Genomic DNA, 278,140 nt, shown 5'->3' with positions numbered 1-278,140 from the left:
TAAGACACCTGACAAAGTTAATGCACTCAGGAGACCTCAGCTAGTGAGAAAAAGAATTTAAATAGTTAACATCCTGTGGGGATCTTTTAAACATTGATGTTCAACCTGTGCACCAAAGGCTTGCACACATTTCTGAGACTGAAAAATTCTACTTGCAAAGCAAAGTAGTAACATTTGGGGTTTTCTTGACATTCAGGGGTGTCTTAGCTCATTTTTGTTCATTCTTTACTATTTTCCACTGGTGAAATGAAGACAAGATTTGTGCACCATAAATTGAAAATGCTAAATATAATTTTACAGAAGCACGAATATTTACTAGGTAATTCTACTGTATGCCCTAACTTTAAAACACAGTTGAATGTAGCTGAAAAAGAATAAAATATCTGTACTTAATATATACATTCCTGAGTCTTCATGCGTGTTTTATAATGCACATATTCTTCCCCCTTCCCTTAACAAGACTGTCAAAGCAAAAACTGAAGATAGCATCTCAGGAAAGATTCCCATGGCAGCCTAAAGCTATCTGTTTGGCTTCTGACTGGGATGACATGCCCCTTCATAGCACAGAATCTGAAACAGCCATCCTTCCTTGGGTAGCTCAAGAATGGCCAAGGGGAAACAAAGGTTTGGCTAATAAAGCATGGCAAATGAGAAGAGTCACTTTTTCCTGCTTGGGCCTGCACATTTCAAAGTCAGAGACCCTATCAGAGACAGAACCTGAAATGCTTTTTCAGTGTGAAAGGTCCTGTGTTGCCAGAGTTGTGGATACATATTAGAGACAGAGGAAGAATCAGTATGGATTTTGTGAAGCTAAATCATGCCTCAAAAGTATTGGAGTGTAGAGAATCGCTGCAAGTTTCAGCTCCATGCCGTATCATGCATATATGAGCACAATCTTTCCCAACAAAAGCATAGACATTCTCAATCTATAAAGTGAACTCAGCTAGAATACATCCATGGCTTAATCATTTATTAACTCACAGATTCAGTGTCCTAGTAAATGCAGGAAGCACAACAAGTCTAAGTTTATAGGTGTTTGCACTCTTTTAAATTAGGAAACGTTTTAAATTCAAGAAGAAATGCAAAGCAGAAGTTAAAAATCTGAATTTTGAAAGTAGAGTGACTTGAATGAGTGTAAGTGTTCAACAGGATCTTTTTTGGGTTTGTTTTTTTTTTTTCTTTCTTTAGAAGCAGGATGGCTTTTCTTCTGGAAAGTTGGGTCATTTTTAATCATCACAGAACCAGCTTAAAAGTTTGAGCAACACCGTACTTTCCTTAAACTTTGTTTTTACTGAATGTAAAAACCATGTTTTAGGCTGTGTTCTTTCTAGAAAGTAGTAAGCTTACTTTCCAAAGCTTTTCTTTATTCTTGAAAAGAAATAAGTCTATTCCTACCTGCTAAATGTGGATGCTTATTCTAATTTGCATTTTGATGAATTAGAAAATGTACGATTTCAGCCTGTCAGTGTTTTAGTATATCAGTCAGTACTGCTCTTCATTTTGAGTCCAGTGGACAATTGTGATGGAAGTCCAAAATACATTCCTCTGTTGTAAATGATACGGAGTTTATCTCAGGATTAAGACAAAATGAGAGAGGTCTTTTTCTCACATATCAGAACATCTTAGTCCAAGTCTAAGACCGGAGGAACGTAGTACAGCTAAGAAATATCAGCATACAATTAGTAGACACATTCACATAATTAGGTTCTGGATAGATATGGATTTCTATTTTAAATAAACTGGTTTATATTTTGAGACTAAATGGATCTAGAAGACCCCTTCTGTTCTCCAAAAGATTACATCATGTTATCAATATGCTTTCAGTTTTACGTGATACAATTATCTTCTACATTACACTCAGGTGTAACAGCTGCATTGTAAAACTGTGCCATGTTAAAAGCCGTATTCAACTTTTCTTAAGTTATACATTTGCAAACAGTTTTTGGTAGTCTGGAGAAACCTGCTTCTCATAGAGTAAGAAATTTTGCAGTCTGAAGGACAGATTCTTTGTGTTTGGTATGTGTATGGTAAACATCCACTGACTAGACCTGCATATGTACAAAATAAATCATGGTCGCAGAAATTCTCTTTTTTATAAAAGACATTAAAAGTGACTACTATGTTTAGAAACCATGGCTCATGCTTGGAAATATATGCAAGCAGCCCGTGAGCTTCTGGAGGTTGGTGTTTCTGCATTATATTTCTTCACATTTCCAGGGACTTGCAGTCTCTGCAGTCTATTTTAGCAACCCCCACTGCTAACTTCTCCCTCTATATATCTTTTAATGGAGCATATGGTAGGTGGCATTACTCAGCTGACAGATGTGCGTTTGTGATGCCTGCAATTTGTACTGTGCATGCAAGGACTTGTATATAAACAGAGGTTGGTAACACTTGGTAAGGTCATTATACTGGCTATTTTTGTTATATGTGTCAGCAAACTCCAGGACTAAGAGAACCCAGAGCCATATATCTGACAAAGACCACGTTTTTATACATGGCTTATTGTAGTTGGGCTATTAAGATTATTTGATTTATTAGCTTTTTATGGGCCCTCTGCTATGCTAGTATGATGGGTACCTTGGCAGTCCCTTTCATTAATATCCCATAATAGAGTATTTATGATACCACCACTGACTTGTGGGGACATATTTTACATCTGCATAGGAAGTTAGAAAGCTGGTTAGACATGAGTTTAGTGTGAGGGAGTAATAAAGAGGGCTGGTTACAGTTACAACAGTGTGACTGTTGGCTATGCTAGTAAGAATGAGGTTGCACTTTAAAACTCGAGAAAAGTGCAAGGTTATTGGTCTTCCTTTGCAATCAAACCCAGTAAATATTGTGTCAATGAAGAATGTGGAAAGTAGACAAAGGGACACTGCAAGCTGTACTAGATAATGCAGCCCCTTGAGGTACTGTTTTATGTTCTTCTGAACTTTGGATTTCAGGGGGTCTCCCTGACACAGGTTGATTAGTCCCAGCAGACTCAGTCCTCTTTCTTACAAATGAGAATGAAATCAAATTAGGCCAGTAAGTTGTGAGGTCGGAAAAATCCCCTTTCTGTGCTTTTGAATGCAAAGGCATATAACACTGAAGCCCATGTCCTTTCTCAGTGTGCCAAGATGAGCTATTTTAATCTGTTACTGGGAGAATAAAAAGGAAGTTCTTTAACAAGGATGAGGATACTACTGGGCAACATTGAGTCAGATTTTGCTCTGCCTTACATATGAAATCATTGGAGTGGGTGCAGAATATGCTATGGTACAATGGCTTTTGTCTTCATATATTCTAATAATTGCTTAATAATTGCTGCCTGAGTTGTGATTCAGTATATTAACCTCTATCCATGTTTGCTGGTTTGGTTTTTTTCCTCCCGAGTACACTAAAGTGTACCAAGAAAGCGGTAAATATAGTCTGAGATACCCCACTATATTGTTTGTCTTCTTAAAGCTGAACAAATGAATAGGTATTTGCAGACCTTGGTCCTTTCAGCACAAAGGGGTGGAAAATGCTAACAAATCAAACTGTATTTGCCAGTTATTCACCACAGATGTTAAGCAATTGGTCCTTCACTCGTTACCATGCCTCCTTTTTTTATTTTTCACTCTTGTGCAATGACTTACAGCTTCAGTGATTGAGGCAAAAAACATCCTGATTAAGATGACATTTGCCCAAGACAACAGGCAACAGGAACTGAGCCAGAAGCCCCTTCTTTTCCTCAGGGCAAATCTACAATGACCAAATGAGTTTGGCCTTGAAAGAAGGGATGAGCAGCACAGTGTGCTGATCTTTCAGCTCCTTGTCATACCAATGGATGAATCAAACTCAGGAGGTATATCTTTCTCTAGCTGATAAAGTGGGTCTAGAAAATGGGACACCTTTTAGATTGATAATATTGTGAATCTCATCAGTCTCAGGGGTTTCAGCATTTATTCTACATAGTGCAATTTGAGTCCTTTAGGAAAATTATGGTTAGATTTTTCAAGGCACTGTTCATGAAAATCATATTGCCGTTTCTACTCAAGTACACACCAAATATTCTCTATTAATTGATCTATACAATTAGACCAAAAAGGCTTTTTATTCCCTTTAATACTTTGGTACTCAAACTGTATGCTGAGTTTTAAACTTTTCTGGATTAGTGGGCTAAAATCTCACACAGTTAATTTTAAACTATCATTTGCCCTCTTTCCTTTTTCCTAACTATTCTGTGATTCTCCAATTCTGTGAACTGACTCTCCTGATACTCAGTTTTCATTTAAAAATATTTGGGCAGCTCTCTGGGTATTCTATGCCAGTGGGCAGTAACCCTCACAGTAAAAAATTTTCCAGATGTTCAGATGAAACCTCCTGTGTTTCAGTTTGTGCCTCTTGTCTGGTCATGGGACACCACTGACTAGAGCCTGGCTTCATACTCTTCGCACCCTCCCTTCAGGTAGATCCTCCCTGACCTTTCTTTTCTCCAGGCTAAACAGTGACAAGTGTTTGAAAGTATGCTTCTAAGATTTGCATGTTCTTTATGTAGCATATGGCTTTATAACTATAGTCCCTTTCTGTTGTCCATTATATATTAAGAGATTTTTCTTTCCACTGGGAATTATGATGACAATGGGCATTACATTCCCCTTACCACCAGCTTTGTTCAATCTGTTGACCCATTTCTTAGCTTAGCTGCAAAGTAAATAGAAGCATAAGCCTGTTAAAATCCAGGTTTGTCAAACAATATAATAATAGTATATTAGTCTATAATTTTTTAGCGAGTTTTTAATGTATTAATAGCTATTCAGTTATATGTTTGAGGTATAAGTAAACTTTAGGTTTTGAATGGAAAATCACTTTGAATGGCAAGGAATAAAGATAAATAATTTAAGAAATCTATTGGAATAAGATGTCAAAACTGAAGAAAAAAAGAAGCTGATACCTGTAAGAACAAAACCCATTAACACAAAAGGAATTTTGCATCATTAGGTAGACTAGAATTGAGCAATCATCATAAAAAAAGGTAACTTCTGAGGAAATAATCTAATAACAGATAAAATGTTTGTCCTGGGTTCAGCAGCAGCAGTCATTTTTCTCCTTCTTAGTAGCTGGTGCAGTGCTGTGTTTTCAGCTTTAACCTGAGAACAACGCTGATAACACACTAATGTCTGGAGTTTTTGCTCAGTAATGCTTACTCTGATCAAGGACTTTCAATCTCATGCTCTGCCAGGGGGGAGGGAAGCTGGGAGGAAGCAAAGACAGGACACCTGACCCAAATTAGCCAAAGAGGTATTCCATACCACAGCACGTCATGCCCACTATATAAACTGAGGGGCAGTTACCCGGAAGGGCTACATCACTGCTCAGGTTGGGCTGGGTAACGGTCAGCGGTTGATGAGCAGTTGTATTCTCTTCCCTTGTTATTTCCCTTATCATTATTATTATTGGTGGCAGCAGTAGTGGTTTGTGTTATACCTTAGTTACTGGACTTCCTTATCTCAACCCATGGGAGTACATTCTTTCAGTTCTCCTCCCCATTCCTCTGGGAGTAGGGGGAAGAAAAAAGAAGGGGAGTGAATGAGCAGCTGCATGGTTCTGAGTGGCTGGGCTTAAACCATGGCAGTGTTGATAACAGGATTGTAAACAAAATACAGAATATATGAGCATATGATAAATTATTAGAATTTGGCACTCCAGTGCAGGGTAGATTTTTTTCTGTCTTGCTTCTCGGATAGCGTCACATGCCAACTGAACCCACAAGACCAGTTTAGGAGTATACACTCGAAATTGGTATTGTTGGGATTAGCTTGGTTTCTAGTCTAGAGAAACAAGGGCAATATGATCTTTATGTTTGTCAGTAGACTCCACTAATGTTGAACCAACTACCAAGTCTCCATAAAATTTTGCGAGCATCAGATACATATTCTTGTTTAGTGTTTTGTTATCTCCAGCTCCAGTGATAATTCTTGCCACCAAGTTATAGAACCTTTCTCTTTCCTTCTAGCTCTTCTTCTAATCCCGGGAAAGCTCCAATTCAGTGTTCAGTGACCCAGATTAAAGAATAGGAGAGACATCACTGAGGGCAGGTGGTCACTCAGGCAGTGTCCCCAGGGAAGTGGTCATGGCACCAAGCCTGTTGGAGTTCAAGAAGCATCTGGATGATGCTTTTAGTCATATGGTTTAGTGTTAGGTAGTCCTCTGAGAAGCAGGGAATTAGACTCAGTAATACTTATGGGTGACTTCCAACTTGATATATTCCATGATTCTCTGAAACATACCCTTCAACCTAGTAGTTATATTGCTTTCTAGAGATAAATCTGGATGCCTTTGAATTGAGGAGTCTCCCCCATTCAGGCTGAAAGCTTTGTGTAAAGATTTTGTGTAATAGACAAGTGGCTGGATGTCCTTCTAATTCCTTTTTAAAGAGAAAAAGCACCTTCAACTACACTTTGTCAAGGCACGAAGCCTCTCTGGTTGGTAAGAATGTTTGAACTCATATCTGAGCATTAACTTTGGAAACATTACTATCTCTTTCTCTGGTTCCTTTGCACGTTAGGTGAAAGAGAGTTCAGTTTTCCAGGCTTCTTGGCATGAGAAACTTTTCAGCAAAGTAGGGAAGCATCCAAGACTAAAAGACTGCTAGACTACTTGCTGTTGCAGCTCTATGTTTGGATTTATGCTTTGTGCATCTGCAGTGTGTTTTTTTATGGACATGCAACCTAGCATACTAAAGTAGTTGCTTTTTTTAATAGTATCTACACATTTTTCCCAAATAACAGCATTAATCAAATTTAACCATCTACCAGGTTCTCAAATGCTTATTAATGCCAGTAACTATTATGCACTATAAACACAGATTCTGAGAAAGTTAAAGGGGCCTGAAATCCATGCGGTTGAAAATGTGTTGGCTCTGGACAAGAACCTGCAACTTTTATGTTCTTCTTCACATAAAAGACATTAACTTCTTTAGACGAATGGGTTTTGTGAGTGAGTAATTGGATTTATATAACTTGCTAGTGATGTAAAGCGATTAACACTTCAAACAACATTCCTAAACGGGTGTTTTTCAGAAGAGTCTGGTCTTCCAGCTTATTTTCAGCTTCCCATTGAAATGCTGCCATTTTTCCATTTACTGTGCCAAACTACCAGTGAGTCTCCCATGTGCTGAGTTACACAATGCTCACAGTGGTGAGGGTAATAGGACTCTGAATCAGCTTAGCACTCAGTTTTCAAAGTAAAAGTAAAAGTATCCCTGTAAGTTATTTTTGTCAGGCATCTCATCATCACATGTCCCAGGCGAGGTATTCTGGGCTCAAGAGAATAGTGGAAACAGAGAATTTCATTTAACTTACAAGGGAAACACAATGATCAGGTCCAGCAATAATTATTTCCACACCACAGTAGAATATGAACAAAGCTCTAATGGAGAGACTTGGCATTGCCCTGAATCAAAGAGAACAGCTTTTTAAATGGTTTTGTTTCTCAGCTCAGGGCTTAGTTAATAAAACACCTAATCGTTAATTACATAATTTTATATCCTTTTATATCTAAGTGTCATGCAGAAATTAACTAAAATTAAGTAATTTAGGAAATACTCCAACACTACCAACTATAACGCATGTCAAGTCTTATTTAAAGGGGTAGGGAGAAGCTGTAGCCTAAAAATATTACTAACCACTAACACAGCATAAGATATTAAGGCTGTATATTTTAAAGGCTATACACTAATACAGTACATTATAAAGGTTAATTTTAGGACAGTGCAAGTCACTGCATTTCTTCTTTATTCCTTGTAGTATACTAAATATTGAGTTTGCAATAGATGATAACATAGTATTCCAAGGCTTTCTATGTTTATGTAGAGGGCAAGAAATAAAAACTAGTTAGCTAGTATGTGGATATAGTTATGCTTATATGCATACTAGTACATGAATATAGTTATGCTCAGTACATTGAATAGAGGAAGACACTCTCCTAAGTCAGTATTTGTAAGAGCTAGGTTTATAGTAATCATTACAAGTGATTTCTACTCAGAACTCTGAGCACTTTACAAATCTGTGTACCACCATCTCCCCTATTTAACAAATGAGGGTATTGCAGTCCTTAATAAGGAAATGTTCTAAATATTATAAAAAACCCTATGGTTTGATCTCAAATGTTGCTTAACTACATAATGAAGGGTTACAGTATTTGATTATACAGCTTGGATTAAAATGACTGAAAAACATAAACATCAGGGTACATACATATTAACGTGTAACTACTGCACAGTGCTCATTTTGTTTATAAAAATTTGCATTCAAAGATCAAACAGTGATGAGGCACACGCTCTGGGAATATAAGTTTTCCGAAGGCCAATGCTGTGCACAAAGATTGCAGTGCACTAGCTTGAAATTGCAAACAGACCTTTCCCTGTGGAAAGCCATATGCTGCTTTAGAGGAAGACAGCTACTGAGCCTATTAGATTAATAATATATGGGTGGGTTTTTTAAAATATTTTCTCCAAGAAATATTGAAATCCTATTAGGCTGAGAAAGTTCCGTAATATCTCTGATCATTATTTTAATGCATATAACATCCTGTTTCAGCCTATATAATTGTGCAGTTGCTAGAGATCTTTTGTGTACAGCAATCGTGTAATAAAATCCCTTTCTTAAAACTGCTGGTTGGAGTTGAGAGATTCTACTGTCAGTTTCTGAGAAAGGTGAAAAAACCACACAGCACAGGGGAGAAAAGCAATAAATGGAACTTTCTTCCAGGCATTCTGGTCATTAATAATTGAAAACCCTTACAATGATCTGAGCCAGATTACTAGAACAGGCTTTGAAAAATTACCTGCTACGTTACTTCCCCACTGAACATCCCTTCACACTTGGTGAATGGCTGACAGTGTCTGGCACCTATGCTGTTCAGACATTGCAATGAAGTGTATGTTTCTTACAGCCCCAAGTTCAGAGAAATGTAGAAGTCCTGTCTTGTCTCTCCAAAGAAAATATTTGTATCTTGGGAAAGAAAGGTGGCTTGATTTGAAGTACCACTCAAGAGAACTTGATTGAAATAATCTAGCTTTGTATTGAAGTGATCTTTTAACAACAGCAAAAGCATGGCTACAGTGTAATTACAGCCAAGTCTGCCTGTATTTTGATGCTAAAAACTTGGCAAAGCCATTTTCACCTGAAGCTATTCTGAACGCATTTGCGATACTTTGAATACTTCCAGAGTAATTTCCTATATACTGGGAGACAGTATTCCCAAACTCTCTTCTGCACTGCAGCTTTCCCTCTTTTGTATGGAATGATTCTGAGTATCCTTTTCATTTGCCCTCTGTTTTGGGTGACGGAGACCTTTTCACCAGTTCTCACTGAGTTATGAAAGTATGTACTCTTTTCCCTTGTATTCTGCAAGGGTAGAAAATGAGTACAACTGTGATTCCCTCCTCCTCAGCCTCTTTTTTCCCCCCAGGCTTATAGGGAGACTGTCTCTCCTTTCAGATGGATACACCTTTCTCCTTTCTTCTGTCACCCAGGCCTCAATTATCTACTTCAACTATACATATTTAATATTTTAGAAGCCTCTCTCTTTTATGTTCCCTTTCTGTTCCATGAAGCAACAGAGATCTTTAGAAGATTGTCAAGATCATTGCTGAACTTTCTATCCTAGCAATAGAAAACTTTACTAAGATCATATTCATAACTTAAATGGTCTCTCTTCCCTTTTAGACTTGGGTGAGACTAGTCCTCATTTTCATTAAACAGATATAACAGTACACTTTGTATAACATATTCAACTCATTTTTTCCTCTCAAAACTTTGCATATGTGTTTTGGTGGGTGAAATTTGAATACCTCACGTTCCTTCAATCTGTCCATCTCTGACAGCTTCAGTTCTTTATTCAGTGGCTGCTCTGGTGCTGATAGAGGTGTTAGAAGAAATTGCCTATCATATGTGTGGGTTTGTCACTCATATGAATCAGTTTTATCACAGCTCCAGAGCACCCCCAGAGACAGTACTAACTGCTTCATTTTTAATTACAAAGTCACTCTCTGTGTTTCTTGATATGGACATCTGTGTAGCCATTCATACAATCACCTTGTTCAACATTTAGAATACAACTATTAAAATTTGTGCATTATTCCTCTGAATTTAACTATGAAGTTTTCAAAAGGCCCTCTGTAGTATTCATCCCAATTATCGTTCATGTTTCTAAGGTATTATGTCTTCTATCCCAGAGACAGTATATGTTTTAACATATCTTGTCACAAAACATGTTCTCTTACACAAGATGCCTGAAATAAAATAAAGGTTAAGAGATTCAAAATAGAATTCTGGCTTAGTTCAAAGCCAGGGTTTAAAAGATACGTATTTTTCATTTGGATATCAATTACATGCTAAATAGAAAAAAAATCTAGGTATTGCCTTGGGAATACAAGGCAGTCTGAAAAACCAAACTCAAGACCTGGAGTAAATGTAAAGCCTTGTCAAGGTATCTTAATGTTTTTGTGGGGTTTTTTTGTTTAGTTTTGTCTTGTTTTAAATGAGATATTTAACAAGTGGGATGGAACTATCTGACATTTTAGAGCTTTTTAACATTTGCAGTTAGCCAGTACATGGGTCTTTTGTAATGTTTCAACATCAGGAAATAATTTGATGATGTAGTCAGATTTTTCTTTGATACAGTCCTGTTTGTTAAAAAAGAGTGCACGCAAAAATCTATTTATTAGATGCCATTACAGTTAAACAATAAAAGGCTATTTCTTTGCCCAACGTTTCAAGTTTAATTCCACATAGAATTCTCTCACCTCTTAAATGTATAGTTCTTACCTCTGCTTGTCTTTTCACTGCTTCTTTTTCTCAGTTTTTGAAGGATTTTTGGATGTTCCTGAAACATGCTTCCATCAGATGTTACCCAGTAAATTCCCAGTACACATTTCCCCTTTAGTCTTCCACTTGGTCTCTGTTTTGGGGATCCTGTTGTTTCAGATAAAAGGAAATATACCTTTTATGCTTGATCTTAAACCTATTGTGAATCATAGGCTTGTCCCAGTATCCACAAAGTTTCATTAAACTTTTATCACACTTATTTTCTGCTCTCAATCTCGTTTAAAATGAAGTAATTCCAATCTGCTTGACATTTTTACCCTGAGGCAACAATCGGAATATAATCTTCATGCTTTAAATGCCCACTTTATTGTGTTTTTATATCATTTTAAAAGTATCTGTAGTGGATATGATATCTGCTATGGTATGGAATGACATAGGTCACATTGCATCTCACTTTGGTAGCTAGTTTTCACCCAACTTTGAAGTGGCTTAGTGAATAAGATGTCCTTAAGTGAGTGCTGACAGCCCCTGTGTAGAAACAATCAAGAGAGATTGGTGCTTTTGAAGGCCTTGAGACTAATGCCTAAAATCAGTCATAATGTGAAATCAGATAATTCAGGTGCAGTTCTATGTCTATGTGTGCCCTCCCCATGGCCTGGAATGGGTCAATAAATAAACCATCCTGATCAGCATGTTTAAGTATCATCATGACAGGGGTCAGTTAATTTGCTACAGAAGGGTGTGGCAGGTTTTTTATCCTAGTCAGTGTATGAAACTTATGCTCAAAATGCCAAAAGTATTTTAGTATCTTCCACCACATTCAGTCTTAAGCCCTCTAAAAATAACCCTCAATTGTTCCACCTGCAAATGGCATCAGAATGATGATTCTGATCACATCATTCAAAGGTAATGTATATGTTTATACAAAACTTTTTTCGGCTTTTATAATCTGACTTGTGTAACTCCATAATACTTGAGTAGAAAAACACCACAGAAACTGCATAAAGTTTACATAGAACAAAAATTACGTACATGCAAATCCCTACAGTGATCTTTCATTCATGGCTCCTAATATGACAAATTTTTCTGCTTAGGTTCTCTAATGGTTCTTATTGTCAAGGACAGCTATTCATATTTTGCAACATTAGGCACTTACGCTGTAAGTCAAGGCCCATGACTGAGAGGTATCAACTGTAAAGTAATTTATAGGAGCAACAGCAGTATAATAACTAGTATCAACCAGTGTTCATGAACTGTTATTCCTGGCTAGCACCATTACAACCACCTGGCTCATATACACTGTTCTCCACCTCATTCTTGCCCTTTCATTGTCCTTCACCTTTTAAACCCTAACCAACAACTCCACTAATACAGCAACAAATTTACTGGCAAGCCCTTCAACAGCTGGGCCCATCCCAGTTGCTCTGTGCCAGCCAGCCAGCTGGTAATCTGGAAATTATCTGAAAACTGGCTTTAATGCTGTTCCACAGAACAAACAGAGACTCTGCTGTATTTGCCTTACAGAGGGTTTTTTTTCCCTTTGCTATGGCATTGTTTGCTGATCATGGTTGTTGGTAGAGAAAGATTAATATGGAGGGCAGGAAAGAGAAACATAAGGAAACCAGTTAGGGAACTGCACTTGGAGAGCAGAGAAGTATTTGCTAAAAGTGAACGAAGAATTCCACAAAATACAAAATTCAGAATAAATGTTGACAGTTTAAAGATCACCCCCATTTCCATAGTTGACATAATACTGATAACATTATTCAATTTAAATTTACTACATGAGCAAATAAATGACTAGCTCAAGTCTTGGTGCTATTGAGTACTTTCAGGTTTACTATGCATACAGTCTTTTGCTATCTCCCACTGCTTGTCTTAAGAACCTCTTTTTTAGTTCTTTTTCTTTTTTTTTTTTTTTTTTTACTGTTCTGCTACATTTCTATTTGGTTATGTTTATTCTAGTACCAGGTTAGAAAAACGTGAAATTATGGGCACCCTTGTTCATCTGAGTTGTTCTTTTCCAACCCTGGAAGTATTTGTTTCTCTTCATATCTGACGGCATATAGCTCTAGTGCCATAAAAATTATGTTCTTAGACTTTTACTTAACTTAGTACTTCAATTATATTGTTCTAATACACTGAGTGATACCAACATTAATAAACTATGAGGTCGTTTGAACTTGGTCTCACCCAGCAAAGTGATTGCCCAGCCATTCAGTTAAGGACATCAGTCTGTCTTGCCCTTTAATAAATGTTTGATTTTATTCCATGTAGAGTGGAATAGCTCTAACAGTGTTGTACTCTACAGTGGTTATTTAGGAAAAATTTGAAGACAAGCTTAAAAGAACAGTGAGTGTTCAGTGATAAAGCAGGTAGGTTAATGTAATACTGGAAGAAAGCCTTTCTAAGGGATTAGGAAAGAGAAACTTATGTCTGACTCAAACTTCTAACACTAATTATTAACTGCACAGCTCCAGATCACATACATCAGCAAGTTCTTTATTTTACCACCAAGCTCTTTAAGGAAATTTTATGTTTACAAGCAGAGCAGACTGAGAAAATGAGGTAGAGTTTGAGAATGAGGAATATGTGCCCTTGATCAGAGGGGTTCTATGAGTCTAAATTAAAAAAAGATTAATCCACATAAGAAACAAGGAAACAAAATGAAATAAATTAAAAAAAAGCACCCCAAAATCCAAAAAGTCAACACAAAACAAATATCAAAACTTCTGTGGTTTAAATTCACCAAAGTCACCACTGTGAATATGCAGTTCCCAAGGACCCTGACAGTTATAGAAAACATGTCTCCCCAGCTCTCAAAGTCTTGTTATATCCTGATGGGGAACCTGAGAGTCTTTAAAATCTTGATGAACTTCACAGAGGATACGTATTTCCCACCCAGCTGATGTTTCTACAGGCACTCTGCCAAATATGTCCAAATTCAACAAGGAAAGTGTTCCAGTGTGTCCTGTACAAAATGCGATGTACGTAAGTCATGGAGGAGTGCAATTGCCACTGAAACTGTGATGGCAGCCTGTCTCCCTTTCAAGTCATCAAGACTCTTGTGGGAACTCTGGGTGTACTCCTTAGGTGTGGGCGTGGCTCTGTGTCTCAGTACTACTGGTGTGTAACTTGTTTGCTCAGGGCATACTTGCCTTTAGAAACTACTTACAAATTCTGTACAGTAATGATTTTTCTCCAGTAAATTAATGAAGTCGTTTATATCTAGCATGGTCCCAGTATGATAATCACTGAATTGACTTTCACCTTGGTAGTGTACTTGGTATTTAAACAACTGAATTTTCTAAGCTCCAGAGAAGAAAAAACCAAACCCCCACACTTTTGACGATCGGTTTGCTACTGTAACCTCTGTAAGAACATGAGATTCTATCTAAAAGGAACAAAATTCTGTTTTCAGTTAATCTGTAACCAATATATAAAACTGAGGAAACTATAGCATTTTTAACAGCAGGGATTCTATAAAATATTGCATCTGCAGCCCAAGTGCCACTGCTTTGTCCTGGGATTTCTGCCAAACCGGGAGGCTGTTCAGCTGTAATTAACATTTCTCATCCCAGTATCATTGTTGATGAGTCCCCACACAGTTCTAAGTGCAGCTGCCTGCTACAGTAGTTCATTATGAACACAGGACCTCTGCTGACTCTCTTCCCTTCTGCTCTACTCATCATGGGCAATTTTCACTTCTTTAAAAGAATCACACAGTTCCCTTCTTGCCAGACTCTGTGAGGTAGCTTCATCATCTCTTATTTGAAGATCTGCATAATGGTTTTGGCTTGATCCAAATTATTTTTGTTGCCTTTAGGATGTATTTCATCTTGTGTTTGGATCTGCTGGACTTCATTTCTTCCTGGACTGATTCCACCTTGAGCTAGACATCCTTCATCCCTCGTTAAATTATTTGTTCATTCAGTTTGGTGCTCAGATTAGCCAGATCAGATCCTGACACATTTCAGCATGGCTTTTCTGAAATTCCTTGGCATCACTTCTCTTCAGCCAGTTGGAAGCTTTGCTAAAACTAAATGGAAGGCTAAACAATTACAAGTGATGTAGTGATGTGAACAACTGTTCTTGAGGATATGTTATATAAATGGTCAGCATGAAACACAGCATTAACCAGCCAATATGAGAAAACTCCTTAGGAAAATGGTGACTTCAGTTATTATCTTCTACAACTGTTAATAGAGAAATCAAAAGAATACACTGGAAAATACTTATTTTTAAATAAAATTAGGAGTTGCTACTACATTTTGTCTATATTACCCAACTCCTTACTTCTGCTGGCATTATTATTACTTACTGTTCCATCTAATGAGGGACCAAAGATTTTGCTTCAGCAATGCCCTTGTTTCAAACAGCTTATCATCTAAGCAGAGATGAGAGAAAACAACATACAAAGAGAGTTTAAGGAGCCAAAAAGACAAGTCTGGGAAGTTTTACCAATGACCTTCCTAACATGATAGCAGTCTAAGCAAGGAGGGTTTTCTTTGGGTATTTTAGAAAGGAAGAACAACCAAATGATGAAGTCTAGCATCTTGGCTGATTGATTAACAGGGGTAGATGATCCCATGGTAGTGAAGGAGACAGAAACAGCAGGATGGGTGGAGTTAGGTCATTTGTGTTCTTTAAAGCAGAGACAAATTATTTTTGCTTCAGTGTAAACCAGTAAGCCATAAAGTCAGGAAAATTAAGGGGTGACCTTATTAGTGACCTGGAAAAATGATCTTTGCATCACTTTTCTAGATGGAATGGGAAAAGATCTGCCATGGACAAAGAAGGGTCCTTGCATTTCTGGATGGTGGTCATTCTTCTTCATTAGTAGGAAATGTTACACCCAAAAATAAATATTAAAAAACACAAAGAAGCAAACAAAGCCAAAAAGAATCTGCAACAGATTAATAGTAATCCAAGTTACAAAGTAACACTTTGGCAAACATTGTTCCAATGAGCAGTACTGAGAAATAGATAAGTGACCATTTCTTAAACATACAGAGGTGAGGGGGAAGGAACTCTCACATTAAGGAAAAGGACAAAAATTGATGAGGATGCATCCTGAACATAGATGACAGAAAACCAGTTTCTATTCTCAGATTACTTAAACAAACTTGCTCTAATTTAGCAGGAATATAATTAAGAGTACAATGCAGTCCAGTAAGGCCACATGGGTTCTAAGCAAGCCCAGAGATTTAAGTGTGGTTATGTGAATTACTGCTTTAAGCTGTAATAGATTCTACCTTGGGATCAAAAATTTTTAAGAAAAGAAGCCTTAAAATGCAATAATATGTAGTAAATATTTATTTCTGCTCAAGTAATATGTGTATCTCTAAAAAATCTCCAAACATGAAGGAAGAGAAAGGAGTATGTCAAAGACCTGGCACAAAAAACCCTAGATAATGGATTTTATTATACTAGCTATTAACTTCTTATGGTTTAGAACTGTTAGTGAACGGAGGCTTATCAGTCTTAAAGTGTCTACCTGGTCCCTTTTGATATCTAAATAATGAAACCAATTCAGAGAAGCACTGCCCAATAAAGTTATCATACAAAGCAATAAAATACAATGATTTAAAACAACTCATCATTCCTGAATTCTTGATATTTTTAGAAAACAGCGTTTTCCTCTCAGAAAATTGATTTATTTCTTACAAACTAAGCAAAAATTTGCATCCAATGTACATCCAAAAAATAACTATTAAAACAACTTTTAAAATTGAGGGTTGTCGGTGATTCCATAGTGCTGGAGGAGATGCACAGAGGAAGAAAGTCTTCTGACAATCTCAGAACAATGTTCAGTAGCCAGGTCTTATAAGGGACCCAACAAATCCTTTCCCAGGAAATGGCAACCTTCAATGACATTAATGGAAATTAAGGATTTACTAAACTCCTTAGATCTCAGTTCTGCAATATAGTCCATGTGCAGAGCCCTAATATCATCAGTGAATTATTTGGAGAACCCACAATGCCACAGGACTCCTGTAAAATTTTTCTAACACAGAAATGATTTCAAGAATGAGTGATGCCACTCAATAGTAAGAGAAAAAGAATATATTTTTTCCTGCTATCATTTTGCTTGAAATGATTCAGCCTGCTGAAAGCAATGAATATGAATCAGACATATTTATGAGGTAAGGACCCTACAGTGTCTGGAGTCATTAAGATCTTTCATTTTTCTTGTTCAAATCAAAGTACCTGTCATTCTCCCTTGAATCTCCTGCTGCTTCCCAGAGCACCCACTAGTCTCAGAGAAAAGATTCTTTTCATAAAGAGCAATAAAAATGTGTCATTTTATATCTGGGGTGACTGTTTTTGACAAGATAAAATCTTGTTTAGAGCTCTGATTTCTTTCAGGCATCTGCAATTTTTTTGTTGACAAAATGAGAAGCATTAAGTCTTACTTTTGAGAGCAAGTTTGCATGGAATGCGTATCTTAAAATTGGTTAAAGCTGGAACTGTCTCCCAGCATCTGACTGAGAGGAGGCTCTGTAATAGTCAGAGGGAGTTTCCTCTGAGGTCAGAAAGTATTTTCAAAATCAACACGTTCTTTCACAGATTCTCACATGTAAAAAATCTCACCAAAGGCTATTTACAGTTCTCTAAAACAGTTTAATATATTAAAGTTGACTATTAAAATTTTCTTTAAGGCAAGAAAGAGGAGTCTGAAAAGTAGGCTTGTTCTGGTATGCGCTTTAACCTTTGCTACGGACATAAATGAAAGTGGCATAATATGCTCTGTTGCTTCAGTTTATGAATATATGCTTTCTTTCAAGGTGAAAATGTGCAAAAGCCCTGAGATGGAGAAGAAAAGATTCACAGGCCTTCAAGAGAGACTCCTCCCTGTGAGAAGTTCAGAGGTACATTTGGCTCTAGAAAATTTGAAGAGAAATATTTCGTGCCACTACCTCTTCAAGTAAGATGAAGCAGCTCTTTCCTTTGTCATAAGGATGCTGTGGAAACCAGGTGGATAACAAAGCTGCAGATAAGTTTTTGTCCACCAGAGAGAAGCCCGATGTACCAAAAAGCCAGACTTAACAGATCTAAGTCTGCTGCTGCATTATAGGATAGTTTAGCACACAAGACTGCACAAGCAGCACAAATACAGACTGCTAGCAAAGCTGTACAGACTATTATCTACTAAACATTTGACTTCTTTGCCATTAAAGTGACCTTGCCTTAGTGGGAACATTGTTATGTCCCTTAAATATGGTGATAAAGCAGTTAAAGAAGTACAGTGCCACTGAAACAGGCACAGTTAGATCAGTATATCTTTCCCCCTTGGTATACAAGGCTATATCTCTGCTGATACTGACCAGTTTTACAGTACTATGGACATGTCTGTGTAACAGAAGTATGACCTTTTCATGAAAGAAGAATGAAATCCATATTAAACTAGCTCTCTTTTTGCCTGCTAAATGAAACAGGATCTTGGAGTAAGCAGTGTACTGCTGACTAACCACAGGGCTGAACTGTTAGTGTGCTTCTTGGCATGGTTTTGGTACAAACAGAAAAAGCTCTTCTTCAAGCAATACCTGCAAGGGGTGCAACAGTGCCAGAGCCATTCTCTGTGTCAGGATGGGACTGAACCAGGTTTAGTTCCCTCCTTCTCAGGAAGTTTTCCCAAGCTACTGCAGAGTATGGTACATCCTCAAAGCTCTCTTGGTATCTTCACATCGCAGATCAGGATACGCAACACATCCTCAATTTCATGATATTTAAATATTGTTCTAACATCCACAACATAGCCCTTACATTACTGTAGCCTCTTACATTATTTGAACTGAAAAATGCATATAAAACAAACAAATTATGTGCTGGGTCCAGATGTACACCACACGGGGCCTAGGGGAGACCTATGGCCCTGTGTTGTATAGATTGGACAGCAGCCATGCAGTGCTCCTTGTCCTCAGGACACAAAAATGTTCCCTCGCCTTGTTTTGGTTAACAGCATAGACATAGCCCTATACTCACAGACAAGTTTGGAGGCATCCATGCAATGCCCGTGGTAACAGAACACTTTCATTTCCTTTCCCTGCAACTTTCACCTCTGGAAGTATCAGACTTTGTAGAGATATGGCCAGATATGGACTCTTCATTAGGGACTGTAGTGGTAGGACAAGGGGTAATGGGTTAAAATTTAAACAGGGGAGGTTTAGATTGGATGTAAGGAGGAAATTCTTTCCTGTTAGGGTGGTGAGGCACTGGAATAGGTTGCCCAGGGAGGTTGTGAATGCTCCATCCCTGGCAGTGTTCAAGGCCAGGTTGGACGAGGCCTTGAGTGACATAATTTAGTGTGAGGTGTCCCTGCCCATGGCAGGGGGATTGGAACTTGATGATCTTAAGGTCCTTTCCAACCCTAACTATTCTATGATTCTAAGTATTCAAAGTGCCAGAGGTTGATTTAAACCCTCAGCTACCCAGGCTGTCCACAAGAGGAGGAGGCAGCCTGAATGCACCTCCTCACACCCACCAAAATCATCAGGAAATTACTCCAGAGAGGAAGCTGAAAAACTAAAAGAGCTTTCCCCATCTCTTACCAAGATGAAACAAATATTTTGGAGTCATGCTTTACATTCATGTAAGAAACAGAAAACAAATCATCATGTTTATTCTCCAGAGTTTATTTTGTATTTGTCAAATGTAACGCATTGTTAATGTGCAGTTAAATGTTTTAATAAAAAATACATAAGTGTAATGTCACATAATTCAAAAATTTTCATTGTGCAGTAAAATTCATCTTTATTTAAAATGAAAGTTGTGCTAATTGCAATGAAATCCTTAATGAAATGAAGTAATTAAAATTACTAAGCTTCATCTCTACCCAATGAAAAACAATCCATGTGCAAAATGAATTGTTATGTGAATATTTTCCTTTCAAACTGTGCATTAAAAATCAAGGGTAGGGGAAAGAATATCACTGTAATGGATGTTGTCTTTTTCATGGAAAAGCAACATGTTCCGTTAGAGGTCAGGACTTCAATTTGGTCTGATTCATGAGCAGACAGACTGGCTGAGCCCTTCCTATTCTTCTTGGCCTGTTAGAGTCAAGGAAAGTTTGGCCGTCTTATGGAAGAGAGCAAGTAATACTCCACAGATGCGAGGGGAAGATGATGAAGAACACAGGACATTATGGCCATTTAATCTGCCTTGGGAGCAGACCCCGTTTTGTTGGGAAAGGGGTCTTCACATGCTATTTTGGTGGTATGTGCCCTCAAGGATTTGTTGAATCATATAAGCAAATCATATAAGCAAAACTTAACATGTTGTCAACACAGGAGTCAAGTCCTTATTCTTTAGGAATCAGAAAGTTCCCTCATTTCTATAACATCTGTTACAGACACCCATTGCAGTGTACAGTCTCCTTATTATGCTCCATTAATCCTCTATTTGTGTGGATAAATTGAGGCACAGACAGGGTTTAGCTTTAAATAATGCAACCAATCCAAAACTCATAATAATGCAGCAGGATCCAAAACTCATGGCTACTGGTTTATATACTGAGAGAAAAAAAAATAACTGAAGTAGAAAATATTTAGTTTCTTTTCACATAATTAGCAGTCTCAAATTGATTGTTTGTAAATAACTGAGCTTTTACATGGGGAATATTAGGAATGATACAGGCAAAACATAGGCTCTTGGATTTGAGACACAGCAGACCAGCATTCAGTTCTGTTAAACATTGGTTCATAGGTGGGAGTCTTGTTCCTCCTCCTCAGATTCCCTGATCACAGGTAAGTTTTAATTATTTCAAAAATCACATTCTCGACAGTGTTCAATTATTCATGAGAAATAGATTCAAAATATGAATATATGTCCTTCCCTGAAGTGATAAGTGAGCTTCATTTATATCTGCATAGAGAAAGAGCAGATCTGCTGGGTTAGGAAAAAGGGAAATTAGTCATACTTAATCGTAGGAAGATAGGTAGATTTTCCTTTGATTTCTTGCCATGGCAATGATAACAGTTGTAGAAATACTGCAAAGCCAGAAGTTGCCTCTAGGAGAAAGGGAGAAAAAATATTCTATATAAGATTTTTAAACAGGGAATACAAGATGTTTTTCCTGTTCCACTCTCTTGTTCAATCGCTGTAAACAGTTTTCCAAGACTGAATTCAAATATTACAAGTTCAGAGACAGGTAACATACAAGATGGGATTAATGAGATTCACCTAACTTGGGGGAGATAACACACTGAATAGCTCGGTATTTTATGGTAGGGCTGATAAACAGGATCAATAGTACAGCTAGAAAAGTGTAAAACTGGTATCATCATTGTTTATCTGCCATGTAACGTTAAGTACTTGTCAATGTGTTTTATCTTCAGGAGGGCAATATTAATCCATTCCCTACACCAAAATCCAGAGAATTCACTTCACTGTAAAATACAGATACTCTCTGTTTACTCACAGGAGTGCTTTACTAAACCTTTATATCCAGAAGTGGCAGAAACTAATGCAGTTAAAATAAAGATGTAAAGAGAACAGCGGCAAGGGTAAACTCAGAGCATTTAGGATAATTAAAGTGTGAACAATAGAAAATTCAAATGAATTGAAGCAAGCAAGCATTGTAACAAGTGAAAAAATAATTAGTGGACCAAGGAAGAATCATAACGGTTTCTTGGAGATAGTAAGCAATAGGCAAAGGAGGAGGAAATAGTTTATCCTCTTAGGCATGATAGTGGGAAATTGAAGCCAATTGATTAAAAAGAATAGCATTAGACATTAAAAAAAAAAAAAAGTTTGGGTTCATTTAAAGAACGGAGCTGGAGATTTCCTTAAATCAGGGATCAAAATCAGAGTGATAATAGAAAAGAAATAGACAAAGAATCAGAAAACACAAATGATGTTGGAACTATTAACAAGTAGATCAGACAAACTTGACATGGAAGTCAGCATATCTGAATAATTCTCTCTCTGTACACTAAACTATTTAGAGGAAATAAAATAAAACTCTTTTGATAGCAGTTTCAGTAATTTGATAGGAGAAAGGTATTAGGATCTGAAAACTAAAATTGCATTCTATTGTGAGCAACACAATGAAGACCTCCGCTCAGTATGTGACCGTCAACTAAACAAACAGCATGATCTGAAGAGCAATATTTTAACATGCTCATATGAAGTAAAAAGCATGCCTAACACTGGCACATTTTATTCAGTAGATTTCACATCAGCTCTGAAAGAATAATACAGAAGAGATGAGGTTCAAAGATGTGGGTGAGAATAATGAGAAGCTGCAAAATAGTCTCATATGAAGCCCAAAGGAAATGTGAGCTATGCAGAACACACAGTATGACCAGGAAACTCAGTCCCTCAAGTGACAAAACCACATTCTTGCCATAAAGAGTGTCAAATCAATTGATAATAACAACTGTATGGCTAATAAAAATAGACAGAAAAGCAAGACTCCGAAGAGAACCTGAATTTCCATTTTTCAGGACATAAGTCATTCGCTACTTTTAGGGGTTAGAAAGAACGCATAAAGTATAGGATATATACTGAAACTAGAAAAGCTCATTAGTATGGTCTACTCTGATCTGGTCAGGTCTTGTTTTTCCCATGTTCTGGTGGATGCCCTGTCTATAACGTAACTGGCTCTTTAATGAAAACCAAAATTACTAACAAATCACAGGGCACTATGTTAACCTAACATTGATTTTTTAAAACATACTCTCTGAACCTCAGTTCTGAAAGAGACAGAATAGAGGACAGGCTTTATCTTATGAGTGAACTTCTGTGCTAAAGAAAAAAATTTCACTTAAACATCTTAAATTTGTGAATGCCTTCTGAAGGCAAACAGCTAGTGTGTCATGTAGCTATCAGAGAATTCTGTACTTTAGAAGATATATGCTCTGAAGAGTGACCATAAGGAAGCTTTGGGTATCCTTGTATCTCATGGAGGTGTGTCCCAATGGAATAGTTAGGTAAACAAATACAATACCTCTGCCCTATCATGTGTTGTTAAAGTCATGTCAAAGGCCAAATCCTTATGCAGTGAAACCTTACACTGACTAGCTGCCTCATTGACTGGTTCAATTCCATGGCCAGGTGTTTCACAGATAATCTTATCCTCAGTTTTTGTCTTCTGCAACTCTTGTGACAAAACTCCATGATTTTTCTACCCCAATCCTTCAATCCCAGCTGGATCCTTCAGCAGCAGGTAACCTTTGTGACTTGACTGAGAAAGCTGATCTTGTGGCAGCCTTTGAAGGAGGCTGTAGCAATGTAGTTTCTGATAATATGCACACTTGGTCACTTCCATCTTCTGTGGTGTCAACAGAAATCGTCACCTTTCCACTGTTGTGTTGCTTTAGCTGCAGCTTTGTGCCACTTGTCAAAATGTAACTACATTACATATTTTGCTTTGTAACACTGACTGTTTGATTTCACACTCATTATCTCTCATCCATGTATGTCAGTAATACCTTGCATTTGTATAGTTCCTGTCAGAATCTGTTCACATTTTATCCGGTATCAGAGCTTGTATCACAGCTGCAGGGGTTGTCCTTGTTGGCAAAAGCTAAATGCAGGGGAGATGAATGAAGCTATTCAGCTTCTCATGTGCTCTTTTGCTGGAAGCCTTAGAATGAGTATCAGACGTAACCTGTCTCCCAAGCCCCAACCAATGTAAACAGATGTAAAGCATACTGTGCTAATTGACACTGCATTTGACACATAGGCTATAGGGATAATTACAGATCTCTTTTGTCAGTTAAGGGAGTTTCTGGAATACCAGACTGTGCTGACTTGTCCACATATTTTCCTGCCTTTCTTGTCTGCTCCAGCTCATGCAGTTCTTTGACTACCCTTCACTATGACTTCAAAGTGAAGGGTACTATGTGTACTACTATGTGTAAGACAAACATGGAAGTTATTGTTAGTAAGTGTAACCTACTTCTCCTGATCTAGTTTCTGCAGTCTGCAAACTGCTTTTCCTACTCCTTTCTTCTCTGATGATGGTGTGACAGAAACAGTATAGTCTCTTTCACAAAATATTCTCTTTTACATTCTCCACTGCACTTGCTTAGACAAACCACAAATCGCAGTTTTGCTTCTGTTAAGCTGCAAAACAATGGCATAAAGTCAGAGAATCACAAAATGGTTGAGGCTGGAAGGGACATTCAGAGGTCACCTGGTCCAACCCCCCTGCTCAAGCAAGAGACAAAGAGGGCCAGTTGCCTGAATGATGTCCACATGGTTTTCTAATATCTCCAAGGATGGAGACTCACTGGGCAACCTGTGCCAGCTCAGTCACCCTCACAGTGAACAAGTATTTCCTTCTTCAGTTACTTTTCCTGTTCTCTTAATATGTAAATGGGGCAGAAAGGAAGGTACTAAATTGGATACCTCTGAATATAGTTTCCTACATTTTTTTTTATTATTACATTTCCTTTCTCTGTCCTTTTCCCTTTTAATGTTACACAAGTGTACTTTAAAAAAAAATCCTTTGAATAGAAGAGTGATCACAATGCTGCCAATAAATATTGAAACGTCTGTTTCTGAAATGACTTATTTAATGGTTTGACTTGATGATTTATTTAAATTTAACTAAAACAGAGATTAAAGCTTGATATTAAAAATTGACTCATTATTACAAAAGAAGAGACACATAATTTAGGTTTGTCAATTTAGATTTATAATTGGCAGACAAAGTTCAATGCAAATAGACATAGCTTAATAGACAGAATAAAGAAAGCAGGAGGGAATGTTTCAAAGTAAAATGTTAATGGGGGAATTATTTGTAGTAAGACTGAAAAGAGAGAGAAATATTCTTTTACATAAAAGAAAAAAATCAGCCATGTGGGCTGCTATGGAAAAAAAAATAAGAGAGAAACGTATAGAAGTTATTTTCCTGTTAATAATTGAGGAATTGATTTGCACAAATTGAAAAAAAAAATCATAGTTTAAACAAACCTGATATAAAATAATTTTTAAAGCGGCTGTCAGAATATTTGCTTTCTACTGTCTTCCTAGAATTGCTACTTTTGCTTAAATAAGGAAGTTAGAGTGCCAATCTACAAAAAGGCAGCATACAGCAAAGTGGCATTAATGGACATTTGCACACTTACTCACTGCTGATGTCACCAGTGGAAACCATTTCTTCCCTTCAGATTTCCGCAGGTTAATTATATTTACTGTAAAATCTGTTTGCATTATAGATTTGTGTGGCTTTGATCTGCAGCCTCTGACTCTCATTATTTTTTGTTCTGAGAGATTAATGGTCTGCAGAGTAACTGGGTTTTGGTGTGGAGGGAGGTGCTCTAATTTTTATAGTACTTATATACCATAAACAAGTTTCCTGTCAGGTCTTTTTTTGTGTGTGATAAACTACAGAGTACACCACTTATCTGCTGACAAGGCATTTTACTGGGCCTCCAGTCCCATTTGTGAATTTTCCACATCCTTTTCAAGCATCTTTGTTCTAAATACTTGAGTGTACATCCTTCTGCATGCTCACCCAAAATACTTCTTTAAAATGCATCATTACTATCTGTAATTTTATGACACAGTAGTTATCCTTTGCCTAGAATTTATACAGTGTTGGCTTGCAGTTGTTAGGACAACAAAGCCACATCTTGTGGACTTAGATCTGTAAGTGACCCTTAGGCCTACGTGTGAAAGAAATGTTAAAGTGCCCAGATATTTATAATGCAAAAGAAGCCAAATGGAGAATTTGCCTGCATAACTCTGCCAGAGTATATAAAAATGAGAACTATAAAGAAAACATGTCTCTAAAATGATGTTTTCCTCCCATCCAAGCTGCAAATAAACAGCTCCACTGGGAAGTTACGAAAAGGACAGTGACAGTAGCATAACTGAAGTTCAGCAGAATATGAAGCACTGATTAAACCAGTTACAACGAGAACAAACATTTAAACAACTTAGAATTGGTATCAGTTCCTGTAAAGTGTGTAACAAAAATATCCACATAGATAAGGAGGCATGAATCCTGCAAATCACAATGTTATAATAACAAGGAAGGACAAGGAGAGTAGACTATAAATCTGGGAGGGAGCATCAGATATTAAGTGATTTTTGCAGCTTCCAAACATTCTTTTGCTCAGAAGCCCAGTAATTGGCTTGTCCATTTATACTGCTAACAGTTCTATATCTTATGAGACAAGTGGCCACTTTTATACAGGCTTTCTAAGCTTGTTTTTTTCTCCTCCAGTCTGTGCTTTCTAAGCTTTTTTTTCTCCTCCCAATCTGTACTTTTTTGTATACATATGTATTGGTAAATCATGTGAACTATAAACACCTGGGATCCTTTTCATTGTGGTAATAGAATGCATTTTCTGCAGTACCTAAGTTGAGGACTTATTCATTGAATGAAATCATTAAAGAGATATGGAACCCCAAGGAGACACATATAAAATCTGATTTTCCCTCTAGAGATGTATTTTAGAGCATTGATTACAGGGGAGCCTACAATGACTCACCCTTAAATGTAGGATCCAGTAAAATCCAGAATTTTTTCAGCAAAAACTCATACTATGATTTAAGTGTTCACATTAACTTCTTTTCTTTGTTATATTTCTGTGCAAGAAAAGAAGATGTAGGTCAAGGTTGTTTTGGAGGTAACAGACTTAATCATGGCAACTAAACTCAGTCACTGTTGTAAACATTCAGCTACTTATCTTGATATTGCTGACTTTCCTATTTCTCTCTTGGCTTGATTAAATTCACTGTTGTGAATACACGCCTTACAAGCAAAGTTTACACTGGTTGGTAATACACATTCACCAGAAATTCTAGTGTCATTGACTCTGGATACAATTTTAATCAATACGTATTTAAGTTTTATACTTTGTGCTGCATCCATGTTCTGTTGAACATTAATTTATGGAAAAGATTTTACAGAAGACAAGCATGAAATTGGAAAGTGTAAAATGAGCTAAGGTTGCTACTTCATCACTTTAAATAATCCTGTAGATCTTCAATTATCCAATAGGAGAGAAATAATAAAGGCTGTATATAACTCTGTTATAGATTTTACACAGATAAGGCAACATTTTACCTCAAACAATAAATCATTTCAGGACTTCCTGGCCACCAAAACAAATCTTGTGTTAATCCAGTGAGTTTTATCACAAACTAAATTGTATGAATGATATATATTACTTGTTTCATTAAAATCTGATTATATTGTAATGTAGAAATCTAATTTCTGTAAGTACCTCATTATTCCTTATTTCATCTGCCAAGTGCAAGTACGATTTTATTGTGAGAGTGAATTGAGCCAAGGCATAATAACCATTTTGATATCCTGAACAAAAGTCACACTATGATGAAATTTTCACTCTTAAGAAATGCACAGATGGCTTTGTTAAAAGATCCATGATAGTAAGATCCATGATAAGTGTACATTTTTCTGTGGGTCACACTCTCCCTCCATGGTTCCATTGCAAATAAAACCAATTTAGATAAAATTATGAATCTGATCTCTCATCTCAACACCAATTTTACACTGAAGTAACACCAATGACTTTGAGATATTTTTTACCAGTTGAGCTCTAAGCAGATAAAATAAGAATACAGTGGTTCTGTGAGAAATCTAGTGTGCTTTAAATTTGCTGTGGAATTAAAAATATGGTTTTTATTACCAGTAGGTTTTTTTTCTTCAATCCAAGGCGCAAGTCCTTTTATTCAAATATCCATTCTCACTGAAACCTAGACATCGTCCCCACTGCTGGTCCTCAAGAAAATTCCACTAGTTTTAGCCTCTACACTGCTAGAACACAGTATTAATTAATAGATTCCATGACAGATTTTCAACAACCCAAAAGTTAAATAATCCTTTTGAATAGAAGAGCTACTAATACTCAGTGATTTTTTCCAGCTCCCAACATAGTGGCAAGTCTGTGTTTTATGACATAATTTGTGCTGTGTCTCCCCTAAGTCTTCTACCTTATTTGGATCATAAGGGTTGTATTTAGGAAGGTAAATGTTTCCACATATGGATGATTAGCTCAGACTGCTTCATGTAATCATTTCTCTTCAGCTCTTTCCTTTTTCTCCATCTGTCTGGAGGCTGACCATTTGAAAGAACTAGTCAGCTATAAAGAAGCAGAGTTACTCACATGCACTGTTGAAGCATATCTTTCTCTCATATGGTCATTTTATGCAGCCAGGAGATATATTTGAAGGGCGAACCCCTCTGGCTATGAAGTATTTTCAGCTGTGCATTACACTCTATCGCACCATCAGAGAAATGATTTTGCAACATTGGCTACTTGGACCAACAACCAAAAAACATCTGTTACAAGGAATGTCTTTTCATGTCAAATAATCAGTGCTTCATTTGAAAGCATTGCATAGATTTTGCAGATCTGAATGCTACAAACATGGAAATGACTTTTAATATTTTGCTTTCAAAGATAACTCATTCTTTTTGCATTGAGCTTCTTACCAAGTTGGAGGGTCTTTAAAAATGAAAGGTAATAAACCTGTTTGACTTTGTCAGATACTTAAAATATTAATCAAGAACAAACCTATGGTAAATTATGGACATTGGAAAGGGAATTAACAAGGTGAAGATCTTCAGCTGATGTGCACGCATACTGATTCATGGATATGGCTTGAGCAGGAGAGTTTCTGCCTTAATTTTTTTGGTAAATATAATGTGATAAGAAAGGATGGACACATATGATCAAAGCTTTCCTTGGAACAATCTTAAAAGCAGAGACAGAAGAGTCCTTGGTTATCATTTTATCACTATGCTCGTATGTCTTATCAAACTGGTTATGCTGAAATCTGCAGCTCCTAGTAGAAACCGGTCAATAATAGCAAAACCTTAATCCAATAAAACTGTGGGGGCCAGAAACACTCCACACACCAAGGGGCTAGTAGAGGCTCTTGTTTCTGCTCTCTGTGCTTTTACCTGGTATAAACATCATAGATGAGGTGAAGGTTGCAATTACTACCTCCGTAACATGGACCATTATTGTCCATATTATCTGTAGATTATTGTCCAAAATAATCACATTTCATTGAGGGGGGAACCTCCAACATTTCTGTTCTAGAAATAACCCAAAACAAAACCAAACCAAACCAGTACCTTTAAGGGTTAAGAGAGAATTTCAAAATTGCAGAAGCGTTTTTGACTTTTAAGGTTTTTGTGGCAAGCTACAGAAATTCTTCATTTCATTTTAATTTGCCCTATTTTATGACAGAATAAAATAACTTCAGACAATAATAAATAAATAAAAAAAAAAGAGACCGCATTAACCTAAATGTCCCTCCTTGCTCAAAGAAAATCAACTTGAAAATAATCAGCCTGATCTTTGACTGCTATAAAAATTCCCTGTAAAATCACTACTGAAGACTTAGATTTATGCACTCAGGTATGATGATTATTGTTTTTAAGAAAACTTTTGGGATTTGCATTGCTTCTCCACTCATGCTCCATCATGTCATTTGCAAGGCCTGAATGAGATATCCTAACCAATAGCACTTTATTCTGTTGAACCATTGCTCCTTCACCAGTAGATGTGAGCTCTCATAAAGTTTGCTTAAATATTTATTCTGTGACCTACACTTTGCTCTAGGTCATTAACTGTAGTGTAACAGCTGGTATGGTCTTTCCATCTTTCCCATGAGAATGTACTTGCTTGAGTTGATTTATTGCGTATTTTACATTATTGGAAGTAATTCTTTCTTATCGATGTCAAGAAACCAATTTCTTCAATTATTTTTTTATCAGTGTCATTATTTTCTTGTATAACCATCACTAACTACAATAAAACCTCCTCATATTGCTTATTATTAACTCCAAGCATGATGAACTTGATTGTCTCTCCAATGTAATGAAAATTATATTGGGTTCTATTTGACTGACATTTTTCAGCTTTATGTGAAACATTGTTTTGGATAATTTGTTTAAGATTAATTTCACCTTTTTTTGTTAGCCATCTTGTCTTCGTTTGCTGTAGGCAGGATTAATATTGTAAGTAGGTGGGCAATGAGTTATACAATGACCACTGATTTAAATTAGATTATATAAATTATATACCTCATTTTCATTCTTTCTTCGAACAAGGGTTGTTCTTCCCACAATTAGCTAGAACTATAATTCTTTGACAACTGTACACTTTGGGAATAAAAAGAATTATCTAGCTATGTCTTCAAAAACACATACAGACTCCTCTTAAAACCAATCTTAGTTTACATTAAATTTTCTGTAGATCCAATGTTTTTAGTAACAGATGGAGTTTTGCTAGCAAAAGGTTTTCTTTTCTGGAGTCTGACGATGCCAAACATAACTTTGTTTGTCTTTCCCAAGTAAATTTCCTCTCATTATTTTCTGACAAAACCTCCCAGTTTCTTCACTGTGGATGAAAAGCCGAAGTTCTTTGTGTTTCCTGTGTAACAACCTAGTTCATTTCTGATGCTCACTCAATTTGCTGGAAATTGTTTTTACTTGTTTGCTTAGTGGCCTGGCAAACATTATTTCATTACTGGACAGCAAGTCCACCAAAGCTTTCAGACAACATTTCCTCTTTTTCTCTTTATGTAGACAGACGACCATCTACAAATAGTTTATGTTTAGAAGTACAATGCTCATTCTGTACTAAAGAATTACATTCTCTAGAGCATAATGAAAGATCCATCTGATCTGATACCGTCTCCAACAGTTGCTGACGGCAGAGGCCAAATCAGTGATCCTTCCCAGATATATTCCCCCAGACTCCAGAATTATACTGACATTGGTCCTTCATGAGCCAGAAATGTTATCTCCATAGCCGACAGTCCCATAAGGATTTTTATTCTTCAGCCTCCTTGCCTTCCTTTGCCTTTTCATCCTGTGCAAATTTCCATTGCATCCTGAGGATGAGTTCACCAGTTTAATTCCCTACAGAAAAAGCAGCCTGAGGGCTGTCTTTGCCATCAGTGGCAATCGAGGAGTCATTGCACAGCCTTAAACAGGCTTGTTTAATTTTTAATTTTTTCTTTTTTGTATGCTAGGTGCAGTAAAATAAACAAAAATAATCTTTTTCAAGTACCCTTATTTTCAAATGTTAAGCCTTTTTCCATAGTGAAAGTGCCTTATCTTTCAGCTGTAGTGCCACAGCTGACTTACCTAATTTTGGCTCAGGTGACGATGGAGTACTAATGCCATATCCTTTCAGGTCTGGGATTGCATTGTCTGTTTTCTTCCATTTCTGCAGAAAACATGATTCTGTCATTCTTTGCCAAGCTCTTTTGGAGCTCTCCATGAATAACAAACTGGAAGCTTTGCAAATTTTGTCTATTTGACCCATTTCATTTGATCTGGATGGGGTTATTCAATGTCTAGTTCATCACAGAATTCATGGAGAGTGGATAATTATCAGATGAGCTAATAACTCCTGTTTTCAAAATTCTGTAGCTTTTTCATGTATGAAGGGCTTTTCATGGGAAGAAGTCAGTCTCTTAAAGCTGTATTTTTAAATGTTTGCCAGATAGTTTTCGACAGTTTTACAGTGCCTTCAGTGTCTCATATGTAAAGTATATGGGAAATAATGAATCAACAGTTTCATGGTAATCTGTTTGAAATTGAATCTAACATTTAAGTTCTTATCAAAAGTAGCTAGGTCTTCTATTACAAATAGTATTAATTTTATAGCTCCTTCTCTTTGTTTACCTAATAGATCTCAAGTAACACTGTGTTGTAAGGATGGCTTCTCAAACAGCAGTTTCTGAAAAGACCTTTTTGACAGTAGTTTTTTTTCTTCTCCTTTCTCAGTATTCCTGTTTGTGTGAGTAGTTTCCAGTCATGGGATATGCTTAACCCTGTGAGTGGATGGCTGGATTTTTAAACTAGCCTATAATGATAATTCATTTCTGATGTGACATTCTGAGCAAATAATAACAACCTGCTAAAGTGAATGGAACTTCTGAAATCTGCAAACAGATAACACTGTCAGATAATAAATGTTTGATTTGTGATCCCCAGAATTGCTAATAGTTAATGTTAAGCCTTTTAGGCAGTTTTATTTAAAGTTATTATTCATGACTCAGTATAAATTCCAAGAATCTACCTTAAACATATCTATAGTGGAGGTTACCTTCTTCTCTTTCAGAGGTATGGTTTTTTTTATCTTTTCTGTATCCTATTTTGTATGGTGTTTTTACTCTTGAGACATCCTCTTCCAGCATCTGCAGAGCTCTGTAATGAGGATCAGATCTAGCTTTTGTTGCTGGTTGCTCCTGTGACTGTTTGAAGCATCAGGTGCACCAAATCTTTTTCATTCTCCTTTCCTCCACTCATTCAAAGGTTGGACTTGATGATCCTAAAGGTCTTTCTCAACCTAGTTGAGTCTATAAATCTATGATTCTATGGTTCTTTGCCAGCTCATGCAATAAGTTCCCTGAGACCAGTGGATTTCTGCCTATAACAAAGATACTGGCATCAGCCTTGATGGAGTGAGATGTTTATCCTGATTTTCCTATCTCCTGTCAATGCTTATTAAAGGCTAAATACTTGTAGTGCAGATTACATGAATCACTCACTGAACAAAATTGTATTTTTATTTACAGTAATTATAATATTTTTTATAAGCCCAGAATACCAGACACACTCAACCTGAATTTGTCCTGAAAATATATGTTTAGCACTTAAGACTATGATTTGAAAATGATGAGTTTCCAGCAGAAATGGCCAATGATCAAGAATTAGTCCTCATTGTGCTAGATGTTGTGCTTTTGTCGTTGATTTAAGAAGGAGCAAGGTAAAGTTGTCAGCTTAAATAATCTTGAGAAGGATGAAAGAAAACCTTTTCCAGACTGTTTTTGCAAGCTTTGAAGAAGGACAGTACTAACAAATAGGACAAATAGGCTTATTTGTACATTCTTCTGAAAGAAGCTGACTTGGAACTTCCAATTTGCCATTCCTGAAATGTACTTCAATTACCAAAAGTTATTTGGTGAGAAACAATGAGGACCAGACCAAAAGAAGTAATGATCTTCTTTCCAAAGAAACCTAAATAGCAGCATTATTGGTTTTGCATTTAGTTTTAGTTTCCTTCAATTCCTAACAATAAATAATTTAATCCTATAAAGCTATCATTAGAGTAACTGACACTATAAATCACTGCTTTTATAATGAACATCTAAGCAAGCTCTTTTTACTGCCTCAATATTTTGAATTAATTGAATAAAAGTTAAAAGCATTCCCCCTAGAGATTTACAACAGTATTGGGTTTGGCCTTTGTAAACAAAATCAGATATCGTCATTAAAAAATGTACTTGCAGCTGCTTTATAGAAATTACCACACACATGAATCTCAGAGGACTTCTCTTAAAATGTGAGCTTGTGGACTTCCTAGCACAGAACAAATGAGACAAATGAACTGGGACAGTGGAGCTTGCCTTTTCACAGGCATCAAAAAAAAATAAGCTTTTGGATGGGGAGCAAAGAAAAGAGTGATAAATGACTACCAAAACAGGGGTGTACGTTGCCTTATTACCTCTACAATAGCTTTTCACCATTTCCTTGATGAAAGAAGCTTTCATAAGTTATACATATTTTTATAGCTACTTACAACTTTAAAAACAGGAATAATTTCTGTATATACAGGACTAAAATCTTCAAGCCCAGAAGTCTTTAACTGTGAGAATAAACAATTATGCTAATTATACATTCAGAGAAGTGTACAACCATGAGCTAGTTAATCCTCACTATGCTTGAAAGGTAACTGGGTGCAGGTATGACATTGTATTCTCAATTTATGGAGGAAAAAGCGAAAGCAGAAGAGGAAGCAAGTCAGCATGGAAACAATCTTGAGAGTTTACAAATTCAGATTTGGACAACCAGACCCCCTTTCTCTATGTCCTTGTGCCAAGACGTACTTATTCCTCCAGTCTGGAAGGCCTGTTTGTGTGGTATAATGCAATGACAGCAGGGAGAATCTGGACTCTAGAGGGTTTAAACCAGGATTGTTTTCCACAGCCAGAATGAAGAAACCTGTTAATGACTCAGTGGTGTTACTGGAGAGCTACCACTAAGGTAGTTCTGTAGCACTAACTTCAAAAGATCACAATCGCATCAAAGGTTGCAAAGTACTGCGCTATCTTAGGATAGCCAGAAAGTTAAACATAAGAGTATGCCATATTCCTCCTCTGTGTGTCATTTATCTCCTGTAAGAACAAATGAGTAATACCTCCTGCTGATAACAAGCATACTGCAGCTGGAAGAGATATCTCTCAGAGAAACAGGCAGAGGATGAAATTGCCAAGAATAGTAGGTATCCCCATTAAAGAAGAATTCCTCCTTTGCTGGGCAGATCCCTGAAAGATCTCCTTTGCCTCTTTGCTTGTGAAAATATCACAACATAGAAGTCCTTTGTGCAAAATCACACTTCATATACAGAATCCTTGAGTTATAATTGTCAAGATCATAATCGAGATTCAATGTATAATGAAGATTCTTCAAGAGACTCCTCTTCGACACACCCAACATTCTGAATTCAGTCAAAATTTTACTTAAGCTTTAGTCACACTTGTGTAAAGGTACGTTAGTTTACTGTTCAGATTGGGAAATTAATCATAATATTAACTAATTAATTAATTGATATTTTGGAAAAACTTTAAGTCAGGTAGGCTCAACCACTTATTACATTACTTCTTCAAGATATTAATATTGTTTGATTTCCTAATAATTTTCAAGAACTTTTAGATTTTGTGTCCAGATTGCTTGTCTATGAAAAGTTAAGCCCTAAAACCTCCTCATAGGGACAGACTTTGGCAGCAGACTAATGCCCTTTGACTTCAGGAAAAGTTTAGCTAGGACAGTTGGCAAGACAGCATCCTTATTCTGTATTTCCTAAGGCCTTTTTTTTTTTTTTTTTTTTAGAGAGCACTGAATTATTCATACTATGCTAATAAAGTTCATTTGAATTATATGAGCAGTCTCCTGAGTTTATTAATAAATTATTTAATAAAGGAGTGAATTTGGTCAAGTTGTCTCTACATTAAACTGGCCAGCGATATAGTGATAATCAGATAAACAGCAAATATGAATAACAGGACAGGGAATGCAGGCAGAATTGTGCTGGGAAATCAGACTGCCAGTATCGTAGCCTGAAAGAGCCTGGGGAAATTCAGCTGATGAAACATGGAAAAAGCCTGAGGTGCTAAAAGTGTGCTCACTTCAAGGTGGAAAAAAATGGTTGTGTGCATGGAATGAGGATATGGCCATGACAGGGCATACTGACAGCAGCTCTATTGACATTCTCTGACATAAAGCTCCCACAGCATCTACAGGCAACCATGTCAGATTGGGTATTTCAGGGGGCACTGATCTGCAACAGAAGTATATGCAGCCTATTTTAAACTGATGTTTTACAAATATACCCATTCTTTTCCCTCTGTGAATAGGTAGTTGTTTCCCTTTATTGCAATACTGACAAAATAGCATCAATCTTCCTTTTGCTCAGCTCTCCCTCAAGTATAATTCCATCCAATTTATATTTTGAATCAAGATTAAGAAGCACAGCTACTTCTTTCTTGAGATGATCCAAATTTCCATCATTCAATACATACAGTTCTTGATCATTTCCCAGATGAAGTCGTATTTTTTCCCAAAACATTTAAATTAGGTTTTATGCCCAAGGAGTTTCTTAAGCATAGCTAAAGACATACCTATCCAAGAGACTGAATCTCTTGCCAGATCATTCTTCTGCAGAAGGAAAACAGTTGAGCTGCTTGGTTTAAGAATGAGGTTCTAGCTATGTAAAGATGTGGTGTGTCAATTCAGTAATGACTTGCATACTCCTCCAACTATTTAATACATAATAGCTTGAACTGGGTAACCTCCCAGTTGATTTTCCCAAATTTGGGGTGGGTAGTGAGAGTTGCCAGAGAAAACAGAAAAGAGACATCTATTTTTTTCTTGAAGTTTGAGTTTTTAGCAGGCAGTAAAGAGTAAGAGATGAAATCTCAGAAGGAATAGTTGCATTCTCTGGGAAGGAATTTCATAGCCTTGTTTTTCTATTCCTTGCTTTAGTGAGTTGACCCTTGCAGCTGATGGTCTTGTCATGACTTCAGAACTTAGCTGTAGGGAGATGTTATGATCTCCTGACAAGAAATGAATTTTTAGAAATCTTGGTCAAGTGCCAGAAGATCACTATCTTGGAGCAAATGCAACGTTCCCTGGGGAAGCAGTATAAGAAGTCTTGGATAGAGAGCATTGAATTTGCCTGAGTAAGAAAGGCATCAGTAATTCTGCTGAGATTTTCTTCTTTACCAACAGAAATGCAAGAAAGTATTCTCAGTGTGAAGAAAAATTCTTATGAAAAAGGAGTCTGTGTCTTTGATAACTGTTGAGAAGACACCAACGTACTGAAATGTCAGGCATCAATCCCACAGGTTCTTCAAAACTATTCATTCTGAATCCTATCAGTTGCATTTGGGCTTAAGAACAGATACCAGTTGATCAAGCAGACCAAACTAAAATGGAATTGCTACTAAGATTATCCACCAAAAATTTCTGAACAAGACTAGAACACGCTTTGGCAAATAATTTTCCTTACTATCTGTAACATTGATAAGAAGAAAGACAAGGTATTCTGAGTTTGCTTCTAATAGGCAGATGAAGGCACCTGACTTACACAGGAGGAGTTGTACTTTTTGCATTGCTTGTGATGCATTATTCCAATTGTTGATTCAGTAGTAAGTGTGGTATGGTTTCAGGACAGTGTTGAGCCCACTTTTTTTTTTGCGTATTTACTTAGATATATCCAAGGTAAAAAATGCCTTTTAATATTTTTGTGTTCTACAAAGTTCTTTGGGGGACTGATGCAAAAGGCATTAATAGATTAATTCTATTATTATTTCAACATTCTATGCACTGCAGATCCTGTGAACTAAATATTAAGATGTAGGCAACAGGGTGGATTCACAGCTTGGGATAAATTAGATACTTCTTACAGTTTCTGCTTTAAAATAATTGCTGAATTGTGTTCATCATGTTGGACTTAGTATTAAATTTAATGTATGGTGCGTCATCAACTGTTTATTTTAATACTTGGCAGGAAACAAGCATTTTGACTGACAACCTTTCTTTCTCTTCTCAGACTTCAGTGTGGACTATTGCCAGCATTCACAGCTACCCAAATATCTGTATGTGGCCTTGGTTTGAGAAATGTACAATGCATCACGATACAGCTATTTAAAATGAGTCATAAAGAATCTCTTTGAAACTGCAAGAAGAAAATTCTGTTAAGTAAGCAAGCTGAAAATAGTCATAATAATTAGGAGCCAACAATGACAGCAAAACCACAATCCTCAAGCACAGAAGTGATCCTTATCACTTATGTGAGGAAAATAACTCAAGAGACAAGAAGTAGCATGTAGCAAATCACCACAGTCACATTCTGCAGTGCCTCAGTTACCAAGTTCCCAAGATATGATTTATGATATTTTGGAAACATCAAATACTACTTTTCTGACAGCTTGCTTACCTTATGTGATCAAAGCCCTAAAGACTGGCTGCAGCCCCTGGGTTGCAAGTCTTTCTTTGAGACTTTCTGTTTTGTTCAGCACACCTTTCGGCATTAACCTACACTGGGAAGACCCATACCCAACCATTCATTCGCCAGCTGGACCACCTTCGTAATTCAGGCACATGAAAGGAGCTTCTACCATGAGTCTAGAATAAAGCATGAATTCACATCTGCAATGTGCTTTAACTCCAGATTCTCCAATACAATCTAGTATTAAAATATACCTTCATTATATAATTTCAAAATCTATTGAGTGCTGAAATATATAAGCAGTACATGGAGAATTTCAAAGGCTTTTGGATACTCTAAATCATGTTGTATAGAAAACGTAGGTCTTTTCCTCAGTAAATGTGCTAACAATAAGTATGCCTAATATTTAATTAACCAAAAATATACTCATGCAAAATGCTTTTTCTTTCTGTACAGCTCCCTGCTAAACTAATAGACACATCCCTAGAACCATTCCTCTTAAGGATTATTACACTATATGCAATACTTCAGATTAAAAATGTATTACATCCTCAGGTCTCTTCATTATAATATAATTTTTACACAGTCCACATTACCATTAGGATCACAGTATGAGAAATAGTTCAAAGTAGCATTTGTCTGTGGCATTCATAGACTGAAATATGTTTATGATATGTATTTATTTACTCAGAGCGATTTCCAAAGGGTTTTGAATATTGCTTAAAATCTCTAAAAGCAAAACCATAAAGCTTTCCTTTCTATTTGAGTTTTTCTTTGTGAAACCATACATGTAATCTTTCATGAGAGAGGGTTCAAAGTCCTCTGCCTTCCCTCTAAGCACAGCCAACGTTCCATCTGTTCCCCACACTGACATGCTTAAACATTTTCATGGTGGACAGTTGCCTTCTTGCTGGCACATCACTGTTTGAGCCCACAGAGAATGAGGTGACAAAAATTAGGTACCAATGCTATATGGAGGGAAAATGCATTAGCTTGTATCCACTCACTTTAAAGTAAGAAAGAACAGCACCATACCCTCAGCAGCAGCATGAGAAGAAACACATCCTGACAAACAATTTTTTTCTCAGAAAACATCTTCCACAAAGTTCCCCAAATCGAGCCATGCACATATTGACTACAGAGCCTGTTGAAATAATGAAAGATAAATCAGCTTACTAAAATTTAAAAAAAAAAAAATCAGTAAGCTATTTTTCTCATTAAAGCATTTTTTTTTCTTCATTTTGCTTCTTTTGCTTTTCTTAGACGAAATAAAGGCACAGCAGTGAATGACTTTCCCAAGGTCATACAGTGCATCAGTTACAAGCTGCAGAGCTGGTACTAGAACTCTGGTCCTGATACACAGCCTAATCATACATTTCTCAACAGCAAAATTTGCAAATAGGACACCACATGCATAAAAATTCTGTTTATGTATGGTATTACTTTAGTGAGCAGAGGCAAATACAAGATCAGTTATTGAAGAGCTTGCTTAATAAGGAGAGTATGTTTCAGTAATTACTGAGGCCAACTAGTGTTTTGAAGGTCTTATAAACTATACAATGTTTTCTCATTGTACTATAGAAGATGTTTTCGATTAGCCCTCTTGTGGTTTGTGCTATGCCTCTTCTATAATGAGTAGGGTGAATGCACATGGTACTGATTGACACGTAGTTCTTACACATAGTTCTTTCAAGCTAAGTTAATTTCATTTCTATCAGAAGAATTTTAATTTTCATGTTTGTGTGACTTAGAGTTGTGTTGTCTTAGATGAAGATTTGCCATTTAAGTGGTGAAATAAAGCAAATTACGTTTAGATTTCTGTGACAACAAAAAATACGTATCATGAGACAGATATCATCAAATCATAGAACCAACTAGGTTGGGAAAGATCTATGAGATCGTAAGTCAGATGATCTTCAGATCATCTTAGTCTACCACTAAGCCATGTCACTGAGGGCTCCATCTACGCGTTTTTTGAACACATCCATTTATGACGATTCCAACATGTCCCTGGGCAGCCTTTTCCAATACCTGATTACCCTCTCTGTGAAGAAATTTTTCCTAATATCCAATCTAAACCTGCCCTGGCACAGCTTGAGGCCATTACCTTTTGTCCTATTGCTTGTTACTTGGGACAAGAGACTGACCCCCACCTCACTACAACCTCTTTGCAGGTAGCTGTAGAGACCAATAAGGTCTGCCAGAGCCTTCTCTTCTCCAGACTAAACGACCCCAGTTTCTGTGATGATCAAACGATCTCCATTTCTGTCCAATTTAGATTTCAGTTTCTAGAAGCATTATGTGTTTGTTCAGCTATGGTATGCTTTGAAGAAATTTGTAAAAATTAAATATCTGAAGTCATCCCAACCTTCTGAACATGCCTTATGCAGGAAAAGGCAGTGGAAAATCCTGTGATTTGCACTACAAAAAACAGGTAACAATTTTGAATGTAGATAGCAGCAGAGTTTCCAAGGCACCTCAGTAAAATAAAGTGGTAGTTAGACATCAAGTCTCTTATTCCAGATAGAACTGACTCACAAGTGGGGAGGTTACAACCATGTGATGGTTGAAGTCCATTACTTGCAGTTAAATTTGGGTCAAATGTTGTTCTCTGTCAGGGAGTTTGAAAAAAGTCTTGGTAGATTTATATCCAGTGTATTAAATTACAACACTTTTTGCTGAATTTCAGTCTCCCGTTTCACAAGACACTATATCACATAAGAAATGTCAACAAGAGAAATGACAAAAGGGCAGCCTAGGAGACCTGCAATAAACAGATGCAGTTCATATAACCCAAGTCTATCCCCTCTTTTTGAAAAATAGAAGCCAGCAGAGCACAGGGCATTTCCTGTGGATTAACAGTGAGAAGGAAGAGTTAACAGGATGATGCATAGCCAAACGCCATTAGGTCATACCCATCACTCATTCTCCAGGAATGGCCCTTTGTAAAGGTAATACACATTAATGCTAATGACTGAAAAAGAACACAGTTCACCAGTTTACAAGGTATGGGCAGAAGCATTGCATTTTTTCATTCAGTTTGCCAACTTACATTGGAATTTGCTGAGGAATTTTTTTTTATTTCATATTTCCTGCTCCCTTCCTCATCTAGCACTGCAAAACGTGTGCATAACCTGGAATGGCCAAGCATCTCCACAGTGCTAGGAACTGGAGCATCTTAGTGGTTTTATTCTTACTGTCTTTTCTACTTCTGACAACTTCTGCCAAAAGCAACCTTTAGAAAATGTTAACATGCTGTGGGTAGCAAATTGCTGATTTTTCACATGCTAGCAGGGTGTCACAGAGTTCTACCAAACTAGATGTTTTCTTATTTCCCTGCTCTCACAAAAAGTTTGTACCTGCAGCAGCACATATTCCACTAACATCCACTGCACATATGGTGAAGTGCTAAAGATTTTTAAGGTAGCTTCATCTTTGCAACTTGTCTTTATGTTTCTTCCCAAAATGAATACTCTACAACTGCACAGAAAAGAAAGAGAGAAAGGGAAGACGAAAGGAAGGAAAATGTACTGTTATTTCAGATAACAAGCATGATTAACTATGTACAGTAAAAAGCTACTGGAGATATATTACGCTTCTTTGCCAGCAGGCAGCTATGTACTGATGTCCTGACCTATCCTCGTTATCTTCTTTCTCAATACAAGGAAAATATCTTGTCTTGCTCTGGTTCTACTCAGAATAGCTGCTGTTGGGACTTAGTGAAGCAAATATTATAACAATGTAAAAAGCAGCTCTTTTTCTTAGATCAGCTTTCCATTATAGATTCAAGGAAGGTTTGTCTTGCTGAACTAGACATTTACTATTAAATTATGTGTGCCTGGCCTAGATACTTTAAGTTCTTTTCACTGCTAGTGAAGAGAAGAAGAGCATTTTTAAGCTGCAATTTATTTTGTCTTGGGTCAACGACTGCTTGCTCTTTTCAGTCTTGCCTTTGAAATGTCTATTTCTCTCCTGTAATTATAAGCAATTTACAGTGACCATTTCAGATTATTAGATGACTGTTCTGTAGATGACTACATTCAGCCAGATGCATACATCTCCTTAGGTAAAGGCTTACATTCTGTCCAGCACTTGAGTAGATCAAGTATTTCTGAAGAAACAAATTAGATCATAATCCCAACATTCTTAAACGATCCATGTTGGGCTGGGTCTTACAAGCCTTCAGGAAAGACATAACTCTGGAACATCTGGATTTTATCAACTAGATCTTCTGTTTTACATAAATATCAGATGCCCTTGACTACACATACTGTTGCAGGCAAAATTATGTTGCATTTCATTCTCAGTTTCTCTAGGGAGACTCTAGTCTCTTCCTTCTCCCAAGTAGGCTGCTCCTTCTTGCTATGCTGGCTACTTTCCAACAAAAGTAGAGAAAATTGACTCAAGTCACATATTAACCCAGCCCTGGAATTCAAGAACATATTCCTTAAGCATCATAATTAGGTTCCTCTTCTGAGGCCTGCACTTTTTCAAAGAGTACATTAAAACAGAAGCTTAAAATTTTAACTTGGACACTTACATTTAAGTTGAAAGTGAACTATGTGAGAAAATACAGTAGTTTACTATGTTTTGTTCCCATTTTCTTGAAAAGATTTTCAAAGCATTTCCTCCTTATATGTTAACAGTTTCTTCAGTAAAGATATTTAGAAGGCAATGATTTGGGGGAAAGAGAGTACTTTGAGTATAATGAAGAGGCTCAGGGGAGGAGGATGCAGTTAGGGAGGACTAGAGATCCAGTAAGGACCTGAGTAAACCCAACAGACCCAGTAAAACCCTAAACTCTCCACATAATCTTGGCATCTGTCCCTGCTCCTTCACGAGGAGCTGGATGGGTATCAGTTTCTGTTCCAAGGTTTCCAGCCTGTGACTCACACCACCTGAGGCCCTAGCCCCTGGGTCTGCTGAGACCAGCTTGAGTCCTGAGCAGCAGCCCAGCCTCTGGTATAGCCACCTGCATTGTGCTAGTCTTCCCTGTCAGATGGTTGCCAAAAGCCACCAAGGGCCTTGCTGGTCCAGATAAGTAGCTAGATGACTTAACTGCTTCTGTACCTCAAGCCAGTTAGCAGTTGTCACCAGGGTTTCCATCACTCTCTGATCTCCTGCCTCAGATGCACCACAAAAGTGTGAAGTTAGACACCAGTGTGTAAGAACTTTCACCTATGGTTTCCTAGTTTTTTCCAGCTCATCCTGAATTAATGTAGTCAAGGTTTTGCCTATGTGAGAGGTGTTTTCAGCTAGGCTCTATCTTATGATATTCTGCTATCCCAAATGTCATTCAATTATAAACAGCCTCTTGACAGCAACAAATTAAAGATCCACTCCCCCCTCCTCATTCCTGGACCTGGACAGCAGGAAGAAATTATCCACATAAAATCATAATTCCGCATTCTCCAGTACTCAAAGGGATATAGTAAGCTGACTTATTCCACGACTTACTGACAAAATAAGATACAAGTCTATACAGCTGTTGATAGAAAGGTAATGGTTCATATCAGAAATTGTCCTCCAGTCTCAGTTTTCAGGTGAGACCTTTTTTTTTAATCTCTTACAAGATTGCCTTCAAGTTGAATAGATCCTAAAACTATTTTTGCTTACAATCATTTTTGACACTTACAAACATCTTGTATGCTGCTAAGTAGTGCACATTTGCTGAAGGCTAAGTTACAACTTCTGTAAATTTTTATTAGGTACAAATCCAAGTCCCCAAAGTCTAGCACATCTGACCTTTGAACAAGTTGAAATCTGACCTGCCTTGAAACAGTGCTGCTTTGGGCTGTCTCTGTTGGTATGGTCGGAAGGGGCAAATGATCAGGTTAACATATTATAAGAAATTCTCCAGGTAGCTAAAACATAGTGACGTACTGTGTAAAAACTCACAGTCAACTGCAATGCGGCATAAAACAGACTGTGATCATACCCATGCAAAAGCAAAGTAACCTGTTTCCTAAGCTCCGTTACCCTTATCATTAGGCTTAATTTCAACAACTAGATCCACACTTGAATGCAATGACTAAAAGGGCTAAATATTCCATTTGTAGCAGCCTATAAAGATTCAAAGAAAATAACAGCTGGAATGCATGCAAGCTCTGCTACACTGATGAAAATTACTCTGCAGGATTTCTGCAGATTACATGAGTTAAAGAATCTGGGATTGTTTAGTCTTCTTGACCCTGAATTGATATAGGCAATATGTCAGGGGTGGACGTGGGCTTTGGCCAGACTATCCTGGGCCATGGACAGAACAAGACTAGCAAGGGCCATAACAGCCTGCAGAGACTGGCTATCATCTTTTTCCTTCCTGCCCCAGCTGGAGAAGCTCAGACAAAACACCATCAAAGGAATGGTTCTCTGTGTTCCCTCCTAAAGCTTTGATCCAATCCTCTGCAACCAGTATTTAGGCAAATCTAATTATGTGAGGTTTTCCACAGTTCAAGAATAATTTCTTTTAAATGCCATGAACAGCTGTATTTTTTTTTTAAATCAGAGGCAGAGCCTTCAGAAAACAACTTATTCAGCACAGAAATAGAGACTTATGTAGAATAGTGGGTTTTAGGCTTATCTGTCACTGCCTAGGATGTGTCACTTGAAGTAATCTGCTTTCCAGTGTTTTCTTGTTTTCCTTGACATTACCCTTATTTACGCACAAGCCCCAGTCTGCACAAGCTTTTCTTGCTTACTGCTTCCTGTTTAATTTTACTTTTACTTTGCTCACTGGTGCTAGCAGTTACCTAATAACAATTTTAGAACCATCAATCAACAGTCTGTGCAAGCAAATAACTTACCAAACACTTGAACCCTGTAATTGTGTTCTGACCTTGGTTTTACTAGGGGTTAGAGTGATAGATTATTTGCAGCAGTGCCATACTTCGTTGTTCTGTAAATGCAGTTCACCTACCTAAGGTAAAGTTTACTGCAGAGGAAAAATCAACTGTGGCCACATAAAACCAAGCAGTATGTGGAGGAGTCAGTGACAGCGTAGGGAGTATGGACAAAGGTAAAAAGAAAAGGCACAATATTACCTAATATAAAGAAAGCTTAAGGAGAGAAGGGTCTCAGGCAACTGGGTAGGAGACAAGACGGTCCTTCTGCTGACACCCAAGGAATGTGAAAGGTTTTAAAATATCTCATTTTCCTCACTTAATATTTTTGTAATATGAATTTAAGAAGATTATTAAAGGATTTGCAGCAAGATAATTTTTCACTCCAGAGTACCTCTTCCGCCCTGAACTTATGAATAAATGCTGTCTTCCCTGTAATTAAATAAACCAATAGAGGTCTTTGTAGTGTGGTATGTGAGTCAGATGCGATTCTTGCTGGGCAAATGACATTCAAAGTATAGAGATTTCCTACTACAGTGTTATTAATACCACCACTTTTATGCAGCCGTATTAAGAAACGTACACTATTTCTGTTGTTTCCAGAAGTATTCTGAGACTAAAGACCAATTGGATGAAGAACAGGGTTGCTCTTTAGCTGTTTAAAATGAAATAATTCTCCCTTGCTAGAAAATGGGACTGGATGACAGCTTTGAATTATTGCCGGAAGCTGTTCTAGGTTTTGAATGTGAATGTTTCTGAAAGGAGCATTGCAGATACCATGTGCACATGCATTCGGATGTGTGATACTGACATGCTCAGAAGGTAGCAGTTGATAGTGGGCAGAAATGCAAAGAAATGCAAAAGGAAGTGACAACACCCCATGCTCCCATATGTGCCTGTCACAGTAAGTGCCCATGCTATGGCCTGCCCAGACATAGAAAGACAAACTCTTATGATGTCAAAAGAGGCATTACATGTGAGCACAGGCAAATATGTGGGAGACTAGAAGAGAACCATGAGGGTAGTCTCTCTGGCAGAGGCATTGGTGCAACTAGGATTGAATTGTCACTGAACCTCATAATAAAAAGAGGCTGAAATTCCTAATGCCTAATAACAATTAGGTATTAGCCTTAGAGAGGGCACAACAGAAAGCATGGAGGAGCTTGTTTAAGAGAGTTAGAAGGGAACAATGATGTTTGATCTGTGGCAAATCCAATACAGCAGCAGCTTTCTGAGAAGAGCAGTGAAATAGAACAAAACTGTGATGACTCTAAAAACTGAGTGTTGAACAGAGACAAGTAATCACTTCCCTAATCTCCTGCCCAGACTTGCAGCCCACAGTGCAGCAGGCTTCCTTTATGACATGTGCCTCTGGCTCATGTCAATACAGTCAATGGAGATTGTAACTGCTATCCCTCCAACTGAGAGCTGTCCTCTTTAGGGTTTACGGTTCTCCAGTTTTGGGCTTAATTAACATATGCAGGTCTACTGGCATTATGGGATAAGTTCCTATATTTCAGTCACCCTCCAGCTGTCACTCTGAATGCCATCTTCCATGGGGTCAGCCTAAGAGATCTCTGGTAGCCCCAGTCGCCAACAGTTTGGGAGGAAGGCAGATGTTAGCCCCGTTAGGAGGAGAGGAACACCACAGGATGAATCTAAAAGCAATGTTCAGTAGGCTGTGAAGTGAAAAAGGAGAGAAATGGTCTCTGATGGGATGTGGAACAAAAACATTAGTTAAATTTCAATCAGTTATAAAAGCATGTTCAAGCTACGAAACTTGAATTAACAATAGATGGGAAAAAACATGTAAGAGTGAGTTGAGAAATGAACAGATGAAGTGTGGTCAAACTTAAATTACCAGGATAAACTTAAATCACCACACCACTGGTCTTACCAGAAAGCATGGCTCTTAATAAAGAAGAAAGTGTTTCTTCAGAAGAAACTTGAACATCTGGCACTGAAGGTGCAACTGGTGTCAATAGCATCGAAACTCAGCAAATGCAGGCAAGAAGATACAGATATGGCAAAATGAAGCCATTAGAAATTCTTTGGAGTACACCACTGAAAGCTTGTTACCTTTTGATGATTTGTGTAGCTGCAGGCTCATTAATGAACCGAGAAGCAACAAAAGCATAATATGTGATCTCCACAGCCCATGTCTTTTCTCAGGCTCTGTTTTACAGCAGGGAAGTGATGATGGTTTTCATCTGAAGTGCTTCTTACTTGTTGAATAACATGGACTACAACATTTACAAACTTACTCTCACAAAAGCCCTTTTCAGACAGTCTCTATTTTAACTGCCAGTGGAGATTTTATTTAATAGGCTGCAGCACCAAGTGAGATGAAGTATCTCATTTCCCAGTGTTCACGCTAACACAGAGCCAGAAGCAAGGTACACTAAGTTATATCCAGATAATTAGTATGCAGTAATAGAAGTTAATAAAAATCAATAAGCACAATGCATGTAGCATAAAGGATCAAATGCAAATATTTGTATTGAATTTTCACAGTAATGTGGTTCAAAATTATTAAGTTAGTAATTCAGCATGATCTGCAGTCATATACCCCGCTTTTACTATAACCTGGCAGATATTTGAGCAAGATTTGATTCACTTCTGGGAGTCTTGTTGATGTGAAATATCGTACAGGCTTGATGCCAGATGTGAAATTATCCTTATTAGGTGTTTTTCTTAACAATTGTGTTTTACCACAGTGATTAGACCAGATGGAGAATAAAACTTTTCTTCCTTTTTTTTTTTTTAACCTACATCCTTTCAAAATCCAGTTACCATAACAACTTGATTTCACTCGTTTTGTTAAACCATCTTCTTTTTATATCACACCTAGAACTTTTGTCTGGCTTATAAGTGAATACAACTAATGTTTTAGTTAATTATTTACTGTCAAAAATCTCACAACAACTTCTCTTTTGTTTTCTTTTTTTTTTTTTTTTTTGTTCTCTTTTTTGGTGGGGGAAGGGAGGAAAGAATTAATGTCTTTTGTTTGGCATGTTTAGTAGCAGCAAGAAGTAGACAGAGTGGTAATATAAACCTTCTACAAAACAATAAAACAGAAGGACTCCCAGCAGAAAGCTTCAGAACCTCAAACCATGCTTACATAGAGTTTTAATGGCATTTTTAGAGGACATTTCTTTCCATGAAAATTAAATACTCCTGGTAATTTCACAACACCAGAGCTTTGTATATATTTCCCTCTTTGTTTGAATGGGCCAATTCAAATCTTCTTTTATGATAACAACATAAAACCATATTGCAGTAAAATACTTTCCCTTCTGTCTCCTTTTTCTCTTGTTTAATATCTATTTGACTTTGTCAGGAAGAAAAGAGAGTGGGAGGTGTGGTAAGTTAATATGTAGGAATAAAAAGGTGCTACCTAGCAACATTCCTCTGGAAACTAAATCTCATTTGTCAAGCAACTCTAAAACAGGAGCTACATTGCCCAGGGGATTGATAATGGCATACAGAGCTTTTCATGGAAAGTCACTAAAATATAAATGCAGCCCAGGTCAGTAGCAACTGAACACTGTTACCGGCTGACAGTTGTTTAGTGGCCTCTATGAAATGCCTTCTTAGTCTGCATCTAATTCCTAGTGGGAAGGTGGCTGCATCCCAATTAGCATTAATTGGCTCCCTTAACGTTAGCCGCAGCAAGGTGACTGAGGACCGTGGAGAGTCAGGGAGCAGAGGGCTGGAGAGAGCATACCATGATCCACTGGGCCAGCTGTCTCACTGCTTAAACCAGCCACTTTAACTATAGCATTCCTGACAGACTACTGCATAGCTCCTGTTACAAAGCTGGGTGTGAATGAGCCTGCACAGCACTCCATTCCAAGTGGTTTTCCCTCCTGAATCTTACAAAACCCATCTTTTTTTAAAACCTAAGGGATTTCTTTTTGTCCTTCTACAGGGAATCAGTTCATCAAAGAAAGTTGCAAAATTTCCCAGCCTTTTATCACTGTATTTGCTTTCCTCTAGACTTCAGTTTGCCTACATACCTCATCCAGTACAATGACCAAAACCAGGTATGACACTCCAAGTGAGAGCTTACCAAAGCTAACAACAGGATAATTAATATTTCCCTTGACATACATTACTGCTCCTCTAGCACAGGTCAAGATACGTTTTTCTGCTACAGAATCTCATGTTGACTCATGCTTTCTAGTCTGTATAATACAATGACCTTTGAACACGTTTCAACACGTCATCCAGAGATGATTTCAGCTGGATCTCTAACCACCAAGGACAAGTTTTCAGGTGCTTCTGAATGGATAATCTGACTGACCTAAACACTCTTCTTTCCTTGTTCTGCTTTGTTCTCCTACCTCTCTATCAAAATATTATTTGTTAATTACCAAGTCACACTTCAGGTTTTGAGTACGCATTAGGCAAAGAAGGCATTGAATGTTTCTGTTCCTCCTGTAATTCACTCTTCTTCCCTGTTTTGCAGTAAACTCCTTCTTTGCCTTTGTGTCCTACTTCCGTGTTTATGAGTTTCTTTATAATCTTTTATGTTCCTGCTTCAGTGAAGAAATGTTGCATTTTTGCTATTTTGTACTCTGTTTTTCTGCCCACCTTCTTGTACTGTTTTTTATACTTAGTACCATATCCTGTATCACTTTTCTTAGTGATTCCTTTTGGAATGTCATTGAGGAGCTTTCTGTATAGCCAGGAACAGATTACTGAGAAACTTCTCATGGAGCTTTTTGCAGGAAGAGAGCTTGCTGTTGTGCACTTGGTAAAAACTATTTAAATAGCTCCACTTCTCCCATTGTTCTTAATGTATTACATCAGGAATACTTAGTTAGATGTCTACGAGTTAGGTGAGCTAAATGAGATCTGGGAACTGAAAATCAGTTCAGTCACCAGAATATCTATTCTAGTACCACTGTAATGGTCTAAGTAACCTCTCCAGCTTCTGGTCACTACTCCAGAAGGACATGGGATATGGGTAGATCTCGTGCAATGTCTGCCAGTCCTACTTGGGTGTCTCTCAAATCCTAGGGAGTCTTGAACAGTACCAAAAAGCTATATCTTGATGTCACCCAAGTCCAATGGCATCCAGGGAGCTATTCACCTTATCCTAAAGCAGACATCTGTACTTAACATCATGGCACTCTATGCTCTGACTGTTTTGAGAAGCAGGGACTTCTTTATTCAAGTGTCTAGATGCAGGTGCCTCATTCAGGATACCATAGTCCCTAGCTGTCCTTTCAGAGGGTCATGGATATTCTTCAGGACCTATGTCATGCCTACCAGCCCTATGCAGGTGTCCCAGATACCCCAGGACATTTCAGTGGCACTGCATGCCTGACTGTGAATCACAGTGGAAATGGACAACACAGAATCATCTTGAGGCCATCCAGAACTTAATTGCTTTAGTTCAGTGCGGTCTTGAAGATCTGGAATTAGGCAGTATTGACTAAAGCTGACAGGAATGTTAAGAGATGTGTGAGCCTCTTTAAATATCAATTTAAAAAATAATGAAAATTCATATACATATAAAGCTATTGTACTTTACCTCTTGCTGCACTAGTACGGGTTCAACTTGTGAGATTGCTTTACAGTCTGTAATGTCTCAGTGCACAGTCAGAAATAACTCTCCACTCATACTGGCTTCTTAAACTGAAGGGCACAATTAAATTTTGAGCCTCTTATTGGCACAGCTGGGTTAGATTATGTGATAAAGCCCATCTGCACACCCACAGGAGGAGCTTAGAGAGACAATGGCAGGAGCGGGCTCCAAGGAGTACTATGACAGGCTTATCATAGAGGCCATCAGACCTTCAAAAGCACCTTCCCACAAGCCCAGAGGAGCACAGTGGCATGATGGTATTAGGAACCCAAATCAAGGACTCCCAAGGAAGGAATGCCTTGTCCCAGATCCTTCCAGAACCATCCCAGAAAAGCCATCAGTCCCATGGTCCAAGAATGGAGGCCATTTCTGCAAATTACTGGGAGTAGTTCTCCAGATTGCTTTTGGATTAAAGGGTGTTGCCAGAAACTGGGGAGTCTGGGCTCCAGAGGCAGCTACAGAACAGACAGTATGTTAGACACAGCTGCTGGAGGGATCCACTCGTGCATATGTACATATATGTATTCTCAATAGTGAACCTCCATCCTGTCCAGCTGGAGGAGGAGGAGGTGCTGCCTGTGTTTGTGTGGGTGCTCTGACTATCTGTGATCTCTGCAGCTGGCAAGGCATATATGTATATATGTGGTGTATATATGTGTGTTCTCTCTGTGCGTGCCTGCTGAGAATACATCTTCTGCCTTCCTACTGATTGGACTCAGGGACATGGAGCAGCATCAGCCTCACCTCCCTTAGGCTGTTGGACCATTCATGATACATTTTCCTCTGAAATAACAGGCCTTATATACAGCAATTTTAAGAATTCCAATGTGACAAGCTAGAGTAACCTCTGTGTGCACTCTTACACACTCTGTCTTATCACCTCATTAAACGTCCTGTATGAGAGCTTCAGATTAGCTCCAGGTTCTTCTCTGCCTGTCAGGTGTGCTAGATGCTCAAGTCGCTAATCATCTAATGTGATGAGGGGCTTACAAGGTGACAGACACCAAAAGCCTTTTAAAAACTGCCTTTTTTTTAACAGGAAATCTTGCCTGAAGAGGAATGATAAATAGCTCTAAAAATGAGACAAAATTGCTATTTGATAGTGTTACTCTTATAATCTTAAACCCTTATTGCAGTATTGTGTCTCTCTCAGTGAAAATCACGAGGAGCTGATGGAAAATCCAGGTTGTTAAGCGTGTTTAGAAATGTTGGGGAAAATACCATACAATTCAGTACCAGAGCTTTTAAGACTTTCATCCCATCAACAGTGTCTTCTGTAAGCCTGGTTTCTTCCAGATTTGCTGCAAGAACCTGCACAGTTGAAACTGCAGCCAATCACATATTTTATGGCCAGCATGGGCATGATGAAATATTCTTCCATCACAGCATGATCAGGTGAAATGAGCTTTTAGCTTGAAAAAAATGATACTCTGTCTTCTCACTCTGTGGTATTCTTAAAAGGCTTAGGAAGCTCAAGCAAAGTGGCCTTAAAACCGTTAATCTTCAGTCAGCTTGTGAGGCAGAGATGCACAATTTGCAGTGGAAGAAATCCCTCTCCTGGACATGTAAAATGTGGTTTTCTGCTTTGAAAACACTATACATATCACCTCTGGTTGTTAAATAGCTCCTTACGAGTGTCACCAACATGACTAAGTTTAGAATACAGATGGTGCAGTGGATCTTCAGTGTTGTTCTGCTGATATGGGCTTCTAGGCAATTAAAGTGGACATTTGCTGCTCAGCTCCATCAGAGCTGTGACTACTTCTCTCCAGTTGGTGTGAGAACTGCTGTACCTTCCCCCACAATGTCACACAAAGTGTAAGGGCACTTGGGCAATCTGTCGATCACGGAGCAAAGACAAGTGCTGTAAACTTGCAGTCTCTGTACCTGGGAACATAAAATAACAGCTTTCTGTGCTGATCATCTTCCCGGAAATCAAAATGGTTTGGCAGTTCCATATTATTTTTTTTTTTTTAATTTTCGACATTGAACTTTTTCTTCTGTTTCTGCCATTTAACTTCAACTTTTTCTTCAGTATTACATCAGTCTTGGCACATAAGTTGAGAACAGCATGGACTTTCCTGTCACTCTTCTCTGGGCTATTATTGCGGTACAGCAGGAGTCTCTGTGTCCCTTGAAGACAAGGCCCTGGCTGTGGAAATTATAATTGATAACAGCTTCTTGACTGTCTGACATTTTATTTCAATCTAATTGCATGGGAATTTCATGCTGCTAACTAGGTATCACATTAGACAGGTTTCCCAAATCCTCTATATTTGCTAGCAATGCCAATGTTTTTCACAAGCAGCAAAGCTCTTGGCGGTACCTGTCCCACTGCCCACTAATGTGCATAGCTGTCCTAGAGCCTGCACTCCCAGTCACAGTGAAATTGGCAGGAAGAATGCACAATATTTGCAAAACGCACCATCTTGAGTCTTGGAATATGCCAGCTGCTTTTTCTGAAGTCAAAGATTCCCAAGTCCTTTGGCAGGAAAGAGGAAAAGCTGGTCTGAAGGAGCTCTGAGTTCTCCAAAATCTGTGTTATCTGGTCACTGCTTCTCCTTTTTGTACAATACTGTTCCTGTGATCACAGCACAGTAAGATCTGCAAGCTAATGCCGTAAGCTCTGGTTGTCACTGTAGCACTGGCCAAAGTCAGACCTTGTCTGCTTGTTTCATTAAAGCCAGTAGATGTTTCCATAGATGCCATGCCATTTGCCTTCCATCCCTTATGACTACACGGTCTTTTCCTGGCAGAGCAGAAAGTGAAAGGTTTTGGCCTCATCAGGTATGTTGAAATCCTGTGTTAAACAGTGGAGTAAAAACTGTATGGCTAGCCACTGTTTGTACCTAACAAATGCTCTTGGAATCTGAGCCGCGATTATCAGTCACTCATGCAGACATGGTGTATAAAGTGGACTGCCTGCTGTGATTTTGGAGATAGCCAGAGTGTATCTGAGGTCTCTGGTGCAGCATACTCAGTGTCACCATAGCCATGGATCAGTAAATGGCATGTTTCTCATATATAATCCCAAGCAGATGTTACTGCAGAGGTGTGGAGAGTTTAAATATCTGTCAAGCCAATGACAAAAAAGACACATCTTCCTTACCTCACTGAAATGATTACTTGTAAAATAATTCTGTTTGACAGTAATAGATGTTTTCCACTTTATTTAACCAAAAAGGTAACATTAGATAATTATTTACATTATTCCAACCCCATTCTGTTCCTTTGAATTACTTTAATAAGGATATCTTATCCTTACCAATGGAAAAGAAACTTCCATTCAACAGTTGTGCTTGGAGGAAGAAGAAAGCATCATAAATGTGATGCCACGTATGGTAACTTGGGAAACGGTTGTTTAAACTGAGGATATGTTGTGATTTAAACCCAGCCACTAACTCAGAACCACACAGCCACTCACTCACTCGCCTCTTCTGCCCCAACTCGTGGCAGGATGGTGATGAGAATTGAAAGAATGTAACTCCCATGGGTTGAGATAAGAGCAGTCCAGTAACTAAGGTATAACACAAAACTACTACTGCTATCACCAATAATAATAATGATAAGGGAAATAACAAGGGGAGAGAATATCAAACTAAAAGAGGAAAGAAATAAAACCAATAAACACAAGTGATGCACAATGCAATTGCTCACCACCAGCTCACTGATACCCAGCCCAGCTTGTGCAGTGATCTGGTCCTTCCAGGTGGCTCCCCCAGTTTCTATACTGAGGATGATGTGCTGTGGTATGGAATACCTCTTTGGCTAGTTTGGGTCAGGTGTCCTGTCTCTGCTTCCTCCCGACTTCTTGTGCCCCTCCTCACGGGCAGAGCATGAGAGACTTGAAAACTTCTTGATTGGTGGAAGCATTACTTAGCACCAACTAAAACATTTGAGCGTTATCAGCATTGTTCTCAGACTAAATCCAAAAACATAGCACTGCATCAGCTACTAAGAAGGAGAAAAATAATTGTTACAGCTGAACCCACAGCAGGATGAGAAGCTACTTCTCTCTACATACACTTGTAGGTTTTCCCCAGGACACCTTTCACATACTTGTTATATGTGTTTTGCCTTTTCCCATTATTATTCCTCCGTAAAACGTCTTATTTCTTTGCTTCCTGAGACTACACCAAGAGACAGATCTTGAAGCGGACTTATGGAATTTATTTCAAACTACACAATCACACCCATCTGACTTCCCCTGACTTCCCTAGTAAAATACCAAAGTTATCCAGAAAAACTTTCCTTATACTGGAGTACATTATCCAGACATCAGAGGGAAGGATCTTGGCCCTTCAGCACTCACTATAAAGACTTCTGCTTCAAGGCTTGGAGGTGCTATTTGCATACCACATATGACAACAAAAATAGCAGTTGTTATAAAGGTGTGGGTTTTTCTTCCCTCCTGTGCTCCAGTCATGCTATTCTGACCATTTCTTATCAGTATCAAATATAATTTAGTCATACTAAGACTGACCTGTCACAAATTCTTCATGCTTCCTCTATACACCTGCTACACACTTGAATAAACTGCTCACAGGTAAGACTAGTGACATTTGAAAGAAATGCCACTCAGTTATCAGCAGATTCAAATCAAGCTACAATACTTAATATAGACAGAGATAGTATTTATTGTTTAAAATTTAATGCAACTTCCTAAGCCCATAAAACACATCTTGCATTTAGGGGGAAATGCCATTTGAAGCCCTTAATAAAAACCACATTTAGAGATGCAGATCTAAATTAGTATCATTAATATTTCAAAAATTAAATCCTTAAGTCTTTCAGATGCAAATTTTCAACGGGCAAGCTATCTCTAAAAATAGTAGAAGAAAAATATATGTGCGTATGTGTGTGTAAGTTTGTCTGTACAAATGAATGATGAGGTTATTGTCATGACTTTGTTAGAGAATACATCACACTTCTCTTACACACGCCTGTTTTTTTCAACTATTCATACATCCCTATAGCATGTTGACATTGTAGTTTCCTGTTTCATGGCAGACTGACACTCTTGTGTTTGCAAATAAAGAAAGAAATGTTTTATACATCGTTTTGAAGTTGCTGTTATCACAGCCTTGGAAGAAAGGAAACATTCTAGTTCAGCTCCTTTATTTTTTCCCCAGGGCAAGGTTGTAAAAAACCCACACACTACAGCTTTCATAAATGCAGCTTGTGCTGAAATAGAACTTCCTGAGCTTACATTATGACAGAAATTGCACCATTAAGACTGATTAAGGGGTGACAATGTTTGAGAGATAGTTTACTGATGAATCTGGGTGATGTTGCAAGATAAGGCCACAGCAGCTGAAGTGCTGAGGCAGCCCAGGGAACCTGTCTCTCTATACTTATGAATTCTGCTTGATTTTCTGAACTTCACCTCTGACCAAAACCTTCAGTGTAGATTAAATCTTCCATTTTATGGAAAAAAAGCAGCCAGTGTCAGAGAGACTGCACAAAACGATTAACATTTGAATAACCTTGTCCTGCTAAAACAGGAGAGACTGGTAGCCCCATCAACTGCTAATAGCCTTCTGCCTAACTCCTGGCAGAGTTTGGAGAGAAAAAAATTGAGGTGTTAGGAACTTTTTTTTTATGAAGAGATGGTCTCTTACATTTTGTTTAATAGCTGGAAGATTTAGGAAGATGCAAAGCAGCAAGCAGGCTGTACACCTCAAGGACCTTTGTGTTTCAGTAAGATCTGAAAGGCTTTCACTGATAGCATGGATGTAGAGTCTGCAGTTTCCAAATATCCCTATATTTGGAGCCTTTGCATTCATTAAACATTTTAATACATTAATTTCATGGGGTTTCCTAGTGCTTTTTCCTTCTGTTTAGTTCTCAGCTATAAACCAGTAATGCCCAAAGGTACTCATTAGCCATTAGTGAAGCTCAGTGATGTTTGGCATTGGTCCTGGGGCAAACATCTGAGGTTCCAGGGAGGGAGCCTGACCCCCAGAGCTAAGCTGAAGAGCTAGACAGGGTGATGATGACCAGTCTTTCTATATTAACAGTGGGTAAATTAATTGCTTAGCTACCCTTTGAGTGCCTAAGACCCACACTTAAACACTACAGAGATCTTCAAAACCAGCACTGAAATATCCCACCTGGCTAAGTCCCTACCTTGTGCTGGTAGACATATCACCTAGCTCAGCAACCTTGCATCCCAGGTTCACATTTCAGCTTTAGCAGGATTCTCAAAATCAGACTAAAGGGCCTTGATTCTTTACTGAAGAAAAAGGAAAGAGGTTTGCATGCAACTTGGTAGAACACTCACCTGGGATATCATGCTTTACTTCCTCTACCAAGTACTACATAGATATTTAGGTAATGGAAACGTCGAACAGAAGGAGCTAAAGATAATCCCACCCAATAACACCTGCAGACCAAAGTTAAGATATCTACCTGGGACACAGAAAAACAGTCTTTAAACTCATGGCCCAAATACAAAAAACAAGGATTTGAAGCCAAGTCTCCAGACCCTAAGAAAGTCCTTCCCTTAGGATAAATGAGTTATTGGATCTATGGATTTTCTATTTTTTGTGGAAAAGGCCACCTTGACTTTTATAGCAAGGATATAATTAAATAATTAACACAGTGAGTGAAGACTGATGATTTCCTTCAGTCCAGAGTTCACAGGCTATTCCTCAAGTTTCTTACTAGCTACTTTACATGTCTCCCTGCTTAGAATGATGTTTTATCTTATTGGGTACATTCCACTGGCTTATAACAGGAGCCTAAGGAGCTTCATGAGAAATTAACAAAGGAAGGCATTTCCACTAGACTGTGGCTTAAATATAATCAGTTTGACTTCTGGCTCTGACAGTTTTCTTGCATGATTTCAGAAAAAAATATATCTATTTTCAATTCATTCACTACGTGTTAAAAGATGTCAATAAACAGGATCACAGCAAGGCTGGGGTAAAATGAGTACTCCAAGCTGATGCAGGTTTTGCTGTTTTATCACCATGAACAGACAGAATGGGTGAACTTTCACGAAGGAAAGAGCCAAAAGCTGTGTAATACAAATTGAAAATATCCCAAGGTGATGTAGCAGCCCTGTCAGAAAAGTCTCAGCTGGAGGTGTTGCTGTCTCCCACTCTTGTGTGAGGAGAACATTTGTAATTGGGAAGATCACATCTCAGTGGAATCCCAAATATATCAGTCTTATGCAAATAGGGGAAAGTCCCTGTGATAAGCACTGGCATCAAGAAAACCAGACAGACTGAGTTAGCTTTGGTGGTTACCTGTTTCCAAGGAGCAATTCAATAATGCAATTTCAGGACCTTCTTCCAGGAGATATGATTTAGCAAGAATGTCCTCAACAGAGACTTGGAGGTTTTGTGATTAAGAGAGGGAAGTTTCAGGCTTAAAGAACAATTTAAGGAAAATGTTGAACAAGTTGACAGAGAGTTAAGGAGTGAAAGTGGATATATTTAACATAGGCAAAATGGGATTGAATGGCAGATCCTGAAGATCTGGGAGGAGTCATACTTACTTTCCTATGACTGAAATTAGAAATACAGACAACCCAGGTTCAGTGGTCTTAGTAACATTGCCAGGTTTGCACTGAGTCCAAAACATTGAAATTTAGACCTTGGTCTCCTAATTAGATCATGAAAGTAAGTAGCAGATGGAGAAATTAAAGAAAGAACTCAGAGAAATTAGGAGCCTTTGAGGCAGACAGTCTGTTGCAAAAATAAATATGCTTTCACATGTCCTAAATGGAACATTTATAAACATTTTTGTGTTACATTTTCTTAAGAACTCCCATTACCTCAATTTAGAGTATTTTAAAGTGTTTTAACTTGTTCCTTGGATATTTATATGTGAAATGATTCCACACAAGCAGCTTGGAGAGTAGGAAGCAATTTTTTAAATGAAATATCACTGCATACAGCAAAAGGTGAATGACTCACAGTGAAAGATGTGGTTGAAACATTTTGCCTTTTTTTCTTGGTGTTGAAGAATAGGTTGCATAACAAACCTCAGGTTTATTGTTATTCAGAATTACTCATTAATTTGTTCTTCAGAACCTTTGAATAACAGCTTTTGATATTTTTTACTCAAATGACAGGGAGAGAAAGTTTTTGCATATTTTCCAGTGAGGTAGAGTGAGACATAAGAACCTTCCGGTTACTGTGAACATATTTTATTTTTCATATGGGACTTGAGGAAGAAAAATTTGTAATCAGGCATGAAACAACAGCTGATAACTCCATAGTCAGCCTGTTGTTTTTTATGAATGAGACAGTCATTATGCAAACATGCTGACTACAGGAAGACTCAAAACAAGTGCATTAAGATTATGAGAACAGATCTTGCTAAGAAGTACCAAGAATAAACATAACAGGGGGTAAAATACAAAGTAATGGTGTCTAGAAGGCTGGGCTACTGGGAAAGCAGCATTGACTGTTTTTACCAGCACATTTGCCTTACTGAAAGCTAAATTAAGTGGCAGAAAACAGAATGAGGGAACAAGCTGTGGATGATCTCAGACTCATTGCTTGAAATTACTGCCTTGCCCTCTTATTTCGCAATAGAAGCGTCCCCTCTAGATCATAACTGGAAGATGTAAGGCATAAGAAGTTCTGAGAAGGAAGCCCCAAAATGAAAATGTTCCTTTTTCTGGCCCCTGAGAGAATAAAAAGGTATCTGTAAATTAACATTGTAAATTAGAGCCTTGCTTTGTCCTTAAACAGAAAGCAATAATGCAAAAAAAGCAATCTGTTAAGTCAAACGCTGGGTTGTGGTAGTTTTGCATTTTTATGGTAGCCTTCACTGAAAACCTATTCTGTGTATTTGTAAGCAACCGTTGTTTGAGAGCAAGGGAGAAAACTGAATGTGACTCAGTATGAGAAATTGTAGTTGAGTATTGTCTGTTGAGAGTAGTTTCTTATGTCTAAAGCATACAAGTCCTAGGTTATGACCCTGTCTTGAAAAGTTATGTGTCTATAAAGCTCTATCGGTTCATTTCTTTCCATCCCTTTAGCAGGATTCTCAAAATCAGACTAAAGAGTGTTGTTCTTATGTATACCGTTCATTTCATCAAGCTCTCTAGTGAAAAGGGGGATGAGAGAAGAAGGGGCAGACTGAAGCTCTGAGCTTGGACATTTCTTTCCACCATGCACTATACAGCACTGCTAGTATAACTCCACACAGTGAAATACAATTCCGCAGACACAAGTAAATGAGGATGATTATTGCCAAGGAAGCTATGAATGCAAAAAACTTTTAAAATTATTTCCCTATTAATTTTTAATTAGTAATTAGTTCCCTACTTCTAGTCCCTTTCATGGACTGAACACGTTAGAATAGAAATACCTTGCCTCATCGCTGAAGTAGTGTTAACCTACAGACACAGGGTGTCCACATGGACAGTAAGTGTGAACTAGCTAGTGAGCTGGAAATAGACCATCCTTTAGGTGAATTCAATATCTCTGACAGAGCATATTTGTGTTGTATCTGTTTACAGTATTTACAACTCATATTACATAGGCCAGTGCAAATTGTAAGTTCTATTTTGTAAATAGAATCATAGAATAGTTAGGGTCAGAAAGGACCTTAAGATCATCAAGTTCCAAACCCCCTGCCATGGCCAGGGACACCCCACTCTAAAACATATTACCCAAGGCCTCGTCCAACTGGCCTTGAACACTGACAGGGATGGAGCATTCACAACCTCCCTGGGCAACGCATTCCAGTGCCTCACCACCCTAACAGGAAAGAATTTCCTCCTTATATCCAATCTAAACGTCCCCTCTTTAAGTTTGAACCCGTTACTCCTTGTCCTGTCACTACAGTCCCTAATGAAGAGTCCCTCCCCAGCATCCCTATAGGCCCCCTTCAGATACTGGAAGCCTGCTATGAGGTCTCCACGCAGCCTTCTCCTCTCCAGGCTGAACAGCCCCAACTTTCTCAAGCGATCTTCATATGGGAGGTGCTCCAGTCCCCTGATCATCCTCATGGCCCTCCTTTGGACATGTTCCAACAGATCCATGTCCTTTTTATGTTGAGGACACCAGAACTGCACACAATACTCCAAGTGAGGTCTCACGAGAGCAGAGTAAAGGGGCAAGATCACCTCCTTCGACCTGCTGGTCACGCTCCTTTTGATGCAGCCCAGGATATGGCTGGCTTTCTGGGCTGCAAGCGCACACTGCTGGCTCATGTTCATTTTCTCATCGACCAGCACCCCAAGTCCTTCTCTGCAGGGCTGCTCTGAATCTCTTCTCTGCCCAGCCTGTAGCTGTGCCTGGGATTGCTCCGACCCAGGTGTAGGACCTTGCACTTGGCATGGTTAAACTTCATGAGGTTGGCATCAGCCCACCTCACAAGCGTGTCAAGGTCCCTCTGGATGGCATTCCTTCCCTCCAGCGTATCAACCAAACCACACAGCTTGGTGTCATCGGCAAACTTGCTGAGGGCGCACTCAATCCCACTGTCCATGTCAGCGACAAAGATGTTGAACAAGACCGGTCCCAACACCGATCCCTGAGGGACACCACTTGTTACTGGTCTCCAGCCGGACATTGAGCCATTGACCACAACTCTTTGTGTGCAGCCATCCAGCCAGTTCTTTATCCACCGAGTGGTCCATCCATCAAATTGATGTCTCTCCAATTTAGAGACAAGGATGTCGTGTGGGACAGTGTCGAACGCTTTACACAAATCCAGGTAGATGACATCAACTGCTCTACCCCTGTCCATCAGTTCTGTAGCCCCATCATAGAAGGCCACCAAATTGGTCAGGCAGGATTTCCCCTTAGTGAAGCCATGCTGGCTGTCACCAAGCACCTTGTTGATTTTCATGTGCCTTAGCATGCCTTCCAGGAGAATCTGCTCCAAGATTTTGCCTGGCACAGAGGTGAGACTGACTGGCCTGTAGTTCCCCGGGGCATCCATTTTCTCCTTCTTGAGAATGGGGGTTATATTTCCCTTTTTCCAGTCATTGGGAACTTCACCTGGCTGCCATGATTTTTCAAATATGATGGCCAGCGGCTTAGCAACTTCATTCACCAGCTCCTTCAGGACCCGCGGATGGATTTCATCAGGACCCATGGACTTGTGCACGTTCAGATTTTTAAGGTGGTCTCGAACCAATTCCTCTCCTGCGGTGTGCCCAAGGTCTTCATTCTCACAGTCCCTGTGTCTGCCTTCCAAGACTTGGGTGGTGCAGTCAGAACCTTTGCCAGTGAAGACCGAGGTAAAGAAGTCATTCAGAACCTCAGCCTTCTCCAAATCCTGTGTAGCTAGTTCACCCGAGAGATTCCTGAGGGGGCCTATGTTCTCCCTAGTCTGTTTTTTATTTGCTACGTCCCTGTAGAATCCCTTCCTGTTATCCTTAAACAATCAAGTTGTAAGCAAAATTCACTTCCACAATTTAAGCATTTCAGTTAATAATACATTTTGGAGTGTTCTTGGTAGTAAATTCTAAGCATTAAATTACCACAACACACTTTTATAAGAGAGTACTAACTATCTTTGTACCCTAATATAATTAATATTCACAGGATTTTGTGATTTGCTCAACTATGATATCAAATCATTTCACTTATATATGTTTTACTTTGTACTTTATAATTTGGCAAGGCTAGTAGGATTAAGTAGTCCATCTAACAAGGATAGATGTACTCTTCATTTCTGTACCATAAAGCATTAAAAAAAGAATTAATATAAACTGTCAAAAAAGGAAAAGAGACCTTTGAATGTAAAACAATGTAGGAAACATTCCTGAAATGGTATATTTATGATACTGTACTGATTCTGAGAATGAAACATTTTAATAAAACTACAAGACACAACTGTCCTGTACTACAAGATCATGCAGTAAAACACTTGTGTGTTTAGTGTGTTTATTATGATTATACATAGCTATTTGAATACTCACATCAATTTCAAACACATTCTTTCAAACTAAAAAAATAAATAATTCCTTCCGTGGCTTAGTTTCAAACATGTACTCAAAACAACCATTCTGTGCCCTTATCATAAATTCTCAGCCTAATACATTCACCAGGTTGTAACTAGCTCTGCTTTGTATTTTAATGTTCAACACCAGTCAAAGCAGCTTGATTTGGTATTCAAACAGCAGCCACACGTTCCCTTTGGGATTCCACTGTTGGTTAATATCAATATTCCTTTAAAATGAAGTAATACCCAACCGTCTTCGCATTTATTCCATGTGAAAGCCTAGCCTTCCAAAAGACAGTTCATGCTGATGTGACGCTCTATCTTTTTGTCCTTAGGGTTCGGAGGCTGAGCCTTAGAGCTGCCAGACAGATGTGGGAAATTTTATCTCGTTTCTTAAGCCTGTGAACTGCAGGATGTTCATCAGTTGAGCCGTCAGGAATTCACTTACACAGGTCAGCTGGTAGGAGTCCACGTGGATGAGAACATCATCCCAGAGATGTGAAGGTCTTCCTTGCTGACAGAGATTCCAGTAGCATCAAGCGCATACCTTACTGACGGGAGAACTGTGATTTGTAGCATGTGATGAGAGCACTGGAGCAGGTTTAAATCAAACACAGTGGCGTCTGATTGATTGATAATACTGAAACAAACACAAAATTGTCACATGCCAAAAAAGAAAGAAAAAAAGAAAATCAGACGGATTCATGAGTTCCACATACTTTTAAAAAGTTCAAATGAATAGGTTTTACCTCATAGAGAAGTTTGTAAAAGTGATAGATGTGCATGGCAAGAACAAAGGCGATTTAATGCCAGCTGATCCATTAATTGCCTGTATTATGACCAAAGATCATAGAACATTTTTCACTGGTTGGATCAGTTCAAAGATCTCTTTCCGTATCAAAGAAGCATGAAGAGATCAGAGTCAGGAATGACACACCTACACAGGACCTTTCTTCTGCAATAATTCTGTGTGGATTTCATTGGTGACCAGTAAAGATGGCATGGTTTAACCCACTTTAAAAGTGCCATAACATTAAAGAAAAAAACATGGACTAGAACATGCTTTTTCAGGTACATACAACTGCACTAATAAGAAAGAGAGATAATGGATTTTGTTCTCCCTTCAGAAATTCACAGTGACAAGGAATTCTCCCACTGGCCACTAGTAATAAATAACTTCATGGTGACCCAGGGGACATAATAGGACATACAAATGTAAACGTCCTCCCAGCCAACATCAGTTTGGCTGAGGAATCAACATAGAAAAACACTGAGGGTTCAGTGATACACAGTCACAATCTGCACACTTCTCACAGTCAAGCACTGTCTCTAGGGGTGTGGCATATCCAGAGAAGAAGGAGAAATAAAGGCAGTTCATTAACAAACAGATGATACTCTTTTAGGTATTCTGTGACTAGGGTTGCAGGCACCTTAGCAGGCAAAATTATATTTTTTAACACAAAGAAGTTTATGCCATTATTATTTTATATACTTGTGTAGTATAAAAGCAATTCCTACAGCCAAGTTCTATTTCTAGTTGTCCTATAGATGTAAACACAGAGGAATGCCAGACAATTCATTCTTAGAGTGTATTGTTTCACTTAAGAAGAGCTTAGATTAAGACAGACATTATATACAGATATTGTAAATTTCATATATTCTAGTAAAGTGTCTCCTAACAAAAAACAAAAAAAAAGCAGACCAAAGGATTCTATGAAGCTTGAAGAATACGTCACAATGTCAGTCAAACTTCTGGAGGAAATATTTAGACACGCCGATGAATAAAAGTATAAAAACTCAGGTATAGACAAGAATTGTAACACTAAAGGACATTATTCTGCCTTCCAGCTTCCAAGATGAGCATTTTCTTTGCTTTACCTAGTGCCATCTGTACAGAATATGGAACATTCCAAAACTGGATAGGAACTGCCCAAAAGGCAAGTAGAAATTTGAACTGTAGATTGAAGCTAAGTGCTAGGTTAATTCTTATGAGAACTCATGTTCAGAATATACATCAGAACATCCAGTGGGGATCTCCACATTTAATAAAACCATCAATTCACACACACAAAACCTGCAAATACAAGACATACAGTGACCAATCTTGAACCCAACTATCTTATTAAAAAACTCTGCTTGCTTGCCATGTGTAGTATTAGAACATAGGCTTATTTAGGAGGCAATCTTTAGTACATTGGCCAGTCTTGGCTGAACTTCCAATTTGAATTCCAGTAATGAGCGATTTCACAATGGAAATACCTAGCAGCACAGTGATTAGGTAAGCAGGTTGCTGAAGGTGTATAAGCATCCTGAAACTATAATTGTTCAGAATGTCCTAGGTTTTATTGACCATTTACAGTACTACCTACCTTTGTTAAGTATTTTATGGCATCATATCTTTCTCCCAAATGACTTCTACTTCTTTCAGTTAATTGCTACTGGTTGTGTTTTGTTTTTGGGGTTGGTTTGGGATTTTTTGGTTGGTTGGGGTTTTTTTTGTGGACCTCACTGCTCCTTCAATAGTATTTTCTCACAATGATGGATACAAATTACACTGCAGGAATATTACCAGTATGAAAACTAGCTTATAATTGCTATTAACCCAACAGCATGAATGTATAGAACTGTACCAGATCACATCACATGCATTATGTGGAAGCAAGGGTGAAAATCCATTTATGTTGTTCCACTTGCTTACATGACTTGCACTGATGAAAATATCAGGGTGAGAGTTACAAGTTCATCAGGTTCTTTAATGGCAGTTTCCTGACTTCTTTCAAAGCAGTAATGTAGATTGTGACTCTGAAATTAACATTCAAAAATAAAGGAGCCTCAATTTTATTGTAACATCACAGGAAAAGTTTCTAAGTTATCTGGAAAAGCCCAGAAAATGGCCATCTCATGCATCATTTACATTCTTCAGAGTTTATATTATATTGGTTTAGAGCTACAAAAGGTATTTCTGTTGCCCTAGGGACATTCACAAACTGCCTATACTAGAATTCCCTGTGTACTGAGCTCCTAAGGTGTTACCATTGCAGTTTCACCCATATCGTAACTTTCAGAGAAAATTGGGTGTTTTGTCTTGGAGTCAGTAGCATTTGTGCTGTCTAGAACGATATGATTTTCCCTAGGAGGAGACCAAGCAACAGATAAACCTCAGTATCCTCTTTCCTGGGGAAATCTTACATGACATCTCTTAGTACAGTCAGATATCAACCCGCTCAGTTCCTAGCAAAGCACCCAGTTTTCAGTATGTTTACCCAAAAGTGGCAGTCTTTTTTTTTCCTCCCTCTGTTTGTGTGTCCACATATGCTGGGTTTGCCTCACAGACATCAACTCTCTGCATCAGAGGTGCAATCTCAAAATCAAGTGCCAGGCTGGTGGACAGGTATGCAGTCTAAATTATATTCAATAGGCATCACATGCTGCCTACAGTTTTCCAGCCACACTAAAAGGGAAGGGTGCTGCCCAGACATTCCCCTACAAGGAATTAAAAGAGCCGTTTACCTTTCACATGTAAATATTTAAGAGTAAAGCCAGGGCTGCACAGGGAAATGAAAAGCAACTTGGGTGGAGAATTCTTCATGGCTTTGTTAGGAAGGCATCTTAATAGCTGGTTGATTTTGATGTGATTGTGCTATTATTAAAACAAAGTATCAGCTTCACTCATTCTAATTTTTGTCATTTTTACTGCTCACAAAAAGGTTGCACCTAAAGCCACAGTTACAACTATTAGTTATTAGTTTTGATCTGAATTTGTAAAAAAAAGCCCTCAGAAACAATACCAATTTGAGGATTTGAAAGAAAAAAGGGTTTACTCAAGCACTGCACAAAGGAGCTTGCTGATAGCATCAGCTAGTATGGTACATCAGTGACCAGTAGCTTTTATGTCTGCTTTGCCAAATGGACTTTATGATAGTACAATTCTCTACACAATCACCAGAAGAGGAAATGAGTGCTCCTTTTTTGAGTTTTAGCTTTCTGAATAAAATATTGTTCATAATCCTAATGGCCCTCCTAGTATGAAAACATGAATCTATATTTAGTAGAACAAGCACTTTGAATATACAAAACTGATTTCTTATGTGACTATTAACCAAAAACCCTAACTAAAGAAACTGTCTTCGAGGCAAATTGCTTCAGCAACCTGAACTGAGGTTTCTTCAAATTCTCATTGCTGCTACCATAAGCAACACAGCAAACAGTTTCAGTGGCATATCTGTATAATCAAAACCAGGCAAGAGGTGTAGGTATATATTTATCTAGCTTGCTAAGTACTCATCCAAACAAAACAGGAAATATAGCTGATCAGCTTTTATTCAGCTTAGTTAAATGAGACACACTTGCATGGTACTTTTAGCATATTCCCCCCCTTCCCTTCCTCTCCTCAGTCAGAATGTTTGACCTCCACTGAGCTGCATTTCTTTTCCAATTTTTAATTCACTTGCCGCATACCTTATAACATAATTTGTTCATTTAGGATAATGTTAATGGCACCTAATGCGATATCATCCTACCGTGCAAACTATTACTGCTAAGTAAAAGAGGGCCAGCTGGCCCCTGCTTGTCCACATTACGTTACTGCCAAATCTCTTCCAGATGAGGGTAGTGTTCAGCAGTAGGGTGTATCTAGTCTGTGACACCTGGACACAAAGCATACTAACCCTTTGGATAGCAATAAAGTAAATTCAGTAATAACGGCATGGACATATTGGTTCAGACTCTCTTTAACTGAAGTGAAGATATATTTAATTTTGAAGTGCCTCAGCTTGCAAAGAGGAGCAATGCTGCTGAAATAATACCTGAATATTGCCTAAGTAAGGCCACTATGCAGGCACTCTTAAGGATTTTCAGGGTTTCAGTTGAGTCAGTCACCTTTACAAAAGAAGGGAGATACCACAAAAGGGAGTAATTTTGTCAAAGTGTTGGTCTAGGAAAATTATCAGTTGCATTCTAGAAAGTTTGTATTTGAGAGCACTGGGAAAAGTATCATTACACTGACAAGAGTCAGAGTAAATCTGGATTTTATTATTACCTGAGTGGATGGAGAGGAAAAGATATTTTTAGAAATATTATGGAGAAATAATATGAAAATTTCCTCCACACTCTGTTTTTGTGGATGTAGTGGCAGGCAAGGCAATGGTGTTTCCCTGCTACTCCCTGTTATTTCAGCAGTGACATCTCCTTAGTAAAGGACTTGAAGGCCTTTTTGCTGTGTTGAACCTGAGCTGACAGACAGACATTCACAAGTTGATGTGTGAAAGACACTCTGGATTTTGAGGTGAAGCAGGGGAAAACAACCTGAACATTATAAGATCTGTGAGCTATCAAGGTGGAAAGAGAAGCTGAGTATGAGTTTGTCAATTCTGCTGCTGGGAGATAAGATGGAGGTGGGCAAGCCAAAGGTAAACCCCTGAGAAACACTCACCAAAAGCTGAGGGTTCAGGAGAGCCCTTACAAGGAATAAGTTGCTCAAGAAAACAAAAAAAAAAAATGAAACCTGGACACCATTCAGAACAAGCGGAGGAAGAATACAGTGAAGGATGAAATCTGAAAGGGTATTTCTGGTCTGGACTGCATCAAGAATAAGTGAGAGTTAGGAAAGAAACAGAGCACTGCTTCTGTAATCTGGGTGGAAGAGTTTTGGTTGAAGCAGTATCTGTCAGGGCCCTGAGTACATTACTAGGTCTTAATGGCCCTGACCATCTTAACCTGTTCCAAGGCTTAAATTCGGGCTCTGTCCATCCTCTCCCCCTGACTGACACCCAGAAATTCCATGTAAATTCATGCTTGGGCTTCCAGACCTGCCCTGTGCTATGCTGTAGGTAGGCCAGTCTCCAGTCTTGGCCTTATGCTGCTCCTGACTGGATGGTCTTGACAGCCTTGAGGCACATCTTGTTACTTTGCCTTGACTGAAGAAGTGTTATTCATCTCTTGCTCTCATTTGACTTTTAAATGTAGCTAGCAGTGTAAGGATAATTCTGGAACCTACCTTACAGATGATTTTTTGCAGACTGGAACAAGTATCCTGAATCTTCATTGCTTCTGGTGCAGTCACACAGAAACTGAATCAAGGTACATTCGATTAAAAATACAAATAAAAAAAAAAAAGGAAAAGAATAATTAACTGTAATTAACTGACTGGTTTTACCCACAATTACTGAAATATTTAACCATTTTAAGTGCACAAAGCCATTGGGTTTTACTACATTTAATGTTCTGGGCTTTGAATACTAAGAGGCTATGAATAGAACATTTTTTTACATTTCATTAAAAGTTTCTGAGTTCATGTTCATTTGTTTTCTTGAAATCGCCTTGGCCTTACTATCAATTCTCTTCAATAAACAGTGAGGGGTTGTTAACAAGATGCTGTCATAGATATTGATAAAACTGCCTATGTTGTCAATGCCAAAACCATCTGGGATGTTATATTCTCGTGGGAAACATCTTCATACTTTTTCATCAGGAATGTGTACTGACCTCCATCCTTCAGCTGTAATAATTGCACTATAAATGTAGCCTGAAGTACTGAGCAAACATAGAATAATCTTACTGGGAGAAACTGCGGAATTCCATCTGAATTCTGAAATTTCCCTTTGTAACTTAAAAAAAAATAAAAATTGTAAGATAGGTTTCTAAGTTAGAAAATGACAGAAAATTATTTCTAGAATTTTTGTAATAAAAATAGCATAAAAATATTGTCAACAATAAATGTATGCTTTGAAACAAAGTCTAAGAACAAAAGACCTGGAACAGCAAATTTCCATTTTCTTATTATTTTACCATATTTACTACAATTTTATTGGAAGTATTTTTTCACTCATAGCAGGTAGAATACTGAAATACTTCAGCTAAACTTCATTGAAATTTTACAGTCATTAATGAAAAGATACTTGCCAGATGCAAAATTGGAAAAGGCATTATTGTTATAAACATTGAATTCTACATCAAAAAAATTGATTGATTCCAGTCACTCATTTTTTCAAGTTAATATCACTACAACAACATCTTAAAAGCTAGTATCCAATGCAGAAATCTATATTCGTGTGTGTCTCTGGGAGGTTTTCAAAACCAGTCATACCTTGTGTTCTATAACTCATTGTGCAGGCAACCAAGGACCAGAGCCAGGAGCAAAATTAAGCTATTTGAGTATATCATTCGGTCAAATATCAAGCCATTTGATCTTGAGATCATCATCTGAACTACCACTTTAACACAGGCAAATATCTAGTACATCTGGACCCTTACCTTAGAGGGAAATGAACCATTTTCTAGCCAAGTCCATCAGCTGTAGAAGAAAATTCTATACAGCTGCATTTAAATAATTTGAATCTTTCCTGTAAAATTCTCAAGCACAATAAGGTTATTCTTCTGAGATCAGCCTCTTGTAGGACCTAGTTGAAGTTAAAAATTAGTTTCACGAATTTTTTAGAATATGATGGTTTTCTATTACAATAAGTATTGTTATGGAAGTGTGTAAAGCTAAAAGAGCTCAGAGGTGTCCCTGCCCATGGCAGGGGGTTGGAACTTGACAATCTTAAGGTCCTTTCCAACCCTAATTATTCTATGATTCTATGTAGAACTCAAATGCTAAATGCCCAAGTTACATGCCCCACCAAAAGGCTTGCTAATGTCATCATCCATTCCAGTAAAACTCATACAAAAAGGAGAACTGGGATGAGGGGAAGTAACATTGTGGGTTTTTTACAACTGGTAATTTTAGATCTAAGGAAGACATGAAGAATAGTGGTTTTATGATAGTTCAATTGAAACTACAAGAACCTCAGAGATTATACTATGAATTCTAGAACTAAGTGCTCAGAACTTACACTTTTTCAGCGGCACTGATTTCATAAGTGGTCATAATACTACAAGTGCAGAAAGAGGGAACCTCTGGACATACACTGCTGAGTAAGAAGGAACAGGTATCCCTGCTTGGTTTTCAAATCATAGGCATGTCCATAGGCAGGACATTGTGACAGTTCTTTCAGAGGCAGACATAGTTTTGTTGATGTTATGCTCCTAAAACAAGGGCTCAGAGATTTACAGCTTGAATCCATATATAAACTGAAGGTATCTCAGAGCATATGAAGCTGACTGCTATGCCAAATACCCCACTGTAAATACTAACCCAGCACTCCACAAGCTATGCTATGCATTTGTGAGCTTGCAGGTAGAGTTTAAGTTCTTGATTTTGACTAACAGAGCCATAAATTAGTTTAGGGCCTCATAGGCTCCATGTTCACCAGCCCAGATAAATAAACTGCCACCAGTGTTTTCGACAGGCAGTCCTTTAAATTGAATTTATTTTAAAGTAAAAAAATAAAGATTAACCCCTGGCTGAGAGAGGAAAGAGCAAAGCTTTCCGCTTCGGGTAGTCCTTGTAAGTCTTATTTCACGTATTAGACTGCTCTGGGAAAACCAGAGTGCAGCTACAGGGCTACTTCCATCTTTCAGCTCAGAATAATTTTAGCTGAACCCTGGCACCTTAATGATTTTTTTAAACAAAGAGTGCAAAGGCAGCTGCTTTTGTAGATGCTTATATACTGTTGTAAAACTCCTCCATCCTCTTTGCTGCTGTTTATGTCTCCATGAAACAAAAGACTCTTTAACAGCTGTAAGTCTTGTCATTTCATGTGATAAGGCATCAATTACTTGTGCAGTCCAGAAGCAAAGACAGGCTATAAATGCAGCACTGCAGTAATTTTTATCATGGCAGCACCAGGCAGAATAAGCAGAGCAATCCCCAGCAGGTGTTACTTGTGATTTTCAACTGCCCAGGTGACAATGAGGTACTTTTTTAATGTTTCTCTGTCCTCTTCTGGAAGAAACTCTTGGCTCAGACAAAAGTGACTTTCATCTTCAAACTCACCTCCTTTGAAAATGCCTGTGTCAAAAATTCTTCAGTAAAGTCAATGTTGCAAGAATTAATGCATTAAAAAATATACAAGAAAAATATAAAAGCAATAAGCTTAGGCAGCTTACCTTTCCCTGCTTTAAAACGTTTTGCTACCCAATAAACACACTAAAGGTGGCTATGGTAGCTCCTAAACTATAGAAGTCAACAGTAATATTTGGCTAACATATGGAGAAAGGTTGTTCTCTTTTTAAAGGGTGAATATTGAATTTTTGCTCTGTCGGAGAATGTGAACATTTCTTCCCTCAAAGATACACTCTACATATTCGTCTTTGCACACCCAGCTGTATATGTAATGGGAGATTGGCAGAAGTCCTCTACCACAGTAAATTCAAGAGCCATTGCCACTGCACAGATTTTCCTCAAGTTGAGGTGATGTTAAACATCAAGCTATTTTCATTTGCTTACCTGAAACAAAACAGATGTGTTTTGAAATAAATCCCCAAACCAGTCGGCTTGCTAGTTCTCTTTGGCTGAAGCTCGACTGAAAGGTAATGAATAATATTTTAAGAATGATGCCAGTGGTACTGAAACAGTTTGAAGTACAAGGTGGTGTAGGAACAGATAAAAATAAGAAAGGGGAGCAAGTCTCAAAGCATCATCTGAGAAGAGTTATTCTTCAAGGTCAGCAAATATTTCAAGAAGATATCAGCCTTAGCTCATACCTGCTTTTGAGAATGATGGACTTCCAGCAAGCCCAAAGAGTCAGTTCTCCAGCCAATAGGGACCATGGAGCAGGCCAGTCTGTTGAGCGCGCCCTCAGCAAGTTTGCCAATGACACCAAGCTGTGTGATTCGGTTGATACGCTGGAGGGAAGGAATGCCATCCAGAGGGACCTTGACACACTTGTGAGGTGGGTGATGTCAACCTCATGAAGTTTAACCATGCCAAGGGCAAGATCCTACACCTGGGTTGGAGCACTGTAGCACTGTAGCACAGCTACAGGCTGGGCAGAGAAGAAATTCAGAGCAGTCCTGCAGAGAAGGACTTGGGGTGCTGGTCGATGAGAAAATGAACATGAGCCAGCAGTGTGTGCTTGCAGCCCAGAAAGCCAACCGTATCCTGGGCTGCATCGAAAGGAGCGTGACCAGCAGGTCGAAGGAGGTGATCCTGTGCCTTTACTCTGCTCTCGCGAGACCTCACTTGGAGTATTGTGTGCAGTTCTGGTGTCCTCAACATAAAAAGGACACAGATCTGTTGGAACAACTCCAGAGGAGGGCCACGAGAATGATCAGGGGACTGGAGCACCTCCCATATGAAGATCGGCTGAGAAAGTTGGGGCTGTTCAGCCTGGAGAAGAGAAGGCTGGGTGGAGACCTCATAGCAGGCTTCCAGTATCTGAAGGGGGCCTATAGGGATGCTGGGGATGGACTCTTCATTAGGGACTGTAGTGATAGGACAAGGGGTAATGGGTTAAAACTTAAACAGGGGATGTTCACATTAGATGTAAGGAAGAAGTTCTTTACTGTGAGGGTCGTGAGGCACTGGAATAGGTTGCCCAAGGAGGTTGTGAATGCTCCATCCCTGGCAGTGTTCAAGGCCAGGTTGGACAAAGCTTTGGGTGATATGGTTTAGAGCGAGATGTCCCTGCCCATGGCAGGGGGGTTGGAACTTGATGATCTTAAGGTCCTTTCCAACTCTTAGCTATTCTATAACTCTATGACTCACAGGATCAACGGACCAGAGTAGTCTGACAGCATGGCTTTGACACATCAAAAGTGGTTATATAGTCTGCTTTTTCCACCATCCTCCAGTATTTTGTCAGTCTGGTGAACCAGGTTATATGTCAAATTGATGTTATACTTAGCCCTGTAAATCACTACAAAAATCATATATACTGTCTGGATATGAGATCCAGTTCAGCTAGGTCATGTATTTCATCGCAAGTGTTACTGAAATAAACTTACAGCAGCACTTGAATACCCAAGTGAGAACAAAAAGGATTTCAGAGTAACTTTCAGCAGGCACTTCTCAATAACTTAACACTGGCCAAGAGTGCTAATTTATAAAAACAATATTTGCCCTAGATACTGACCAGATATTTGTCCAGCTACTGACTGGTTAAAATCAGTAATGCTTGATTAGACTGGAACAATAGTTTCAAGACCATCTTGATCCTTCTGTTGTCTTTATGAATAACGTGCAACATATTGCACAGGATTTCCTAGCTAAATAAAGAGCTATTTTAATAATCCACTCATCCAGCAGAATATGAAAACCTCAAATAAACACTCAACAAGTCTTTGGGATCTCTACAGCCCCAGTTTTAGTAAAGGCTTCTCTTGCTATGGGAACCCATCCTACCTGCCTCCAAACCTCCATCCTAATAGGCCATCCATCAGAGCAAGGATAGCTGTAGATATTTCTTCTTTCCAGATAGAATTCTGTGCAGCGAGAGCAGTTAATTGGCAAACATAGTATTTTCTAGCTGGTTTTGCTGTTCTTTTTCTCCTTCCTAAACATTTAATCAGCCCCACAGCCCTGGTGTATCTATATCAGGTTATCATCACTCCAAAATATCCTTTCCCATATCTAGGCTACTCTTCAACTCAGGCAAATATACTACCACAGCTATTTACAATGGCCACCAGGAAGCAACAACAAAAAAACCTAGTGAAACCCATGATTAAGTTCTGTGAGTCCAACCAAATTCCCTTCTCTCTTCTAAAAAATCCTGAGCTTTTTCAGCCAAGGGGGAGAGTTCTTTTCCCATAAACATTATGAAAATTATTTAGAATATTTGTGTTTAGAAACATATTTTAACTATGCCAATGACATCCAGCGTACTTATGCAGTGCCTTAGTTGTTTTGGAAGTCAATAAGTATCAGCATGTAATAGACAATACACAACACAGTCATATCTAAAAGTTCAGAATGCTTTTTTGCTGTTAATATATGCTTAATAAGAGACAATAACCTCACCAAATACATTTAAAAAAGCCCAATGTAAATACATAAAAACTGAAAAGATGTCTCATTTATAAATGTAAGTACAAAGGCAGAGAGGTTTGGGTCCTGGACTTGTTAAACACCAATTCAGTGTTAAATAAAGAAACGGGATGTGAGGTTTTTGATTCTACTTCTTCTGCGCTAATTCTAAGGCCACTTTTTCATCTTTTCCCCTTCAAATATTACAATATTTGAATCTGTGGAAAGAAAGCACCTACTGTTATTAGCATATATTCTGACTGAATTTAACCTGGAAAAGAGTGTGTCAAATGCTTCCTTTAAAAAAGAAGTAGAAACTTACACATAATATGTTTCAAGTCCATTATTTCTGTACCAAAAAGTGTTTGGAACAAAGAATTAGCTACTGATAGCTAGCTACTATGCACCAGCAACAAGCAATCAGCTAGTAAAAGTCACAGATAAAAATCAGATCCTCCAAATTAGATGTTCAACATACTTAAACAGAGATCAGCAAATATAAGGAATAAATGGCAGCATTCCAAAAAAAAGGCAAGCTGCCAAATAATATTCATGGCTAGGTTAAAAAGCATAAATGAAAAGAGACTCCTGGAGCAAACCTAGTGGCAGGAAACACAAGTATAAAGGCAGAAATAAAAAATTTAAAGAACCACCTCCCTTGATTGCACTGCATCTGAGCAGCAAATTAAATTTGCTTTAATTCTACCAGTCTAAAACACAGTATTTGTCCTCCAAAGGGTCTGAGGATTTCTGCCAACTCACTGGGATACACAAATTGCCTTAAGGGAAGAGGAGGGGTTAACAAGGCCTTTGAAGGAGAAATGGTGATTGCAATTAAAAGTTTTTCCTATGATGGGTCTAGGCTTTATGTGGGAACCCAAAGGGATGTCCCACCCATGGCCTCACAGACCCTGTGTGTAATATCAGAGAAAAGCTCATGAAGCAGATCAGGAGAGAATTGTTATGGATAGAGGAATCTCTGGAAACAGCACACCCCCAACCCCATACAGGGTGACCATGCTGAGGGCATACTCAACAAGATTAAGGTTCACAGGTATTATTCTGTCAAACAGGTCATTTTTCAGCTGACTTAAGTGAAGACCTACCAAGGTCCCTAACTGGTCCAATAAAGAGAAGGCACAAACCTCAGTTCTGTTTCATATCAGATGAACCATGGATTATTCTCAGAGGAGAGTTAACATGGCTCCTATCAATAATTCTGTGGTTTCTACTTAAACGAGAAGTTGCTTTTTTAGAACCAAGCCATTGTGTTCCTAATCCTGTTGTTGATTGTCCTTGCTGGCTTTTGAATAATTGTTCTCTTTGTGAAAAAAAATAGTTTTTTTGTCATAAAAGGTGCTGTATTCTGTAATTGAGAACACACACCCCAACAGGGAAAAGGAAAGGATGCAAAGCAATTCTATTGTGTGAAAAAAAAAAAAGAAATTGTCTTAGTTCATAATACTATAAATGCAGTCTTTCTCCCACTTCATAGTCAAGTAGGAAATAACAATGAATTACAAGTTTTTCTAAGATGCAACATCTGTTTTGTATATATAATCTGTAAAAGGCTTCCAAATGCATTTAAACGAGTTCTCAATCTTCTACAAATTTGAGTCTTCCATAAATCCCTTTTCTTAATCTATATGCAATCTTCTTATAATGGACTGATCTCAGGAGAATTTCCATTCTTCTCAGGCTTGGGGCAGGAAGAGGTAAAAGGGGGCAGCAAGAGGTAAAAGAAGGCAGGCAGAAAGGGGAAGTTACGAAATAGAAAGAGAAGAAAATTAACTTTGGTTTATATGTTCTTCATTTTTTTAATAAAAAAAAAGATTGGTGTATGCATGATGATTTTTAGCGAATTTATATGGCTTTCCCAAGAGATTCAGTCATTGTTCTAGTGCCTTGTAACAGCTTCCCAGTATCTGAAGGGGGCCTACAAGGATGCTGGGGATGGACTCTTCATTAGGGACTGCAGTGATAGGACAAAGAGTAATGGGTTTATACTTAAACAGGGGAAGTTCAGGTTAGATATAAGGAAGAAGTTCTTTACTGTGAGGGTGGTGAGGCACTGGAACAGGTTGCCCAAAGAAGTGACAAATGGTCCATCCCTGGCAGTGTTCAAGGCTGGACAGAGCCTTGGGCGACATGGTTTAGTGCAAGATGTCCCTTGCCCATGGCAGAGAGGGTTGGAACTTGATGATCTTAAGGTCCTTTCCAACCCTAACTATTCTATGATTTTATGCAAAAGTTTCCCTCTCTCCTAGAAGACAGTAATCAGAAAACCAGCCAGCCATGCTGGGTTCATGGCATCTGAAGCAACCAGCACTGTACCTACTAACAGTGGATCCTGACCACTATTTCTTTTAGTTTTGCATCCTCTGGCATTGCAGCTTTAGGAGTGATTTTATTTAAACACAAACTACTGCTTGATGCAAACCTACACCATTTGAATGGTGGAATTTCACACCAAATTTTTAAAAGAAGGCACAATGAGAAAATATTTCAAGATCAGAATCTATTTAGTAATGTATCTCAGAACTCTGTATGCCTTCAAGCAGGTTGGTTTTTTGTCTCTGAATCAGGTTAAACAAGATGCTACCATTAAAAAAAGTGGGAAATGCATTATTAAAGCACCTGTTATTTGAGTGAGACACAAATAAGCTTTCAGCTATTGATTTATATTAACGATTCCATGACTGTCTTCACAAATGCAATGATAACTACAGGTTTTTCAAACATGGAACACTGTTCAGATTTGGAGGGAGGATAAGTTCACTCATGAACAGGTCTACTTCCTTCAGGTCTGTAATCAGTTTGGGTAATAAAGCATGGATTATCCTTTGGGAAGAAAGGCAGCTAGTAAAGAAAAATCAGAAAGAGCAAATCTTTCAAGTGCTGGCATTAGCTTACTAACAATATTAGAAAAGAAAAAATATCACACCACCCCAATGCCCATATTCTAAATCTCTTCTTTTGCTTACTAACCACATAAACTACAGGTCTTTGGAGACTAGGAGCAGATAGGAGCTGGATCACATGCACCGAGCAGCAGAGCACTGACTTGAATCTCAGGCTTCATTTTCAACTTCATTTTTTGGAACTTCCATGGGAGAAATGACTGATGGATACATGCTGATGTATGTCTCAGCTCTATCCCTTCCAATACCTGAGGCACAGTCCAGAAAAAAACCTTGTAGATACTGGCAGTATAGTTGGAAACAGGCTAAGGCTGCATTCCTCACTAACAGAAGGCCTCTGTAGATATATTGAGGGAAGGATGGCAGTGTTTGCGTTTATGGAAGATGACTCTACTGAGAGCCAATTATGTCTTTGCAAAAAGAAAAGTGAACCTCGGGTATTTGCACTGTCAGTCAGTTTTAGATATTCATTCAGTCCCACCAAGCCCTGCTATGAAAAACCTGTAGCTAAAATAATTTCTGTTAAAATAAAAAGATTAAAGTATTAGAATATGGCTCTAACTCCTCTGTATCATAACAATCAGTAAGGAATTATTATAGTATTGGCAGCATTTCTTAGATTTTCCTTCAGTACAATTACACAAGCAGTATAAAATCATAGCCGTCACTTTGGAAAGCTTTTGGTTTCATGCATGAGAACATGGTGGTCAGTTTTCTCTAAATGTGTAGCAATATCAAAAGCTGAATTTCTAGGACTGCAGTTTAAGCATCATTTCTCTACAAAAATTTTGCTGTGATGATTAATTGTCTCTATTCAGGGACTGCACAGCAAGAATGTTATGCAGCTTGCTTTCACCTTAGGTCTTTTGCCAAACAGTAAAGACCACATACCAAAAAATCCATGGGAAGGCCTTAATGTCAGTGCCAATTGTCTCTGGCATTGCAGTCCTGCATCTTGATGGAAGACACATGAAGCAATCACAATTTTCTATAGCTTTCTTACCCTCAGCATTTGTGAATTTCAAAGTAAGCCCTGAAAAATGGGTAACACACGCATTTTGTTGTCAAACCCCACTCATTCCTTTCAGGCACATACCTTTTTGTCAGGCTAGTTGTTGCTTTCTGCTAAAAAAGTCTACTCTTGCTAAGATCATAAAAATCACACATCAGCAAGAGTATATTTCAACCTGACTGATCAGAAAATAGAAACAAATTTTGTGGGTCTGGCAAAAAAAAATCATTTTAAAAAGCAGCATTACTAAAACTTGCACAGAATTTTTGAGCATTTGAAACTGCTGTTCACTTTGTGGGATTTTTCAAAAAATGTTGAATCCCACAATGTGGGATTTTTCATGATTAAGCCTCTGTGTAAAACTGCTAAATCTAAAGATTTTTTTCATTTTCACCCTTTAAACTAAAAAAAAAAAAAAAAAAAAAAAAAAAAATTAAAAAAAAATTAAAAAATGGAACAGTAGCTACATTTCTTCATTAAAATGTTAACTAATTCAAACTCATGTAAGGCCAGGCTGGATGTGGCTCTGGACAACCTGATCTAGTTGAAGATGTCCCTGATCATTGCAGAGGCTTTGGATTAGATGACTTTTGAAGGTCCCTTTCCACCCAAATGATTTTATGACTCTATGATTCTATGATTAAAACACTCTAGAGAGTCTTCGGCTTGATTCTTTATAATGTCTGCAATAGCTTTTAATGTAAATGCACCTTATAAACCACTCAATTGTCAGTGGTAGAGATACAAGAGTGAGGCAAAACTGGCTCTCTATGAAGTTTATTGATTTAGGCTCTGCACCAGTCTAACTAGTCCAACTAGTGTTCCATGGCTTTGAGTTCAGAGTTTATACTTGTCTCTTTCAGATCATGGCCTGAATTTGCTTGCCATTGCCTAGAAAAGCCAGGTAAATCCAATTTGTGGTGTCCTGCAGAACGCTGTGACCTCTAGGAGGATGCACTGATGTGATACTGATCTTTCAGAAAACATAGGGTGTAGACAGGGATTGGGAGATCTCAATGTATGAAATGAAATCTAGGGAAATGGAAAATTCTCTATCAAGTTCACTTTTCACAGCAACTCCCATATTAATGTCACTTCAGCTGTCTCGTTCTTCCATACAGACCCCTGAGCCATTATGATGGCTGTCATTTGCTTCCCAGCACTTCAATATAACCTCTTTTCCTGCCTCATCCAGTAATTTTTAATCTAGAAAAGCCCAAGTCCAATGAAAGGCTGCAAATGATCTGCCAGCATCAGGGCTTATGGAGTTTTTGGCTGCCCAGCAGCCTCTCATTCACATCAATAACTGCGGCTGCTGTTCAACAAGTAGCCTGTGTAATGCTCTGAGGCTCTGCAGCTCCCACTCACTCAATTTCCTTGCAGGAAGGAAAGCCAGAAATAACATTTCAGCTAGCAAGAAAAAACAATTTTCAGCTCAAAGATTTACAAAACCCAAGCGCTCCAGTGGTACTTGTTTTCTTTTCTGACTCTGTGCTGATAATTGAGTATCTGATTCTTTTTCTCCAGAAGTTGTTGGCTGCCCCATCCTTGGAAGTGTTCAAGGCCAAGTTGGATGGGGCTTTGGGTAACCTGGTCTAGTGGAAGGTATCCCTTCTCATAGCAGGGGGGCTGGAATTATCTGATTTTTAATGTTCTTTCCAACCCAAACTATCCTGTATTTCTAGGATAAGAAGTTGTAGCCCATGTCACATCAACTGGTACAGTGATGTTCTTTTCAGCCACTTCATTTTATTGAAGTCAATACATTCTTTAATCAACCTGGTCAGCTTCAATCCAAGAATCCTACAAAGCAATCTGAAAAATGGCATAAGAGTTGTGCAAATTCAGGTGTTTTGTGATTTCTAATACAAACTTCCTACTCCTGGTGTAAGAAATCTCTCTGTTCTTCCTGAGCAATCCCAGTAACAACTGTGATCCTTAGGCATGGGTAGCTGCAGAGAGTGCTGTAAAGACAGATGTACGATTTCACCTGGCTTTTCACCTCACTGGCCACTGGAAGTGGGCAGGCTGCCAGAGAAGCGATTTCTTCTTTCTACAGAAAAACAGGGCTCCTTGTATCATCTCTTGTGCCGTGATTTCATGTCAGACACACCAGGTTTAGGGAAACGGCAATGGTCCTTGCTTATTTTTCAAGAAAGAAAGGAATTTTAACAAGTGTTTCATACATCCTTTCCCCCACATCTATCAGTATACTAAAGCTAGTTTTCAGTAATTCTTGGAATATTGGGAAAGTTCCAGATGATTGAAAGGAAAAATTATGCTGTGGCAATATCTTAAAAGGTTTAATGAGACCTGGGTCCACAATAAGGCTGTCAGCAGGAGTGCAGTCCACGGTAAAATGAAACAGGGGAAGACAGAGAACTTGATTAATATGATATTAAAGGAGAGTAATGCAATTAATGCCAATTGCCCTGGATTTATGGAAAATAGACTTTGTCAGAGCAAACTTCCTATCCTTTTTGATGAGGTTACAAATCTGATTCACAAAAGTAATAGTGATAATGTAATGTACTTAGATGTCTGTAAGGCATTTGACTTAATACTACATAATATTTTGATCTGGAAACTCAAATGATGTAAAATCAATATAGCAGGCACAACACTAAATTAATTAAGAGCTGCCTAACTGATAGGTTTCAAAATGCAATTGTAAAGAGGTACTCAGTACTATACGAACGTGTTTTGATGGAGTCCTGCACAGATTGTGTTTGGATCTTTCAGGAACCTGGCACAGAAAAAAAAAAGAAAACAACAAAAAATCGTTGCTGATTGAATTTGCAGATGACACCAAGATTGGTGGTCTGAGATATAATGAAGAGTAAAGGTCAGAGACAGAGCAGCCTGTATCTCATAATAAACTAGACAGAAGCAAAGGATATATGCTGTAGTATAGCATAAGCATAATGATCTAGAAACAAAGACAACAAGCTTTATAGATTTACACTGGTTTTACAGTGCTCCTTTCCAAGTCTTAAATTTCACTGGTTTTTTTTTTTTTTCATTGGATGGTCTAAGTCTGGCCCCACATAGGTGAGAAGCATGATTTGTGGAGGCATCAGCTAGCAGCAATATTTTTACATGACTTAATGCTGTCTAAATATAATTTGATCTTTTTGCAAACCTGTGTAACTCCTAACTGCCGTGGGGGTAGAGGAGAGAAGAAACCCTTGCGATGCAGACCCATGTTTGCCCAGATGTAGGTATCAACCTTCCAAATAACTTTGTGATGGAGCTGTCAAATCTGAACCTACATAATAGAAAAAAAATAATGCTATAAGATGACACAGTTCTTAGCCAGCTATGGGTTTTGCTGGAAAAAGAAAAGGGGTCAGTTAAAAAGCTGAAGGACAGCTGAGAGCTTGAGCAGCAGCAGCACTGCAACTCGGATTTGTTTAAACTCACTTGCAGAATACAACTTAGAAATTATCTGGACAAGCCAGGTCTTTTTCTTTATTTTCTTCCCCCTTCCTCTCCAAACAAAAATATTATGTGGTTCTGTTTTATAGAATGTGCGGTCACATAATATTAGTGAATGCACTTGTTGCAATATAACTAAAATGTTAGCAATAAAGGAGCACAGCAACTGCCTTCCTGAGTCAGACTACATATTTATCTAAGCAGATGAAAGGGTTACAACTGAATTAACATAATCCTACCCTATTTTGTCCTTTATAAGTACATCTAAATGCTACCATAAGGTTAGTAGGACCTCACACTGATGTAGCAGATTTTAAATTTTTTAAGAAGTTTTGTGGGTTTTTTTACACTGGAAATTACTCATCCTCTGCAGTAGGGGTCTTTTAATAAAAGGTCAGATACCCTGCTACAAGAGGAAGTCCAGGTACATATTTCTATGACTCTTATCAGGATAGAGAAGACATTTTCAACTCTTACCTAGCCTGCCATTCTCTTGTGCCTGCAGAACTTAGGACAGACTGTGGAATGGGAAGATAAAGATCTTGGCAGCTGAGTACATTGAATATGAGATGCTGGAAACTCGCAAGGCACAGATATATATTTGGATTCTAGGAGGCACATATTCACTATGTATTTCTGCAGCAAGATTCCGTGTGTTAGTATTTCAGCACTTTCCAGGGTTTCTCAGTGAAGCCCTTTATTAAAGAAATTGTCCAAACATTATAATTTCAGGCGGCCACCTAATTCAAGAAAACAACATTGTATGAGATTACATTTGGTTCATTTTTTAAAAAGGTGTCCACAAGTGTCAGAAGCAAAAACCCACTAGTGTTTTGAAGGGAGGTAGAGTTTCCTTAACACAGTTAGTGCAGATACAATTCTGTGAAAGAAGAAAATACAGGCATTTTTTAAGGACATAGCTGAATGATAGTCCTAGAACATCTTGGAAATGTGCCTTCCTAGTCTTAAAAATTGGTGACTTCTGCCTAATTCTCATCTGAAAGAGCTTTTAATTCACAATGGGACAAAGCGCTTAACAGCCTGAAACACTGAAACATAAATGTTCAAACAGATCTGCTGGTTCTGTCCACCAGGCCTCCTCTGTCAAGTCTGAAAAAGTGTTTTCCTTTGAGATCATCTATTGCTGTTTTGATTAATAGATACTTCCACACATAACTCAGTACTAACCTCTCTTTCATCTTAAAATGAGTATATTCCTTGTAAATATGCAATTGAAACTGCTTATGAAATTTCCAGCAGTGCCATTACAGATGTTTTATTTGCCTAAGGGTATAGTTTAAACTTGCTTTGTGATGAAGAAACTATTCACATAACTACATTCTTACATGCTACATAATAATATTTTAAAGAAGCTAGAAAAAATGTATTTTAAAGCCAGATTCCAGAGACTCTTAGACTAAAACTCAAGTTAATAGCAAGAACCTTATATTTCTCTTCTCCATATAAAAAGAAAACAGCAATCAAGCCTTAAAGAACATAAACATTGAATATGCATGGCAGCAATGGAGACTTACTATCTCAAGGGACAAAACCTAATCACACACCCCCTGTTGAAAGTTCATATAGTCTACTGGGAACCTAACCTTTGCATATGTAGCACTTGCAAGCCTCTGGAGCCTAAGCTGTGTCTAGATGCCCTTAAATCCCTGGAGCATATTCCCAGAGAGAGCATCCTCTGTCTTGCGAATGTCCTGGGACCAAGAACTCAAAATGCAGTTGCACGTCCCAGGGCAAAGTACCAGCTTCTCAGATTCCTCTTGCATGCCAGAAATAGGAGCCTTCAATCCTTGCATGTTATCCCTTTAGTAGACCTGTATGCATGCATGCAGATGCTTTGCAAGGAATTGAGACACATCTCCTTTCACTTAAAGGACAAATTATAAATTGTTACTGAAGGCATTCTGCCAAGGGTAGGATCCCACCCACCCACCCGGTGCCCAGCACCTCACACAGACGTGATCTGTCTCTGGAAATCTCTACAAACAGCTGCCTTTCCCCATCACTGGAGAGGGATCCAAAGCGTCTCTGTTAAGGCTGCTTCAATAGAACCAGAAAGCTAAGCACCCAAGTCAGGTGGGCTGAATCCACCCCTAATAAGTGAAAAATGTGCCCTTTTGTTTTATTTCCTTCTTCCCTTGAGGTCTGTTCATATTCAGTTTCTCTGCCACTCCACTGGGTTCCCAGAGCAAAAATCTCTTCTTCAACCTGAGCTGCTAAAAATGATTTGTTACCCTTTTTTATAACTTTCTGGCTCCTCTGCCATATGACATTTTTTGTACCCTCATCTGGAAAAAAACAAACCCTACATAGGTGACTTTGTTGCTTAAGTGACATGGTGCCTATTGTACCAAATCTGAGTTCAGGAGCTAGCTCATTCTTTAAAGCAATTATGCTTCAGTGATCCAGGAACCACAACCATTCCTCTGCTGTCTGTGCCCCCATGATTTGAAGAATCAGGCCAACATGCAAGCAAGAAAGGATAAAAACCAACCTAACCAGAACAGAGCTGGCAGCTTCCTAACAGCATAGATAGGACACTCACATGTTGTTCCCCACTCTCCACAACCTCCTTCTAAAAAAACTTAAAAAACCCTCACAAGCACAACTCACTTAGATTTACTTAGACATGGAAATTTAATGTCATGGAGCTGTTTTATTCTCTCTTCACTCTCTATGATCTGTAGGTGTTTTACTGGCTTAGTAAAGGCTATCAGTGCAGTGTCTGAGTGCTGGTGAAGTGCCACTCAAGCCAAAGCATATGATAGTAGAGGGTCTTCATAACAGTCCCTCAACACTTCTTCACAGCTTGTCTCAGTCTCTTAGGAATACAACTGCTATGATACAGAGGAAAACCCCTCCAACTATCTACTGGAAAGATTAAGCTACCAACCAGCTTCCATGGCTGTATGTGCCACCACTCACCTAACCTCCACGTCTTTAACAGCACAGTTCTTTCATGGTGAAGAGGGCTGTATGTGGATCCAGATACACAGGAAGATAAATTTATAAACAAAACCAGAAAAAATAGGAATAAAGAAGATATTTATAAGAACCATGCATAAAACTGATAAAAGAGTGTAATAAGTGTATGAGCAAAATGTTACAGAGATAGTGCTTTGATAGGGAAGTCACAATACACAGAGGGTGACCAGAGTGCTGTTATATAAATTAATTGTATTTACTTCTTTCCAAACACAGACTGCTATTTTAATTACACTTTTTAACACAGTGCCTATGCAGACGCTTTCTAACTTCAAGCCTGTCCAGAGTTATTTTTATAGTCTATTTAGAAATTTGTAAAAATAGAGCATTTTTAATACAAAACCAGTGGCTAAACTTTAATAACTGCTACAGTATGCTGGTGTTGTCTGAGTATATTATATGCTGTGATGTCTTCACAAAGAAAAATAAGAAAGAGGAGAAACTATCCCAATTGACCGAAGTATGGCACAGGTGGAAAGCTCAGCTTCAAATTCTTCAGGACTGTTTGTGTACACAACAGAATGCCCCAAAGTTTCATTTATCATGTCTTTCTGCAACATCAGCTGGTTTTTTTATTACACAATACTAATCTGTGCCAGTTAAGAAAAAATTTGGCCTTAGCTACTTAGATCATTATAAAAATCCCTTGCTTTTGTTCACCATGGCAAATCTTCCAGGAATATAAATAACACAGTTTGTCCTGCAATCAGAAGTAAGCATGCCTCTAACAGCTAACAGATCAAAGTTGAGATTGTGCTGTTATAGCTGGTATTGTTCATAGAAACTGGAAGTTTGATGAACTGAGTCAAGTACCATTTGCCTTTATCTCTTCAAGATAAATTCTCCTTTTTTACTTTTTTTCTTTTTAATGAGGCTGCTGTAATAAAATACAGATTTTCCTTTTACAGAGCAGTAACTAAACATTATATGACTTACACAGATTCCATCAGCGTTTCTAATGACAGCAGAAATATTTCTGGAACAAGACAGGTTTCCCAGGAGGCTTGCATCATGAGAAGAGAAACTTTTCTGCTGAAGAACAAGCAAATAAATATGCCTTTTAAAATACTATTATTCCCATCAGAATGAATTTGAGGCCAACACGTGAAAACTGCTGAATATTAAGTGGGCTTCCAAGCCCATGTTGTTCACATGAGCTCAGTTATAATGACACTTGCTAAACATAGGCTTAGAATGTACAAGACAAGTATTTATGTGAATGAGTTGCTTATATTTGTTGTATGAACACTAGAATCGGCACCGTATTAAAAAAAACAACAAGCCAGCAAAACAAAACCAAACAACAAACTAAAGCTTCACAGAATATTAGAAGGATAAATAATACTGTGCCTCTAACAAGCTGCTATCATTTTCTGCCTCAAACCATGAATCTGAATTATTTGACTGAAGACATTAAATTATCCCCATGGTGCTGTGATAAAAAACCAAAACCCTCTCAGTTCTGTTTTAATTGCTTGTTAAATATCAGCTCTTTAGATAACATTGTCTGAAAACAAAGATCCTACAATGATTATCCTATGAAGCCTGCAAGATGTTCCAAATCAGGTTTTCTAGTATTTGGACTACTATAATGCTGAAGAACATCGAGCCAAGTCATAGAGGATGGTTATGTGACTTTTCAGCCCAGCAGAAAGAAAGAAAACCACGTCTGTAAATCATGGTGTACTCTATGAAGCAACACAGAGAGGGTAGGATAGAAAGGTTTTATGAACTTAAGCACATTTCTACTTACATCACTAGTCCAGTCCAATACATCAAAATGCTCGAGGTGCAAAGTGATATGAGTAATTATTTCTATTTAAAAATTACAAACTCCACAAGCGTATTAAGTAATGGGCTCTCTTTGACTCTTCTTTTCTTTTTTTTTTTTTCTTTTTTTTTTTTTTATGCAGGTTTTACAGGAAAGGACTGCAAAGCAAGCATCAGTCTCAGACACGGAAACTAACTGAAAAGGCAGAAATTGCTATTAGTTTCATGACACATATCCCTGCCTCATTAAGCCCTTCCAGTTCATGTGTTTGTGAATAAGACTCCTATATATTCAAAAGCGATCTCAAAAAGGGGTGAAGAGCAAGGAGACAGAATTTACTGCTCTCTGCTCCAGTCTAACATGCATTACAGATGGTGGTATATGGAAACACATTGTCAGGCTTGTCTTCTCATATTTTCCAGGGTGCTTTCTTTTTGTAACCACATCCTGAGAAATTTAATTGTAGATCCAAAGGCCAACTAAAATCTCTCTCCAACTGTAACCCTTAAGATCTGCTGAGCCTGGAGCAGTGAGAGACCAAAGGATAGCTTGCCAAATCGGAAAGAGCTCTGCAGGTGATGGGTGGGAAAGTGGAGACAGGCCAAAGGAGGACAAGAGGATAGGCTGCACGGATATTACACACACATATTTGTGGCCATGACACATCACATATTTGGCAAAAAGGAGATGATGGAACCAACAGTAAAGAGTAACCCAGAGAAAAGGCAGACAAGGGACTGTGCTGGGACTTTTCCATGTGGTCCTGTGTACTGAGAGCATCTAAGCTGCATTTGCAGGCTGTGTGCATCTTTCCTACCTTGAGCACACTTTAGCTCTGGTGAAGGTAAAATGAATTTCATCTTTATAACAGGATTTTTTGCTTTGGCCCTAGACAAAAAGCTCAGTTTAAGCATAAAGCTGTAAGGTGGAGTTCTTCCACACTCCCTACTGCCACCTGGTCTCAATTGCAAACCTGACAGCATGTCTCTAATCACACATATCATTTTAGAAATGCCGTATTTCTTGGTGAAGCTAGTGTAGGCAGGTAGGCAATCAAGTGTTCCAGCAGACTAGGCAATGCTCTCTACTGCTATAAATACTCTTTCAGCAATCCAGGTATATTACATGTACATTTAGGCTTAAATCAAGATTGAAGCTGTAGAGATCAAAGCTTTATCTTTAGTATTTGCAAAGATCTCAGTAGTGTTGGATTTGGTTTGAATCTCTTTTATCTGCTAATCGAAACTTAACAATGCCTACCTTTAACTAAAGTCAAACTGAGTGAATGCCTCTGAGACTGTCCCAGCCTACAATGCTAAGGTTGTGCAGTGTTTCAATAGTCAGATCCTTTACTATAATTGACTGAGGATGAATGAGTGCTCTGAAGATTTTCCTATCCCTTCAGGGCTTTTCAGTAAATCTTTTATTTAAATTAGGTGGAATAGTAGATTCTCCTATGAATTAGCATGGTGCCCAGTTTGAATTTTTCACAGATCTACTTTGAGAAAAACACTAACTAGACTGTAGAATTAAACTTAGGTCGAACCTTTTAATTCCACAGATGTCCCTAGGGAGACAAGATGAGATATATATAGAAAACGAATACCTCCCACATTCATATATAGCAGCTGCCCTTGTAGCATGATGGGCCAGAGGAGGCAGCAGCCATTCAGCTGTAGAGTCATATCAATGCAACTGCCTTCCACTTAGAAAACTGTATTTCTTATGTCTCTTTTGGTTCCTACTTTTGATAGTGACAGATCTGTCCCAGATGCAGTATCTTGGTTTAATTACACTAAAAAACCCCCAAACCTGTTTACAGGCATTTTCATGAGGAGTAATTGTGTCTGAACACCAGCAGCTGTTGCAACTTCTCAGACATGTAAATAAGTACACATTCTTCTCAAGCTTATCTTCAGATTTTTTTTTTTAGGTAAGCGTCCTGCCCCTATGCAAGTCCCACTCACAAGGCTATACTTTACTTTATACTTTACACATTTCAAAGAGGAGTAGTAGGGTTTTGAAACTTCCCCAGGGAATGTTTAGTGCATTGGGAGAAATGTTTGCTACACATCATTTTACCATTTAAAAATTGTTGAGCTCAGAGGATAACAACAAAAGATAGCATGTTATCTGGAGGATAGTGTCCTTAACTGCAAAAAAGGAGAGGTTACAGGGAAGGCTCTGATTTTGGATGCCACATAAAAGACTATTAAAAGAACCCTGTTTTCAGGTTTTGACTTTTAAAAAACCCTTATACAGTTTTTGACTTTTAATGCAATACACAATAAACCCGGTTCATTGCACTGCAATAGATGGAATATTCCTGTATACCAGTGCTTCCCCTACCTTGGCATAACAGAAGCTGAACTGAGTACAATTCATTAATAGATCATCTGATTAAAGAACTGTGAAGTAAATGTGTTGTCACTGACCTCAACGGGCAATGGATCAGACTTATAAGCATGATTAATCCCAGAATGGAATTTAATCACTTTCCAGACTTTTTCAGAATTCTTATTTCTTTCCTCAACTGTGTTCAAGGTCACATCTCTTCTGTTTATAGTTTGTTCACCCTAAGGCAGCATGGTTGTTAGCTATCGCTCGAGAAGATCTCTTTCAAGCACAGATTTTCCCTGGAAAGTTAGGAGGACCCCAGCCTTCTTCAGTGGCCCTTGGTGGTGTGTTCACGTTCCTATTTCTTTGATATGCCTGTCATCCTGTAGCTGTGAAGAAGTGCCAATGAGATTGTTGCTGCACTTACTCTTACGTGATATGTGTGCATTGTGATCTGAACCAGCTCCTGGTTCTTTATTTTATATCTTTCCTCATATAAATACTGGAGACATTTCAAATTGTATCTAAACAGCACACTCTAAAACATCTCACAAATCAACTTTCCTGCATGCACCAGAGGTATCAGCATAACCTGTGCCCTCTGTTAGAAGCAGGAAGAGCGGCAATTTGCACCTAGTGCTAGAAATACCTCATGCATACACAAGTCCACAGTTAAGATGTACAAAATAGGTAAAAGGAAGTCCTTCAATTATAAGGTGAAGTGTCCAGGGGTTTTGTTTTCCTCAGTTAAAAAGAAAATTAAAACATTGGTATAGGCACAGATGGTCTTACCAGACTTTGGTGACTGTTATTATAAGCAGATAAAGGAGATTTTGTCTGCTTGGAACTAGGATTATAGCAAGCAAAAGAAATTAACTCTGGCAGATATTTTTGAAAGATTGTTGAAGATGCAACAAAGCTTCCAGCTTTTTTGGTTTTATATTTCAACACTTTCTCATTCCCCTGCTGGAGGCATATCAATCAATAGATTCACACTGATGCTAATTTGTTCTTTGTCAGTTAACATAAGTAATTCTTGTCACTTCTACTAGACACAAACAATTTTGAGATACACAGAGATAATGAGGTGGAAGTGCTGAGACAAAAGGTAGGAAAAAGGGAACATTCTCTCTTGTTTTTTTTGTAGCATCAGAGATGCACCTTTCATTTCAGGTCTTACTGCTTCCTGTCTGCTCTCCTGGGACTTATGCACTGCTGGGCAGAATACCAGTTTCCCATTGTTACTTGACAGCAGCTGCCCCATACTGGGAGTTTAAAAATTCATGAACCTGTAGTGCAAGAAAGCGACACTTTTCCTTACTGTATAATTCAAGCACTGCACAAAGGTCACGACACAAAAAGCCTGGTGGAATTAAATGGGGTCCTTTTGTTTCATTTTAAAGCCCTGGAGGGATATCTATATTAAGAATCAATTAAAGCTGTTTCTTAGAAAGCAGGAGCCCAACCCACCTAAGAGTCCTTGGTGTAAAAAAAGGATCCACTTAGAGTAGGTTCAGCTCTCCCCAGGGAAAAATGCCAGATAGAAGGAATCAGATCCATATTTACCTGGGGCTTTCTACCATTGTACCTAAGGCTTCAACCTCACTTTTTTCCTTTTTTTTCCAAACTTTACACAGTAGTTGGGTAACCTGGAAAGTAAGAGGCACATCTGGCTTCTCTCAGGCACTGCTGCCTGTCTTCCAAGCCTCAAAGCCAAGCATTGTTCCTATGACCAGGACACACTCTGTCAGTTTCCTCTTGTCACTCCCCTTGAGACTAATGCCTTTTTTCCCCTGAAAATCAGTCTTGAATGTCTCATTTTTGGCTTTCTGAGGAAATCATGACTTCTGACTGCACATGACACCTTGAGGTAATTTTGCAGTTTGTCTCTTGTACCTTGAGAGGTGTTTACAACAGAGTTAGCTCAGGTTATTCATATTCATGTGAGCCCAGCTCTGTAACAGTAACCACACTATAAAATAACACTTAAACTGAAAAGTAGTCATTGTATTATTGTATAAAGGGATAGAATCATAGAATTATAGAATAGTTAGGGTTGGAAAGGACCTTAAGATCATCTAGTTCCAACCCCCCTGCCATGGGCAGGGACACCTCACACCAAACGATGCCACTCAAGGCTTTGTCCAACCTGGCCTTGAACACTGCCAGCGATGGAGCATTCACAGCCTCCCTGGGCAACCCATTCCAGTGCCTCACCACCCTAACAGGAAAGAATTTCCTCCTTATATCCAATCTAAACTTCCCCTGTTTAAGTTTTAACCCATTACCCCTTGTCCTGTCACTATAGTCCCTAATGAAGAGTCCATCCCCAGCATCCCTATAGGCCCCCTTCAGATACTGGAAGGCTGCTATGAGGTCTCCACGCAGCCTTCTCTTCTCCAGGATGATCAGCCCCAGCTTTCTCAGCCTATCTTCATATGGGAGGTGCTCCAGTCCCCTGATCATCCTCATGGCCCTCCTCTGGACATGTTCCAACAGATCCATGTCCTTTTTATGTTGAGGACACCAGAACTGCACACAGTACTCCAGGTGAGGTCTCACAGGAGCAGAGTAAAGGCACAGGATCACCTCCTTCGACCTGCTGGTCACATTCCTTTTGATGCAGCCCAGGATACGGTTGGCTTTCTAGGCTGCAAGTGCACACTGCTGGCTCATGTTCATTTTCTCATCCACCAACACCCCCAAGTCCTTCTCTGCAGTGGTGCTCTGAATCTCTTCTCTGCCCAGCCTGTAGCTGTGCCTGGGACTGCTCCGACCCAGGTGTAGGACCTTGCACTTGGCATGGTTAAACTTCATGAGGTTGGCATCAGCCCACCTCACAAGCGTGTCAAGGTCCCTCTGGATGGCATTCCTTCCCTCCAGCGTATCAACCGAACCACACAGCTTGGTGTTACTGGCGAACTTGCAGAGGGCACACTCAATCCCACTGTCCATGTCAGTAACGAAGATGTTAAACAAGACCGGTCCCAACACCAATCCCTGAGGGACACCACTCGTTACTTGTCTCCAACCGGACACTGAGCCATTGACCACAAATCTTTGTGTGCGGTCATCCAGCCAGTTCTTTATTCACCGAGTGGTCCTTCCATCAAATTGATGTCTCTCCAATTTAGAGACAAGGATGTTGTGTTGGACAGTGTCAAACGCTTTACACAAGTTCAGGTAGTTGACATCAACTGCTCTACCGCTGTCCATCAGTTCCGTAGGCCCATCATAGAAGGCCACCAAATTGGTCAGGCAGGATTTCCCCTTAGTGAAGCCATGCTGGCTGTCACCAAGCACCTTGTTGTTTTTCATGTGCCTTAGCATGCCTTCCAGGAGAATCTGCTCAAGATTTTGACAGGCACGGAGGTGAGACCGACTGGTCTGTAGTTCCCTGGGTCATCCATTTTCCTGTTCTTGAAAATGGGGACTTTTTCCAGTCATCGGGAACTTCACCTGACTGCCATAATTTTTCAAATAGCACTAAGAGCCAACAAATTGTGCAAACAAGGTACAGATTTCATGCTCTGAAGAGCTAGGAAAATAAAATATGGAGACCCTACTCTCAACTCTAAAGTAACTAAAACATCATATTAATGTAAATTAATATGCTAAAAAGTAGTGTATAACTATATATCAATCTAAGTATAGAGCTACTAACAACAGCCACCAGTCAAGCATAGTGCTGGAAAACAAAGTCGGTTTAACTACTTGCAGAGCACCACACATACATTGATTCTAGACCTTCTCCTGTTCATAAAATACCAGTTAAAATATATAGTGTCTTGCTGTAATAGCAATAGATGCACTTTTAAATCTTCCTCTTCAGGGGGCATTCATTGCTAGAGACAAGTTTCAATAAACAGCTTTGAACCAAGAGGCCTAATTTCTATTTCTTTTAAAATATATTTGACTTTTCTTACTTCTTCAACTGTGGACATGTTAAAGATGTATCTGTTCCCCCACTACAACATGCTTTGACTTTTTACTTTTTCCAATATTTTATACTGAAACAAATAAAAGCATGAAAAAGAGATAGGAGCAGGGTGTGTATTTTCAGTCCTTTTGTCTTAATCTTCTTTCAGTGAGAAAGAAGGCAGAGGAAACTGTAAAAGAAGCCTATGAAAGGAAAAACCAAGAAAATTCAAAAAGAATCCAACACCAGGAACTGAAAGTAAAAACCAGTTTGCCTAAATTAGGATTTCTGCATGGAAAATCCAGTGATGTGCATAGCATTTGGAAACTGGCTCCAGCAATCCTCAGCTCCACAGACACCAAAATCACTGAACAGCCCTATTTTTGGCAGGACAGTTAGTTCCATGAGTGCCAAGATTTTTTATTTCAAAAACATTTTACTTTCAACATTTATTTAGATTTTTAAAGGGAGGTTGAAGAAAAGATCAAGTGACAAAAAATACGGAATATAAAAGGAATCTGCATGGGGTTGAGAAAAGTGTTTTAAATTGTCCAGACTTGGTACGTTCTCTTTTCTTTCTTCTCCTTATTTTAAACTTTGAAAATATTTTCCATGTGTTACAAATCAAACAAAAATATCCATTATGCCCACAATAATGGCAGGGTCCAGACCTAATCTGAACTAGTCCCCCCTGCCTTAGTAAATGAAAAGAAATGATTGCCTTTGTGCCACAGCTCAGATAATGTTAAAATACCTTCAGGAGAATTGTGTTGTAGGAATGTTTGATTCTCTCCATTTGCTGCATGGGAAATGTGAGGACCTCCCTCTGATGCATACAATATACATCTAGTTCTTGCACGTTTGGTATTTAGTCAAAAAATCCTACTGCTAGTGCCTTCGAAGTCCTCCAGTGTTCCAGAAAACCCTGTCTACCTAGTTTAGGCACCTAAATTATGCTGACGGGATTTTTCCTTGGTGGCATTAAAAGACACTTTTTTCCTTAACTAGCTTTGTAAGGATCTTATTTTAGGCGGCCTGGTTAACCAAGCACCTGAACTAAAGGTGTGATTTAGGTAGCAGACTGGATTCTCCCCCAGTAATATCTCCAGCCGAAGCACAAAGTTTCTAATGTAGATGGGAGCTTATTCTGTGAAGGAAAACAGTGATTTAAAATTTAGTCTTTTTTGTCTGTTCTGCTGGAAAATACACAGAAAAAAAATCACTGGTTGCCCAGCTGAAGGAATTATGATTATAGTAGCAGTTAAGTGAGATTAGAAAAGCTAGCAGATAGATGAATCCAGGGCATATCATGCAAATGCATCACCCCTAACAAGCTTGCCAGTGTCTCACATCAGGCAGAGAAAAGGATGAACACCAAAGTATATATTGGGATATACACTGAGCATGGTGAAGATTAGCTTATTACATTCCACAGTAAAAAAAGAAAAAGAAAAGGCATTTCACAACTAAGGCTCACAGTTTTTATTTCAATCACTATAGAAAATGCCCAGATCCAAGGAGAAGGGGGATTATTCACCCTATTAATGCCCAACTTGCTAAAAATGCCCCTGCCCTCTTTGACAGGCAACAAGCCTAATTTCTGTCGTGAAGAGTATTTAACAAAAAACCCACTGGCACTGTTTGAAATCTGGGAAACTCAACTGAACCGTAAGCAATACTTCCTAGTGCACAAGCTGTGAGTTAGACAAATTGTTTAACCAAAGGAACTGCTGGGGGTCAAAGAAGGGAGAGGGAGAAAGGAAAATACAAAACATGTTATGAGTTGGCCCCTAATCTATTGTTTAAATCAAATACTCTTCCTATTAACTATCAGGGAGTACTGGCACAGCTTGTCACTGTCTTCCTCCGCAGTTACACCTCATTCACAGTTTGTTGATTCTGTGGAGTGTCCAGCTTCTGGGAGCCAGCAAACTCTGCTACGGTTAGGTTACTGTGTATAAAGAGGACAACTGCTACTGATCCTGATGATCACTGTGCTCAGCTGCAATGCTGTCACTCATCTTCTCCTGCCCAGGAGGCAGATGCCTGGCAGCACTGGCAAAGCATGCAGCTTCCTAGGCTACCGTCAATGCTCTGGTCTAGCAGCCAGGCATGTACAGGGCCTTTATAAAACGTTTAAAGATGAGAATGCCAAAAGGGAATGTGTTTCCTAGAGCTCTCAGGTGCCTCTTTATTCCAGTCACCTGTCCCACAGGGCAGCCAAGTAGATCAGTTAGTTTGGACTGAACTGCTGCCTGCAGACAGGCCCTGTGGTCCCAATATTTCCCACAATAATATCCACAGCTCCTACAGCTTTTAACAAAACAAAGCAAAACAAAAAAAAAAAAAAAAAAAAAACCACATAACTTCCAGGATATTGACAAACACACATGTAAAAAGATATTCTGCTCAATGACATGTGCCATCACCTTTATCTCACAGCAGTGTTTCAATCCCTTTGGGCATCCAACCTCTTGTGTCTGCTGAAGGGTGCTGCACTTCTCTTTCAGGGCCCAGGCCACCAGTACATTTCTGAAGATTTTCAAGGCCACATAAAAACCTTGGCTGGATGATCTTTTTCTGGTTTATTAAAATGCGAATGCACAACTTCAAACTTTCCAGCATGAAGGTAGGAAAGAGCACTGTTTCTCCTTCTAACATATTAAATTCTGTCTGTCTTTGTGCTGCATGTCGTTTGTACCAATTTGATAACAGGCTGTGCTTTTGTTGCTCATACATGGGGCAGCAAACCTAAAGAGGACACCAACCTGAATTTACTAGAAAAAGAAGTGGGTAAGAATTTTCTCCTGAGTTGCAAACCAGAGAAGCTATTTTCTGGATGAAGGGATAGTCTGTATTTTACCTTTTGGAACTGTGTGTTAGCCAAGCTTACAGAAAACAACAATGAAAAGTACATGTTTAGGATAATATAACAAATGTGAATATTTGTAAGGATAAAAATAGAAGTAGTCCTTTACAACAGACATCAGAAGTGTGTACCTTCCACATCATGCCACATAATCCTGGCTGTATTTAGGTAATGCTTCACTATGTTCGAGTGGCTTTTCACCTCTGAATATCTGAGTGGTCTAAAATGTGCAAAGTTCATCAAGGGCACTTTGTCAACAGCCCCTCTCTTTGGTGCAGATGACACTAGACATGTGAGACTACAGTATGAGGACTAATTCAAGCCTGGGAAGATAGGATACCATTTCTTGTGCTACCCTACCACAGAGATGGTCCCAGTGGCTCTAGTGCCCCAAGAAAACAGGAGGAGACAGGACACTGTTAAAATGTATTATTTCCTTCATCTTGGCTAATCCTACCCTGGGTACACAAGGCCACCTGAAGATGTGGCAATGTCAGAGACCTCTTCTGCATCTGGGGTCTCAGGGACTCACTTACTGCAAGGGCTCATTTGCTCATTTGCAGCAAGGGCTTCGCTGCCTTCCAGTTTTGGCTGAACCCTGGGTTGCTACAGCCTTTTCTGAAATTCAAGGTGAGTGACTTTGCCAAGGTCACATGGGAGAGAAGAAAGCAGCGCTCTTCTCACCCTTAACAGCAGATCTCTTAACACTCAGCATTTAGATCTCTTAAAATGAGTTAAAGCCCTGTACTTCAACCTCAACGCTGTGTTTGCCTATTAGGTAGCAAGCAAAGGAGAGCGAAAGCCCATGGATCCTCACATAGCCCTAGTGGGAGACCTCAAGTAGCTCAGTTGGGCTGCGTCACTGTAACAGTCCCCTTTTCACTGCTTTTCTTTGTATTATATAAAATACAGTACGTGTGGTGCATTAAAAGAAAGACCATACTTATCATAAAAATACATCTGTGATTGTAAAAGAGCTTAGAAATACAGCATGAAATGAGCAAAGAGAGTGCTGACAGACAAAGAATAGTATTTTAAAGTTATAAGACTCTAAACAAATGCTTATTCTTTGTTAACACATATTTAATTTCAGTGCCTAATTGACAGAGATTAAAAAGTCTATGCCAAAAATTCAGCACCTTTCCACTTTGGGAATCCCTCATGAACATGAAATGCTTTGCAATTACTGAGGGAGTGGAGGACCTAGAGACAGAGAAATGTCATTGCAAGAAATATGACAATCTAACAGATCAAGTAGCAAAAATATTACAAAGCCCCTGCAGCCACAAAGCACATCCACAGAGTTCCAGGATTTATTATGGATGATAAAGAAACAAAACAGACACAAAGGGTGGGACACACTGCCTAAATGTAGGTACACATTGTGGTTCTAAATACTGTATGGTCTTTTCACTTTGTTTTCAGCTGTCAGCCCTGGAGGGCACAGTGTCCTGTAGATCCTGTAGGTCCTGTAGACACACAGGTGCCTCAGAAACCGCATGGTGCCTCAGACGGCAATAGATGCCGGTGTTTAGGTGATCATTGGGTCTCTCATAATAATAGAAAAATGATAGGATGAGTCCCAGATTTGGACTATTGGGAAGTGATTCAGGTACCTAAACTTATCAGGGTCGTGCAATTTGGAATCCTGATGGTTATCTAAAACATGACAGAGGAACCCCAGAAGACCTATAGCTATGTGGGTATGCAGGAGTCCCTCGAATATCTTAAAGGATTGATACCAAAGTGACTGAATCATATCCTTTTAACCTAAAGGAATGTTGCTAAAGCATCCTTTTCCTGTAAAATTCTGGGAGGAAGGTGTAGCTTCTGCCACACAATTAAATAAAGAGGAACATTTTTCTGTTCCTTATAAGGTTTTTTCTCAGTGGCTCTACATGTTTTGGATTTATTTTTTTTAATATAAATTTTGTTTGTGTTAGCAATGTCAGAATTAAGCAGGTGTAGTAACATTTTTTCTTATACAACTTTGTTGAAGATGTAGAAAAGAGAAAATATCACCAATAAAATATCACCTTATAGCTTGGTTTCAAGTAAGTCCTTTGTGGAATAACAAAAAGTCAAGTAATGGAATAAGGAAAAATTATTTCCTTTTTTAAAAAAGCAAAGTTATGTGGAAAATTATGTTCAGATTCACTGTAAGACAGCCAACATAAAATAGGAGAGCAAAGATACTGTCCTTTTAGGAATGTGAATAGGAAATTAGTTGTCTATATCACTAATTTGAACTGTGTTTATCATCATATCCACTAGGTGTTCTAATTACAGAAAAGTAATGATGCAAAAGCTGATAAGCAAATGTTAAGCAAAACTACTGCATATTTTGTAAGCTCTAAAGGGCTGTTAGACTTAAGTACTGGAAGACAGAAAGAGGAATTAATTCCTCAGAGGGAAAGAAAATTCTGGGGAGGAAGATCCATGCTCCAAACCACTGTGTTCAAACCAGGGATGCAATCCTTAGTACAAGGCCTAGAAGGTCTGGGAATCTATGCTGCTATTTATATTACTAATAGCACCATTGGAATCAAAATAGTTTTTCTGAAGACTCTAATTACTATCTATTATTATCTCTGTTACATTTGGCCTTGAATCCCGACATGAATGCTTAGAACTGCTCTGACGCAGAATGTGCCAAGTTCTGGTTACTCCCATAGAAGAAAAAAGTATGTTAATGAGTGCATAAAATAGCTTTCTTCTTTGTCTCTTTCTTTTTTTTTTCCCCGTTTTTTTTTTTTTTCTTTTTTTTTTTTTCCTGTTGCTTCTTTCTCTTGGCTGACAGGTACCAAGAGCAAGCACTTCCCAGCCAGGCAATGGAGAAAGGAGTGAAATGGGATTTCTCAAACAACCAAATGATCCACAGAGCACTCAAAGGCAAACAGATGTTTTCTACATTCAACTGAGCCTGTAAGAAAACAATTCGGCAACATTTCAAAATTCTTCTGTAAATTTCACTCATTCAGCTTTTTCTCTCAGGCCTGGGGACAATGAAAAAACCCTCAGAGATAATTCATATGCTCATCCCAATATGGTAATCATCAAAAAAAGCCATCTCACCTTCATCCATGGAGATTTTGCAAGGCTGATTTACACTTACTAAATCTCTTTAAGCCTGAAGAAGTTTAAAAAAGTATTCAATCTCTGATACTTTAAAATGGGTGAGGTATTTTAGCTGTTACTAGATAGGAGCATATTTCTGCCACATTTACAGAGCTCCAAGACTTCCTTCTATCCATTTTGTGACAGCCTTCACAGAGACTTCATGCTACTCTGAGACTGGGATCTGGCTCCTGCACACAGAGTATCCCTCCTTTGTCTTACCAGGTAAATCCAAGCAGTTTCAAGGGCCTTTATTGATTCATTTTGGGAATCTGCAGTCAGAGACACTGTGACCAATGGTATTTCGCTTACTTCTTATTTATAAGACAGCATTTAGACATAAGAGGTGAAAGAGGCATATTAAAGCAAAAAATTAGCCTACTTGCATGGATAGTCTTACCTAAACTACCACTTCCACACAGTTACAATAAAAGGCTTTACTTTACACCAACAGGGACAGTCAGTGTTATCTTCACATTATTCTGAGTGACTCAGAGCTCTTAAATGTAGCCTCATCTTATTCCTCAGGTTTCTCTAGTATCTTCAACAAATATGTTACTCCTTTTGTGGTTTCTCTTTTCCTTTTTTAAAGGCTGCCACAATTCGCATGTCTCAACTAATCTCCAGCTTACTGATCTCTATTAAGGTATTTCTTCTATCTTTGAGCCTTTTTTGTTTTCTGGGTTGGTTGTTTGGTTTGGTTTGGTTTTTTTTTCTGGGTTTTGTGTGTGTGTTTTGTGGGGGTTTTTGGTGATCATTAAGTTTTCTGGAAAGTTAAACCCATCAGTTGCTTCTGTTATGGAAGACCCACCATGTATATGACTCAGACACACCACTTTCCCTTTACAAGAGGCTTCAGGTAACTCTGAGCCAGCCCAGCTGGCTTTGCTCCCAGGCAGAAAAACCTGTCTTTGTTTAAACCATTATATACCCCTTGTGTTTGGGCTAGGCATCCTTGTCTGTCTCACCAGCTTTTGTAGCAGGGTGACATGACAGACAGCATTTCTTTGGCTCTTTCTAGGAGGCGTGATTCTGTTAACAGAAACGAGACAGAAGGCAAGGTGCCTGCAAAGGAGACACCATTCTGTGGCAGGACTTAGCGCACGTGGTTTTCCTGGGACACTGTATCTCATATTCACGTCTATTTCAGTGACCAGATACAGAAATAATTTGTGCCATGGCGTATTTACATGTGGCCAAGGGAATTCTCCTTGACAGTCTGGCATTTCCTTTAAAAGACCCTGTTAGGGTTTCTCACAGCCTGACCGGTTACCATTCCTACAGGAATCTCTTGTGGGTATACTGACGGATATCTTGACAGACCCACTCTTTTTTTCCTCAACAGACACACACACAGAGTTTTTTCCATGCCACCAGTCCCATTTGGCAAAAACATAGACACCCCACCTCAGCCCCTGCTGTAAAAATTATACAGGAACAAGCTTGCTTTCTCCAGCTAAAAAAAAATCAATTCCACATCCTCAGCTTAAGACACTGTCAGATCTGTATCTTAACAAGGCACAAATTTCAATTAGTTCTTTTGTTTCCCAAATTACTGGATCTTGAAAATACTGCAAATTCAGAGCCCATTCATGTCAAAGATAAACCCCAGAGTGAACTGTCATCTTCCAATCCTGTATGCAAAAACCATGGGTTTGGAGGAAAATAAGGAAATCTTTTTGTTGTAGTTCTTTCTTTTGTAACAGAAGCAGTTGACGTCTTAACAGAGGATTGGAATATTGGAAGTAATTCCAGCAGAGATTAGTGGGCAAAGTGCAACTGAGGAGGATGTTAGAGGAAACAAATACATGTAATTTATTTAATGGTTCCACAGTTTACAGAGAGAGAATGCAAAGATATAAACTACTGCTCTGCTTACAAAGCTCCACTATTAATGAGAAATAAAGTACATGGGCTATTTTTCTGTTAAGGAATCTCTTTCCTCCCACTTTTTTTCCCCCCTATTAAACAAGTTCTTTTTATCTGAGCAGTATTCACCAAATGGAAATTCTTACTCTTATGCTGGCTGGGGCTACTTCAATCCATTGGTTTTTCTAAAGCTGTGCTTCCAGAGAGAAATATGTGGAACTTGTTTAGACTCAGGAGTTTGAAAGGGAAGAAAAGCAGGTTTTAAAAAGGTTGTGCTTTTTAGCAACCACATCCAGACACAAAACTCGATTTAGTTTTTACAGTAATAAAGGCAGCAGGAAATTTGTTGCCAACTGGCCTCTTTCCTCTTCCTGGATTACACAGTTTACTCCAACCCACAGCCTTTTTTCCAGCATTGAAATCAATGTTTCATGCCTCACAGTTAAATGGATGTGTGTTTGCAGCAGACGCCGCCACATTTGTCCTACCTTGATTTTGCTAGAACAGATAAAAACCACTAGCAAGATGCAGCATTACAGACTTTTATGGCTACGCCACAGTACAAATTTGACAACGTTGTCTTGGTTGTCACTAAAGCTGTTGAGATTACATTATCACAGGTACTCCAGCTTAGGCTACAATCCTGTTTTAATTCTGCTGTATAGATACAGCCTCCTCCACACTGTGATAGGGCTTTGAGATGTATTCAGATGCTCCGTCCCATGACAGATCTGTTAATGTATGTTTATCTGTTAATGTCTTTTGCTAATAGACAGTTTCAAAACACGCACTGCACTTTGGGGCATTGATTGGCTAACTCTTCAGCAGAATATAGCAGAGATATCCAAATTTCTTAATTAACGAATATGGACTTTAATATTGCATAAAACTCAATTGCACATCTGGCACATTATCTAAGTAATGCCCACTTATACTGCCTCTGTTTTCAAATCTGTCACTATGCTTTTCAAAGGCCAGATCTGAACATAAACAGGGATGCCAGATGTCACCAGCCATTGCTGCCCTGGAAAGTGTCAGATCTTGAATTTTGTGTAACTGATAAAGGAGGGACAGAATTTAGGCCCTATTGTCTGGTTTACAAACACAGAACAAGGGATTAGGTGATGAAATTATATGTATAAAACCGTATCTAACACAATTATTAATTTACCTTGTGTTAAATGTACAGGCCTGGTGTCTTGAACCCTAGTTCTGAAAGGAAGTTGATGCATCCCTACGTATACATTGCTTAAACTTCAAGAGAGTCAGTTTTCTTCCCAAGCAAAATAATTAATCCCACCTAAGCGTTACAGCTTAAAGTACTTTAATGTGATCTTGAATGTGAGCCAGTGAGTTCTGGGGGATTACATACTCCTGGTGGAAATCTTACATCTCCTGAATATGTATCCCTTTTTCACAACCTTAATGTGTGATTAGTCAGTCTTTTGGGCTTATTCACATAACCACAAAAATATTTCGTATATAAATTTGATTAGCAGTTATTGAAATTTGCCTTGGTTGAGTTTAAGTTTTGAGAACTCGAAAGTAAACGCATTTCGGGAAGGTGGGAATTTCTTTATTAACCATTTACGTAACACCACATGAAAAGTCAGAGACAGAAGTCCATCCTGCTGCTGGGAGTGATTCACTAAGTGTGATTCTATGAAGACTAAGTATGACGATCAAAAGGTTAGGAGATATAAATATATTCAGTAAATGTATTTATACCATCTCTTTCTGGATTTACTGGCATATTTTATTCAACTGAAGAAAATTTCAAAGGTAAATTTCAATAATGCCACAATTCTTAAATGTTGTGAACTGCTGCTAAAGATGCATTAGAAAATTTATTTAAAATCACTGAAAAATAGTCCCACAGAAACCACCAGCTAAAGAGTTACCTATCCATGCTAGTCAAGGTGCAGAACTCTGCAAGTGAGCAAGACCTTGAATCACATACTTTGGCTCATTGAAGCTAGTGAACAACTCATATGAAAGATGGTTGGTGGGTGGACGTGTGCTGCTGCTTCTTTACTGTTTTCCCAGAAGAGCCTTAAAGAAAGGGTATCACAGCTGTTCTCCATGCCTGTGTTGGATAAGCCAAGTAAGAGGTGCAGGAAATGGTAAGGGTAAACAGTGAGGATAGCAGAGTACTGGAATGAGACAGTCAAACCCACCTGGGTAGGTGAGGGAATCTCCATCATGGGAATGTTGTAAGAAGAGGTTGTGCAAAATTCAGTAAGGTTGTCAGCACAGTGATAATTAATCCTTGTAACATATTCCACTGAAGGGCAGTAGGATGAGTAGGGACTTTACAAAGTCCCTCAGTGGCATTTATTTTTCTATGATTTTAGGAACTATTTTGTAGCTGACCTCATCAGATTCTTATTCTGTACAGAAGTCCAGCACACACGTGAGATACACCGTGCTGATTAGAAGTATTATTGTTATTCATCCATTGCCTTTTATCTGTTAATTACTAAATCCAGCTCAACTGTGGAGCATTAATAATTCTTATAGGTGGTAAATTCCGTGGCTACAGTTGCCATGGCTTCAAAATGAAAGAAGTCTACAGGAAGTATTTTGTGGAAAAGAAGCAATTCCCTGGAAATAAGAAATTCTTAGCATCCCTAGATGCAAAAATAAGTGTATACAGAGCATTGCTCTGACTTCCAGAAAGACAATGAGGTTCTAGACTTCATATTCTTCCTCTGTCTGTTAAAAAGGGTATATTCTGTCTAATGGAGTCACTCTCGAGACCATATAATCCTCTGCAACTGCGCTGCTTTGGTATCTGCATATCTGCCTCCCAGGAAGAGCTTTCAGAGGTGAAGAGCTAAGGTCTGTAGGAAAGTACAGTACCATATGAAGTATTATGTGAATAGCTGCAAGCAAACCTTTTTTGAAAGCATTCACTGGACCCCTGTGTGTACTGCAGAGGAATCTTAAAAGATACTCTCAAACATCACTGGAGAAATCATGGAGGCTTTTTTTTTGCTGTTGCATAGGGACTAGCTATGAAGCTGAGCTAGCTGAACAGATGTCCCGCTAGAAGAGGAAAACACAGCAACAATTCCAGATGACCTGCTGCGCTTTGCACTTTTCAAACCCCGTTTCTCCAGCAGTAAGGTCCTCTCTGCTGTTAGAAAAAATACACACCAAGGACACTACCTACATCTTCCCAACTTCAAGTAGATGTCATGGTAGGAAATCCTGAAGAAAAGCAGAGGGGAAGAGAATATTCTGCCTGAAGTGGAAGGGAAGTCAGAACTTGGAAATACTAGTTTCTCTGCAGTGTGATTTTCTACCCATTTCGGCCAACACTTCATCCAGGGAAATCTGATCTCATAGTGGCTTAAACAAAGATATACTGGCTGATAGCAGAATCTGTGGGTGTGTGAAAAGCCTGACAAAAACCTTAAGAATTTATTTATGGCTGCAAATATTACATCCATATGGGAAAGTTCATTCTTCTTGAACTTTTTTTCAGACACTGTAGAGACTGTTACTGATTTAGTAGTCTACTGGAATATAGAAAAACAGGAGAAAAGCTAATTACAGTAATCAGAGCAAGACATGCATAAGTCCGTTGAAAAAAAAATTTAGTTACTTTTCTTCCTCTATCATGATTTTCCCCTAACCACAGTTCTCTGTTCACTGGGAGATAATTACCTCCACTGCCAAGCAGACTATAAATGCACTGTTTACACCAAGAGCAGCAGATTTTAAAGTTATATTTTTTGTCAAAAATGTTGCTGCTGTTGAGGTAGTCTTACTATATTACACCCAATAGGTCACTAGACAGGCAAGTATATCTGTGTACCTTTGGTGATGGTTGAAAATTATTCCTAATGGACAGATTTAACAAGGGTGGTTTTACTGATTAGCCTTTTCATTCCAGACCATTATTATCACAGACTGAAAGCCATGCCAGAAAGAACTCCCTTACTTCACTCTGCTCTGCCTCTTCCACTTTTCACATACAAGCAGCTTCTGAGTAATGTGTCTTGTTTCTCACCCTAGATTAAAAAGTGGCACTACAACAATACAGCACGAAGCTATCTTGCAGCTGAAGAGTACATGAGCTAATTAAACTTCACACCACCTATGCGAGGTAGGCAGTTAATTACCATCATCTTTATTTCAGTAGATGAGAAAATGTGAAACATGAGAACATGAGAGCATGCAGCAAGCTCTAGCTCAAGAGCCCCTCTTGCTCATCTCCAGCATTATTCCTCCATTTTGAGCTGTGGATCTGCATTGCAATTGCTGGCTGCTCAGTACGTAGAGACAGTGTGCAGAGCTGCATGGAAAACTCTGCCTCAGTTACTGAGCTCCTGCATCTTAGTCCACTGATGAGAAGCACCCTGGCAATAAGGAAAGCCCTAGATGAGCCATAGGGAATGCCCAGCCTTTTTTACTGGAGGATGTCTCTACATAAAACATACTGATAACATGGTCCATATCTAGCCAACTAAGCACTCAGATTGTTTTTCTCCCTTCCTTGACAGTCAGCATTAAGCAAACCCAGAAGATACAACATGCCTGAGGCCTGAGTTGCTACATCTTAATAAAAGAAATTATATCCTTATGCAAGTAGCCTGACTCCTAGTTAAAGAATTTACTGACCCGAATTTTAGTTCTTTAATATATCTCCCCTCCTACTTGCCAAAAGTGTTCAGTTCACACTGGCGTCTGAATTTGCACATAGTAATAGTCATTAAGCTAGTAATGTACCTTTACCATAGGCTTTCTAAATCCTTCATTCCCACAAGTTCCTGGAAAACCAATGCTGTAAAGTTAGGACATGTTTCTTACTTGAAAGATTAAAGGATCTGAAACATCAAAATATGTCACATAGTACACTATGTAAAGCAGCCTAGAAATTATTGCAAAGCTTTTTTATTCCCTGTCTTGTACAATAAAGCAAGAAAAGGTTCCCAGAAAAATGGAATAATGGGATAGTAATATAATCTGTGGGGTTTGTGCTTTTTCATAAGTTGTTTTTAATGGACCAGATCATGAGGTCATTTTTTTCTGATGCATTAAAGATGATTTTACAAAATTGGTGGAGTGCTATTAAACAAGGACCTAAATAAAAGGACAATTCAGTCACCCACTCCTATGGAGAAAAAAAACACAAAGTAAAATATACGTTTCTCCTTTACAAATTTCCTCTGGATTGTCCAGTGGAAGTCCAGCAGAAGCTGAATATGTGCCACAAGAATGACTTATTTGTCTCAACACATGAACTGAAAAGCTGAGGAAGCAAAATAAAAATCTGGAGGAAGAAAGTGTCACAAAAAGTATGAACTGTGTTTGGATAGAACAAAACATGAATAATTTCATTCAGAGGGGAGTGATGGGTTTCTTTTAATTTCCAGATATTGCAGTAGGGTGGTTTTTTTTTTCAGGTTGTTGTTTTGGGTTTTTTTTTTAAGTAAATAAAATAAAAAAAAGATGGTGTGCATGATAATCTAGTCTGTGGAGCCATTAAAAAACCCCACAGAAATGAGGCAGTATTTGTCACCGCTCTCTGGAGTAAGCTGATTACAGCACTCACCTGGGCCCAACTCCCTCTTGCAATGCAACTTGGAAGAAAGAGTTGAGCTCAGGTTTCCCTCCTCTAGACTCCCAGCCTATGGAGTCTTGCTTCTTCCCAGGGAGTATTTCTTTATAACAATTTGATTTCCAATTGGAACAGGCCCAACAGAGAGAAAGAATAGAGATGCAGTGCATGATTGGGAAAAGTCTCCTTAGACAACAGATATTCAAACTCCGTTTCAGAATCAGATAGGGATGGGCTTTCAGGTCTTCAGCATGTTGGGCTGGTGCCTTAATCACTAGGATTATGAGAGCTGGAGTTCCTTCAGCAAATGCTCTTTTTTAATCCAGCTCAAAAAATTGAAACATTCTGTTTGGAAAGTGCTGAAACTAATCTTTTTGACATTGCCAACACTTTTTTGTTTTGGGTTTTTTGTTGTTGTTGTTGCTGTTTTTCTTTGCTTGCTTTTCTTCCACAGAGCTGTTCTTTCAATTTGACCTATATTTTCCACTGGTTTCAAGTTGAATTTTGAATGTTTTCAAGTCATAAATCACTTGCTAGAAACAGAAAGTGTCTAGCTGAGGTCAGCACTGGTCTCAGAGTACCTCTGCCTCCCAGCCCAAACACCCTCTGGTCCTTTATTCCCCATGCCAATCTCCTACTCTGCTAGAGCTACAGATCCATGACATCTTTCAGTGGCTTACACTGTCAAAAACTTGATTTTTATCTCACAGTGGGAGGTTAAAGAAAATTAATCTAGTCTGAAGCTGATAACTTTCTGGCAAATTTCCCATGAAGTTCTGTAAGAGCTTGCACACATATTATTGAGCTCCTTGTGTACAAACTCCCTTAACTCTCAACCTGAATCCATTTCTTGAAGTGAGCAAAGAAGGTTGCTCTGCTGCCAAAGCCCTGCAGGATCAGTAATATCAGAGGAAACCTCTCTGAGGCTGAGGCAATACTCAAGAGTCAGGGTCTGCTGCCAGGGAAAGGGAAGGCACAACATCCAGCCCCTCAGAGAGGGTCTGGTAGGAAAGACTCAGCCCTATCAAATGAACATTAGTAAGAGGGATTTCTGCTCAACTCCTTTCAATACTTCTCCCCGACCTTTTTTCAGTGTGGGCTTTCCTGTTTGTTCCTGCTTTTTTACTCATGACATGGATATCTATGTGCATTATGATGTGAACATCAAAGGCATGGAAGTGGCTTTCCATTCTTGAGGCTGCAGCTGATGATGGGATTGTATTTGTGCTAGATGATTCCAAGTCTGTAACACTATCTGGGCAGAACATTTAACCACCTGCAACAGTTTAATGTTGAGCACAGTTAAAAGGCTTTGACTGCTTGTGGCTCTGATACAGCTCAGCTCCAACAAAGGAATAATAATATATGAGTTCCAGCAAGGGAATTATTTATTGTTATGGGTAGGGCTGGACCTCTTGGAAACTGATGGGTATAACAACCATCCTTCAATAGAGATAAGTTAAGAAACTGTTATGGTATTTTATGGAACTGGTTTACTTAGACATCAGAGTCTTCCTCACAAACACAGCATTGGCAGGTTAGGCATTTGTCCAGGGAATGAGGCCTTTAGACATGTTTTTAGGTGATGTATCTGTGTTTGGGAAACAGGAAAAGTACAGGAGGACACATAGACACAGGCATAATTTGGGTAACATGATAATAATTTGTGGGTAACATGAAGATTGTTACCCACAAATGGAAGCATGAGCATTATAACAAACCAGAAAAAGCAACGTGCTATACAGAGAGATAATGCTGAGGCACTGGTTCGCTACACTGAAGAACACGAAGTTTAAGCAGGGAAAAAAAAGGAGGTGAGGAGAAAATGAGTGTGAGGGAAACTAGCCCTGAGGTAAAGCAATGGGAGATGACTGGGATATTTGAGAACCAGACACTGGAGAAGATTATGACCTAAAATGTAGACTATTCAGCATCAAAACAGAAGACAGGGAGATGTGCAGCCAAAAACCAGAGAGGAAGAGAAAGGGCAACACGTGCGTATCAGTATCAGAAGAAAAAAAAAAGGAGCCAGAATGTGGTTGTAGGCTCTTACTAAGGAGACCTATCAGGTTTGTCAGCTGAGCACATCCAGAGGTCTGTGCAGTCTGCCAAGACGACAGGTATGCATGCAATGAGGGCCCCAAGCAGGAAAGGACCAGGGAAGGAGCAGCAAAGATCTGCTGATCATTCTTCCTGCTGGAACAAGCGATACTGGCAAAATTGAAACCAAATAAAACTGATGCTATAGAACATGCTCCCATAAGGAGGAGTATGCTGAAGCAATGAGGAGATACAGAACCTGACTGCATTTAAGAAAGGGTCTGAAGAAATGCTTTTTGTCGTCACTGCTCATGATGCAGGAGTGGATTCAGTGTTGCCAGCAGTCTCACTACTTTCAAATTCCTGGAGAAGATGTTGTGGAAACAGAAGTAACACTGGTGATCCTGGGGTATTTTGAACTCAATGGCAATGATATTTCAAGTGAAGCACCCTGCACGAGACATTTTTCTTCATTGTAGACATGTAAATATCCTTAATCTAAACTGCACTCTCTCAGAATTCAGTAGGGAAAATAACAATTTATCTCATCTGCCTTGGCTGTTTGTTTTAGGATGAAATGAGTTGCCTTTTCAGGGACATATCTCTATCACCACAGGGTTTATATTGAGCCAGAAGATGGCTAAACAAAACTGACATGGGTCCCGCCATGATGTCATCTTTCAGTAAAACCATTTCCAAGTGGTGGCTGGGAAGAAACTTCATCCAAACAATGTTCATTTCTAGTATATGTGGGAGCTTATATTTATAAAAAGATTTTATTTCTATTTGAGATTTTTAATAACTGTGCCAAAGATGCTGCTTTCTAATAATAGACTTAATAATCCTAGAAGAAAACTTCATCATCTGCATGCAGTGTGACTTGACCTGCATAGAGGTTACATATAAATATTTCTGGTTTCAGTTATTAAAGATGGAGAGAAAAAGGACTGAGAAAAACATGTTGAAATGTTGAGATTTCAATATTTTGGTTGTGGCAAAATCTGACCATTCAGGTGCTAAAAATGTGAAATCTGGGGATATTTTTGCAACTAATAATATGTATGTTTACATGTCACATTTCAAGTTCTCAAAAACACAGAGAATGTTAAGTGTTGCCACTAACTATTTTCAAATTCCTGCAAGAATGACAACTCAGGTTAGAGTCCTCTGCTGTTGTTCAGATGCCTACCATTTGGACATTTGAATCCAACGTACTTACACTATGTTCCTTTTATAACTGTTAATAGATTCCCGTCTTCCAAAGGCAATTCATCTTATGCCAACACCAACACAGTCATTTATAGCAGGTCAGAAGAATGGCTTTTCACCTGTTCCCTCCATTCAGATTACTCAAGCCTAAGGCAATTGTCTCAGACGTAGTTGAACAGTTTTTCAATATCTGAAATTAAGGAAGACAGTTTAAATATCCCAGAAAGGCAGCTCTCTCTGTCACTGTTAGCTACTCCTACAATCCTCTACGATAAAGATTCTTTCTGTCATTTTTTGTCTGAGGGGTCTCCTACCTAAAGTTAGAAAGTAATGCTGGAGCAGAGCTGCAAAACGAGTCCAGCACAACATTTAGTGCACTGTGCTGCCTCCTGTTCCCATACCTCTGTTTACAACCAAAAGCAAGATCAAGTCCAATTTATGTAGCTATTTATATGCAAATTAGGGGATATTTTCAGATGTATTCAGCTTCATGTAGGAGGCAGGCAGCATTTAATTTTTTTTTTTCCCCAGGATGATACTGAGGTTTTCAGTTTCTATTTTGCTCATCCTGCGTTTGTTGGCAGACTTGTTCCTGACATTGATTTATTAGCATTTTAAAGCCTAGTGTGTCACACACTTCATTGCATCCAACAGGGACTCTAAGTTTCCTCTCCTCCCCTCCAGCAAAGCCTACCTGCACCCTTCCCCTCTCTTGCTATTTCTGAGCATCCTCTTGCACACTCTGCAGTAGCAGATGATTCACCTTCTTCTCCCCCCCCACCCACTCCCAACATGGCCAACTCATGCATATGCCACAGCTTCTAACAATGCTCTGTTATCCATGCCAGAGCTTTCACGGTCAACATTTTCTCCAGTATCAAGGTCTCATTGCCTTTCCTTTGCATCTCCGAAGCACTCCAGCTCCTCCAGTTCCTTACCTGAGTCCCACATCTCAGGCCCTCCATTATCCCCACCAGACAGAGGCTTCTCTGTCTCCCCACTCCCATGCCTCGAGTGCCTGCTTCAGACTGGGCATACATCTCATTCCTTCACCTAGCACCCCAGCTTCTCCCATCACTTCCTTATAGGCTCGCTTATTTTATCTCCCTGTCCATTAGAATTTTTGTATTACCAGGTCTCTTATCTGTCACCTGTAATAATGCTTGCATGGTCTCAATCTCTGATTAATTTCTGCTCAATCTATCTTGACTTTTTCCATGGGTATTTCTATTTCCAGCATTACTATATCCTGTTAGACATATTTCTGTCCTTTCCCATTTCTCCACACATCATAATTATCCTCTTTCTTCTTCTGAGGTCACTTACATTCATTTTTTGCCAATTTGTACATCACTACTAACAAACTTTCTCTAACAAACAAGCTCATTTCTGCTGATGTCCGGGTTATAGGTAGTAAGCATGGGTAAACCCCTTCCCAAATCTTCGCTCACGAAGCCAAGCCATCAAGATAGTTTTCTTATGTATGGATATGTTCATCATGTACCCAGTTTCTTAGTAAGCTGGGCTTTACTCATGCATTAAATTTTGGAGCACTGTATTATAAGCAGGAGGAAGTGGACATTTTTCTTCCAAAATCATGTAAGAAAATTTTTTATCTTGATCACATCAAGTTAAATCTAGAGCAACCTCACTGAAGTCAGTGGAGCTACACTAGCATGAAATAAAAATACCGGAAGTGTTGTACAGGTCCCAGGTAACTTGCGTCAGCATTCTGAATCTCTAAAACCACATACATAAAATAAATTAGTTTGTTTCAGGAACTGGTTCAGGGCAATAGAATTCAACCATCTCTCGGTACTGTTGGAGCAGACCCTGGCATGGTTTCAATACAAAACAGATCTCTCCCAGAGTAGTTCTCTCCTGAGCAAAATGCGGGGACCATGCAGTTTTAAGTGCTAACACGTGGTTTGGAAGCTAAGAGGTTTAATTACACAATGGTCAAAGGCCATTCCACACCAGCTGGCCTCTGTGTCAGAACTGTCACAAACATTTTTGATTCCCTTACATGTATGTTCTTAAAGCTGCATTCCTATGGTCATCCTACTGTTCCACACTGAAGTCCTATCTCCACTGGACATATGTTAGTTCACCAATATTCCGCTCTGGAACAAATAAACAGTTGTCTTAGTAAGCACATCTCAATGCAGGATAATCCACCCTAAAGTCTAGGTCCAGTCCTGAATATGGGCTAGCCCACACCTCTTCAGCCAAATAACATTTTTAAGCTCTCCAATGTCAGTGACAGACAGGATAGGTACAAGTGAAGGGATGTTCTCCAGCTGGGGAGGACACCAGTCAGGGACCGGTTCCTCCTGACCATCCAGAAGAAAGTATGGGCCTCTGTGACAGCAGCTACTGGGTCTCTGAGTTCTGTGCTCTGCTACCACAGTCATATTAGTTCCTTTCATAAAGCTTTCAAGTTCTTCTCACTCTTGCAATGTTCATCCCCTACAACATCTCTTTAGAGACACAGTCAGAAGGTGGTATGTCATGACAGGTCTCCACTCACTAACCAAAGGCATTGTCTGCCAGGATTTTGCTACTTATACTAACTTCATACCTGCTGCAGGTAAACAAAAATCATCCACCTCCCAAAGGCTACATTTCTTAACATCAGTTACCACAGACTATTATTTATTCATTGCATTTACTTTCATATATTTGCATGTTGTCATTGATACCATAATGGCTGAAAATGGTCAAATTATACATGGTTTTCTTTCACACTACTGACTTATTTTTCTGGTAGCCAGAAGAACCAGTCTTACACCTGTCAATATCTTACAGACTCTTATTTATTTCCCTCAAGAAACAGTTTATTTCAGTAGTTAAAAAGCACACACTTAGTAAATTGCCCTAAGACAAAGCTAAGGTCAAGTTAATGGTGCAATAAATCATTCATTGTGTTAAATGATCAGTTTCCACTGTACAGTATTATTGCTTTATTGACCCCTACTTAAAGATTTATCGCAGTAGTATTTTATTGTAGTTATAGGATACATGTTTGTAATACAACAGGGTGCAATTTAGCTTATGCTTCTGTTTTAATTTCATTTAGTGCTTCCTGTGGACAAAGAGCTGAAAAAGCTGGAACTGCAACATGTAAGAGTAGTGAAGGTCACTTCTGCTGAATGGAAGTAGAGCTGCAGGCACTGGGGAGGATGAAACCAGAGGGATGCTTCTGTTTGCCTTAGAGCTGTAATGCAAACACAGAAATAATGAGCCTACCTTTACATTTTTGCCACCTGAAGAGTTTACTATCCCCAATCCCACTTCCTCTGTTTTTCCACGCTGCTTCCTCTTCCATTCCCACCAATCAAGGGTTACTGTTCCCCCTATCTGGCTGCAGGTTTACTTTAAATATTATTTCCTTAAGTGTTTCCATCAAATTGATGCCAGGTTCCAAGAAAAGAACTCTGCCCATTCTTCTGGAAGGAAATTGGCTTGTTTTGGCTAACACTAGAAAGTTGTCACATACATGTATACTGGAAAACATAAGACAGGCCAAAATAAAGCAAGGGCAGCAAAGAAGAGATTAAGATTGTAAATCTGGGAGTCATCTCTGGAGGAAATTGGAGATGTTCTAAGCCACCTGCAGTAGGAAAGCGTTTGTGTATGTATGGTGGGAGAGTATGGGGCTAGGGTGCATGGTGTTGGGAGGAGTTCCCAGGGCATTTGTGAAGGAAAAGGAAATGACAGGAAAGAGAAGAAAGTCAGAATGGAGCGAAAAATCTACAGCAGCAATAGGTTCTTACTGAAGCAAGACCTCAGATTTAGTGTGTATTGACTTCACTCAGCTGAGTCATCAAGAACTAAGTCTGATTTGATAGCTTGGCTTCACGAGCGAAGATTTCGGAAGGGCTTTAACCATGCTTACTACAAGCACGATGACCAAGGGCATGTGGGATATGCAAAGCTGGTTGGAAAAGGGTGCTTAGGCAGTCAGGGAGTGTCCGACCAGGACTGTCATCTCCTAAGTAATCTCGAGCTACCCATGCACTGGTTCGCCCGTATGCAAGGTTGGATCTGCAGCTTCCCATGCACCTTGTCACCTACCGTTTTGACCCTCGCCTGTCCGTTACTGACAAGTGAGAGTGGGCCCTTCCAGCCTGTGCAATGGATTTTTTAGGTAAGGCACAGCTTGCGCAGAACTGGCCCCACTCTTTACACCTGATGTTTAACTACCATGGCCTAGTTAGCTAGGACAGAGACAGCAAAGTCCACAGGTCGTAGGTTTTGTAAGAGTGTCCTTCTCTTTGGTGGAAGACCATACAAGGCTAGATGAGCACCATCAGCCCGGGTTTGAAGATAAGAGTTTTCCTTCTCCTATGAGGAAGGCCTGTCTTCGCTAACAAAGATTCAGGAAGGGCTTTAGCCCACACATTCTGAACAAGACTGTCTAAGTCTGGACCAGACGTAACTATACCTATTACCAAGTATTCACTGCTCTGTGCCTGAGAATGGGAGAATTAACACACAAACCCTTCTCTTTCATGGCCTTAACAACAGGGCTGGAAACACTAAACTTTTCATCTGACTTTGCTGCAGTCGGATGACAATGCATCTAAGCTATGACTTTATTGTCACTTTACAGCTAATTAGCTTTCAGAAGGACAAGGCTCTTTTCTTCCTAGCACAAGAATATAACTAACTGAAATATATGCAGACATGTTCAACCTTGTTTTAAACTAGATCTCTCTGGTAGCAAAATCTACCCAGCAACTGAGAAAAACTTTCAGGTGGTTCAGCCTGTGCTAAACCCCAAGCGTCTTCTGCTTTTCTGGTAGCCTTATCCAAATGAGACATTTAAAGTTCACTTGAGGTATGTCTACATGATCAGCAATCACAGCAAGAAATGCAGTGAAATACAGCTCCATGCATAAGAGACTACCCTTTAAAAGACACCACTGGTTGCAAACAGATGTTATCTCCACACGCACTCCACCTCTGGATTTTACTAACCTAAAGAGTTCAGAGCTTCAGATCACAGCCAGTGCCAAAATATAGGGAGATTTCAAATCCGGTTATCACAACAAGACTTTTGGCATTATTAACATTTCATGGCACTCAGGGGGAGAGACATAGATATTGTTTAAGAAAGGAAAATTGAAAGACCAAGCTCATTTTCTCTCTGTATCACTACTCAATTCTTTAGTGTTGTTTTTACAACATTTTATCCGGCATGTTTTAGTCCTGGGCAGAGGGAATGGAAGCAGAGAGAAACAGAATGGCCAAAATATTAGTATACATTATGCAAAACATTAAAGTCTGAGAAAGAGCAATGTTATATTCAGCGATGAGCTCTATAGCAACAAAGCTACAGAAATCACAGCAGTGTGTCTTCAATCATGATGAACAGAAACATCCCCAGGAATATAAGTAAAGCATTGATCTGCTGTGCTACTGCCCAGACTGACAGGCAGAGCAAAGTATAATGTCACCAACAGTGTGGTTACTCGCTGAGCATTGCTGAGCTCACTCAGGGTCAATGGCCATTGCATTAATGTTTAGAATATCAGCTATAAATATTACAATATAAATCTTCCATGACACTTGGAGCTGTGCTGTGGTTTTATACATACGTATTTTTATTTTATTTTTTTGTCCACATGTGCTCATGTGGACAAAACACATAACATTAATTCTGCCTATAAAACGAAGTTACAAAAAGTAAAGAAAAAGAGGTCTGGAAACTATACCTCATATGTATGGTTTTATATGTACCATGTAAGTGCCCATGTGAGAAACCACAGTCTTGTAACGAATGGAATTTATTATTCACATCTGACTTCTTTTCTTGAATTCTGGTCACTAATCCATCTTCCCTGGGATTACTTCTTAAAGTTTGGAACTCTATGCAGCTTTCAACAAATGGTTTAATAGTGAGTTTTCCAGCTCCCCCTTCAAATGTGGGCTTTATTCCATATAATCACACTTACTGAGGTCTGGGATGAGTAATACTTAGTTCTGAGACAGTTGCAGGTATAAAATCTAACATAGTACAACTCATTCAGGCTGCAAACGCAAGCTCTGTCCCACCAGAAAACCAGGAACCACAATTAGAAATCTAAGGCTTTTTTTTTTTTTTTATTTTCCTTTCTCTTCCTGGTGCTATATTTTAGGTATAAGCTAAAGAATATAAAAAAAAATATGTTCTATTCTGTATGGAAAAACTAGCATCATTTAAATAGTCACTAGGAAGCTAAAGTCATTAAAACCTCTTTGGCTGGATACTTGTTACTAGGCAAGTCTGCTCAGATAGCCTTCATTGCAACATTTGGCAGTGGTCAAAAAGAGGAAAACACAGAGAAATGACATTATTAGCTGTTTAGTTTCATACTGCAGTCACCCCATTTTTAGATCAGTCTAACAGAGCTATGAAGGGTAGGGAGAAGGGCAGTAGGGGTCATCAGAATGACCCTTCCATATTAAAGGTCAACCCCATAGACTATGACTCTTTATCCTGGAGAGAAGTATATCCAGGAGGATATGACAAAGGTCTGCAAAATCCTAAGCACTATGAAGCAGATGAAGTGGCTCATGATTCTTATTATTTCTCATAATAGTAGAACTAAAGAATTCTCAGTGAATTTACCCAGAACAGTTTTAAAAGCAAGCAGAAGGATGTCCTTTTTCATATAGGCATAGAGTGGTAGCATGATTTTTACTGACAGCCTGTGATGTCAGCCACCCACAGGAAAAAGGGTTTAAAAAACAACTGTCTGAGTGAACATGGGATAAGTGGCACCTCTGTATGATCATCTGCATGCAGCTCTCATCTCCAAAGCCCCAGAACAGCCGATTTCTTTCAGCTGAGAGTATAGCAAATTCAAGGTCTCGCTGTTCACGTCCTTTTTCTGTCACCCTTTTCCTCAGCATCTGCCACAGGTCATGGTTAGAGACAGCAGGAGAGATTTCTAGACTGACCAGCAGCATTTAAGATTCAGAATGTTTCTTGAACACTCATAAAACTATTTTGCTGTAAAGTGCCTGAACACAGAGGGAAGAATAACCCTGCAATCACTCTGCAAGGCAGAGGATTCTTTTAAGCTCTTGGCCCTTTCTGCCAGCTCCCCATGGACCCCTTGGCTGTATAAGGCTTAAACCTCAACAAGTGGGCACTGGATATTTATACTTGTGCACTTGCATCACTCCCAGAGAGCATGGGATATATATGCACAGAGCATACATACGCAGCACTCCTTTGGGATGAGTTGGATAATAGATTCTGGCTTGGCCAGCCTAAAAAATTTATCATATATTTTATCTCACCATCCTATAAAAACATTTAAAATGGGGCAGGTGCAGGAGGGGAGGGAGAGGAAGGGACAGGATTTTACTCCCAGTTTACAATCCAGAAGGTCACCTTTGTGAGAGCACCATAGCAGCAATACGGTACGACAGCTTGCCAGAAAACACAGCAAGCTGTGGATTTGGGAACAGCTCATTTTGCTGGCCAGGCTGTTGGGAGGGCTCCTGCCTTCTCTACTCAAGAGGACAAAGTTATTCCATGCTTTGCCCTGCTCCTTCCTCCCAGAGTAATTTCACAGGTCCCATGTGTGCTGTAAAGGCGATAGAGCAGGCGGGCTGGCAAGGTCGGATAACCAGACAGAGGTATAAACAAACAGAGCTGGTTGATGATTCCTATTGCTCCTCATTTTTCCAAAAGTCAGTGGAGGGCGGTTAAAATAAAGCTGACGTGATGGTGAAATAGTGATTACCCTGTTTTCTGCCAGCATTCCTGGAAACACAGTTCATAAAACACCCTGAATCATACAAAAGTCTTCAAGGATTCAGTAAGAGACAAGAAAATTAATCTTTTCTTCATTGGCATCAGTTTTTGCAGTAATGATGAAACCATACTCCTTCAGTTCTTCTGAAAGCTAAAGACTTTTATTCAAACAGGACCTGACTCTACAATCCAGTCATGTTGAGTAACATTTCAAGGGGATTTTGCCATGACAGCTTGCACAAAAATATATTGTTTTCCTATGAATCAGGCCAGCAGAATGGATCTTTCAGCTTTTGTCACTGCTGTTGTAATTTTCAAGCTGGCAATCAGCAGCAGTACGAAGTGTCAAGTAAAGTATTTTGTGTCCCTTATTCGGCAGTATTCTAGAAACTACATGCCATGACAGCTTAAGGTACCCATTGCTTAGAGTAAGAAAAGGGTTACAATAATACACCATACTTGCACCAAAAGGAAAAGAAAACACAGGGTACTCTGCTGTGGCACTGTTCTGGGAGCAGAAAGCTGAGAGGTTGCACAGCACAAAACTGCCAAAATTATTCTTTTCAAGGTCTGTCTTCTATTGATAACAACTCTGCACCCCTGCCCCTCCAAAAAGAAATGGGGAAAAGATGTAATTGCATAAAGGGCTCCTCTTTGCATGTCAAGGGGAGATGAAATCTTACGTTCTCTAACAGTCCGTTTAACAAATGTTGTCATAAGCAAGAAAGCTTTCTCTTTATCTCTTTTTAAAGACTAAATAACATTAAAAGTGGAAACAACCTTTACACAGATGTTCTGAATGTGGGTTATTTCTTCTAAGTGTCCTGTAAACCACACTACCTTTTCCTGTAGGGCTCCAAAGAGGCATCTCAGGAGCCAACTCTTGCAGAAGGGATCCAGGAAGATTTTGGCTGGTTTTAACCAGGACAGTGGTGGTAGGGGTATGATGCTAGGTGTTCACAGGGTTCAGAGGTAAAAAGGTCATGATTGCGGTGAAGAAGGCACTGCAGCTCTGCTTAGCTCTCTTGGGAAGGCCAAATTTATGCCTGCTCACCTCAGCCCCACAGGGAAGGGAGTAAAATGTTCAAAGCACAGCACAGCAGTAAGCATTTTTTGAAACAACATATTTCCTTATGTGTTCTGCAGCATCTAGCTCTGTCTTCTTTAATGTCATTGGTGTTTGTGGCCATAAAATTCCTCATCACGAGCCTTTTAATGCAAGATAGACTTTTCTACAAAATCAGTAATAGTCACTGTTCACCTCATAAATACATGAAGAAACTGATATTTTATGGTGTTATCCATGCCTCATCAAGCTTTAATGTATTCCTTGTAAACACATATTCTTTATTTGGTTAGGACAATAATAGTGCCATGTGCCAGACTTAGCATTAAATCCCAGTTCTCCTATTTGTAATGGGCTGTAACAGATGCTTTATCCTCAAAGAATATCCTTTATTCCATTTTCTGCTCTAAACACCCCAAAAATCCTCCATTATTGATCTGTACCAGTTTTCCCTCATTGCCTTTCAAATTGCCACACAGAAAGCACTTTGCTGCAGACACATGAATAGCTGCTGGGAGGTGAGTGATTTGTATCTTGGCACAAGAATGACTGAGAATCACATCAATGATTGAAAATGTAGCTAGTGGGGAAAAAAAAAAAACAAGAAAAAGAAAAAAATTCATAAGTTACAAACACGCTGCCATAAATCTCCCCCAGACCATAAGCATCTTGCACTTTAGCAGCCTGCATCAATACCCATTTCAAGAGCTGGATATGCCACCAGGTCAGCAGAGCCCCATGCCCTTGTGCCAAGCATGGGTTGTTACTAAGCCTAAGGTTAGGCTTGAAGAAGTACAGGTCCAGGGATGGCTTTAACAAGACTCCACTGATTCTACTTGTAAATGTCACCTTAACCATGGGTTTGCTTTTTTGAAAGCTTCAGGGGGGCTTCAGGAAACACTTGCCCTCCATCAGTTAGATGGAAATACTTGACTGATTTCCAGAGCTGAGGGTGGGTCATGAGGTCTCTGCAGCTGCCTCTTGGTTTTTACATTGTTTACATGCTATGAAGTAAGACCAGAAGAAACGAAGTTAATTGCAGTTCAGCTAGTTTCATTTCATTCAGTTATTTCAAGAATAAGCGCATTATATCTTCCAGTGTTTAGCTCAGCCACAGGTCTAATAAACATATGTTAGCTTCTAATAGCCTAACAACAAGATGGATAGATAATCTAGCAACTTTAGATCTGGCAAAAGTTTCTAACCTGTTCACATGAAACCTTGTGTAGCTTGGCTTAGAGCACAGTCTACTTCCAATCTGATTTCCAGAAAGCTAGTCTGGAATTGAAAGCACAAGATCATAAAAACTTGTCTCTAATATACATAAGGCACCAAATCAATCTGCATACTTCACCCTGTCTGTACATACCTGTGCTGCACATCACCATGTGGGTGAGACAAAGCCACAGCATGCTGTCAGACAGGAAAGAGGTCTCTCTGTGCTTTTATTAGGTTTCGTTGGATAAAGATTCAACTGCAATTGAGAAGCTGGAACTCAAATAAAAATTCCTACTCTACCAAATCAAGAAAATAGATATTGCCACTAATACTATTAGTGAGATTCAGCTCAGCAGAATAAGTCAGCAATAAATATAATCAAAGATACACAGAGAATGCCTGTTGATAAACCACACTGTAATTTTATTTTTATGTTTTCTTACAAAATTGTGGGTTTCTACCTGCCATAGTTTGAATAAGGGGTATACACACTTACTAAGGAGCAACACTACATTTCATGTCTACACAGCTTTGTGGACATCAGGTGAGATGTTTCTCTTTCATGTGCTTTTATAATTCAGAAAAAAAAAACTGTGTTTACTCTATTAGTGCTTTCAGCCAAGATGCTAATTGATTTTCAGTGGTTACTCAGTTCATTTTCTGATTCCTTCTTTGGCTCTACAGACCCAAACAACAATATTTGTTCTACTCTGGCTGATTTGGAGATAAAAAAATTATTAACCTTTTTTGTCAAAACCATTTTCCTCTGAAGTTATGTCATGCTGATTTTTCTACTGATGGATACTAGATGAGTTTACGTTTTGCATAGAAACTGTAGGCTCTTAACCACATTCTCTTAATACTTAGGTGAATTATACACTACTCATGAAAAGTGCATCCTATGTAATATGCAGTATTACATATTGCAGGACATAATTACACATTGTGACACCACTGTCAGGTCATCCCTGCCTCATGTTGATCATCTCCCTTCCCATCCTGCCGTCTCACTGAATGCAGAATTGGTCCCTTCTACTCTTAAATTAAAGTAGTCTTAATTTTCGCTGTCCAACATCTAACCATAGATCAGCTTCTTGTCATCACACTAACCACAGCACCTCCAGCTTGAGGTGCTGCTGACAGAATAACTTAAAATTTATTTATTTGATTTATTTTATTTTTAAGACTTGGGGCCAGCTGAGACTAAGCTTGCTCTGAATCAATTCCAATACAAGTTCGATTCAACTTCAAAACAAAGGCTCAGGTTCAGCATCACTCTCAATGCTTGAAGCAATTGGTAAGGGTTTTTAGCTAGGTGTTGACTCAACTCCTTGAGTCTAAAATTCACTTTTCCTGAGAAAGACACTTCTGTGCCCTGCTTTGGGGGCATGGGATGGTTTGGGGTTTTTTATGATTGTGAAATTTCAGCTATTAATGCATTAAGAATCCTATGGAAACTCAGTGCTGGTGATCTTGTACCATTGTGAGTTTAGACAGATTGTTATCCCATCTTTTATTCAGGTAAGCTCTTACATTCATTAAATTTTAACAATAAGATTTGTTGTTAGAGAGGAAAGATATTAGAAGCCAGAAGGTGCTGTGGGTATTAGAGAGGAAAGATATTAGAAGCCAGAAGGTGCTGTGGGTACTTTCTGAACAAACAACATTCAGGAACCTTTGGAATAAACCATATATTCAGTGAATGCAATTCAGGAAATCAATTGTACCGAAAGCTGCTTTATGGTGTTAGACACTGAAATTATGGCCCTGATAAAGTCAATGATCGTTTTGCCATTAACTTCAGGTGGGCTGGGATTTCGACTTCTTGGTCTTCCTCCTGGAAAAAAAGCCTTGCTGGAAGAAATGGGGCCAGAGAAACGCCACCACAAAAACAATACAGGAAAGGACCTATACATTAGGACAGAGCTGCACCACGTGATAACTCAAACACCTAACCTATATAGGTTAGGTTCAGACACTGAGAACAAGTGTACACATGGGAGGGAAAATGAAAGCACAGTTATGCTCTGAAGTTTTCATTGTATCTCAATAGCACCTCAGTATAGAAAACAAGAGTAATGATTTCTTAATACAAGGCCAGAGCCTCTCGCTTTCTGCTAAAGTAGCAGAGAATGGGGATTTCCATCTTATTAACCTACTGAGGCATACAGGAAGGATTGTACTTTGCGATGTGGACCAGCTGTTAGTGCAAAGCCATTCGTGTCAATGTGGCACTGCTTCTCTTTTGCCAGCACCAATAAAAGGCTGTTCACTTTTCCACTTTTTTTCATTGATCTAACCAGTCCAAAAAATTATCCGCATATCGTTGTTTGCTATATATCTGAATGCTGGAAGATACCATAATCATTAGCTTGCAGCTCAGAAAGCCAACCGTATCCTCAGCTGCACCAAATGAAACATGACCAGCAGGTTGAGGGAGGTGATTCTTCTACTCTGTTCCACTCTTGTGAGACCTCATCTGCAGTACTGTGTCCAGCTCTCTGCCCCAGCATGAAGGGTCGATTTAAATTAGATTTTAGGAAGAAGTTCTTCCTTGTTGAGGGCAGTCAGGCACTGGCACAGGAGAAGGTGTGGATGCTCCATCCCTGGAAGTGTTCAAGGACAAGCTGGATGGGACTTTGAGCAACCTGGTCTAGTGAAAGATGTCCCTACACATGGAAGCGTTTGGAACTCGATAATTTTTAATGTCTCTTCCAACCTAAACCATTCTGTGTTTTTATATTGTCCATTTAGGGCAAAATATGCTTAGAAATCAACACAGTCAAAAATGGGGAAAGCTTAGCAGCTCATACTTCCAATTCTGTGCTCAGTTTCCAAACCAAATTTCCTCTAGTAAACATGAATGATCTCCAAGTATTGGTATTTACAGCCAGATTCCTTCAGAAAAAAAAAAGCAAAACTGCTGTGGTACAAAGTTCAACAGGCATGTTTTACTGAAAGAAAATCTTTGCAATTTACTTCTTTTCCAATTTTAAGACAGGAGAGAGGAATAGCTGTCATAAACCTGGAAATAAAATTAGAGGGCAACATCCAGGGCAAGTGACCTGCCCCTGAGAGAGGAAAACCCTGGGTCAAAGAAAAAGGCAGCCTTGCAGGAGAGAAGTCTCAAAGAAGCTGTGGTGGGACAAGTGGGAGCTCAGCATAGTAACGAAACCAAACACACATGCTGCATAAAAAATGTCTGGTATGAGGGCACCTCAACTGTGTGTCTAAAGAGCACAGAAAGTACAAAAATGAAAACCAAAAAAAAAGAACAAAAAAGGGTGCTGTTCTGTTAGGTGTGGTTTTCCTTTAAAAATTAATGCATTTTAAAAACGACATTTCTTACAGTTATCTTCCAGTCGTTAGCACCAGATGCCAGGAATGCAAATGAGCAGCTGCCCTTCCCAGCCCCTATTTTGGATTTTACATAGTTGAGAGAATCTTTAGACCTTAGAGCATATTTATTCTATGATTCCTTTCGCTAAAACAGTCTGCAGCCTGGGTAAACACTGAAGAGGGCATAGAGCCAAGTGGTTTGTCTACATAGGCAGCTTTTTGTTTCTCCAGCCTTCACTCAGATTTACAGCTGAGCAGTTATAAGCAGTGGATGCACCCTGGAGAATTTCTTTCAACCCACACAAACAAAGCTGATATCTGTGAATTTTCCTTCTCACGTTGAGATTCAACCAGTTCCATTGTCTGTATATATATCAGGGATGATCTGGGCAACCTATTGAATAGTCTGTCAAGAGCACTCACCACCACCCTAGTCCCACGGGGTCCAGACTGACCTCAGAGCAGTTAATGCTAGCACAGGTGTTTTAGCACTAGGAAAGTGTCTTCCAATTTTTATCAGTGTATAAAAAGTTGAATCAGACTGACCTAGGGCCAAGGTGTTGCTATTCAGTCAATGGTTCATGTCTCTACGTTATGCTTTAAAAGACCCTTAGTTACCATCAAAGTACTTAAAATTTGCTTTTCAGTTAAGCATGTTGGTATGTGCAGCTGTAGGACTAATGGAATATAGATCAATGGTTAATCTAATGGCTAATCCAATGGCGAGAACATGTGATGGAGATGGATGAATCAGTAGTTCAGGGACCCAGATAAACAGTTTGTTATGCCATGCCTCACCTGCGACATTGTCTTGAGCTCATACTGAACCCCAAATCACACTCAATTCCTGTCTGTTTGATAGCACTCTGCCCCAAGTCTGGAGTGAACAGAGAACCTATAAATATTTAAGCACAGCTAAGTGTATAACCCACATATTATGAATAGCCTGTACTTGTCCTGCTGACAACTTTCAGGTTCTTGATTTCAGTAATAGAAATTATTTCAGTGAAATTTTATTGTTTGGGTTCATGCACAACAGTTCTAGATTTGTAGAGCTTTCTTTTATATCACACTTCTGTAGCTCCCTAAAGTCCACAAGAGGGCTGAGTAATTACCCTTTCCCATGGGATAAAGCTCCTATTTTAGCTTAATTGAGACTGTAAATAGAAATCAACTGCTGATCAAAAGCTGAATTTTGCCCAGGCTGCTCCCTGAGTCAATACATGTCTATATTTAGATGGATGGATGAATGAAATGTACTTGCAATAAATCCATCTACTTTGGTTTAGTTGCAACTGCAGATTACAGTCTGAAGCTACTCAGAAGTTGAGAGAAAGAGCCAGTGGTGAGGAGTTCATGGACGGTGTACAGCTGAGGCTGGTAAACCTGTATTTACCACCTCTGAGTGGCACATAGTCATAGTCAGTCTACAAATACTGAAGACAAATGTATTATCACCATCTAAAGTGAGGTGAAGCAGGGAAGGGTAGTACAATACAGGAACCTTTAGGTTCTCAGGCTGTATACAAGTATGTGTGCCTAAATATATACCACTCTTGTTTTGGTTTTGGGAGACTAGGCTTATTATTATTACACAAAAGTTTGCAGATAACAAAGAATACACTGAATAAGTGAATTTACATCACATTTAATAAATTCATATATATCATATATGCAGATTGTATACATAAAATATGGTCTTATGACTTCTTGTGATCCAAACAAGCTTAAAAGAATAACAAGATCTGCATTTTAAATGTTTTATAAAAGAAACTTTGTTTCCTATGACTGTATTTGTTCTCCCCATGCAGGCATAGCTGGTTACGTTCTTAGCTTACACGGTATGGTTGACAAAGTTTTAAGCATGGTGTAGCAAGATAACTAAAGGCCTAACATCAGAAAAACTGTAGCAATGAGAGAGGGAAAGAACGCCAATTTAATTTAATTTAATTCAAATATTATTTGTACAATATATTTTTAGCTGAAGTAAACTAATCCTTAGCATCAGCATTATAATGATTCTACTCTCCTAAGGCTTTGTTTCCTGGAGTCTCAAAGCAAAAGGCTACAGTGACATTTTCTTCCTGCTGCCCTGAGTAATGTTGAAGCCACGGGCAATTGATCACAGGATTCTATAGAACAAAATGATTGTGGCAAATGTGTCAAATCTGGAATATGTCTCCACAACACGTATACCAGAGGGATCATGTCTGGCATAAGCTTAAATCCATATTAGGGCCAAATATTAAATATTTTATTAATCAAATTCTTCCTCGTAAGTTATGCCTTTTGACAGACAAGTAATCTTATTTTATCCCCTTCTACAATACAACTGATCAGCAAATAGGGAAATATCCAATGGTCAGCATAGTTTATAAGTTTACAATCTTCAGCACAACTGTCTAGTAACTATTTTTGCCAATTTTTTTTCTGGGGAATTGGGTTTTGGTCACAGTGATTGACTCTTTTTGTTTCAGTAGGCACATATACAGTGTTATTTAAAGCAAAGGTTCAAGACCAGACTCAAGGTCAGGTTTCCCTTCAAATCCTGTGCTCACATGAGAAAACTCAGGCTTGGGTTACACTAGCTCAGACACAGAGCTACTTGCTCTGGCAATGGGTGAGCATAGCATCTCTCATCAGACATCCACACACCTGGCAGCAAGATCACGTCCTCATGGGTCTCCTTCTAGAAGGGAACCTGCATTGCCTGACACAGAGGCAACAGGAGCTGGTGGGTGGCAGACTGTGCAGGCATGGAGAAGCCAGGGAATACATCAGGCTTTAGCTCACTGCCCAGCCCTGGCTTTTAGGGAAGCAGTGGAGGTATAACCAGTCTCAGTGTTTCCTTTTCCCCACTGCACTAATAAATTTAATAGCACAGCTATGTTGTTTCAATGCAGCATCAGCATACAGAAAGTACTGGCTGTGATCCCAAAGCACTACAGATGGCTTAGTACTGCATATGGGAGCATATAGCATAGGATTTTATACCATGGGATGTATAGCTCCTGGATTGGGGCCGGGTCTGTGCTTCAGTTTGGACAGAAAAAACCATCTATCTGTGATGATCCATGCAGACGCAGCCCAAGACTGCTGCATGGTCTCCCTATGGCAGAGCTGTGCAAGGAGGCAGTTGTTTCCCCTTATTGCTCAGCCACTGATAGGGAAGCATAGAAGCCTTTGAAATTATTAGATAGTGCCAGAACTGCTAAAACCAGCTATTAAAATTCTTTCCAAAGGTGTTTTTTTCATGTTTGGGATGCACGTTTAACAGAAGGGAGGGGAACAAAGAGAACACAGGAAAAAAATGAAAGAAGATGGATCATTTTTTTTTGCTTTCAAGAAACAGTGAAAGTGATTATTTATCATTTTGTTGAGCAGTTCAGGATTGTATCATTTGAACTAAGCTGTTTCTAAATCAATATAAACAAGGGTCAACTCTTATATGAACATTCTTAGATCTTTTTTTATTATTATTAGACAAATTAAGGGAGACAGATACAAAACTAACTAGAAGATGAAGTGAGCAAGAGCTGCTAAATGCATCTTCCAGTGTTTCATTTCTTATTTCATTACTGCTTTGATGAAGTTCAGCTCCATTTTGCAAAGGTATTGCAATAAAGAAGGCATAATATTAGTAAATCTGCTGACTCTGTAGAAAGTTTTTTCCTTCTGGTCATAAATGCTTTCTTCTTTCTTTAATTTTTTTTCCCTTCTGTAGTGAATTTATCAGAGGCAGAAAGAGCCAACCCTGCTTTTCATTTGTTAGCAAGAATTATTCACTGTCTTCCAAAAAAATAACATTTGGTAGTATTGTCCAGCTGAAAAAGCACCAAGGTAGGACACAGAAGAGACCTCTTCTACTCATCTGCTGTTTGCCTGTAAAACAAGTCATATCACCTCTTCACTCCTTAGTTTCTCCAGTAGACTAGCCTGTAAAGTGTTTGAAAATACATTGATGAAACACCTCCACTTTGTCTTTAATGTGAGCATCCACTGAAGACAACCAGGTTGGACAAATGTCACTGATGGAGAAATTTGCCTGTCACACACTTAGAGAAAAAAGACCAGTGCTGATAAGCAAATAAAAAAAAAAAAAAGAGCACAGTCTATCTTTCAAATCTCAGGCTGAGATTGTAATTTTGGCAGCTGGGAAACCTAAACAAACACATTTGCTTGTGATGAGACAAAACTGTGGGTCTATGAATAGCTCTGGTGCTATTCATACTACTGCTTCTCAGAGTAAAAGCGTATTTGGGGCCATAGGACATGATGAATTATACCTACCTTATGTTATAATAGGCAGGAAACCCTCAAAATTATATGAATACATAGAGTAGTACAAAATGCCACCATAGTGGTGCTTCTGTGCCCTGACCTGGAAGTGCTCAGCAGAGACAGAGTGGTGGGATATTCTGGCAGGGCAAGATTTTGATGTAGCTGAAGCTGTGGGAGCTCTTGTCACCTCATTTGAGCCCTAATGATGGTTTTAATAAGCAAGTTAAAGCACTGGTGCCCCTGTGAGCTCAGTGTTCCTCCAGCATATGAGCTGATTGCAGTTTCACAAGCTGTGCACACCAGCATTGCTGGGGGACTTACCCTGTCCCCTTCCGTCAGACTCTTCACTCCCTCAGCTTCTAATTCCCACAGCCATGCCGGCTCCCCTGAGTCCAGCACAAGCAATGAATCACATGGGGGAACTGATCCAGACCAAATTCAAAGTGTGATTTTGGGATACAACTGAGCTGACACAAGCGGCTACTTCCTGTCTAGTCCTGACTCCCCATCCAACACACAGTCCATCCTCCTCTGCTGGACTGGCATATCCCTAAATGAAGAGACCTAAACTATCAGGAAAATATTCCTCTTGTTATTTTAGTAGTTACGCTACTGCCAGACTAACTCCTTGAACCACCACACCACAAGATCAGCAAAGCATTCTGTGCTGGTGCAAGAGCGCAGTGGGATGGGAGGCTGGAAAAAAAGCAAGATCTCCCTACGGCAGCAGCTGGTGGTGCACTCCATCAGCACACCAATAATTGCACCACGTAATTGCTCCTTAATCTTACTCTGAAGCATCCTCCTCCTCATCCACACTACAGAGCCCCTGCAGGAGGGACAGGCGGAGTGCAAGAGCGAGCAGGTGGGGATGGGGGAGAAGGACTGGTTATCCCAGGGGTTCTCTTAGTTACACCAGCAGAAAAGATGGGCTCAGAAATCTTTGTGGGACAGTGCTGAGTATTCCTAATTGAGAATTTTTCTGTATTTCTTTTTCTTGAACAGCATTAGATTGCTGGGTACTGGAGTGTCCTTTATGATTTGAAAATAGGAGGTTTTAATTATTAACATGTGCTGGTTTGTACATATCTTTTATAGGGGATAAAATACATAGATTATTTAGGTGCTTTTTGGAGATCAAAATAACTGTTCTTTAAAGTAGTTCATTTATAGTAACAAAGCCTAAAAATCTGGAACAAAAATTTCCAAATGGCCTAGTTCAGTTTTGTTGGGTTTTTTTCTGGTTTATTTTTCTTCTCTCAGGTTAATTCCTCACTATTGTAGGTTTTCATCTTTTCATCCTGATTAAAGCTAGGAAAAGCCTCACAGATACTCTGTCAGACATGAAAATAACTTCCTGTGCATCTCTGGCTCTGAAGCAACATTAGCAATACCTAGTGTCTCCTTGTTCTGTGACCAAGGTTGGGCTACACTGGAAGCGACTGCCACTGAAGGGAGCAGAAGGAGCATGAGCTACAGTTTGGATGCCCCAGAGCCCCTGCAAGGTCACCTACAATCTTTACCACATCTCAGAGATTACATGTATTCTGGGACCTGAATCCCCAGGCAATCTTTTTAGCAGGAGCCAGCACCCACTGGGACAATTAAGAAGGAAAATCTGCGAGAAAGAACTTAGAGAAATGTCTTTATTCCTTGATGGAAAAAAAAGATAAAGTGCTGCAGGGAAATGCTGGTCTCTAGTGGGCACTTCCTAGCTGAGGCAAGTTTTCATTGTAGTTAGGTAGCTGGCAATAGATCATGTATTGCTGCAATAACATGACTCTGAAGTATGATCCCTGATGCTGGCTTGAAGTTCATAGAAGAAAATCCTAGATATTATTGCATTCTCCATACATCTTGAGATGCACATGGCTGAGAACTATGTTTGCAGGTAGGGGTCTCCTAGCAAGACAGCAACACTTGCTATTCCCTGTGCTATGATGATGGGACCGTTTATATAAAAGATGATCACCGTCAAAAGTGGGTAAAGAATTATTTCCATGTAGTTAGGGATAGTTGTTTGAGAAATCATTGGGATATTTTAAACCATAAATGAAGTTCCTACTGCTTAAAATTAGACTGGAAATTCATTGGAAAAATACTTAGCTGATATGACAGGCCAGAAGAGGTAAGAGATATTCTTGTATCTCTCACATAAATTATTTTACAATTCCTTACATGGGCATCACCTTGCTGATCAAGTGAAGGAATGTGTTATTCTTTTTAGTAGCTGACGACTGGGAAGTTGAGGCAAATTAAGGATTTGCCCAAGTGCCCATCAGGGGCACAGAAACACACAGTGGAAGAAAGCTTATACAATATCGTATAAAGGAAAAAAAAGGCTATAAATACAAGGTAATCAGGTTTTTCACTTTTATAGCTCTACACATCTATCCATTCCTTGGACACAGGACTGCATTATTTAAAGAGAAGTGCAGGCTAAAGTCATAAAGCTCCAAGTGCTTTTCTATTGCCTCACATTCCCTCACCGATATTAAAAAGAAAGCAAAACAAAGAAACAAACCCCAAATGAGAGACAGAAAAAGAAGTTTGCTGAACATGAAGTGTAGCCTTAGACTAATCTATCAAGCCCTGAATTATCATAGAATCATAGAATAGTTCGGGTTGGAAGGAACCTTCAAAGGTCATCTGGTCTAACCCCTCCAGAGTGAGCAGAGGTCTTCAATCAAACCAGGTTGCGCAGAACCACATCCAGGCCTGGCCTTGAATGTCTCCAGGGATGGTGCATCCACCGCCTCTCTGGGCACCTGTAACAGTATTCGACCATTCTCATCGTAAAAAAATTCTTCCTCGCATCCAGCCTGAATCTCCCCTCTTTTAGTTTAAAGCCATCACCTCTTGTCCTGTCACAACAGACCCTGCTAAAGAGTCTTTTCCCATCTTTCTTATAGGGACCCTTTAAGAACTGAAAGGACCTAGAACTGGTATGGCATAGTAAATTTTCAAGTTTTTAATAGGAAAAGCATGTATGGTAGGCTTGACTTATGTTAGAGAGTGCTAATAAGCACTAAAAGCCTAAGTCATGCAGGCATATGGGTGAACATCTGTCCTGATAACACCCAGAACTGCTGTAACATACTATTCAGAAAGAAACTATGGAAATTGAGGCACGCCATACTGAAACACTTCTGATCAGATTCAGGGTTTATCCACTGAATATCAACATCAGCACAGCTCACTGTCAGCAGTCAGGTCAGCACTTGATGTGCTGCATTTGAAGGCAGAGAAGAGAATAAGGAGTCTAACAATGTCATCAACCACAAAAAAGCTGTTGCTAACCCATGGGAAATGAATTTCAGACTCAGAAGGGTGAACACCTGTGCTGTTTGTTAACATCCTCCTTGCAAACTAAAGCACAACTTTGCTTGCCTATTCCCACAAACTTCTGACTAAGTAAAAATTGGGATTTGTGAGTGGCTAAAATTTCCTCATGTCATTCATTCCTGTTCCTGAGCACTGTCAGTCAGAAACAACAGATGCAGTATTTGGAAAACCCAAACATAATAGTGTTTCAAACAGAGTAAATTTATTTTGCCCTTCTTAGAAATCCAAAGTATTGAAAAGGAAGGTGGAGCAGCAAGCCCTGCAAGGCGCAAATATTCACTATGCAACAGGAAGGAAACAAATCCCTAAAGAAGAGGTACACCTTCCTTCACCCACTATGAGTATTTCATGGTGGCTTAGGTCTTCATGAGTTAGACCTTCTCAGCCATTTTCACTGCTCAGTGTAACAAGTTAGTGAAAAGAAGACTCCCCTTTGGTTGTAGCTGGATCCTGTGTCCTCACTGAGCTGGCACTGCCCTCTTTCCCATAACATCCTGCCTGTGGTGCAAACAGTGCAGGAAACAGCTACAGCCAAGTGCCCAGTAACATTTCTTTACTGAGGATAACCAGACAACTCCTTAAAAGTGAGACATAGAGATGGAAACAGCTGCGACAGCCCCATCCATAGACAATCAGGCCATAGGCATTCAGGATAGGAATCACCTGCCATCTCAGTTTGCCCAGCTCCCTTAAGGTCATTTTATAGATAGTGGAGAGAGCAGGCATTGCATCTAACCTGGCTAGAGAGCTGAATTAGAGTGGGATGAATCATCCTCTGAAGATTCCTGCTCCTTTTTGCTAAGGAGCTTTTGGGGGAACTAGCTCAGGATTTTGACGTTGTGTTAGATGCCCAGCTTTGAATTCATAGGAAATCTTGTCCAGATTCCTCCTCATATCACAGAATAACTTTAACATCTCATACAAAGCTTTAAGTCTACAGTAGAATATTGAAAACACAGATATAATGAACCATGGAAAAGTGGGAGATCTCAAGAACATTGGATGTGGTCTGGATCCCAATCCGTACAATAAAATAGCACATGTTAAAAAGAAAACTCACGGAAGGTCTTAAATAGTTGCCCAAGCACCCATGCAGTGGTCAAAAATCCCCTCGAGCAGTTCCTGCCAGTCTCCCCTGGAGGAAAACTTGCTGTCCACATGGGGAACAGCTTTCCCTGCAGTAAGACACACTGCAGGCATTCAGTAGACAACAATCTGAAATCCTTTAGTATCAGCACATACCTCCTGACGTAAGTCCTCCCTGTCTGAAGGGTCTGGACAGACTTACGGTAGATGCTGGTGCTCCAAAAGGAGGAGGGAAATGGGCCCAGTCAAAGCAGAGGAGCTGGTCAGCTTACGGTGGCTACAGGGGCTTCATGATGTGGTCCTATTCTGCCAGGTACCTGGCAACATGAAAGGTATTTAGTAGCTACATGTATTGCAATGTATTTTGACAGTAGGATGGTCATCCAGTCTTTATCTACTTTTAATAACATATAAGTAGAGTTTGCTCTGGTTTACAAGGAAACATGCAACCCACCAGCAGGAGCTATATAGAAATGTAAGTCTGAAGAGTATTCAGCAAATTGACTTTGGACTTACTTCAAGTGACTGAAATAAAGACATACTGTCCATTCTCTGTACCATTCCCACTTTGACAGGTTGTTTCTCTGGGGAAAGGACCAGGGCTTGCAGCACAGAGCATCACACGCACTTTACTCACCTTCCTGAGAATCTGTCTGCAGCAGACCAATTAGTCATGAGTAGCTGCACTTTGCAGCATATGCGTACCTGCCAAGAGGATTAAGCCTAAATACAGGAGTATAGATTCCCTTTCTCAGGGACACTTCCTCCCTCCTATTGGTACTGAAACATTGTTATAAAGAAGGACTCTGTATTTCTGTAAAAAGGAAGTTACACCTTTTCACACAGCACCCGCTGTGCCTCTATGGAAGCAAGACAGTTCCAGATGAATTTCCCGCAGCTTTCCACTCTCTCAGGTTTCAGAAGGTGCAGGAGCCCAACTTCCTGACAAGGCTTTTTCTCTCTGTCTTCTGCCACTTCAGTCACACAAGTAATACAGTTGGATACACTCCTCTTGCACTCTTCACCAGTTTACAGTCTACCATGGGCCATTCCTAGCAGAGGCCAGATATTCAACAGTGCTCAAAACTGATAGTAAGCCCTGAAAAGCTACCCCATAATGAATTGCAAGTTTGTCTTGGCAAAGGTAGAACAGTAGAGTGCAGTTTTATAGCTTATGACAAAGGATTCCCTAAAGCTGGATATGTATTAAATTTCCAGTTCCTCCTCCTGCTTAAATTTCTTACATATTCTATGTAGCCTGTGGTATTAAAGAAGTTATGGTACAAGGAAAGATTTTTGGTTGGTTTTGGTTTAATGGGAAATGTCTCAGAGCACTCAGCAACTCAGCTAATGTGGCTTTTGAAACATACTGCCACAGCAAGACACTTGGAGGTACAAGAATTTCTTCTTTTCCCTCCCACCCACTTCCCCATTGTCTGTAATTTCGCTGGCAGAGGAGCTGAAAATCAAAATCTTACTGCTGGAGGGAATACACTGTACATCTGTTTCCAAGTTCAGGAATTATTGCAATCATATTGTTTGTGGATCTACAAAGACATTCCCTTGTTCCAACAAAGACTAATGCCAGTTCTGCCTTGTTCCTGCTGTACATAGTTATATTATTGTTGTTTATACTTCCCTTATTACTTTTGAAAATTATTGTACTTCATCTTGATCATCCAATTGGTACGACACACAACACCATGTAGCTGCTTAATTATGCATGTGAGTGTTCAGTTTATCAAAACCACAGCTTTCATGCACAAGTCTCTAGTAAGGCAATGACTCCTGTGAAGTTGTCTTGTGAGACACATCTCTGCATGACTTCACAGATACCTGCACTACAGTGTCACAACATTCACATCATAGTGTGCAACAGCACAGCACCATGAAATGCAATGAGAAAATAGGAAAAAACTGCTATTGTGTCATGCTGACATTGTCTACTGTAAAATGTGTAGTGGCCACATTTCCCCAGCAAAGTACAGGACTTAACTTCTCAAAACCAGCCTCATCATGGAAACCAGAACTGAGGAAAGAGCCCTTGGATGCACTTCCAGCCATTATCCAGCCACTGTTGTCTGTCTGCAGCTTTGTTGCCTTTGGTGTCACAGCTATATAATGGTACTGGGACAGGGGGAAAATTTTTGCCTTAATCAAACTCTCCAGCTCTCTGAGTCCAGACCAAAGCTGAATGACTTCTGTATCAAAAATCACACCAGATGACACTCCTGGTGATTTCAGCACACTGCTAATGTGTTTCCTTTACTCCAAAAGTTTGCTGTATGGATATGCCGGGACAGTGCTTAGAGCTAATACTGCCACAGTCTGTTCTGAAGTTACTGTGAGGAGAGATAGATTGAGTCATTCTGTTCAATTCATCTCCACATGTTTTAACATTATCAACATATAAAGAAACACCTACATGATTGTCCTGTTTCTTTCGTAGCTTGAAGGATTACTGGTCAGCTAGCACTGTCTCCTTTGATTTCTGTATTAGGTAAGTCTATTCTCTTGGACAAGGAATGTGATGCTTCTTAAACTATGTTTCTGCAAAGAAGACCTAAATGATTTGCTGCTGTGGCTCATTAGCTTGTCCTTGCTGTTGAGAAAGGACACTAATGCTTATGAGTTAAATGTCCAATTCAGCTGATGAAGAGCTCCAATAGCTTCATCTCCATTTTATCCACACTTCATATTAAATTTCCTTGCAGATTAAGAATTATGTAAAATGCTTAAATCACTGAAGAACTGTTTTGTGTGTGCTGGCCTGTGGGTAATAAGATATAATACTGCAAAGAACTAAAATATGGCAAAGATAGGCAGGATAGTAACATTCTGATGAGCAAAGAAGCAGGACAAGAGGCTGTGGACCAATTTGGGAAGTAAGCTACAGGGAGGTAAAAAGTCATGATGAATATGTCATTTTCCTACAGACAAGTGCCTAAGAACCAGACTGAAGATGTTCCCCAAACCTCTGATAAGTTTATTTTGTAAATTATGGTGTAAGATGATCAGTTTTCCCATAACCATTATCTGCTTTTCCATGTGCAATAACTCATGAAAGAAACTCTGTATATGAGGTGAGCTCTGACGCTCAGCAGATCTTAGCTGTTGACATCTACTTCTTCTCAAGGCCAGATCCCTTCCCATCCTGGCAAGTTACATTGGGATGATGCCTGCCAAGGTCTCATATTTTACCTTTAAAATCTCTTTATTTTATGTGACCCATAATTCCTTGCTTTCTAATAGCAGCAATATATTTTTAAGAAAGTAATTAATTAGTTGTGTATTCATTCGCCTTTGGTATAATTTTCTCTTCAGTAGCTACATTAATATCTTAAATTCTGTTCACTTACATCAATATAAATATGTCATTCGTTCAAAATACATAGTTTTCCACTTTTAACATTCAGTAGAATGTTATAACTTCTGGGTTTCAATTGTTTTAATGATAGCTTTGGTGTCCTTAGGTTTAGGAAATTTGCATATTAGATTGATTATCTCCCTTTTTCTTGGCCTTTGTATAGAATCCTTTCCTATTAAATACAGAAAGTCAGGATTCACTACTAATCTTAGACCATGAAAGCAGGTTGGAAACATGATTGCTGTTTCCTTTTATTCCTATAAAAAAGAAAATCTGTCCAGTTGCTAGAATGGATTTATAGTGATTCATAATGAACTAATTCACATTAGTTACAACCTGACTCAACCAACACCCAACACCCAAACCAACCAATTAACAACATTAGGCCAGTGATTAATTTGTCTTGTGACATTTAGAATACGTGCTGCACTTACAAAGGGTATATGTGGGTACCCATTAGCCTGACAACTGTATTTGTAATCAGCTCAAGACTTGTAGTGAAAATCCACTGTTATCTATAATCACATCTGTAGACAACAATCATAAAAAAATATACTCTGTGCAGTTACTGCCTTCCATATTTTACATATCAGCTGCACTAGTGTTTTATATCACAAAATGTTGCCATTTGCAAATATTTCTATTCATAAAAGCAGAATGTACAGAGTGTTTCTACCAGACTGCACCCTTTAAAGCTTTGATCCTGCAAATGTTTGACTTTGATGACACTTGAATGTGACTATTACTGACGTTTCTAAGGTTAAGCATATTCATGTCCACTGGATCACTCCTTAGCACCTAAGAATCTTGAAGCAGGAACATTGCCTAGAGATGAGTACATCTCTGGGAATAAATTTTCATTGATGTTCTTCTATGCACAGTGTATAAAGAATCAGTGATGTATGTATTTTTCTTCTTTTAATAAAAATAAATCCATCCTGTGTCCTCAGCAAGACTAGTTTATCACCAGTACATCACAGCTAAATGAGTCACAACTCACCTAAGGCCAGTCCTGCCTCCACAGATCTCACCTCCATGTCCCATGCTGGTTTCTACCCACAGAAAATACAGCCTTTAATAGCATCTTGTCAGGACATACTTAGTAGACGACATGAATACAAGTTCAAATCTATGTGTTTTATATATTTCAGGCAAATTCCATCCTAGTTTTATAGGTTCATATTGGGATGGAGCTCAAACAGATAGGTATGAATTAAACTATTGTGGCAGCAGACTGCCCCATGAGTACGGGGCTTGAAAGGATCAGGACTGTAAAAAGCATTATTCACATATCATTATTAAATATCGTTACAGAATAGCATATCTAGATTTCGTTCTTGCTAATTCAGCAAAACAGAAGAATAACTGCAGCTTATTATTCTTCACATGGGCATTTACTATTCCTGAGAAACAGTAAAACAGGAGAGGATTGGGACTGCAGCATGTGAGCAGCAGAGCAAGAAATACACAGGTTTAGGTAATAATAGTGTTTTCACTTGTACAAGAAATACAACCCAAATACACTGTTGAAATTAGCAGCCAGGGTCTCCAAAATAAAGTTCTAGAACTGGGTTCTTTGTTTAAGAGAGAAACAAGCCAACAAAAACAGCAAAACCCACACACCATAACCTCCAGCATGGCACTGCACACAAACACATGCAGACAGACACTCCCGCAATGCCAATTTTATTGCCAATGTCAGCTCTGCCTCTGCCTCACAGCTGGAGACCAGAACCAGAAGCTTCAAAGCACAACTCAGACAAATTCTGCACACACACACACACGTCAAAGGTGTGGTTCAGAAATAGCCCTCTGAGCTCTTGGAGCACACGTAACTCATCCCAAGGCTCAGTGCCGTGAGAGACACCTCATCAGTGCTGCCATGGGGGTATTCCCTACTCCTGGGAAGGCCTGGAAACATCCTCACTGATGCCCAACACACCCATGGGCATCATTCCCTTTACAGAATCATTAAGTGGTTTGGGTTGGAATGGAACTTAAAGGTCATCTAGTTCCAAACCACCTGCCATGGGCAGGAACAACTTCTACTAGATCAGGTTGCTCAAAGACCCCTTCAGCCTGGCCTTGAACACTTCTAGGGATGGAGTATTCACAGTTTCATTAGGCAACCTTTTCTGGTGCCTCACCACCCACCCAGTAAAGAACTTCTTCCTTACATCTAATCTAAACTTCTGTTTAAGTTTGAAGCCATTGTCCCTTGTCTTATCACTACAGCCCTTGATAAAGAGCTCCTTCATCCTTCACCCCAAACAGTCCCCCTGGCCACAGCGCTGCCAGTGCCTTCCCATCAGCAGATAACCATGGCAACCAGTCTCCAGCCCCAGAGGAGGCAGCTAAGCTGGACTAAAAGTCTTCCTTCTGCTCCTGTCTCCACCGTATGCAGCAAATGTGCAGGTGAACAGTTTCCCCATCTCCTTCAGATTAGGGCATGCATTTCTGCCTTCTTTTGTTCCCTTCTTTCGAGCCATCACCAGCATGATTGCCACGGACATTCTCACACTGCTGATGTTGCTCATTTAGCAAAGATACTGTCCACTGGCAGTCCTCTTGCACCCTACATACTGAAATTAGTCCCTTAGTAGGCGAGCCTCATAAATTACTGACAAACACAAAGGCTCTGGCCATGCCAAGGATTTTGTTCCACCGCCCTCAGAAACCAGGCAGCCGCATAATAAATAGATTCTTACAACACAATTAAATTGGGTGATCAAATAACTGTAATCACTATAAAGCAGTTGTTGATGCCACAGATATTTAGACAGGATGACAGATTGCACATCGCTTCCTCCTTCCTTGCCAGCAGAGCCCCAGCAGCTGATTTGCACGCTGTGGCCCCGTGGCACTGCAGCTGAGCCCTCAGTGGATTTGCAGTAAACCTATTGGTCCTCAGACAGCAAACACACACAGGTACAAGCCTTCACACTGATTTCTGTTAATTTGCAGTATCAGCAGCCCCAGACCAAGCCAGGCTGCCAAAGAGTTTTGAACTCTCTTTGGAGAGTAGTAACATCCTTGTTTGCGAGCCTGTATTTTGGATATCCAGCTAAATCTGAGTTGCAGTTTGGTTTTGAGTTCCTTGAATGAAACACTTTTGGTTTCATGCTGTGGCACTCCTTGCCAGATCTCAGAAGGAAAGAAGACAGCAGACTTTGAACATAGCAGCATCACACAGTCCTGCCTCACTGATGCTGCAGCAGTTCAGAGGCTGATGCTAAACCTCTGTGCTACATCCAGGTTGCCTCTGGCTCCTGTATTACCTTTAAGGGAGGCTGAGAAACAGGCATCTACTGTGTTTTTTCTATGGAGGGACCAACCACAACTGTGTCTGTATCTATGTTTGAAAGACTCTGCTTTTCCTTTGAAAATATGCAGAAAATTACTATCTGCAACCTGTAGGACCTCTTTATAGCCCCTTTCTAAAATCCAGATTCTGACTACTGTAGCTGGTGAGTTTCTGCTAGCTGGGACAGCTGAATGGCACGGGTCATGGGATGTGCTTCAGGTGACTGATTGACCTGGCTGGCTAAGGTAGCACTGACATCTTCTTCAGCTGTGCCATGAAAATAACAGCCTGTAGCGACATCTGTAACCTGTGTTTTCCCCAGACAGATGCAGTGGATAGGCCACATATGTAGCCTATTAACACAGAGAGATGATATGTACATACTTCCTGCCTCATCCTTCTAAAAAGGTTATTAACTGTCTTTCCCACATCTAAGGGGAAAGATTGGCCAGAGCCGTCATACGTTCCTGTCAGATTTTTCATTCCAGTACTTCAAATTAGGGCTTTAGGGAGTTAGCAAAGAATAAAGATAGGTGGTACAGAGCCAAGAGGAGGGAAATGTTGAATGCTGTATTTTCATAGCAAAATGAATTGTAATATGTATTTTCATAACAAAAAGGGGATCAGAGTGAAATTCATCCCTGTTGCAGAGGGCTAGCTTGAGTCCCATGAAACACCCCATCAAACCCCAGTGGCTCCACAGCTGAGGCAGATCCTTTGTACAGAAAAAATGCTTCTATTAAAAAAGAGCAGTCTGGTTTGATGTTCACAGCATTTCCAACTGACTCCAAGAAGATATAAGTGTAACTTTACAATATATAGTATTGGCACACCCTAAGCAAAGATACAATATGCATCATTGGCATACCCTAATACTATCCTCAAGTACATAAGACACAGTTATCACTAGAATCTCTAAGGAGAGGTAGAGATATCATATTAATTTTCTCCTACAAAGGAAAAGCCATTATTGGTCAGGAATACTACGGCTATAGAAGTGATGAATTTCTGCACTAGAAAACCAGTTACAAGAGTCCTTCCACTTCTTGTGATCTTCTCACTGCATGTTCATACATTCACATGAACAACATTATCATCTTTCCTGTTGGTTATTTATGATATTGTACATGTCACATCTTGTTGTAAGTCTGAGCATCTCAGAGATTGCCCTAATGTCTGCATGAAAAAAAGGGAGAAAGACCTTTTCCAAGTTCCCACCATACCTGCCACAGCCTCTTCCCACACTAGGGTGAGGAATGTAGTGCTTTGGTTAAAAAATTTCAGATGCCTGACAATATTTCAAACCCCTCCTCATTTATCCAGATTACTTTGCTGCAGCTCTGTTTTGCTTCCCCATCTGACACAGCTCCAGTGCTCTGGAGCACCAAGCTCAACCCATTTGAGTGGTATCAACTGCCCTGATGAAGCCATAACTGCCTAGAGATGATTTCCAAAGAGAAGAAATGCAGAAAAGATGAAATAATCAGTTCTGGTAAGAGTACAATTCACATCATGAGTTGCCTGAAATTTGTCAAACCTTATAAAAGAGCATGAGTATTTTGAGAAACTGGCTAAAAACCTGAAGCAAACAGTAAAAATCATTAAATGCCTGCACTTAGAAGCTCAAAGTACAAAACTACCACAGGAGAGTTTATTTCTGGCCTAACCCAAGCTTCATTTTCTGCTTTGTTTAGATGGTTTAGGGCAGCTGGAGGTGAAAACTTGTCATTTTATTAATCTGTAAAGCACCATGTACACCTTATTCTCCATAGATTCAGCAGAATACTAATAGTGATAGCAGCAGCAGAAAGGTCTGGTGAACGTTTGCTCTTTGGAGACTTTAAGACCCATCCCTACCCAGCTAAAAAAAAAAAAAGAAGAAGTCCAAATACAACAGAGTACACTACAAATAAGCACTAAAAGAGCTTCCAGGATTTGAATGTTTCTCAAAGATTTACTGTGCACCACCAGAAGGCTTTGCGCATAGGGAGAAAGATACCAAAACTTCTTTATGCAACCAGCAATTTGACTTTAGATCCTACTGGTTTTGCAGATAGTCATGTTTTGTTTAAATAAGAGTTTTCCCTAATCAGAGCCTGGCTGCTTCTGCTTGATTCTTCAGTGAGGTCATCATAATCCTGTTTTATGATGCCACAGTCTGTTCCCATGAAAATAATTGCCATGTCGTAAATTCAGCATTATAACTTTACTGTGAGATGAAGAAAGAGAAAACAGGCTGTGGGGTTAAAAACACCTGGTGAAGCAAACAAATGCTTCTGAAAGTAGCCACAGAGGATTGAGTGGGAAAAGAAAATGAACCACCTAAAAGGTAAACAGATGTAGACAACGACACTAGACAAAGCTGCCCCCAGTGTGAAAACTCTCCTGCATGAGACAAATCGGAGCATTTAGGTCACAGAACAGCCATTCCTGTGTGAAGACTAGAACATACGGAATTTACTGCTGTTAATTAGGGTGTGCCTATGGCAAGGCCACTGCAGTTGGATTTGCTTCAATTCAGAAATGCTCAGCTCAGCATAGTGGCCTGGTGGGAATTCAGAAAACCGAGTGGGTTGGGGGTTTCTTTTCTTTTTCTTTTTTTTTCTTTTTTTTTTTTTTTTGCCCACAGATACCAGAACAGACAATGTAAAAATCAGGAGGAATAATAAGAGGAATAGAAGAGCCCCTACAGTCTCCAAGATGGAGCGATAATGCCCCAGGTGAGGGACACACCTTTGGGATGCCAGCTAGGACACAGGTCCTATGCCTTTCTATTCTGCTTAGGGTCAGTTCTTGCCCTTCACAAAATGAGGATAGTGGTGCTTAGCGACCTATGTAAAGTTCACTGGGTTGGGATGAAGGGGATCTGGACTCTGTTCCAGTCACTTTCCATCATTTGCTGAGCTATGCTGTGCCAGTTCCTTTGCTGCACCCTGGGTTCCTCAGCCGAAACAGGGCTAACAATACCGACCCCTCCTATAGAGAACTTCCCAGTCCAAAAAAATCTGGATGTTATTATAATGATTTGCAGTCACATCACAAGGGTGGGATTAATTTTTTCAAATTCAGATGTTTAAAATATTTTTAACTCTTTCATAACAACCCTAAGATTATTCTTATAGTAAGTTTAGAAGTTACTGTTCTCTTTGTGTTTGTGCACAATATTTATGGGACTCAATTCAATCACCAAACACAAATGCAGTCCTGAATATGAACTACATGCTGAAGGAACTATTGAATGCTCAGGAATTGAAATCTGTAGCTACGATGTGAAACACTCTGGTCCCTCAGAGAACCACGTAATGGAACGAGGTTGACCAGCCTTATTTTCTGTATTCCAATGACTTAGTAATAAATAGAAGTCTTACTATTCACTATTCTTAATTAGGAATAGAATTCCTAAACAAACCAAAGCTGTCCATATAGCTGTTAAGGTGATGCTTGTTTTTCCAGTGAGATGTTTTTTGTCCCTTTGCTCTGCTTTTCCAAGTTCAACTTCAACAGTTCAAATTTGGGACTAATAACAACATAGAGTTCTGTAGACATTGGATAAGGTCTGTGTTGAACTATAGTATCACATCCATACTGGGCCTTATGCAAGTATGAATATGTGTTGCAGATGACTATCCTTGTCACAGTACTCATGATGTGTCTTATGGACCTGACAGGGTGAGACAGTATGATGCTTGGGGAAAAACCTTAAGTTCAGTAAAGTCCCTCAATGCTCATTATGATCTTATAAGTTGAAAGAGAGTTTTTAACAAGCCTTCTAAATTGTACTCTCTCACCTGAGCGTGAATGAGTCCAAACCAACATTTTTAATGAGATCATTTGCTGTAGATCCAAGCAGGTAATCAATCATGCTTTATCTACGTCTTTCCAGGGGAAGAGAGGGCAAATGAAACCGCAGCATTTAAAAGAACAAAGACACAGATATACCAGCCATAGTGCCTGTCAGCTGCAGAATAAAGAGACAGAGATTTTAGAGTCCCCACACAAGGAGATGCCCCTTTTATGAGCAAACTTTATTTAAAGAAGGCTCACAGCTTTCATTTCTGCAGTAAAACCTGAGAAATAGATCAAGCAGGACTGGCCAGTTACGTTTGAGGCACCATTCTTATGATCGGTTTTCCCTTTGACGTCTTCTCTTAAACATTTTCTGTTACAACAGCATGTACTTGCTAGTTCATTTGACAGCCTGTGCTGCCCTATACATAAACCTGCTTTTATATAAGGTACACTGAGGTTTAAGAGCAACTCAGATGTAAAAGAGAGCCCTTCACTTATTTTCACTGTAGTGTTGCAAATGCTGCACAAAGATATCTGCAATTTCCTGAAGGACACATTGACCCACAGACCACGGTGGGACACCATGATTTTCCATCAGTGCTTCAGTGATTGAGAACTTGTAAGGTTTTTTGGTGGTTTGTGTTGTGGATTTTTTTCCTGCAATGATTTAACAATGGAAATTTACATCACATGAGATCTTCCAAATATAGCCTCTACTGATGAGAAGAGATATATTTATCTATCTCCCTTTGTATTTCTCTAAGACCACCACAGATACAAAGTAGAGGTTACTAAGAGTGATGTCCCAGCTGTATTAGCCTTTCTATACCACAGCTGAACACATAGAGTTGAATTTATTGAGTAGCTTTATATTACTGAACACAGAAACTGAGAAAAAATTCCTTCACTGAACTGGGGAAAGAGATTGAATTAAGGCAAAAGATATTTTGGTTTTTATTCAATTAAGAACTTGGAAAAAAAAAACCTTTGAAAATATAGAGTGGCAAAAAGATGTTTTCTAACTACATGTTTTTGCAGTCAAGTGTATCAGGAGCTTGTGAAAATATTCATGGTCTTTTCCTCTGAAATAGGCTAGAGCAGAAAGAGAATATATCCTCTTAACTATTTTCCGCTAGGCTTGAGATAGCCTCTCATGTTGACTAGCTTCCTCATATGGCTAGAAAAATCAAATATTACTGAATATTATGAGTAGAAGACAAATGTTGAATGCATTGTTCAGATAACTATCCATATTTTTTCTGCCTTATTTGAAATACACAGAATAATATCAGAAAAAATCCTGAAATACACACAACCTCCCCAATAATTTCAAGACTCACTGTCATGTCCGGGCAGACTCTCTACAGTGAGAAATCCTCATTCCTTATTTGTGCTCATTGCTACCATTACACAGTACTTTATTAATATTTTTAACAGATATTTAATGAAGGCCATTCATTCTTGACAGGATTCACCTCTGTTTTGACACATAGTAGGTGAAGGACAGTAGCCTCTCCAGAGCTGCTTCTGTCGCAGTCACAGTTGTTATGTTACTAGCAACTAATTTCCTACTTTCTGCTACTGCTAGTTCAGGGTAGGTCAGGTTTGAAGTAGTGGTTAGAATTCAATTTCACTGATAGCCATGTCCAAGAAATGGAAAGAACAGCATGGTTTATTTGAAAACAATATTTTTACTTGTTCAGTTGAGGAGTCCACAAGTCTGGGTTCATAGATTCAGCTGAGCTAGACATTGTTGAAGTCCAAAGTCTTTGCCTTTAATATGGCTAATACCTTTCCCTGGCCAAATTCCAGAAGGATTGCATTACAAGTCTAGACATGACCACTTAATTGACTTATGCCAGAAGGAAGATGACTTATTAAATAAAATGTTATTTGATTTAATCATGTTTCAGAACTGACTTCTCCATTGGTGATCTGGAAAATCCAAGAGGCAACGTAAACGCCCACATCCTGATGCCAGTGTGAGCAGTAGCTATGCTAACCCTTATATTGTGCTTCTTGAACAGATTTGCAGGTAGAGAAAAACTATGAGGCATTTATAAAACTTCAGTTGGTCTTTTAGTTGCTTAAAGACCATTCTTGGGGATTTGGTGGCAAGAATCCCCAACTCAAGTCAATTCAGCAGATGGGTGAAGAAATACAGATGAGTGATCTGAAAATGCAGAAGTGTTCCCCATCTATTGCTGTCGCTATCTGATGTAATATGAACGACAGACATTACAAAAAGTGCCAATACATTACTCAAACAGTCCATCATATTCAGAAGTAGGCAGGTACGTTAAAGGGACTCTTGGACAGGCACTTACCATTGGATGGGATTTAAACCCAAAGGTCCTCCCACAGCCCCACAGGCATCCCCCTACAGAAATTGTTTGGTTTAGTTTCAAGTAAGATAAAACACAAACGGACATGGGGCCTGAAGAGTAGGTGTGATGCACAAATAGCAACTTTCCCGCACCAGACTGAAGCAACATTTGGAAGCAGCTGTGCAGAAGCCTGCGTCAAACTTCTCCATTTCATTCTACCATTTGGAGCACTTTGCCATCCTCTCTCCATCGGCTCTCCACAAGTCTGGTCTCTGTCCCAGGTCCACAGATCTTCATCCCTGGCCTGCAGAAGCAGCTGCTAATTGCTTGGATATAAAGAGCAGGTGACAAATCCCCTGATCTGTTCCAGGGCTGAGGGGACTTTATTGTGAGGTGATTTAGACCTTACCTGCACTCATAGAGACAGAAATGGCTACAAAACTCTCAGGACTTAATCAGACCCACTGAATCCAGAGAAGCAAAATGCATACTGTAAAGTCATAGCAGAGATCTCAATACAGTGACCAGAACAGGAAAGTGTGAAAATGTGTGTGTGGTGCTGCCCATCATATAGCACAGGAGTACGCAGTGTAATGGGCAACGCTCACACATGCATAGGGGGCTATTTTGTCCTAACTTTGTCTTCTGGACAATCCATGCTATGTGGCCATTTTCCAGTTACCAGCTCTTCCTAGTAAAAGTGGAAGAGCCAAGGATCATGTTTCACCATATGAAGTAAAATCTACCTTTCTGAGGGGAAAAAAAATCTCATTAAAGACACCCTATCAAAGAACAGCAACAGCAAAAATGCCACACATCTGCTCAGATACAGGGTGCATATCTGAAAGGCAAACCTGAGAAGCCCTGCCAGGTTCCCTTGCCTATGGCAGAAAAGGTCATCTCTGCCCAAAGCAGGAGCCAGTGCTGGTAATCTCCAACCAATGGGTCGAAACAGAAACCTGCTTGCATGCTGGTTGGGTTAGCTTTACCAGTTGATTTATGTTATTCAGCTAATTCCTGAGCAACAACAATATGCACTGCTTACTGGAAGATTACTCTTATCAGGGAAGTAATTTTCCCCATGAAATACTCTAGTAATTGAAGGAGCAGAGATCTTTGCAAAGAGACAGAAATAGTTGGTTTTTACATATTGGACACATTTTAGTTTTGCTATTGTGGCGTGGTTTCAAAGGAGGGTTGAAGTGTCAGCTGCAATTCAGTTTATACATCCGCATGTGCTGAAGGTCTGGAGCAGTACCTGTTTGAAATGAGGCGCTTTCTGCCAAAAAAAGGACCACATTCTCCATGAGAGGGGATGTATTTGGTACCATAGTCACCTTTTTTCCCTTTTGCTTCTGTGTATGCTCTGGTATTCTAAGCATACACAAATGTATTGTCTTCTTATACAACAGGCTTCAAAAACAAGGTGAAAAGATGTGTTTTCCCAGGTCTAGACAGCTCAAAGAATTATATAGTTACAAAGATCTACCCACAAGCGGATTCACATGAGGATACACACAGGGTGTGATGGGGAATAAAAAAAAAAAAAAAGAAAGAAATAAAAAAGAGAAGGCATTCAAAAATGTAAAAATCCCCAAACCTGATGCTTTTCAGGATCCTAACCAGTACCTGCTCAAGCTGTGAGAAGACAAAGATCACTGAGCTGAAATACCGGTGGTAGCTCTTCCACATGGGAATAAAAGGTCACAATGACGTCTTCCCTCCAAGATGTAGTTTCCTGATTTTCTCCCTGGTACCAGGAATGAATTCACAGAGAAAGCCGTGCCCTTGTGGAAGGTGTGAAATCTTCTGCTTAATATTTACATCTTTACTAAGCACTAATATGGAAAACAGGTTTGGGGAATATAGAACCAGGCAGCTTGGGGAATACTCCAGCCTGGGCTGAGCCTCTGCAGAGGAAGACAGCCACCTACTGCCAAGAAATGAAATAGAAAGCAGCCACACAGGCTTCCTGAGGGCTGCATTACAGAAAACCATGCCTCACATGAGACAGCTTTGCTTGGCACACCAAGCAATCCATACTAACCAGCATCAGGACAAATCTGTCTCAGGGAAACATAATATTTTTTTCTCCCACTGACATGTTCATGCTGCATCTAGGGAAAAAAAAAAAAAAAGAGAAAAAAGAGGGAAGCAGATGATGGAGAGGAAGCTTTTCCATACAGATATGCTGCAGGTTTTCAGTTTCCATTTGTGGAAAATCCCTTCTCCCTCTCCCTCCACCCCCCTCAACATGCACAGCTGAATTCACAATGAATCCCCACAGACTGAAACGCTGTGAGCTCTGACAACGAAGGGCAGCGAAAGGAGGCCAGCAGTGCAAATTGGAGCAATGGGAGTACCCTGCAGGTAGCTGAATATCAGTTTATCCAGGCACCACAGCCTACTGCTTCCACCTGCAAGGAACTAAAACAAAAGCCTCCCTTTGTGTCCCAGGGTTTTGCAGGAATTAAACACAGCTCCCCTTTGTGGCAGACCCAGACTCTCACCAGGAACAGGGAGCAGCCAATAAACTCCCCAGGCTGTCCTCAGGGAATGGCCTATTTTAAGGCTGCTTGCAAACATCTCCCTGCGTATGTGCTGTATTTTCACGGAAGAATAATTTAATCTTCATTGCCATCATTAATTTTTGACAGAGAGCACCATACGACATCCTGTTTACGGCCCACTAAATCTCCATTATGAAGCCATGCTTACAGAAAGAAGAACAATCTGAAGAGCCATGTTAACTTTTATGGTTACATTCCAGCCCTGAAATATAGAAAGATGATTAAAGTTAAAAAAGAAAAAAAAAGTATAAAAGAAATAATTAACATTTTGCTATGCTGCTTTCATGCTCCAGAGCAAGAAAATCTTGTTTAAATAACCTGCAGTAATACAGCAGATACCTTTAAAAATGCATGCATAACATACTGGCGTTCATCCTTATGCAATATTTACTCGGTTTTCTCCTGCTGTGTTGAACACCACAGGTAAGTGCTGCTATCCAGAGCCAACAGAAATTCTATGACAGAAGCAGAGATTTAGCTCCAGTGAGTATTTTGCTAATACTTCTTCACACACTCCTATCTTTTCATTTAGAACCCTAAGGGGAATTTTTGTGAGAATTGTTAATTTCCCCTGTGGTAAAACCACTCAGAACCAAACCCCACCATCACATGGCAGGGCACGTAGGTGTTTCATCACTATTACCCAGTGCAATCACATTACCAGCATCAGTCCTGGCTGGGATCAAACCTTCATGTCTGCAGTAGGACTCCACACTGAAACAACCTGCAATGCTAGTGCTGGGCTGTCTGCAACCTGGTCCTAAGCATCTAGCCATTTTAGTGATTGTTCCTTGAATATCCAAGTTCTTCCATGTTCAGGGTCTGCTCTGAAGTGACACCTTAACCACATTCTTGTGCTCTGCCAGCAGGTGCAAGTAAGGTGAGTTATAGGTAGGCACTTTATGCCATTGGGTACAGTGCGACACAATAGATATTCACCAGCCACAACACAGCATGCAACGCAGCACCATTCTGACAAGAGGGAAATCCCCTCATTTAGGCCTAGGTTTACCCAACTTAGTTAGGCACACCCAATTAATTTAACACTTCCTCAAAAGTCAGTGGAACAAGAGAGATCTCTCCAGAGGATCGTTCCAGTGTTAGACTAAATTACTTGAAACTTAGCATGAGGTCTGTATTATCCTCTGGAGGTCTCCCACTCCTCCCCTCCTGCAGAGAGTGCATAGAAACACTCAAATAAGTGCTTCACATTGCACATGGGTATTCTGGACAATAACTGTCCTCCAACCCACCACCTTTCCTTAGCTTTGAGATGACACTTTTGTGGTTTGAAGGACATCCAAGGCAGAGACAAAATTTCTGTCCCTACCTAACTATTCCAGTTAGGCAAGACTATTCTCTTCCACTATATATTTTAGTAAGTATATATTCTATTAAGTATTTTGTGAAGCATTTAATTGCATACTTAATGCAGTACTTCCCTTACAATCCAGCTTCTAGCAGCAGTCATTATTCACCTACAACCAATCTCTTTCAGATTTAAAAAACTTGAGTCATGTCTCAATACACTAAAATAATCCTCATTAATGTTAGCTCCCAGTCATCAGTTTCTAAGGAATAATCTTAGTAGCACTATTGAGGTGACAGCTCATGTCTGTGCCAAGCAAACTCAGGTTGTGTGGGAATGCTGTTCAACTGGGGTCTCTTGAAAGAATATATATAGAAATCAAGATGATAACAACTAGACACTACAGCAAACAGCACTGTGGTTAAACTGATCTTCTTAGATTAAGAATAAAGTTCTATAAAAGTTTATCATTGTGTATAGTTTGTAAGTTTACACAAAGCTTGCATTTCAGATTCATTAGTCTTTACAGTCTTCCAAAACCCAGCAGCAAGCACCTGTAACTCTCTTTGTTAGAGGAATAAACAAAATCTGGCAGTTTTGGGGTTTTTGGTGCTATATTTCTATCTTAGTGATGGAAACAAAATAGAGAATGAGTAACAGTTTTGACTGTTTTCTACTGAGTTCCCTCACATTTGAGGGTTTTGCAGAAAGAGCAGGAGATGTTTTGATCACTGTCTTCAAGCACTCCTATTCATTGTGTTACACTTCTGGTGGCTGTCAGATACGACCATCTTTCTCTTTCATTTTTTAACCTTTAGTAGTAGTACAGCCTGCTGAACCTCACACTGCAGCCAGGGCATTGCACAGCCTTCATCTGGGAAACACGGATGCCCTGCTTGGTACCTCCTCCACAACCCACATGCACGCTCCCCCAGTTATGGGGATTTTTGCTTCCTCCACCCATTTTCTTGGAGAAAACTTGCTCTCCTTTCTCCCAGCTTGATGCCCCCAACTGCCTCCTGCCTATTTCCCACACTGATGACAAGTCTTCTCCTTCCTGAGCCCTCACAGTCCCTATTCCCTTTTTGCTTAAGGCCACCTGCTCCTGCTTCCCAGCAGCCCTACCTTAGCCTTCATCAGGGAGTTGCAAAGACTTGTGAAACAGCTGGTGACAGTTGGGAACTGCTCCTCAACCCCTAAAGAGTACGCTTTGCAAAAGCGAAGAAATATGCTACACACCCTTGAGCTCTCTGTACTGTGGGACTGTATCTATTGTTCACATGCACAGAGCAATTTATATATTAACATTAATAAAAACCCCCAATCCAAACAAAAACCAAACAACAAACAGACCAGATGGATGCTGTTGCATTTGGAGGGTTACAAAGCGCTAACCCCAAGGAGGTCATGTGCTCGAACTGCTTGGTGTTTGGATTTTTCTGCAAACAGGAGCTCCCCTTTACCTGCAGCTCAGAGGCCAAGCCTCAGGGGTTTTGTGCACTGGATCTTCACTCAAAAGCTCACCTCTTCCTTTCCTGGATTTCAGAAATTTAAATGGTGCTGAACTTGCCCTTTGGGAAGGGGGAGAAGTTTCACTCACTTCAGTGCTGAAGTGCCTTTGGTTTTGTGGCAAAATCTAGCCCATGGGAAAAGGAACCCTGCTTGTGGGGAGCCGTGAATGTGGGAGCCTTCAGGCTGTTTTGGGGTCTACTAAGGATTTGATTGTAGGTGCTTTCTCCTCTCTTCTTTGTTACAGTGAAAGGGAGGTAACCCTTAATATCTTGACACATTTACAGATTAGAGGATTGCTGGCAGAACCCAAGAGAGGTATCACCAACCTGATCTGTGACTCTTAGACCTAACGGGCACAGGCACCTTCAGCATGCAAATAAAAGTGGCACAGATTTCTCTGGCATACCCAGTGCATCCCCCGTCCTTGTTCTCTCCTTCAATACATCTTCTCTCTTTCCCTTTTGTTTCTCTTCCTCCTTCCCTACCATTACACTTTTAGCTGTTTGCAGTGGTTTGCAGCTGTGCACGCACTACAGGTGGTAGTTGAGTGCACATTTCTTTTATGATAGATATATTGAACCAGGCTGTAAACTTCAGCACACTCTTCCTACTTAAGGCATCTGCAGCAGCAAATCCTTTTCCTCTACCTTTCCCTGGACCTCCAGGCAAAGTTTCTTTGCTATTAATTTTCCTATCACACACAGGATGGACTACAGTTTATTGCTGTGTTCAGAGGCGTACACTGAGACTCTCTTCAGACTGCAGCTCCCCTGGGATGAAGGGAAAGAAAAAAGCCTGCTAACTTGGATGACACTGAAGTTGAAGAACAGCAGTGCCTCAGGTCTTGGCATCACAATCCCCTCTTCTCCCTTTTCTGCCCTCCCTGACATGGCAGCTAGAGACTCCAGCTCTGGGGTCTAGGAGTAAGTAAGGGCCAGAAAGTCCTATCAGGATCCTGATTCACACAGGGGAGTAGAGAGAGAGACTCATGCATGCTCCAAGGAGCAGAGGATCTGTCATAGCCCGGATAACCTGAGGGTTCATGTTTTGTTTAATGGCATGCTTGTTATAATTTCCCTCAAAGCATGCTATAAATGGGAGAGAGAGTCAATAACTGAGATGCTTTGAGAGTTTACTCATGCTCATTATTTGAATCTCTAAGTATAAGAATAAACAAACAGGCTGTGGAGGTTGTCCATGTTACATATTTCCACTTGCAATTTTTCCAGGATGCATTTCAGACGAAAAATGAGGTTTTTCACTTCCTTAACAAATGTACTAATTATTAGATTATTGAGGAGAAAAAAAAAGAGGTATCACACCTCCTCACTTCTTGATGGTATTTGGGGTGGGTGGGAGAGAAGAAATTAATGGGCAAATGGAATGGGCAAATGCTTTAGGACCCAGCACAGCCAGAGAAAGGTGGATATCAAAATTAGATGAATGAGATTTACACTTTGGAATTGTCTCTATAAAGTCAGTGTTGAGCCAGAAAGCTTGATGAAGGCTAAATCAAACATTCCCACTTCTAAAATCAGGCATCTACAATATAGTTGTACGTCCACCAAAACCGATCACTGTTGCCCTAGAGCCACACTGCTCTTACAAACTCACACTCACCCTTTTTCTCACCTCTTTCATTTAACAGTGAATTTCTTGGGACACTCTACATCTTTTTGCTGCCTTACAAGACTTACGTTGTACCATCTCCCTAGGCCCTGTTATATTACAAATAAATACAGCTTCCAAAATGCAGGGTTCTCCACTTAGCAACTTTGTATTATTCTAGTGCTTTGGATCTCTAGGATGCTATGACCATTTCAGGGGGTGCTTTTTGTAAGAAGTAAGTAGGACAAATGTCAAGAAGCCAGAAATCCTCAAAAATTGGCATGTTATCATGTGTTTTGGTATAAATAAACTGCTGTTACAGCAGAAGTATTTGTCACCTCTAAGTTATAATTTCCTGCCATAATTCCATTTCTTCCTGTCCTCCCATGTGCAACTACTTCACACATCCCCAGCCTCCCCAACTGAAGTTTCCTCCAGGGTTGCTTGACTGCATCAGGCTTACTTCCACTGAGAGACAGTTAAAAAACCCTCCAACACTTTTACATATGAGGGGTGTTACAGTCATTCAAACCCTGAACTTCTAACAAGGAGGCAGATGTGGCAGGCATAAGAAGCATCTTGCGTTGCTTGCACAAAGCTTCTGCAGGAACATATGAACTAACACCAAGGAACTGCCAAACCAGGCTCTCTGCTTTTCACAAGAAATGGACAGTAATGCTACTGCCCGTCGGGCTGACAGAAATACACTTCTTAGAAAACACAGACCTCTGATGCTATGTTTCCCCAGCAGGCTGAGGTTGGCAAGAACATTGCTCACAAGCCAAGGAAAGAGTCAGTGATCCCAGCCTTTGTGACGAATGCAAACAGGAGGGGAATGACTCCACACATGGGGACTAGCTGACCCAAAGGCAAAAGATGTACAGCAGGATCTTGCACTTCTGCAGAGGATATAAAGTTGGAAAAATATGAGGAAAATACAAACACACAGTTTACTACTTGTTGGCACATTTTGCTCGAAGGAGAGTGTCAATGAGGATCTGCCTAGGTTAGGCTGTAAAAAGAGTTGGTATCAAGTGTCAGAGCTGGGCTACTCTCCACTGCACTCTCATGTTTCCCCCCACCTACTGATGTAACTAAATCACCCAACCCTTTCCTACAAAAAGATTTACTGCAGCACTATGTCAAGTTTATTCTTACACAGAAAGAGAGGAATCAAAATCCTTGTGGATAACTTTACCTATTGGTGTCCATTAGAAAACTGTTGGAAGTTGCCCTCCAATCTTATTATAGTTACCCTCCATCTTATTATAGTAATGCACAAGTCTGTTACTAATAGCAGTTATGCCACTGTGAGCAATTCAGTGGTTCAGCATACCTCGTTTCTCTTCACTGGTCCCTTTGGAATAAGAAAGACCATGTAGCATTTGCTTATTTTGGCCAAAAAGTGATAAAATTATGTTCTTCCCAAAAGACTGCTGCCTCTTATCCTCCACAACCTGTAATACCAGGAGTCAGAAAACAAAAAAACCCAACATTTCAGCCCATCAAAGCTCTCTGAAGTTTTCAGAATTACAACAAGGGCAGAGGACACAAACATCACAAATTTTGGTCGTGATGATGGCTTGGCAGCACATCCAGCCTCAACAGCCATTATTGCTCAGCAAGAAATCCCAGCTACTGGAACCCCAGGCTATGCAGGATGGAGACATACCTGGTCATCAAATTTTTAAGATCTTCTCTCCCTCTCCAAAAGCCTTAAACACAGCCAGCGTTAACGCTGTTTCTAATTATTTCTTAAACAAAAAATGACATCAAAGAATTACTCTGTAGATTCTTCCTCATCTATATTTACCCAGGCATAATACCAGCTGCCTACACAATTTTTGTCTTGCTAATGCACAGCAATAATCATAGATCCACCCACAGACCATCTATTTTTGTAGAGTGCAGAAATAGACATAAACCTATAAATGTCAGAGCATGCCTTCATATTAGATGTTAGTATTATTTAAATTAGCACTTGAATGATGTTTTCACAATGTGATAGCTTTTCAAATGATGGTATATTGCACATGAAGCGCACTGGCCCTGCTTTAAGCACCCTTAACCCATTAGGCCCATCTATAATTTGGTGCTTTTAGAAATGCAAACACACTGTAGAAGAGATGTGGTCTCTTTGTTTATCCCCAGAAGTCCCCAGGGAAATGCTGATGCCATAGTTACCTGAGTATGGTTTGAACATTAGGCTCTTGCCAGGAGGTAAACATGCCTTGTGCTTGTTGTCCAGATGTATTTGAGAACAGCTGTGTCTTGGTGGTTGGAACAGTGTGTTACCTTGAATGTGCTCTCTGTGTATCAGAGCAAATGCAACATCTGAAAGCACTGCTGTTGGAGGGAAAAAGTGTTAACTGGAAAATTGAAGAAGCAAATCATGTTTTCTCTGTAGCTCTGGGAAAAACAGGAGAAAATCATTTATTTTTGTTCTGATCACTGAAAACCTAGTAAGATTAACAAAAAAAAAAAAAAACCCAGGAGGAAGAGTTGATTCTTTGAGAGTGGGCATGGAGAAGCTTATTGCAAGGAAGCCTTATAGGAAAAAAAAGGGAATTAGTAAGTTCAGAATTAGACTGCAGTGAGACAATGTTAGCTCAATGCTGTTTTCAAGAGACACAACAATAAATCCTGTGTAACCAGAACAGTACAAAAGGAGACACCCAGAAAGAGACTGCTGGGGACAGTATGCCTGTTGTAGGGTTTAAAAGTGCTTCCATAGTTCTCTCACACAAGAGCGCTGCAACTGAGGCATCCGTTTCTGAGAAGGCCATGTTTATCATCTAGTAAGTCCCCTCATTACAATTAGGTCTTCGACCACGAACATCGCATTTTATTACAAACAGTGTGCAAAGAGAGCATCATGCTTCACAGGGCAGGAGAGAGAATGAGTTAATTCTTGTCTCTCACATAAAGAGGCTCAGTGTGCTGCTCACAGTGCGCAGAGTAGTCACACACACAAGCTGGACGTACAAAAGCAACAGTGACACCTCGTGGGCAATATTCAGTTTCAAAATTAATAACTAAGATTTTTGATGAAGAATCAACTTTACTAGATTGATCACTAAAAAATTAAGGCAATTTTTTTGTAGCACTAGCAAAAACACATTAAAAAAATAGCCTTTACTGAGTGCTGCAGGTGATAGTGCAGACGGTCCAGCAGCTTCAGACAAAATTAGTCCTGCATTGTCTTGGGGAAGTACTGATGGAATGCTGACTGGAACTGGGGTTTTAGTTTTAGTCAGCATCAGGTTTTAGTTAGCAGTGGTTTAGTCAGCATCAGGTCTACACTTTGATGGAAATCTCCCACTGAACAAGCCAGGCTTTCCATAGTATTATTGGGGCTGTTTCCAGGCTCCAGCTAGCCTGATTATACTCTTCACAATTTGGCCCTGCATACCTCTGTTTTCTAGGACTGCTGAGGATAGTAAACTAGGAGGAGCTGTGGCTTCCCTCGAAGGCAGAGGCCTCACAGAAAAATCTAGATAGCCTGGAGAGCTAGACAGTCACCAACTGTATGAAACTTAACAAGAGCAAGTGCTGGATTCTCCATCTAGAACAAGTTATACAGACATATTGAGGGACAAGAGGCTGCAGAGCAGCCCTGCAGAGATCTGGGGCCTGGGTTGATGACAAGTTGAGAGTATGAGTCAACAGTGTGCCCTGGCAGCCAGAGGGGCAACTGTGTCCTGGGGTGCACCAAGCTCAGCATAGCTAGCTGGTTGAGGGAGCTGACTGTCACACTGGTGTGGCCCCACCTCCACTACCATGTACAGCGTTGAGTGCCACAGTGAAAGAAGGACATGGAACTATTGGAGTGTGTCCAGAGGAGGGTGAAGAAGATAGTGAAAGGGCTCAGGGGCTAGGCTTCTGAGGAGAGGCTGAGGTCATATGGCCTGTTCAGCTTGGAGACGGCAAGGCTTGAGGGGTGAACTCATTGCACTCTACAGCTTCCTCAAGGTGGGCAGCAGAGGGAGAGGTGCTGGTCTCTCTGATGACCAGTGACAGGGCAGCAGGAAATGGAAGGAAGCTGCATCAGGGGAAGTTCAGACTAGACATTAGGAAATGGTTCTTCACTGGGAGGTTGGTTAGCCACTGGAACAGGCTCCCCAAGGTAGTGGTCACAGCACCACGCCTGTCAGAATTCAAACAGTATCTGCACAATGCTGTTAGTCATATGGTTTAGTTTCAGGTAATCCTGAACTCTGCAAGGGTCAGGCAGCTAGACTCAATGACCCTTATGAGTCCCTTCCAACTTGATATATTTTATGATTCTATTTTAGTTAACCCGCTTGCCCAGCCAAGGGAAAAGCAATTACAGGCTCAAACCAGCTCTTTGCTCACCATGTTCTTATGTTCTCAAACAAGGTTTTCAGCTGGATGGCTACTCCAGAAGAGAACTTACACTATACACCATTCATTCCTGCTACACTCACACTCAGAACTGGATGATACAAGCCACTTAAACTTTTTAGACAAAAATGGCTGTATACATCTAAATATCTGCTACACCAAATACTAAGTATGCACAGGCAATTGAAGATTTGGACAGATAGCCACATACAGTACAGCCAGCCAGTGCAACTAGGTCTCTGTTTTGAAGTCAGATATAGACTTACTCCCCACACTAAAAAGTGACGTCTCTTAGTACAGCATTTTACAAGCACAAGATCACTCAATGCTTCTTTGCATGTATGTTCTGGCAGGACACTATGTATGGCATTTATGTCAACTCTCACCATGCACTAACGAAAATAAAACCAATATATTAAAACCTTCTAACTCTCTTATTCAAGTTGTAATTGGAATACAGGAAGTGTTTGGATAAGCTCCAAGGTAAGTTTTTGAGGTGGTAAGAATATGAGTAATTCCTGATCTCCTTGTTAAAGAATGGTTGCTGAACAAGAGTTCTGAAGAGAACAACAAAAGGAGTGGAAAACCTTCCCAAGTCAAAGGAAACTCCAAGACAAACAACATTTTGATAAAGGAGCACCACCAGCTCCTTCCTTTGGCCCAGAACTGAGGTCAACATTATAATAAAACCAAACAACACATCAACTACTAATCCATCCAGATTCCACTTCATTGCAAGCTAGTCAGCACACAGCCATTAGCTGCTCAAGGCAAGCAGTAATTTCTGCTTTCCTCCCCAGCTTTTTACTGTCACTGCTGCATTTAATATGCTTTCAGACAGAGTGAGCTAACATGTTAAACTTTAAGCATATAAACTCTATCCCTTGCACACCAGATGTCTGGAGGAAGGCTATAGCCAAGCATTCAATATGTTTTTTTGGAAACAAACGTTAAATTTTGTTCTTTCTAGTCACTAGAAAGACTGAGGAAGGCAAAGCATACGTTATATGCGTTCAGTGGTAAACACTGACAGTAAAAGCTGAACTACAGAAGTACAGAATCAATTACACTTCTTCAAACGGATGGTGTGCATACGGCTTGACATGTTACAGCCTGCATGTGCTGCTCAACACCTGTCTGTGACTACAGAGACCAAGTGGATAATCAATATTAACAGTGCCCTGGAGTTGTTCACCTCAACACACAAAAAGCTATTCACACTAATACCTATGTGGTTTTAGGTTTATATTAAGCATCCAAATGGAGACCCTCTGGATCATATAGGTAGTACCAAATTCATGGACCAAACTGCTGAAATTCTTTCATATGTTATGAATTGTTTGGCTTTCTTGCAGTGATATTAAGCAAATCAGTGTCATGTTGAAAAGGGCATAATCAATCCACCTCAGATTTACTAGATTTGTAATTTCAAGTCAGGTCTTCAACAGGCACAAGTCACTTACCAGGAAACTAATTTTTTCCCTGTGTAATCTAATGCTCTTTTAGTGAAAAGTGAACAGAACGCAACTTGAAGGTATCCTAAATAAATATTGTTCTTTTTAGGAGAGAAATACTTTCCTTTTTTAGGACAGAAAAAAATCAAGACAAAACCAAGAAAACTTTTGGGCCGAGTTTTCTGTCCATAAAAGATGTGAACACCAGAGAGTTCCCTACATTAGCTCTTCTTACCAGACTGACCTATTTCAACTGTATTCCTGGCAAGTAGTACTCTTTAGTCACAGGCTAGTTTGCTAGCTAAAAGGATGGATGTGTTCCCAGACTTTTAAAAAAGCCCTCTGCCATCAGGCACCAGTCTAAGTTAGCTATTCCTGAAAAAAAGATACTTTTTCCTCCCAAGCTACTTCTTTGCAAGCTGACTGAAAAACCTGAAAGCACTGTTGTGCTTACCTCAGGTAAAACAATAGCCTTATTCAGAAAACTTTCTTTCCAAACTGAAAAAACAAATTATAGGAGTAAACCAGCAATTTGTCCAAACCCAGGAGCCATTCCTTCTCCCAAGCAAATACCCTTGCAGCTCTGTCTCTCACACTGCACCTTAGTGTTGCTCAACTGCAAGCAGAACAGAACAGCTGCAAAGCTATCCATACAATAGACAGGGAGAAACCAACACATGGACACAAACACATACATCACTCAGAGTCTTCTAGGTAAATCTTGCTGGTTATTCATCTGATCTGGAGGATACCAGCTTGAGTGCAGACTTCAAGCTAGACACCCTAGAGATGCACAGGTACAAGGCACACTTGTATTCAAAATACATATGCCATCACAAATGTCCTGATGTCATGAGGCACTTAGCTCTTTCTTTGTGGGTTTACTTCTGTATTGATTCCTACTTCTTGATATGGTGTCCTCCTCCCATGCTAGATGCACAATTTAGAATTCATCAAATTACTATTCTCAATATGCATACATACTAGATGAACTGCTACAGAAGAAAAAACCCTTTTTAACAATTTAATCTAAAGTTAAGACCAGTGTAAGTCTGTTTTCCCAGATAAGAATTTCTATCCTCTCCATGTTGTTCTACAAATCCTGTAGTTTTTTCCCCACAACTAGAAACTAGAAACAGATCCTTTTCATCATTCATGTAAACAGTACTACTAAGATTGGTATTTGAAATATAGAATAACAAAACCAGCCAGAGGCCATAGGAAATGCAGCAATGACATTTATTGGAATTTCTCCAGGCATTACATGAAAAATGTTGTAAGTGAAACAGAGGATAAAGCACAGTGTATCTTAAAAAAAAAAAAAAAGTTGTATCTGAATAACCTTGCTTCTTTGTAATACACGCTACTGCAGTTCCTGGGATTGGTTTGGTATGTACACATCAGCTAAAATTCACTCTGAACAAAACTGCAAACAACTGCCTTTCCACTTGGTATTTTCCCACCTAGTACAATACAAGATTGTTGAAATACCTAAACAGATTCCACATCATTTTATACACAGTGTTAAGACCTTTCACCCCAACTGTAAAAACAAAGACTGCTAAGTAAATCAGTATCCGTAATCAAATAAAACACGGCGGAAGTAAAAAACAACAACAAAAAAACCCAGGAGAGCCCAAGACCCCAAGTCCCAGAGCAGCATGCAGCAACTCAGCATTGTTGTTCCTCACTTTTATGTTAACATAAAGCGTAACTTAGAAAGCAGTGATACTCAGTCCTTGCTTCCTAAATTGAACAACCTTATGCATAAAGACACTGCTGGATTTGGCACTTGGATTCATTGTTTTTCTTACTAAAAAGATTAAGTGCTTCCTGAAATACAGTATAAATGGTAAGAGATAACGAGCCACTGTAACACTTGATTAACAGTTCAGACATGCACTCCAAAACACGTGTCTATTACACATTTGTTTAAGCCTTCTCAAAAATTCCACTTAAAGACATTGTCAAATCTATATGCATCTTTTTATACCTTTATAAACATACTTTCTCCCTTGAAATAATCAGAGCTTACCTCACCTTCTGCTCAGAACATACAAACTCATGACTTCTGTTTCCAAAAGAAGACCACAAAGCAGTATTAAAACAGGAATAGCCTGGAAGGCATTATTAAAACTGCACCTGTACTTCAGAATCCCCTTTGAAATGTATATTGACTGCGTGGTTGAAAACTGAAAGGTACATAATATTTGAAACTTGCTTGGTCCCCTCTCATGCACTTAATAAGCTCAACTTTCTGCAACCTGCCTTAATTTTCTCTTCAAATAAAATTCAAGAACAGCTTCCTGGCTCCCACTACAATAAGACAAGGCTTCTTGCAGTATTTCTTTGGTTAAATGAGAAACCCTTAATGCCTAACTCCTATGACAGCAAGTCTTATGCGGAATATTAACATCAGAATAAATACCATTCCACAGCCTTGCTTCCTTCCTCCTGTTGTCATGACCAACTCCAGGACAGGTAGAAGCAAACAGGCTGGGATGGAAGTAGCAGTCACCATTAGCTCTTGCCTTTACAAGTTCTGTGAGTGCATATAGATACCTATTTCTTAGCTCTGAGTTACAGAGGTGGAGCTATGACATGATGCTTTTTGTTTCCAGTTCAAACATGCATGTGGAATTACAATGCTGACTGGTACAGCCCAGGCGGCGGATGGCACTAGAGCTCTTTCTGTATAAACCAAGTCATGATACTTGTTCTGCTAATTGGTCTGTGCACACAATGTCAGCAGAATTAAAAGAGAGGCACGCATGAGTTCACACAGATTTTCCACAGGAGATGTGAAACATGCTGCTCTTTGGAGGGAAAATTACATTCTTTTTTTTATTTCAAGTATTGTTCAACATACATAATATATATAAAGACACTCTATCCTTGTTTCACTACAAGACAAGCATATCCAGAGTGAATCTGTAGATCACCATTACCTTGGTTTTGACTACTTGAATTTCTCATTTCCTTTAGGCAAGTCCAAATATACATCTACTCATCATAATTACACATGTGAATCCTTTATTTTCCCCTTGTGATTTATTTACATAATCATAAAAAAATTAATAGCCTGAATTTGCATACTGACATTTGAAGGCCCATCTGTAGCTATGAGTGTCCCAGCACTAGTTCTGGATAATACCATTGCCTATTGTTAAGTCCTTTGAAAGCAGCATATTCAACTGTTCTTTCCCTTTATTTTGAAGAAATGCTGCCTAGAAAACCTAGGTTTATGGCTTACTCCTTATTTTATTATTTGGGTTGTAGTTTATTTCCTTCAGGAGCAGTTCACAGTCAGACAATGCTTCTGCTGGCAAATACTTCACTATCTGCTCTAGAGTTTTTTGGTACGTTATCTTCTCCTGTTCCAGGGACTGAATCGCAGTCTTCATTTTGTTCTCTCGAGTCAAAATAGTCTCCAGGCTGGATTCCAAACTCTGAATTTTAGCATGAGCAACCTGTAAATAACAACATTATAATAAACTGAGATGCAATGAATAACTGAAGGGTAGAGATATTTTCAGAAAAAGAAACCCAAATCCAGAAGGAAAAGTCCAAGGAATGAAAAAGGAGTTAAAAAATATGTCTAACAACTAAATCACTGTAACTGAGAGAACTGTTCAACTGCATAAAGCCTTGCTGCAGTTAGGAGACATCTCATGTGCATTTAAAAAATCCACTCTCTTAGCTGAATCATAGAAACGTCCTCTCCATGAGTTTGCAGTCTTAAGTCATTTACCTGTAGCTTCTCCAACAAATCCATATTTTGTCTCTTCAGATGACTGTTTACCCTCTCCAGCTTCTCCAGAGGTTCACCTTCATCACAGGGATTCACATTTTCCTGCAGTTCATCCTGAAGCACATGGTATTCTACTTCGTAGGCATGGAGCTGTTTTGAGATATCCATCTCAAACACCTATCATAAGAGAAAAAGCAATTTTTAAATAAGCAGAGAGCACTTATTCCATGTGAATGTCTGGCTAAGAGGCAACTCTGCTGGATTAACTTCAATGTTTTTTCCTGTTCCTCTCAAAAAAAAAGTATTTTAAGGGTAAATCTACAGAAAGAGCAGTTTAGCATCTAGAGTTCTTACTGCAGCCAGAATAAATCATAGACTTTAGAACTGGGTCATCACTTTTACAATTACCAAATACCATCTCTTACTATGAGAAAAGTCATATTTAATCCAAGAATTTTATAACATGACCAAGTCTAATTTACAATCTCTTGCTCAGAAATATGAAGTTCAAGAAAAAAATTTTAGACTCAAGTCTCACCAGCTTGTGATGGGAGCAGGATCACACAATGAAAAATAATACAGGAGTTGTCAGATCTTCACCCTCAAAACTGGATCTCCTGATTCCAAGTGCGAATTTATAATTTTTTATAAAAACACCCTTCATGGTTACAGTTTCCCTGTGCTCTGTCTCTGCATGAAGATACACTATCTTTTTATTGTGATGTATAGTGAAGACTACGGAACTGAGCATCGAACAGTGATGGCATCTTATGGCTCTTATCTGTTTATACATTTAGTCACAGCCTCTCAGCTTCTGAAAAGTTACCAAATAGTCTAGGCTAGGAAGTGAAAGGTGTCTACACTGACATTAATTCCTTTCCTTGTTCTAGAGATCACAAACGTTACACCAACAGAAGACAAACACACGTCCCACAAAACAAGTTCTGCATTGTGTTCAGTGTTCTTCAGGTAATTCAAATGGGGTAAAATTTCAATTTACATATGGTGTTCAAGCTGGGTAAGTGTCATTTTCCTCTATGCAGCTAACTGGTAAGTTCTTCATCTGTGTATTACAGTCCCGCATAACAGCTAAGTTTTTTTTCATTAGCCACCATAAGAGGACAGTCCTGGGAATTACAACAATGAGACAGCCAAACAACTCCACCTGCAGCCGGCCTAGGGAGAAGCAGTACAATATAGCAGTCTACATGTGAATGCAGAACCAGAAGGCTGCTCAGCAAGAGATCACACCACAGGCAAGCAGGCAACCTTCTTCTCAGAGCTGATCTGACCTGCATGTATCCACTTCCACTCTGCTCAAGCAACGTAACCTGTTCTTTCCTCAATCAGACCTGGCTTTGCATGAAGCCACTTCTATCATGTTCACCACAGCACAATTGCTCTGAAACCTGTGCAGACCATAGTACAGAGATTTAATTTCTGATAGTATAAAAACCACTGAACTACCACCTCTATCATTGTCAGAATCAGTGAGTTGTGAAGATAGACACTAAAGTGCCTGATGCAGGGTTAGTGTGGCAATCACAATTGGTGCAATGAGGAAATGAAGATTTTGATGTCAACTAAAAATAAATTCTTAACAGACAGTACATGAAACATTCAAGTGTTAACCAAGCCATAGGAATGCATCAGTGTCAACTGCACTCCTGTATACGGAGATGATTTTCTAGAGCTGTTCCATTATATCCAAACTGCCACCTGAAGGGAGAAAACTGCTGACAGGTTCATAGTTAAGGTACTAAACAGAGGCTTATTTTCAATTTTCAGCTTCAATGCAGAGGCAGATGATGTAGAGTGAAGAAGATCCCAGCCTCTGACAGTATTTCACAAGAAGCTTTTCCTAAATCAGGATCTGTAATTCTTTATTTATCTTCCATTCTCGCTCTTTGTCACAAAGTTGCAATAATACTGATGAAATAACACTACTGCAGTACTCCTTTCCCTTACCCAAGAAAGGCAGGGATCAGTCCTAAGGGGCTTCTACTCTGGCACGAAGCACCTGCCAAATGTGATCCTTCCAAGGTCAAGGCTGAGATGAGAAGGGAAATTCCTAACTAGCAGGATTTTAAGTTGGAGGTGTCAGAAAAGTGCCTATGGAAGGACACCAGCCCTGTGCAGCCCGAAGTTTAAAGGATCAGAAGTTGTTGTGATACTGCCTCTTACCATTATGGCAAGTTGTGCTTCCAGTCATAAATGGTAGCATGGAGCAACAGCTGGGTTTAGGTCTTGAAAACAAGATACTTTTATTCTTCTGATGGTGACATGAAATTTATAAGTGAAGTCATGTTTTCCCAATAGCTGGGACACAAAAGAACCTTTGTACTAAACTTTGAGGTTGCAACTAAAGTCTTGCTAAAATTGCAGTTCAAAACCCACTGAAATTAGCTCATACCCTATTTCTCTACAAATTACTGGCAAGATGACACCTTTGCATTTCAAAACAAAAGGAACATACTGAGAAGACTTTTACCTATACCTTAGGTGTGATTCTAAAGGGGGTGGAGGCTTGGGAGGAGTAAAAAGAAAAGCAACCTTACCTGAGTAATAATTTTTTCCATTTGAGGCTGAGTCATATCTGGAACAGTGGTTTTAAGAAAATCAACAATGTTCTCAAAACTCTCGCATCCCATTATAGATGTTTCTTGACTGCTAAGTAGGCTCAATGCTACTTTAAATATGACTTCTGTTCCTTGAAGAAAAATAATGTCTAAAAAAGAAAATTATTAAAATATCTTGAAAACGAGAGCTAGTCATTGGATAAATACGCATATTTGCTTGGGAGTTTTTCTTCCTAATCAATCATACTGCAGATTTATCCAGTTCAGACGTGCAATTTCATGTCTTATTTCAATAGGAGGTTAAAGCCTATAAAAGCACTTCCCATCATCTTACAGGTATGAGAGAACATTAAAGAAAATACTGCATACTTGTTATGTCTGTAATAGCTACCTCCAGTAAGCATTTCATATTGTCTGCTCTAGACTTCACAGACTGTTAACTAGCTGCTAACCTTTTAAGTGCACTTGTGACTGAAAAGCAATTGGGAAGTATATCACAACACAATATACTGACTGTTTCCTACAGGCAAAAGCTAGTCCTTAAGAAATGGTCATGTAGATTCCATAACCAATCATACTATTTTTGGAATCCACGGTAGAGATCACATTGGCTGTAATTTAAGCCCTAAATCCTTACTTTGAGCTAAATTACATAAATGTGAAGGAAAAGTCCAGGCTCTGCAGAAATCAGTAGAGAGAGTGCACAGAAACTGGAATCTTGATCACAGTTAACTAGAAATGCAGTCCTGGTAGCAGTGGTGGACTTGAGTGACTGAGATGAATGCAGCACATGAGCAGTTCAAATAAGTCTCCTGTGCTGTCGGATCTGTCACAGCACCAAGAGCAGGGCTATGCAACTGAACAAACTCAGCTTCTGATCCTGACCATGAGAGGTAATCCCCACGCAAATCCAGTATCAGTGGGTAGTACCAGGACACTGGTGAGACAGCCATCTCACTTGTACACAGTTCCTAAGTCTCCCTTCTCCAGTCTGTACTGCACATTTAAACAGCTTAAATACAAGTATATAATTTGTGATGGGTAGACATTAACCATCTGTTCCCGGTATGTGAGAATGGCCTATACGACACTGATGATACAGGAATCTAAAGCATTAGGAAGTACAACAATGTAGTTCAGTTTTAAAATGGGAACATGCCTTGCTCAGCTTATTCGCAGAGAGAAATGAACATTGACCCTCCCCCCCTTAAAAAACTTGTGTTCCAAATTCAGAGCCTACTGAAAACAAAAAAATTACACTTTAGGCTTGAAAAACAAATCAATAAAGAAAAAAGACCCCAAAATGCTCAAATTCCTGGAATCCAATAATCCCACTGGGTAAGAGTTGCACCAGTCTGAAAAACAGACACCAAACATTTGTTTACCCAAAGGTCAGTCAGAAAAAGTCTGCTGTAAAAGGAAAAAACCCCCTCTGTAATGGAGAAATCACTAGGTTAAAAAAAAAAAAAGAAACAAAGAAACCCCAAACCAACCAGCCAAACCTCTCTTACCCCCAAAACCACACACAAACAAATCAAAAACCTAACACATTCTAGTAATAGAACATGAGACAAAAGACAGGCTGAATTTCTTAAGACAAAAGGTGTCGTATGAAACAAAACAAATGTATGAAGGTCTGATTTAAGAGGAAGTACATATGCTCCTGGATTCTTGATGCAGTTTACTAATGTAAAACTTACAAAATCCAAAAAGAAATAATTAAAAAAGCTGTATTAGTAGACATTTGATTAAGTTTGCAGCTCTTATTGACAACAAAAGAATACAAAACCAAGTACCTGACATGTTGACATGGTAAACACTGTAAGGCACAATCAATATTTAAGCTTCTGTACTAGAAGTTATGTGAAGAGCAGTATATAATGAAAAAATTATCAAAATGGAATAAGAGGGCTAGGAAAACATTCAATATATACCTGAATACCTGAAACAGCCTTGATGTTCAAGCTCACTTGGATTTTTATTAGAAAGCCCTTTAAAATCAGTTATTCAGAAACTCAGTCTTGAAAATCAATGCATTCCTTTTTCAATTTGCAAGTTCAACAAGATAAACTTTCTGCAGACATAAACTGAATGCTTGATGCATAAAATACATTTGCAACTATAATCTTCCTGATGTTCATACTTCACACTGTTACTAGTTAGAAGTATGTTGGCTAGTAACAGCAGACATATTTAACTGTTCAAGTCTGTTTCAAAGAATACATTTTGGTTATGCTCTCTGAAAAGGAGCTGACAGTTCACCATGAAGAGTGAAGAGTTCCACCCACAACAGTCACCCCAAATGTTCTTAATATGTAGAAAACTACTCCCTGAGAGTTTCAAAACACAATGGACAACATTGTTCTGTTTACTACTGCAATAGAAAAAACTTTCTTACCAAATACTCTGGCTACAAATCCTAATGGAAACTGAGATGCGAACAGTGTAAGAAACCATGGTGCAGCATAAAGACTGGGACTGATTTCATTTTCTTCAAGATGATTATACAAGTCTCTGTGATAATCATGAAGAAGCCTTGACAGCTGATACATCTGAATCTACAGTGCATGAGGGGGTTAGGGGAGAAGAAAGTAGAGAAAGAAAAGTTTAGCTTTACTCAGTTTTCCAAACCATTCACATTTCACTCGAGGGAAACTAAAAGTACAGATGGCACTGTAAAATGATGATTAATTGTTGCCTAGGGCCTCGAGCGATACCTGATCATGTATAAACAACCCACACCTAAATAATTAAACCAACACTGTAGTCGATAAAAAAGAACAGTTTGAACCTGCTTATTAATGAAGTATCATTTCAGTTACACAGGTTTAAGGAAGGAAAGCATATATTGATCTAACTTTATCAACAAACCAGAACTTTCAGTCTTTCAACAATGAAAATAGGTTGAACTATTTCTGGCTAATTTTACACATTCCAGCTTTCATCCTTTGAAACCTGGCCTCGTATTTGCTGCTTTTAAAGCTCCTGTGTTACAATCACCACTTTAGACAGCTTCTGTACCCACAGAATACATTAGATATGGTGAGTCAATAGAGATATATCATACTCATATTTTCCAGCACACCTCCCATATGCCGGTGGTCCAGAGCAATTTAAAATACTGATGCAAAAAGTGCTGCTACACAACCTGCAAAAGGTTGCAAAGCAAAGTGGTTAAAAGTTTCTGTTCATTGCTAAAAATATCGCTCTGTGGCAAATCATTTCCTTGCTGTTTCGATATTCTATATTCCACAGTAAGTCACTTACAGCACAGGGGAATGCCTCTCTCAGCAGAATATGAGAAAGAGATACTGATTAGCTGTCAGGTCCAATTTTGCTGTCAACAGTATCTCATGCTTCAGGTGAATTCATTCCTCAATGAAGAAATGACATACTGGATCCAGATACTTTCCTACTTTTAGTGGTCAGGATTCTTCCCTACCAAAACCTGACTGCACTTGAAGCTATCTGTCAGCAGTGTCTGCAAGCAGACAGATCAATACTCATCAGGCAAATTACCTAAATTTGTGCATGCACGTGAGTCCTTGCTTTACCTGCCAAAGATACTAAGTAAGTACAGTTTGGACAGAGTCACCACGAAACACATTTATGTGTGAAATTAGGATAGTATCACAGAGGCAGTAAACAAACTGGATGCATTAGTTATGAACTAAAGATCTAGATTACTACTTTTTCCAGACAACAATTGTAAATCTAAGCCAAGTAAATTCTCATAATCCTAAAGAAACACCCAACTTTTTTCTCCTACAGTGCAGAAGCTAATTCTGCATATAAACTTGTGTTTCAGTACTGTAAATGCAGAAGAATTTGAGTGCTATACTCCTGTTAAAAATCAAAGAAAGGGCTATCTTCAAATCAGTCTAGTTTGTCTTGAGCAGACAAAACTTTCACTTTTTATCTAGGATGGAATTACTGCCCAGGAGCAAACTGTGGGGAAAGAAAAGTCATGTCACTTAAAGGGCAAACAGTACTACAAGTAGTAAGCCGCCTAAAACTTAAAAAAAAAAGTGTTCTTTGTAAGAGCTTTTGACAATGAAAGTTTCAGCCTCATTTAAATCAAAAGGTGAAATCCTGGACATCTGCATGCCCCCAAATCATCAGATGCTACTGGAAGTCTGCAACTACATTATAACATACAAACACTAAGAGAGCATCTTGGGGTGGGGGGAACCCAAACCCACAACCATGCATTTATCACACTTTGATGCCTACTGCTTCAACACATGTGGGGGGGAAATGGGACAGGGAAGAGGTAGAATGATGCTTTTTTGGGGCTGTTCACCCTTGATTCATCACAACAAACAGCACACTTACATCCACAGTAAAACACTCCTCTTTCTCAGTTTTAGAATAAGCACATAAATTTCTTTAACTACAATCTATTCTATTGTTTTGGACATTTGCCAAATAAGCACCTGAAATGACTGATCACAAAAGTGGACTGAACTCCCCTTAAGTTTTTACTTAATTGTGTTTACCATGCAGGGAGCAGAAAAAAAAAACCCAGATTTTTGTATCTCCCTCCTATGCATTTTCTTTCTTCACTGTGGATTGCAAACTTTAACTCAGCATTCAGATACCCCTTTATAATATTAGGGGCTTATAGCATACAGTTATCTAACTCAGCAGACAGTTGCATCTTAAGGTGAAAGCCTTCTTAAACTCTAAACCCTGAAATTTATACAGATCTGAAAGATTTTCTGTCTCCTTCTTAGGCACCCCTGAGTATCTAGCTGTTAAAAGACTAACACTGCAGGGCATTCATTGTTTCATAAGCAAACTAAACGATTGAAGATTCATATTTTTCTCTCTGTGTTGAAGGTGATGGGGCAAAGGACAATGAGAAAACAGAGGCTCAAATGGTAAGACAGCAGCTCCGTTCAAATGCCTGTGGAGTACACTGGCCACTGGGTGGCACTATGGATTAGACTTGGAGTTACAAGGCTAAAATCTACATCTAATTGCTCAGGGATTGAAGAAAATTATAACCATATTGATTTTTAAAGTCCATCTATACAGATACAAGCATAGCGGGTTTTTGGCATAAGGAAGACAGAGAAGCGAGGAAAGGGAAGAGCAAAGTAGCAGAGAAAGCAGAGTTCCCAAACAGAAGATGACTGGGACATGTGACAGGAAAAGTCTGCAAGTTCCAAACTTCTCTGTTTGCAAATTGAGGGGCAGAGAGGGGTTCAATAATAATATCTGCATACATCTCACAACCTCCAAAACATCATAAGAAGCTTCATAAGGCCCTGGAGAACATGAACAACCTCTGAGAGCTCAAAGCTCATTTCAAACTCTCGTTTGCTTTAGGAGAAAGACTGACTTACCTGTAGTGACATCATGTCTGGCCTGTACTGTTTGCGGAAGCCAAGGTCATACATAAGGAATTTCAGCATTTCAAAGGCCTGTTCTTCACTCATATGTAGAAGCAGCACTCCAGCTACAAAGCTGATACCTTGACAGTAACCTACTTCTTTGTCCAGCAAAGAATATGCTTTCAGGAGATTAAAGAGTGATAGCTGTCCTGCTCCCAGGTGGGCAGAAAAGTAAGGGTGCGTAGGAAATGTCCGTCCTGAAGTAAAGAAAGAAGAGTGGTTGATTTAATTCTTCTCAAAAAACTGCCCAGATCCATCTGACAACTACTACTGCTCTCTTCCCATAGACCATTTCTCTTTGCTTTCCTATGGAAGTTGACTTTACTGAGATCAATCTGTATTTTGCCACTGATTTTATACTATATCCATTAAGCTCATTTAATATTCTCATCTGCATAGTACTTGCAGAAGTGGCTGCTTGATTTCTCTTTTCTGATAAATATAGAAGAGCATAAATACAAACAGCATAACCTAAGAAATCATCTGCTTAGAGGACACTAAAGTGGCATACACAGAACACACCCTGATGACACAGAAAGTGGTGCTGATAAGGCAGCATCTATCTCCAGCACCAGCTTCTATTAAGACTGGTGTCTTTTCACTCAAAGACCCACAAAAGAAGTTAGAAAAGTCTCCCAGCTATAAACAGACGTACCTAGATCTACAAGGATGGCATGCTGTTGAGCAGTCAGTTGTTTGAGAAGTTCTTTGTAAGAGATGTCAGGAGGCTGCTGCTTGTTGGGCAGCCTGTGTCTAACTCGATGTTGCACAGCCAAAAACTGCCAGATTTCTCCCCGACGACTTTTTGGTACACCTGCAGGTCAGTCAAGAACAAGAGGGCTAAGCGGCAGCATATTTTTAGTGCTGTAACATGAGAATTTGCTTTGTCATAATCTTAGCTTGTCATAATCTTTGCTGAAGCACTCTGGAGGATCCCATGCAGTTAGTCAGCTGATTCAGTTCAGTTAATGACAGACAGGTTACAATGAAATATTATTTTTAAGCATCTGTAACACACACATGAGGTTCCATGGTGGAGGGCATAGTGGTGCAAGCAGGCTCTATATTCACATTATAGTAACAAAGCCCTCTGGTTCCCCTTCTGCCCTATGGCTAGGCCACAGAAGATCTCCTTCAAGCCAAAATCCCAAACCTTTCACTAGAGGATAAAAAGAACAACTAAAAGACCATATTCCAGACTCTACAACATGTGGTCATTCTGACTCGCTGGAGCTTGGTTGTGATTCCCCTACATTTTGGGCACAATCCACATTAAACATTTACTTACTGCCTTCTTAGTAAGTAAAATCAGAGCATCTGAAACCCAGAATCAATTGGAAAGGAGCCAACTGACTAGAAACCAGAAGGTTACTGTATTAGTTGCAGAAGCTCAGTGTATGTTGTAATAATACATGGGCACAAGATGCTACTTGCAGGAGTATGACTATACATGTTTCTGCACTACTGACATTATAAGCTGCAGACACAGCAGAACTATTTTCTATTTGGCAGCAGGAGGTGGGTGCATTTGTAAAAAGAAGGCAATCTTTCCATTACTTTGTGCTACTGGAAAAAGCGTATTGCTGGCAAACTTCCTTCGGTATCAAAAGGGAACAAAAATAATAAATCTTCAGGCTTCATAGTTAAAAGCCACCCTACATAAATACCTTCTTTCAAAGTGGAATGAATATCTTCCATGTCACATCGGATTTTGGCTCTGCAGTTTAGTAACTTCTTATCCCAGACATTTATGACATCTTTCTGACATGTACCAACTTCATCATAGTCCAGTTTTACTTTTCTTGATTGGAGCTCATCTCTGCTTGCTAGAGCATAGAACATAAAGTAAGAGCACATGAAAAACCAGAACATCAGGAAACTACAAAAGACATCAAATATGCAAACCCCATTCAAGTTAGATGTATCTAACTTAGATAATCTGACTAGGGATAAATACACCTTTTACATTTATCAGTTAATAGCTGAAATGGGGCCAGTCTTTTGTCATAAGATGCTGCAGGTGACACAGCTTCTATTCCTGTGCCATGAACATTAGGAATTCATGAAGTATGTGAAAACATTTTTTAAAGCTTGGGGCAAGAAGAAAAACCCACTCAACACAACTTTACTACATCTGCTGCTCTTCTTCGAACTGTAACACCACCCTTGATCCTTTTTCTCTTCTTTATATTGAACATTATGATTGTTTTGGTATGGAAAGTACCAAACATATGAATGTTTATATTAGAAACTTAGGCAAGCAAACTAGACAAGTCTTCTAAACTGAAGTCTGTAACACTGGTTCCAGTTTTCACATGTCCCTTAAGAGAATGGTAAGAACTCATGGTGCTGCCACCTGGCATCATCAGACTGACTAGAAGTAAAGAGAATGAACCAACATGAACCATATCCAGAAGCACAGAACTCATGTTGCTATAAAGTTTGCTGCATAGGACTACCTGGCAAAAAATATTTATTCCAGAGGACTCACTATGTCTGAAATAAAGCTGCACTGTTACTCTGAATTTCATGGAGGAGCAGCTTTCATTTCCATTACTGAGAAATTAACTGTGGTTATTCTTTATACACGATATACAAGCAGAAAAACACTCCAATTCCCCATGCTGGTGTAAAAAACAGGAATGAAGACCTGAATGTGTCTTAATTTACAGAGACAGGATTAATTACCATTGGACTGAATTACAGATTTCACAACATTACCTCTGAAAGCTGCAACTGAGTTTATTACAAATTTGCCTTGATCCACATGCAGTACCTGCTCCTTGCAGGAGACTCTCCTTTTACAGATGTGCTTCCTTCCCCACCATTACCTCTAGGTGAAAGCAAACTCACATTCCTGTTTTTTATACAACCTCACTTTGGATAGAGACAATAATGGATCAATCCATAGGATCACTGTCTACCCCCACTCCAAAAGGGAGGTGACAAATTATTTCCAACACTGTATGTTACACATTTGAGACTGCAGCTATTCAAGATTACAGGGGGCCTTGTAGAAGCAGCAGCATGCTGCTATAAAAATGGGAATGTGATCTCTCAGCCACGAATTTGCAGTCCAAATGGGGCAATTTTAAATGCTACCCTATTGCTGTATGATTTCATCTTCTCATAAGCAGTACGGAACAGACTGAAGACAACAGTAGCATATTTCAGTGTGACAATGAACTCCAAGATTAAGTGCACGTTGTAATTCACTGAAAGGTACTGTGGCTCTGCAGTCAACCCTAGTGAAAGTCACCAAACTTGCCTGTTGATCATACTTGCCCTACCTATTTATGCCACCCTTAGTTATTTGCAACCATCCTTGTTAATGTTCTTCCTAATCATAGCTAGGTGGCCTTCTACTTTTTTGTAGTTCTTATATTTATTTCTAGGTAACCTAGTGGAGAAAGTAGTTTATAGCTTCTCAGAAAAAAAGAATAAATATATATATATATATATAAGCAAGTTGGTGCAATTCACAGAACTTACCTTCTGTAAAACAAAGAGCTAATAGTATTCAAGTCTCCTCGACAGCAAAAGAAATAGGAAAAGAGGTTCTATTAATATTTTGTAAATAAAAATCAACAAAACATTAACAGAAAACCACTACAACCAATTCCACAGCAATTCCAGCCTTAAAGCAGTCATATACAGCTGAATAAATTCACAGATAGGAGCCTGGCTTTATGTAAAGAAACGGCTGCACTTCTGGTTTTACATTTCCCATTCCCAAGATCTACACTGAATTGTAAGCCAGGATGCCAATCACTGCCTGAACCAGCACTTGTTTGGAATGTATCAGTTCTGCATATGTCCTGTCCATAAAAAGACCTACATTACAATAGCCCACAGGAAGGAAGCCTATGGAGAGGCACTAAGTTTACTTTTCATCCTCTGAAAACAAGGTGGTGAATTCTAGCTAGCCAGAGCAGCAGTTTTACTAGCAGTACTTACAGACCTGTATACAAGAATGGTGACATGCTCTCTGAAGCACAGACAATATGTGGGCTTACATGTAAGTGCCACTTTGGAGTCTCCACTGCTGACACTCCTGTTTTCACCATGATCAGGCAGGAAGAACTTACTTTCTACATCTCTGTCACAGAATGGAAATAACTTACTGAGTCTTAAGGAACTAGGCTGATTTAAGTTTTCAGTACCTCTCATTTGTCCCTCAGCAGCTCATACTACCAGGAGAATAACATGGAACTAGTCACTACAGCAGATTTACAGGCTCCTCACCCCACAACAGTATATTCACCATTTGCTAAAATAATAAAAGCAAATTTTTGGCTGAAGTCGGAAGAGACTTCTCTGAAAGCATTCCCTATGAATCTAGGGGTTTCCACAGAAACATGTGTCCACAGGGAGACAAACTCTACAGACAGTGCAGAGAGAAATACACTACATGTGTAGGAAACACATTCAAGGATGAAGAGTTAGTTAGGGACATGGAAACACTCCTGTCCTGCTGTTTTTCTTTCTTCCCCTGCCTTCTTAGTAAGCATCCCTAAAGAACGATAAAGAGTTAACTGACCTTAACAAGATCATTATATTTTGTTTGAAGAATCAGACTACCATATAATGAGCTTATAGACCAGACAAGAGAAGATGAGGGCAGCAATTGCAGAGAGGACATCTGAAATTTTCAACTTGCACTGAAAGCAATTTGTTATACTGAAGAACTTCTATGATCTAGGATAGACACCGCATTCTATTTTTCATTTGAATTGTGACTAGTCATAATAATGAAATATCAGCCAAAAGATCAAGCAGCTTACAAGTCAGCATGGCCAACTTCAGATCCCTCAGGAACAGCAATCAATTATCAGTGTACAGTGCTCAGCTTCCAAAAATAGATCTTCCTGACATATCTCAAGAGCCAGTCACTCAGAAGTCATATCCGGATTCAAATATTTATAAATTACCACTATGATGTGGCTAATGAAGGACAGAAAGCTTGGACAGAAATGCCATGTGCTCCAAATGACTGAAACAAGACACAGAGGGTAAGGTTTACCATACCTAAGTGTTCACATGGCATCTGTTCCCCTGACTCCACATCAAAATTCCCAGGCTTAGTCAGCTAGAACACAGACTGCAGCAACCTTTGCCTAACATGCGTTAAAAAATGAAAGGTTGTCACTTTCTTCTTTAACGTGGCTCAGCAAGAGTTGGCAGGCAGACAGAGAACCTGGTAGACTGTGAGAAAGGACTGGGCAAAGACATTTTTTTCTAGCACTGTAAACCAAAAAGTTTAAGAACCACATCTTTGTTTGAGGGGCCCAACACCAGCATGGTTTTCATCTCCAGGCAGCAGAATTTATAATAGTTTTTAGGGGTATTTTCTAAATAGCTAACCTTCCAGCTTCTGGTTTTCTTTTTCCATTCGAAGTAACAGGATTTGTTGATGGATGGCTTTTCTCCACAGACTTTGTAGTTCTTCTGAGTTTTTCTTCTCTCCAGTTTTATCTGGACCGTCCTCATTTTGCAGTACTACAACAAGAGGGTCCTCTTCCAGGGGGGGAGCAAGTGGCGATAATGGTAACAGTTCACTTCCATCATGACCATCTGCAAACAATCAGAAAGTTACTACAGGAAACTCAGATTGTTTGACATATCACAAAAATCTGTGTCACAACAAACAAAAATAGCTGTCTTCCACATTCAACAGTGAGGTACTGATTCCAAAGACAGAGAAAATGCAGTTCAACAGTAGAGAATTATTTTTAAACCAAGTGTTTTATTTAAATCAAAGCTGCATTTAAGTGAAATAAAGCTAAATAAAGGGTCACACAGTATTTAAACCCTTTCCCCTATGAGCTCCTTCTGGAGTTACAAGGAGGTATTTATCCATAAAGTCTCCTTTAAGGCTGAGCTTGTTTACTCCTACGATTTACTGCAGCTTCTATACTAAAAGTGATTTGTTCCACCTACACTGCTAAGGTGCACTGTAGGGAGTGCTACAGCACCTTATGATCACTAAATACAGAGTTTGTCATTTACCTGTGGTTGGGAATCCTGCCAACAGGTCTTTATCGACACAGCAGGATTTCAGATATTTCCGGGATTTCTACCTTAAATGACCTAAAGATGCAAGATTTATTAACACACTCCACAGGTGCGATGTGCAGCACAAGGACTGGGCAGAAAATTTACCATTTGTTTGCATTTACCAATGCAAACATCGCTATTATGTAAGCAGGCTGGTGTAAAAATTTGCTAACTGTTAAAGAGGGTATCTTTGTCAGCAAGAGGCAGCTCTTCATTTCCTTGCTACCAGTGCAGCCATGGCAGATGGCAATTTATTTGATTTTGATGACAGAATCCTCTGTTCAAACCAGCAGAGACCTACAGCCCGCTAAGCACAATGGATCTCTAGCGAGGTTCTACCAAGTATATTGTATTAAGCTGCTTCCCTTCTCCCTTTCATATTTTCACATTGCAGTTCACTACAGTAATAACTATTCAGTAACAACTGCTTGTTTATTTTCTTTAAAAGCACACACAGACCTGGATGCTGCATCTTGGAAGGAGATTTATTCATAGGTGAAGCTACCTGCAGGAATATTCTCCGCCGCCAGGAGATGCGGCGAGGTGTAAGCGCAGCCCCCGCAGCATTTAGAGATTCACTGCTGCAGACAGTTGATGTTCTTTTCTTTCCCTCCCCATCACTGAAGGAAAGAAAAAGCAGATCAGATGATCAAAGTCAGTCATTTTTGGAAAGGAAAAATCCCCCTTATATTAAGCCTGTCTAATGGTCAACCAACCCTGCAGGAGCATTTGCTGGGAAGCTCTAGAAGACAAAGTGTGCTGTGTGTGAGCTTCACCTTAAATGTAGAAGTGTCCAATTGTTTCCCTGTAACACAGTACTGTGAAGTTTGCATTACATACCACTAGGGAGAATGCATAGCATTCATACAGTGTTTGGCTGGAAGCTCAGAACAAAAGCTAACCTTTATGGAAAGCTAAGAGAAAAGGTTCTGTTTTGCCATACATTAGTCTTATAGGGGCGATGTGATGTAATACCCCTAAAAGCACAAGATGTTGCCTTAGCAGAGCACAACACTCCATTTGGTGCCACTTTAAACGGCGTGATGAGCTCACAGGTGAATATTTCACGGAAGTTAATATTCTGGCCTTCTCATGCAGCCTCTTCCATATGCTTCAAGAATTGGACAATTCATGTGCACAGTTAAAGCCCAACGTCCCCCATGCTTCATCAGCATCTCCAGCTGAGGGAATACAGCCTATGCAAACAGGAAGAATTCTTAAGAATTCTTAAGAAAAGACCCTATTCTGACAACACACAGGCCTAAACATATACATGGGAAACACACTGCAAGATCAACTAGCAGAAATAGTCCAGTAATTAATTCCAGTTTTTAAATAACTTTTTCCACTTTAAGAAAAAGTTGCTAACTCAAATTCAAGAAATCTCTAACTACTCTATATGGATTACGGAGCTGAGACACTGGGTCAAGGCAGAGGATGAGTACTTCTTGGATTATACAGTTCACACCACGATGACCTGAAAGCAGCTGATCTCCTCCCCAGTTGTCATGTACAAATATATTTACACAAGAATTTTAATAGCAGCTTATTCTGCTGGAAGAGGCAAAGAGAGGATACAGGGAAGCTTTGCTGGGAGGTCATTTTAAGAGGACACCAAGCACACCTCTCTACTGACTATTGCCACAGGACAGGGACAGGATATTTAACTTTTGTAAGTACGTGAGCCACTTTCAGAAATATTTCAGCATTTTGCATTTGTGTTAGTAAAATAGATGCACAGATCTTAAACCCTGTGACAATCTTCGGTTAACTTTTACACAGGCTTTGGTAATGGGGTAACCACTGTTTCTGCTAGCTAAACAAAGACTATAAAACTAATATTGAATCTAGAGGTGCTGTTTCCCAAAGGCGTTTCAGTCCAACAACTCTTGGAAATAAGGTATTGAGTTTGGATATATTAATCATTATAGCTCACATTTCTATAAATAACTGTAACAGAACTGCTTCTTGCTGTTTCAAGTCTTACATATCATGTGTTAGAACACAAAAATTGAGTCATCCCAAGGCTTACTAAATGGAAGCTACATAGAAAAGGAATGCTTTCTTTCTACTGATAAGTACAAAAACCTACATTCAGCTACTGTGTTCCTAAACATGGAGACAGTCCTAGGAATGCTCTATCCCTGGCGGTGTTCAAGGCCAGGTTGGACAGAGCCTTGGGTGACATGGTTCAGTATGAGGTGTCCCTGCCCATGGCAGGGGGTTGGAACTAGACGATCTTAAAGTCCTTTCCAACCCTGACTATTCTGTGATTCTATGAATAGTGCTCAGTTTACAGTAGTAGAATTTACAGGAAGTCAGAATAAGCGGGTAGCTATTTTGGGGTATGAAACAAAGCTGTTCACATCACTTGAGTCACAGAGTTTACAGTGGGATAAGTTAGTCACATGTGCTACCTTGTGAAGTGTGCAGATCATACAGTTCTGAGGACTGGTATTTCTGTTATTAAACCCTCCCTTCTAAAATTCCCCTGCTATTTTAAGCAGCTAACATTAATTAACTCCTCTTTCAAAGAGCTGTCTGATGAGCGATTAGAGAAAAGCTTTTGAAAGTCTCATGCACACATCTCCCTAGATTCAATGGAAGGCAACGGTACCTGTGAACCCATCAAGATTTAGGAAATGGAGCTAAGAATTTTCATAATTTCAAGACAGACAGACCAAGTCCTAGCTTATTAGATCTGAAGATGTGAAACAATATCCTACAGAGTAAAAGCAGGAAGAAGTCGAAGTAGAATAGCAGTGTCTACTACCCTGTGGTGAAATAGTTCAGAAGGTTGGTGCAAAAAAACAGAGGAGTTAATTCAATTACATATTCCCCACCTTGAAAGAGGAATTGCACAATACTTATTCCCTAGACTTTACCATCTTTCATAAATCAACTTAACTGGCTGGTTTCACTTTTTGTCATACTTGCAAGATTACTTCAGGTTCTAAGGTAGCTGCGGATTTAAGCAGCCAGGCAGGTAGGTGCTCTGCTCAGACAAGCCAGCAACACCTCAGTTCCTCTGAACAGGGTGTGGATAAAGAAAAAAAGTATATCTGACCATTAGCTATCACTCCCTGCAATATGAAGATGTTTATTAATGCAAGAGGAGAGACTGTGAGCAAAAGCAACTCCAAAACAACAACAGCAACTTCTTAAATGGGAGTTCAATCATTGCTACTGAAAAGCAGAGCGGTTTTCACTAACTCCCAACCTGGGGCAACAGAGACTTCCACAGATTTTTTTGTCAGGGCACTGATACTGAACCTCAACACCCACAGGAAGAATTCTTAACAAAAGATCCTGTTCTGACAGCACACAGGCCTAAACATCTACATGGGAAACACACTGCAAGATCAACTAGCAGAAATAGTCCAATAATTAATTCCAGTTTTTAAATAACATTTTCCACTTTAAGTTGCTAACTCAAATTCAAGAAATCTCTAACTACTCTACAAACTGTGGATTATGGAGCTGAGACACTGGGTCAAGGCAGAGAATCAGTATTTCTTGGATTATACAGTGACACAGCCTCCAAGAAGGCAAAACCAACCACTTTTTGTAAGTTCCTGTCCTGCTGCAACCTATCAGCAATGGAGCAAAATGAACTGCACTGGAGTCAATGCACTGAAAATTAAGAGATGGCAGTACATAAAATCTTAAAGAACTACAGAAGAGATACTGAAGAACTGAACTGCAAACTAGGACATGATTGCAAGAATTCATTTTTATTTATTTATTTTAAGAAAATGACATCTAGATTATGGTACAACTTCTACATCAGAATACTTCAGATTGGTAAAACAAATGTATGAAAGGGCAAAGCCAAATAGTTCAATAGAGAAATACCACAAAACTGAGTGTTTTCAATTCATTTTACTTACTGTTCCTATTTTAATCACTTACCATACCTCTGGAAAACACTGACAATGCGATACTCTGTATTTAAGACATATGCGCCACAGTTCACTTTGAAGAATAATGGTTCCCCATAAGGCTACTTAGCCTATGCTCCTGACCCAACACAGAAACCAAAATTTACCCATCAGCTTGTATGCAATAGAAAGTGAAAAGCTATAAATTCAATATAGTGCCTCATATATTTCAGGCTGTACATTCATTCTTTAAGTTGTTGCAAGCAATTACCCAAGTACTCATGAGTACAGAGTACTGATCATCTAAGCGTTTTATCCCATGTAGTTGCAACTCAGTTTCAACAAAGCATCGTCCCATTCACTATACTATCAGATAATGCATAGTACGAAGATGAGACTGCTAGCTTAGGGGTAGAAAAAAAGAGGAAGGAATAAAAAAGGGGAAAAAAGGGAAGAAGAAACTCCCCAAACTTGCTCAGATTACAAACATGCTTATTGCTTAGTTTCAATTACCTATACCTCTTCCCAAAACCGTTCTTTAAAATGCGTCCAAAGATGGATACTCAAAACCCCATAAAGCTACCCTTTTTCGTGTGAAGTCTTTATACAATACTTACCTCAATTATTCTGCACTTGAGTACATGCAAGCCAACTGACTCCAGAATACTGTTACTACTCATGCCAAGGTCTGCATTTTTGCCCAGTTTTCTTTCATTCAGATTTCTTCTCTTGATTGCTCCAAGGAGCAACTGAATCAACTTTGCAATTTGGAGGCTGTGATGGTACAAAATCCCCCAGTCTAAGTACAGAAAGCTAGTATTTCAGCTCTTAGGACTTTAGGTGGTAGAAGCCTTATATAAGCGAAACAGATGAACTTCTGGGAGGAAGAAGGACTAGTCGATCAGTTTACACCTCTCTCTTAGTTCTCACTCCTGTCATGTTTTTATTCTGAATAATTATTTTCTGCTATTTTATTTGAAGAACATTCCCAAGTATTTTACTTTCTTCATGAGAAATAAAGCTGTTTTAAAAAAGCAATCTGTTTAAATTCAAGTGGTGATAAAGCAGCTTAAACTATCCTTGCATAACAACGTAATGAACAGAGACAGTGTGGGCTAGTCAAACTTACGCTTAAAGATATCAAATTTTTAAAAGTGATGCTTTTATTTTTATATTAAAAACCCCAGACAGATTCTTCCACAAGCCTGGCTTTCAGGAGTAGCTGTTGAATCAATGCCAGAATTTCCAGAAGTTACAGAAATGAAAGTTTAAAAACAGATTATGCTCTCAAATTCCTGTTTGCTTAACTCCACGTTGGCAGGATATTTTTAATAATCCTTACTGGTGCTTGTGTTCAATATTAAACGCAGTACAACACATCTGTCAAAAGCCAAGATTATGCAGACCACTTCTACCCTAGGCTTCTCTCGAGATAAATGAATTGCCAATGCAGTAAAAACATACTGAAGGCACTTATTAATATTGTGTTTATGCCCAACTTCACTATACAGTTCCTTCCTTAAAGCAGAAAACATTGCTGTTTTCTCTCTTCACATAAATCATCATAGTAGCAAACATTAGAATTTAACCCCAAAACCTCAGCTTTTCTACAAACATTAAGAAAAAATTATTATTTTTTTACCACAGTGAACTTATCTGGAGAATAATTTTTTTTTTTTTTCCTGGCTCTATATATCTCAAACACAGCCATTTAAACCCTAGCAAGTCAACTGAGGTTTCCTTTTTAATGGAGGTCATGACACTTTTAGGGTATGATGCATGCTTTGTAAATGAAGATGTTCCCAGTGACAGGCACATCTGGCTGTATTAGTGTTCAGGTAGAAAAACAAGCAGGATCAGTTTTATAAATGTCACAATATTAAAGACAACCTAGGATAAGAGCAACTCTACTGCAGACACACCAACTTCTCCCCATTGATGAGATGAGATGAAGCTGAGAGCCACTGTACCCTGTATCTCCAACACCTTAGTCTCAGTTTCCGAGTTTATGACCATATGCCAAATGTGATATAAACATGGATCAGACTCATCTTCTCTACAGCAGCCAATGCATAAAGGACATATATAAAACAAGCAGAGTTACTTTTTAACATCCAGCTGCCCAGCTGACCCTGGCTTGATACTCTTTGCATAGGCCTATCTGACTGCTACAAATCAAACATCTTTCTAAAATTAATCCCAGCTGAAACTGGCTCTGATCCTGCAGTTCACCAGAACACCAAGAAAAGCTGCGTGCTGTTTCATGTGTAATCTCAAAGCTGCATGATATGGAAAGTCATACTATAAAGATTTTTTTCTGCAGTGCAATGAGGTTAGGATACACTTGATGAATGCATAGTAACCATGATGAGAAAGGAAAATGCACTGAAGTTTTAATTAGGGTTCCTAACAGTCAAATAGCTTGTAGTCTTCAGATTGTAAAGAACTGACATACCACACTAAATTCCAACATAAGTTCACATGGGAATTCTAACACCTCACTACTGGAATAGAAGGTTTTCTCTGTGAAAAATATCCAAAGGAAAAAAAATCAAAACTGAAAACCCATAAAAAAATGTCAATTTTTAATCATTTATAAACCTAATGGCAAAACACATATTTGCAAGCTACATCAGGGAAAGTTTAAAGAGTTTCAGCCACCAACAGCTAGACAATAAATTTTATTCTCCATTAGGCATTTTCAAGCGACAGTTTTATTACCTCAGTCACTCTTTTCACATCAGCGTTATTCATTTGACACTTCTTTCTGTGTTTGATGTATTCACTTCATGAACCCAACTAAACACCAACACTTCAGCCTTAACACTGCAATTTGCTTACCATGACAGCTCAGGCCCAGTTGCTCCCAGCAAGATCTATAGGTAGCAAGCTACAATTTTCACAAAGGTTTTTGCACAAATTGAAGATTACCTGGTATCAGAAACCTGTACAGTATAAAACCTAAGTAGAAACACAATGATCTTCTGGGAATTATTCCTAATTTGAAGATCTCCCTAGAATCCTAATTACACCCAGAATCCAGATCTCATCAACTTTTGGTTTTGGTAAAAATGAAATCTCTACTGTCAATTTCCAGGGAGAAACAGTGACAAAAGCACCTTCTACAACTCCACAGTTTTCTGTCGGGGATGATTAGAGCAGAGCTACATTCAGAGATGAAGAGCAACAGAAACACAAGTATAGTTCCGTGAACAAGGACAGACTAACAAAGGAAAAGGGATCTCTCACTGACAAAAGAGAAATATAAATGCAAAAAAAAAAAAAAAATCATGAAGTTCAAAACTTTCCACCTTAGTCACTACAGGCCTACTACAGAAAAATAATCCACATGCAGTTTCCTCAAGTACCCTCCTGAAAGACAGCCTATTCTTACTGTTCATTTAGATACTTGAGTCTTTCACACTGATGTCAGAAAGGCCTTCCTGTATCTTTGCTTCTTCCTGACTCCAATTTGAAGTTATTTCATGATTCTCTCTAAACATCTCATAGCTAGTACCATCCGGCTAACATGGTGTTTCCCCTTCCTCATGCATAGGCATCCCACATTAGTACTGTACGCTCTTCACATTGCTATTGTCTTATTTTCACATGCCAGTGATGTCAGTAACACATGCTGGTTTGCATTCAGCAGAGAAAGCATTAAATTGGCATGACACTCCTAAAATCCGTTGCATTTCAAGTGGCAAACAAATGCAGCAGATGTGCAACACTGGAACAGAAAGAGGTCACAGCTACTAGATGTCAGCAGACAGGCCTCTATTTTTAACAGGCTTTTTTTTTTCAGAAGCCTGTTTGCCCATTTGCATCAAGTACTTAAGAAGTCTGTTAGAAATGCAGGAGCACGAGGCAGAGTGGGAGACATCCCATGAGCTGCACTACACACGGAATCCTGTTAAGCTGGTGGCACTGAAGCACTAGGCAGGAGACAATGCCCTCACCTCTTAAAGAAGTCACTTTCTGAGTGCTGGAGCAACCTTCCTGAGCCCTGGTAAAAGCTTTTCAGGAAAGAAGGGGCAGAGACAGACGAGGGGAGACCAGGCGACGCAGATTCACTCTCATTGAGAGTGCGCCGAACCCCAACAACAGGACTGTGCGGGCAACAAGAGAACATAGCAGATGGGTCAGCATGGATTTGGATACAACAACAAAACATCCAGATGAAAGATACTGGCCAAGTACCTTATCTTGGCTTCCAATAACTTTGTTTCCCAGAAGATAAAATATATCAAGTGCACTACTGGGCAGTTTTCCTGCTGATACTGATTTTGCTATTACAGATGATTTCTTTAAAGAAACATTTCAGTGAAATTGCAGAAAAGACAGACCACCTTATTTCTTTAGCCTTATTTATTCTCAAGGCATATTCAGAATAAAGAATCTGAAACATTCAGAAAATATCCTTAGAAATCTGCTTCCAGTAACATGAACCACTTGGTTTCTTCCCTACAGTTTTCTCTTGCTTTTTTTTTAATAACATGTATTGCTAGAACACATTAGAAAGTATAGATTATTTAAATGCTATATTTTTTGATAAATTTCTGTGAAGTGTTTAAATCAAGATATTCCTATGACACAGTCAAACATTACATAGTAACAAGTGTTGGGGGAGGACATAAAAATTCAGTTTCTTTTACTTAACATTTCTTATTAATCCTCACTAGGAAAGAAGAAAATGTCCCAGCCTAGAACCAAGTTGTTACAAACTGTTTTGTCTGAGAATCTGCTGATGATGCCACTTTAATCAGCAACTTCTTAAAAGTTACTACAAAGAAGTGAAGTCAGCAAGTCCTTCAGTCTGAACTGTCAGGGTTTCCTGTTTGCATACAACATTGTAAGTGGAAAAAAAATAACCAAAGTTTATCTCAGTAAAAAACACATTATTTATCTCTTTAGAAACACAATGTAACAAAGCTATTTCAAGGCTGGCTTCTTACCCTTCACCCCCTTTCATTCTCTTTAACAGAATAAACTTTTCTGCTTTTCTCTACAGGCTGGTGTGCCATTCATGCTTATGTTTTAATCTAGACATCAGACGGCTGAGAAGTTATTATTTAAAGTCATTTTTAGAATGACTAAAAAGTGAAATTGCAGTCAAGCACTGAAGTATATGAGTAGTTTGGAGAAAGTGCTCCTCCAAAAGGAAAAGATCTGCTCCTCTGGGCCTCAATCTGTTTTGAATTGGACAGTCACCTACTGCAAATAGCCAGGATACAGGCTGAGAAAGTGCATGCAACAAGAAGCCCACAATGAACTGTGGGGACCTCTTCTGACTGAGTGAAGGAACTCCTGAACAACTGTCTTCCACATCTTAATAGCTGGAGTGTCTCCAAAAAGGAAGGGGAAAGAAGTTACAGAGGGAAGCTGTGCAGAAAGGCAAACAGGGAAATGGCATGCCACACAGGGCCATGAGAATGATCAGGGGACTGGAGCACCTCCCATAGGAAGATTGGCTGAGAAAGTTAGAACTGTTCAGCCTGGAGAAGAGAAGGCTGCGTGGAGACCTCATAGCAGCCTTCCAGTATCTGAAGGGGGCCTATAGGGAAGCTGGGGATGGACTCTTCATTAGGGACTGTAGTGATAGGACAAGGGGTAACGGGTTAAAACTTAAACAGGGGAAGTTTAGATTGGCTATAAGGAGGAAATTCTTTCCTGTTAGGGTTGTGAGGCACTGAATACGTTGCCCAAGGAGGTTGTGAATGCTCCATCACTGGCAGTGCTCACGGCCAGGTTGGACGAGGCCTTGCGTGATATGGTTTAGAGTGGGGTGTCCCTGCCCATGGCAGGGGGGTTGGAAGTTGATGATCTTAGGGTCCTTTCCAACCCTAACCATTCTATGATTCTATGAAGTGTTTAATCCTTCAGTCCTTCTATGAATCTCATCAGTTTTAATTCTGGACATACTCTCTAGGAGCTTTGGCTAACACAGAGACAGACACTTGAAGCTGTCAGTGCCTTTTTCATCCTGGTATAAGATTGTTGGGCCACCGTGTCTGCAGCTAAAAGAGGTGAGGACCTCTTCTCCAAAGGGCCTGACTGCCAAAAAGGTTCAGCTCACAGGTGGCAAATAAACAAATAAATAGATGGGCTCCAGCATCTAGCAGGACAATCAATTCACTGGATCGATGCCACTCCTGAATTGCTAATTCAGGGATCAGCAAGTTACTGCAAAGCCCCAAACTACCCAGAGGTAGGCAAGACAGGTTGAAAATAAATAACTAGAACCCACAGCAGTGCAGAAGCAGCTTCTGTAAAAAGGGACAGGGGTGAGTGGCAGGAGGCAGCAGTCGCGTGGCACAGCATGCCCTAACTCACCTTGTTGTCTCGACGCAGGTCTGCCGCAGCAGTGGGGACCGGACGCTCTGGGACCTCCCGTTCTGGAAGGTTATCCTGCGCCTGGCGCTGGACGGGGGGTGGCTGAAGGTGTGTGCCCGTCTCCTGAACTGGGGGGAGTCCGAGCCTTCCTCGGGAAACGGCTGCCAGGCTGAGGATACGGGGGACGATGGAGGAGTAGCTGGTGGGGAATTGCCTGGTGAAATGTCCTGCAAGGAAGTGCTGGCGGAGTGAGGCCTGCCGCTCTGCGCCCTGCGACAGCTCCTGCCTAACCCCACCGGCTGCACGCTGCATCGGGGCACCCAGAGCCTCTCCCCCTTCTTGGTCGTGGCCTATTGTATGCTAATTATCACCAAAACCAGACATCCTTTGGTAATTTACTCCAAACCAGCAGTGCCCTTCTTAAAAAAAAAAGAGGAGGGAGGAATAAATATGTATATGCAAAGCAAACAACATACTAATTACTCTGGGCATCCTCTCACATGGATCGGCATTCCAGCTACCAGACTTCTGGCTCTATCAGGAAAACACAGGAATTTGAAAGAGTAGGGAAACTGCTTTTAGCTAGTTTCCTCGACATATCATGAGCATACTTCCTGTACCGTCACAGCAATATCCTGGAAGAGAGACTGTTATTACACAGCCAGCTCATGAGTAACTGAAGCAGGAAAACCGTAACAGAATCTTCACCCCCTGGGAAAACCAGCAATCAATCCTCACGTGAGGTACAACATTAAAAACAGGAAATAAAAAGAAAGTGAACAGTTCCGGCCGCTTGCCCCCAAACTGCATCCTCAACAGCTGGTTTTAGATCAAAAATACTTACTTCCCTAAAGCAACTTACAGAAAGGATTCTTAACCTTCAGAGCAGTTCCTTTTGTTAAGATATGACCTTTTTAATTCCCTTAGTGAAACAAGTCAAAAACAGACCAGAAATTCCCTGCTTTTCGTAAAAGCAAGAGAAGTGTAGAAAAAAGGGCTGGCAAACAAACAATAGATTAAAGCTGAATCTTCAAGTCAACATACATGCAGCGTTCTCACGCACCTCCCTGTAGAAAATCTTGAGTTTTGTAAATTGATGTGCTTTGTGCTACTTCCTTCAGCTAGAAGCAGAGTGCCAAATTTACGCTTCATTAACACCCGTGCCTGAAAACGTGCCAATTTTAACTGAGCTCCTTACATACTTTGTCAGAAGCAAGGCTGTTGCAGCGGTCAAAGCTGTCCACACTTCCCAGGCGGCCTCGCATTCGGTTGGCTCCCTGGAAGAGAAAAGGTGCGTAACTTCATCTGGTCTTTTCCTCTTTTTCTGAAGGTTAAACAAAGATGGCAACAGCTGTGCAGGTGAACACAGGACAGTTCATGCACGTGACACATCTGACGTAAGACCACAGATCATGGGACTAGAACTGGATTGTACAAGCAGTGACATCTTCAGGTGGCAAAACAGTATCTTCTCCCTGCTTGCTCCCAGGAGTTTTAAACCTGCAGCTCTATTGTCTGAAGCAACTGAGTATTTCCTGATTCATTTGAAGCTAAATAGCTGAGTTGGCTTAAACAGTTGAGTTCAAAGCTCCAGACTTCAGTACTGTGCATGCGCTGAAGCTAACGGATGCATTTGACATACCACAATCTCAACAGAGTTTAGTCTCTATCTAAACATTTCAGACAAATTAAGTCCACCTGGACGAAAGTAAGGAAAGCATTAAAACACTTTAGAGAGGAAAAAACGCTCTCTAGCAGCAAATCCAGGCAAACAGCACCAAATATAAAGAAGACTTTTTAATTATAATGCAGATAGATAGCCCTGAGGCAAATGAGCCAGCAACTAGTGTTAGCAGATCTTTGCCAAACTTCTTAACAGTCATCTGGTTTCACAGGAAGATGAGATAGAGATGCAGTACTTTTGACCACCTTCCACTCCTAATTCCCACGAAACACTGGTGATGAATGCTGTTAGACACTTGTGACAGCTGAAGTTGCTTTCAGTACTTTATATGGGAAAAAATAGTCTAGGTTTTAAGAAAACGATAGAGCTCCTCTTGGTATGCTTGCAAGTCCAGGGGAAGTTTTGTCAACATCAGCAGTATTTATTTAGCTGACTTGTTCCTGGTAAGGTTTTTTCAAGACTTAAGAGTGTTAAGTACGCTATCTCATTTAAGCTCATTACCAATGAATAATCTGCCTAAAACATCTCTTCACTGATCCTCACAATAAAACAAGAGCAAAGGATAACTTGGAATTTCTCACGAGCTTTAAAAACACACTTTTGGCCCTGTAAGAAGGACTTTCTGGTTCAGAAAAAAAACACCCAATAAAACAACAGAGAGGTTAGTGCAGCATGGGCTGGAAGAAACCTGTTCATGAGGTCAAACAGAGGTTATATTTATTTTTCTGAGGTACCACACTAGGAAGCCACAGCCTGTTTTCAGTTCAAACCTGACAAAAATAAAATGAGTCCAGCAAAACAAGTGAAAAAGTGACATTCCTCTAGGACTGAGTGAAGCCAGAACACAGAACCCAGCATGTTTCCCTATGGTGAGTTGTATTCAAGTAGCTTAAAATGTCACTTGATGCTATTTATCTAGCTAAGAAGCCATCCACTTAATATGTTCCCAGATATCTAGTTATTACATACTTATTTCTAATTTTGCTAAGATTGATGCTGCATCTCTCTCCCACATGTACTGAATTATTTTTTTTGTACTTCAATCTTTCTATCTACAAAAAGATGCTGAAGGCACACTTTAAAAACCAAAACCTGAAGTTCTTTCTTGGTCCCTGTTACTAAAGGTACTTTAAAGTGTTGTTATACATAATATTACATCAATACCATGTGATTTGCAGCTGGCTGAAGGAGGGGAAAACCCACCACACCAATAGATATTTGGTACCTAAATACCTTTAGGAATTAGCCACAGTCCGTTAGGCTTTTAATAGCTTGATAAAGAATGAGAACTGTCAAAACAGTCACTGTATAACACATGTATGAACATGACACAGAGTATACACACACAGAGATACTTGTACGTATTTGCTCTAACCAAGTGATTAATGGTCAAACTGCACTGTAAATTTTTTTTCTCACTCTTGCACTGTGTAACCTTTAAATGGACCTGCAAGAGTGAAACCCTACCTGTACCATGATTCACTATAACACACTGCTCTTCCTGATCCATAGCAGTTTCACGTTAAAGATGAGACAACAGCAAGTCCACTTCATAAATAGCAGACTTAAAATTGCCCTAAACTAGATTGGGATGTCCACTTCTCATGAACTCAGTCATGGACTATGTAGACCCTTACACTATAACATGCAGCATGTCACAGTGACCCTGGTGAGAAGGAACATACTCTATCAAAACCAACCAATATATAAGCAGTTTCCCTTCAAAGACTCTTCAACTTAAGCAGTGCATTTCATCTAAGTTACTTTTCTTAACATGATCAGAATGCTATTATGTCTGTATATCGCAGGGCTGCTTTACTGGGTTATTCCCAACGATGTATGCCTGTTCCAAAACCACCACAGGGTTAGTGACCCACTGTCAGAGCTAGGGCACTTTCCAGTCACATGTTCTTTAGATGTGGAAAAGCAATCAGACTCAGCACACACATGACTATAGCTGTCACCATTTGATGCTATTCCAGACTGCTGAAATTATCCAGATCATCTGACCATCACTGCCCTCTTTTCCATGCACTCTCTCTTTTCATGTTCAAACTGAGCCCCTAGAGTGTAAAACTTCTTATACAACAGAGGACAGATTTGACCAGAAGAATTTTAATGCTAGCTTCAGTCCTAGATCAAATTCACACCTAACTGTAAGTTCTAAGGATTCTCCCCAGCAAATAATATTTTGTCTACTTTACAGGGAACATCAGTAGCGTCCTATGTTTGTAGATTACTTTGACATGACCATATAAGCTGCAGGACAAGTGCAACTTAGACCATGATTTAGCATGGTACTTCAAAATCACTAGCAGAAGGAACAATTTCATTGCTCAAAATTACAGTTTGACCTGTCCATCCAGTATTCATAGCTCATCATACTTTCTCTGTAACAACATGCTGGATCCCAGGCACCCAGCCTTCTTCAGTTATCCCTCTATGTGCCTCTTCTCTGCTTCCAGGACACTCCCTACTGAGCAGGGAACATTAAGTAGAACTTGCAATTCAGACTTCTTTAAAAAGCTATTTAACAGAAGAGAGTTCCAGTAATTATTTGCAATTCAGTATCATGCCCAGCTAGCAACACTGAAATGAAGAACCACTCACTTTTTAAGTGCATTGCTTTATACTGCCTTTTTTTTTTCCGCAAAAGGACAAATTTGTTACTAGTTCCTAAAGATTTTTAGCGACCAATATGAGCAATTTTAGCTATTAGAGGTAAGACATTGCTTCTCTGAACAGAAAGATTTCTAGTTTACGCAGACACATTCATTCACACTTTCAAAAACCATAACATGTCTTTAGGGGATCAAGCAACCATCCTGATTTATTTTTTATCTTTAATGGGCTCATATGGCAGCAAGTGGTCACAGAATCACAGAATCAACTAGGTTGGAAAAGACCTTTAAGATCATCAAGCCCAACTTTTATCCCAGGATTCTGAAGCAACACATCTGATAATGCTCAGTTAACTCACTTGCACCTAAAATGAACACTCATTATTCAGAAAGTTATCTTTTTTTCCCCTCTGTACATGCAGCCTTAACATAAACTTTCTAGCACAGTTAAGCCAAAAGCAACCCAGCTGTAACCCTCAGATTTCACAATAGGGATATCACTTCATGAAGTGTTTATCAGACTGAAGCCAAAACCCAGAAAAATCTGATAGATCTTTACTATCAAGGATATCTGGGAGAACTGCTGACAACGAGTTGTTAATCTTACCCTTGAGAAGATATTTTCCAGAGAGCTAGTCAAGGATTTCTTGGCCTTGTTTTTCAGAATGTCAAGTTTAAACCTGCCACCGCTGGTGGTGCTTTCTGGAATGGCACTGTTAGAAATGGTCTGTCAAAATGAGGAAGGACACAATTCAGCTTTGGCAATTCTTTTTGCAATTGCAGACCTACAAAGACTAGAGCTGAACCAGATTACGTAGCAACAATATAACCTTGGCCTTTATTAAAAAACCCCATCACAAACAAACAAAAAATCCCAGCAAAACAAAAGCCCCCACATGCTCCACCCCAAAAACATAGGTAAAAGCACATTCCACCCCTAAAGAATATCTTGCAAAAGCATATCAGTTTAACAGTACTGTTACCCATTTCCTTTGCTAGATAAGTTTGAAGTCTAAAATGAAACCAATGTCCTCTTCATCCTTATTCTCCCCAGAAATAACCGTTTGGCAGTGAAGATCAGGGAGAAAGGGAAAGGACACAAGAAATATCCTCACATTGTAAAGAAATCTAGATCTAAAAATAATTGGTTTTCCTTCTTCCCTCTCTTCTTGTGCCCTAAGCTTAAAAAAACCAAGCATTCCACTATTAATCAATTTCTCTTTCACAGTCCTCTTAATTACAAAATGCAGCTTCAGCTATCCCTGATGAACCCTAGCAGTAGCCTGATAGTATTCAAGGTTGCATTTTAGCAGAGGGGAAGGAAGGAGACTAATAATACGAAAATAAGCTTTACCGATGGTGCTTCACCAATGTGAACATGTGTTTTCTGCTTAGTTTCACAGAGCTGGCGTAGATGTAAGATCACAAGTTCATTTTCCTCCTGGTCATTTTCAGGCTTCATTTTCTGTCAGTAACAGCAAAGGAAAGACAATGTTGCCTTTCAAGTCAAGATTTGCTTATTTTCCCTTCCATGTGTATGTATTATTTGAAATTAATATACTGATATGCCAGATGCTAGATTCCACTATCATTGTGTCAAATTACACTACGGTTTGTCTGACTTCATACTCCTGAGCAAAACAGACCAAAACTTTCCACACGCAAGATACTACAGGCTAGGGAGAGGTGGGAGCCTTAGGCCCACACATTTTGTTTTCTAAGGTTGTCTGCCACTAGATAGCCTTATAAATGGAATAGAAAACCCAGGAAACCAAACAGCCACTCCCTTCCTCTGGTAGCTAGAGAGGAGTGTAGCCTTTGGAAGCCTAAATTATTATGTATTTCATCCACTTGAATACATCTACTTAGATCAGAATCTTGCCTCAGAATAAGTAAAAAAACCCAACTCCTGAAAATGCCAGACATATTCTTGCATGTCTCGCATGCTTTTAACACAGTCCCACATCACTTTCAAGTAGGGAAATGTGTTTACAGATTAAGAACTACAGGGAAGGAAAAAAATACTCTGGGTATGAACACAGAGCATCTCAGCAGACGTGGAAATCAAAACTTTTCCCATAGCAGTGTATCACATATGAGGTTAGGCTGGAGCATGCTATTTCAGCGTGATGTTTGGTGGAAAAATAGTAGATTCTAGATCAACTACATAACAAACCTAGCAGAAACATCTAGTCCATTTTATCATGGTCTTTTTCGAATTTGAAATAACGGCTTTTAATGTATTACCTGAACACGTTCAAAAATGTCTGCTTGCTCATTATCAGTTAGTGACGACAGATGTCTCTGAATTACAAGTTTGGCTCTTGGTGGATAGAGTCCTGAGAAAAGAAAGGCACATTAAAGCTTTTAGATTCAAAAATGACCTCTCCAAAAAAAAATTGGAAAATATTATAGGAGACAGAAGCCTCCATTTGAGTTTATACGTGTTTAACATATGACATTTGTGTATCTGCAGTATCAATGACTCAAAATACTTCCGGTTTTGCTAAACCACATAGTTTTGTCTTCTTTCGTTAAGCAGTGGCTGGCTCCTGTGTAAAAGGCTGTGGACCCACTGATGTCTTCTGTCCTAGCACAAAGAGATCACTGACAGCTGGAAGCCTGACGAACGTATGCGAGAGGAGGAAGAGAGGAACAGATCAGGAATGTAACTGCAGAGGCACTCAGTGCAAAAGATACTCAGAAGTTTTCAGATGCTTTTAACTGAAAAATTTAGATGCATTGCTACACAAGGTAAGGATAGGGTACAGGTCATATCTGAGAACTGAAGACACTTTTAAACACAAGAACAACATAAAAGCTGTAAGAATAGATGAAAGAATTTCTGGTGTTTGATAAAGCACATGCTTGCTTACAAAGCTTGTTCTAGGAAGCTGCAGACTGTGGGGAAAATCAAAACCCCCAAATCAGATGAAAATCTGTATTTTTTTCCATCCAAGGTAGATATTGTTCATAGAAAATTGGAAACAGAACAGATCAAGACTTTTCCAAAGTCATGAATCTGTAGGTTTTGATTATGATAAACTTCTAGACTCTAAACAAAGCAGATGGATAAAAACAAAAGGAAACTAAAATAAGTCTTTCAGTCACTAAGTACAAACTTCATGAAACTACTATTACAGTACTCAACTTGTTGCCTTAGAAAATACTTTATTTTGATACTGGCTACTTATCCCAGGCTTGCAAGTACCTTCATTCAGGATACTCACACTGTCTTATACAGCAGCCCCTGTAGTTTTTACTTTACAGAAGACTTTCCCAGCCAAGCTTTACCACTTCTGAAGGTCTGTACTTAAGCGCAGAAAATACCAGTCACAACCTAACAGCATTTCACCCCACCAAGATTTTATACTCTGCTTTTCATCCACCAGAGGGAGATAAATAGCAATGGTGATTTTTAATGAACAGGGGAACTGGCAATTACCAGCACCATCCACCAGACCAGAAGATACACGACTAACATACTTGCTCTTTTTGCATACAACACTTTGCAAGGAGACACAGCAGAGAGACTTCAAAAATAGGATCCTCCTACTGACTTCATTTTTAATTCAATCTTGCAAGACTCTTTTGGATGTGTTCCATCATACCTCACTTCCAGAGTAACTACAAAGGTTGGTTTATTTTTATTTGAGCCTTAACTTTCTTTATTAGACATTAATCTCCTAACTTAATCATTTCTTTCCCCATAACAGAACTAGGTTCTGAAGTGTATAAGCGAATAAATAGAAAGAAGGAAAAAAACAGTTCCACACTGGAAGGTGAACTGGTAGGTTTTTCCACTTTGCTTAACAATTGAGAGAGGTATGATGATGAAATGGTATGTATTTATAAACAGAAGCTATACTATATTCAGTTGCAATACTGTTACTGCTATCACATCTACTTGATTACAGACAGTGCAAACTGATGGTAAGAGCTGCTTATTGGGATACTTTTCCCTCTGTTCTTACATTGTTTTAAGTTGAAACCACATGCTTAACATAGTTAAAATTCTTCTACAATGATCAGAAAAACACAATTAGAAAATAAACTCATCTGCTACCTTCAATTCTTTCACAAAGTTTGTGCAATGAATGCATAGGGCAGGCCTCACACAGTTTAATCTGCGTCTTGGCATTTTGCAGAGCTGCAGCAGTGCTAAAGGCTTGTTTCAGGGTTAGCATTACCTCATCAACCTATAAGAGAAGGATGGAAAAGTCAGTATATAAACAAAAATGCATGACATACACATCAAATTTATAAATCACATCACAGACAGACACTTTACAATAAAACAAAAACCTCACTTGCTGTCTTCTAGGAATCAAGGTTGTCTTCCAGCTATCTAACTTTTCTGTGGATGCTCACCATCTTCAAGTTCAGCCAGACAGTGTCATTCTGAGTACGTAACTGCAGCTACTAAAGCTCACTGGGCAAGCAGATGCAGTCTTAAAAAGCTGCAGGTGGGAATTTTTGGCTTGAATATATTCTGGCTAAATAAAAAAGCATTGGTTTCTTCTTCTTTAGCATCAAGATTCTCCTGTGAACTACACATGCTCCCTCTCAATGATTTTTCTCCCACCACTGTACCATTTTAGCACAAACCCCCACAGACCCATCCTACTAGCAGACGGGAGCTTCCCACAGCAGTTCACTTTTCTCCAGACTACTATACAGGCTACCAGCTTCATTAGAATCACTCACTTATGTTTAATCACTTATGTTAAAACCTGCCTTGCAGTCTGCCCTAATCTCTCCTCTGCCACTACCACAAATAGACAGTACTATGTTCCCATACGCCAGCACTGGAAAAGCTCAGATGACAGTGTTTTTCCAAACTCATTCAAATATGCTCCCAGACTTTCTACACAAAGCACTTGGAGTTCTCCTGTCTTCTGTATTTTAGGGGAATACAATGCCTCTTAAAAGCTGTTTAGTCTTTGCATTAGCATGGAAAGGAGGAGACAACAGTTTGATGACAATCTTAGGAAAGAAATCAATATTCTACTTCAGAATATTTGCTCCTTGCTCTTTCCTGTTGCTTTGCTTTATAAGAGGAAGAAGAAAGCTGAAATATTTAACAAAATTATGCAGTCTAACACTGAAAACCTACAGACTTTTTTTGAGGGTCTGTCACCCAGGGACAGGGGGGACAGGGACCTGAATACGTAAATTTGAATCAGTTTGTGTCAATAAGTTTAGTTATTTGGTCTAGGTTTGAGTTTTATTTTGTTTGTTTTTCTTAAAATTCCACAGTTTTAAGCACTACCAGTAATTTCTGCGTGCTCTCTCTTCTCACCAACAAAGGAGGGCACTGAGCAGCGAATACCCATCCTGCAATACAGGCTTGAGACCTTTTTGAAGTTGGCAACAATGCCTCTCAAATGAAAGATCCACAAAACAGTGCTAAGCATATGGATTATGACTACCCTAAAATCATAAGAACTGTGGTACAAACTGTAACTAGGTTCAGAGCAAATATGTACAAGCCTACCAATATAGCCTGCTTGGCAGCACAGAATCCGGAAAGCATTAGGTTTTACAGCTCTGCCCTGCCACAGCCAAACTGCTACTGGAGTCCAAGAGACTGCATCTTAAAATAGCTCAGGAATGTTTATTTTACATTGCAAACTGGGCATACCTACACATATCAATACTAAAATATGTAAAGAGGTTCATAAAAACATGGTTTCTTTATACACCACATTATAAGTCTTTGAATTATGCACAGTCAGATTTATCAATAGGTCAGATGTAACATTTTCTGGTAGTACAAAGACTGGGCTGATTTTATAATAAGCTCTCATTTTGATAAAAGTGCAGTCGCAGCTACCATTGTATACCCAAGGCTGTCAGCTGCTTTAACTTTTATTGATCTAATACTATTCACTCTCAAGCTAGTCAATGGATCAACAAATTATGTTTTCAGCTAGCTAGAAGAGTGATTTTTAAGTTTAGCTGAAAAGAGTGAGCAGCGGTTAGCACAGCCATCAGGAACAAACATTTTTCAGAACAGAAACCAACTTCTTTTAAAGTGTCAGTGCTTTAAAATAAAAATGTAGTAGCCAAAATCTCCTGTATGCATCTCACGTTATTAAACTGTCTGTAGGAACTAAGTCACTGGCACCTGGAACTTCAATTGCTTGATACATCCTTTACCAAATATCCAATGGACTATTTTACTGTGGTACACACCCACACATATTATGGTTTTCTTCTTCTCTGATCAGATGCTGCTATTTTCTTCTCCTGAGGAACAAAACACTACAGGAAACATGCTAAAGCCACATGCAGACTAAAGCCACATGCAAGATCAGCCAGTAGTTTAAACCCTACTCTGAAAAGGATGTTTGGGTTTTGTCATCAGCTTTGTTCCTGATTCAATCCATTACATGTTTAATGGAGAACCACGTGTCTCAACGATTAGAAACGCAAGAGTTGCAATCAAATACAGAGTCCAAATATGCTGTCAGTCTGCATGTGTGAACCCATCCATCTGGATTTTTTCCTATTTGTTATTGATATATGCATCAGCAGAGTAACAGGATATGGCTATGTATCAGCAGAATGTATGCATTTCCTATTGCGTATTTCCACATCCAGAACTGAAGTCTCACACCTGAGAAGACGTAATCACTGAGGCTCATCTTACACAGCAGAATAACAGACAGGATAACAGACATTTAGGAAATGCCTCAGACATTCTCTGACAGAAAGGTTAGGATCGTTAATAAATACTTACCAGAGATTCACTTGCACACTGGAACACGTAGCAAACATACTGGTTTAACCCAGATTCAACAGATTCCCGGCAAATGAAACCAAAGTGATCGACGTGTTTTATACCCTGAAAGAGTTTGAAAGCAGCATTAGTGGACTATTTTATAAATAGTTTCAGTTTCTAATGTGATCCTAAAAATAGTTATCAGACTCCAACACTTACCAATAGAAAAACTTGAGAAATTAAAAATTCATACTCCTAATTATGTATTACAACTACAACAGTTATCCTTAAAATTGCTTTTCATATTTAAAAGTTACATAAAACTCTTTCCACAATCAAAATAAAAGTTATATGCCAATACACCTGGGCCTGAATTTCTTCCATTAAGACAACTGGATTTTCAGGGAAGTGAACTAGAGTCCTAGACTGTATTTGGAATGGCCTCTACAGTAAAAACTTGATGTAATGAGCCCACACTAAAACACGGGACTGCAGCAGTGTCAAAGTAGCAACAGATCTTTGCTTTCCTGTAATACAAGTTAGGACTACACCAAAAAGAACAGGGAAGGAATGGTGACATGCAGAATTCCAACCAAATTCTTAGATAAATTCTTTGAGACTAGCATACCAGAAGTTTCAAGACTTACTACACATTACTACTGATGGTTTCTTTCAAGATCCTAGTCTAACTACTTGACAGGGAACATTGCCTTGCTAAAAACAGCACTGAGAAGATCAAAGAGAGCTGCTTCCTAAGAAGCACTATAATCCCAGTCCCAATTCATGGAAAATGACTCACTATTGTTAAAGCTTTTGCCAATGTTTTTATCATCTGAGTATGGGAATAGTAGATTTTCTCCAAAAGAAAGCCTAATCCCTCAAGTTCAAATACAACAGAAACTTGGTTGCTTGGATCCATCTCCAAAGAAAACACCTGTACCAGGGAGGAGGCAAAACAACTTGTTTGTCACTACAGAAAATACTCTAGACAAATTTGGTAATGCAGTACGTGACAGACTGAACATATTGTCAAGGCATGCTGTAGTTTTTAAAAACAAAATTCCAAAAGTTACATTTCTGCTATTTAAACAAAACAAAGATGCAGATGGCATCCAAGATGGCATAAATGTCATTAGTTTACCATAGTCCACCCTAATCCTGACTTAGCTGAATAGTTTTTCTGTGACACATGAAGTCTTCAAAAAAGTACAGATGTATACACAAATGTTGATCTATAGAACAGTGAACTGTTCCCTCTGTTTTGTAAGGAAACCATATTTAATAAAGGTGGTTCAGTGAGATGGCAGTTCCCTTACTGCTGACACTGCCTGAACAAGTCTACTCCTGTCTGACTTCTCAGTCTCTGTGGAACATTTGATGGGGAGATGGACATGCCGCTTGCACTACTGAAGCGTAAGTAACACAGTATGTTCCTCAATTAGCTCCATCACATTTCTTTCAGAGGGTGGCTGGACTTGGCATGCAAAAAAGCAAAGTGCTTTTTCATTCAGAGTTCCCTCAAGGTCAGCAAGGCTGCAGCAAGAAAACCTGTACAGCTGCTTGACACCTGAGCTTAGACAGCACACACAGGGTTTATCATCAATTACAGTTGCTGCTTTGACAATTATATGGAGTGCAGATAATGAATTGAATGCAACAGATCAACCATACTTAAGCTATAGAATAAAAATACCATTATTAGATCAAACTGAAAGAATCCAGAATGCTAGCTGAACAGAACATCTCCTTTTCATTGTTTGTAAAGCTTACAAGAAAAAACATTCCTAAGCTGCAGTCTCACTGCAGTAAATCACTGCCCTATAATCCACAACAGAGAAGCCCTGTGGCTAACACCAAGTTCTTAAAAGAAGTACTGATGAGGCTTATGTAATCAAATCCTTACTCTGGAAGAAATTAATGTTTCATTTCTATTGAATATATTGAAAAAAAAAACCAAACCAACTTTTCTAAAGTAGCAGTTTTTCATTAAGAAAAAAATAAACCAAACCCCCTGCAGTATTGTTAGTGCCTGAGTTATTCAAGTGTGCAGAATAACAAAAGCTTTGCTCCAAAGAAAGTGAAGAGGTGGAGTGAAAAACTCCACCCCCAAAGCCCAACACACAGCATTACCTAACACTATGTACGTACACAGTCATTTTACTGAAGAAAAGTCAGGGCTTGAAGGTCTGCCATGGTCTTGCTGGTCTCCCCCTCACTTTAAATTCAGCAGAACAAAGGTTGTACCTGTTTAGGACTGTTGTGTTGACTACTATCAATATGTATATGCAACCCAGGAGCTCAGTATGTAAAGCTGAAGTGCCAATTTTATTCAGTTCAGGACACCAAATGGGAGAAGACTCATGCTGTCTGCAAATTTTGTTTTCCATACCACTATTTTAAGAATCTCTTTGATCTGTATTTATTATAAAGCTGTTAATACATCATCGTTTGATTATACTGTCCCATTCTATACTTGCACTTGCCTTTTTTCTCTACCAGGAATAATAGAAATTGTAGTTAAACAGCAGAGTCAGCTTAAGAGCCTAGACCTTTAGTTGGTAGCTCAAGTCTCCACTGGAGTTATAAGAACTGCCCAGTTCTTACTTTGTATTACCACTGATACTATAGTCATGCAAGAGCAGATTTGCTATTAGCATTAAAATGAAAGCACTGAGGGGTGAAATATAGGTTTATAGCATGCCAGAAGGAGTATTTTAAACTAGAGTAACAATGTTTAAGGAGGCCTGAAGTGATGTATGTGCATGGTGAACGAAAAAAGTTAGTAAGACAAGACCTCAAAAGAGAAAGTGCCCAAAGTAAAAGCTGCTGAACAATAAGAAGATAGAATGATGAATCCCTCAGCCCTGGGTTTTAACTTTGCAAGACACATCTATTACTCGACATAGCTAGGTTCACCTATTGCCATATTCTCCAGAAGAAAGGATGCAACTGAACTGCTGTTTTTCTGGAGGGCTGATCCAATGCTTCCCTCCTTTCATTCGAGAGACTTTCAGGAGCTTACCTGCTCAGAAACAGCGTATTCAGGGCATCCTAAATGGAGATTACTTCCAAAATCATATGCAATGCTCTCCCAAAGCAGAATAGTTTACATGTTGTTTTCTGATCAGTGATCAAAGCTGCCACTACCACAGCTCAGACTGGTTATTTCACATACATCTTTTCTGTACTTAAGCTTCTGGGGAATGACAAAGTTATTTTTGTGCAGTATCTACTTGAAGCTGCTACCAGATGAGTGAAAGCCCTGATTTGAATAATAACTCTTACTCTTGTAAATCAGTACTTCAAGTCTGATGCAAGTGTTCATGAAGCAATCAGTTTCACAATTTCTTTCAACTGTACTCCCCAGATAAGCTGATGCATCAAACTTCATGCAGAATTTCTAGATACATTAGTCACAATTGCTCAAAATCCTCACCCCCTCTTTATCTCTTTTACAGCAATTTGCTTTCATTCAGAGTAATTTAGGTAGGATAAACTGTTTAAAAATGGCTGTTGAGACTGAATAAAGGAAAACAGCAAAGAATGCTGAAAAAGAATTCTGAATTTCTTTTTTTTTCATCAATGTATAGACCAGCAAGACAATCCAGCTGAAGAACAAACTGCTTTTCTCCTTATGATCTACACATTGCTTCATATTAATGCTTACCTGAGAACATGAGGAGATATCTTTAAAATTCTTTTCAAGCACAACAGATTTGGTGTCCGGACTGATGAGGTTAACTTCAAACCTTCCAACCTAGAGAGGAGGGGTAAGAAGGGGAGAAAAATAAGTTTAGTTTATCACTGCCTTGGAGGCACAACACTAACAGCAGCAAAAATGTCACAAATCTAACCATTTCTTGTTTACATAAGAGTACCTCTGGCACAAGAGCTTACTCAGTAGGAATGAGGGTGGCATAATTCATCCTATGTTGAGTAAGAATATTTCAGCAAGACCAGCTGAATAAGAAAAAGACTTGGAAAGAAGACAGCTTCCCTGCCCCTCTCTTTTCTTTTGGAGTTAGTTTGGTCCAAAGATCACATTTGACAGACAATACTAAAACCTTTACTAAACAATGCGGCTCAAGTAAAAGCTGCAATAAAAAACAGAATTTGAAGACAATTTTTTTTTTTTTTAAACTATACCATAGATCAGCTGAGAAACTATCCTGATCTTTTGGCTGTGTAGCAATTTTGGATGAAAAAGAGTAGTTTCTGCAGCAAGCTATCTTTCAGCTTTCCCAAACCGTTTCTCAGGCATATCGAACTTGGAGTTTCAGGAGTTTCTCAGCTAAATCCTTTTCACTACTACTGATATCTGTGGCTTTTGAAAGGGCAATGCATTCTCACTTCAGTTAGCATTTTTCCAAAAGACTAAAAGGCAAGAATGATCTTTAAAGCAGATGAGAAGACAAAACCCAGGCATTTAGCCCCATTATTTTAAGGTCCAAAGATCTTCTCTTTTATGGGTCACCTCCTTCAAGTGTCCTTTTGTTTTCTCAATAGAAGCTCTGATGATGTCAAATGTACTTCAGGCAAGAGAAGAAATAACAGTGAGGTCCGAGGGAAGAAATCTTCTGTGCACAGACATTGAGTACTCATCTGAGAAAGACAAGCTGAACATTACCATAAGGGGTCTGGCTCAAACATAAGGCTGTGAAAGCCTTATGAGAAGCTGTGAGCTCCTTTCTAATGGGACAAAAAAAGAGGATTTGTGTGCATGAAAGTCTTCATTGATTCTCTTTCTGAAAGTATACTCACTTTTTTCACATATGTCTTGGATCTCACCAGCACAGACAAACCAGAACTGCACATAAAATAATTATTTCACTAGAAATTCTGCTCCTGTAAATAATTACTTCATATGTAATTATTTTTTCTTAAAGTTTACCTGAGATCATGAGTTGAGGTGACTTCCTTAAGAAAGTAGAGCTACTTGTGTTCCAAGCATTTACGAACAGATACATAAATATTTATGACTAATCATGAAACCATACTGAAGCCCTATTACTTATCTCACAAAACTTGTCTCAGCTTCAAACTGCATGGGGAAGGATAAAGTGGAAAACCAACATGAAATTGTGCATCCTAGTACACACCTGGAACAGCATTGTCCTGTTCTTCTCAGAATCGGAAGGCTGAACATGACTGGGTGCGCTTGCGTGTCTTCTGCGTGGCTGTGTTTTCAAGTTTGTGTCATGAACCCTTCTTTGCATAACTGCAGTGACACTGCTGCACCGGGAGCGAAACTCTTGCTGCTCATCAAAGCCAGAGTCCTCTAAAATTCGCTCTGGAAAGGAGCCACGAGTGCTGGCCAGGTTGGCCAAGCTGGTCTGGCTGCCGACTGTAAACATCGCAGCATGCCCTCCAGTGTTATTTGGGCTGTCCAGCTCCTCAAATGGGCTACCCAGTGGAGAAGCTGGAGCATCTCCTTCACACAGGGGTAAGTCCAAACTTGACTCATTATTTCGCTGCTCGTTTAATAGTTTCAGGCGCTGGCGCTCATGAAGGCTGAATTTCTCAATGCAATCATCAATTAGTGAGGAGGGAGCTTTCTTGTGAGCCACTGTCACCTTTCCACAGTATAAGACCTCAAATTTTTGAGAGTCATAGAAGGCATCTTCACTATCCTTACTTGGTTTGGCATCTTCCTTCAGTGCTGCTTTGGAGACTTGTCTTATGCTGCTGATGACATCAGGAACCTAAAGGACAGTATGAAAAGTCTGGTTAGCAGCCACAAGTAAGATAGCACACACAGTGATACATCGAACATTTCTTAGCGTAAATATTCACACAACTTATTTCTTCAGTTGGCTACCACTAGTTTCTTGGCTGAAAATATAAAAATAGTAAATTCTAAATTCTGTATAGGAAATTTATACATGGGAAGCAAAGCAAATGATTCCTTTATTCTTTACTAGAACCTGTTTCAGAACATAGGGTTTTAAATTACCAGAAGGTCTACTGATAAATGTTTGCAACTTTTTGACTGCCTTCTCTTTTGTGTAGCCCTCTTCCCACATCAGCATCTCTTGCTGATGTATTTTGCACAGAGCCATCGCTATTTCTTTGGTTTTCTTTTTCGGAGCCAGATATTCTATTCTTAGCTGTGGAAACAGTTCTGTGAAAGAGAGATCAGCAACCCCACCAGTTTCAATTGACAGTTCTGGAATACAGGCAGCAAGCATATGGAAATTATACCAAAGGACCATGTACAACTGAATTAGCTTCATTTATTAGTCCAACTGAATTAGCTTCATTTATTAGCTACTACAAAAACCTCACCCCATCTACCCTATTGACATAGTTCAATTCCCTACTGTCTCGGTCATCATGCAGCGTAGCAGCACACCCAAATCTCTGTTCTCCTCCATCATTCTTACCTACAGATTCCTATTATACCCTGTAAGGTCAAACTGCACACCTCCAGTAGAAACTCATGATTTCAGCCCTGTGTTTTAAGGCTATGTGATTCTTCCTCCATTTTATCCCAATCACCTTGGAGAGTCTACCTTCAGTATTAACATACTTAATATGCAAGCTCCTTTTTCATTTTGCCTTCACTAAACAACATATTTTGCCTTCCTTTACCAACTTTATTTACTGCAGATCAGAGTAATTCCAGTTGCTCTTTTGACAGTACCTACATCTGTTTAACCAAACCCCTTTCTCACCAGGTTTCCTCTTCTCTGGAGGGATAATGAATGACATCACATTACATGCATTGTTGAAGTTATTAGTGACAAGGAGATCCAGAGAGAATAACTATCTGATGTTTTTTGTAAGAGAAACCCAACACTCGCTGAATCCAATGCAATCAATCAACTTCTGTATTCCATACAGCTTCTCACCATATCTGTATTTGATAATTTGTTTCAAAGTATTTTTCTATTAAGAAAAGATAACACTGAAGCCACACTTTAGTAAATAATCCATGATCCCTACAGTATCTATTTCTTTCAGTCACATGATACCAGCTAAAACTTGCTAATGAGGCAGTAATCTCATATACCAATACTTTTGCTTGTCATAGTGGAAAATTACCTCATCTTAATCCCCATCTCTTGTTACACCCTCCTCATCCACTGGGCATTCAGCTCAAATCTGCTTATAGTACGTTTATTGCAAAATGAAGTTCAACTACCCGTTTGGCTTCCATCCCTATAGATGTCATCATCAGCTCAGTTTTCAACCAGGCTAAAAGTTAGTCTTGATAGGGCACAGACAGCAGAGTGTATTTAATCTTCACTCATTCTCACTACCAGGATGCCTTATGACCACCCACAGTGCGCTTCCTCCCAGCCATTCCAGCTCAGCTGGACATGGATAATTCTCATTTTATAATGTTTGTTCATATCCCAAGATGCAGCTTTTTTCCCCCAATCAGTCCTCTTATTCTTTCTATGGTCTGTGCTAAAGAAGCTCTAGATTTTAAACTCCTTAGCTGTCTATCTTAGCAAAATTCACAAGCTAGCTGTGTTTTCATTGAGATTTCCCTTTTTAGATCCAGAACCTGCTACAGAACAATCCAGTTACATTTCTATTTGAAGTACAGTGACATACAAAAAAATCTATTTATAATGCATGAATCCCACATGTAATCAATTAGAATAAACAATGTCAGCTGTTTAATCTGGATTTTTTAAAAAGTGTACTATCACTTCCCTGCCAATAACTGGGTTCTGCCACTCACATCTAAGATAAAATACTAGAGAAGGAAATCTTATCCCCAGTAGCCTCCTAACACATTCTATACCCCTGCCAGCAGATCTCCAAATAGTCTAGAAAAAAAACACTATCAAGTATACCACAACAGGATTCCCTACCCACTCCTCTGTCACAGATCTCCCCCACAAACACATACAGTTTTAAGCAATTGCAACTCCATATAAAAAAACCTCACAGCCCACCACCCTGCTGCTTATCTCTCGATTTTATTTCCCATCTTTTCCAGACTGTGCATGGCTTTCAGACACTACTATTTGAGCCACAATTACTGTTTCACAATCCCTGTGCAGCGTTTGCTTCTACCTGCCACATAAACCACAACAGTATTTTCACTTCAGCACAGAAGGATCCTAGCATAAAAGCAGAGGTTTCAGCTCATACTGCCCAACCAATCCTTATATTCCCTACTTTGTTTAGGTAGCCTCTTTTACAGGCTGTATTATTTATTTTTTTTTTTGCACCCTTATCAGTATTCACTTTTTCTTATTGTTCTACCTATCCACAGAATCAAAATGACAAATCAAGGTGAAAAACTGAGAACCATTTAATCTCTGTAGTTATGAATACTTTTCTTATATGCACATGGAGAGGAAAACAATGTAATACAGGGATATCACAATTGATAAGAAACATGAGTCAGTTCAGAACCAGTTCCAGATGCTTGTTAATTGTTTCATGGATCCTCTAGATAGTATGGTGTGTAAAACAGCTTCAAGTATAAGATGCAAGACAGATACTAACACTGCTTGGCAATCAGTCATACACAGGGATTTATTGGTCTTTGGTGTGCAGGAATATCCATGTATCAGTGATGGTGTGCCCAACAATTGACAATGTGCCAGCTTGTACTGTTATACCTCACCATCTTCATCCATAACTGGGATCAAGTGGAGTCTCGACAACAGTTTGAACTACATTTTCCTGACAAGCAAGATACAGGAAAAGTTACACAATTCTCAAGCATAGCAACCATCCCAATGTGGTTTTACATATTTCTTTGGCGTATATCCTTGGTTTTTGACATATTGCTCCTCTGCATATCAAGAAGCCCCAGTCACAAAAGTTTCTTCATCAAAGTTGTGTAACTTTTTTTGGATTTGGATATTAGCTTATTACCTGTTAATGTTGAAAGTGTGGGGCAAAGTTAGATCAGACAGTAAGCACAATGGAAATTTAAAATACTGACTGGACAGGATGAAGTTGCTTAACCAGTTTTAGAAAACAATTCAGTAACATTAAGAAGACAGACTCCTGAAACATTCAAAACTTATTAATGTGTTTTCACATTAATACAGCACACAATGCTTTCTCTAATACACCAGTGACCTTATACATCCTGAAGTCTGTCAGGTATTAATAAATTGTTACCAAACAAAATGAATGTGAGAGCTTCAGGTGAGCTTTCTTCCCCTCCAGGATGTCAAGAACTGTACATGCCTGTCAGGAGGCAACAGTGACATGTGAACTTTAAGATCCTTGAAACAGCGCTCATAGGAACTCCTAAATCTCTGAATAAAGCCAAGACAACTCAGAAGAGCAGCCCCTTCTTCGTGGCCTGTACCAAACTTCCCAGAAATGCAAAAGACAAGGATAGACGGTGGGTACCGTAAGTACAAGACTAGATGTGTGATATTACTGTTTCTCCTCATTGTGAGGAACACTCCAAAACTTGGGGGGAACAAAACCAGGGGAGGAACAAACCTCCCAGAAAACCCCGAACACCCCAGCCCCCTTCTAGCTCAACCCCCCCACCCCCAAACTACATTAACAAAACCAACCAACCAATACTGTGAATTAAGTGGCAAGTAAGAAGAGCTCCACCATGATATTAAAGAGGCACTGCTTCATTCCAGGGAAACATGATCAATATAATAAATCTAATTAAAGGAAAAAAAAAACAAACCAAAAACCACCAACAAATCCAAACCAACACTTGGGAATCCAAATTAAGTTTACTGTTCATATTTGAGTAGCCTAAGATTGTATGAATCATTCTTCACCCAATTAAATCTCATTCATATGTGGTGATTCAATAAGTAAAGTGAGTTGCACTTAAAACAGAAAAGACTGCAATGGTCGAGTTCTGCACTACCTACAGTAAGATACAGCTTTGAATATACAATGTCAGATGTAAATCATGACAGGTGTTATCCTGTCACAACCTCCATTTTCTACAAACAGCAGATATTTGATAAGCTGAAACTAATGACAGCACCAATATTAGCAAAACAGTCTCCCAACCTATTCCATTTGCACACTCCCTTTGCCCCTCCTCCTCCAAGACCTTGGCTATGGATCTTCTGAGCTACTGCTCTGTATCATCCACTTGACCAGCTTGTGTAGAATAAGGCTGCAGCACTTAGCCCTGGCTAAAAGACAGATATATTAATACCCTAGATCTACTAATTTCAGCTCCGCAGTTCACAGGCTCCATCCAGTACTGTCTTTTTATGACTGGACCTAGAACAGGGTCAATACATAATGGAGAGCAAACACCTTCCTCTTCCATAAATAGTACATTATCCAAAGTGCATGTGAATAGTACTACCAAGAACTGTTCTACTACACATCAAGAAATTTCACTGTGTTCAACAAAGAAATGTATTCTGACACTGGAAACATCAGTTTAACTGATGTAACTAATCCAGGCTCTTTCATCTGACTTGGCTAAAACCAAATTGAGGACTGAAACCGAGAGGACTAGAAGAAAATAAGACCAAATGAAAACTTTCTTCTCAGGTTTTCTCATATCATGCAAAAATTTTTTTTGTTATAATTCATTCCAACTTTATCAACCCCACCTTAACCCCCCCAAAAAGAACTTCAGTTGTGAGGTGTTTATCGCCAGTATCCTAAGTTCCAAACCAGAGGCTATCGAGCCTACTAAAATCATGCATGCTGCAGTGTACCACCAGAACAGTTTGTCACAACTCTAGAGTAGGCAGAGTATCTCCATGGTGATACTCCACACTTTCTTTAATAGAAGTGACAGAAGTTGAAGCATTCAAAAAAAACCCAAAAACTTCCCTCTGAATTTACAACAGCCTCCAGTGAACAAAGGTGGAGCTCCCCTTTTTGCTGGAAGGGTAACATTCAAATGCTCCTGTGGTAATTACCAAGCACTGCTTTCAAGTTTAACCCAGACTTAGAACTTGAGGCAAAGAACAAAATTCACTTGCTGTATATCATTATTTCCACAGCTGGACATAATTTTACTATGCAGAGAAGATGCACCTCGTTAGTTTGTTTCTAGCTTCCACATGGAAAATTTCAGTCTGGAATTTATTAACAAAGCAAAGTCCCTCTTCATATTATAAGCCTTATAAAAATTAGCATGATTGTGAAGAATTAATCTAACAAACAAGCCTGACAAATCTGCTACTTAATGGCAGTAGCTCTAGCAAGGCCATTATTTTCAAAGCAAGTAAGAAGCTCAGACCCTCTCACTCATTCACCACACAAGGTGCAGTGTCCGACTCCTTCCACCACACAGACATGAGATGAATGAACTCCACATGCACATTAGGAGCAGTCAGTACCTTCTCGTGTGATTTCCAGTTCAGAAGCACAGGCATGTCCAAGCAAAACAGTCACTAAACTTCAATGTCATGAACACGAGGACTCAGAAACAGATTCCTGGGATAAGCAAGTGCAGAAAGATCCCCTTTTCACAAAGGGCTGCTGGTGGTGTAGCATTTCCTCAGGCTCAGCTCGTGATATCACAGCAACCGTTATACTTCAGGAGCCAAGTATTTCCTGACTTCAGGCTGGAAGCTCCCGCGCTGCCTTGGGTTTGAATAACGAGACCCACTCATGATCCAGCTATGGATACTTAAAAACAAACAACAGAGGAACAGGATGCTGTCCAGAAATCAACTCGCTGCTCCTTGCTGATTACTGAAAGAATCTGACATCTATCAGTTAGGAACCAGCCCAATGTGAGTTAAAATTAGGAGCAATTGGACATGACTCCTTTCATTTAGCATTCAGCTGTATATCCACAAGACAGCTTAGATATTAACAGCCACAGCAGTGAAACACAACGGAGACAAAATAAGTCACATATCACATCCTGTTACGTATCAGGCACCCGACACCGAGGCAAAGTTCTTATCTTACACAAAAACACACTCAAATGCCAGCCAAAGCACAGATATCAATAACTGTTCTCAACCAGAAAGAAGGGTGGGAAAGTGAAAAAATTGTTTTCTTTTAACTGCTATAAACATTTTTACTGCCACCCAGCTAGTACAGTACTGATCATCCAAACCTTTTATACTTCTAAATCTACAGCAGTCTGCTGCTTCACACACTGGTGACAGCGCTCCACTCAACAGTTTTCATCATTAAAAATGCATCTTTCCAATAAAGAGATGAAAGACCAGCCCACAGTGATACAATTTATGCAGTCATACAAGCAATTTGTTGACTGTTTATGCTGGAGATATTTACAAACTGGAACATAAGAATTTGTCTCCATCATCTGACTTAGTGCTGCAGGAATACTGACCACCTTCAGTTTTACAGAAATCAGGAGGATTTGTAGCCAACAGAAATGCTGTCACAAACAGAAAAGAATAGCTACTGAACTGCTAAGGATTTCTACAACCCACCTGCACTTAAGTGTACTTCTAAAAATACAGTTTAGAAAACACAAAGTCCGGTTCACAGCAGGCAGTAATAAGCACCTGCCATCAACTTCATTCTGCTGCTAGTCTGGGCTAACACAACACAAGCCCAGCAGCAGGAAAGCTGGAACAAAGGAGCTGGCAAAGACAGACCAGTGAAAGCAGCTTTTAGATCTTCAAATTGACTGGCACTCCTGGCAGCTAGCGCTTTCACTTTTCTGCTGTTCTCTACAGGTTCATGAGTGCAGCCAAAGCTTACAGCAATAGGAAACACATGAGAAACAAGCCAAAAAACCCACTAAAGAACTGCATATAGTGAAGTTTTGCTTTCAGGAGAGAGAGTCTTCCTCTCACTTCCCTGGCCTGTATTTTTTACCAGGTGACTGGTCAGGACCCAACTAGGTTTGTTTCTAAAGAACTACTACAGAGCAATGAACTTACTTTACTCTGACATTCAACCTCGTGCTGTATATCAGGGAGATCACATACTCCTGCTGAAGGTAAAGCTGAAGACTACCACTAAACCAGCCTAAAGAGAGATAGATTTTTAGATAGGTAAGCTAAAATAAAATTAATTCTCAAAATAATTCTTAAGACCAACCCAGGAATTACTTGAGCTGCTTAGTTTTGATACAGTCAATAAGCACAAAAAGGCTACCACAGCCGCACAGCATATGCTTAGAAAAAGCTATCATGTTACCCGATTTCTGCTGCAAACTTGCAGGTCACCTGACACATCCTGTGTGATACACACATATACAAGATGCTGCTCTGCCAAATATCCAAATTTAAATAAGCAGTATAATGATAGAAGGTGGATCAAGTTACTTAGCAGGAAAGAATGTGTAAGTTACAAGATTGTTTGGATGCCTGAGAGACAACAGATGCCTTTTTTTATACTTGCAAACAAACACTCTACAGTAGTATATCAAAGAACTTTAGTGACGGTAGTGACAGCACAGCCCAACAGGATCATCGCTCTTGTAAGGAAAGATCTTGCATTCATTATTTCACTCAGTTTAGGCTAGTCAGGCTGATGTTCTTACACCTTTCAGACACAGCTCACACTCACTCTGCTTGAATACCCTGCAACCCACAGAATTATCAGTACAGAGCTCCCATGATGATCTGTATGTTCTCCGAATATGTAGAATATTAAGTCTCAATTCCCTTACCAATTACATACTTTGAGCATATGCAAGTACTCTCAAGTTTGTTTCGAAGTTTGGGACATAGTTCCCAGTGAAAGATTCAGCAGAGTACAGCTGTCTTGTAACATTAGTTCATCTTAAACTTTCCAACTGCTTTAACCAAAGTTTTTCCAAACTATGAGAGCAGAAATACAGATATTTAGTAATTTTATCCTGAAAAAAAGTATTTTATCTATATTTGGCACTTCATTTTCTAGTAAGAGGTTTATTAAAGGTGACATTTTTAAGCACTCCATCATATTTAACACATACCCTATTTTTAAAAGTGCTTGCCTGAGAAGATAAGGCTGTCATGTGGACAGTCACAAACAATTAATACATTCTCTGCATTCATTTCCTTTTGGGTAAAAAAAGCCTCAGTTGGAGAACTCATTGAAGTATTTTGCCCATTTATGGGCACTATCCACTTCTCAAACATAGATCAGAAGATAGTTCATTTTAGCAGATTTAAAGTGCAAGTGCTAAGACTGAAATGAGTGCTCCATGCACCATGTTTAAGAAAGTGACAATCTTTCAGTCAGTAGTTTTAGCCAGAAGCTCTCAATATTTTCATGTAAAAAGATGAACTAACATGTTAATTCACAATGAAGTGAACACACCTTGAAAAGTCTGGGTTTTTTCCCTAGTCAGAATATTGAGTTTGACTCCTGCACGGCAGACCACGATAACTCCTAGAATGATTATCAGCCCAAATCTGATTGAAGACCATATGCATCCGTTTTCCATGGATGCCACCACTTTTATAATTATTTGCTACAATACCAACCTTCTTCTTTTATTGCTGAAAGACAAAACTGCAAGTGGTTACTAATTCAGTGCTCACTCTGGGACACGGGAAAAATTACCAGTTGTTCAGTCTAAGAGATCTAGCAGGTATCTATATATTTGGTCCAGAAAAAGTCAGGCACTGCAATAACTTCTAGACCACTTAAGAAGGCTAAAAGTTCCTCAGTGACATGAAACTAAGGAGTTAGGTCTTTTCCTGTTTGATGTTTTCCCAGAAATGCTTGACTGCAGTATTGAGAAATTTCTAACTACAAACTTTCCTTAAATAAGGCTCTGCTTACAGAAAAGGGGACATCAGAAAGAAAAGCAGCAGCTGACAATCCAACAGAGACACACAAAGACTTACTATTGAGTTCAAGACTTCTTTTCTCAAAAGGGCACTCACTAAATACCGTGAAAGATAAATGCACACGATTTTTCAGACAGTGTGTGTGGAGTAGAGAAAAAAATAAATGGATTGCAACCTAATAGCCTTCAACCAGCTTTTCCACCCCTGCCAAGTAATGCTCATTATGTTTCCCATACTTTGGCAATACACACCTGTACAAGTTCCAGCTTGTCTGGTAATCTCGCAGCTCACAAGAGCAACTGCATTATCTTGTGACAGTATCAAACGCCTAAGCAACCAGAAGCACAATTAACTTCTCCCAGATAACAACCAGCAAACAACCCTAGCATAAACACAGGGGTAAAGGATTTCAAAGCCAGATGCTGAACTGATCCGGATGTTGAATTCCAACCGCTTTGAAAACAGGTGCCAGGCAGAGCAGGGAGATTCCACCTAATTAGACTTCCTCCAGCACAGAAGTCTTGAATCACCACTTTGCCTGGGAGACAGAGGAATAATGAATAACATGCCTGAAGGCAGAGCTTCCACCACAGAGCACCAAGCGCTACTTTTGCTGGAAGTCACAATAGTGTAACCTTGGCAATCAGTAACTGTTAAAACTACTAAGATTTCATCAGCTGCCTATGGTAGTTGTGAAAAGAATAAAATACAGTTAGATTGTTATGGTGTTCAAAAGTCAACCCATACAGACACAGCTGAATGGGTAAGATTTCAGATTTAATAGCTGGAAGTAATTAAGTGCATGGCTGTTTTTCACACAGAGGAAGTCCAAAAGAGCTAGAGAGTTACTGTTAATAATATTAAAAAAAAAAAAAAACAACCAGAACCAAAACCAAAAACACAACAGGGATGGCTTCTGTGAGAAACAGCTGGAAGCCTTCCCTGTGTCCAACAGAGTCAACGTCAGCCTGCTCCAAGCTGGATCCACCGCAGGCCAAGGCTGAGCCCATCAGTGACAGTGATAGCACCTCCCTGACAACGTATTTGGGAAGAGGGGGAAAAACTACTGCCCAACCACAGCTGGGAGAGAAGAGTGAGAATATGTGAGAAAAACAGCTCTGCAGATACTAAGGTCAGAGAAGGAGGGGAGGAGGTGCTCCAGGACGTGGAGCAGAGATTCCGGTGCAGCCCATGGTGAGGCAGGCTGTGCCCCTGCAGGCCATGGAGGTCCACGGTGGTGCAGGTATCCACCTGCAGGCTGGGAGGACTTGACACCAGAGCAGAGGGATGTCCAAAGGAAGCTGTGACTCCATGGGAAGCCCACACTATAGCAGGCTCCTGGAAGGACCCGTGGCCCTGTGGAGAGAGGAGCTCACGCTGGAGCAGGTTTGCTGGCAAGATCCCACAGTGGGCCCACGCTGGAGCAGTCTGATCCTGAAGGACTGCACCCTGTGGAAGGGACCCAGGCTGGACTTGTTCATGAAGAACTGCGGCCCTGGGAAGGACTGACATTGAGAAGTTTGAGGAGAACTGTTTCCCACAGGAGGGACCCCACGCTGGAGCAGGGTAGGAGAACTGAGGAGTTCTCCCCCTGAGGAAGAACCAGCGGCAAAGAAAGTGTGTGATGAAATGACTGCAACTCCCACTCCCCATCTCCCTGTGCTGCTGGAGGGGAGGAGGTAGAGATATTGGGAGTGAAGTTAAGCCCAGGAGCAGGGAGAAAGTGTTTTTAAGTTTAGGGTTTATTTCTCATTATCCTACTCTGGTTTGGTCGGTAATAAATTACATTATTATTTTCCCCAAATCAAGTGTGTTTTGCACATGATGGTAACTGGTGAGTGATCTCTCCCTGTCCTGACCTCAATCCATAAGCCTTTCATTATATTTTCTCTCCCCTGTCCAGCTGAGGAGGGGAGCGATAGAGCTACTTTGGTGGGCATCTGGAGTCCAGCCAGGGTTAACCACCACACTAGTACTGTTAGCACATCTTACTTGGGTACCTGTATGTTAATGTACATTCCCTGCACATAGACGAGAGTGGAAGCAGAGCCCCGACGTCTACAGCTTGGCAAAAGTACGCTTAGCTATAACAAGGCAATCTCTGCCATGTGGCTGCTGACTGGCCTGGAAACGAAACTCCCATTTCTGGACTGATGGGAGGAAGGATGGGAAGGGAAGGGAGGAATGGTTTTGCCACTGACCCAACATTATTTAACTGACACATTTAAATAAATTATTTTGAAGGACAATATAAACCCAATTCACTTCAGATTACCACAGGAGTTTCTTAAATCATTTCAGCTAAGACCTTACTTGTTATAGTTGGCTGCAATCAAAGCAAGGTATAGCTTCAATTAAAGTTTCAGAAAAAAGTATGCAAGTTTTTCTTTCATAAAAGATGGCAGTTTTCTCCAGATAGATGAACTTACAACTCATTTTATCCATCATTTCATCATTCTACAGCTGAAGCTAGATTTTACTTAAAATAGCTCAGCTTATGAAATACTTCTCTCCGCAACTGAAAGACAGTCTGCTGACGAGAGTTAGCAGTGAACATGTAACTATTAATGGAAATCGGAAAACAAGCTCCCCTGAGGAGTAAACTTAACTCCTCTCATCCATCAACTCTCCCTCCCCTACGGGAACTTAGCCTATCTGGGAATTATCTACATTAGGAATTCATTCTTTGGCATGTCTGGATGTCCTGTTTTCACTGAAATCAAGGCTGAAACTCATTTTGCAAAGCCAGCAAGGCTTTCGGAACAGCTCCATGCATTTCTGTATAGTAGACACTGGTCTGCTTCAGGAAGGAACAATAGAAATCTCAACTTCAAGGGTTATCCCAAACATGACAGAAACGTACAACACTAGTTAGATTTATTATTCTCTTGGGAGTTCTTAAACACTTGTCATAGTCCCAGGTGCTGTAGTTTCTGTTTGCTGATGACATCTCAGGGAGCTGAAGCTAGCATAAGATACAAGTTGGTTCTTTTCTGTGATTTTGCTCTCAGAAAAAATGAACACCTTGTATAAATCAGTAACTTCAAAACAGAATTATGATACAATGAAGCAGGTCTAACATTCTTAGTTTATCAAGAGAATTTTATTAGAACTATAGAATTTCAATAAAACCAACAGTTAGCTAGAAGCAAAACCTGAAAAACACATAATTCATTTGAGAAGCCAAATTAAATTCATAGACCAAGAGGGAGTTTAGTTCACAGGGATTTACATTAATGGAAATTAGTAGAACTGAATATATTAATATCTCCATATTTTTAGTTAAACAGAAGCCAAGTGGACCAAAGTAATCTCTTTCTGATTGGAGTTCTGTTTGGGGTTTTTTTTTAGGGGGAGGAGAGGACACTAAAAGAGGGTTATGATGCACTGGAACAAACAATGACAAAAAGTAGCAGAAAAACATAAGACCAGACATGTTTGCTCCAAAATCCAGTACTTGGTATGTAAATTTCAAAGTGGCACATGAGAGTAGCTTTGTACAGTGTTGTAATCTGCCTAGTGGAGGCTGTTCTGCACAGACACTTGAATCTACATCCCTTCAAGAGATTTTTACATCCTGTTTGCCTTCACGGGAACACTGGGATTGAATAGGCCAAAACTGGATATTCATCTTAATATCAAACTAAAAGTACAGTACTGCTGAAAAGTCTATGAGGTGATGTAAAAGCAGCTTCTACTGACTCTGCTACATAAGGCAGCTAACCTGTGTTTCATCTTGTCCAGAGTGGAGATTTTCATTTTTCTGAATTTGATCTATGATCTTAGTTTTTCCAATATGCTTCCTCTTCCCAAGAATTACAAGAGTATGCTAAGGTGCTTATGCTTATCACAATCCTTGTTCAGCCTGTTTGATTGCTTCAAAGATGCATCACACATATAAATACTCATCTTGAACTTCAGTAATTTAGAATTGCTCACCAGCATGTAACATTTGAGAAGCTGTACTGCTTTCCATTACTAGCAGCTTCATGATGATGGTTAGCTTGTTTTATTTAGATGATGCCTGCTCTGAGGCTGATCATAATGGACAGGGATTCTAAAGGACACAAGGTAGAGATGCTACAAGGAAATTGTAAGGCTTAATAGCATTACTTATATGAACAGTAAAACAGGCTATCAAGGGAAGAGATGAAAGAGCAAACAACTCCAGCTGCTAAAAGCACATTCACACTTGCTGTCAACCCTAAAACTCCCAAGCATCTATCAAAACTACAGTGGACAAAACAGTGTGTTTCTTACCTCATAATTATATGCAGCAGGATTACAAAGCCCCAGATTTACAAGAACAATCACCCAAGTGATGACCAGAGGACAGATGAAACTCCTACCAGAGGCTGACCTCCCCAACACAGCTGGTCCTTAAAAGGGTTCTTATTAAGGGTTCCTAGCTTGGGAAGGAAAAGATGACCTGGAGAACGAGATGCTGAAGAGCTTCCCCACTACCTCTCCCCAGTACTTTCCTCAAGATATCACACCAAAAATGTTTACTCGTAATTACATATCATTATAACTGCATACAAATATAATCGTGGACATGATCATGTTTCCACAATGCTTGGTTGGGTGCTCAGACCTGCAGAAGGTAAGAACATACTTCCACACAATCATTTACAAAAATTGTCTAGTTTTTGCAGTGCTTTCCCAGTCTTCATGAGCATATTTCCTCAAACGCAGAACTGTGGCTATGAGACTACCCAGCAGCTGCTGGTCATAAACTGACTAAAATGGACTTTCAGAGTTATTAGGTCCCTAGATAATTTAAAATATAAAATAGACTGAACAGGGGAGGGAGCTGCTCTTTATAATACAACAAGTCCCTTGATCACGTTAAGAACAAAGGTATATTTATGTAATTTCACCGCTTATCTGAACACCACCTTGTGCTATCTAACAAAACACACACTGCACTTTCATGATCAAACACCCTGTGCTAAGACAACCTTACCTTTCCACCAGGATGTGAACACGTGTCCTGAGCCCTATTATAAGGGCCACAGGAACAGGCAATTCAAGGTTTTTGTACTCAGCTTGGATTTAATTGGCAGCTGCTTGGTAAAGCATCTGCGCACCCACAAGTCTGAAAGGGTGCCAGCTGAGAAGCCAAGTGGTTTCAGATGGCTGCTGCTCGCATAGCATATTAATACAAAATTAATCATAGCATATTAATTTGTATTAATATGCTTGCATAACATATTAATACAAATTAGGTACTGTGTTTGAGTCCAGCATTTACTCTAATAGCCTAGATGACAATGGAGTTAAAAACGTGACGATGGAAGAGACAGCCCAAGAAAAAATAAGGGATCCAATTGTTTGAGGTTTGTTTGTTAGTATGGGGTTTGGGTTTTTTTCCCTTTTCTCAATGAAAACTGCAGAATGAATGCACACCATTCATATAGGAGGATGAAATGTTGTGAATGAAGTAAAGCTGAGTTTCAGAAAAACGGGGTGGTTACAGGGAAAGCTTTATTTTTTGTCCCTTTCCATCCTACTTTCACCTCCAGTTGAGACAGGGGGGTTGAGACTGAGTGAGCAGCTGCGTGGCTGTCTTGCTGCTGGCCAAACTTAACCTAGCATAAACAGTAAAAAGACACAAGACACTTAATGATTTTCATTACTATCCACATGCTGCTAAATAAACTTTTTTTCCTTCAAACATAGCCTGTTTTTAACCTGTATTTCTCAGACTGTTAAACAGCATAGCATGGATGATCAACGCAGTAACAGTCACTGAGCTTAAAAGCCAATACAGGCCCTGCTGTGTGCCTTTGCTACTAGTGGCCAAGCAACAGACCCACGGAGGTGTAGACTTCAAACATTAATGCAGAAAATCAACAATTGCCAAGCACTAATGCTAGCTCCACATCTGCTGCGTAGAGTCTCAGTTCCAGGCCTCAAGTTGCATACCACCGCTTTATTTTTGTTTTAACTTCAGAGTTTTGCATCCTAGCCTTTACATTTTTACATCAACAGCCACATTCAGTAGCTGAGCATCTTGGCTAAGAGCTTCCTATTTAGACAGCCAGAAACCATGCAGCAACCATGGACTTTTGTTCCAAATGAGGTCCTGAAGTCATCAAGGAAAGGGCCAAGAAACACCCACATGCAGAGCTGCAGTAAATAAACCTTGCAACATGCACAGTGGGCTTTAGAGTGCTTGGCAACAGTACGAAGGTGCGGCTAGGAGGCTACAGTGCTGATCCTCATTCCTGTTTTGCTGTATTCTCAGGGTTTAGTGAGAGCCCTTTGCAAGTGCTTTTAATTTTAAAAGCAGAAGCTAGTAAAGTATTCCTCATTTTATTCTGAAGAAAAAAAGAATTTGTTTACTACAGTGTTTGGTATATTTACAAGTGCAATTTCATTTCTTTGGCAGATCTCTCAAGTAAGTTTGCCAATAGAAGGTTAAGGTTACAATATTGAATTGTAATTGCTTGGGAGAAAAAGAAGAACTTGCTTTTCTGAAACACTCAAGAATGGGATGAAAAATTGAGATCTCTGCTCTCTCTGGCAGTAAATTCTCCCCTGCCCCAGCAGTGCTTCTCCACCATTGTAAAGACGCAGGCTTTAATCTCTGTCCTTTCAAGGTGACATACAGAAGAGTCCAGATAGACTGATCAACCATTTCTAGTCATTAGGTCTCTATGAAGTGACAGAGGGTCTTTCTCTCAAATCCACCTGGAAGATCAATGCCTACTTAGGTTTGTCTGATCTGATACATGCAGTAAGATTTCTGTAAAGTAATTGCAAAGACTATGCAGTATAAAAAAACCCACCTGTGTTAAAGCTTTGTCTGTATCAGAATGTTTAAACAACAGCAGTTTAGCTAGGAGGTAAAAAGGATTTTTTTGTGGGGGTTTTTGTTTTTTTTTTTTTCCTGAGGGAAAAGGGGGTGGGTCTGTTTTCTGCCTTTGTTTGGTTACTTTTTTCACCTAACCCATAGGCAGCTGAAGTAGCCTATTTGTTCCTTGAAAGGATTACTTATTTTTTCTTGGTCCTTCTGTCCTACACCTTTGACTAGGAAGCTAGAGAGGAAACGTCCTTCATTTTACTTGCTAGCAGTGGAGGGTCGGCATGAACAGAAACAGATTTGCTCAAAAGCTGGACTCTCCTATTAGATTATGATTTAAACAAAACAAAAAAAATGCTATAATGTGACAGTGCAAGTATTTTTGGAGGGGTTTTATAGTCTAAGTTTAAAAGCTTCCCTACTTCCACCTGACTTGAAAAACAGAAAGCCAAGTCTTCCTTTATTACATCTTGTAGCCTATAATGAGAAAAGTTAAATCTGCACATTTTTCCCCCCTCTCTTCCTCCAGAGAGGAGAAGGGAAAACTTTTTTCCCTGAAGCAAATAACAAAGTCCATCCCAAGAGGAAGATGACAGAAAGCTTTCCCTGCATTTCACCTGTGTCACTCATATATTCAGCTGCATGCTGACATTTCCTAAAGCAGCCAGGGTCTAGTGAACCTGCAGAAGTTCACACAAGGCGAACCAGCAGCATCCACTCCATATCTCTGTCAGTCTTCCTTAAGTCGCTCACAGTAGCATCATTTTCCTACACATTCTAGGAATACAATATGGCTTGTAAGACGCCATCAAATTTCAGCAACAGGGAAAAGCCACCATCGAACACTTTGGTTTTTTTTTAAATACAGTACTGAGTCTTTATGCATCAAGCAATTGAAAACACTGCAACTATGCAACTTGAAGGTGAACTTGGAGAGATAAGATCAGGTAAGATATACAGGTGCTTTACCGTGAATTCTGCCTGGAAACACAAGCAATGGCAAGCACAATCAAAGATTTGGTGAAAAATCACATACAAATAAAGTCAAATTTTCTGAAGTTAGACTCAGCTTATGTCCATGTTTACTTTTAGGCATCAAGCTCTGTTTCTCTGTGCTTCAAAAAATGAGGTTTCAGATACTTCATTCCCCAGTAAAGTTGATTTATATTATATAGCACATAAGTAGCATGAAGAACACAACCTGATCTGTGGCGGCTGACAAACAACAGACAGGACATCATCCCATTTATATATGCTACCACTTTATGGAATAGCTTCATAAATAAAGAACAGAATGGCACGAAAGCCTGCTCATCTCATCTTGCAAAAAGCCAAGACAAATCCTTTCTCCAATGCTTTTGCAAAGCCAAAATAAATTCTCCACAGCTCCTGCCTAGTAAGAGGTTCTTGAGGAGCTTAAATTGATAAAAAAGCTGTCAGGAAGGAGGTTATTTGCCTAACTCTGGTTCTTCAGTCCAACTCAATACGGCTTGGAAGAGAGGCAGTTCTTCTCAAAAGCTTGTTCTGAGGATTCAGAAACCAGGCAACACAGTAGGCTGCATCTGCACAGCTGAACTTTTGCTGAAAGCACAGCCAACTTTATCATCCACAATACTGTTTCTACTGCTTGCATTCTGGTAAACAAGTACTTGTACCAACAACCATAACTTGATACCTTTATTTTTCATACACACTTAGGTTCCAATTAAACTCTAGGGCAGGGAGCAAGCCTGATTTCTGTTTACAAAGCATTCTCATTTATCATTTCATAGAATGAAACTATTAGGATAACAGTTCAGTGTAATAGAACATAATAATATCCAATTTTTTTCTTTTTTGCATAAAATTAGTGCTGGGAAATAGAACTTGGACTGAAATTCCATATTGCCTGACTTAGTTTTGATCTTAGATTAAGGCCTGTCACTCACAAAGGTATTTGTCTTCAGTTACTAACAGTAGTATCTGAGGTAATTTTCTGAGAGACAACCAGGAATATACAAGCGGTTGTGTCCCACCCCTAGAGTCAAAAGGAACAGAAGGATAATACCAAGAAATTACATCATCAATCACAAACAGGGAGAACATACATTCGGTGGCCTTCTTTTGCTAGAAGCTACCCAATGAGCAGCACTTCATTCCTCGCTTCAGGTATTTGATACTCTCAGGGGAAAACAGAGCTCCTCAGTTCCTAGACGGCAGCAGAAGAAAATGTTTGGAAGGAAACACCTACTTATTTTGAAAACAGAGAGAAAAACCTTATTGGGATCGCCATGGCTTATTTGTAGGTGTCCCATCTGCTTTTGTAGGCAGATGTGTGCCTACATAGTGTGCTGGCAGGCTTCTCACAATGGCAGAGATGCAAACCAGGCCACGGGACTGGAAGGAATAATCACAAGCTCTTGTGTGAAACACCAAGGACCAGGCACCCTGTAAACCTCATTTCCTGGCTAAAAAAAAAACCAATATTTTCTGAAATTGCATTATCAGCTCCTTCTTGACTACCCCATTCATGTGAGTGTCTAGGGTCCATGTCTTCCACTGAATCTGACCACTCTCTTGCCACCTTAAGAATGACCTTTCTTGGGGAAGGGTGAGGGAGGAGTGGAGAAGTGAAAATGAGCAAGTGGCTGTGTAAAGTAGAGGCACCCACACCGAGAACTGTCAAGCATGTGCTAAAGGCATCTGTTCTGCTTAGTTGGCCAATACACACATAAGTGTGTGCGCAGCAAACATCAGCTGCAGCTGGCGTAACACTGTTCCTTGCCCAGCAACCAGCTGAGAACATAGGATAAGCTGGAAAATCAGAAGACTGTTTAGAAAAGAAAACTTGATAAGTTGCTTTCTATGAAAGAAATTCTTACTGCACATCTTATTTGTGTGTTTTCCCTTCCCTCTTATTTCTGCTTCATCTCACCAGACGATCTGAAATTCATTTTCCAGGAAATGCTGAAGGCCTAGCAGAATCTTTTGAGTTACCCAGCAGATTACAATACAACTTACCTGTTTTAAACAGAAGGAAGTGGATCAAAACACAAAAGTCTGTAGCTCATGAAATGGCAGAAGTGCTTGTTCTGCAGCAATCTGGACTTCCCATTACTGAATGAGAAGCTATATTACGGTTTTACATGAATACTAACACAGTGTGTGTCATTTCAGGCACAGCAAAGATCACTTTGCTTCACAAGTTCAATACCTCCTTCCTACTCCTTCATAGCCACACACACATTGCAGTATTTAATTGGTTAGTCATAGATCTCTAGGGCATTAAGCCAAATGATTCACACAAAGACTTCATTATTCATTATCACCGATGCTATACCAAATCAGTGTGTTTAAGCTTGACCTGTTGATATCTACACTTTCCTGGATGTCATTCAACACCATCTGCTATTTAAGAATACCAGAATCACTGGATTTCGCAAAAGCAACAAGCAGGACAACAGCAAGCCTCACACGTCTCGGTTAGCTTGTCTCTCAGTGCATTTTCACAGCTTCAATGTAAAGACTTCACATTTGCCAAGTATGTCAGAGCTATCCCTCACCTTTGACAGAGTATCTTTAAGGGTGTTATACTCCCAAGCTGGAGTATCTGTTCTGTGTCTTCAAGGACTGAAATGATTAACTGGTTCAATACACTGAGTGTTACACAACCCTCATGCACAGAAACAATTCTTAAAACCTTGGCAGAGACAGCAAGGATTTTGCTGTCCTGCAAGACAATGCAACAGCCACTTAAGCTACAATCAAGTTCAACATTAAAAAAATTAGTGAAGTTGGCTTTCTGGCATACTTGTTTTCAACAACAAAGATGAACTCCAAATAGCACATGAGAATCTGGTACAGAATTACTGTGTTTGGCTAGTCAGGGAATAGTTAAATACTTTGGGTCCTAGGCTGATAATTTTTGACAAAATGAGCTGAAGCAATTCATGCATACTGCATACACTATTTATGTAACTGTCAATCAAAACACAACTCTCCCATGCCTTAGACAAGACTTTATTATGAGTAAACAAACTGGATTAATAATTAAGTGGGTGGTAAATAAAAGATGGAGAGGAATTTTATTCCTACGCATAAATAAGGTACAGCTGCCATTTGATGCAGGAGATGGAACTTCAACCTGTAGTTGAATCCTTTCCTGTCCCATTCCCAGAGAGCTTTCAGTTTTTCCCCTCCTGAAATCAGCCTGATCGAAGAATTCGAATTCCCACAGCGAACAGCTGAGACACACTTAGATTGCAGAGTGCCCATCTCACTGACATATGGTCAGGAACTAGCACTCCAGACTCCAGACTTGATTCACTACACTTCACCAACTATCATGGCAGTTTGAAAGTCTTTGTTAAGCCCATATGTAGTGTCTATGGGTGAATAAACTCAAAAGACCGTGTGACAGCAACAGAGTGAGAATCCACTAACACAGAGCTCAATTTTTAATTACCTCTCCATACACCAACTCAAGGGTTACTTTCTAAGTATCCCAAACTAGGCAGTAATCCCTTTAAAGACAAGTAAATACAGCTGATCTTCTTCAGCTGCTTTCTATTTTCTAGTTTATTTAAATACTGAACAAGAAAAACAGAACCTCAATATGGCTTCCACTTAAGTCATTCGAAAGATGAATTTTTAATGAGCATCACATCAGTACCAAGTTTACTGAACCCAGTCTGTTATTTCAAATGATATTGTACAGATTAAACCTTGGTTTGACTTCATCTCATTTACTTAATCATCTCTTTCTAATTATTTCCCATCAGCTTTCTCTTGGCTGTCTTGTCTAAGTCAAAAATTAATTCCTACTTTTAAGAAACTTATTCCTCCTAATGCAAATTCTTCCTATACTCTTCAGTTATACCATTAAAAAAACAGATTAAGCAACAGGGGTATTTCCTAATATCCAACTACTTAATTATGAGAACTTATTATATACTTCAATTAAATTTTGACCTCTACCCAGAATTTAACCACCTTCTCCAAGAAAGACAATAACTTGCATTAAAAAAAAAAAAAGCCCTCACATCTTCCCTCTATATTGCACTACCATCCAAAATATTCCTTAACCTTGTAGTATGGTTAAATGACCAACTACTATCTGAGCTGCTTATTGACTGATGGCATTACTTGTTATCATCCAAACATATCTGTGAAGGCACTGTTTCCTATCACATTCAGCATTACCCAAGAGATGCATATCAAAGGCTTCCACTTCAGGCTCTGGTCATAAGTACACTCTAACAGAAAGAAGGTCACATATCTACATCACAGTAAGTGTAACAGCTTTCTGCCCTACCACCTCCACCACCCTGTCATGTGGTTATTAAGTACTAATTTCCTTCTTAATGAATAAGCCTAAACAGAGGCATTAATTTCAGAGGGAAGAGTCTCCCCTATACCAGCTCTGGATCCTTTCCAATTAGAGTTTATGGATAGAAGGATAAACTATAAGGAGGATTGAGCTGATTCATGCCTAGCAAGCCTGGGATCCCTCAGGGAGTCCCACCACAAAGCTCCAGCAAGTCAGAACAGGATCAGCTCGTGCATTTATTGAACAATTTATCTTGCTTTGACAGTTCTGGGAGCTGCAGAAAGCCCTTCCAGCCCTTCTCTTAGAACAGGGAGTCTCTAGTTTCCAAAAGTCCTTGCTCAAGTTTTAGACATTAATCAATGTTTTCTTGATGACACTTGCTCACAGAAACCAAGTAAAGGTATTTTAAAATCAGAGATACAGACTTCCTTTTGTGTGGAAGATGGTCCTGCTGTGTCCAAATGGTTAACTTTGGGCAGTATGTGTCTTTTCTTAATCCTAATTAGCAGGCCAGCTTCATCAAAACTATGCCTTGAATTGCCAGTTTTCTCTGAAAGCATATTAACTGTCAGGAAACAGCACAGCCTACTATACAAGTAATCAGCTTGCAAGTTGGAGAAGAAAAATAGAAATCTGTCTACAAAGCTGTCAGTTGTACAAGTAAATCCTCCTTTACCCTTCTACCATCCTACGATTTTGCAGGAAGGGTCAACTTTTCAATTCAGTTAATAACGATGCTGCTGCTATGCCTGCAAAGAAGCCATTTTTGCACTCCAAGGCCAGTTTCTCCAATTTAGTAGCCCCCATTTGAGGAATACATACAAAGCGTCTTAATTCTATTATATCAGCACTTCTCGGTGGGGTTTCTCTTCTTATTTTAGGCAAAGTGTATTCGATTTAAAAAAAGACACCAAACACTGAGACTCACAGGTTCTGTGAAAGATAAGCCCTTGCCAATTGCATGTTAACACCTCTTTCAGCTGATTCTGTCTGAATTACTGGAGTAAGGGAAGTTGTTTTCTTATATAAACTTAGAGAAGAAGATAAAAAAAAAAAATAAAACCCAACAACAAACCTGTATCTAGGTTCAAAGTGTACAGAGGACTCAGGTTTAGTTAGCTTACAGGAGAAACTATCTTTGGCAATTTGACTTCTGACAACAGAAAAATAGCGTGTGGGAGAAATGATGCAAATGAACTCAGAAAGGGTCACCTGCAAATGATGACAATAAAGTAACCTGTGGGCAAGAACTGGTTTGCTGGAAGTGGCATGGCATTGTGATGGCAATCTGAACACCCCTCATGACAACAACCTGATGAATGCCGTCGCCTGGGAAACAAGAAACCAAGCTACACTGTATCAGTTGATTCTTTGCCTGCAAGTGCCATTATCACAGTATTTAATCAAGAGTAACACCACCTGTACAGACTTCATTTCCTCTCCACCTTTTTTATCCCGCCCCCACCTATGAACTGAAAGATATTATCCAACAAATTACTATAGCTATGAAGAGAACTCAGCTGCAAAAGAGAAAGAGTAGGATAACAGTGAAGAACTAACATTAGCTTTAAAAATAAGGAAGGCTTAGGGGGTTAACTTTTCTACAGATTTGGGTCTTTCACATGACAGCATTGGATTAAATATTATGGCAGGTATCAAAAAACAATTTAGGAAGCCTGCAAAAATCAGCAAGAGATTTTGTTCTCAGTGACAGAAAGCAGAAGAGCAGCAGCTAGAATATTTGCAGTTCCGTGGAGAATGTTGCACAATCTACGCTATTTGTTCCTTAGTGAGAGCCCACTCCGATGCTAAGGAGGCAGAAGTTGCTCTTTGCAACTCATAGAAGAATTACTTAGGGTTGGAAAGGACCTTAAGATCATGAAGTTCCAGCCCCCCTGCCATGGGCAGGGACACCTCACGCTAAGACACCCAAGGCTCTGCCCAACCTCGCCTTGAACACCACCAGAGATGGAGCATTCACAGATTCCCTGGGCAACCCATTCCAGTGCCTCACCACCCTCACAGTAAAGAACTTCTTCCTTATATCCAATCTAAACTTCCCCTGTTTAAGTTTGAACCCATCACCTTTTGTCCTATTACTACAGTTCCTAATGAAGAGTCCCTCCCCAGCATCCCTATAGGCCCCCTTCAGATACTGGAAGGCTGCTATGGGGTCTCCACGCAGCCTTCTCTTCTCCAGGCTGAACAGCCCCAACTTTCTCAGCCTGTCTTCATATAGGAGGTGCTCCAGCACCCTGATCATCCTCGTGGCACTCCTCTGGACTTATTCCAACAGTTCCATGTCCTTTTTATGTTGAGGACACCAGAACTGCACACAATACTACAAGTGAGGTCTCAGGAGAGCAGAGTAGAGGGGCAGGATCACCTCCTTCGACCTGCTGGTCACGCTCCTTTTGATGCAGCCCAGGATACGGTTGGCTTTCTGGGCTGCAAGCACACACTGCTGGCTCATGTTCAGTTTCTCATCAACCAAGACCCCCAAGTCCTTCTCCACAGGGCTGCTCTGAATCTCTTCTCTGCCTAGCCTGTAGCTGTGCCTGGGATTGCTCTGACCCAGGTGTAGGACCTTGCACTTGTCATGGTTAAACTTCATGAGGTTGGCATCAGCCCACCTCACAAGCGTGTCAAGGTCCCTCTGGATGGCATTCCTTCCCTCCAGCATATCAACTGAACCACACAGTTTGGTGTCATCGGCAAACTTGCTGAGGGCACACTCAATCCCACTGTGCATGTCAGCGACGAAGATGTTAAACAAGGTCGGTCCCAACACTGATCCCTGAGGGACACCACTCATTACTGGTCTCCAGTCAGACATTGAGACATTGACCACAACTCTTTGCATGCGGCCATCCAGCCAGTTCTTTATCCACTGAGTGGTCCACCTATCAAATTGATGCCTCTCCAATTTGGAGACAAGGATGTCGTGTGGGACAGTGTCAAACGCTTTGCACAAGTCCAGGTAGATGACATCAACTGCTCTACCCCTGTCCATGAATTCCGTAGCCCCATCATAGAAGGCCACCAAATTGGTCAGGCAGGATTTCCCCTTAGTGAAGCCATGCTGGCTGTCACCAAGCACCTTGCTGATTTTCATGTGCCTTAGCATGCTTTCCGGGAGAATCTGCTCCAAGATCTTGCCAGGCACAGAGGTCAGACTGTCCGGTCTGTAGTTCCCTGAGTCATCCATTTTCCCCTTCTTGAAAATGGGGGTTATATTTCCCTTTTTCCAGTTGTTGGGAACTTCACCTGACTGCCATGATCTTTCAAATATGATGGACAGTGGCTTAGCAACTTCATTTGACAGCTCCTTCACGACCTGCGGATGGATTTCATCAGATCCCATGGACTTGTGTATGTTCAGGTCCTTAAGATGATCTCAAATCAGATCCTCTCCTACAGTGTGCCTAAGGTCTTCACTCTCACAGTCCCTGCATCTGCCTTCCACAAGTTGGGTGGTGTGGTCAGAGCATCTGCCAGTGAAGACTGAGGCAAAGAATTCATTAAGAACCTCAGCCTTCTCCAAATCCAACTGTATTACTAAACTCCTCCTTAAATGGGCCAATAAACTAAAAATATACTCGGCCAACCATACCTCCCACAACAGAAAATCCCTTTATTTTAGTCACAAATGGCAACTATCATGCCATGAAATATTTCAAAACATGTCACATTTTTTTCGACAAACTGTGGCTCTGCTAGAATACCACCAGCATTGCTGCTTCTGATACATAGGTAGATGCTACCTGGCAGGAAGTATGTAATTCCCTACCTAGACTTTGTTCTTGAAAATGCTAACGTGTCAAGGGAACAACTATCTTGCAGTATTATAAAATATTATTACTACATCAGTGATTGGCAGTCTCTCCAAAACCATCAACGTAAACAGAAGAGGCCTTGTGCACCAAGCAGACATGTCAATAAAGGTGTTTAACACAGTTGCTCCTATTACAAAATAAAAACTAGCTGAATGCACCCAGAACAGTGTTTTCAAACAGATGGAGACCAGGCAAGTTTTGTCTTTTGGGGGAGCATTTATTCTCAGGCATAAAACTCAGGCTAACAACTTAGTCAAATACTAACATTTAGAACCATAAAGTCAGAGCAATATGTCACCATCTAATGGATCTGTTTAAAATTCTTTGAAATGACCCCAATAACCAAAGGGAAACATGTGAACACTCTAGGGAAACAGACATAATTTCTAGAATAAGTTACTAAATTGATATATATGCATGAAACACTCAAGAGATCACATTATAAAGCTTATGCATATATTGGGTGAGAAGTTTTATTATGGATCAATTCTTAATAAATCTTTCTCTGATCCTGACTCTGCCTCTTTGAACCAAACTGCATTACTAAAGACGCTCAAAATCTCAGTGGAAGGGAGACTTAAAAAATTTAAGTGTCTCAGCGATCAGTCAGAAGTCAGAGTGTGCATCTTTGAATCACAGAATGGGTTGGAAAGGGACCTCAAAGATCATCTAGTTCCAAACCCCCTAGTTTTAAAGCGTCATCCAGCCTGGCCTTGAACACTGCCAGGGATGGGGCAGCCACAACTTACCTGGGCAACCTGGGCCACTGTCTCACCACACTCACAGGGAAGAATTTCTTCCTAATGTCTAAAATCTATCTACCTAATATTAGAATCTACTGTCTTCCAATAACAGCTTCCAATGCCAGATGGGGCTTTGAGCAACCTAGTCTAGTGGAAGATGTCTTTGCCCATGATAGCAGGGTTGTACCCAGGTGATCTTTAAGGTGCATTCCAACCCAAACCATTCTATAATTCTGTAATTACTACCCTGAGTAAAGCACAGCTACAGCAAAGCTACTGTGGAGCTGCCAGCACTTGAGCACATTTCCCTGTGTCCTTGCTGCAAAGCAGACAGATCTGAACAAGAGCTGGAATGCACCTCATGCTCTGGCCTGCACCTCTAAGTCTCAGGGCTGGTCTGAAGGTTTCTCACAGCAGTGCTTCAGTGTAATGGATGAGAGCTTGGGTTTAGTGGAAATGTATACTCAAAGGAGGAGTTGAACTAATGTACTAGGTCTGAGGATTCCAGGCACCCACCCATGCATAGCCAGCAAGACGGATGCCACCCAGTCAGTCTCCTCCCTGGAGTACTGGGAAGACAAGGGGCGGAAATAAGGTAAGTGCACTTTCATATCTTTCTAGAGATATGAAAGTCTTATTATCTTCCACTTTCATACAGCATCAAGACAACAATGTACTTAAGCGTAAAAGAACTTTGATGTGCTTACCCAAATGTAAAGAACTAGGTTACTTTAATTTGGAACAGGGGAGATACCATGATGTGCTTTCCTCAGAAATATCTTAGTTTCACAAATTATCAATGTCATCCTTTAAAATCAGAAGGATCTTCACCTGAAGTTTAATTAAAACTGTCTTAGGAAGTGATGTTGCTCTTTCTCAGTGTGATTTGTGGTTAAAATGATGAGGAGAGAGGTACAGGAGGGAAGAAAACAGTCTGTTCTTTAGTCACTCTTACTAGGGAGAAACTAAAGGAAAATATCCTGTATGTTCTTTTGCCTTAAAACATACACATGCTCCAAAGCAGAGGCTAGCAACACTGAACAGCCTGATCTGACTACACAGTACAAATGTATCACCCAGGCTTGTACTGACAGTCATTCAATAGGGAAACTCAAATTCATACTTTCACAATTTACCAGTCAGATGTTCCCTACAAGTTACTGCCTCTGAGGCAGGGAGGAGAAAAAGCATACCCTTTAAGGCTCACATTTTGCATGTGCACTGTAACTCAATACCACACAGAGAGCAAGAAGAAGGATGCACAGCAGCCCGAAACCACTGCTAGCACTCACCAACAAAAATCCCCTTCCAGGTTGAAAGCACTGCCAACATTTTGGGGTTTTGTTACACAACTGCAAGAACAGTTTCAGCTCCCACTGCGTGCAGATTTTCTCTGCTAGCAATTGTTAAAGACTGTTTTTCCCGCTGTGTTATGGAACAATAGGAATGATAAATGCACCCAAGAGCAATATTTGAGTCAAAGATTATTGATACCGAGTGCTGGCGTTTGGCTTGAGATGAACTAAGTTCTGTTACGTTACAGACAACTCCCCTTTGCCAAAACCCTAACCTCACTTTTTCCAAAGGAAACAAAATCCTCAACATAAGTAAAAACATTTTTAGGAAGGTTACCCACTTGAAAAAATATGGCTAGTCCCACTTTTTGTTACTGGCAGTAAAATGCATAGAACTAAACCCAAACACATTTAATGTGATGTTTAGAAAAATTCAGTAGCACGAAGTGCTTAGCTTTACCCATAACTTGTCTCTTCTAGTACAGGGCAGTAACACCAACAGTCACCAGTGTGTTTCAGTCCACTTTCTTTTTCATCAAGGTTGTTTGTTTATTCAGCCATTATGAACCGAGTGAAAGTACGTTTTGCTTAGGTACACTTTGGTCACCATCAGTTCCCCCCTAGGAATCATTGTTCATGACCACAAAATTTGCTTATCTTAATATTTCAGTATATTCTCCTATTTGTACCTAACATCCTTCTTATCAAAAGGTACACATACCACTGAGTTCTTTGAAGCACTTCAAAGCTTCCCTTTTTGAAAGCAGCTACACAAGCACATACCCAGCCACAGCTCACCCCTGAGAGCAGCAGCCTCAGACGCCTCTTTCATACAGCATGGAAAGCGTCTTGTGAGCCCAGGCCTTGCACATCCAGATCTAGACATGGGTATGTGGGGTGGACAGGACACACTTCATAGGAGCGGTGACACCAGGATGTTGCAGCAGGAGACAACGTAGAATCAGAGCTCTGCTTTAGAAGGGTGCTCAGAAGCAAGGTGGGAGACAGGGGAAGTCAGGAAAGAACATTTTCCAACCTAAGTGAAACCGTTCAACTATGAAACTGTTTAATGCATTAATGATAAACGCAAGCAGCTGGGTAGTGGAATACTAAATACATGCAGTTTCTCAAAAGTGAGGTGCACAAGTTCAGAATGTGTTTCATCTCAGGTTTTATCACTTCTGATAAATGAAAGAGCAATTGGGGGCTGAAACCCTTCTGTTTTTACCATTCTGTAAAGTGTGTTACAGTAGCCAGGTTAGATCCTAAAGCATTTATTTGTACAATAACTACGCACAATTTCAGTGCTCAAGTTTAAAAGGGAACATGTGGAAGTTTGGCACCCATTTCATATGCACATTGCTTAAGGCACTCTGAACATTACAAGGGAAGAGACATAAAATTAAAATTAAAAAAAAAAAAAAGCCATCTCCTGCCTTCCTGGAGATACAATCCTTGCAACTCCACTGAAAAACACAATGAACTGACACAGGATTAAAAGGAAGGAATAAGATTATCTTTTTTTGGTAAAGTGTTGTAACATAGCTTCAAGACTCTAGAAATGACGTAAGAAGAATGTAAAGATCATCCTCCAAACACATTGATGCAGATTCTGCCCCTCCAGGACTATTTAGTTTCTTCCTGCAATAACAATCCTTCTGTCCCCCTTACCTCCTCCAGCTTTGTTCTAGTGCAAGCACCTTATCATGAGTTTTACTGCTGGACCTCCTAACCCCTAAGCTTGTGGACGAAATACTTCTATTTACATTTCTTTAAATGAAACTGCTGGAAGAATGGAAGGAGTCAACACAGTGTGGTCAACGAAACAAATACAGCTTAGGTTAAAATACGCACTCCTTTGGGAACCGGTGGCTGTAATTGTGGTGTACCAGATTATGGATAGCAGAAGCATGCGTCCAGGAAGCTTGTGTTTGTTCAGACATTATGTGCCCTCTTAACCACAGAAGCGGCATGGACCAGCTTTGCTGTTCTGTGCAGCCAAGTGGAGGAATAAGCAGCAGGGCAAAACATGTAATTCAGAACTGTAACAAAGCAAAGGAGACAAAGATAAATGTAGGAAATAGTGCATGTTTTACCTGATTCTATTCTGATTCTACTCCCCCATTCCCATTACTGTTCCATTTTCTTAATTTGTGCCTGTAGCTCAAAACCAAGTGCAGTTTATATCGATATTTGTATGCTAGATTCTTAAATGACAGCTTGGTTTCAATCCTTTACCTTGTTACTCCTGCAGAACACTGAACCTCACCTCAATTTATTAAATTGAGCCTCACTTTACATCACAATTAGGTTCTACAATTATTAGAGAACAATGTAGTTCTAAAGAAGTGACAGTCTCAAAACAATATTTTGCTTTGCTGTAATTTCATGATCAGTGATGTAAGCATTCCTTTTTGCATGCTATCAGAAACACGCATCAGAGAACTAGGATACAAGTGCCTGGCATAACCACAGAGCATGCCTATCTTTGCTACTGTTAGATAATTACCTTCTTTTCAAGTAAGATACTAATATTTAAGAGGAAAATAAATATTTAATAGCAAAAAAAAAGCTTTGCTACATACTTGCTCAGCAACCACACAAAATAGAAGAACATCGGCACTGTCAGCAATCAAATGCCGTAATAGTAGCAAAGCACACATTATGACTCCAAAGCCTGAGATTTCATTTTAGTCTGGCACAAAAGCTTTTTTGTCAGCAATATTAAAGTGCAGTTAGAAATTTCACAGATCCTAGCAGAACAGATTAACATGCATTTTTCATAATCACACTTTTAATCACTGAGCAATTCAACAACCCTATTGTGGAAACATTTCCTGATGCTATTAAGGAAATACTTCTGGCTCTGATATTCAGAGTCTAGGTTTTTTTCTCATTAGTTAAACACAAAGGCCATGAAATTCAAGTGTCATGTAAGCATTCAATCATGAATTAAGAGAAGCATTGGCAAACTCCTGATTTGACACAAAGAATAATCCAAGTAATTTACAGCACATAACTTTTGCCATACACCTGCATAATAGTTTGTAACTTAACAAATGGATACATAAATTTTCTTTAGGAATAGCAAATTCATGCTACTTAAAGATGTGTCCTGCTAAATATAAACAATAATTCAGAAATATTCTATTTTGTGTCAATGAAATGAACAATTTTTTAATGTCCTATTTTGTGCATAAACAGAAAGGAAATGAGATAGAAAAATGGATGCTAAGACTCCCATATTCATCAGAACAAGAAAAGATGGCCCTGCATCACCCATTTGTTCTCCGCAGGAACTCTTTCTTCATTGAGAAGAAAACTGCCTCTTTCATTTATGGAGGTAAGTTGACGCAGTTACTGTTAGATGTGACCAGGTTTGCAACATCTAGCTTCATCTGAAGCTCTTCCCACACCCCCAGAAACATTTATGTGAGTAATTCAATCCTTTGCTTCTCATATGACCAGTCTGAGTGGCTACAACTGCCTCTGAATTCCTCTAAAGTAATGCAGAAGTCAGTCAAAAAAGTCTCCTCACACCTGCTTTCCTTTAAGAAAACCCAAACCTCATCAGTTTACTTCTTCATATCGTTTAGCAGCTTTCTCTTGTTTACAGTGGATAAGCAGCTGGTCAAGTATGTTCACTGGTGCTCTTAAAGCCACCAAAATAAAGTCCCTTGAGAAAGATACTAAATGCTTTTCAGCCTGCCAATTTGCTTCCAATTTCAGTCTAAAGCCCTGCTCGCTCCTCCTGTGCATACAAACTCACTCCTGAGCACATTGTTGGCTCTCATCATTATCCAGTTGGTTTGCTCAAACATGAAACGTGAAGCTGAGTACTATCTGCTGCAGAGCACCTTTACAATAAGGGAAAACAGTGCAACTGCATCAAATCAGATCCTTTCTCTCCTTGTACCTCCAACGCTTACCCTCAAGTGCTGCCTTCCTCACTCAATCGCTCCCTACCCTCCCTTCAGCCAGCTCCCAGGACACAATATGACCACTTCAACACAATCCCATCATTTCAGTCCTATGGCTGCCAACTCCAACTTCATGTTTTAAGCACCTTGAACCATGCAAAGTGCCTACCTATCCTCAGAGGCCCTGTGACTGCTCTATAAGAGACGCAGATAAAACCCCAAGCAGATGACAGGCAGTGTGGACACAGCCAGTATCCTCTGAGGGAGCTAGCAGGGCAAGCTCAAACACAAGGTTCCCGTCTGTTGGGTGCTGGAGTCAAGAATCACTTCAACAGAGCAGGTGCCTTTACCAGGATGCATGCCAATTCAGACAGGAAGCTCTTCAAGGACAAGATCATGTCTTCATTTATGCTTGCACAGCTCCCACTGCAATGCAGCACTAACTCTAGGTGTTCAGTTGTGCAAGAGAAATTGCAACTGTTAATGCTATCAGCTTCACAGTAATTAGACTAAATTCGCCACTCAAAACTGTACTTCACACAAAACACGACAACATTCACCAAGGCACGGGTCATTATCCTTCAAGAATGTTAGAGCTAGTGATGCCTTCAGATGCTCCTTGGTATCAGTATGTTAACACCCAGTGTTTCAGCAGTCTTGCTCTCCAAGAATGCCAGGACTCCACCATAACACACTGAGTTTAGTGGGAGTGGGTTCATAACAGACCAAACCCCTCTCTTATCTGAAAACTGAAATGCTCTTTTGGTGAACATACATACCCTATATCACTGACAGAAGTGTCATGGCAAAAAGGTAGTATTTTGTGAAATACAATGCACAGTCATAGAATTTTCACCGTTATCAATACAATATGCCTGAATTTGAAACCCCAGCTATGATGAGTGAAGGTACAAGGCAGCTGCAGTTTGGATACAAGAAGGCAGCAGCCGGATGCAGAACTGGGTGCACTATATCTCTCTACTACAGTGGATTTTCCTAGCTTCAGCTTTTGTCTTCTCCTGTGAGTAAAAGAATATCAAACCTAGCTTCCACCTCAGCCGAAAATATTTGGGGAATAAGGCCCAATGCCCAAAGCAATCCTCCTTTCCTTTATCTCTCCCATCTTCATAGACCTCTGAAGCACTAATTCCACAGCACTGAAGTCTCAGCTCTACCAGATACAGAAACACATAGTCTGCACAAGCACCTAGTGACCTCCGTATTTAAGCAACTTGTAAATCTATGAAGATGCATATGCTATAGTTTTTGCACTCCTCCTGCTCTTTCTCCTCACCTCCATCCAAGATTTATCCAGTACAAAACCAACCAAAAATAAGGGATGTCTCAACAACACAGCTATTCTAGTTGGTTTCTTACTGAAGGATAAACTATTTTAGAATTGCTCTCCAAAGGGACCATTCCAGCAGGCATTCCAAGTACAACTCACACAGCAAGCTGTTCTGAAGAGCCTAGCCTACCATCACTGTCCTAAACAGTTTTACTATCAAGGCAGACCGCAGAAGTCTCATAACAGCATAAGTGCAAAAACAAAGGCAAATAGGGAAAAACAAGGAATAATAAACCTCTGGCTAGAGTACAGATTTCGCATGGAGAAACAGGAGCTCCAACACAGCAGACACAAATCATCTCTGGCTTTAGGATAGGCACATAGTCCCTCACTGGAGCAGTAACAGTGCAGACAAATCCCAAGCACAAGTGCACGAACATTTGTGGATTTGTTCTACACAAGAGTTTTTGAGATTCACAAAACCCAAAAATGAGGAAAAAAACCACACAGTTTGTATTAAAAAAAACCACTATACAGATAAGGGGAATGCGAGACATGCAACACTGATGCATTATCAGTTATAAAAGAACTTTTTGGGGAGGAGTTGGGCAAGAGAAAGAAACAAGACATCATACAAGTCAGTTCTGGAGACATTCTAATAAATTATTAGAAAACTTAAAGTAGGACAATTACATGATTACCTACTAAAACCAAGTAGTTTTTTTGAGTCCTTTCATTACCTTTCACAGCTTTATAAAGTCTGGTAAATTTGCTTAACTGGTCTCACATTCTCAGAATATTATATGCCATTTATGTGCATTACTACACTTTGCTTAATTGGTCTTTTGAGCTTCTCAAGTGCTTCCAAACAATAAAATATGAATTTACTTATACCTGAAGAAGTCTAAAACATTTCCTCCTAGAGGTACTCCAAGTGTTCATTTGCTCAAAAAATATCTTGCTGCTACTCCTACAGCCCTGTTTGACGCATGTAGCTCATGTGCTACTAAACCTCATGAATTACAATGACCAAATCTCAGTGCCTTCTAAAAACCTGCCTATCAAGCTAGAACATTTCCTTTTAATTACCAGCAAAAAAGTTGCTGTGATACATGTTAGAAAACTTAAATTTCTCTCTACTCCACAAAATCTAGCTCTTGTAAACTTTTGTATCTGTCCTTAAAGTTTTCTCACTGACCGTACACAATCTTGTATCAATAGGTTCTTGTCCCATTCTTTATTTCTTGACTTTGGGACCACTTTGCAATCTATGCAACAACAGGAGAGATACTCTAGTATCCCGATTTAGGTATAACAGATCTGGAGAAATATTTAAGGCTAAGCTACTACACACTTGTTCATAGCTTCATGGATACAGTGTATGTAAAACTCTAGCTTTGAAAATATAACTAATTTTAAAACAGAACTAGTATATTTTTATTTGCTAGGTATTGAGTTTTGGGGCTAATTCTAACACTGCTAGGTAATTAATCAAAGTCTTGCTATCTACAGCTTTGTGAAGGAAGGCTTAAAGACTTAAAGCTGAAGATAAGTAACTGGGAGTGGGAAGAAAGGAAATTTACACTGAAAAAATTATCTTTCTGTACTGATGTGACAAAAAGTCAGGTAAGAGAGATAGTTCAGGTGTTACTTATAATATTTAACAAAAGTATCTTTTATTCTATCCTGCTTTTCTAGAAAAAAACCTTCAGATTTGGACACACAATTTAAAATACTGTTATTGCTGTATTGGTTTTGTGTTTCTGGGGGGGTGTACTTTTTTGCTGACAAATAAAATCTAACAATGAACTTCTGCCTTCAATTACACAATGTTTCCCTATAGCTGCAAGTTTTATTTGGAATTTCATCAGGGTTAACTGAGGGCAGAGTGGAGGTTGAATGCAGCTAACTGCTGATCTGTGAGGCAGAACAGTCAGTGGGCCACCTGCACTACAATGACAACTCAAATAGAAGCATGTGAATATGGCTGGTTAATGGCAAAACATACAAGGGCTTTGACCATGCTTAATGAACACAGTGGCTGATAGAGGTGTTAATTTTCTCAGCCACTGCCTCCCAAGAAAAAACCTATGCCGAAGTTTCCATTATCTAATGATAATGATATCTAATCAGCCTTTTCAAATATTCAGCAACTGTGAGCTGAAGCCCTGTCGTGGTTTAAACAGAGTCAACCATAAATCAGCCACGCAGTCTTTCTCTCACTCCCCCCTTTTCTTCCCCCCCCACTCCCAGAGGGATGGGAAAGAGAATGGAAAGAATGTAACTCCCACAGGTTGAGATAAGAACAGTCCGGTAACTAAGGTATAACACAAATCACTACTGCTACCACCAAGAATAATAATTATAAGGGAAATAACAAGGGAAGAGAATATGATACCACCTGCCGACCGAGCAGTGAGTGCCCTTCTGGGTAACTCCCAGTTACATCCAGGCATGACGTGCTGTGGTATGGAATACCTCTTTGGTCAGTTTGGGTCACCTGTCCTGTCTCTGCTTCCTCATGGCTTCTCCTCCTCCCTGGCAGAGAATGAGACTCAGAAAGTCCTTGGTCAGAGCAAACATTTGAGCAGTAACTAAAAACATCGGTGTTATCAGCACTGTCCCCAGGCCAAAAGTCAACACCACAGCTCTGTACCAGCTACTAAGAAAGAGAAAAAATGACTGCTGCTGCTGAACCCAGGACAAGCCCTTAGTCAATTTAAATTTCATCTTCATTATTTTGCTTTTGCACCTGCTGAGACCCTGTCTGCTATGATCTCTTCAACGTAGGGCGAGGTAAAGTACTGCTGTAGCTACAACACAATGAAAAGACTACAGGCCTGTTAAGATGATGCCCCAGCTCAGAAAAATAAGCTTAGATGGAAGGTGCTTAACTACTGAGCATTAAAAGATATAAAAAGCAGGTATGGGACACATCCTACAGAAACACAAGAACATGTGAAATAATGTAGTAATACACAGCTAGCTATAAAGCCATCCTCAAGGCTTATGGTTAAAGTTAGGGAATGTTAGCATCTCCTGTGAAAAGAGGTCTCAATTGCCCTTAGTCTGTAGCTTTCTTTGTGAAGAGCCACAGCAAATCAGTCACTGGGTACCCATGCTCACATGGGAAGAACCCTTGAACTGCTTTTCCCTTCTCTAGCTGTTCCCAAGCTGTTTCTGGCAGTTCCTGGTGCCATTTGCCCAGCTCTTGCAGCACGTGCTGCTTCTCCCTACAGTTCAGTTTCCCCCTAAGAAACATCCAAGTTTTTATTGTGTTTTTTTTTATAATAAAAGTACTATAAAAACTGAGTTTTCTCTTTTTTTCAAAGAAATATTTTCCTAGATTTCTTTTTCAAGGTAACTAGCAAAATGCATGCTTCTGTAGCTTGCTGTTGCTCAGTTATGGCTATCAAGCTGCATTAAAACACAACTAGCTAACAAAGCTGAGAGTTACTCTTTCAGCATGTTCTAATCTCATAGGAGAAAAGCTTTTCAAATCATGGAGACTAAGGACACAGTCAAAGGCACAGAAGGTGGAGAAGCTTTCAAACAGTCTTAATTTGCAATTCATAACATGTAATAATCTTCAGATTCTTCAGCAAATATGCACATTATTTTTGCTTATTTTGTTTTTCCAACCACACTCCTTTAAAGCTTACTGTCAAAATTAATCCTGCCCATCAACTATGGCAAAATCTCTCCGATATACCAATTTTTCCAGGAAAGAACAGCACAGTGCTATTGCTTAAAAGCATCATATGTCATCTTGTAGCTGCATTTCAGCTCTAAATTGCAACATAATTAAACACAGAAGCAGATGAGGTATAAATAACTTCAAATGAATCACTATAGCAGAAACATCTTCACCATTTCTCTCCATTTTACAGAATTTTGGTTTTAAAAATTTCAAGCTACCTTCCAATGTACCTAGCTCATCTGACATCTTCAACCAGTTTGGGAATCTTTCTGGCAGCCCGTGAACAAGTAAAATGAACGTTAAGCAACTGAGAAATAGTCCAGAAACAAATCCGTAATACCTAGCAGAGGCTTTTGCTGAGATGCAAATATTTTATCTGTGCAATAAACATCACTGTTGAACCACATTTATTTTCTGAAAAACCTTGGAGGAATCCCTCAATAACTGACATAGCTCACATTACTCCGAAGGAGAAGCAGCATACGGCTTGTGACAGCAGAAGATTTAAATATAGGTAAGGGCAGTAAGCTACACAACACATGCTTTACATGGTTATCTCTTCTATTGCTGGTTCTGGACAGGGAAAAATGTCCCCAGAGCCTCTTCTAAGTACTTACTACCCCCATTTGCTTCTGCAAACTAGTTTTTGGTGTGTTATTTTACATCTAAATAGTGAAGAAAAAGGAATTCCTGGAAGTGCCTGGATTGCGTGCCCAAGTGGGTGAAAAGAAAGTCACAAAAGCAATCAAAACTTTCTGGCATTTAAGGGAGGATGCACTTGAGTGGAAAAAGTCTTATCATTCTGAGCCAACACTAAAACCTCTCTAATCTATGCTAAGGAGGATGGTTACATTTAATCTCTTCCAAGAAACCTCAGGAGTGCAAATGACAATCTCCTACCCTACTTTTGAGAATTAGAAGCTTATTTGGACTGAGAGAGAACATGTAGTACCTAATCATAAAGCAGAGATTCTGACAGCTTGAGCAAACTCCAGAAATAAGCATACTCATGGCTTCTGTGCTGCGAGATGCTAGACACAGCCAAAGAAAGATTCAGCAGAATCAAGTTGTCTTGAACCACGGTTTCCTCAATCATATGTGATCTTTTTCTTCTAGTTACAAACCATGTGAAATCTCTGAACTTTGACACTTCAAAAATTACTGAAAGGTATTTGGTAATCTTATGATCATGCTTCCCAGTCCTCTTTAGAGAAAACCCTTGATTATTGCTTCACTGGTGTTCTTACTGCTCATCATCTCCTTTCTGGTTTATGAGCAACCTGGTCTAGTGGAAGGTGTCCATTCCCCATGGCAGGGGGGTTGGAACTAAATGATCTTTAAGGTCCCTTTCAACCCAAACTATTCTGTTATTCTACGTGCTTTTATGATATTTTATAACAAATGTAAGCTTGGATCAGAAAGCCAAATTCATGGGAATTAATAACAACTTTGTTTCTCAGCCTATACACATGCTGCACATGTTAAAGAACGTCCATTAGTCAGTGTTTCCTTAGATTTTGGGTTCTTTTCTCTGCAATAATCAGGTGTCTCAATCCACCCCTAAAAATAAACTGTATTTTGTTCTTACTCCAATTTTGCCTATTTAATTAACTGTAAGAAAAAAGGTTTTGACATTTTCAGTACAAGCAGCAATGCCATCTTTTTTGACATATGACTGGTAGAATACACTATTCTGTATATGTAATTTTATGCTTTTTTTTTAATTCTAGACCTTTAGTTCTACAGTGAGTTGCCCATGTCCATACTGAATTTTACTAAAGCCAAGCTTCAGCTTTAAATAAATATTTGATTTAAATAAACATAAAATACGCTACATAAATTGAAAAATAACCCAACCAAAACCAAAAAGTGCACAGTTCACACTGACTTCAAAACTAAAAGCAGCAGTGGGTTTTAACAAACAGATCTGAGGGGAATTTATGCTTCCTTTAATAAATATTTGCAATATTGACTTAATATTTTCGAGTTAATCAATACTTTCATCAGCATGAATTTACCTGTGCTTATGACTGAAAGTATAGCAATAGAAAAGTGAAAGAATACATTTACCTTTTTTATGTAATAATGAAGATGAAAATGCAAAGAAGAAAAGATCACTGTAACAATACAGTTATTTAAAAAAACCCTAAATTATATTCCTGACTGCTCCATAGACCAACATTTGGCTAAAAACCCCAAAGCTTTAGATCTAATTTGGGAAATCTTAAAAATAGGAGTGCTTATTAAATGCAGAGTGATTTTTACTTTATCAGCACAGGATGCTGATTAACTGTCTACATAGACGTTAATCTTTAATACATTAGAAATAGCTCTTGCACAACACAGTACTTGTCCATGGTGCCTGGAGGTTATGTTCCACAAAGTATTTTGGTGTTTCTAATAAAGGCTTGAAGTACTGTATGCAATCAGGAACCCTAAAACAGAAGGTGATATGTACATGGTTGACCTCAAACCACTGTAAACTGAGAACATATGTAACTTCTTTTTTTATATATCTATTGTAACATAGGAGTGATGGCCTAAGGAAATGCATGTCAGGAATTCTCATGTTGTGACTCAATGCTCAGAGGACAGGACCAGTGCTTGGGGGACCAGCCTCAGCTCCAGCTAACCAGCAGATCCAGGATGCAGTTTGGATCTTTCCAGACTGGGAATCTGGAATTGGCCAGCTGCCAAACATCTGCTTTCAAAGACAGGCAGAAGAAAAAATGTTCTGATAAGAAAGCAATTCCAGTTTCTGAGGAAAAGGGATTTATTTTGGTATGGCTGGTTTCCAAAGATGTATTCTGAACCCTGACAAACAGCTCTTACACGGCAGTGTTAACACTGCAAGGGGGGTTAGTTCCATGACACCCTTTGCGCAACGAGGTAGGTTTGGTCTTCAGACTGAGGAGACTGCCGGGGTGCAGCACAGCTTTCCTCCTGCTCTGCAGTTCTGTGTCCAACCAAAAAAAAAAAATGGATGTAAGAAGTGATGAGAGCCTGGACCTTGTGCCATAGGTAAAGAGTAAAGCAGAACCACGAACCAAAAAACTTTCCTGGTCTCTCCCGCATTGGAAATATCAACTAAGAATCTAGTTCTTCTGACATCAAAAAATAATCCCTATGGATTTCTCCTTGTAAAGTCGAGTTTGTCACTCACCTTTGATTTGAAGACTAGAATACCACAATTTGTGCAGCTTATTTGTGCAAAACAGAGCAATTTTGTTCAATTTATATTAAAGCTATATAAAACTTGTACCGAGCAACTAAAATAGACTGGTATTCTGCTGGGAACATGAGGCAATCTCCCATGGAAACTTCCTTCCTATTGCAACCCTAAGTCAAACGATGTGCTGGTAAATAACTGTTGAACAGTCAACTGTTCTTATCACATAGTCTGCAAAAAAAGGTTTGCAAACCTCATCAGGTCACTACCAGTCTTAAATAATGACTGTGAGAGAGTCTTAACAAATGAAATGTCTCCTCTCTTTATATACCACACCAGGAGCTTGTACATATATATAGGAATCCAGGAATGAGACTCATGACAACTTTTGTTCCAAGTCAGTGGCAAGATTCTTGCTGAAAGAGTGAAGATATGGTGCTCTGGATCTTAGTTGGATGCAGGAAAATTTGCTGAGCCATCCTGACATAACAGGACATGCTCCATGGCACAACTCCATCCTGAGGGACTGTCCTACATTGAGTCTATATTTTGCTGTGTTGGTCTGGGGCTTTTTAATACAGTGCTCCCTCTTTGCAGCACTATGTCAAAAGGAATCAGACTCCACGATGCTCTCTCTGTGACAGAGTCACATGTCAGCTTATTTCTGAATTTAATGTTTGCATCTAGATAGGTTGGGTATTTTCAAATCATTTTCAAGTGCAACTCAGCTGGTTACCTCTAAAGGCACACGAAAAACTCCACTTGAGAGAAAAGGCATGTTAACACAGACATCAAATAAAATCAGCTGTTTCTGTAAAGCCCAATTCTAAAATAAAGTACAAATGGGCAATATTGTGGACTATAAAGTGTTAAGATATTTTAACAGACTTCAATTTGTTAGGCGCATTTGCCTCAGCCCACAGTGCGCTAAGAATTTTGATCTTTGCATCTTAGCTCATACTTAGAAGTAAAATCTGTGTATTTTAAATCTATTAAACAAGTTTATAATACTGAATGGATATAGGGCATCAAACTTGCTTCTGCCTCAAATTCAGCCTCTCCAAACGGATTGTTTCAAATTCAGAAATACCTGATAGCTATTAAAAATCATTAGTTTGTCTACTCTGTGTTGAGAATGAAAAGAGACCAAGCAGCCATTACCAATAAGCATAGCTGAAAACTTCAAAGGGGAACTGAAGTATGTGCAGAAAGATTACCCCTGTCTTTACAGGTAATCCAGGTGTTAATGACCGCAAACCTGAGAAAATCTGAAGAAATGATAAAAATTGTTTCAAGATATTCCGTGTCTGTCTCAAAGGGATATCAGAGAATTATAGATAAATGGAGATCTTTTCAGAGCTGTCAGACTTCTCCTCACAGAGAGTCATACCTGCCCTTAACATACGTTAACATATTCTGCTGTACAGAGCAATTACTAAAAGTTAGGCTATAAAAAGCTGCCCTTTATATTTAAATTTAGTAAATGAGTAATCATTTTCCTTCTGAAACTCTATTTGATAAGCAGATGTATTTATTGGGAACTATCATCTCAAAAACGGTATCAGTTACTTTCAACTACACACAGACCAGTTTAACCATCGTGTCTCGAATGCAAATGTTGCCAAGACCAGTTTTCACAGATGGTAATAAAAACAGTAATGCACTCCTTACTACAGAGCCATGACTGAATTCATTTAAGCTGTGAAATTACTTGCAATGCTACTGAAAGGCCTTTTTCTTAAAAAATGAAATTACTTTCACTGAACTACATAGGGAATTCATTAACTCCAGCATTTCCTAGCATCTCTGATTTGCCAGTTTTGCTGGCTTGAAATATTATGTAAATAGATTGGATTTTCATCTACCTTTTCCATAACATCAGGGAAACATCGTCACGCTCCTGACCAGAGGTGCTTATTGCTAAGCCATGCAACTGCCTCTTAGGCCTACTCTGATCTGAAAAGCATCTCTCTAGAGCTCTCTTGTTTCAGAAGCAGACTCAGCACTGGACCTCACACATACGGGTTTCACCAGCTCTCCCAACTGCACACAATACATAACCCAAGTAGTTTGTCTTTACTGTTTGCTATTAAGGTACAAGGGATGACCACTGCATCTACTGATGCTCACTTCTTCATAACCCTAATACTGCTGTGCCAAGAAAATGCTCTGTGGCATCTGTTCAAAAATAAAGAGACAGCGGGCAAAAGATCAACTAACTGCATCACCATCTTCTGTCCTTCCTGAAGATCATCTCAAACAGAAATCTCCATTTTCAGAGCCTCTCCTACCCACAATGGCCAAGGTTCCTATCTACTTCCTCTTACTGGTCTGCAAGTCCATCTGGAAGGAAACTACAGTGCTCTAGTGCTTAAAATGCATCAGAAAAACAAATGTTCTTGTTGAAAATGTGAATGAAAACACTTCTGAACAGGTCAGTTTCAGCAGTAGTAGAACTGTGCTGCTTGAAGAAAGCTGAATGTTTGAGAAGTCGGGAATTAACTCTCACACAGCAAACCAGCTGCAGCTGTTACTTGAGGAAGGGTCAATGGTCTGGTGAGCTCAAAGGAAAAAGCCTTCTCTCCACTGCATTTAAGAGTAATTTGTGTTTCGTATTTTAGGAATATGAAAGGCATCTGTGGATTTCAGTATTAAAAAAAAAGAAAAAAACATCTTTTAAGTGAAGAAAAAAGAAAAAAGCCAGTGTGCTAGATTTTTCTGCCTTTGTTTTCAAACACAGGGAACAACCATACCGCATCTCATGCCATACACAGCAACAGTCAGTAGGGTGTAAGCATGTGCCTCTTTCCCACATCTAGGAAAATAGACCTCATCTTAGCCTGGATTAGAGTGAACTGTCACTGTATTTCTCGCTCAGAGAATCAGCATCAGAAAGCTGGGCACTGGTGAGATGCCAGAAAGGTAAGCTACCCATCTTCTCATCTCTTCACCTCTTTCTGGAGACCCACCTCACACTTAGCACGTATATTTTAGAATGAGCTGAAATTCTCACCCTATATAACCTGTGTCCATGGGACAGATGTTCTCCTGTGGAAGACTCAAGCTTTCAACTGATTTTGATCAGCAGAATTTCAAACACTGATTTATCATTCTGCAATATAGATTTGTAAGCACCAGCCAGGGAAAGACATCCATTTACTAATGACTATTAGCACAAGTTTTGCATTAGAGATTAAATCTTTATCTAAAGTTCAAAATAATAATAGGAACTAGTAGGGCTTTAATTTCTCTTAGTCCCTTCAAAAATGTTTTCTTCTACTATAACCCCAAGTTAAATCTGAATGTGTTTTTAACATACATAATTGCTCATTTCCACATACCCATGCCTAACACTAAATTAATTCATAACACATTTAACTTCATGCCTTCCCCATCCCCTACGTTTCTGGTAAAATTCTCATCACTTCAGAGCTGGAAATGTCTTATGGAAAAAGACACCTCTCAACACCCCTCGCCCAGAAATCTGTATGGAAAAACTTGTTGACACATTTGACAATTTCAGTCATGCCCATTCCTCCATGGAAGAGCATCACCTTGGATTGTTTTTCCCCAGTCAACAGCTGTAGAATAAAAATGACATGTCTCCTGGAATGAAAGGCTGCTCACGTGAGCCAATAGTTAATGCCACAAGGTTCAGGTTTTAGATCACAACTCTCCCAAGCTGTCTGGACTGACGTCTTCAAAATAGTTCAGTCACTGCTAAGAAACAAATATACTTCTCCTTGCATTTTGGCTCCTGTAAATATATATATATATATATATATATATATAAATTTGCAATTCTTGTCTACAATAAATCTATCCAAATTATAAATTCCTGCAAAGTATTGGTGGATATTCAGTAATAAATATGAGTGGTCAGATCCACTGGATGCTAACCAGGCCCTGAAAGCACTTTCATCCAACATTCAGTAATTTATGCCTGTAAATACAGCTCACAGTAGTTTCACAATATGCTAGAGTCCATAAATTCAGGAGTGGGAAGGAAAGACTGAGTTCAGATAACAAGCTAGGGAGGAGAAAGAAGGAAAGACAGGGACAGGGAGGATTGACAGAAGGGAAATAACTGCAGAGGGAGCTAAAAGAGTAACAGGGACTGCCGCCAAACACATAAAGAAGGAGGTAAAAGCAAACAAGAGAGATTGATGAGGCCCTCTATCAAACCAGGGACTGCCAGTGTAAAAAGTCTACTAAAACACAGATCAGAGAAAGACCCAAGAAGTGAGAGTCAGACTGAGTGAAAACAAGCACAGCAGCAGCAACCTGCAAACAGGGAAAGAGCTGCAGCTGCAAAAAAACGGCATTAGGCAAAGAGAAGCTGAGAACAGAATGCAGATTTTAGTACCCACTATAATTGTCACTGCAGCATCCAAAACGTTTCTCTCAATAAATGTGTGAGAAAACACCTTTTGTTTCTTTTATTCATTAGCAGTGGAGGATGAGTCTCCTATTGTCATCAGTTGTCCAGTTAGCTCAAAAGGGAAAGAGATTTGCAGTGGATACAGTGATGTCCTTGACAATTTCCGAGGTTAAAGACTGATGCTTTTTTCTTCACGAGACCCCACTTGTTCACATCAAAGAAGGACATGATCTGACAACAAACCAGAACTGTGATGGAAGACAGTCCACCTGCTCCATTGATAAGAATGATTGTCATACACACCTGAAGAACAGAAACCCAAAAAGGAGGATGACTCTGCTTTTCCCAACACACCCCGAAGTCAGAGGGTCACATAAAACTGCTAAATCTACCACAAAAAGTATTTGGAAGAAAGAGGTTCTTGAGTACCTCCGTTTGAGGCAAAACAAGTAACAGCTTCTTTTTAGAAGTTATTTAAAGTTCATACTTCATAGTAAAGTGAAAACATGCCTGCTGGAAGGGGATACGTGACATCCTAAATACCTTCCTAATAAAGCACATTTCAAACCAGCTACCAAATAAATAAATGGACATTTGTAAACATCTGGGTAAAAATGAGGATTTACAAAAAGCTTTCAAGTGGAAACAAGACCCAACTCTGGTGCTCTTCAGGTTAACCATAGAGCCAAGAGGAAAAATACCACCAAAAGGAAAAGAGACAAGAGGTTACATAGCTAATGGGAAGCATTGGCATCCAAGAAGGTATTCAGCAGTTATTTACTCTGTAAAGTTGCAGTGCTGCATCTGTAAGCAAACTGGCAATTAACCATGTTTGGTGTGAGAAATACCATGATTCAACAAGTGGAAGGAACATATTTGTCAGAGTCACTGGTTAATTACTCAGGAGCCTGATTATCATTCAGGACACCCGAAGCTTCCCTTTACTCCAAGCTGCCACTAATCATTCCTCCAGCAGACCTCATGGAGAATGGGAATTGCTTCCTCTTTTTCCCCTAGCTTTAACCTTCACTGCCATATCCTCTCAGCTCTGAAATTTTGTTATACACAGTTTCAAGTCCTGTGAACTTGCCAGCTTCTTTCAGACCAGGAAAAGAATGAAGGGCTTGCTAAAACCCAATACCTGCTCACCCTCTGCCACCGTACACAGGGGCAGGGGCTTGTGAATTACTTGTGATGCCCAGTTTTGAGTCTGCTTGCTTGGAAAAAAGGCATCTGGGAGCTGGGGAACAAAGGCATTATTAAGGAATGTAGAAACCCTCTTTGACTTAAAATCGAATTTCAAATAGTATCTTATATATATGAAAACATTTGATTGATAGTTACCAGAATGCCTATCATCAGGGGTTAAAACATATTTTAAAAAATAATTACCAGCAACTAACCTGTCAAAATAATCTTCTAATGGAGATGATGTTCCAAGACCCCAAACTGAATACACATTTTTGAAAGGATTAATTTTACATAGTTGCATAGAAAGCATACTCTGAGGCTCACATTAAACACATTCAAACCTCATTATGTAGATAAAAAATAAGCATAGTGACCTACAATAGCAGCATTGTACTATATTAAGATGCAGAGAAGTAACAGTCAGGAAACTTTCAAGGACAGATACCAGGTTTATAATTAGATACATGAACCATAACTGTATTAACAGTAAAAAAGAAAGTGTCCTCTAATACTAATACTAGTACATTCATAAGGTAGACTAAATTAGAAATTGGTAATTATATCAATGTCATGAATATGTTTGCACATTTGAAAACTTCAGGCGCTAGAAAATGCTGCTGAACCAATTAAATGTTCCAGAGATTAAAGCGTGCTTATCTGGAGTGTACTTTTCCTACCAGGCTCAAGTTTACTTTGCTCTTAACAGGCAATCTACCAGCTGTAGCAGCAGCCATGCAATAACAAGCTTCCTTCAGCAGCAATTTGTCTACACCAGCCGTAAATGACTCACCTGTTAATGTCATGCTCCAGGAGTTACTTTGCTAAGCTTACAGGCTTCTACCATACAGCGCAGTATCCATTCCCTCCATAGGAGGGGTTGGGTTTGAGGGGCGCTTTTGTTTGTTTGGGGCTTTTTATTACTCATACGTTCTTCCTGAAACATGATATGACTGCCTTGATCACCAAGGAAGTTAACCTTCACTTGTCACTGGCCATACACAGACTCGACTGAAAAATAAGCATGTGCTAGGTTGTGTTTTAAAAAAGGGCATGAAAGTCAAAACAAACTTTAAATACAAAGGAACTCTGAGCAAGTAAAAACATTAGAATGCTCTTAACATTACATAATCATCACGCATGTCCATTTTGACATAAAATTTTCTGGTTTTTATTCAATAAACTGCTGCTATCATAACACATATATATATATATATACACACACATACAAAAAGAAGAGATGGGAGCTAGCCTTGGTGGCATTTCTAAAATGTGAAACTTGGAACTCGCAATATAAACAGGAATAAAGTGAAAATATAATCCTGATAGCTATATCTGAAAAGCTCAGTTCCTGGCAACATGCAATCAGAAGAATGAATGGTTTTTTTTCTTTCAAGTTTTAATTTGGGGCCAGCAAGCTTGTGGGAAGCAGTAGCAGTAAGGGGATTATTAGCTTTTTTCCTTAGGTCAAAGTCATTGTTCACCATGATTAATGGTACTGTATGCGGTACAGATTACTCTTGCAAAAGAAAAGATCATAATCCTGGATTGGGACAACTTTGAGGAGCTGGGAAAAACAGAAGAGCAAGAGACATGACATGAGAAAATAATAAGCAGTAGACTTATACATACATATGGTAAAAAGACTGGAAAAGCCTCCTGCATATTTGAAAACCAATGCATCTGTTGACAAGCAGTTAAGAGACCCTTTAGTTATCCATGCTCCTTACTGCTCTGTGTAAAGATTCCTGTACCAGGTTCCCCACTGCCTTCATGTGGCAGCTCCTAACCCTAACTTCATCATGGTCATTCACAGGCATCAACTAGAGAACACATCCCTTTGAGAAATGTGCTCCCCTGGATGAACTCTCCCAGTGCGTTCAACAAATGAAACCACAAAATCCATGTGCCAAAAAAAAAATTGTGAGGTTTCCCTTGGTCTCTGCAGGGCACCAAATGACAGCAGCAGCAGGTACTGAATTCTGAATTAGAAACTTGTCACATCCTTATCCACCTGCTTATGCAACAGAGCTGAAAGGTATTTTGACATTTTAGTATGAACAGTACTAGTAGAAACAGGAAGCTTAAAGATTGTTATTTTTATGACACAGTAATAGCTAAAGACTGCTGTATTTGATAGGATGATATCTGAAGCAGTATGAAAACCAAAACGTGCAACAGACCAGCAAAGCAGTACAATCCTCAAACAACTGGTGATCCTATAGGAAAGCACTGCAGTTTGGGCAGAACAGCTTGTGTGACTTGGTTCCTATTGAAGAGCAGGGCTCTCTGGAGAGAGTCTGAAGTTGTTGATTGAACAGTCCCCTGAAACCGATCCAAAGCAATTAAGCTGGAATGAAAGCACAGAGCAGACCCTCCATGGTTTCATGCAGGGCTCTTGTGGCTACGTAACAGCTGCCCTTCCAGGAGAAGTGATCCATTACAATTTATGTATGCTGCTCCCCATAAGATGGCAGGGAGCCCACGTGGCAGCAGCATGCCCAAGTGAATTAAATGACCTCTGTAACGGGACACCATGAAGACAAACTGACCCAGGATAGGGTTGAAAGCATTTTCTATATGTTACACAGGTAACAGACTTAAATACTTCAAAGCTGATGGAAAGTATCACACAAAAATAAAGCTTGAGTTTCCTATAAACTAAAGCAATCCTAAATTTAAACCTTATACTCTAGTGTTATTACTTGAAATTAATAATTCCCCTCAAAAACATGGTGTAGATGCTAGAGTGCTTCAAGTCATTACGCCAAAGTCTCACATACATGGCAGAGTTGAGCTTTTTACCAGTGTGCTTTTATCTTAGTAGTTGTTAACCGTTATGTACATGGGTGTGTAGGCATGTACGAGCCGGGTGCTGTGTTCTACAAGGATGGAACAATCTGTGAGACTCCACAGAGTATTTTGATCTTCACAGAGCTACAGCAAGAATTTTCAAATCTTCAAAGTGACCGTCAAAGCCAGTGGAACTCTGCAGCAGTTTTTCAGGTGGTGGGATACTATGCATAGAAAATCTAATAGTACAATTGCAAAGCGCAACAGCAGGAACTAGATAGCTAAAAACACTCCAATATTATAGGGCGGGTTTGTGAACACTGAATTAGCACTGCCATGTTTCATTCTGATACTCTTCTTCAACTTCAGGTTTAGCACAGAAGCAAAGCTCCTGATATTCCAACTTATGTTATTCTTGCAGATTTATTACTTGATAGGTAATAAGCACCAGAGTATACATACACATCCCTGGCTTGCCTGAGGCTGACACTTTCAGAAGTAACAGAATTCAGCTTAAGCACACACCCTGTTGTGCTGCAAAAAATCCAGCTATTAATTGTCTTCTCAAGGTTTGACCTTTTCATGGCAGTCATGTGAAAACTCATAGAAGTGTATCAAATAGGGTATCAAATTTGAAAGCTTTAGACTGAAATAAGAAATCAAATGGCACTACAACTAAGCTTCTGTTCAGCTTATCATTGGTATCGTTAAAAAGGATTGCTGAAGTTTTAACCTCTAATTTACACTAAACTCAGAAAGTTCCCTTTCAAATTCCTACACAACAACTAGAAAGCATATGATATTAAGTAAAACAGATGAAGTGCAGCACAGTGAGTGAACACACAGAAACAAAATACTTGGGTTACATAAAGAAACATCAAGCCCATTAACCTAGCAGAGCCTGGGCTGGTCTCCACATTTCTCACACTCCCAACTGTGATGCTGTACCTTTTAAGGACATATCCATATTGAGCAGAAGGGAAGACCCCAGTAAATCCCAACATTCTGATGTGCTCTATATGATTCTTATACATTGCCTTCTTCTGCGATGATTTTGCAGACAGAAGGTCACTATGGAGGAAACATTCATTTTGTAAACTTCACACCACCCCACTAAACTGCAGATATTATTTTTAGTTCTCCCTAGCACTAAGCAGACAGGGAATCCAAGGCGCAGCGCCAGGATGTAAACCCACTCCTTCTGAGCTGGATTTAATCCTGTTGCCTTGCTCCCACTCTGCTCCCATGTCTAGGTCAGCGAATTTCCTCAAGGCTAAATCTGAATACATGCACACATATGCCATGGATAATCTGGGTACATTTCTTCATGAATAATTCAGATAACAGTATAATGTGCTGATCCTACTGAAAGGCCCCTTGATTTTCTCTTTTGGCAAGGTTTGCCCAAAAAAGTGCTGCTGAAAAGTAGCCAACATCTTGCCTCTATATATAATGTAGTTGGTGTACAAAGAAAAGTGGATCCTCTCAACAAACTGTTCTGTACTGCTCAAGCTTGCAGTCCTGCTGTACAGAAAATTAGGGGACTCTCACTGAGTACAACCACAAAGTCAGGACAGAATTTCCTACAAAAGGGATGCTTGTTTAAAATTTTTCTCCATACAAAACAGTGTTGTGCACAAGCCTAAAGTAAACGTTATGGGAAGAGCAGTATTTCCCATAGAAAGCTCTCCTAACAGATGCTACAGGATTTGCACATTAAACCAACATTTCAGCATCTTAAATTATGGTTCTGTTTTAACGTGTAGTTACAATAGCTTGTTTGGCAATTTTTATCCTAAACTGCTTAGACTGACACAAAAGTACCATGACACTGATGGCAGTTTGGTGCTCAGTATGGCAGCAGGTTGTACACAGGACCCCTTCTCTTTTTAATCTGCACATTAGCAGGAATTCATTTTTTCACCTTAAACTACCAAAGATGTAATTTTGCACGCTGTGACAGAGCTGGGCAGGCAGGAATCACAGAGCTCTGTGCGTGTACTGCAGCCTGCTGTGGACGTCAACCTGAAGGTCATACACCAGCTTTTGGCACAGAGTATAGCTGGAGTTCATGTGCTGCTTTGTTTCTGCTGCCCTTCCAGCCAAGCAGTCCTAAAGAGAGCAACTGGTTCTCCTCTGGCAAATACGGCTCTGTTAAATATGTACTACCCTACTTCTATTTTTATTTAGAAATCCTAGTGGAACTTGAGATCAAGTTGTTAAGAATAATCAAGCCAAAGCAAATACAAACTATGAGAAGGCATATAAAAATACGTTTAAACGAGTTAGCATTGCACGTCCTAGTCTTTCACTGCTCTGTTACTGAATATTTACTCTAGTTCTGAAACACCCAAGAGCCCCGACCACTCCCAAAGTTCCTGGGACACTGGTCTTTTTCTCTCTATTATTTTCTTTTTTAATGAACATAACAGGAAGCCCGTATCGCACTCAGAGAGTACATGAAATATATTTAGCATCAGCATCCCAAAAAAATAAATATTTATTAATGTTACTAGAAAAAACAAAATTGTGAACAGTGTGGAAGGCAGTCACTGCTGTGCCCCAGAGGATAATATTCTGACTTTCCACAGTATGTTTTTTCAATGCATCGTGGATCTCTAAACAGCACTGTGCAGATCTACACGTTCTTGCCAAGAGTAAAGAAATAAAACATAACCCCACTCATTTTAACAAAGAAAGTTGCTTGTTAAGGTATATCAACATGCAAAAATGAATTTTATGACTGAAATACACCTCAAAGTTAGTTGTAATGGGAAGAGGAAAACTACAGAGCCAGGGATGGTTGAGTTAGGAAAAAGCCACATTTCTATGATTCTGGGTTTAACTTATCTAATAGCTTCTACAAGTCTTGCATACAGGCTTTGAACAGGGATCTCTCTTGTGTTTGCATTTTAAATTAATTTCATCCTTCAGGAAAGTGCCATGTGTCCAATACGGTAGAATCCTACCCATCTTCACTGATTCCTGAGATGCAGAACAAAGAAAACCTTACCATTCTGCAATTCCGAATTTCCAGAAAAGATCATAAAAGCCTGTCTAACTCTGAAGAGATAAAACAATAAAGGACATTATGGATTCCATGAGAAAGCAACCAAATTTGACTGGAGATGAAGACAACTCACTATTACAAGCAAGTTATAAAGTGAGGAGAAACATGGTTTAGTAGATACAATTCCTCCTAAGCACTGAGCAGAGTTTCTCGAAGGCAATGCCTCAACCTAAGTATTTTGCCTTTCTTACAAATAAACCAACCTGAAATACATCTAGGTAACTGCTTATTGGTTCATGACATCTTTCAGAGGCTCTGAACTGAAAAATTTAAGATGCATTATACTACATGTGAACTTACCATACGCCATCTACTCCATCCAAACATTCTTCATGGCATGAGACTCTGAAGAACATGCTGGAGGTTTTTGTTCAGTTGACTTAAGTAACTAAAACCACATGGAAAGACAGAAAAGCCATGTTTAAGCACTGTGGCTGAAGCCAACACTCAAAATTTCACCTTGGGATGGTGAAACGACACCTCAAGGCCCTGCTGCTGCCGTGGTTTATCTTGTCCAGAGACTGCCTGCTCAGGGAGCAGCAGAAATCCCAGGAGCATCATCCTCTCCAGAAGTGGACCAACTAATTAACTTCTCATTGGAAGACCTAATTCCCTGCAGCAGGGATGAGGAGGACTAAGCCGCCAATTTCACTTAAGAGAGGGATGGATTTAATCAGGCTTCACTTCCAACAGCAGGACATAAGGCTGTTCATTTCAAGTGGTATGGCAGAGGCAGAGTGGAGAGGCAAGAGGCAACAAAATACAGCTTCAGACAATGTCAGGTTTTGTGCTGGTGAAGCACAACTCTGCTCAGAATGAAGACTAGCTGTATTTTTCAATATATACACTTAACTTGTATAAAAATGCAGAAATTAAGACTCCAATATGAGCTACAATGAGCCCTTTGGGGTGAATGCACACATTTCTGTTTGCTTGGGTGGGGAAAATGTTGTGTCCTTTTCCCTGCAGTCCTAAATATATTACTAGAACTAATCCTCTACAGCACAAACAGGCTTACCCCTGACCAGCGCTGAGAGGAAGATTGAATTACCACAGTGCTTTCAGATCTACAAGACTGCCGAGAACATTTATTTTCCCACCTCAGGGATCTACCAGTTGTCACCTAATTAATACACCTGAGGGAGACAAAAAACAACCCCTCAAACAAACAAAGAACAAAGCCAACAAACTATGTTAATGGATGAAAACATGCATATCCAAAATGGATGCATGTTCTCTGATACACAAAACGGATCACAAAAAGGGAGGTCACTTAGTTCATGCATCCCTGATGTAAGCCCTTCCATGCTTTGTGCTTTCACCCTGCCCTCTGACATCCAGTATCATCTTTTTACACTTTGAAGTCCTCTTCAGGGCAGATATAGCTGTTCATGACATGATCATACCCTATCTTTCATTAGTAATGTCCTGCTTTATTTTGGAACCCATGGTTTTGCATGGCCTTAGTGTACCTATTTGTGTCAGAAAATTAAGGTGGTAAGATATTATATTACATTCTGTACAGAACAGAATAGCACAAATCCTGTATATGAATTAAGTCATTTGACTTTTTGCTTTAAGTTTGCTTTCCAGCTGCCCTCACACACCACGTTATTTAATACAAGACTTACAGTGGGTCTGACTTTTTACCCAGCCATCTTCTTGAGCACTCCAGAAGTGCCTCAGACATAGGGAACGTGAAGGTAGATGATGCCACAGTTCACATACGGTACAAATGATAAAAGCCACATGGAAATAAACTCTTCCTTTTTCCTTGTCTCTGAACTTGAAATAGTATCTGAAACCACAAAGGAAACTAAACCAGGTGGCAGAGGACAGCTGGTGCCACGAGGGGACCATGCCAACACTGCTGAAAATTCTGCATGGCCTACAGCCTGGACAGCAAACTCCATGACCGGTCTGCGAAATTCATTGAGGTGTCTGGATTTTACCTTGGAGAAGCTAAAGATGCTCAGGGTGGTCCAAGTAAATGGGGAAGATGGATGGAAGAGATGCAAGCAAGGCGAGCTGTACACATCAAATGCTATACCAAACTGTAGCAAAAAGCAGAGATTGGTAGGAGTCAGCCACGCTACTATTCCGCAGTGGCTACTTAGAAAATGAATCTTTTTTTAGCATTCATCTTAATAAACACTACCTTCAAGCATTTTGGTCCAAAGTTTTTACCATCTCTAATTTATCAGACTCTTCCTGTTACCAAGGCATACATAAGCTAGCCAAACCTTTCGGAAGTCAGTTTTCTATCTAATTATTTTTAAAAGGAACTGCCTCTATATTTTAAAAATAGGACAAAAACACAGAAACACATAATCAGAAGAGAAGCCCTGATTTGGTGTGCACAGATGCATACAAGCTCCTTTCTTTCAATAAAATGGCCTTATTATCTGGTCACTGTGTTACCTACAGCCACTCTCTGTGAGCTTACATAATCTCATATATTTATCATTCTGTATTTTATTTTGGCTTTCTGCAAATACAGTCCTCTATAATAAATCTCCTACACCCCAAATAAGGGGGTGGTTTTCAGGAACTGCAAAAGGAAAAATGAAGTTTTTCTACAAAAACAGCAGATAAGAGTATTTAAAACTATTCCTTTTCCTCTCCTAAACATTAACCAGGGATAAAGAGGCTCCATACCACCATCTAAAAACAGTTAATTTTAATATTTATATTATTTCTTCTGTTTGAGACATGAAAGAAAATTATTATGGACAAGATGTTCAAAACTGGAACTTAAGGATAGCTTTGCAAGCCTAAAACAAGATGCACTCTCATTTTCAGAAAAGAAATGCTGAATCAATCACTAAGGAAAATGAAAATGAAACACAAAGCTCATTTTAGTTTCATTTCCCAAACCTGTCAAAAACTGTTAAAGAGAAAAAAGAATGCAAGACTCTTCATGTGAGGCTGTATAGCCCATGCCCACATAGGCTGGAGATAATGAGGCTGCTCACCAAACAATTCTGCATTCATTGCAAGCCTTTAGCATCCACTCTTTGTTTTGAGTCATTGTTTCTCAGTCCATGAATGAATTTGACCCACACAAACAAATTTTCTTTTGGTCTCTCCAAGACTTGTTTTCTTGACAAATCTGGGACAACCTGTCTTTCTCATGGAAAACAGTGTTACCCCTTCCCCTGCAATCAGTGTGAGCTCAAGTCTATCTAGCAACCAAACTGTGAAACTCTCCCACTTCCTGCAGAACCCTTCAAAACCCAGAGCCCATCTTTTTCATCACATTTGTTGTATCTATCAGCTTATCAGATGACTCAACCTGTGCAATATTTTAGCACAAACTGAAAGGATGATGTACATGTATTTTTACTCACGCCAAAACTTTGCTGCCATTTAACTCATGCTCCTGACACGTAAAAATGAAAGCACAGAAGAAATACAAATGTAAAGTTCATAAATATTCCTCTTCAAATGTTTCTAACTTACATTCTTCAATAAGAAGCCTTACACAATAAGGTATTATTACAGTATAAAAGCCTCCTTTGAATAGCTAAAATGAAACATTTTGTATCGATGCCTTGTTTCTCAGAATAAACTTATGGCCTTGCTTTACTGAAATACATTATTTAACAGGCAGTTATCACACTCTTGGAATAGACAAACGTTTTTGACTTTCAGGCCCTGCAGCAATGACAGAGCAGGGATCTGGGTTACAAACAGGCTGTCTCCAGGGCTCTTGTCTCTGAGGTTCTCTGCTTCTCTAGCTCTTATCACAGCTTTACGTTGTCTGCAAAATACTCCTCTATTTGGTTGCAGTGGTTAAACTTTTGGAAGGGGAAAGAGTTGACAAGGCATTTAGTTTTGCAATTAGATATAAGGAAGAAACTATATACTGTGAGGGTGGTGAGACACTGGTACAGGTTGCCCCATCACTCAGAGTATTCAAAGTCAGGCTGGACAGGGCTTCAAGCAACCTGGTCTAGTGGAAAGTGTCCCCACTCATGACAGGGGGCTGGAACTATATGATCTTTAAGGTCCTTTCCAACCCCAAAAATTCTATGATTCTATGATATGATTTCTGCTTTGCCTTGAAACAGCCTAGTCCTCTCAACACATGGCTGCAGCAGAATGCCACAGCTAGAGATTATAAGCACAAGAGCTAAACCCTACTCTGGTCTGAGCACAAAACCACTTTTCTTTCACAGCCAGCTGGGCTTCGTTTTGAAACCACCTAACAATATACTTGGATCATTGCTTATCAGGTTTCTAAAAGAAATACAAAATGCAGCAAGTAAGTTGTTGCTTTACTAGAGAAGACAACTATCTTCACTAATAAAAATCAGTTACAGTATAATTAGATTTTAGATGCCAGTTCAGAACAAGAAACAAAAATAAATCCCCCAAACAGGTTTATTCATATTTTAATAAGAAAACTCACAATCTGAACTAGCATAATAATTAAAATAAATAAAAAGTGCAAGAAGAGAACAAACCATAAGCCTCTCCCCCCAAAGAACAGGCAACCCAAGGCAATTGTCAAACAGCATTGATTCGTTTCACGCAATTAAAATCTGCTTAACAGAATAAAATCAGCATTTCATGGTAGAAAGGGCACTTCTTGGTGGCTGGGAGAAGGGTATGCCAGCTATGTTTATAAACTCTAACTCTGGTTTAAATAAATAAATCTGTTCCTGGGGTTGTGAAGAAAATCTGACAAATATAAAATAAAACAACACAGTTACCTAATTTCCACAGACAAACTCCGTGAATCCTAAATGATTCTCTAATGACAGCAGTAGAAACTAACAAATCTCTGGCTGTTATTCAGAAGCTACTAGCCAGAACTAAACAGTCAACTACCCTCATCCACTTCAGCTGGCTGCTGCTATGAAAAGTTACAAGCATCTGCAAATACAGTAATAACTGGGGAGGAGGGAGAAAGTCAGAAACTTCTGTTCCTGTCCTCACCAGTCAGATGGCCCCAGATGTTTTCTCTCCTCTTGTAATTAAATGGCAAAAGAAAGAGATACCCCCCCCCCCAATAAAAGGAACTGAGCATCCACCCCCATACAGACAGCTGAGCTCTCTGAGACACCATGCCAAAGTACTACTCCGGAACACAGGTTGAGCCATCGGCTCCTACTTTTCAGCTCTGCCTACAATTTGCAGGCTTTCAAATAAAGGTGTTTTGTACCACCTCACATTCTCATTTTTTATTCAGTCACGACAAATAACTTTCAAAGAGGTTACCTTCACACCTGGTGTTAACAAAGCACATACTGCATGGGGGTTTATTGGTCATCTGCTAAAGAGATTTGCAGGGACTGTCAAAAAGTATTGTTTTTTTATGCAAGTAACAGCCCCTTTTGTGGTCACAGTGAATGCACGTGTATTGCTGCTCGTGAACAAAGCCATGGGCCCAAAGCCAAAATTCTCATTCTCACCTACATTGTTTTTTGAACTACTGCAAAAGCATTAATCTCTTGGAAGTCAATTATTACGCTTTCACTTTCATAAATTACATCCTCTATTAAAATCATGGCTAGCTGTCTTCCAACTTGACCAGAGGACATCTCACACACCCTTCCTTCATTCCAGAGTGATTCAGTGTGGTGCTGAGCTTAATATTGCCAAGAGGGGTAACACCATAACACCACAGCTTTGCAGTCATCTCTGGCTAGTCTGAAATAGTATAACTTCTGGAATGGCTATCTGATCGTTCCCTTTCTTCACCACTCATTGCTGCCTTGTGCCTCCAACCTTCCTGTCTTGATGTAAATGGTATTAGGGTTGCATAGTAAAGCGAACAAGGGAAGCAGATTGGAACTAATCCAGCAAAGGAGAGGGAAAAGCAAGTTTAACGCCAGTCAATTCCCTGATCTTGTTTGCTGTGTGGCTGCACAAACAATTGTGCTGCCACGAGGACAATGCTGAGAGGACGGAATGAGTGAGGGGTCGAGGCTGGAAGAGAACAGGATCACTTCTCAGTAGTGGTGCCAACTGACATTGGCTGGACATGGCTATGGCCTAGGATGGAAAATGAGGTTGTCTTAAAATAACAGCTGTGAAAAATACTTCCTAAAATAATACGCACCACAAAGCTCACGTAGCCAACACAGAACAGAAGCACATATTTGAAGATCTTGAAAGTAACAACAGCAGCTATTTTATAATAAACAATGAAAAGCTGCAGAAGACTGCCAGAGCTAGCAACCTACAGCCCAATTTCATCCATTCAGGACTAGGCTTAAGCACAGACCAACAACTACAGACCTGCACAGACCTAGCCAACAACTGGTAACAAAACCCAGGAGGGGAATAAAAACATTCCACCTTCTTTTCTTTTTGATACCTTAAAACACCTGCCTGTTAGTCAGATATTTGTGAATCACATCTCTAGCTGTGCATCTACTACCCTTATTGTAGTTTTTTTTCCCCTGGAAATAAAGTGCTGAGCAACCCTTGTGCAAGGGACTCACTCTTTATTAATGATAACGAGGTTAAAAAAAAAATCTTGACAGACAAAATTTAGACTATCTTGTCAAGATCAGTGTTTATAACAGGGAACCTGTTCACAATGATCACTTTCATGATAAAGTTCTATCTACATTATCAGCTTGGTTTAATTCCATGCACACAAGCACATTTTCCTTCATGAGGAAAGAAGGAATGACATATGGATAAAAGGGTCAGTCACAAAAAGCCTCCCAAATGTAAACGTATGCAGAATTTTGCATACTCACGATAGGGACCCACTATCTTACAGCATGAGTTTGTCTCACAAACTCATGGCAACAGAGCAGACCTATCCCAGAAATAAATCTGATTCAGCATCTTCTGCCAACAGCAGGAGCCTTGGTTCACTTCAATCCATATGGCCAAACTGAAAGGACACTCTGGCTCCTCCCCTGCCAGACAGGATCCTCTCCATTTCACGCTCCTTCTGCATGCTCTTTCCTGGCAGAGCCCAATAGGGGTAGCAGCTGCCAACCAGTTAAGTGCAGTTACCTCCACTCAGGATACTGCCTACTCTATCTTTGATGATGGCTCAAGTCACAGCTATGTACACAACCTAAATCCTTCCTGTGTTACAATCTCTGGCAGTATGACGGCTCAAGTAAAAATTACTGAGAACTTTTCAGTCATTTTCCTGATACTTCCTACCCTCTGCACTGAAGGAAAACAAACAACTGGAGTAGGTCTAGTAAGTCAGCTGTTTCAGTAAAATCCAGCCTTTTAACAGGACTCGGTTTTCCTCCATACACGTCTGTGAAAATTGGGGGGAAGGTGTCTTAACTTACTCAACCAAATAACTGCTACTGAAAGGCCTTTTTCTTGCTGTCACCATGCTAAATCAATGATCAGACCTGCTCTTCAAACTGCCATTGCTCACATACTTTATACTGGGAAATGCGTCTGCTGCACATCTGATGCGTGAGCCAAAGCCTGTTAGGCAGTCGGGAAAATACAGTCTTAGGTCTTTTTTTCCAGTTGGCACTTTATCAACAATGTCTCCACCCAAACCTAGGATTGTTTGTAGCACTACTAAGTGGGCCTGAGCAGGGCCAGGTGTCCTTAGCATGACCTATGAGCAGGACACGGACCACTGGCCAAATCCGACGGTTTCCACACCACCAGTGTCTGTGTGAAAGCACAAGCCTCCTCACCACGCTATTTCTTCCCAACACTTAACACCACCGTAAAGGCGGTTTACTATGAATTCTGCAGCCTGCTCATTGAGCAGACTGCGTGCTTGCTACCGAGCTGCTGCAAGATTTCAGACCTCCCCGCAGAACGACTAGGGATAAAGAGGGGGACTTCGTCTTCAGTGCACTCGCGTTTCGCAGGGTCTGGTCCCACAGGCCTGGCAGGCGTTGGCCCAGCACCCCAAGGCAACTTGGGACCGTGCGTCCCCTCCTTGCTCCAGGCCCCCGGCCGCCCTCCGAGCAGCCTGGCCCAACACAGCGCAGGTGCAGCCCCGGTACAGCCACCCCGAGAGAGCCCCGCGGGCAGAGCTGGGCTGCCTCTGCTCCGCGGATACGGTCCCGCAACTGCCTGCAAGCGCTGCCCTGCCGAGTCCGAACACTCCGACCCCTCCGCGGCTGCAGGCGAAAGGCAAAAGAAGGAAAGCGGGGGAACCCCGGTCAGCGCGCCCCCCCCCCCCAGTCACTCGCCTGGTTGGGGTCGGTGGCCCTGAAGACGTGGCAGGTCATGGGGGAGTCGGGGTTGTCGGGCTGCGCCTTGATCAGGTAGGCGAAGTAGGTGAGGTCGTGGCTGTTGTGAATGAAGCGGACGATGTGCTGCGCCTTGTGCTCGAAGATGAAGACGGCGGGAGCGGGGCTGGCGGGGCAGCCGGTGCCAGCGGGGCGGCCGGGGCTGGCGGGCCCGGCAGGCACGCAGCGCAGCGTAGGGGAGCCCAGCAGCAGCAGCACCTCGCGGGCCGGCACCCCGCTGCCTAACGCACCGCCGGGCTCCTGCCGCTGCCCGCGGCGGCGGATCTCCGCCATCAGCCAGGGCAGCATGGGCTGCGTGGTCCGCCTGTCCAGGCACGACGAGCCCACGTACCACAGCTTGAAGCGCTTCTCCCCTGGCGGCACAGGCTGCGGATCGGGCTCGGGCTCCGGCTCCGGCTCCAGCGGGTGGGACAGCGCGTCTCCCTCCCCTCGCTTCTCCATGGTGGGTTCCTGGGCTGAAGGGCGCGCTGCTCTGCGGCTGCTTTCGCCCGGCGCCAGGTGCAGCTGGCGGGGCCTGCGCTCGGCCGGGGCCGCCGCTAAAAGTGCATCCCTCCCGGCGCGTCCCCGGAGCCGCGCCGCCTCCCTACCGACCGACCCCGAGGGGCGGGGAAGGGCGGACGAGTCACCCCCCTCCTCCTCAACGCCCCGGGGAGGAGCGGGCAGGCTACGCCCCGAGCGGGCTCCGCCCCGAGCGGGCTCCGCGGCCCGGCCACCTCCAGGCGCGAAGCGGGACGGCTCCGCTCCGGGCTCCAAACAAAAATACAGCGTGGCCTGCGCTCCCCAAGCTGCTGCCGGTCCCGCCGCTCCCGGCGGTTGTGGGGCTGGTCTCTCCTTGCGCCCCACGACGTGACCGGAGGAGGAGGAGAAGGAAGGTCGCCGAGCGGCAGAGGGAAGGAGGTGGGGAAGCCACCGGAGCCGCCCCCCGGCCCGTTTGTAACAGCTCCCCAGGGTTTCCTGAGTTGGTTTTGATTTTGGTGAGGTGCCCCCCGCCACTTCTCCTCCCTTCGGCTTCTCCCCTGGGGGAGAACCAGCCGTGCCGCAAACGTGTGGAGGTACTGCTAGGGATGCAGATGCAGCAGCGCCTTCCTGCCGAGTCACCGTCAAACCAGAGTTTAATTAAGGCTGATTTTTGTATTTTTTTTTTTTCTGGTTTCTTTTTCCTGCTTCAGTTTTCAGTTGCGGTTTGTGTTGAGGTTTTTTTTTCCTCGCTATCGCGATAACATTTCTTGACACCGAAAAATCCGCCACCTACTGTAGATACTAGTAACTAGTTTTCTCTACCTGAGAAAGTAGCTGGGCAAGGCTTTTCCCGTTCGTACAGCATCCGTATCCATTTTGCAGTTGTCCGGTTTGGTGACTGTCCTTGTGTTTACATCTGTAGCAACAGCGGTGGTAATTCCCAGTAACATGCTATTAGGTCAACCCTGATTTATCCTGGCATAGGGAAAGAAGAAAAAGGTCTGCAGTTTGAGCTGAGGAGCTATGTGGTGTAACAAGGCTACTTGCTAGATTTGGGCAGGGAGGGATCATACAGCACAGCAGGTATCAACCTGCAGTAGTCTGAACTAACATAAAACCTGTCATCAATATTTTAATAGTGTTACAAGGAGCTATCCTCATTTCCTGAGCAAAGTGTTTTGCTCTTCTTTTACCCAGTTCAATCATCTGGTCTATGCATTTTAGTTATCAGTTGTAATCTTCAGTTTTCATGTTCTGACTTGGAAAAGCCTCAAACACACCTCCTCCCACAGCATTTTATGATGATCCATTCTTAGAATGGGGCAGCTAACACAGGATGTCTCACATAGGCTGGACACCAGCTTTAATATCTGCTACAACTGTACAAGTCAAAGTCAGAATGCAATTGCTTTCCCGAGCTGTTTTCAGCCACTTTTAACATCTGAACTGCATTGTTGTACAGTAGATTTTACAACTGGGGTAGTCAAAATAATAAAGGCCAGTTTGCTGGGGTTTTTTTTATCACAAATCTAAAAGTTTCTCATCCCAGTCTTCACAGTAAGCATTAACCCTTTAGCTGGGAACATTACTTGACATTGTGTGCCCATGCTGCAAATGGACTGCTCGTTTTCTGCCAGTTCAGTTCTGTGAGCTGCCTCTCATTGAACTGACAGCACTCACAGAGATACTGCTGCTGGCATGAAGGAAGCGGGTGAACTGAACAGGGCAGCGAGACGGCTCACTGCTTTTGGGAACGGTTGGTTAGATGATTCATCCAGAGCGTGAAGCTTAAATTCAGTCACTTGAGCACAAAGACTGATGTAAACTACCAGGGAAGTGAACTGAACACTGGGCTTGCACTAAAGCAGCAGCAAAAACACCTCAGACATTCTGTTGTGATGATTTTTGACGAGCTGATCATGAAATGGCTCTAACAAAGCAGCCTAAGGGGGAGGCTGCAATATCCTGAATTACTTCAGGTAGTTACAAATGCCCTCTCAGAGGCTATTAGATTATTTTGTCTTACGTTTTATACAACCTACCAAAACCAGGTTGCAGACAACTACCTACCTTTTTAGGTGCTATGGCAATACAAATAATAATCATCATGAAATGTGAAAGCATTCATGTGAACACATTTTTTAAAATACCAAAAAGAGGCTGAAACTCAGAATCATAGAGTGGTTTGGGTTGGAAGGGACCTTAAAGATCATATAGTTTCAACCCCCCTGCCATGGGCAGGAGCACCTTCCGCTAGACCAGGTTGCTCAAAGCTCCATTAATTCTTTTAAGCAACCACAGACCAACTGATGTTCTCATTATTGTTTAAATGGAACAAGAAGCCTTCACCTGAATATGCTACAGAGCTCTGTTTTCAGCTGCTAAGGATGCGCTTCAACATTTGAAAATTATTTTAGCAGGTAGAACTGCAAGGAACAAAGTGTGTTAAATGAGTCTGAAATTCTTACATTGTCACTCTTGTGCCAGTTACATAAAGCTGTTTGGTTTCTCCATCAGTTGGGTGATTTGTTTAATATGGTATGAGATCTGGTTATTATGACCTCACTACAGATCTCCTGTAAGACAAAATTAATCCATACAAACTCTACCACTAATATTTTAACTACCTTCAAAAGCAAATCCTCAGATGTTAATCCAAAGTTACTCTTCTTGCTTCAGCTTTTTATGCCTCTCTGAACCAATTCTGCACAGTAATCCTTCTTAGCTGTCCGTTATCTTTATCCACTTACTTCATCATTTCTTTCTTATCCTTTAATCTGCCTACCACCTTTTATCCACCTATCTCATTAATACTGCTTCATTAGAAACACAGTCCTTTAGTTAGAGAACTCTTCTTCTTGATTGGTCACCTTTTCTCACTTCTTTTCAGTTGCAAGATTTCATGCATCTTTAAGTTAAAACTTCCTAATTTCTCTCATACTGAGCACTGTGACCTCTGACATGTTCCTCATGCTATTTCTCCCCTAGTGTTGAAAACTATAATGGTAACAAAAATATCATCCTCTAATTCTTTGCACAGTATAGTTAGGAATTAGCCTAAATTATATAATCCTAATAGCTCAGTTAATGGGAAGCAGAAACTTTGGGATAGAGAAGGAAGCAACTTTCCATAGTCCTTATCCAGAAAGCTTTGAAAATACATGTCTGTTCTTGATGAAAGAGTGGTTTCTCTCCAGGTCATCCCAAATAGAAGTATAAATGCAGTACCCATGCAGAGACATGACAGACAAAGACTCTGATGAGAAGACACAATTATTTTAAAAATCCTTTTTTTTTTTTTTAATTATAAGCCAAGCTTCTTAAAATAAATTGTAAAATTCAAAGTGAAAACTATATTGACCTGAAGTACATAAAGTACTCTACTCAATAATTGCCATAGCACGTGCAGCAAATACATGCTCAGCTGATCAAATAAAACCGACAGCATTCCCAGTCAGGCTTTTTTGAGTTGATAACTTTCCACTGATTTCTGTTGACTGAACAGCCATTAGATGCAAAATTTAATTGAAATAAGGTATATTATTGAAGTGACCAAGTGATAATTAGTTAGCTAAATATAAGTAAATGCCTCTGAACATTTTGGATTCGGTATGTTTGTCAGTGGAGTACTACATGTAAAGATATTTTTTTCCTCCTGTTTATTAAAGGAAGTATGTTTTGTTCATTAAGAGAATGCCTTAATGATGTATACTGATAATATATGCTGCACCATAGCAGCAATTTCATGTATCATATCTGGATCATCAGTTCATATTCAGTGTTAAAGGATTTAAACCTGCAATCCAGAGTTCTCAGTAATTTCTTAAAGAGCAGAGAGACCTCAGCAACTCACAGGATCAGACTGTTAATGGCTAGTAATTATCCACCCCCTTAAGCTTTCTAACCACAATTTTAATTGCAGAAAAAAATATTAAGTTATTAGAGGAGCTGTACACTTGACTTTACAATCCCATAATTTATGCATAACTTTAATCATCTTGGACTAGAGCACTTTATTTCAGTAATATGCCCTGTAGTTGGAATCGCTTCTCTTCCTATTGCTCTTCTAAGAATACTGTCACTCAACTCCGGGATTTCAAGATCCACTACTGTGTTTGCATTAAATTTAACTAGTAACTTTTTGTTTTACTCTCAGATTGCCTTTAGAAAACATTTTCTGAAACTATCCAGTCTTACTTGAAGACTAACAAATTAAATTTGGAAATATAACTGAAGTATTAGAAAGGAATTTCAGTAAATCGGGCATATTATCAAGGCTTTAAAGTTGAGCTAGAGAATCTCTGGTGCCTCCTCTATTAAGTATGTTAAAACACCGCTAGAAAGAATGAAAACTGTATCTTTTGCAGGATGTACAGAGGTCATTATAGTTTAAAATATAATTACAAAGGTTTGAGTAAGACACAAGCAGTCTTGCAGAGGCACACCAATAGCAGGAGACACTCACTGCAATTTGTCCACAATAAAAATGATGAAAACGTAATCTGATGGGGGCTGGGTGGTTTGGGGCTTTTTTTCTTCCCAAATAGCACTAATCTTTTTTGATCATAATGACAGATTAGAATTTGTTCTGCCAAATAAGAACCACTCCAAAATAGATTTAGGTGAACTGGAGTGAGCAGAATTTTTAAGAGAATAATCCCTAGCTAGAAATTTCATAAACATCTCTAGAACTTAAGGCAAACCACCACATTTCATGTCTCTGTTCAATGTATCATTATTCAATTTAATGTAGCACTGATTAAGATAGAAAATGCATTGACTTCTTGTATTTCTCTTCAAAGCAGCACTGGACTGTGGAAAAAATCTTTTTTTGCTATTTTGACATGTAACAGTCATCCTTTCAAACCTTCTGGCACAGCAGACTTCTAATCCAGTGAAGAACAATGCTTTTTGTTTAAAACTAGGTTGTAATCTCCAGTCCTGGTTTTTTAAGGTTTCTCCCCAAAAGGAGGACATCAGATCAGCTCACTAAAATCCCCATTTCTGAGATAATAGGGTTTGGTGGCTGTGAGCAGCTCAGGCCAGTTGCAAAGCTAGTTATTCCAGAAGATAAAACAACTTCTTCCTCAAGAATTTCCACATTCCCAATTAGTTCTCCTTTTATATAAAGGAGACATTTACTTCCCTACTCTTCCCTGACTACTGCAGTAACATACCAAAAAAGAAGAGAGTACTGCAGCTGCTGGAGCCTACTTCTCTCTGACACTGCCCACTATCTCTACCTCATTCTGTGATTTGGAAAGGATTCTGGTCCCCTCCAATTCTCCAGCAGTGGAAATTATGACAGAAGTTTTGGTCATTGCCAAAGCCATAAGGAACATCTTTATATTATTCCACAAATATATTATTACAAAGGAAGAACCACAGGCTAGAAAGGTTAGCAGATAGCGTAGTGGAGTGCAGAAATAACATGGAAGAGAGATACCTTGGAAAGCAAGAGTACTTCAAAGTGACAAATTGTATCTATTTGAGAGGAATAGGAAAATAGAATCATAGAATAGTTAGGGTTGGAAAGGACTTTAAGATCATCTAGTTCCAACCCCCTTGCCATGGGCAGGGACACCTCACACTAAAACGCTATTAGACTTCCAACAGTGTATCACTATTAAAATGGTATTGCAACTTCACCACTCAGTACTGTATGTCTGGTAGGAGAAGGTACAGTTTACCATGAACAGGGCACTTGTCCCAACACAATACCAGGAATGGTGCCAGTGTAGCTGCCAGAAAAAAAAAAAAGAACAGATGGGAACCCCATATAATCCTCTGTCTCATCATCCTTTACTCTTTCCTAGGTAAACCGACATCTGTTGTCTTGACTCTGTTGACTACTGAACATCTCGTCGTCCAACATTGCCATCTGTGAGAAGTATCATACAGCACACCTGTGTTTTGTGCACCACACTCCTAATCTTCTATTCATTTTAAATGTATGCTTCAGTGTCCTTCTCAAGCTCCGTGTCTGCTTGCAGCATCCAGTACTTGCCAGTTCAGAAGCATCACTGGGAAAGAAGCTTGTCTTGCTTTCATTTGTCCACTCTCTCAGATTAGTATTTTCTTTTAAAACACCTGTAAATGGCCTAAGACACAGCAGTGATAACATTTGTGGGGAACAGAGTAATTTTTTGCAACTTCAGTAGTATCAAGAACACTAGAATATTATGTTTCAGACTCAGAGGTACTTCACAGGGGAATTAAGCAACTGGGCCACTTTCAGTGGCAGAGAAGTATATTCCTAAGTGTGACATAAAACCACTGAAAACTAGGCTGCAAAACAAAATATGGAAGAAGGATTTTAGAGTGGTTAAATGGCATTAAAACCTTGGCTAGAGAAATTCAAATACTTGTTCTATGAACAAGATACAGCTCTAGAAAAACCTATGTGAGAGATACATAAATGGGAAAAAAATGTAAATCAGGGATAGGCCCCAACAGAACAGTAACATGATACTATGTAAACAGCAAGTCATAATGCAGAAATGTTAGTATAATTAAGTAACTATTTTAAGACACAGTGAATATACAGTGTATGATATATATTGTTATCATTAAAATGCTGAATGTTAAGAAATCTTTATGCTCTTTTTAATAATTAACACAGAAGTTAGAATCATAGGATCATAGAATAGTTAAGGTTAGAAAGGACCTTAAGATCATCTAGTTCCAAACGCCCTGCCATGGGCAGGGACACCTCACTCCGTGTCAGTGACAAAGATGTTAAACAAGACCGGTCCCAACACCGATCCCTGAGGGACACCACTTGTTACTGGTCTCCAGCTGGATATTGAGCCATTGACCACAACTCTTTGTGTGCCCCCATCCAGCCAGTTCTTTATCCACTCAGTGGTCCACCTATCAAATTGATGTCTCCCCAATTTAGAGACAAGGATGTCACGTGGGACAGTGTTGAATGCTGGTCCAGGTAGATGACATCAACTGCTCTACTCCTGTCCATCAGTTCTGTAGCCCCATCATAAAAGGCCACCGAATTGGTCAGGCAGGATTTCCCCTTAGTGAAGCCATGCTGGCTGTCACCAAGCACCTTGTTGATTTTCATGTGCCTTAGCATGCCTTCCAGGAGAATCTGCTCCAAGATTTTGCCAGGCACAGAGGTGAGACTGTCCGGTCTATAGTTCCCTGGGTCATCCATTTTCTCCTTCTTGAAGATGGGGGTTATATTTCCCTTTTTCCAGTCATTGGGAACTTCACCTGACTGCCAGAGTTTTCAAGTTACAGTTTTTCCCTACAATGTAAGAACATGTATGTTGTGGCTACACAAATGTGTAGTATTCCAGATACAAGCCACCTAGGGTAGAAAACTGAAAGTCCTTATTCTATTGTCACACTCTCAAAGGATCACCCTTTACGAAGGCTGTATGAAGCAGTGCCACCTGGTGACCGAAGCTATCAGAAATTCCTCTCCAAACAGGAATTTAATACATGAAATAAAAAAAAAAATACCTTCTTTTTTAATATGTATAATGAAATTTACTGTCCCAAAGCTCAGTATGTGAAGATGATCAGAGCGCTGGAGCACCTCCCCTGTGAAGACAAGGTTGAGAGACTTGGGCTCGGTCAGCTTGGAGAAGACTCAGGGGAGACCATAGAGCAGCCTTCCCGTGCCTAAAAGGACTGGCAAGAAAGTTGGAGATGGACTTTTTGCAAGGGCCTGTAGTGATAGGACAAGGGGGAATGACTTGAAACTGAAAGAGGTAAACTTAGGTTAGATATTAAGAAGTTCTTCTGTGTGAGGGTGGTGAGCTACTGGCACAGGTTGCCCACAGAAGCTGTGGATGCCCCATGCCTGGCAGTGTTCAAGGCCAGGCTGGATGGGGCTTTGAGCAACCTGGTCTAGTGGAAGGTGTCATGCCCATGGCAAGCAGTTGTAACTACATGATTTTTAAGGCCACTTCCAATTCAAATCATTTTATGAGTCTATAGTTCTGATTCTGAAACTGACACTGAAATTCCCGGTTCACAAAACTAACAGTATCTGCAATGTAAAGACTAACAGAGTATTTGGAAATTATGGCACCTACACTTACTGAACAAAAATGGTTCTGAAGCTAGGGCAGCTAGACTGTTCATTAGCCATAGGAGGGAAATGTAGTAGAAGGAACTCAGAGGGAACATTAAAATTAGCCTTCACATAGAATATCAGGAATCTAAGTTTCCTTACTTTCTCAATGACACAATCTTGTAAGTAATTAAAAGACATATCCCAGTAACTCAGTTCAAATGGCAGGTGCTTTAACACCTTCCCTCAGAAAAGCCTTGGAAACAAGAATTAGAAAGTCTTTTAAAGCATCCAGGACTAGGTATGGGGAGTGCTGGGCCCCATCCCTTTAACATGCACGCTTCCTCATGCAACTCAAACACCAAAAGTGTAACTAAACAAGTATGTATGGACAGTGCTGTATGGTAGAAGCAAAATGTAAAGGAAAAGTTTGGCTAAAATTGCCCAGTGACAAGCAAATGCAGTCATTTATCAGATGACCAAGCCTTAGAAAGCATGTAGCAGCATACCATACAAGCTCAAACCACGTTGAGGCACTTGTTATGTCATGTACTGACCTGCACAGATTCAACTTGCTAATTGAGCGAATGCCCAGTAAGCTAGCAGCCCAACCAATGCTTTACTAAAAATCTGTCTCAGAAACAAGCACTACCATGATCGACCACAGGGTACAGGATAGGCCATAGGCTGCTGAATTTTGAAGTCCCTCCCCCTGTTGCAAAGGTTCTTCAGAGCCAGGGCAGTTTTTGCTGCAGGTAGATTAAACGACTTCTGTACTTTGTGTGTTGTTCTAGTACCCCCAAGGGCTAAGCAGAAGAACCCTGCATGCCTCTGCAATGGAGTTGCAATTACCCTCTCATTACACCCACAGTTAAGATTGAGTGCAATGGCTTGAAAAGAGGGTTTAAAAAAAAAAAAAAGAAAAAAAAAAAAAAAAGCTTGCAGGTCATATACCTTTCAAATGTTGCTAAAGAAAGGCAGTACAATTTGTGGAAGCAGGAACAGAGACATACTTTTATACTGTGGCCATGACTAGGTCAAAGCATACAGAAGCTAAATACGTAAAATACTAGCACACAGACATGACTACAGCCATTTTTTGCGCTCTTCCTCTGGACTTTTATCCATTTTTCTACAAATCACCTTTCTGCAAGTGGGCCAGTATGTTTGAAACGAATGCAAATAAAGCAGGCAGAACAAAAAAGGTCATGTGATGAAGATGACAGATTGCTGCTGCCAGGAGATTCCTTCATTACTCCCTCCCCTGGGTTTGTTTACGGTGCAAAACCCCCCTCCGCCTTCATTCCTCTTGCTCTGTTCCAGGTAAATGTTGAAAAGAAGTATTTTTTACTAATCTCCTAAATACAGTGAAGGGAAGAAAAGCATTTGTGTGCAGTTTCCTGCAAAATGTCATGAATCTCTTCTGTCTTTTCCTGGTTCAGTACAACATTTTGTCTAGCTGTAATTGATACAAAGATTCCTTGCAGCCTGCAGTTATTCTCTGGTACCCGAGCACAAAGAAAGACTGCAAATGTCTGAACTTCATCCTAATTTAGTGAGGAAAGAAGTTTAGTTATAGTCCAGTCCTGAACTTTACCCATTATAGTATTTATGAGACAAACTTTCACGCAGTCAGCTTAGAACAAAATACAGACCATCTTCACCTTTGTTACCTGTACGTTTAATGGGCTTACAAAAATATTAATGTTATACAACTTCGTATCAATCAACAAGTAGAGCTCGAAACACACAAGGACTCCTGATTCTCTCTGAAGATGCCTGGTTTCTGCACATATAGACAAACAATTTCGCAGCTTGTTTGAACATGTTAATATGGCTACCCTGAAAACTGTTAGGGTTTTAGTTAGGTTTATTAATAAAGTACTTAATTCTTCCATTACTCAGTATAGGAATTTCAGCTGATGGTGATCTGGACAAATCTCAGAAGTTTGAGTACATATCCAACTTCTAATCACATCTCCTAGCTGTCCATAAACACCTCTGAAAATTCTCAGGCAGTAAACTGGTATAGCACACATGTCCAGGCATCTTCCAGCCACAGTTACAACACGCTGGAGTTCAGGGGCATTTCAAAAAATATTCATTAATACATCTAGAACATTTGACTTGACAAAATATAAGATTCTTGAAAGGCTACCAACTTTCTCCTCTTGGTGATGGATGAAGGTAAAATGGTAACTTGAAGTTTCCTCATTACCTTCTAGAATCTACTAAATTGCTGTAAGACACAATTAAATCTTCTCTTCCATCCAGTTCCTATGAAGGCACAAATACTTCCAGCTATATGAAGAATTTGAGTGCATTAGAACACATGCAAAGTACTTTTAAGGCTCCAGCTTTACTAAAAAAAAAAAAAAAAAGGTATTCTTTTTCTGGAACTCTTGCATTAATGTAACCTAATTAATTCACTAGGCCAAAGCATGACAATGTTTTCCAGTTCCAGCAGCCTTACACTCTGACTTCTGCAAATTAACAATAAAAAATAAATCAGCTGCTCATACCACTTTTCCATATTCCTAGAGGCTTCTTTTAGCACTGTGTTCAGTTGTGAGCCCTTGAAGACAGAAAAGGGAAAACGCAAATGGAAAGCCTGGTTCCCAAGACCATTTTGTGACATTCCACTGAGAGGATTCCAGAAAAGAGCAACCTGTTCTCTCCAGCCACAAAGCAAACACCTCAGACTTCAGCAGCACAAAGAAAGTATCATCCAGACCAACAGCCACAGCCTTCACTATCTCCTGTTAAAGCCAACATTTTCTCACTGATTGGGCTTTCAAGAAACACCAAGTACTGTTTTTATGCACCATGCGTAATACCCAGACAGTGGTGGTTTATCTCTGTTGAAAGGACAGCAGTAATGCAACATGCAGTGTGCTGCCATTTATTTTCATGACACAAAGGCATAACCTGTGCCAATGAGTTTCAGCCAGCTTCTAGAAAAAGTTAATGAGGAAAAAAAAATGAAGAAAAAAAATTGTCTTTATAAAGGTACATGTTCTTACTTAAGGGAGTCTGAAATCCCTTGAGGATCTGTCCTTGCAAAACTGGTTCTCAGTTTCTACTGCTCTGCAGCAAAAATTTCAGTCTGCTTATCAGTATGAATTGCTTCTCTTCATAGTTACCTGCTCTGCTCTACCTACACCACCACCACATCTCAAAATGTGAAAGGACTGTTTTTATTACATCCCACTGTGTTTGCAATTTGTGTTTTGTATATGGGAAACAAGGGGGGGGGGAAATACGAGAACGACAACAAAAGAGCATGCAAACACATTGGATTTATAATCCTCCCTTTGGAAATGCCCCCATTCTTCAGACTCAAAGTAAAAATGTTGTTGGTCAGGACATTCTCTGAGAACAACACAGCCCAATGGATTCCTGCCACACAACAGAAGGAAAGAAATCTTGCTGACTTTTAGCATGGTCCTTTCTCTGACATGCTTGGCTAATGCTCCAGCCTGAATTTTCATGTTTCCTCTTGACTTTTCCAGTTCAGAGCCTGAAGTGAGGCAACTATATTAATATTCTAACTTTATTATAAAGCAGACTGCTAATGAAAACATCAAGCAGAGCGCCACAGATTAGAGCTGGATTAAATGCAAAGGCAAAAATATATTTAAATGCTTTGGAATTAAATTCACCTTTCTACCTTTATTTAAAATTAGCCTGTGAGCTTCATTTCAGAGAATAAATTTTGGGTCTCCAGAAAAGCTTACTGCATTAACTCAGTTTTTACAAGCATAGGTGATGGGAAGTAAGTTTTTGAAATGAACAAGATATTAAGACAACTACTCCAGTTATTAAAAAAAGACTGAAATCCAGATCTGCAAATACCTGCAACTATCTACTTGACACTGCTATTCTTCAACAGTGACTGTATGCTTGTTACATGTAACTTCATATACTCCTTATTCTTAATATTACTGTTGAATCCAAGTGCACCTCAATTTTACAGACAAAACTGTTAACATCGTGTTTACACTTCTCTCATTATCTTCCCAGTCAACATTTTCTGGTGTCTTTCTGCATTCCAGAGTTCACAATGTGTAGTTTCTTATTGTTGGGTATTAGAAAGTCTACAGTGATGTTTCTCCGTACACATCCTGATCTTTTGTCTACCAGAATGAACAAAGCTGAACGCATTTTCACAAATACTGCAGAGTTGCTTCAAGTATTCAAAAGTGAAGAAATCTTCACAGCAATGCAAGGATGATGCTGACAAATACCTGCTGAAGAGACAAGGATACATACCTTGCTGAACAATGGCACCTTATTCCCTGTGCAGAACGAAAAGTTTTCCTGATCTAAGTCTGTCCAAAATTTCAGTGCAAATAGTTCTCTTCAAACTGTTTCAAGAACAGCTGCCATTTCCTTGAACTGTCTGAAGAAGTTCTAAAAAGCAAGAATTAAGAAAAACTTAAGCTTGAAGAAAAGCTCAAACTGTAGTTAAGACTAGCATGCTAGACCAAAAAAAAAAATCACAAACCACATTTCTCACATTCCCTCTTTCCTCCAGTTAGAATTTGCAGCTTGAACTGAAAGTTTCTGCTTTACTTTTTGTGGGCTGGTTGGTGTTTTGATACATTTACTATTAAATCTACACAGGTGATGCCTCATTTCCATTGAAAAATAGGAAAATTGGCTATGAAAGAAAAAACACAAAGTAGCTCGCTCACCACAAAACAAAACAAAAACCCAGAAACCCCAAAATAAACAACCAAACAAAACTGCACAAAAAAAAAAAAAACCTCAATAAGATGACCAAAAATACTTTTCTTACAAATATTCCCTGCTGAAATAATCCAGGATTATCAAGTATAGAGTCCATTTCTTACAGCAGTTGAGCACCAAATTACTGAGTATTTTTCAACCAGAATTAGTATTTCACAATACCTAAGGATTCAGAATATCCTTCTCAAATTTCTGCCAGTCCAACTCCAAGGGTTGGTTTGTAAACTTGTGCAAGATTCTAAATTTTGTACTTGCCCTTTAAACAGGAATGACAAGTGCCACACTTATGCAAAATCAAAGTTATACAAGTTAATAGATGAAGGCATAGCAGTTAAAAGCCAGTGGTGACGAAGCAAACTGACCTCCATTCCTCATCATTAGCAAGCGTTAAGCAAGACTTAACCCAAGTTTTAGATTGTGAAGCTGGGAAACAGTTCCCTAGATTTAAAATGTTCTATCCATTTTTCATAAGGCAGAGTGACAGCTGACAAGAAAGATCCAAGTGTTAGCTTATTCATAAAAGAACAGATTAATTACTGCTAAATTAATATTTCTGAATAAGTGACATAAAACTAAATGCTATGAAATAAGTATTTAGCTTTAGTGTTTCAGATGGTTTAATGCTTCATCCTTGTTAAGACTGTATTAGTAAATTATCAAAACCAACATATACATGAAGGTATATAGCTGCTCTGTCACAAGAACGTGACTGATTCAAGCAACACTGATTACAGACCTTGAACTGGGGGACAGTCATTTCAAAAGTTTTGTCTGTTAGATGTCCGGAAGGGTCTGCCACTGTTAGCGTCACTGTAACATACGGATACTTCAGAGACCTGCACGTGTCAGAGCTCATTGCAACTCCCAGTTTCCATTTCATATCTACAAACTACAAAGAAAAAACAAGGTAAAGAAAGACCTAACCTACCACTGCTATTCTGTCAGATGGATTTTTTCCAGACAATACAGAACATCTCGAGCTTAAATACAAATGGGAAACATACACATTCAGCTATTACTGCAAATACAAAAACATCCTTTTAATAGGGACAAAACAAGCAAGTTCCTTCACTAAATCTATTTTGCTTATTCAAGTACTGTCAGTAGTCAAGTACAGTCTGTTTTAAGTTCTAGTAAGAGGAGCTTGAGCCAGAGTTCACCTCGCTTGTATATCATGCATGTTTTTCTAGGTTTTTTTCTTTATTTTTTTTGTTTGTTTGTTTGTTTGTTTTGTGGGGTTTTTTTTCTCTGTGTGTTTTGGTTTTTGGGGGGCTTTAGGGGGCTTGGCTTTTTTTGGTTTTTTTTTTTTAGATGTTTCTAAATCAAGGGGCAACATGAGCAAAACCTCTGACAGTGCATAAAAAATTTCGTAATAGCACTAGTGGAGAAAAAATTAAGGCATTTTGTAAGTTAATTTTAGATAAATCAAAGTACATTATAAAAACATTTCAGGTAGGTAAGTTATCTTTTTTAGCCTTTTATGATATGCAGAACTTGCATAAAGTGAAGGAACCCTTAAGAATAGCTTACTACCAAAACTCATAGACAAAATATTATTTCCCTAATTCGGTACTCCTATCTGTTAGTAAAAAAGATTTTAAAGTGCAAATACACTCCATTTTTTTTTTCAAAAGAGGGAAAAAAAGGAATGCTGTAATTTGACAGAAAGTTATCTTTAAAAAAATTTAACTTAAGGAGACAAAGAATAAAACAATCAAGTACTGATGTTACCAACTCAAAAGAACAATTAAAACAGAGTTACACAAACAGCCAAAACAATAGACTGCCACACTGACTGCCACTCACCTTCCCTAGTAGTACTACGAAAGCTAATTTTTAAAGAGGTATAAAAAGTAACTTTATTGTACAAGCAACAGTATTAGAAAACTGTTCAGCATTGTCAACCTTTATTTTATAATAACCTCATTTATCTGGGTAGGCATTTGGCAACATATATGAACATATATATATGTGTGTATATATGTATGTATGAATGAAAGCTTTTAGCAGTCAAGATACTACCATGTCCTTGACAATACAATACACACAATGAAGCACTGACATATCTGAAAAGTTAATAGCTCAGCCTCATTGTGTCATTTAGTTACCTGCCTCACCGTGGCCATATTTCCTGCATCTTCTGACACACTAATGGATTTGCCCTGCTCATTCCACACATGACGAATAACCTGAAGCGCATGTTTCGGCAGTGCGCTGACTGCATTGCCCAAGGTGGTGATGAGTTCTTCCGTAGAGAGGTTGTTTCTGGCTGCTGTGCTATAGGTATATCCAAAGAACACCGCATCAGTTTCAGTCTCCACAAATTTAATAAAACATCTCACTTCACGCCAAATAATCAATTTATTCCTGCTTTATGTGTCTATACATTTTACAATTATTAGGTACCCTATCATATTTTTTTCCCCAGAATACTTACTACTCTTATGGATCCACATGCAAAAAACAACATGAACTTAACATACAGAAACCAAGCTTTGCAGGGCTTGCACAATATGCAACATTAAAACAAAAATGATTACAACCTCCAAGTGCTGTTGCAACTGAGAAAGGGAGTAATTAGTGAAAACTGTGCACATTGAGCAGTTAAAAAATGTGATTACTTTAGAAATACGGCACTTTCTAATTAAACATTTAGGAGAGGTAATTTAAGTACCAAAGGCAAGTAAAAACCTCTAGGTAATAGTATAATTGGTACTAACAGAAGTCAAATTACACAATAAACCCTCAACTGAAAAAGCAGCACATCTGGAAGAAAATTGCCACTCAACTACCTCTACAGAAACAGGTTAAAAAAACATAAAAATCCCAGGTTTGATCATGCAGATCCACTCCTCAAGAGGGATTAATAAAAGAGGAGAAGAGTTGGTCCTTCAAGTAGCATGGTCTAATATAATTTAAGGCTTTATATTTTATAGAGGGAAAAAAGTAGTATGTCGAATTTCTACTGGTATGGTTTTTTCAGTTATATTAACATTAAAAAGGCCTAGCTGACTTAACTTTTGAACAGAGCTTAGCTTACTCTTTTGTTTTGCCAGTAGTTCTAAAGCTTGCAAACAGGATCACAGAACAATTTTCTCTCTTTAACTTTTTTTAACAAGTGAGACAATATATTAAGTAACTACATATTTTTAAGAACATAAACTAAGGCCAGAAGTTCTTTCTTTGTGTACTGAGAAGTACAAATGTTTGCCCTTTTCCCAAGTCCTTTTATACCCATATTTTATGTCACTTTTTAATGCCACTATTAAGTTGGGGTGGAGGGGAAAAAAAAGAAAAAAAAAAAAAAAGACATGAGGCAAAGTAAATTATTTGGTGCCTACCTAAATAGAAATGAAACAATGTTAGCTATTTTTGCCAGGTCACCAACACCAATCTCAGTCCCAGATGTCTGAATTCTCTGGAAACAGAATGTTCAAACAATTACAATTAATAGTAAATTATACCTTAATAGTTAATTATACCTTAATAAAAGCCTCTTTGTACACACACACACACAAAAAAAACCTACTTGGGGAATCTATCCTTCACAGCATATACAGCTAATATAATTGCTTGTAAGTGCTAGTATCCAAACCTACCTGACACAGTTCAGCTGTATTTACACCAGGGATCTTATGGTTCAGATGTTGAACTATTTGTTCACACTGTAAAGAGAGTTTGAAGACATTCTTAAATCATATTTTAATACACAAGACAAAGCTAGCTTGAATACTTGGAGACTACAAAACAAAAATAAAACTGGTTAATGCAAAGATGGACAACAGAAGATTGCTTTAAATGTGAACTCAAGAAAAAAAGTCGTTGAAATAACTGATATTAAAATTGCATCAGAAGTAAGAAAAGCAAATAAATTCAGTCAAGAATTCCAGTTACTGCCTTACTAACTATTCCTACTTAACGCACCATTTTTATAGTAATTGAACAGGCATCCTGCACACCACACTACAGTAAACAAGCTGAATGTTCTCTAAACAAACTAGCTTGATGTCTCATTTAGATGAAAGGCAAAAATACATTTTTAAAAGTCTTCCATGATAAAAACATAAATGTAAAGCAATCCCACTGCTTTTAGGAGGACCGGTCCATTTCATGTGTCACATAAATCTGAGCTACCACATACGTAAGAACCCCTTTGTAACAGACAAAAAAACTGAAGAGGTTAAAAAAAAAAGTTTCTTTCCACATCCAATTTATTGCCCTACTTACCAGCTCTGCAAAAAAGTCTTGAGGTATTAAACTAATCTTATCTGCTGCACCACCAACATCTAAAAAAAAACAAGCAGCAGCGATCAGAAACAAATACTTCAAGTGTTACAGCAATGAATCTAATCTCTCCCTGAAGAATTCCTGAGTCATAATGCATATTTACTTTTACAGCAAAGCTTTCTTTAAGGGAGTTTGTCATGAATTACATTAACATAACCTGTTCATAACTTGTCAAGTCCAAGAAGAGAGGCTCCTTAAGACTTCAGTCCTATGCAATCGCACAGTTTGACAGCCCCGCGTAATTCCTCCAACCCCTAGAGCAACATCTGCACCAAGCCCATCAGCTTGCCCTCTGACACCCGCAGCGCAAGACCGCCGCTCTCCCTAAGGATACGCTGGTACATCTACGCCACCTCTTGGCGGCCAAGCCCAGAGGCAGCCGGCGAACAGCTCAGGAAAACCCTGCTCAGTCACCCACAAGCTTTCGCCAGGACCTATTAGGGAACGGGTGGCCCATGGCCCTGAGCGAGGCTGCTCCGCGGCTAAACTTTCAAGAAGACAAAAGTCTGGCAATCCGGAACGCCCGCACAACCCGACGGGCCGCATTACCCTCCCCTCACACACCGCACAGCTCCACTTAAGCTGCCCCGCCCGCACACCAGAGTCCCCCTCACCCAGCGCTTCCAGCGCCCGCACCACAGCGGAAGCGGCAGCCATGACACCACTCATTCACCAAAACCCAACCTCCACCACACAACGCTGAGCACCCTGATTGGCTCCAGAACACACCAGAACGAGGCAGAGCCAGAGGCTTCGTCCTTATTGGCTGACGAGTAGGGAGCGTGCGCTTTTCTCCTCATAGGCACCACGTCAGTGTTGAGCGGGTGCGAGTGTTGTCACGTGTGGTGGGATCTGTCCTTCTCGACATTAAACCACTTCCTTAATAGATACAAGTAAAACCAAGACTGACTTGTGAGAGATTACTGCGCCTGCAGCTGTGGGATGTGATAGACTATCCGCGGATGGTGGCCCTGAGGGCCTCCCCTCAGGC

At 39.6% G+C, this 278,140-nt stretch overlaps 2 protein-coding genes across 4 annotated transcripts; both read right to left on the bottom strand.

Moving 5' to 3' along the window:
- Positions 1-157,455: 157,455 nt before the first annotated feature.
- TBC1D4 (TBC1 domain family member 4) lies at positions 157,456-260,265 on the bottom strand. Of its 3 annotated transcripts, none has more exons than XM_061367749.1 (20): positions 259,554-260,265; positions 200,362-200,964; positions 198,930-199,019; positions 195,281-195,385; positions 192,602-192,734; positions 190,783-190,874; positions 189,890-190,000; positions 189,143-189,262; positions 185,433-185,507; positions 184,231-184,457; positions 181,857-182,006; positions 174,476-174,636; positions 173,324-173,533; positions 169,627-169,785; positions 168,615-168,773; positions 167,912-168,156; positions 164,959-165,118; positions 162,540-162,709; positions 159,982-160,158; positions 157,456-159,700 (listed from the first exon to the last, which is right to left on the bottom strand). In XM_061367749.1, the coding sequence occupies exons 1-20, from the start codon at positions 260,052-260,054 to the stop codon at positions 159,473-159,475; spliced, it is 3,876 nt and encodes a 1,291-aa protein (XP_061223733.1). In that variant the 5' UTR covers positions 260,055-260,265; the 3' UTR covers positions 157,456-159,472. The 3 variants fall into 3 exon arrangements, with proteins under 3 accessions (XP_061223733.1, XP_061223735.1, XP_061223734.1); XM_061367751.1 differs by lacking the exon at positions 259,554-260,265 and adding an exon at positions 206,530-206,685; XM_061367750.1 differs by lacking the exon at positions 181,857-182,006 and having other exon boundaries at positions 259,554-260,264.
- A 9,504-nt stretch (positions 260,266-269,769) lies between these two features.
- COMMD6 (COMM domain containing 6) lies at positions 269,770-277,896 on the bottom strand. The gene is made up of 7 exons (XM_061367726.1): positions 277,764-277,896; positions 277,090-277,148; positions 276,462-276,527; positions 276,204-276,280; positions 274,971-275,139; positions 273,599-273,751; positions 269,770-272,523 (listed from the first exon to the last, which is right to left on the bottom strand). Exons 1-7 carry the CDS (start codon positions 277,816-277,818, stop codon positions 272,473-272,475), a joined length of 630 nt encoding a protein of 209 aa, XP_061223710.1. The 5' UTR covers positions 277,819-277,896; the 3' UTR covers positions 269,770-272,472.
- Between the last annotated feature and the right edge of the window lie 244 nt (positions 277,897-278,140).

Source organism: Neopsephotus bourkii, unplaced genomic scaffold (genome assembly GCF_033783945.1).
Source record: "Neopsephotus bourkii isolate Nb327-2 ecotype Australia unplaced genomic scaffold, CSIRO-AGI_Nbou_v1 NB_1394, whole genome shotgun sequence".
In the NCBI taxonomy this organism is placed as follows: Eukaryota; Metazoa; Chordata; class Aves; order Psittaciformes; family Psittacidae; genus Neopsephotus; species Neopsephotus bourkii.
This window is presented reverse-complemented; position numbering and strand designations above follow the sequence as displayed.

Coding starts and splice junctions, on each gene's coding strand:
- TBC1D4 (XM_061367749.1), bottom strand. CDS start 260,054: ATGGAGAAGCGAGGGGAGGGAGACGCGCTGTCCCACCCGCTGGAGCCG. Junction 190,875..192,601: donor ACTTTGTGAAAGAATTGAAG/GTAGCAGATGAG, acceptor TTCTTTTCTCAG/GACTCTATCCACCAAGAGCC. Junction 174,637..181,856: donor GAAAGTGACTTCTTTAAGAG/GTGAGGGCATTG, acceptor TCTTTCCTTCAG/TGATGGGGAGGGAAAGAAAA.
- COMMD6 (XM_061367726.1), bottom strand. CDS start 277,818: ATGAGTGGTGTCATGGCTGCCGCTTCCGCTGTGGTGCGGGCGCTGGAA. Junction 276,281..276,461: donor ATACAGCTGAACTGTGTCAG/GTAGGTTTGGAT, acceptor TTCTGTTTCCAG/AGAATTCAGACATCTGGGAC. Junction 275,140..276,203: donor ATTGTTTCATTTCTATTTAG/GTAGGCACCAAA, acceptor ATATACCTATAG/CACAGCAGCCAGAAACAACC.